Consider the following 267,956-nt stretch of genomic DNA (forward strand, 5'->3'; position numbering starts at 1 on the left):
TTACAAAAAAAAAAGAGAAGTAGATTGTCTGATTCTACATCAGACGCATTATGCTTCTTAAGAAGTTATTTCAAAACAAAAGCGTAATGTTTCACTTTATAAAAGTTTGGAAAAAGTTTCCCAATATTTTTTAATTTTATTAAAAATTCTCGAGAATTCTCGAGAAATATAGCCTTATTTCTCATTTCCCGAGAAATAAAAAATGTTGAGAAATCGGGAACACTATATTAGGGGTAGCCATAAGTAATCAATTATTTGCAAAGAACTTGCTTTGCCTTTAGTTCTGTACAGATCGTTGAAACACATATACTTTTACAGTTTCCGGTAAAGCAGCCTGTGTTCAAAATATTCTAACAATTTTGTTTTACAACCCTGTAATAAAATGGCGGCGTCCGTACCTTCCGAGGATCATATTCGTCATTGCATACTTTTTCATTTTCATGCGGGATGTAATGCAACGGTGACAACAAAGAAAATTTGCGATGTTTATGGAGATGTATTGAAGGTCAACAAGTGTCAACGTTGGTACAGGAGGTTTGATGCTGGTGATTATGATCCCTCTGACAAGCCTCGAAACATGCTATTTTAGATGCTCGAGTTAGGTGAAACACCCTGTATACTATTACTTAACACTTTGACTGCCAAACTAGAACACTCAAAAATCCCATAAAATCAAATTGTTATTTAATGAAATAAAAATTGGAAAAAAATAAATGTATGATATTGAGTAGTCCTCCATCTTTCTTGCATTTCACAAATGCTAATTAAATTTGGTACAATGACTATATTAACGTAAAAATTCATTTTAAAACCAGGACAAATAATTCCGTCACCCACATGTGGGTGACATGGCGGTCAACGTGTTAACGTAATTTTTAGGTTATATTTTTGCCTCTAAGAATTTCTTAAATTTTCAAGGAATCCAAAGAAATTGAAAAGAAATAAGACATTTAGAATGGAAGTCTTCCAAGAGGTGTCTTCGTGTGGATTTAAAACAGCTTCACCAGCAAATGTTTAATAAAATTGTATGCAGTGATGGACTAATAAAACTGTTCGATATGTTCGCAATCGTTGTCACATATAAATCATTTATAAAAATCGTTGCAGCTCTCCTGTACAATCCCAAAAAGGTCATCAGGATACAATGAAGGGTCAGTAAAAAAGTTTCGGGAACACAGAGAAAGATCTTGATTTTACGATCATCGCGTTACTTTTCTAAATTTCCCAATCTTCCTGGAATCCTGGTGAAAGGACACGGTATACAACCGCTTGCAAAAATGGAGGACACAGAACGCGTTTCAGATTTTTAGCGTCGAGAACGATTCCGACCGACAGTAAATCAACACCGACGACTTTTTGGGTTTATTTCTTTACGGCGGCCCGTGAAAAAATCGTTCCAGATTCGAGGTTGCCCCGGCCAAAAAACTGCCCTGTTTTGGTTTCGAATTAGTTCGGAGGCCCAGGGTTTCCTCGACCGGCATAAAAGCGTAAAACACGGTTTGTCGAGAGAGAGAGAGAGAGAGAGAGAGAGAGAGAGAGAGACCGTGTAAAAATGGTGGTCCCGCCTATTAAAATATACGACACCGTTATTAAAAACAAACCACCGTTAGGCCCCGTAGCCTGATCCAGAAATACACGAAACGGGATCCCACTTTTTGGGATCCCGTTTCCAGGTTCGCCATTCACCGATCTGTCTCTCGGACACTGACGGTCCTGTAAAATCATAAAAATCGGCCATAATGGCCGGGCACTGTTAACCGAAACTGGGTCATTGACGACCCAGAAAACACCAACGAGTCGACCTTTTTTTCTCCGCTCTGTACCTGGAAAAACGAGACTCTCCCTTAAAGAAATCTTTTCCGTTACGTTTCCCGGAACACTCCGGAGGATTCTTTTGTCTCCGTGTTCTGGTTCCCGTTTCCCGTAACGTGATTATTAAAAAGTTTATGGCGACGCTACGGGCCAGCGTGGACTTTATTGGTGGGGCTGCTGATTCGGAAAAAAATGGACGAAATGGTAAAAAGAACACTGGGAGGTGAAAATTAGAACAGTTCTTAGATGATTTAAACTTTTGTAAAGTAACCTTACGATTGTGGACGATTCCTCGGGATTAGGATGGGAAAACCTAGACCAGGATAAAACAGAAATAAAGTAAAATATGATCCACACCCTTAACATTTGAAACGAGTATTTATTGTGTTCTGCGGCCACGTATTATTGTTTTAGAAAAAGAGATGCAATGGTAATGATATGAAGAATAATGATCATTATCAAATATAAAATATTTAACATTTGAAGGGGCCATTTATTGTGCACTTTGGCCACGTATTATTGTTTTAGAAAAAGAGATCCAATGGTAATGATATGAAGAATAATGATCATGATCAAATATAAAATATTTAACATTTGAAGGGACCATTTATTGTGTACCTTGGCCATCTATTAGTGTTCTAGAAAAAGAGATGCAATGGTAATGATACGAAGAATAACGATCCTGATAAAATATAAAATACTTAACATTTCAAGGGACCATTTATTGTGTACCTTGGCCACGTATTATTGTTTTTGAGAAAGAGATGCAATGGTAATGATATGAAGAATAATGATCCTGATAAAATATAAAATATTTAACATTTCAAGGGACCATTTATTGTGTACCTTGGCCATCTATTAGTGTTCTAGAAAAAGAGATGCAATGGTAATGATACGAAGAATAACGATCCTGATAAAATATAAAATACTTAACATTTCAAGGGACCATTTATTGTGTACCTTGGCCACGTATTATTGTTTTAGACAATGAGATGCAATGGTAATGATATGAAGAATAATGATCCTGATAAAATACAAAATATTCAACATTTCAAGGGACCATTTATTGTGTAATTTGGCCATCTATTATTGTTCTAGAGAAAGAAATGCAATGGTAATGATACGAAGAATAATGATCCTGATAAAATATAAAATATTTAACATTTGAAGGGACCATTTATTGTGTACCTTGGCCATCTATTAGTGTTCTAGAAAAAGAGATGCAATGGTAATGATACGAAGAAGAGAATGATCTTGACAAAATATAAAATATTTAACATTTCAAGGGACCATTTATTGTGTACCATGGTCATCTATTAGTGTTCTAGAAAAAGAGATGCAATGGTAATGATACGAAGAAGAGAATGATCTTGACAAAATATAAAATATTTAACATTTCAAGGGACCATTTATTGTGTACCTTGGCCATCCATTAGTGTTCTAGAAAAAGAGATGCAATGGTAATGATACGAAGAATAACGATCCTGATAAAATATAAAATACTTAACATTTCAAGGGACCATTTATTGTGTACCTTGGCCACGTATTATTGTTTTTGAGAAAGAGATGCAATGGTAATGATATGAAGAATAATGATCCTGATAAAATATAAAATATTTAACATTTCAAGGGACCATTTATTGTGTACCTTGGCCATCTGTTAGTGTTCTAGAAAAAGAGATGCAATGGTAATGATATGAAGAAGAATGATCCTGATAAAATACAAAATATTTAACATTTGAAGGGACCATTTATTGTGTACCTTGGCCACGTATTATTGTTTTAGACAATGAGATGCAATGGTAATGATATGAAGAATAATGATCCTGATAAAATACAAAATATTCAACATTTCAAAGGACCATTTATTGTGTAATTTGGCCATCTATTATTGTTCTAGAGAAAGAAATGCAATGGTAATGATACGAAGAATAATGATCCTGATAAAATATAAAATATTTAACATTTCAAGGGACCATTTATTGTGTACCTTGGCCATCCATTAGTGTTCTAGAAAAAGAGATGCAATGGTAATGATACGAAGAAGAGAATGATCTTGACAAAATATAAAATATTTAACATTTCAAGGGACCATTTATTGTGTACCTTGGCCATCTATTAGTGTTCTAGAAAAAGAGATGCAACGGTAACGATACGAAGAAGAGAATGATCCTGGTGAAACATAAAATACGGTCCACATGCTTATCATTTTCAGTGACCACTGATGATTTTTTTTTTGGGGACAAAAGCGCGACGGTAACGAAAAGAATGGGAAATTAAAAAATAGATATTCGAAGCTTGCAAAATCTAGAATACCTGCGTTCTCCGCAGAGAGACAGATGCGACGGTTCTTGAACCAATTTCGCCGGAAAAGCGGGCCATTTTTTGCCACGGTCTGTAACGATTTTTTTCCGGGCGAGTCGGCCGTAAAGAAATAAACCGTAAAGAGAATCTTCGGTTTTGATTTACTGTCGACCGGAATCATTTCTACCGCTTTGAAATAGGACATCGCAAGCGGAATAGAGGGCGAGAGTAGTCTCCCGGTGCGGCGGTCCCGTCCGCCAGGATATATTGCTTTTATCTATGGAGATCGACGGGGGGCGGCGGCGGCGACGGGTACGTACCGGTCACAGTGATGCTAATCAAGGAGTAATCTCTTCTAATACGCGCTTTAGAATGCGCGACGCCGCGCCGAGCCGCGCCGCGCGCGCACCCGCTACGGCAGCTGCAACAGAGATCGCGTGCCTTTTTCATCCGGCGGGTACACGTCGAACGCGATATTGGAAAATTGGCGACACAGTTCCACAGTGCAAAGACTCCTCAGATAATAACTTCGACTCGTCCCAGTCTGTAATTAATAAACCGCAGTGATTGATTAAAACCGGTACCGGTTTGTTCGCCGCTTTTGTTCCCCCCGATCGGCTTTTTCGATGTTACAACCATCGCGAAAAAGTACCTTCCTAACTTTCGCGTAGCTCACCATGGTTCTACCTACTCGGAATATTCAGAGTTTTAGCGTCAGTATGGTCAATATAATAGTCTATTTATTAGAGCGTTATTCGTCATTGGCGGATATTTATGCAAAATCATTAATTGCAATACATAGAAACAGAAAGGAATCTATTTCTCTCTTTAGTGATTTTGTTAAATCGCACGAAACGATATACAGCGATTTCTCTGTATATGTCGCAGAGACCTCGATGATAAACGTCGCGGAGTTATCCCCACTACCACGGGGTACAACAAGCGAGGAGCCACGAAGCTCGAGAGGCCGCCGAGGAATATAAACGTAACAGGTTATGTCTCCTGGACGATTAACGACGCTGGCGAGACTCGTGTTGGTGACATACATCGAGAATTCGTTGTATGTCTCCTGGACGATTAACGACGCTGGCGAGACCCGTGTTGTTGACATATATCGAGAATGCACCGTACTTTTAGTAGGTTGAAAATAATACAACAGAACTCTTAAATTCTTCTAACGTTTCTAAATGACGCTTTGCTTTTCTTATAAATGCATTATAAAATCAACCCCGCCTCAACCAAGGTGAACAAAGCAGCAGATTGCAAACGCCAGTTTGATATACAGTGATTTCTTTATATTTGTCGCCAAGACCTAAATGATAAATGTCGCGGGGTCACCCTACTGCGGGGTATCACACGGCTCGGGTAGGACTCCTAGACGATATATGACACTGGCAAGACCCGTGTTGCTGACATACATCGAGAATTCTGTTGTTTGAAATCACACCCGCCCGTTTCTGCCATAAATGCATAAAATTCGCAGTCCAGTTTTTGGAGCAACTTCTTCTGCGCAAATTTTCTGTGCTTACAATATTGTTCAGCATTGTGTTTTATCATGTTCTGAGAAGCCAAGGACCCTCCTCTATCATGGGTTGCTAGAAGCTATTAAAAAGAGAAAGTTCATATATTCCACGGCTACCCCCACCAGTACAATAATTGTACACATATAATTTACAAGCATACAATTTGACCATCTACAACACATAAAAATATTAAAACGTGACTATCTGTACCTGACCCAGCCGGCAAAGACACAGTCTAAAGGCTGCACACTTTCGAGGAACGAGCGCGTGATTCTCCCCCCAAAAAATGCATCGAGATGGATGGAAATGCAACGACGCTCCTCCGCGCTCGATGCAATCTCCTCGCACCGGTGATAGTGAATTCACAGATGATCAGGAAGAAGTCCGTATCGCGGGAAGCGCGCCCGGTTAATTTGCCGTCGTCGAAAAAATTCCTCGGCACCGATTTCCTCGTGAGTGCATTCCTTCGTCGTCGATCGGTGTCCGTGCGACAAAAGAGCGTCGGGCGTGTGGACGATACATAGGGGGGTGGCGTGGGATGGATGGGGGTGGTGGTGGTGTTCGGTGGATCGTCGGAGGATTTTAGTCCGCGGATAGGAGAAGCCGGAGGGGCGTGCTCTCGCGCTCGAGAAGTGAGAAAACGAGAAAGAGAGGCACTTGTAGGGGTCGGAGGTCGCTCGAATTTCACACGTGGATTAACTCTCCGTCGAGTAGAGTGTACTATACCTCCTCCTCGTCCAACTTGCTCTCGTTTCCTTGCTCGTTTCCACCCCTTCCCTCCTCCTCCTCCTCCTCCTCCACCCTCCCTCCCCCGTTCCTCGGTGGGCCAGCAAGCGCGAGAGGCCTTGCTACACGAATTCCGAGATCCACCCTGTGCAGCCGCTAATGAACGTCCGCGCGGCCTGCGACATAACCACCCCCGGCCACCCTGCTATCCACCCCACGCGCCCAGCCACCCCCTCGATACCGTACACGAGCGTGCATGACAACGAGCACCTGGACGATGAAGTCCAGGACGCTGTAACGGGGATGAAGGGGCGCGATATTCGCGCCGGTGATCGTATTAAATCTCCTTCGACCTGAGTTGCTCGGCCAACACCCCGCCACCCTCTCCCCCGCTCCCCCTCTTTCTCTCTGTACCGTTCTCCCATCAACCCTCTTCCGGTAACTGCGTCCATCGATCTCGTAACTCGAGCTGACTTCGAATAAAACCGTCGGTCAAGCATTACTGCCGCCACCCTGTGCTCACCCCCGCTGTGTTGCGCCCTTCCGCGTGAAGATCCGCGCGGAATTGTCTACTTTGCTGGCAAACGATGGTCCACCGTGTTAAACGCATGCTGGGACGCTTCGAGAGATAGGGGTGCACGGATCTTGTTCGGTTTCGCTGGTCCGCGGGGGTTGATTTCGCGCGGGTTGGGAATTCGGGGTGCTTTGTGTCGGCAAATACAGGAAATTGATAAAGTGTGTTGCACTTGCTTGGGACTTCAGGATTCGCTGTGTGTGCTGGTGGAATTTTTGTTTCTTTTCGAACCCATTTTCGAAAGAATTGCCTGACTGTCTCAACTTTGCTTAGCTTAACTGAACTGTCTCAACTGAACTTAGCTTAACTTGACTGTCTCAACTGAACTTGGCTTAACTGAACTGTCTCAACTGAACTTAGCTGAACTTAGCTGAACTTAACTATCTCAACTTAACTTAGCTTAACTGAACTGTCTCAACTGAACTTAGCTTAACTTGACTGTCTCAACTTAACTTAGCTTAACTGAACTGTCTCAACTGAACTTGACTTAACTTATCTGGCTCAACTGAACTTAGCTGAACTGAACTGTCTCAACTGAACTTGACTTAACTTGTCTGGCTCAACTGAACTTAGCTTAACTGAACTGTCTCAACTGAACTTAGCTTAACTTGACTGTCTCAACTTAACTTAGCTTAACTGAACTGTCTCAACTGAACTTGACTTAACTTATCTGGCTCAACTGAACTTAGCTTAACTTATCTGGCTCAAATGAACTTAGCTGAACTGAACTGTCTCAACTGAACTTAGCTTAACTTATCTGGCTCAAATGAACTTAGCTGAACTGAACTGTCTCAACTGAACTTAGCTTAACTTATCTGGCTCAACTGAACTTAGCTGAACTGAACTGTCTCAACTGAACTTAGCTTAACTTATCTGGCTCAAATGAACTTAGCTGAACTGAACTGTCTCAACTGAACTTGACTTAACTTGTCTGGCTCAACTGAACTTAGCTTAACTTAACTCTCTCAACTTAACTTAGCTTAACTAAACTGTCTCAACTGAACTTAGCTTAACTTATCTGGCTCAAATGAACTTAGCTGAACTGAACTGTCTCAACTGAACTTAGCTTAACTTATCTGGCTCAAATGAACTTAGCTGAACTGAACTGTCTCAACTGAACTTAGCTTAACTTATCTGGCTCAACTGAACTTAGCTGAACTGAACTGTCTCAACTGAACTTAGCTTAACTTATCTGGCTCAAATGAACTTAGCTGAACTGAACTGTCTCAACTGAACTTGACTTAACTTGTCTGGCTCAACTGAACTTAGCTTAACTTAACTCTCTCAACTTAACTTAGCTTAACTAAACTGTCTCAACTGAACTTAGCTTAACTTATCTGGCTCAAATGAACTTAGCTGAACTGAACTGTCTCAACTGAACTTGACTTAACTTGTCTGGCTCAACTGAACTTAGCTTAACTTAACTCTCTCAACTTAACTTAGCTTAACTAAACTGTCTCAACTGAACTTAGCTTAACTTATCTGGCTCAAATGAACTTAGCTGAACTGAACTGTCTCAACTGAACTTGACTTAACTTGTCTGGCTCAACTGAACTTAGCTTAACTTAACTCTCTCAACTTAACTTAGCTTAACTAAACTGTCTCAACTGAACTTAGCTTAACTTATCTGGCTCAAATGAACTTAGCTGAACTGAACTGTCTCAACTGAACTTGACTTAACTTGTCTGGCTCAACTGAACTTAGCTTAACTTAACTCTCTCAACTTAACTTAGCTTAACTAAACTGTCTCAACTGAACTTAGCTTAACTTATCTGGCTCAAATGAACTTAGCTGAACTGAACTGTCTCAACTGAACTTAGCTTAACTTATCTGGCTCAAATGAACTTAGCTGAACTGAACTGTCTCAACTGAACTTAGCTTAACTTATCTGGCTCAACTGAACTTAGCTGAACTGAACTGTCTCAACTGAACTTAGCTTAACTTGACTGTCTCAACTTAACTTAGCTTAACTGAACTGTCTCAACTGAACTTGACTTAACTTATCTGGCTCAACTGAACTTAGCTGAACTGAACTGTCTCAACTGAACTTAGCTTAACTTATCTGGCTCAAATGAACTTAGCTGAACTGAACTGTCTCAACTGAACTTAGCTTAACTTATCTGGCTCAACTGAACTTAGCTGAACTGAACTGTCTCAACTGAACTTAGCTTAACTTATCTGGCTCAAATGAACTTAGCTGAACTGAACTGTCTCAACTGAACTTGACTTAACTTGTCTGGCTCAACTGAACTTAGCTTAACTTAACTCTCTCAACTTAACTTAGCTTAACTAAACTGTCTCAACTGAACTTAGCTTAACTTATCTGGCTCAAATGAACTTAGCTGAACTGAACTGTCTCAACTGAACTTAGCTTAACTTATCTGGCTCAAATGAACTTAGCTGAACTGAACTGTCTCAACTGAACTTAGCTTAACTTATCTGGCTCAACTGAACTTAGCTGAACTGAACTGTCTCAACTGAACTTAGCTTAACTTATCTGGCTCAAATGAACTTAGCTGAACTGAACTGTCTCAACTGAACTTGACTTAACTTGTCTGGCTCAACTGAACTTAGCTTAACTTAACTCTCTCAACTTAACTTAGCTTAACTAAACTGTCTCAACTGAACTTAGCTTAACTTATCTGGCTCAAATGAACTTAGCTGAACTGAACTGTCTCAACTGAACTTAGCTTAACTTATCTGGCTCAAATGAACTTAGCTGAACTGAACTGTCTCAACTGAACTTGACTTAACTTGTCTGGCTCAACTGAACTTAGCTTAACTTAACTCTCTCAACTTAACTTAGCTTAACTAAACTGTCTCAACTGAACTTAGCTTAACTTATCTGGCTCAAATGAACTTAGCTGAACTGAACTGTCTCAACTGAACTTGACTTAACTTGTCTGGCTCAACTGAACTTAGCTTAACTTAACTCTCTCAACTTAACTTAGCTTAACTAAACTGTCTCAACTGAACTTAGCTTAACTGAACTGTCTCAACTGAACTTAGCTTAACTTGACTGTCTCAACTTAACTTAGCTTAACTGAACTGTCTCAACTGAACTTGACTTAACTTATCTGGCTCAACTGAACTTAGCTTAACTTATCTGGCTCAAATGAACTTAGCTGAACTGAACTGTCTCAACTGAACTTAGCTTAACTTATCTGGCTCAAATGAACTTAGCTGAACTGAACTGTCTCAACTGAACTTGACTTAACTTGTCTGGCTCAACTGAACTTAGCTTAACTTAACTCTCTCAACTTAACTTAGCTTAACTAAACTGTCTCAACTGAACTTAGCTTAACTTATCTGGCTCAAATGAACTTAGCTGAACTGAACTGTCTCAACTGAACTTGACTTAACTTGTCTGGCTCAACTGAACTTAGCTTAACTTAACTCTCTCAACTTAACTTAGCTTAACTAAACTGTCTCAACTGAACTTAGCTTAACTTATCTGGCTCAAATGAACTTAGCTGAACTGAACTGTCTCAACTGAACTTAGCTTAACTTATCTGGCTCAAATGAACTTAGCTGAACTGAACTGTCTCAACTGAACTTGACTTAACTTGTCTGGCTCAACTGAACTTAGCTTAACTTAACTCTCTCAACTTAACTTAGCTTAACTAAACTGTCTCAACTGAACTTAGCTTAACTTATCTGGCTCAAATGAACTTAGCTGAACTGAACTGTCTCAACTGAACTTAGCTTAACTTGTCTGGCTCAACTGAACTTTGCTGAACTTAACTGTCTCACCTGAACTTAGCTTAACTTGTCTGGCTCAACTGAACTTAGCTTAACTGAACTGCCTCAACTGAACTTACCTTAACTTATCTGGCTCAACTGAACTTAGCTGAACTTAACTCTCTCAACTTAACTTAGCTTAACTGAACTGTCTCAACTGAACTTAGCTTAACTTATCTGGCTCAACTGAACTTAGCTGAACTTAACTCTCTCAACTTAACTTAGCTTAACTGAACTGTCTCAACTGAACTTAGCTTAACATAACTGTCTCAACTAAACTTATCTTAACTTAACTGTCTGAAATGACACCACTGCAATGGTTCATCACGTTTAAAAACTATACCTACGTAGAAATCGTCGCTATCATCAACTAGGTTAATTCTCGGAAATGCTGCAAGAGCAACGCGCGACACCCCGAGCAGAGTTTAAAGTTAAGTCCTCAGCAGCGCTCCCCTCCCTCCGGAGTCGTCACCCTCGCCCTTTGAGCGTTCAGCCGCGCACACCGCGCAATTTGTCAAACGGCAAGGAATCCCGACGACACTTTAAAGGATTCCCGCGGGCAGGATCCTTCATTGGTGTCGTCGCGACCGATTATGCTCCGCGCGTACTCGAGATCGCACGACGGCGGCGTCCATTCACGCGGTTCCTCTCGTACCCGTCTTCTCGTTTCATGACGCGTTTTAGGGGTACCGCGCCGGAAGACCCCCGGAGACAGAGGTGGCCGGATCTCTCGGTGTGAAACCGTGTCCATTGTCAGCCGTAAGTAGCTGCGACCTCCCCGGCGACGTTTTACAGCTTCCGAGGAAACCGAGATATTCCCTTTCGACAAAAATGTCCGACAAATGGCCACGCTATCCCGTTACAGTAAATCCACTAAGGGTGTATTATCACCGTGCGACTACTTTTACGAGGTGATATCAAGTTTCCTTGGTGATTGTGGCTAGATACAATTCTTCAGCATATTTGAGAAATTTTTTCTATCAGGATGTTCTTTCTTTACATTTATTATTTATAAAATCCTTACCAGGTGCATTTCAATTTTAAGGCAATTCGTTGCTGTTGGAAATATTTACCAAATTTTCTTGTGGCAAGATCAAATGCTTGCTGGATTTGAAATTTTCGGAGATCTACTGATGCGAATCAGTGTTAGTGCTGTAGAAGTGATTTGGAAGAGAAAATCCCGTGGGACCTGGATAAAAAGAAAAAGAGTTTGGACCTAATAGGATGCAGCTCCCTCGCAAAAACCATAAACAATTGCGAAATAATTTTACTAAATAGTCAAAAATGTCTGACAAATGGCCACGCTATCCCGTTGCAGTAATAAATCCACTAAGGGTGTATAGCATGTTTTTAATGACAGAAGAAAATTTCAGAGGAAAACATTAGTTGAGAGGGGCAAATATTAATATAGGCAAAACAATTTGTTCAAGGTTATATTTTTTCAGATTTCCAGGTAATCTAAGTTTTTTTAGATGAAACGATATACTTTTATTATCGCTGCATGATAGCCGAGGTCAAGACGAATCCAACGACCTGTAATATTATGACCTTCACGTGACCCTGAGTTTGTCATCATAAAAATATATCATTCCATTTGAAAAAACTTCGATGACCTTGAAATCTCAAAAAATATAACCTGGAACAAATTCTTTTGCCTATCATAATATTTGCCCCTCTGAACCAACTAATGTTTTCCTCTGAAATTTTCTTCTGTCACAAAAACAAGTGAGATATTATAGATGCTCGAGTTAGGTGAAACACCCTGTACATAGCCGGTGCCGGTTAAATTGACCGGTCCTAGATTATTTATTATAAAATTGATTAAATTCATAAATTCATTAAATAACTTACTTTGATTTCATGGAATTTTTGAGGTTTCTAATTCAGGTTTCTAGAAGTTAGTTTAAAATCAATTGCAAAATTTGTACCGAACAGACAGACAAGAAAGCGAAATTCTCTTCTATCATAAAAAACAAGTGAGATATTATTGATGCTCGAGTTAGGTGAAACACCCTGTACATAGCCAGTGCCGATTAAATTGACCGGTCCCAGATTATTTATTATAGAATTGTTAAATTCAGAAAGACTCTTCCGTAGAAAATGATTGAATCAATTTCTTAAATCAAACATATGCTATAATAAAAATAGCAAAACGTCTAGATAAACTCAATCTTGTTATTTTTTTACTGCGACATATGCTGGTTACCTTTTGTGTTCGGTGGGTTCAAATGTACTCTTCATCCCCCACGAGGTCGAAGCAATTATCATCCCCTAAAACAATCAATTCTTAACACACAGGAGTGAAACAATCAGAAGAATCATTTGTACACTTTCGAAAACCTTTTCAGTTTCTCCAACCCCTTGGAATAACAAAGCAATTACAGCCCCGTAAACGAGTCAATCTGTCCCATATAGGGGTAGAAAAATAGCCATTCGCAGCAGAAGATTATTTACAACGCAGCAATAATGTAATTCAGCCCCAAGTCGACGGAGGGCCGACTTTTTCCAGATTTTCGGAGAGCAGGGTTCGAAAAGGGGTTAGGGTTGGAACAGCTCGCGTCGAAACCTAGTCCCGGTAGTCCCGAGTGATTTGCAAGGGGGTAGATCGATCGTCCATAACCCTAAAACGATAGGGTAAAACAGCCGGTACCTGGAGGTCCGGCACCGGGGGTGAACGGGGGTGGGAGCGGGGGGGCTAAAAAACGGTAAAAATCTTCGGGAGTCGGTGTAACGGGCCGCGCGTAGTGACCCACATGCGGCACTATAGTTACGGGGGTGAGAAAAAACGGTACCGGACAGAGCTCGACCCTTTCGCCTCCGGTGAAAGGAAAAATCATAAAACATCGGTGTGCCGATCGAGGGTCCGGCGAGGGGCGCGGATAGAAAAGAGTTTTCCCCATAGAAAAATCTTTTCAGTTGACTTTTCCACCGCTAATCCTTTCGTCGCAGTAAAGTTAATTTGGCCAAAGAGGCGGTGTCCGGGCAGTAAAAACGCCGATAACTCCGCAGAGGCCCTACAACCCTTAAAAGTCAAGAGTCCGTCGTGGAAAAGGATTTTTTCCTCGGTACAGTAAAGGAGCGCATAAATTCATAAAGCGCCGCTACGTTACCCTAAAAATACACGGGACCACCCCTTTCTGTTTCTTTTTTCCCCCTCGTCTTCGACAAAAAGGAAACGGTAAAAATAGTCGGGGCGAAGACTCGCCGGGAAAAATCGTGGACCGTGCAACGGTACGACGACGCGACGTCCGGTTACGTAGAAAAACCGTTGTTTTTTACCCGGTTTCGAAAACATTCCCCGAACCCCGTGGACCGTAAATCTCGAACCCGAAATTTTTGACGAATCCCGGACTGGCATTTTTTTCCACGCGCGCGCGCGCGCGCGGAGTAAGACGAGAAAGGAAAACAGATTTTTTCGGTTTTACAACGGCGGGTTGTTTTGCAGCTACCGGGAAATATTTTTACGCCGAAAAACAGTTCGGTTTCGAGACAGCCCGGCGGTTTTTCCGCGTTTCCACCGGGAACTCTCCACGGAACGGTTTCCCGTGGCCGGGAGATCAGGGATGGAGGGGGACCGAGCAACCTGAACGAGTTGCACACGCCGCAGGTTCCGAAAGAGTCAACGGAATCGTAAATTTTCGCTGGCCCGTTATGCGCGCTCCTTTTGCAAGACGAGACCCCCACGAGCGAGTCTAACTGGTTCGGGACGCGAAATCTGGATAATTTACGGGGACCAATGACTGCTCCGTGTACCGTTTCGACAGAGAGTAGGCAAGAGTTGTTACCGGCACACCGTCCTCCAATTAACGAAACAACTCTTTATTGGTCTATTATTTCCTCCTCCGGCGTACCTTCCCGATTTCTGCAACCCCTCGTTCCCGACTCTACCGGCCTTCGGACCCTTCACACTCGCCCCTATCAGCTGCTAACCATACTTGCTTGTTTACACGAGTTTCTGGGAAATTTCTACGGGAATTACCATTTCTTCGGCAAATTTGATACACTTGATTTCAGAAGGTGCAGTGGGGCAAAGCCGTGCTAGGCCCTTATTTATTCGAATATACAGTAGGGAGCAAAACTGAACACACGTACGACATTTTAACGAAAATAATTTTTTATTAAATATTTAGAATACAAAAGAAACAAAATACTTGCTATTATCTACAATCTTTTGGCTTTTCAAAACAAACTTGAGTAAGTAAGAATTAAAATGTAACATTGGGTAAATTCGTACTATTTATTCTAGTACTATGTATTCGTACCCGTGCTCAAATATTTCCTGAGTGAGGTTAGACCATTACTTTATCAAAAAATATAAAAGAACTGATATATTTTATTACTATAAAGGAAACTTACCTTACTATACGTTGTGCCTATCGAAGATAAACACATAGATTTGAAGAAGCTGTTTCACAGCCTCCTATAATCCTTGAGTTATCTCCCGTTGAAGACCAGTTTATAATTGCCGAAAAAATTCCATTACATTGCCAGGAACATCTGCTGATGTACAATCACTACCACAATTTTCAACAAGCTCTGCCCAGTTAGGAGAGAACTGCAATGTAAATTTTGAAAATCTCCTGCTTGAAACTATAACATCGAATTTCATGGAAATTGTTAAAAAGAAGAAAAGAGTTGCAAAAGGCGCGGAAGTTATAACTTCAGAAGAAACAAAGTTACGATTGTTTCCTGACAAGAACATCGAGGAGAAAACTCCTAATTCTTCTTCTAAAGAAGATGATAATTTATGTAGCATATGTGAATGCGATTTTCGCTGTTACACTGACAAAAAAGCGTGGATCCAGTGCATTAATTGCATGAACTGGGTTTGTGGAAACTGCAACAAAGGATAAAAAAAAAAAACAACATAAATGTGAAAGATGTCTTGACGATGATTGAATAAAAATTTGAATTTTCATTCTTATGTTATTTTATTACTAATAATAATTCCGCTTTTGCACCAGTTCCGGGGAAGTCCGCCCTGGTAGCACTGTTTCTAATTTATTAAGAAGATCACAAGTTTCAGAAGATATTTCTAATCCAAATTAATGCAACTTAAAGAATAAACCATGCCCTAAACAAAAACACTAAGATTATTAGGTTTTGGTGGAACAGATAGACAATACATCAGTTTAAAGTAAACTTTACAGTTTCTCAGTCGGTTTTACCCCACTCCGCCTTACTTGTTGTGTCTCTGCAAAAATTCTGTACACAATTCCTTAGATTCCTCAATTCTCCAAGGACTAGATCCATTCTATTAAACGGATCAGCGCATTACAGAATGTACATACTGTGCAGTGAACTTTTTTCGTCCGCGAGCTCGGCAGAGGAAGGATCAGAAATTTGCAAAATTTCCCCGGAAGCCGATGGGAATAAATTCCGGTAAAAATCGGGAGAGCTTACGGCGGAATATTCGTCGGGTTCTTCGATTTTGCAGAAGGGTGCGTAGCACTAGAGTGCCGCAGACTTTTCTATTCGGAGTTTTACGAGGGCGACCGATATTCGGAGCCAACCAGGGCTGGTCAGAAACTGGACTACCGTGCGGTAATACCCCGTTCCGATTGCCTCTAAAGGTAACAGCCCTTATAGTGTTCGAAAACCCTTCCCCGAATCGGGAAACGCTTCTTCTTTAAGCGGTACTTCTGACCGGTGTCGAACGTCTCCCCGGTCCGACCGAGTGTGCCGACTACTTCGCATTCTATCTGCAATTCTGCCGTTGCTCTCGAGCCGATAATGTCATTGTCGAAACGTTAGAGCAACAACGACGACTGTCAACGCCGTTAGACCCTCCGAGGGGAGCCTACAATGGCGCGCACATTGCCGCGATGGCAACCATTAAAATAAACCGGACCAGAGCAAGAGAGCAACCTGAATTTAGGCCACCATAAAGCTTCCGGAAAATATCGGGAAAATGAGGGCCGTTACGGAGAGAGGCGCATTGTTTCGGATCATGATTTATGCCGAACCCCTTTTTCCGGTTACTCGAACGGGATAGTTCGTCTACAGTTTCTTCCCGTTTCGCCTGGTTATTTTTATTGGAGCAATATCTCCCATTGAATTTTCCTCGCAGTAGGACTATGATTTAATGTACCTAAATGTACCCGAGGAATTGGGAAAAGTCGAAATCGTCTTCACTCGGCCTGTATATACGTCACGCACGTTAACGCCCAACGATGTTTCCACTGTGCATCATTTTATAGCGTTGCATTTTAATAGCAAGTTTCTTGAATGCGAACTTTGGTAAGAATTGTTCCGAATAATAGCAAAGCAATTTTCAGCGCACTGGAGTCGCCACTCGAGTACAAAAAGATTAATATTGTGATGGGAGAAGAAACCTTTTTCTATTTGCTATTGTACGGTGTGTCCCACGAGCTCCGTCCACTTGAATACCTTGGTTGTTTCAAACTATACGAGAAAATGTTATTTACGGAAGTTGTAGGGTTTAAGAAACTACAGAATATGGTATAAACGATATTCTTGCAAGTGGAGGCGGAGAGAAGATATCAACTTTGTTTTTTTTTTTAATCGAATATAACAGAATATAACAGAATATAACAGAATATACTGGAATATAACTGAAGATACCGAAAAATACCAGAATATACCACACTATACTAGAATATACTAGAATATAACAGAATATCACGGAATATCACGGAATATACCAGGATGTAACAGGATATACCAGAATATACCAGAATATACTAGAATATACTAAAATATACTAGAATATAACAGAATATACGAGGATGTACCACAGTATACCAAAATATACCAGAATATAGCAGAATATACAAGAATATACCAGAATATACAAGAATGTACCAGAATGTACTAGAATATACTAGAATATACCAGAATACACCAGAATATAGTATAATAGACCAGAATATACTATAATATACCAGAATATACCAGAATATACCAGAATATACTAGAATATACTAGAATGTACTAGAATATACTAGAATATACCAGAATACACCGGAATATACTATAATGGACCAGAATATACTAGAATGTACTAGAATATACTAGAATATACCAGAATACACCAGAATATACTATAATGGACCATAATATACTAGAATATACCAGAATATACCATAATAAAGTAGAATATACCAGAATGTACTAGAATATACTAGAATATACCAGAATACACCAGAATATACTACAATAGACCAGAATAACCTAGAATATACCAGAATATACCAGAATATACTAGAATATACTAGAATGTACTAGAATATACTAGAATATACCAGAATACACCAGAATATACTATAATAGACCAGAATATACTAGAATATACCAGAATATACCAGAATATACCAAAATATACTAGAATATACTAGAATGTACTAGAATATACTAGAATATACCAGAATACACCAGAATATACTATAATAGACCAGAATATACCAGAATATACTAGAATATAATATTCTTGGCGTATTCGAGCATGAAACATTGGACATTCCATTTAATATAAAACAAAAGTGATATCTTCTCTACGCCTCTTTTATTATGTATATTATACGTGTATATCATGTATATATAATTTATATTATGTAGTTTCTTAAACCGTACAACTTCTGCAACATTTTCTCCCATTGTTCGAAATAACCAAGATACTCAAGTGGACAGAGCTCGTGGGACACACTGTACACAAATCATTGCGCGAGTTAAAAGACAAACTCGCAGCTTCCCAAGGACCTTCAAAAAATGATAAAACAGAGACCCAAAAACAGTTATTAATTTTTGAATAATCACAATAATGAACGTTTCAGATGAACTCCACATTACCCAATGTGCTCCTAGATGAAAATAAAGATCGTAGAACTATCTGCAGCCGAACAAAGAAGAATCATTCCCTCGGTCCCTGCACGAACGATCCGCAGTCACTAGAAGTTTAAACAAAACCCAAAAATGGGGGAGGGGCGGGGTGTTCGACGGTAAATATCAGGTGAAAGTTTGACGGCGATGAAGTGGAAAGTTGATCGACGTTTCTGGCGAGGACGGAGGCCGCGAATGCCCGTAGTAAAAATCATCGAAACTCGGGCGCACCCCTTGCCTCGGCTCTCTACATCATCGGGCAGAAAGGAAATATACCACAATGGACGGTTTAAAGTAAACCGTGCGACGCACACGCAGCCCTCTCTCCGTTCCGCCGGCCACGGCCAAAGCTAGACCACCACCATCCAAATTCAAACATGCCAAACCCCCTTCGGCCCTCGATCCGCGCCTCTCCGGCGTTCTTATACACACGTATACAGGATGCTCGGTCGCACACATCGGACGCAGGCTGGTCAGCGTTCCGGCTGACACTGCGTGCGTGAAAGGGCTCGTGGATGCACAAAGAGTGTGGCCAGCCGGCTCGCCCCTGTATTGGTGACTTAATTCGGTGTGAATATATGCAAGCCTCCCGGATCCCGATCCCTGCCACCATCGACGAGCACGTTCGCCGGCGCACACCACCGGGATCGGTAGCGATGGGATCGACACGCCTCGATCCCTGCGAATTCCTTCAGAGCCACCTGGTTTTCTTTTTTTTTTTCTTTTTTTTTTATTTGTTTCGTTTGCCTGTATCGCGCCCTCGAAAAAAGTGACGCGAAACACGCGATTTTAGAGTTGCACACTGCGGATCCTTGTGCGAAGTTTTCTCGGTCGATTGTGAGCAACACCAGACGACAATGCACGTGTATTTCGTCTTTTGTTAGAATTGCATACAATCCGCAGTGTATTACATTATACTGCGCGTGAGGGAGGAAACACGTTTTTGTAAATTATAACGTCCCTGGAGACATTGGAAATTTTTTTCCAGATTACCATGGGCTCGAATTAGTTATTGCGTAAATATTCTGTGTTCTGTTCTGTCAATTTGGTATTTGACTAAACTGTGGAAAAATATTCTCACCCAGGTTATACTTTCATAAAATAAAGATACATTTGTAATCATTCAAGAAAACTACCTTACGTCTAAAACAGTTTATAAGCTCAGTTCCAGGAAATAGAAAATCCATAAAAATCAGGAAGCTGGAAGATGTAAAACAACGGGAAACCAAAGATAATAGATATCGGGAATACTGGAAGGATTTCGTGATTTTCTATGTCTTTTATTACAGTCTTAAAAATCTTAATTGCTTGAGGGGCAGTTCCTGCTAACTCAAAATAAACACCAAAGGGCTGTTCCTGTTAACCAAAAATAAATATCATTATATTAAACATTCAAACGGAAGTTGGACAACGACGAAGGCATCTCGCAACCTCCCCAACAAACTTCCAACAACCCTTCCACCCGTATCTCCCCCGCGCATCGACGCAATCCCGAAAACTTCGCCACCCACCGCCCACCGTCTTCGAAAATTTATCCCCGTCGACGTTCCCGAACAGCTCCACCCCCTTGCATCATCAACAACCTACCCTAACCCCACAACCACCCCAACTCACACCCCTCCCCCTGATCCCGCGATCAAAGCCGCAAACAAAATTCTTTAATAAACATCGCCGATCGGCCGTCCATCGATATCGCAATCATCCCTGCGAAACCGAATTTCCAGCTGCTCGAACTAGGAAAAAACTCGAGGCCGATCTCCTCCGCAAAATACAACGGAAAGTGTGTTCGAAACCCCGGTGCCCAATTACCAAAACGGGGGCCGAAAAAAACACACGTGTACACCCACGCGTCCACACGTGCAAACAGCTCGAAATAAAATGAAAAAAAAAAAAAGAAAAACGAAGAACGAGTCTTCATCGAGAATCACCGAGCAGAATCAGCCCGGCCGACCGACAGACCGACCGACCGACCGGTCGCCCGATATTCCCCGAAAAAAATTTGCCAACGAGCCGGGGCGTCCACCCCCGCCCCTTTTCCCGTCCACCCCCGATCTGCCCCGAGCACCCTGCCGCCCCCACCGCCCCCTCTGTACCACGGTCGAATTACTTGAACGCCGGAGACCTCGGGCAAATTACTTGAACTCGCGACACAGAGAATTGAACGGCCATCACTAGCCGGGAAACCGGCGACCGGCTAATTTCAATACCTCCGGTTCCCTCTCGCCACCCCCTACCCCCCTACGCCCCCACCCCCCGTGTACCCACCACCGCCGAAGGGTGTCGTTGGTCCAACCGGGGGCGGGGGGGCGGCGCGGGGGCGGACGAGTCGGCGTTGCGTGTTGCGGGGGTGGATTGTTTCGGTGAACGCGCGTGTGCGCGCCTACAACAGCGCGGATGTATTCGATGCTGGAATATTCCCGTCACCCGTTAAGAGAGGGGGTTGCACAAGGGAAGGGCGAAGGGGGTTGCGAGGGGGGGTTGGGGGTGTTGGCGACGCAGGAAAAAAAGGAGCGAGCCTGTGCACAACAGGAAGCACGGTGTTGCGCAGATAAACGGGGTTTTCAAGTGACGACGAGCGGATCCCATCCTCCAATTAATGCGTCTCGACTTAACGCTCCGACACTTCCGCCCTTGGAGCTCTGCTCGCTCCTCGCACCCTTACTACAGGGAGTTATGGTATTTTTTGTCTTGCTAATTAGTCGATCGAGCCGAGGATCGAGTCGGTCCGGTGTCTGATTAAGCTTCAGTTTATTTTTCCTGGATGCGAGCATTTTTCTGAGCTGCGAGGGTTGCAGCGTGTGCGGGGGATGATGGAGCGTGGATGCTTGCGAGGAGTCGAGCTGATCGTTTGATAATGACTTTTGCTGAAATTGTGTGCGTTCGTTTTTAACACTAGGTTCACGGGACCGGTGAAAATGACGGGTTCTAATATTTTTAATTTGCGATTATTGAGATTGTCAAGATCCATCGAGGTGGAATTACTCAACACATTTATTTCCTTATATATTATTTAAAAAATTGCTGGAAACTTGGATAGACACATTCTTCGTATTTTTATAAAGCAATGTAAAATACTCACTTTTAATGCTCTATTTGATTAAATTAACTCTATTAACTAAATTGTAACTCTATAAATTAAATGTTGTCTATTAACTATTTTATTAAATTTTTTTAGGTTTTGAGTGTGGCTACCTAAATGTCTAGCCATTTTAAGTGTACCAAACAGAAGCTCAGTTTCATTCAAATTGTAATTTCAGACGAACCTGTTATGTTATATTAATTTTACAAAGCTGTAGAGGTATAAATGAAACTGCAGTAGCTCTGGGACAATTTATTGAGGAATTCTGAGCAATTTATTGAAAATTGCCGGTAAGTAATGTGTTAAAAAATTTTATTTTGAAATTTTGACGCCGAAGCAAATTGCAAGAAAATTGGAGGCGTCGTTGATGCGTGCAATTTTGCTCCGCGAACGACTCGCGTGTTTGATGACGGTGTTATTTTGTGGAATTTCGGAGTTGCACAGGGAAATCTTTCGATTGGCCCGGCACGGGAGAAATCAGCGACGGCCCAGCCGGAGCAGAAGGGAAGATAAAGCAATAAATACAGGAATTTAATAAACTGCTGTACGCAACAAACGCGAGATCGACCGCTGCGCGTCAATTACGTGATACATATTGAACGTAAATACTGATCGCAACGAAAACGAGGGGAGTTGACCGGCGGGGTGGGTTTGTCCGAATCAGGTGCGATTGCTTTGTTTTTCATCGGCGATTTCGATGAAAAAATTCGTTTTCGTTTCAAGGAGCACTTTAACAATTCGACGACGGATTTTTCACATTTATGACAAAAATGAGTAGATGAGAAACAGTAGAAACGTTTAAAGAAATTAAAAATATTTTCCACTCTCTGACATTATTTAAATAAGAAATAATTGCCCATGTTGCTCCTGTATCTCGCAAATAATGCAGACGACTTCTATTTTGTTAAAAAAAAAGTCCTACTAATAAACTTTATTAGTAACCTTAAAAACAGTATCTAAAATCACAAGTTTCTATTCTCAATCTATCTATTAACTGGATAAAAATTAAAATACATGAAAAATGTCACAATCCTATAACAATCCTTATAAGAATATATTTTTCGTTCTCATAAGAATAACATAGTCAAATTCCAAATACTACAATGTTCAGGAAGCTCATAAGCATTTCTAGACACTTCCCAAAGGAAAGACTTCCCATCAAAATATTTTAAACAATAAACGCGTCTGTGTCGGAGCAACCCTGTCGGTTCTCGTTGCGAAGCATAATCAATTTTTCCGTCGTCGCGAAGGGAAAATAAGGGTTGCATTGGTATGGAAGGCGGCGACAGCAAGCTGACCGAAGCGGAGGGTGCACCAGGGGGGTGCAATCGCGAATCAAAATTAGCCGCTCTTGTGGAGAGACAGGGTTCCACTGTCTCGCGTAGGGTGCCACACACCGATTCCAACCCCCGGCGTCCACCGTGACCACCCACCCACCCCCGTTTGACCCTGTTTCGACATGTCGTCGCATTCCCCGTCTTTCGAACGACGGCACCGAAATTACAGGCTGCAAGGCGGCTGTAAATCCCGGCTGCATCGGGGAGGAAATGGATCCCCGTCTGGGAAACGGTGCATCGGGGCTTGATTGCAGTCGATCCTTCGTTTTTACGGGACCCACCTCACCCTGGGAGCGTCGAGCAAATTATCGGAGCCTGTTTGTCAGCCGTCGGGAAATGTCTATACTTTGGGAACGCGCGATTGCTATTCGCGACGTCAGTGCTTCGTAATTAGCCATTCGGCCGAGAACCCCTCGTCCGAAAATTCGGTCGACGTATTAATTCGATCCCGAAGGTGTTCATTTTATAGCGAAAACGCGGTGGACATTTTCCAGCGATTTTTCGGGTCCGCGGTCGGACGTACGTTTGGAGAAATTAATATTTCCAACGTGGTGTTCGAGCTAAAACACCGGAGCAATTTGCAATTTTAAAACAATCCTGTTACACTGCTATATTACGGGGGCCCATGAGTAATTATTTTGAAATCTGAAACAAAGTTTGTAGTCAAGTTTTCATTTCGTAATTTACTATACAGGGTGCGGCGCAAATTAGTCCCCGCGATTTTTCAGCCCCTTCGGGTGGTCGGACGGAAAAGTGTTTCGTACCAAAGTTAATCGGTATTTGACCGACAAGAAATTGCAATTTTTTAAATTAAGAAAAAATCGATTTTCAAGAAGAAAATCAAAGTCGCTGTCATGTCTTTTAATGGAACTGGGTATTTTTAATTTCACAATATTGTCGGCGACGTCGAAACGAATTCAACGACTTGCTGTACGATGACTTTTAGATGACCTTGGAAGAAAATATCGCCATGAATCAATTGCCAGAATATTTGACATATTTCGACGGTATAGCAACGCCTCGCATTTTAAAGGTATACAAATGAACGTAAACATTGCTTCAGAACTTAACTCGCACAAAAAACCAAATTCACTATTAGCGTACCGGTTCATTGTTATAACGTATCTCACAATTTCATGTAATGAACTATCAGATCTTGTCCAAACGGACAACAGTTGAGGAAATGAGCATTCACAACGTTTACGTTCATTTGTTTACCTCTAAATGCGAGGCGCTGCTATTACGTACCGTCGAAATATTTCAAATATTCTGGCAATTCTTTCAAGGTCATCTGAAAGTCATTGAATTCCTTTCGACGTCGCCTAGAATATTACGAAGTTAAAAATATACACAGTTCCATTAAAAGATATGACAGCGACCTTGATTTTTTGTTGAAAATCAATATTTTTAAAATTTCACGCCGCCATTTTATTACAGGGTTGTGAAAAAAAAATTATACTCTTTAGAATATTTTCGGCACAGGCTGCTTTACCGAAAACTGTAAAAGAATATGTGTTTCAACGATCGGTACAGAGCTAAGGGCAAAACAAATTCTTTGCAAATAATTGTTAACTTATGGGTACCCCTAACACTAATCCTCCAGTAACAGTCCAGTACCCTCTCCTCAATCAACCAGCTGCGAATATGTTGATGTAAACAAATGTTTTTACAGTTACAACCCCAAGTAGAACAACTTTGAAAGTGTGACAAATTCTTACTTTGGATTTCAATAGGAATATTTCTATCGAGTTGAATTACAGGTTTCTGAAAAAGAACGTCTTGAACATTGATTCGTACCTAAAATGTCCCTCAGAAAATATTGTTTTAAGAGTCGGTATAAAACAATTCCTACTAACCACAGTTCAGCTTAAGAAAAATCTTTTAAGCACATTTTGCAACATACACAGTGAAAATTCAACGTTCTCCGGTTTCGCAGAGCTGCAACAGTTTTCGGACCCAACGAAGCGCAGGATGCAAACAAAGTGGGCCGTATTGCGGAAATATTTTCGCGTCGGGAACAACAAGGAAAATCGCAGGACCCCATTAGGTAGCTGCGGGATTAAAGGAGGCCCTGAAAGGCGAATAAAGTCCTTTGGCGCGCAGGAGCCGGCGTTCGAACAATCACGCACAATCACGGGCAGCATTATAAAACTACCCCCGGGAGAATTCTCGGTGGTGGAGCCAGAGGGGGTTGCGCGGGGGTGTCCGAGTGTGGAGGGGGTTGGAATCGAGAGGGTTGGCCGGGAATGGAGAGAGCTGGATATGGAGAGACTCTGTTGGAGATTTTGCCATCTCGAAGGGGTCCAAAATGTCCCTACGTGAGTTCAACGTTACGGTAGCCTTGTATGGCTATCGCGCGCGCGAAAGAGAGAGAGACCCGTTGGGCTGCAATGGGTTTCTGGGGTGCGGGGTGAGGGGTGCGAGGTCCGAGGGGTAGCAAACTGGACGGCACGTATCTTTACGGGTCATAAAGGTTGGCCCTCGTTACCGAGGAAGCTGTACCGCACCCGTGGCCACCAAGGCACCGCACCACGGACCCTCCTTGTCGCCTTTAACCCTTTTCCAACCCCCTCGACCCCCGGCTACCCTCTAGCCTATCTCCGGCCTTCACGATCGGCGTGTTCCAGGTGCCGCTGATACGGCTGCCGGTAAACTTGCTACCGGTTTCAAACCGATCCCGACACTCTAGAACAATATAGGAAAAATAGGGGTTGCAAATTCCTTCGCAAGAAAGATCAACCCCTTGCTTCGGCGACTTCACATTTTTATTAGGTTGGCAAAAAAGTAATTTCGGTTTTCACTAATAGACGGCTTCATGTTTTGTTCGATTGATTTCTGTTAACGTTGCGTTTGTTTTCCTTCTGACATTTCATAACTGCATCTTTTAGGTTACTTTTTAAGCAAATTGCACGTAATTTTGATTAAAATTGTTAGTTCTGTGTCAATTTGAACATGGAGTGCAAAAACGAACATTATAGGCACATATTGCTTTTTTATTTCCGTAGAGGTGAAAAGGCTGCCGAGGCTTACAAAGATATATGTGAAGTTTATGGTGTGGATTGCTTAACAGAACGCACGTGCCAGAATTGGTTTAAAAAATTCCGTTCTGGAAATTTCTCACTTGAAGACGACCAACGTTCTGGTCGACCATCTGAAGTTGACGATGACCAAATGAAAGCCATTATTGAATCGGATCGTCATATAACTGTCCGAGAGATTGCAGACGGGTTAAATGTCTCGCATACAACTATAGAATATCGTTTAAAAAGTCTCGGAATCGTTACGAAGCTCGATATTTGGGTTCCACAAGAATTGAAAGAAATTCACTTCACGCAACGCATCAACGTATGCGATATGCATCTCAAACGAAATGAAATCGACCCTTTTCCGAAGCGAATCATCACTGGTGATGAGAAATGGGTTGTTTGCAATAACACAACTCGAAAACGATCATGGTCCAAGCGTGACGAATCAGCCCAAACCACACCGAAAGCTGAATTGCACCAAAAGAAGATCATGTTGTCAATTTGGTGGGATTACAAAGGTATTGTGTATTTTGAGCTGCTCCCAAGGAACCAAACCATCAATTCAGATGTTTATTATCGACAACTATCAAAACTGGACATAGCAATCAAAGAAAAACGGCCAGAATTGGCAAATCGCAAAGGAATCGTGTTCAACCATGATAACGCTAGGCCACACGCATCTTTGGTAACATGTGAAAATTTATTGGAGCTTGGTTGAGAAGTGATGTCACATCCACCATATAGCCCTGACATTTCACCATCAGATTATCATTTATTCCGAAGTTTACAAAACTCTTTGAATCGTAAAACTTTCACTAATGATGATGGTCTGAAATCGCACTTGGATCAGTTTTTCACCGAAAAGGATCAGAAGTTTTATGAGCGCGGAATTATGAAGCTACCAGAAAGATGGCAAAAGATCATAGAACAAAATGAAAAATATTTTATTGATTAAAGTTCATTGCTTTCATAAAAAAATTGGATTTTATTTCACCTAAAAATACCGAAATTACTTTCTTACCAACGTAATAGTTAGGAGCCTTGGGGGTTAGGTGGAGACTGTGTATTTTGGGATAAGATTCAGGCTATTCATTTTTTAAATTCTTGATATGTTTCTGAGACATTCTAGACTACGTAATTAATTGTTAATCACTTTGCTTTAGAAGCAACAGAAAGATTGAGGTGTTCACAAGAAGTACCTTCGAAAATGTGTTTAACAAAAATTGATAAATAAAGTAGCGAATGGTCCCAAAAATTATAAATTATGTAGTTATAACCAGACTGTCTATCTTTATGCACAATAACAATTTTCAGCATCATTTACAAGCAACGAGCCAAGGAGACAATTTTTTCTTCCTTTAATGATTGTAATAAGACAGAAGCAGTATATCGATATTCTTAAATTCATTCAGTACGTTCCATTAAATATTGTCTTAAACATATTAAATATTGTTGAAACATTTCTTTTACGTTTTACATAAATTACTTCTCACGGTTTAAACATTTCTGTTTCGTCAAAAGTGCATAAAATTCGTAGTTGTAAGATTGGACAATTGTCCGAGGGATAAGATTGCAATAAATAAAGAGGCTAATAAGCCCGTCAATTAAATTACAGACAACAAAGGGTATCAGTACAAGGGAGGAAATTGACAATGTCGTGACCGAGAGTAATTGAATTAGTTGCACCGTAATGTTACGTGCACCAAAGGAAGAAGAGTTTCTATTATTCGCGAACCCCCTCGATCTGCGGGGCCCCATGGCCGCAGAGTAATGAAGATGTCTCGTCACGGGTGTCCTCGGTCGCTGCTGCATGGGGCCCATTGGTCCCGTGGCAGACCACGGGGGGCGAGCGTAAACGATGTCACGGACGTCATTGTACCGAGGCGGCAGAACTGATCCCCCGTGGAATCGCTATAGTGAAACTTCGATCTTTCACCGCGTTTCAGTTTAAAATAGGCCGGATACATAATTGGGCCTCGGCCATTCAAGTGATTCCCGCGGTACCCCCCATAATGCCCGTCGAGTGCCCGATCAAAGGGGCCCCATACACAAAGACGCGACTGCTGCAATATCTACGCCTATGGCTTTGAGCAATGCTCCATTTTTCTTTCGGCGACTCGCTATTTTTTTCATTCGACTAAATAAATCGAGAGCAATATTTTTGAATTACTGCACACTTTTCTCTGCTTTCTTCCAGGCATTTGCCATTTTTTTAAATTTACGTGGGAAGAGGTATTAACACTAAACCTACCACCACCGGTCAAAATGACCGTTCCAGATTTTTTATTTTAGAATTACTGAAATTGTAAAAGTGCTTTCGTGGGAAGTGATTCAATAAATATATTTAGGAGAGAATGTATTATAATACGAACCGCACAAAATAAAAATAAATTCAATTTCTTCATTTTTATAAGACAACATGTATTAGTTGCTTTTAGGGCTCGGTAGGTTTAGTGTTAAAAAGAAGCTGTATGAGGGGTGATACTGAAAAGAATATTTTCAGCTGCACAAGTAGCCCTCACATCCCTTACAGAAGGGATGGTATCCGATAGAACAAGTATAGTGAGTATCCCCACCTCAAACAAAATTATAATTTTTACAATATATTTCTGTAGAACGTCTCATTTAGAACGTGAAAGATAGTGACATTTTGCCAAAAAAGCAACTGTCTCGTATTGACTTATGTTGAATGCTTATTGCTTTCTAAATATCCATCAACCTTGAAAATTAAAAAATTAATAAAATTTAACGAATACCATTACTGTAATAAACGGTCAAAATTGGAAGTTTTGAAAACACCCTTTCTCATGGAAAAAATTGCTTTTCTTCTTTGAGATGCCCTGACGATCCTTTTTAATATTATCCTTCCAATTTTTTTTTTAATGAAAGGTTTATCTTCAATCTGTAAATTACCATTGTCGATTAAAAATTACAATTCATAATGTATTAAACACGTTATGCCAAATGCAATGTAGAAAATTTTCAAAATCCTTAAGACTTCGCAAGGAATATCTTCTGTATCATACGAGATCATAAAATTTTACAAAATGAAGTATTTTCAGCATACTCTCTTCTACACAATCATGCAAGAATTATTTCCCATCTCGTCCAATATCACAAGTTATTATTGTTTAAACTCTCCCGCGTCCGTGCGGCTATGCGCATAAGTCCTCGGACACCTCAGTATACTTTGTCCATTAGTTCAGTATATCTTGTAAGACGGAAGAGATCATGGAATGTTAAAAAATGGAGTATGTTCAGCACACTTTCTTCTGTATAATCGCGCAAGAATTTGTTTCCGATCTCGTCCAATATCACGCGTTATTAATGACTACTTTGACGACTAAAAAACACTTTAAGCACTGAACCAAATTTTATCTAAAGAGCAATTTTTCAAAAATTGAGGGGAATAATATATTTACTAAGCTGAATGTGTTTGTAAAAGTTGTTAAATTTGGAAATATACTTAAAGAAGAGTAAAAAGAGCTATGAAGTAAACAAAAAGTGTGGTACATTATGCGCCATTAGAAAAGAAACCCCAAATATCACTTCGATATCTTTAACACTTTGACTGCCAAACTAAAAACCTCAAAAATTCCATAAAATCAAAGTAAGTTATTCAATGAAATAAAAATTGAAAATGATTAAATGTGTGATATTCAGTAGTCCTCCCACTTTCTTGCATTTTACAGATCCCAAACAAATTTGTTACAACGAATACATTAACGTAAAAATTAATTTTAAAACCTGGACAAATAATTCCGTCACCCACATATGTATGACATGGCAGCCAACGTGTTAACCCTTTGCACTCGAAGCTATTTTAACTCCAAAACGGAACATTTCTTCCGACCTAGAATATTGCCCTTCTATATATATTTTTTCATGTTATACATACGAAAATGGTGCAACTTACTCGCACAATACCGAAATGTTTAGTAATTTATGAAACGCAAACAAATTTAATAATGTAACAAATATTTTGAATAATGATACAGCAATTTCTAGTGGTGCTTTACAGGCACCATTCGAGTGCTAAGGGTTAATAGTTCAGAAGTTACACCAAAATGTCGATAAAATTTCGCGTTTCGGACCGCCGTGCGTCCTGTATCTGTACACAATCGAAGAAATCGAGGAATGCGACAATAACGGTGAAGAATCGGAACGCGAGAGCCCGACCCATGGAGTGCCAAAATATTGAGAGGCTCTCACCTCGACCCACGGACACGCACCGAAGAAGACGCAGAAAGGGGGTCGCCCTCTATAAATGGCTGGCTAACCTCATTTTTCATGTGCCCCATAAAAATCGTCGTCCATGTATCTCCCGATTGAATGGTGGCCCCGAAGCCCCTTTCAGCGGTCCCCGAATCCACAGAAAAGAGAACGACAGGGTAGGGGGAGCCCCTAGGTACGTCATTGGCGGGCGCAGGAGCGTGACATTATATTTATGTTGTCACCCTGCGTGTCAACGGCGCGGCTACCGGACCTCGTGAGAGTGAGACGTGAAAGGAGAGAAGAAGGGAACGCCGGGAAAAAAAAATAGAAGAGTAGGGGCCCGGAAGAGAGAGAGAGGAGGGGGGGCACGTAACGGGGGGGCCCGACCAGGGGCCTTGTCTGCAAACACTGCCGTTTGCTGTTCCCCCTCCGATCACGCTACTCACGGCCAGGACAATGGCCGATCCTTTCGTTACCTGTTTACCGAAAGCCAGTCATCGTAAAACCATCGAATCGAATCGCGAAGAAAGCTTGCCGACGCGCGGTTTCCGAGACTCTTCCTTTCACCTATATTTTTTCCCTTCTTCTTCTCCTTCTTCCTCCCTCTCCTCCCCTTCTGCCCATTCTTTTTTCTCTCGGTCGTGTCGTTGGTTTTTTTTTAGATGGGACCGAGGGTGGAACGCCTTGTAATCTAGCGATGATTGGGGACACGCCTTCTTGGATGACTCTTTTCGATGTGTATGAATTGCTGGGACCTTGGGGATCATGTGAGAGCTCGGAGTTCTCGGATTTTGATGCGCAGAGATGATGTGGTTCATCTCGGTTGACGTATGGTTTTAGGAGCTAGTCGAGGAGTCGAGATTTTACGGATGACTATTTTGAAATGTTACAACATTTAATTTTTTAAACTTACGTGTTTTCATCGACGAAGTTTCTAACTTTCTTTCGTTCACTAACTTACCTGACTTCCTCTGTAAGTGAAAATATATTTGTGGACGATAGATATCTAATTTATACTACATTACAGGAACACACAGTCTGCAGAAAGTGTCAAGTGGTGACGAGATGCGAAGTGCTTCACGTTTCGTAAGTAACTCAAAACGTTCAAATACTTCATTATTGTTATTTTTATTGTGATTTATATATGAGAGTACGATGTACCTTCGAACTAGTGTGTTATCAAATCATTTCAACGAAAAAATGATTTCATTAGTTGCTCTCACAAAAATCTATTTTTTGCAAAATCCTGAGGTCGTAGACAAATTTAGAGACCGTATTTGAAATCAGCGTGAAAAAGTCTATGGGAAATGATGTATAGCATGTTAAAATAAAATTTTTTCCGCGCGTGCTATTGGAAAACCCACAATTTTCTTGAAATTATGCAAGTTTAACGAATTTTCTCAAGGTTAAAACACGTTCGTACCATAATCTCCTTATTTTTCCCATATTCTACAAAGTTTTAGTTTGAATTTAAAAAAAATTTCATCGCTCTACCTCATTTCTATCGAAAGTTCTCTGATTTTGAATCCGATTTCGTCCAAATTGCTACCTGCGCCACCTTCTATAGCTACTAATAAAACAATAAACGACACATAACCCAGTGGTATTGTTTAAAATACTATACACGTTTATACTAAATGCTTATATTTCGATAAAACAAGCCAGAATTCCTTCCTACGCATGCCAGGTGCAAGACCACCTTCGATTATGCATAATTATTGTTAAATGGCAAAAAAAAAGAAAATCCTGAAACATGTATCCCCTATTTTGGATCAAAGATCACACACCCAAATTTACATTAAAATGAACTAACAATAAATAAGAGAAACTGCAAAAAAAACAAACTTTTAATATATTGTTTAAACAAAAAACTTTTGTTAAAATTTTCTTGCGCGACTACATTTCCCATTGAAAAGCACACAATTTAAAAAAAAATTCAAATTTTTGTCGACCTCTGGTTTCCGAGATATCTCAAAAAATATGGTTTTGACCCCCAACTTTGAGGGCTGTTTTCACCCCTTCAAAGTGGATGACTGCCGATAAAAAAAACACGTGTCAAATATTTTTCAAAGAACTATAAGCTCCCATAAGTTTCATCAAAATCGGATTTTCGCAACTGAATATGTTCCCTTGTTAGTGAATCTTAGTAATCTTCACATCTACAGTGAATTCTCGATATATGTCAGCAACACGGGTCTTGGTGTCGTTTATCGTCTAGGAGTCCGCGCCGAACGTAGAGAAGACGATGACACTTGGTACTATTTTGATTAGAAAAATGCCACTAATATGTCGGTGAAAGTCCTATAAACAAATAATGAAAAATAAAGTAGTGTTGTTATTGGATTAGTAGTGGTCTCGACTAGTATTATGTTACACTCCTCGGTGACCGAGGTCTCTCGAACTTTTCGACCCCTCTCGAAGTCTACCCCATAGTAATAATAATAATTCCGCGACATTTATCGGCCATGCCTCGGCGACATATACAGAGAATTCACCGTATACTAAAATTTTTCGCGGAATGTACAACACTTTGGAGGATCTTCAAATTAGAGGACAATTCTCTGACATACTCATTTTAACCCTTAAATGCAGTGTTGGATTTTGTGTTAACATTTTTAGCCGCGCCATTTTTGAACTGATAGTTCAGCTATTTGCTTCTGTCAATATTTAGGTTATGTTTAATGTGTTTACAGAAATAAATTGTTGCTGTAATCAAAGTTAGCAAGGAATTAGGTAAGTGGGGTCCTCAATGGACCCCATGTATGCATTCATGTTCCTAATATTTAGTTTACCTATGCGCTTAAGGGTTAAAACGTCTGCAATCCTGTTCTAGGCTTTCGAAAAATCTAGAAAAATTCTGGAATACGTATGGAGGCCCTACGAAAGTAATAATGGGAAAAAAGAAATTAAAGAGTGCTTGTCCACGGAGGGTTAAACGTCGGATGAAAAATCACATGTTATTTGTATAATACAAATCCAGTACTTGAAATAATTATTTGTTACATTATTCCAGATGAAGTGTGCTCACCCCTGATACAAGCTCTCGTTAAAATTGTTGTGGATCCCTGCAAACCGACTTCACCCCCCTAGCGATCGATCCACAATGGGAGGAGAAGCTTTTAACGAGTATGTTACCGTCTCAAGGAAGACGATAGTATGTGGAGGACCACTTGGACCCTAGATTTATCACTACTATCCGACCCTATGGTTGAAAGAATCGCAGGGGGCCCCTTCCGGGTATCGGAGAGCGCGTGCCCCATGTTGTCGCAACTGTCGTGAACAGTTGGTCCCTCTGTTCTCGAGAGCGTGTCTGCGAATCGTCAGCGCGTAGGGTCTCGTCGCGTCGACAACATCCGGTTCGTCGATTCGTCGCCGACGGTTCAGTGAAAACCGCCGTATCTAACAAGTTCTGGTCTCTTTCAAGGCTTCGGCGAGCCTTTACGACACCGACGGCTCGTGTCGCCCGAACGGAAGTCTTAATTAATCGTCCGCCCGCAGAAAGAATCACCAGAGAACCCGGGAACGGGCTGTCGGAACCTCTTTGAACCTAATCGGTCGACCGGGGATCCTCGTTCGAGACTACTGACGCCTGGCGTTGGCCCAGTCGACGATACTCATCTAGAGATCAAACTCTGCAGATGACCTGTGGTATCTTGGCTTGGGCACATTTTATTTGAAATCAGAACAACAGTTTAAAAAAATATTAATTAATCCAAATACAGCGATTTCTCGATATATGTCGCCAAGCACTCGACGATAAACGTCGCGGAATTGTCCCCACTATTTTATTATATATATTTTACACGCAGTTGAATCTATTTTATTATCAAATGCAAACTTTGGTGAGAATTGTATAACGCCCAACGATATTCCCACTGTGCATCATTTTATAGCAATGCATTTTAATAGCAGTTTCTTAAATGCAAACTTTGGGAGGAATTGTTCCGAATAATAGCGAAGCAATTTTCAGCGCACTGGAGTCGCCATTCGAGTACAAAAAGATTAATGTTGATGGGAAGAGAACTAAATTTTATTTAGAATTAGAGAAAATGAATCTGTTAAGTAGACTTTCTTTTTGAAATCTTTGGTGAAAAAAAAAGTATTGAAAACTATTTATTATTAGACAGTGTGTCCCACGAGCTCCGTCCACTTGAATATCTTGGTCATTTCAAACTATGCGAGAAAATGTTACATACATATGTTACATATAAATGTTACATACAATGTTACATACAATGTTATATACAACGTTACATATAAATGTTACATACAATGTTATATACAATGTTACATATAAATGTTACATACAATGTTATATACAATGTTACATATAAATGTTACATACAATGTTATATACAATGTTACATATAAATGTTACATACAATGTTATATACAATGTTACATATAAATGTTACATACAATGTTATATACAATGTTACATATAAATGTTACATACAATGTTATATACAATGTTACATATAGATGTTACATACAATGTTATATACAATGTTACATATAGATGTTACATACAATGTTATATACAATGTTACATATAGATGTTACATACAATGTTATATACAATGTTACATATAAATGTTACATACAATGTTATATACAATGTTACATATAGATGTTACATACAATGTTATATACAATGTTACATATAAATGTTACATACAATGTTATATACAATGTTACATATAAATGATATTCTTGCAAGTGGGGGCGTAGAGAAGATATAGAGGTGACCTTTGTTTTTTTTTTAAATGGAACGTCCAATTTTTTATGCTCGATTTCGATAGATTATTCTGAGTATAAAAGTACTAAAGTGTGTTTGTCCCAAAACTTACCGTTATTGTATTGTTTGAAATAACCACGATATTCAAGTGGACAGAGTTCGTGGGACACATTGTATATCCACTGTAATGCCCAAGACTGGTATCGGCAGATGAATATTTTACATAGTGGTTGAAAAGAATAAAACAATTTCTTGTTATTACGTTTTAGGAGGTTTTGTAGAGGACTTATGGAGCCTGGAACGTGGGGAGGCTCAGGTAGCATTTATGTTTGCCGACTTTCTCTTTTTATGAGCTCAAGGTGCAGGGATGAGGTGAATACTGGAATCAAAATCACCTGGAACGACTCTAAAAGCTGCGTGCTCAATCTGCGCGTGGAACAAAGAACAATGCAATGATGGCAGATATTCAGTAACGAACCTACTGTGTGGAATTCTAAAAATCAACCCCTTATATTATAATTAGGATTTTATGTATTTTTAACAAAGATGAGTAGATGAAATTTGGGGCCGTATAAAAATTGAGAGAATTTAAGAGTAACTACGTATTAATTTTAGCTTCTTCAAGATATTAACCCTTAGCAAATGGCGACTGTAAGGCGCCACTAAAAATTGCTGTATCGTTATTCAAAATATTTTTCACAGTATTAAATTCATTCGTATGTAATAAATTACTAAACACTTCAGTATTGTACTGCATTGTACAATATTGTGTGGAATTCTAAAAATCAACTCCTTATATTATAATTAGGATTTTATCTATTTACAGCAAAAATGGGTAGATGAAAGGGGCGTATAAAAATTGAAAGAAATCAAAAGTAACTATGTATTATTTTTAGCTTCTCCAAGCTATTAACCCTTAACAAATGGCGACTGTAAGGCGCCACTAAAAATTGCTGTATCGTTATTCAAAATAATTTCACAGTATCAAATTCATTCGTATGTAATAAATTACTAAACACTTCAGTATTGTACTGTATTGTACAATATTGTGTGGAATTCTAAAAATCAACTCCTTATAATTAGAATTTTATCTATTTATAGCAAAAATGGATACATGAAATTTGGGGCCGTATAAAAATTGAAAGAATTCAAGAGCAACTATGTCTTAATATTAGCTTCTCCAAGCTATTAACCCTTAGCAAATGGCGACCATAAGGCGCCACTAAAAATTGCTGTATCGTTATTCAAAATATTTTTCACAATATTACATTCATTCGTATGTAATAAATTACTAAACACTCCAGCATCGTACGAGTAAATTGCACCATTCTCATCAAACTGTACAACATAAAAAAAATACATACAAGGAAAATATTCTAGGTCAGAAGAAATATTTCATTTTGGGGGTTAAACTAGCTTCTAGTACAAAGGGTTAATGAAGAAAAAGAAATTTCCAGATGGTTCCAACTCGTTGCAACCGACGTACACAATTTTCACTCAAGACGTCCTCAAAGGAGGATTTAGGAGAGAATGTATTATAATACGAACCGCACAAAATCCAAATAAATTGAATCTCGTAATTTTTATATGACAACATGTATTAGTTGCTTTTGAGGCTCGGTAGGTTTAGTGTTAAAAAGAAGCTGTATGAGGGGTGATACTCAAAAGAATATTTTAAGCTGCACAAGTAGCCCTCACATCCCTTACAAAAGGGATGGTATCCGATAGAACAAGTATAGCGAGTATCCCCATCTCAAACAAAATTATCATGTTTACAATATATTTCTCAAGAAAATCTCATTTAGAACGCGAAAGTTAGCGACATTTTGCCAAAAAAAAAAAAACAACTGTCTCGTATTGACTTATATTGAATGCTTATTACTTTCTAAACATCCATCAATTTTCACTCAAGACGTCCTCAAAGGGCCAAGGGTCTCGATGCTCAAAAATTGAGAGCACACATCTCACAAAAGTTGTCAGAAGTGCACAGAAACGATCGTTTCGCGAACTGTTGCAAGACCCGGCCACAGGGTTGCTCTCTTGCCAGGGTGTCAAGGAGTAATCAACGATTTTCCGAGGACTATGCAAATGCGTCTAGAACGAGGTAAGCTCGGAACGAATCCAATTCCCTTGGTCCGAAGAGATACGGTTTTTATGGGTGTCACGTATGCGCCGGAAAAGTTCTAATCGATCGACAGCTCTATTTCAGCTCGGGCCGGCCAGTGTGTATATAGATAGCGGAACGTCGGCAGCGTTGCGAAGCGGTGCGAAGCGGAACAGAAGCGGAATAGAAGCGGAGCGGAGCGTATCCGCGGAGGCCGGCCGGGTGTTTAGAAACGTGCGAGGAGGAATCGAGTGATCTACTGCTTTTAGGTTGTGTTTACGCGACGATCAGCGCCGCCGTTCGAGCTTCCAGCGGAGAGAAAGCTTTTCGAAATGGACGTGCAACAGCTGTTACCGTCACTCCGCCGATGGAAACTGGCACGCGTTCTCTCGCCGTGTAGAACGTTCGCGAGCACGTACCGACTTACGCCTCGCTCTCCGACACCGACGACAGTTATTGATTGTTGCGCGACCTTTCCTGGCCCGGGCACGAAGTCGCAGGACCCACGGCCCTTTTTCCCCGAGTGCAAGACTGCATCGTCTCGGTGATAGAGCACCGACGAGTGCTCGGATCGCAGCCTCCGGTTGATTCGAAACGCTAGCCGCGCACCCGAAGGGACTCGTTCGAATGAGAAATCGTGTTTAGATTGGCCCGAGTTACGTGGGAACCGGTGCAGACAGATATAGAGGTCTTGAGGGCCGTAAAATTGTAGGATGCCACAGCACTTTTCTTCGTTTCCCTGGGAATTCTGTGTTCGCGGTGATTGGAAAGCTGCGGAGACCTCGCGGAATTGATGGCGAGCTAGAGGATTGGAAAATATTGAATTGGCTTTCAGTTTTTCATGACGAATATTGTCTTTGGGACGGCTTGACCCTTAAATGCACGAGTGCGGTCCGCAAAGGACCCCAGTGTTGGATTTTTTCTGTTGACATTCTTAGCCGCGACATTTGTGAACCGAGAGTACAGCTATTTGCTTCTGTCAATATTTAGGTTGTGCTTAATGTGTTTACAGAAATAAATTGTTGCTGCAATCAAAGTTAGCAAGGAATTAGGTAAGTGGGCGTTTTATATTTCAGTTTTATACGTTTTTTCTGTCCTTGACCTTGAGTGACCTTGGACTAATTATAGTCACTGAATTCCTAATGAAAGGGACCATCGTTGTAGGTGTTTAAAAAAGGGTGGTTCCATTTAAAAAAGTCAAGGTGACCTTGATGTCTCCAAAAAAATGACATAAAAACAAAATTTTTGTTTTTGCATCGCGTCAGCCCCATTGTAACTTTGTCCTTACCATATTTTACGTATCTTTAGAAACAACAAAGATATTTGAGGTGCTAACGTTTGGTGACTCACCCTGTATACCAAAGATAGGCAAGATAGTTCATTTACTGTCCACTCAGCACGATGATGATATTGCAAGCGAAGCGGATGAAAATAAGCCTATTATGATATTGGATTACAATAAAATCAAGCGAGCAGTTGATAATGCCGATAAACTAGTAGGGTGAATATTCTTGCGCCAGAAGAACTAAGCGGTGGCCCTATAGATTATTCATGAATATTGTAGATATTGCTGCGCATAATGCGTTTATTTTGTATAATTTGAAGCATTCAAAGTAACCAAGGCAGACGTCGAATGTTTCTTATGCAACTAGGACAGCGGGAAAGCCGTGCTAAAATTCAGAATATGCCAAAATATGCGAAAGATGCACTTAGGGATTGTGGAGTTGAACCGGAGCAATCTACACCATCTAATCACCAACAAGAAACAAGCCTAAAAAAGCGAGGAAGATGCTACTTGTGTTCTCGAAAAGAAGACAAAAAATCGCGCATTATCTGCAAGTTTTGTGATAATTTTGTTTGCGAAGGGCACAGAAAGGTTGAAGGTTTTGTGTGCAATGTGTGCCATAATAAAGAATGAAAATGTTGATTTCTGTTACGACTTTCCGATTATATGTTTGGATTAAAATACTTGTTTTTACTTCTACAATAAAGATCCTTAGATGTCATTTCTCTGTTTCCTCAATTAAGCACATTATTTTAATCTGGGGTCCATTAGGGACCCCACTTATGCATTTACGGAATGTTTTGTTACCTATGCACTTCAGGGTTAAACAGGCTAAAGACTCGTATCGAACTGTTGTGATGAGTGGAACGTCGAAGAGCTCTTGTCGTTTTAATTGGGAATTGTGTTTGGAATAGCCCGAATAGATCAGGGAACAAAAAGAAAAGTGTAGAAGTCCTCAGGATTCCAAAATATACAAAATGTTATAGTTTTCTGTTTCTTGTCACGAGGACCAGATAGAAATAGATAGAGAAATCTCGAGAAAATATGAAGCGTGGAATATTGTTCTGCAGTGTCTTTGCTTGAAAAATGAGAGCGAGAAAATATTTTTGTCAATAGAATTGCGTGCCCATGTCTCGCTGCAAATAGTTAACCCCGTGGAAATTGCAATTATTTTGTCAACAAAACAGCCTGGAGTCAACTCAGAATATTGAACTGTCAGTGTGCCTGGAAAATTAATGAACCATCGATCAGGTCACTCCGCAAAAAATCAGCAGGGTTATTATAATTCTGTAACGTCTACAGTGCGCACCACTTCCTCGAGCAAAACTGAATCAGAATCGCTATCTAGATCCGAAGGAGGCAAAAACGAGGGCACCCTAACGCAACTTGCACCTTTTTTTTTCTCTGCTTGCTGCAAAGATGGCTCTCGCGAAAAGAGCTATTGTGACTAGAACGTGCGACTAGTTCGTGTGACTGATTCCTCCCTTTCCTCTGTTTTCCTTGCCCTTCCTTACAATGCCAACCCTGGAACATGTCGCGAAAATGTTTCTGCTTGACCGGAGGCACTAAATAAATTTTCGTCGGTGCAAAAAAATTAGATGCTCGAGATACGTGTGCTGGAAGGTTCCGGGTGCCCTTAAATCTTGAAAAAATTCGAAATCCCTTTGTAAAATGTTCTGGAGCCCTCCTTTGGCGCTTCCTTCACACCTTCCTCGCGTGCTCGACGATCTCGACGCTGCTTTATTACCATACTTGCTTCCTGAGATGGTTCCTGATGAATAGATTTTATGCAGTTGTAACAAAAGCGAGTGCATGAAATTTGAAATAGTCGGAAGGTTGTAAGAATTTGAAAATGTCAATGTGTCGTTGTCGATTCTACACAATTGTTAATAGAGGAAAGACATTTCTTTCAGAACATTTTTTTAATCCGCAGACTATTGGTACAACTAAAAATTCTGCAATACCTGTACTCTTCAAGTTCAATAAAATTCGTTCGTAATCTATAGAAGTTATAACTTCAATAAATATAATTATACTGCGAGGTTTTATGGAAGATAAAATGTTTGTGTACACATTTATTTCTCCCATTAATAATTATAATATGTTGAAAATAATATATCGGCACTCTTGAATCACTGTTCATTAGTGTCATGCTTGGTATTAATTTGATTAACACGTTAAGTGCCAGAAATCAATCCCAGAGATTCTCACAAAATCAGTGTAATCTAATTAATGAAACCGAAACTGGAGATTTTAAATGTATTGTAGGGGATGCTGTCTAAACCCTTCCGAATTCTAAAGATCCTAATCAAATTCGGATTATCCGGATAGGTCACAATAAAAACCAGCCTGTGCTCAAAATATTCTAAAAAGTATATAAGATGGTTATCTATTACACAGGATTTTTACAAATAAACTAGAAATTATATCCCTGCAAACAACGATTTTCTCCTTTATTTATTATAGTATATTACAACAATTATCTACACTATGTACAATCTTACCTGCAAACAACGAAACGACATTTAAAGTTTATTCTATATCTTAATTTATTTTTCTCTTAATTTATGAGCACGCTATCTATCTCTCCCTTTCTATCCGTTTACAACCTATGCTTTACAACGCGCGAAGCGCGGTAAAATTTGAATTGGAGAAATACCATTTCTTTACAAGTATAATTTTTTTTACAACCCTGCAATAAAATGGCGGCGTCCGTACCTTCCGAGGATCATATTCGGATGCCAAACTGATAATGATGGAGATTATACAGGGTGTCCCACATAAATGGGAACACCTAAATATCTTTCGTATTTACAGTCCTATCAGAAAATTTCGGAGGACAAAGTGATACTATTGCAGGGGGCAATATAGTGGCGAAGAAAAAAATTTTTTATATCGTGTCTTTCAATGAAATTTCAAGGTCACCGATGTTTTTTTAAATGAAATAGTATATTATTTTTACGATAGCATGGTAGGCAATAAAAAACTGAATTTAGTGGATACCACCTTTTTGACCTTGAAATGACCTTGAGCAAGAATAATCAAAGTTGAAGCGGATGAAATGTGGAAGTTCAAAACTTACGTGTTCCGGCAAAGATTGCACGTTGTTTATGTCGGGTTGACCTTTACATATCATAATAAATGTTCGAAATAGTTTTCATAGTAAACAGCGTACGTTTATGTTAGAGTATGTATCGTTCAGATCGTTAACAGAAGGTTAATCGGTTAGGATAAGTACGTTGTTCCATCTACTACAACTACTACGAAGTTCGTTTTAGATTTCAAAATAATTGATTACTTATAGGTCCCCCTAATATATGTAGAACGAAAAATGCTAAGTTGCCTAGATCCTTACCCATTCTGTTAAGTTCTAAGGAGTATATCGCCGGTCTTGCCAAGTATATCAAGGATACTTTGTATAATATATTGTAAGAAAATGTACCGTGTTGCTAATGACCTTTGATGTTGAACCAACATTAAATAATTAAATTATATCTATACAGGGTGGCCCACATAACTCTGAACAGCTCAATATCTCGAAAACTATGCCATCGATTTTAAAGTTCTTAGTCTCAAATTGCATGGAACTGAAGGGCCTTTCTGACTACATAAACGTGAAGTGGCCTCCCTTCCCCTTTAACGGGGGAGGGGAGGTACCTTTGTAATTTTAAATGGAACCCCCTATAAAATGTTACATATTTAGATTCTACCGGAAAAAACAAGTCAATTTTGTCTGAAACATTTTTTTGTCAGATACTTCCATGATGAGATATAACAGTTTGAAGTTTCGAGTTGTGGGTACTTGAAGCGCTCGGAAATAGCGTTATGGAATTATACGCGCTCGAGTCCTTTGCTTATTCGCGAAGAAATAAAATGTACTTTAAATTAAATGTTCAAAATGTCCACCACGGGCTTGTAAACATTTATTTACTCGAAACATCAAAGTTGGTCTAACATTTTTTAACATTTCGGGAGTCACTGAAGCGTCACGTATTCTTTGTTTCATATCCTCTTTTGTCGTCGGTGGTTCAAACATAATTTTGTCCTTTGCATATCCCCATAAGAAAAAATCTAATGGTGTTAGATCGGGGGATCGAGGAGGCCATTGACGAGGTCCCCCGCGACCTATCCATTTGTTCCCAAATTTTTCGTTCAAAATTTGCCTGGTGATGATTGCAAAATGTGGAGGAGCGCCGTCTTGTTGGAACCACATTTCTCTTCTAACGTGCAGTGGCACATCTTCCAAAAGCGCAGGCAAATGATTTTTTAAGAAATCACAATAACTTGCAGATGTTACAGTTTCTTGAAAAAAATAAGGTCCAATCACAAAATCTCCTATTAGGCCACACCAAACATTTAAAGACCATCGATGTTGAAAGGGAACACATCGCATCCAATTTGGGTTTTCCACGGCCCAATAATGCAGATTATGTCTATTTACATGCCATGAATTCATAAAAGTGGCCTCATCGGAAAAAAGTATTTTGCACAAAAAGTCGTTTTCCACAACACCCTGCAGCCACTCACAAAATCTTACGCGGTGATCGTAATCTGCTATCGAAAGCTCTTGTGATAAAACCATGTGATATGGATGATACTTTTGCCGTTTCAAAATTCGTTGAATTGATGAACGACTAATATGTGATGTTTGTGCAAGTGTACGTTGACTAATATGAGGATTTAATGTAATTGCAGCAAGAATACTGGCACTATTATTTTCATTAGTGACAGCTTTACTAAGCCGCTGTTCTAAATTATGAAATGTTGCATGACATTTTTTGATCCCATAACGTTCAAAAAACATCACTGCTGCACGCCGATAATTTTTTTGGCATTCACCTAACGTTAATAACATATTCACTTCTGTGTCAAAAGTAGCCATAATCACAATGTTACTGCTTGAATAACAGCTCTAAACTGAAAACGTTTTCATAGATAAGTGAGTCAAACTCAAGAATTGTAAATATTATTGTTTGTGTTTCTTCATGAATAAGCAAAGGATTCAAGCGCGTATAATTCCATAACGCTATTTCCGAGCGTTTCAAGTACCTACAACTCGAAACTTCAAACTGTTATATCTCATCATGGAAGTATTTGACAAAAAAATGTTTCAGACAAAATTGACTTGTTTTTTCCGGTAGAATCTAAATATGTAACATTTTATAGGGGGTTCCATTTAAAATTACAAAGGTACCTCCCCTCCCCCGTTAAAGGGGAAGGGAGGCCACTTCACGTTTATGTAGTCAGAAAGGCCCTTCAGTTCCTTGCAATTTAAGACTAAGAACTTTAAAATCGATGGCATAGTTTTCGAGATATTGAGCTGTTCAGAGTTATGTGGGCCACCCTGTATATATAAGAAAGGCTAGATACAAAAGTCTGATACCCTATAAAATATCGGACTTCAACCCTCACATACCTCGCGAAATCGTTCACCGAACACTTTAAAATTCCCCCCACCCCCCCCCCCCAAAAAAAAAGAACTGACCTGTCCAACTCGCGAAGGATGCCACAAATGACACACGATCGCGCGCCACCCCAGCACCGAACCCACCCCTGCACCATCCCCCGGCAAACATTCCAACCGGTTTCGGAGCAATCGCCGGCGGAAAGTTAATATTACAAGAACCCCGAAAAATGCATCGAACATTTCGCGATACCGCAAATATCCATAAAGAATTCAGTGTCGGATCGGGACCGGGCCGCAGAACATCGGTGCTCGCGGACCGAATTTTCGTGTGCACCGGTTGCAGGTACGGGGGGGAGGGGGGGGGTTTCCAGGGGGTTGGAGACGCGGGGAGAGGAGCAACAGTTTCGCGCGATTCATTCATGAAAAATTCGTCGAGTTACTCGCGTTACATTCCGCCCCGGTAACCGATTCCACGGGGGGTGGGGGTGAAGGGGTGCGTTCGCGACTTTTTCTCGCGCAACACAGAGCCGCCCCTTCTCGCAACACACCGGGAGAATTTGATTTAAGTATTCCCTGGACCGAGGATCGCGCGCGTCGTTTCATATTCGTCGAAGAGCGGCCTGGACACACAGGGGTGTGTGTGCGTGTGTGCGGCTCTCCGAGATTGCAACGATGGCGGAAAGGGGCAGTCGTACGTGTGTGTGTGTGTGTGTGTGTGTGCGGGGGTGGGTGGCCCCGGTAAATTTTCATTAAAATACAAGGGAAACATTTCTACTCCGTTAGACGGTGAATTTGCATGAATTAGAATTTCAAGTGTCGCGAGGGCGCGCCCGCGCACGTCGACACCAAGAGGGCGAGAGACACGAACGGTGGCAAGCGACGCGACGCGACGCGTCGCGGCGACCCCCCCTTTGGAAGAAAAAGGAAATCGACGGCGGCGCGCAGAGAGATCCGGCTCGAAAACAAGAAAGGCGAGCATCGACGGGAAAACAGAGGGAAAAAAAAGGAAAACAAGTAGCATCGAAGGGGTTGCACGTTCGACGGAGGGGGGGGCGGGAGCAGGAGAGGACCGGCCGGGGGTGTGGGAACGGTTCGAAGCGCGGATATTATTTTTCAAACCGGGTGATATACGGCCGAGCGACGATTTACGGAGTTACAGCGACGATTGCTTCGTTTTTACGGTCCCGCCAGCAAAAAGACGACTCCCTCCCTCTTTTCAGTGTGTTGGTGTTTTTTCTTTTTTTTTTTTTTTTTTTTTGCCACGTCGATGCCGATTTTTTTCGCGGTTTTTTTCGCACGCGTTCGAGAAACGCGACGGCTCGGCACCTTTTCGCGTCGGCTCGGGGAAACTCTTCTGCGTTTTTCTTTTTTCTTTTTTTTTTGCGGAGTTCCTCGAGAAAAAAATCAAGGAAAGGAAGAACGGAGGAAACACCGGGAGCCGGACGGGAAACGAAGCGGCCGCAGGACAATGGGACCTCGGTGCACCGACGATGCTTTTAATTTTTATGGGATTCTCCGGGTTAAAAAGGCGCTGCACACTCTGTCGCTCCTCTTCCTCGGCGTTCCTCTTCTTCGGCTTCGCAAAGCTCCTTCTGGCCCGTCTCTCTGCGGCTGTTTTATTAGGATCGTAAAGTCCCTGCGGCCTGCGAAGGGAAGGGAAGCGTTTTTTTCGTTTTTCTTCTGGTGTTCCGGGGACCCAGGGAAGAGACCGCCGCTCGGAAACCATGCTCCCTCGCCGTCGACACGCGCGACTCGACGGAAAAACTCGCGGAAAAACTGGCGGAAAAACTCGCGGATGAAAGGAGCCGACGCAAAAACCGCATAATGAACCGTGATCTCGCGATCCACTGCTCATTGCCACCGGACGTTACCCTGGGACGAGCGATCATCGATCGTTTGCGGTCGGGATCCATGGTGATCTGTGTCTTCCGGACGTTTCTCGAACCATTGTAGTCGAAGGTGTTAAAAAGGTGTTTCGCGGTGGAAAAAGTGAGTCGTCTTTTTAGGGGGGGTTTTTTTTTGGGATCGTAGAAGATTTTTTGGCGTTTAAGAAACGACGGAGGATAATGGTAGATCATGAGAGGAAGTGTGAATTTTTTTAGGGATTTTTATGGTCGCTTTTTAAGTTGTAATGTGGAGTACGGTTGAATAGAAGTGGCTGGTAATTAAAAAAGTCGAGAACGCAGGGGTGTAAGAAGATTTTTTGAGGCAAAACTCTTTTTTGAGACCACCGAAGATTTTTTGGAGGGAAATGATTCGGGAGGATGATGGTAGATCATGAGAGGAAGTGTGAATTTTTTCAGCGATTTTTATGGTCGCTGTTTTCGCTGTAATGTGGGTCACGGTTGAATAGAAGTGGCTGGCAATTAAAAAAGTCGGAGAACGCAGGGGTGTAAGAAGATTTTTTGCGACAGAAGTCTGTTTTGAGACCACCGAAGATTTTTTGCAGGAAAATGATTCGGGAGGATAATGGTAGATTATGAGAGGAAGTGTGAATTTTTTTATGGATTTTTATGGTCACTTTTTAAGTTGTAATGTATGTATGGGTTAGCTATGAAATTACTTACAAATAATTAGCATAAAACGAATACCACTAAGGTAAGAGACTCCATTACTATGGGGGTACCAATTACTTTGCCTAATAATGCATAATGAATATTAAAAACGAGCTATATAACATGTATATTAATTAATTTTAATGAAAAAAGTTGAATATCTCTGTTTTAATATTCTTTACGCCTTGAAGAGAATTATAATAAATATAGGCACAGTAATTGGTACCCCCACAGTAGTTGGGTCCCTTACCCTAACTACCGATTTCCGAATGCAGAAAGTAACCGTTGTATACTGTAGGCTGAGAGCTCCATTATGAACCAACGAACAATTGTCAAAATTGAACAATTGTGGATCGCTTCTGTGGTCGAATTAGGCGAACCTTAAGCGATTCTCATCAAATTTGCGTGCCTGTGAACGGGTTAAATAGAAGTTATTGAGGAAACAGATTCGCGTGGACAATGGATAGATTATGAGGGAAAGGGTGAATATTCCGAAGGATCGTTCCTTCGAATTTCAAGTTGCAATATATATATATATATATATATATATATATATATATATATATATATATATTGGTTCCATAGAAATGGCTGGTTAATTGAGTTTATTAAAAGGGGCAAGGGTGTTGACCAATGAAAGGCACGATACCTGCTACCGGGATTAGTTTGAATACCTACATTGCATCGTTAAGAGGCATCGTGTTAACTTTTATGGGGTCCGTTGACCGGTTCACGCCTACGCATATTACCTGTTGGAATCGGAGGTAGTGTAATTAACGAGGGTGCCAGTATTTGTCCTGGAAAATGTGGGGAACCGTTGGCTATCAAGTCTTTGACAATTCGTGACAAAGCATAAGAAAGCGCTATTAGAAGGACACTGAGAAATGCGCGAAAGTCAGTCAAAGTATGTCTTTGACTCATTCACGATTTTATTGCTGTATACAGTGAATTCCCGTTAGGAGTCCGTCGCGCGGTTCTGGCGAGGGACAATTAGACGAAATCCGAGATTCTCGGCGAACGTTGCATTTGAAATACACAGTGCACGCTGGGAACGCAAATGTCAATAGTGTCAATAGTGTCAATAGTGTCAATAGTGTACGTCTCTATGTCACAAACATAAAAATCTAATCTCACTAATATTCTGTATTTTATATGAGAAAGAAGAGATAATTCCAACAAGAGAAATATTTTTTACAATACCTGATTTATTCACCTGACATTATTCTAAATATAAGATGCAAGCCTACGAGGAAAATTTCATACGATTCCCTAAGCCTACATGATTCATAACTATTATAGTTGCCTGCATCTAACTCTTTGCACCCTGAAGCACCCCTAAAAATTGCTACACCATTATTGAAAGCAATTGTTACAATGCTAAATTCGTTTGTATCTAACAATTCTGTTCTAAAGACATGCTTAAGGGCTGCAAAGTAAGTGGACTAAATTTCACATGCACGCAATCAATTAAATCTTGTAAAATGAAAATATTCTCTGGGTAGGAAGAAATTTCTTGATTTCGGAATTAAACCAGAAACTTGCAAAGGGTCTATAGATTTCTCAACAATAAACAACCGAGGAACTAAAAAATCGACCGTTCATCGCTCAATTTTCGAAGCCTATGAAATAATTGATAAGTGAACAATATCAACACGTTCCTGTCGATCCATGTTCCAGTGCTCGACGCACAATTGGAGGAATAGTTCCGTAATCTGTGAGAAGGTCCGATCAGATCGCTCGGAGTTCAGGGAAGACGTGCGCATAGTCGTCGGTATTGTTAAATTATGGTGAAGCAGGGGGCTTAAACACGGGGCCGGGGCCTCCGTATTTGCCGCTGCGGAAACGACATTATTGGCGATACGATCGCGTGCGCTTTTAGCAGCTTTCAGATTTTATCGGCGTTACGCATGAATAGTCGATTTTTTTTTCGGCTGGTGAAACCAGAGAGCAACTGATTCGCAACCGGAGCGAAATACCGGGCGGGCTGGCCGCGATCGGCCGGCCAGCCAGCTCGTCAGTGTTTCCTCTGTTTCCCATCGTTCCAATATATCGACACACGGGCTATCGTTCGATCGTTCTGATCTTCCGAAGGACGCGAAAAACCGGGCCTGCGTCAAAAGAGGGATTTTCCGCGGCCGGAGAGGGGTGGAAACCCCACCGCGTACACACGTTTCCCATCGGATTCTCGCGGCTCATCGATCCCTTCATCGCCGACGATCGATCATTCCACCATTACCGAATTTTTCAAACCTGTCCGGTTTGCCCGCGGTCCCGACTCATATTCGCCTACTTTCAGCCCGGTTTCGCGTTTGCGAAAATCGTAGAATCCCGGCACGGTCGCCGTCGTTTTTCAGTTCGTTTGTGGTCGCTCAAAATGTAAATTATACAGCGTTCGAACGGTTCTGTTAATGCAAATTCGGACAAAATTGTTCCATCATTTGTAGAAATGGAAATTAAAAGTTAAAATAGAAAGATACTCCTTGTTCTGTATTCTATTCCTTGTATTCTAGTCTTCTATTCATTGTACATATTTGCGAAATATACTCTGTTCATTATTATACAATATTGGAGTCGAATGAACAAGAATCGAATAAAATGGAACCAGAAACTTTGTGCAAGTTGAGAAAGAAAATAGATTATAGCTTAGGGGATGATTTTGATCCCGGAATATACTCTACAGAAAAATAAATAAATCAATCTACAATTTCAAAATAAAAAGCAGAATCAATGAGAATGCATTTAAGAGACATCATTTTGAACAAACACAAAAGAGTGCTACGAAAATATGGGACCAGCCAAAAAGCTCATTTGCTTCTCCTAGAGCTATTTTACTGAAAACAAAACCGAACAAACGTTTTGGCCAACTCACTATCATTTGCGCAATAATGAAACAGCCTACACTAAAGAGTCGAATAAAATTGATTTCAAACCCTATCTTCTCGTGCAAGTAAAGAAATAAAATGAAATATACTTTAACACTAAACCTACCAAGCGGTAACAGTATCTGGTAAACATTGCCCTATAAAAATGGCAACCCCAAATTTATTAAGATTGTTCGTAATATTATGAATACTTGGAGGAGGAAGATTATTCCACAATTGTAAAATACAGAATCGGTCATTTTGACCGTGGTTTACTGTTAAGGGATGATACAGGCCGCGAGAGTAAAAAATTGCAGAACCACGAAGTAACAGATTTTGTTAATTTGCAGCACGAAGCAGGAGGAGATGCAGATCGAGACAAACGCAGCTGGAAAGAGGCTGTTGTTGGGGATGAAAGGCGCCCCCCCTGGAAAAAAGGGCACCGCGAGGGTAAATCCGCGTAATTACCCTCGATTTCGGGGCCGTTGCGAAATTCGGTGGTTCCGGGCCGGGTTCCGCGTTCACCGAGAGGGAAAAAGATATCCCGAAGATAGGATCTGAAAGCTGCTGAAAGCGCGCGATCGTATCGGCCGGTAATGCGATCCCCCAGCGACATAATGGCGCAAAACCTGGCCCCCATTGTTGGCCCGGGGGCTCAGCGGCGCATTCCTTGGGCAGGATGTGCTCTCGATTTTCTCGGATATCGTATAATGTGGCTTATGCCCCCGTGCAGGCGAAGGGGACTGCCAGACAGGACGTTGTAGATCCGGCGATTTAGTGTACTGCCACCCGGAGGACGAAAAAGTCCGCACGGTTTCGAGTAGGTGTGTCCCCCTCCGTGGAGACGCATGTTATTGTTGCGTTTTTTAGCCGAGGGATCCACCGAACCGGACGTCGTTCCAGTCTTTCGTTCTGCATCCTGCTCTGTGGCTCATGGTGGTTTCAAATCGCAACGATCAGAGGATTTATGGAAAATTGATGTCCTTCATGGATGATCTGATTTTCGGATCTCAGAGCTGAAAACATAATGCGTGGGATTAAGCACGTGAAAGTCGATATTCTTTGATGTTTCTTCACATTTTGCGATAGAAAATTATTGTCTTATTTGCGTGACTTGATTTTGCGAAGAGCTAAGAAAACTGATTTTTCGGATGAAGTGCCTAAAACCGAGCCCCCTTTCATTTCTCCTATTGTTTTTAACCCTGTTTTGGAATATCTGAAGATTGCAAACAGCAATCTATATTTTTGTTTAAATAGCGATGGAAATTAATGTTTTATACCAGTGACACAATTTTGAAGGCTGACTGGAGAGCCAAGATTATTTTTGGGGGTGAAGCAAATTTAGTATAATTCCTGTTTCGATGGAAGAGAATTTCGATACATTTATGAAGGAGAAGAGAATTTTAAACGCAGCATTCTATGGATCACTAGATTATTCGTAATTATGGAGATTTTTAATCTGAGGGCTGAAGTTTTTAGCCTCGTGATATCCGAATGATATAATTTCGAAGATGCAGCTGAATTAGATTTAATTTGCAGGTTAATTGAATTCTCGGAGAAGTACATAATTTGCAAAAATTCGTCTTTTCCAGTGGAAAATACGATTGGAATCGTAAGAGAAATAAATTTCGATCCTCTGGTCGTAAATGATCCTCTATGCCAGAGGACTGCGACCATTCACTGGCTGGCTAATTTATTTTAAATTATGCAAAATTATGCGCGAAGACCGTGTGCATTCGAAGTGCATCCAGGATGTGAGCAGTACGGACACCGGTGGATGCATCGCCAACTGCATCGATGGAACGACTTACTGGTCGACGGTACATTGTTTGAACTGACTGCAGATGCCTGTTGTATCGACCTGTGTACAATGTTTCTGATGGAACAAGTGGATTCCAACGTTACCGACAGTTCAAGGATTTAGGCGTATTAGCAAGAACCGAGTATTCTGTATACTTCATTTTTACTAATGGCGCTTAATATGATTTGGAGGCTAGTGTATATGGCGCGGGTATTTCAACGGTGAAAGTAATATTTACGAAATACGTATCACAAAAATACGAAATTCAGTATCTCGCAGCCTTCTATAGTTCACTAGCTGACCGTGCCATTTCGGTAGAGTCCGCTATCACAGACGAGGTGTAGGAGTAGACCAATCACCATATGGGGTTTCGTGTCTCACGACCTGTAATACCGACATCGTTAACAACAACTAGATTTCTTACGCCCTCTACGCTGACGACGCTGACGAATGTTGCAACTAGATCCACGAGATGCTTAGACCATATACCTATAGTAAATAGAAGGACCTCCGATCGAAGGAATACCAATTTTAGGCAAAAAATATCAATTTTAAGAAAAGGAACTTTTGAAAAGTTCAGAAGCAAATTTCAATTAGAAATCCAGGAAAAGAGGTGACGATGTTCATTGAAGGACAATGTAATCCGAAACAAAAACTGTGTGTTTAGGTGGATAATTGAAAGGAGCTTACCAAAAAGGTGAAGGTGGATCAGAGGAAAACAAGGAAAGCATTGAAGGCCCACCTTGGCCCATCCCGAGCTAGCCTAAAGTAAATTCAGACACAATTCAATTAAGTACACAAGTTTTTATAATTACTAAGTCTTAAATTCTATTTCACAATATTATCGCAAATTATAAATGAGCAGCTATTAGCTCGATATTATTCTCTATTTGTAAGATACTAAAAGTTCTTACAAATAGAGAATAATACCGATTGCCCAGGTCTCACCACGAGGAGGTTGCTGCACAAGAGACCCGAAAGGAAGCCAGAAGGAATTCAGTACGCTTCCTTCTGACTCCCTTTCTTACAATGACGATTTACAATATTACAAACTAAATTTCGCAGATGGCTAAATGGAAAAGATTACTTTTCCACAGACGGAAAAGATCACTTTACCATTTAGCGTATATCGAGTAATTATTGCGGAGCAAAAGGTGTGAATCGGAGAAGAAGTCTCCGATTCACGGGAGATGAAAAACGAATCAGGCAGAAGGCTCTGATTCTTTCGAAGAGAGAAACAAAACCGAACCAGAGCAGAAGGCTCTGGTTCGAGGGTGACGCGACGCGTACAATGCTTGCAGAACAAACTCCAGCCAGCACCGATACCCGACGTGTCCTCACGAAGAGCGATGGCCGAGAGAAGCGTTCAAACGATACCCTAAGTTTCCCCCACCCACCTGTCGCCAGGCAACCACTAGCGTTGAGGCGACTCGGGTGGACTTACGGCAGGGAGGATTTTACACGAGTGAACAGGTCTCTCGAACATCCCTCTCAATGAATCTACGCCGAGCACCGGTGCCAACCGGTCTGGTACATACAAGCAAGGTCCGACACAGCAGAAGTCTGTGTCGGAGTCAAAAATCAAGCCGAGCAAAATGAAGTTAGGGCAAAAATTACTCGACATATATACAATACTAATAAACAAGCTTAATAACTAACGCACGAGCTTAAGTCGAGCAATTATTGTGAGCAAAAAAGAACTAAATCTGACAAGTCTCTGAATAGAGACAGAGAAAATAAAAATGGAGCAGAAGGCTCAGATTTACGAAAAAGAAAAATGAAAGAAGCGAACCAGAGCAGAAGGCTCTGGTTCGAGGGTGACGCTACCAACTGGTCACAGCAGAAGGCTGTGACCCAAATCAGCAAGCAAAACTAACAAAGTGAATCTACACAGTAATTGCTTCTTACTGTTCGTTGTCTTCGTTCGACGATGATCATGCTGAACTGTTGTGATTTAACTGAAACAGACTAATAATAATTAGACACAAAATGTAGGAACACCGAAGTAATCGATGAAGAAACGATGACCCCGTACACGAGTACGGCCTACCTAACATGCACAAGAGTGCGAATCTAACCGGCTCACGAGAGCCAAACCTAAGACCAGCTCACGAGAGCCAAGCTAACCCCGTACACGAGCACGGCCTACCTAATATGCACAAGAGTGCAAATCTAACCGGCTCACGAGAGCCAAGAGTAGATGAAGTCAGAACTTCAATCTACTGAGGTGGCGCTTCGGGTCGCCCCGGGTTCGCCAATACCCGTACTCACCCCCAGCAGTGAGCCCCTGAGGGACCTACGTTCGGAGGAATACCAATTTTAAACCAGATATATACATTTTAGAATAAGAACTTTTGAATGTTCAGAAATAAATTTCAATTGGAAAGATGAACAATTCCAATCGAAAATAAATCAAACGAAATTGGAACGCAACGACATAAAGGCTAGGGTAGCCCCGGGTTCGCTAAAACCCGTACTCACCCACGGCCCCATCCGTGAGTGAGTCCCTGAGGGACCTCCGTTCGGAGGAATACCAATTTTAAACCAGATAAATAAATTTTAGAAGAAGAACTTTTGAATGCTCAGAAATGTTTTTTAATTTGAAAGTTGATCAATTTTAATCAAGAGTAAATGTAACGAAATTGGGACGCAACGACCTACAAGCTAGGGTCGCCCCGGGTTCGTTAATACCCGTACTCACCCACGGCCCGGCCCGTGAGTGAGTCCCTGAGGGACCTCCGTTAGGAGGAATACCAATTTTATGTTAAAAATAGAATATAATATAATTTCAGAGTACTAATTTTATGTCAAAAATATAATATAATGTAATTTCAAGAAAAGAAACTTGTGAAAAATTCCGAAGCAAATTCGAATTAAAAATACAGAAATAATAATTGACGGCGTTCCTTGAATGAACACGTATTCCAAAACAGAAAATGTATATTTGTGTTGTTACTTACCAGCTGCTGAAAGTTGACCAAGGTGAGCGGAGACGGCTTCCAGGAACCGCTGGCCGACCGCGAGCTGGACCAAGGTGGACCAAGATGGACCTAGGTGGACCAGGGTTGACCAGTGAAGTCCACTGCAGCTCTGGAGAATCCCTGGTCCACTCGAAGGTAGGCGAGGGTAGGCCAGGGTGGTCAGGGTGGGCCAGGGCAGCTCTGGAGAACCTCTGGTCAACTTCAAGGTCCCTCGGCCTTCTGGTCCCGGACCACTTCTGCTCCCTCCTGAGTGCGCACCACGACTGACGGATTGAGCGCGGCCGCCGAGATCAGGTGCGCGGGGTGCGCGGTGCGCAACTCCCCCACCCCAAACTAAATTCGCTAGATTTCAATCGCCGCGATAGTAATTATTGATAAATTTGTTATTTCTGGCTGCTTAATGTTTATAACAATTTCTTTTGGTAATGGTATCAACAAGCAATCCCTTGACCATCTTGCCATCTAATTTTTTAGTAAAAATACCTAATAGAACTCGAACTACAGAGTAACTTTTGAACCATGAATATTCGCACGTATTAATTTATCGAACTCGTTTCACTGATAAATTTATTATTTCTGGCTGTCTAATGTTTGTAAGAATTTCTTTTGGTAATGGTAGCAACAAGCAATCCCTTGACCATCCTGCCATCTAATTTTTTAGTAAAAATACCTAATAGAACTCGAGATACAGAGTAACTTTTGAACCATGAATATTCGCACGCATTAATTTATCGAACACATTTCACTGTTAAATTTATTATTTCTGGCTGATTAATGTTTATAACAATTCCTTTCGCCAATGATGTCGATAAGCACTCCCTTGACCACCTTGCCATTTAATTATTTAGTAAAAATAAATTATAGAACTCGAAATACAGAGTAACTTTTAAGCCATGAATATTCGCACGCATTAATTTATCGTACGCAATTCACTGTAAAATTTATTATTTCTGGCTGTTTAATGTTTACAACAATTCCTCTCACCAATGACGTCGACAAGCACTCCCTTGACCATCTTGCCAACTAATTATTTAGTAAAAGTAAATTATAGAATAACTTTTAAGCCATGAATATTCGCACGCATTAATTTATCGTACGCAATTCACTGTAAAATTTATTATTTCTGGCTGTTTAATGGTTATAACAATTCCTTTCGCCAATGATGGCAACGAGCACTGCCTTGACCATCTTGTCACCTAATTTTTTAGTAAAGATAGATGATAGAACTCAAGGTACAAAATAACTTTTGAACTATGGACAAATGTACACTGATAAATTTATTGTCTCTGCTTGTTTAACGATTGTAAGAATTCCTCTTACCAATGATGCTGTCGAATACCCTCTTGGCTGTCTTACCACCTAATCTTTTTAGTAAAAATGGCTAATAGTACTCGAGATACAGAGTAACTTTTAAAGCAGGTTTTGAGCATGTCTTAAAGCATGTTAAAGTAACTTTTATGTATGATCATTCGAAGTATACAAGATACTCGATTCTCATTAAGATTTCTAATTAAGATTACTCGGTTTTTCATGTCGTGCGACACGAAACAGTATAATGTGACTGGCGTACTCCTACATCTCGTCTGTGATATTGGTTCCACAATATTAGTTCCGACCGATACGGTAGGATGTGACACAAAAATGGTAAGGGGGCCTTAGAGCCCCACAGACGTGAGACAAAAAAATACATTGGGTGATTGGTCTACTCCTGTACCTCGTTTCTGCCACTATCATACTAGATCATTTTCTGCAGAGTCGGTAATTCAGAATAGTAGACAGCAAATTGCATTGCATCACAGACGAGGTCTGTGGTTGCATACAGATTCGGGTCTGCGGTGCAGCATTGTGTTTATTGTGACGGCTAATAGGCTAGAGTTGGCCTAAACTTGTTAAAAAAAAAATTGTCGTAGTGAGCACTTTCGTTCCCCTTCTGCCCGCAAGATGTAGACCTATTGTTAATTCTCATGTTTCTAAGTCGGTAAATTACTCGAATTAATCTATTCAAATCTGCAATGAGTTCATTTTATACCTCACGATATTAATGTTAATATTTTTAAGCGGACCATTGGGAATAAAATTTTGAAGTAGCTGTAAATTCTTTGGAATAATTTGTTTATAATGTCGCGTGTATTTCTGCTATTTTGCGGGAAGTTAAATTGATAAATAAGGTAAAGGAAAATCTATAACAAGCAGAATATTGTAAGCTTGTACTGACGGTCAATTGAATTATCTGCAATATGCATTTTATCTGCAGTTGGTGAACAGTAGATGCATCGATAAAACAAGTTTCTTCAATATCTCACAACTTTCAAAAAGATACATGATTTATCGATGCACTGTGCTATCGAATTCCTCAATGTACCCTACAATTCGAATTGTTGGTTTATATTTCCTTCCACGTCAAATCTAAAAAGTTATATAAAAGAGAATCAATAGAAAAGTGAAATAAAAATTATAGTTAAATTAATAGAAAATAATTTAATATTGTAGGACAATTGTTTTGGCCCACATTTGATTCGACAGGAAATTATATTTCCTTCAAAGAAAAATTGTTATGCCACTGAGAGCCATATCGATCAGTCCAGTCACTCGTATAATTTACTGTCAACCCTCTTAATACTCTCCCCGTATGTTCTTAATTTACGCTTCGCAATCCGGCCCGAAACGAGCGACAAAGCTCGTGCTTTAAACCTCGTTCTCTCCCAAATAGCATGGAGAATAAGAGAGAACGAGAGAGAGAGAAAGCACGCGTCTCACATCGGTATTGTTATCCTTTTGATGTCCTTCTCAAAGCCGGACCACGACGGGCTTACATTCCCCGTTCCGTTAAGCGCAGGGAAGCAGAAGCGATAAATTTCGACGGTCCAGTTGCACCATTTAACATCCGACATTACCATACCGTTTTACTTTGACCGAGCACGTCTGAATTCCAACCAAAAATTACGTCTTCAACCCCTAACTCCGCCCCCAAAAAATTATCCACCGTCCCGGCAATCCTCAACCGCTAATTAATTTATTACAATATCTATTTCGCCAGGAATCTGTCCGTGTCCGAAGAGTCCCAAATCATTTCAATCTAATAATAACATTCTTCCATTTATTAGAAATAAAACGTTAGCAGAATGACCTGTTTCAAAACATTAATCGGAGAACTGAATCCACAAACTGCAAAACTACGAAGATATCAAGAGAAGCACTCCTGCGCCATGTTTGGTTCATTAAAGTTATTAAAAGGAAAGTTTCTGTTTCTCACAATCGATTCAGAAAATTTTTAATTCGTATAAAAATCCGCAGTCCGGTAATTATCAAGTAGTGACAAGCGAGGTAACGTCCCAGATTTGTTTCAATAAAATGTCCAACACGCTTTTGTGTTTGTCAACGAACCCTAAAGGCGATATTTCTGAGCAATTAAAACCGAAAATGTGAAGTCCGTTAACAGATTTGTTTCGGTGAATTTCCCAGCGTGATTTCGGTCAGTTAACGAACGTTCATGCGGAAGAAAATTTTTGCAAGGATCAGATTTTGGCATCGCGTATCGGTCAGGGCGATGGAATGCCGAATGTAATGTGCCAAAGACCGAGAATCAAAAGCCATCCCTGTACCCTCGGAATCTAGAATACAGTGGACACTAGAGAGAGGGCCAGTCGCGCAGGGGGTTTATTAAGCTTATTAACGGACTATACAAGGGTGGACGTATCTACGCCGGTGGTCGTGGAAAGTATGGCTAGCCAGAAGGGGCGCGAGGGTGGAAGATAATGGTGCGTGTGCCCTGCACCGGGCTCTCTCTCCGTTCGTTTAATATAGTAGATTTCGAGATTTCAGCTCGTCCTTCCTATAATTATCACTTCCCTTTGCGTTATTTCCTTCCTGTCTACCTGCTCCTACCTCGATTGCCAGATTCCCAACGACATATAGAACTCTAATTAAATTGATTCAACCGACGCTCCCGCGCCTTTTCTCGGATATTTTCAACTATTCGGAAACGAAATTTCGAACGGAATATTAATTAGAATAATTCGTTTAGAATCGTCGTTTTCGCGAGCCGCTCCTCTCGAGACAATTAATTTAAGCGAGACGGGTCGCTGAATATTTTTACACGTTTGTAAAAATTCCTCGTCGGCTAACGAGGAAAATTATAGTTATTTCGCCGGCGGAGTTTCTGCAAGGTTTTTTCGGCTCGTGTTCTTCCTTGACCGAAACCACCCCTTCATCGCGTGGCAACCCCGGCGAGTATTATTAGCTGCACGCTTTGGAATTGGATTAGCGGAAGCGGAATTGCATCGACGGAAACGGAAACGCCGTGGATTGTTCCGCATGGTCACGAAGGACCATGCTCGTCCCATCTAATGGAAATACTTGCCGGTGCCATGACACAAATACGGCGCAGAATTACTCGAATTACTTCGCTGTCAACGCGACATGCGCGAATTTGACAGGCCTCACGCGAATAAACTTTTGCCAACCTCGACCTCGGCGACGAAATATTTTCCTCTTGGTCAAACAATTCTGTGCAATTACCAGACAAATGAGCAGGTGAATTGCCATACCATTGTTTTCAATATATGAAAATGATTGAAGATAGAAACAGTTTGTTTAACTTCTGCTGCTTGGAATCGATGCTGGACATTTCTATCTTGCATAAGGACCGGGCTATTGATCGTTTAACGAAAAATTGTTCAATTTTATCACTTGTATCTGCCGCCCTTCGAGTGCTCGATAATTTCAGTCGTCAGAAATAATTTAAACAGTCTATTATTGCGTCCGGTTTCGTGATTTCCTGTGTGATCTGAAAAATTAAACGAAGGAAGAGGTTAACGAAGCCAGAAAGGGGGTACAAACGATCGTGGACGTAAGAACGAAGGGTTGGAGGACGTAAGGGTCGCGGATTTAGGCGAATACAGGAGGCGAGCTCGTCTAATCGTGTCCCTAGTCCTGATTTAGGACGGGATTTTAATTACGAAGGGTCAGTAAGTGCGCCTGTCCACTAGCCGTAAGTATTCCTCCCTTATTTATAGTTCATTAGCTCGGCTTTCGCGCAAAAGGCAGATTAACTTACGCCCGGTTACACGGTCGTTCTCTCGGCCAGTGACGGAGAGAATTTTACGCGAAAACCCCCGCTGGAAAAGCATGACGAAATAATTAAATTATTCTTGTCCCGTTGTCCGCCGGAATTTATGAAAATTCTCCGCTAATAATGCGCGCCGTCACTCAAAAAGTATGAAATCGTTTAATCACGGTCCGCCGAGCGAAGGGTCAGGTGAATTATTTAAAAGCATAAAAGTCGATTTCTATATTTGCCTGTTGGACAATGTTTCCCCGTCCGCGTCAAATAAATTATTCCGTGTTTCCGGTTAGACACGGTCCCGATAAAATCGAGAAGATCTCCACCCCTAAGAGGCAGAACGGTTCGACGATAATTCTCCGAGTTAAGGGACTCGCTCGGGGGAACGATTGTGTACGAATGTAATCTCCCGAAGATCAGCGGCGTTCGGACACGAGGGATGATTAATGGGATCGCATTAAGCATTCATCGATTATCAATGGCCGAGCACTCGACCATCGGCAGGCCGGGGCTAGAGGTCTCTGCCACAAACAGCGCGCATTTTCTGAGAAACTTGTCGTCGATAAGCGTGTCTTACGAAGCCCTTCCGGTGGCGCTGGAAGTGGTTCGTTTCCAGGCGATATCGTCGTGCTACGATAAAACGCGTCAAAAAAAATGTTTCTGTTTTTTCCCACCGACCGTTAATCTGTTATCTCGCTCACTCTGCGGCGACCGCTGAGCCAATCTCTCTCTCCGTCCGCTGGGAATATCAACCCCCGTTCCGAGGGAAAATGCCATGCCGGACACACATATTCATGCGGACAACACACGATCTGCCAGCAGGCAATCACATGCCGCTGCTTATCAAGAAATAAAACGCGGATCAACTAGCCGATCGGATGCGTTAAACAAATCCGTTTAGGCGATGAAAAAAAAACGATGCTCCTCGTCCTCCATCCTTTTTCGAAAATGCGCTCTAACGCAGAGTGTCGTTCAGCTCAATTTTTCTCGCTCACCACGTTCACTACCATAGTCACAATCTCGCAATTTACCCAGAGATTGTCAAATTGATATGTAACTATTTAAAGCTGCATTTACAGAGCAGAATATTTCGTGGCTGCGTTGCAGTTTAATAAAATATTTCAATCAGCACGGTCATCCTACGGCCACTAGAATGAGACCTGAAACTCGAAAGAAAGAGTGTTAACGTTCGTTTTACAGGTTTAAGATGAGCAAGTAAAAATTGGATGATAGGACCTGTCTCCTGTGCATCATTTTCAGCGAGCAACGCAGCGCGTCGTCAACGAGCCACGGCAACAGGGCTCGCGCAGGAACAATGAAATTAAAGCGGCAAAAGGCGGTCAGCATTCCGGCTCGATTTCCGTAAACACACGTGACGATCCGCGATAGATCTTCCAGCCGTCTTTCGCGTAAGTAATTGCGGTTTCACGACACGCCACGGCCCCCCGATTTTTGCGGTAGATCGGCGTGAATCGGCAAAACCGATCCCGGCGGCGACCGCCGGTTCTCCCGGTTAACGCCGACACAGCGACTTGCAGAGCGGAGATAAGAAAAGAGCCGGACGAAATCGGCCACGGGTCGGGGCGCAGTGCACTTCCGAGGGGTTAATTACATTCTTGCGAGTCCGCACGAACGAGTGAAACCGCATCTGCTTCCTCGATCGCACTTTACCAGACCGCAGTGCAATAAACGGTAGCGTTGCGGCGAACAAGCCGCGCCGGGGCACCTTTCAAACCGTCTCGCGATACTTTTCCGCGTACGTTCTCGGAAAGAAATCATGCCCTTCCGAGAACGAGGACGTTGTTCCCTGGAAACTGTCGCCGGACCGTGCTGTTCACCGACTTTTCAGCTTCTTCGGTGACAAGGGAAGGTGGCTTCTTGTCCTTAGCAATTTTTGTCAGAGACTTTCGGTAGCGAACGGGGTGGTTTCTGAAAAAATTGGCACCTGGGGTGAGAATCTCCGATTTCAATAAATTGAGTATTACAGGGTGCGATGCTAACATCAACTAATTCAAATTTGTCTGTATCCGTAAAAATATGTAAGGGGGCTCAAGCTACCTGCAATTTTTCGTGGCTCAGCCTGATTTTGACTCCTTCGTAAAATATTGAAACAGTTCAGCAGGAGATAGTCATACCTGGATATTATTTTTATAAAATTAATTTGAGTGTCTTCGAGTAAACTGCGGAATCGTGGACGTCAGATATCTGTGACGCTGGTAGCGAACGCGTTGAGATCGTCAGGAATAGAAAACTAGACCTTGATCGTTTAAAAATTGTTGGAGAAATTTAATCAACTAGGCCGAGATTTCATGTCTCTGTTAATTAGCTGAAATTCTTGTGGTCTTAAAATTGCTCCTAACAAGCAGACATTAACTAATCCACTCCTAGTTTAAATTACACAGTCGAGTGCAATGATACGCTGTATGTACTAGAAGCACACAAATTAGATTTGCAATATTATGTGTAGCAGGAGCCATCGTCTTAGCCTAAGCCTGCTGCCAATTTTGCAATTTGCAGACCAAAAAGGGGAATCCACAGCAGTAGATTCCCGTGCATAGTTTTCTTCTTATTTATTATTTTCAATGCCTAATGCCTAATCGTTTGGTTTTTCCAGCCAGTTTTCCGCCAGAGCGTTAAGAAAAAGATGCAGATGAAGTTGCACCGAGATTGCATCTTGCAATGGCTATCCTAGCCAGGTAGTCTCCCTACCTCGTGGAGTCTCGGTTGGTGGGGGGTCGCCGAACAAAGTTCAAAAGAGAGGAAAAGAGGCCGCGAGGTAGAGAAGGAGGAGGTCGAAGGTGGCGGTGGCACGAAGGAACAAAATCGCGGGGGTGGGGCGAACGATTCACGATGCGGGAGAGCCCCACCCCCCCACCTGCTCCCCCAATCACAGGCTCCGCCTCCAGAAACCCGCGTGACGTCACACGGACACTTGTTACGCCTTGCTGCAACATTGGATCGCCTATGCCACTTGGATCTCTCCGACGTGGACAAGTCATCCCTTTTCAGGCCTAGGAAGGCTTGTAATCGCGTCCTTTGATCCCCTAATTTCTGCTATTACGCTGGGGTCACCCTTCACCCATGCTCTTTCGACGGTTCTGCTTGCAAGCTCTAAATTCTCCTAGAAATTGTTAACTCTTTTATTTAATTTTCCGTTTTTGAGAGTGTAGTTCTGAAGTATTGTTGTTGTTGCATTTTGAAGGCTTAGAAAAATTCAAAGCCCTAATTTCAACGCTTTTTAACAATTTTATATAGTCGAGAACCTCGTCCTGAAGTCTTGTGAGCGAGTTAGAAAACTTGGTGCCCCAATTTCAGCAATTTGTCCAAGACACGCCCCTATTTTCTCTTCTTCCGGTGATTCTATCCCGTAAATGTCTCCACCCTGTATTTTGAGGGCTCAAAAAAATTGAATTCCCTCTGCTATACTGTTTAGCAATTTTTTCTTCTTGCAAATGCAGTCCTGAAGTACCGTAGACAATTTCGAAAAATTGACGACGACACGGGACTTAAAATTGTTCTAGTTGACGGACATTTTTGATAGATCCAATTTCCTCATCGTCTGTTCTAACATCAAGCTTATATTTGCAAAGTTCATACTGCTATATTAGCATCCATAAATTTTAAAAATAGGTACTCTTTTGAAAAATCGCAATTTTGTATTACATCTGGTTATTTCCCTATTTTTTTTTTCTACTTATTTCAACTTAGACGATAGCCAGAAACACAAAGATCACAGATATTTTTCATTTTCTACTTGAGTGGTAGAGCTTATGAATCCTAATTAATTGCTAACATCCTAATTAATTGCCTAACAAAATCATTATTTTCGTCTAAAAAAGTTCCTATACATTCTTTAAAGATCAGTATCTGGACCTACAAAGGTTGACCTTGATATGTCCTCTAATTTTGTTCAAAAATTGTCTAAACAACATCTAATTCTGAAGCAACTAAACTAAACAAACCCTGAGTACATATTCCCAAAAAAAGGTAACTAATCTAAACAAGCTAAAATAGAATTGACTGCTGAAAGAAAATTAATGAATTGTACATGACAAAATTTACCGAATTGGGCGCCATAATTGTGTTACAAGAACAAGTATGCCATCTGTGGGAACAACCTGTAAAAGAGCAGAAGAATAAATTCACAAATACGAAACTATGTCTCAGCAATTTCGTTAAATTTGCAACCGTGTCTGTTTCGAGCTACTTTTTCGAAACTAGGCCGATTGCGATATCGCGGGTGCCGAAAGATTAGCCCGCCTTGGGAAATAACGCGATAACACAGGGAATTTCGACAAGACTACTTCCTCCTTATCGGTATAACAACTAGTCGAAAGATTATGCAGTGAAACGGCTAATTACCTTAAATTAATTCCTGCTACTTTTCTCGCGACTACGAGTATTCCTTATAGGTTAGGAATACGAGCAGAAGCCTTGGGAAATCTGGAATATCTGAATTTCTTCCCGGGTCTTCTGGTCTTCTCCGTCCGTCGCGGAAGATGGCTCGCTTATGCGAACGAATCTGTAGATAGGAAACGGTTCGTTATATTCCACGATGACACACAGGAATTTCCGCAACGGTCGATTATTATAACGAGCCGTATTATGTTCTAGCAGTTAGCGTACCTTTCACGGCTCCGTGACTCGGCCTTCGGGAGATTTTTTCTCTTCTTGCAACCTGCGAGATCATCCTGATACTCATGACAACACGTTCCGAGCGACTGTGCAATCGAACGCGTGCTCGATGCGCTTTCGATAATCGAAGACGCTCCGCGGACGAAAGCGCGGGAAAACGCCGATGGCGCCAACTTACGAATTTCGAGAAAATTCTTTCTCCTCAATACACTATTAAATGAAAATACAACGCTTCTATTTGTCTGCGTAACAAGATCAATTATCGCTTTAGTTAACGAAGGCTTATTAATAACTTCTTGAATAACTACACTGTATTTGAAAGAAGTTGAACAAGTCTTTTTTTTTTAATTATAATCTCAACGAGGAATATTAGTTTTTGATGTTCAAGATGCTGAACAATTTCTAACGGTTAATTTTAGAGCTTTGAAAGAGCATGAGACGCCAGTAAGTGAAATGTTAATACTCATTTTTATTATATAGAAAATAATGAAAAGATTAATGGGATACAGTTGGCCTCCAAAATTAAAATCATTTAGGGATTTCCCAGTAATGGAATTCAATGTAGATTTAAGTACACAATCGAACAGCCCGATAGCCAATTAAATAAACAATTATATTCCCATTTCTTGTTTCCAAAGCTCGGAGTTTTAAGGTTCTGTTATTGTTCTGCGTTTTCTTGCGGATACTCGATGCGAGCTAATGGAACAAGAACTCATCCTTATTATTACAGGAAGATTCATTTAGATGATCATTAAGCGCGCTCGTTATGACCGTTTACGGTCCTTATTATTGTATTTACCTTTTACTGCTGTTTTAATTCATTCTTCTTTCAATGTTGGCCAAACTCTATTTACCCCAGGACATCTCTTGGCAAGAAATATCTGTTTCAATTGCTTTTTAAATTACCAATTCGTACTTTGCCAATTGTCAAAATCGCTAATACAAAAATTTCGGACATTTTCAAACCTGGACTGTCCAGACAATCAACACGGACTGGCAACTCCCCAAATACGTTCTAGAGTTAGTATCTGGTTATTTAAATTAATTGCAATTAACCAGTTAATTGTGTTTGACGAGTATACTCGTCATGAAGAAATGACAATATTTTGTGTCATGACGAGTATACTCGTCAAAACAGCTATAATTCAAACAGCGGTTAATTTTTGCGACGCAACTTAGGTACACATTTTTCAAAGAGGTCGCAACAGCTAACTGGTTAAGATGGATGACGGATTCAAAAATGTCCAAGACAATGGACTCGTCAAATCGTCAATGATCTGATCAAGTCAAATGATATGGAAGACCAAAGGGTCCGGAGGCCTAAGTAAAGACTAGGATCGCGATCCTGATAGATTTATAGTCCCCATAGAATTAGATCTCTCAATGACGTAAAGGAGTCAAGCCCTCTATTAGGACGACCCATAAGTAATCAATTATTTTGAAATCTAAAACAAACTTTGTAGTAAATTCAAGTTTTTATTTCTTAATTTATTATATAATCTCCATCATTATCAGTTTGCCATCTCTCCAGCAAATTTTCAATCCCCCTCATATAGAAATCTAGGGTTCGTCAAGCAAAATATGACGGAATCCGCCATTTTATTACAGTAACAGAAAATTATACTTTATGGGATATTTTGAGCACAGGCTGCTTTACCCAAAACTGTAAAAAAATATGCGTTTCAATGATCGGTACAGAATTGAAGGCAAAACAAATTCTTTGCAAATAATTGATTACTCATGGGCACCCCTAATATTAGGTTGGGGAAAAAGAAATCCATTACTTTTACGTGAACTTCAAGACTTTATTTAACATGTTTCGGATTGTCCGATTTGGGTCAAATAATTTGTTGCCATTTTAAAGGTAGCTTCATAAAGCCTCTCTCATAGAAGTCTTGGTCCCTATTGGCGAAAAACTCTAGTAATCGATTTTCACAATCTTCTCTCGATGCCAATTTCTTATCACTAAGGAAGTTTTGTAATGCAAGAAAAACAATGGTAATCGCTTGCAACCAGGTCTGGAATAGTCCATAGTCTGGATGGTGGATGCGTCAAAACTTCCCAAAGATCAAAGCGCGGTGAAGCAGCTCAAACGGTGGCCAAACCAGGACTAACGGCCAGGAAGGTTCTGCTGTGTATTTGGTGGGACTGGAAAGCAATCATTTATTATGAGTTGCTTCCACATGGCCAAACAATAAATTCGGATCTCTACTGTCAATAACTGGACCGTTTGAAGCTAGCGATTGACCAGAATTGGCCAACAGGAGAGGTGTTGTGTTCCATCAGGACAACGCCAAGCCACACGTGTCTATAGTGACTCGCCAGAAACTCCGGGAGCTTGGTTGGGAAGTTTTGATGCATCTACCATATACAGGGTGGCCCACATAACTCTGAACAGCTCAATATCTCGAAAACCATGCCATCGATTTTAAAGTCCTTAGTCTTAAATTGCATGGAACTGAAGGGCCTTTCTGACTACATAAATGTGAAGTGGCCTCCCTTCCCCTTTAACGGGGGAGGGGAGGTACCTTTGTAATTTTAAATGGAACCCCCTATAAAATGTTACATATTTAGATTCTACCGGAAAAAACAAGTCAATTTTGTCTGAAACATTTTTTTGTCAGATACTTCCATGATGAGATATAACAGTTTGAAGTTTCGAGTTGTAGGTACTTGAAGCGCTCGGAAATAGCGTTATGGAATTATACGCGCTTGAATCCTTTGCTTATTCATGAAGAAACACAAACAATAATATTTACAATTCTTGAGTTTGACTCACTTATCTATGAAAACGTTTTCAGTTTAGAGCTGTTATTCAAGCAGTAACATTGTGATTATGGCTACTTTTGACACAGAAGTGAATATGTTATTAACGTTAGGTGAATGCCAAAAAAATTATCGGCGTGCAGCAGTGATGTTTTTTGAACGTTATGGGATCAAAAAATGTCATGCAACATTTCATAATTTAGAACAGCGGCTTAGTAAAGCTGTCACTAATGAAAATAATAGTGCCAGTATTCTTGCTGCAATTACATTAAATCCTCATATTAGTCAACGTACACTTGCAGAAACATCACATATTAGTCGTTCATCAATTCAACGAATTTTGAAACGGCAAAAGTATCATCCATATCACATGGTTTTATCACAAGAGCTTTCGATAGCAGATTACGATCACCGCGTAAGATTTTGTGAGTGGCTGCAGGGTGTTGTGGAAAACGACTTTTTGTGCAAAATACTTTTTTCCGATGAGGCCACTTTTATGGATTCAGGGCATGTAAATAGACATAATCTGCATTATTGGGCCGTGGAAAACCCAAATTGGATGCGATGTGTTCCCTTTCAACATCGATGGTCTTTAAATGTTTGGTGTGGCCTAATAGGAGATTTTGTGATTGGACCTTATTTTTTTCAAGAAACTGTAACATCTGCAAGTTATTGTGATTTCTTAAAAAATCATTTGCCTGCGCTTTTGGAAGATGTGCCACCGCACGTTAGAAGAGAAATGTGGTTCCAACAAGACGGCGCTCCTCCACATTTTGCAATCATCACCAGGCAATTTTTGAACGAAAAATTTGGGAACAAATGGAAAGGTCGCGGGGGATCTCGTCAATGGCCTCCTCGATCCCCCGATCTAACACCATTAGATTTTTTCTTATGGGGATATGCAAAGGACAAAGTTATGTTTGAACCACCGACGACAAAAGAGGATATGAAACAAAGAATACGTGACGCTTGCGCTTCAGTGACTCCCGAAATGTTAAAAAATGTTAGAACAACTTTGATGTTTCGAGTAGATAAATGTTTACAAGCCCGTGGTGGACATTTTGAACATTTAATTTAAAGTACATTTTATTTCTTCACGAATAAGCAAAGGACTCGAGCGCGTATAATTCCATAACGCTATTTCCGAGCGCTTCAAGTACCCACAACTCGAAACTTCAAACTGTTATATCTCATCACGGAAGTATCTGACAAAAAAATGTTTCAGACAAAATTGACTTGTTTTTTCCGGTAGAATCTAAATATGTAACATTTTATAGGGGGTTCCATTTAAAATTACAAAGGTACCTCCCCTCCCCCGTTAAAGGGGAAGGGAGGCCACTTCACGTTTATGTAGTCAGAAAGGCCCTTCAGTTCCATGCAATTTAAGGCTAAGAACTTTAAAATCGATGGCATAGTTTTCGAGATATTTTGCTGTTCAGAGTTATGTGGGCCACCCTGTATAGTCCGGACCTGGCACCAAGCGATTACCATGTTTTTCTCGGATTGCAAAACTTCCTTAGTGATAAGAAATTCTCTTCGAACATCAAGAGAAGATTGTGAAAATCGACTACTAGAGTTTTTCGCCAATAGGGAAAAACCAAGACTTCTATGAGAGAGGCTTTATGAAGCTACCTTTAAAATGGCAACAGATTACAGAACAAAACGGTGCATGTTTGACCGAAATCGGACAATCCGGAACATGTTAAATGAAGTCTTGAAGTTCACGTAAGAGTAATGGTAATATATGAAAGAGCAAAGGTCCTAATTAACGAGGTGTACAGAAAGAAATGCGACGGAATCCCGCAGGACGAAGGACGCGGTTCTCTCGGAGGATCCGGAGGGCGGGCGATTGGTCGTCGGTGGGGATGCGGACGCTATGGGACGCGAGCGGGAGGACTCGGCGCGACGGTGGGGGGGGTTCGGGATTGCTTTGCTTAGCCCGTCCCGGGCCGCTAACGCGGAACACGCGGCCGAAGCCGCGCCGCCGGCATTACGTCGCGCACCGTCGACCGCGGCTGACGTTCGCGTCGGACGTTCCTCTCTCTCTCTCCCTCTCTCTCTCTATTTCTCTCTCCCTCTCTCTCTCTCTCTAACGCTCACGGATCGACTTCCGCTCGACATCACCGTGCAACCGCCACCGGATCCACGAAAGTGTTCCCCGCGGGAACAGGTTGTCGGACGCGGACAACACCGATCCATCGATCCGCATAGGAGAAGCTAAAGTGAGCCGTGGCCGAATCAGCGACGGGATAAAAACCCCGGGAGAGGCAACAACCTGTAGGATCATCGCGCGCGTCGCCTGGCGTGTTGCACCGATCTTGCGGTGGGTGGACTTCTCGAGACGTTGATCACGTGGCCGGCCAAAGTGACACTTCCGAGATCGGGTTCAGAGGACACAAGGTTCAGGCCGTGGGCAGCATCCCGTTCGGTTGTACTCGTGTAAATGTTACACGGACAGAGTGATGGACAGAGTAATGGAGGGATCGTGAGTTTCGGGGTTTGTACACGGGACAATGGGTCGTTGTTGTTGGTCGGTAAGTAAACGGAACGGGGGAAGGATCGAAGAGGATCGGTTGTAGCCGTTGAGAACCGGAAGCTGGGAGATCGTTTGTCGGGAAGGTGTGCGGAGGACTCCTGTAGAGGAGGCGAGTGAAGCCAAGACGTCCTGTACAGAGGGTGTGTGTTTCGGCGACGAGGGGCGGCTACTGGCCGATGGGATGCATCTACCGGTGGGTTCGGTGGGTTGCGGGGAGAATTACGCCACCGTTGGATCCCACGAAGGCGCCGGCCCCTGCGGCCCCTCACTGGCGCCGCTACAGGGGGTGAACACCAGGTACCAGCAGGCCGAAGACGCCGACGCTGGGGGCGGTGGTGGCGAGATGAGCGAGGGTGCCGCCGTCGGCGAGCTCTGGTGGACCGAGAGGCTCGTCGGCGAGGCACAGGCTGAACACCCTGGCGAACTCGTTCGGACAGGTTCGTACACGTCCAGTAAACGTTCCGTCTAATTAGTCAGATCTTTATGCGAAAGAAAAATTGTCGGGAGAAAAATAGTCTGGTAAAAATTGTGAGAGCTCGGATTCAGGCAGAAATGGTTTTCTTTCTTTAGCGAGTCGAATGGACTGAAAATAGGATATTCACATCCTTGATAGGTGCAATAGTATTGCACCCGTTTGCGTCATTAGCATATATTTACGTTCAATTTTCCTGGTCACTATCACCGGAGCGTATATGTGTACACGCTCAATTTAGTTTTCCTTGTAGTGCTGAAATATGAAGTTCTTTTACTTGTAGTCACTTTTGTACTTGAATATAATAAAAAGAAAAAGTTTGGTGATGAAGAGCTTTTTTTCATATTTCTTTGTGATGCAGATGGGTTAGTCCTACTATTTGAAATTTCGTAGACTCATTGTTTTTCATAAATGCAGAACATCCGTAGTCTAGTTGTAATTTATACGACCTAGGGTGAAGTTTGAATACGGAGCAACCGGGTACCCAGTTACTGTACTCTAATTAGCAATCTTTTGTGGGCTAATAGTATTACATTCCTTATACTTATCTTGTGAATCTTCATGTAAAATAAAAATTGTTTCTATCGGTTACGATGAACAAGAGGCAAACAGAAATTTTTATCTTACTTTAATTGTTTCAATAAGATGAAATTGATACACTGAAGCGCTTGCATTCTTTTAATCTGACCACTGTTTGAAATTGCACTTTACCATTTTTGTAATAAATTTATAAAATCCGCAGTCTGCTCATTATTCATGTAATCCTCTTTTACTATATTTTGTTTAACCCATTTTTGTGGGCCGGAAGGATTACAACAGTAGTCCAAAGTTGTGGAACAATGAAGGTTCTGGTTCTGTTGTGATTTATGATTATTGATATTTGATTTATTTGCATAAGGGTGGATTTTGATCAGGGTAAAATTGTAGATAACAGTGGATATAGTGAATATGATGTGGGTGAAATTTGTAGGTGAACAAGAACTAGGCAAATTTACTCCTATGGAGATGGCAATTATAATTATGTCTCGCCAGATTAAAGTTCATAAATTGAAAAGTGCTTCCTATACTTTAAGATATTTTAAGAAGCTGTAAGTCTCTTATGGAGAGAATAATTCTTTGCTTAAAATTGTGTCATTGTGTAATTTTGTATATTGCAAATGCCCAATCGAGGATGATCATTAGAATGAAATAAATTACACCTTCATAGAAGCAATAGATACATAAAATTTTACTGCCTGGATAAGTTTAGTAGATGATAAAGAAAATTAGGTCTTTCTTATCTTTCATTAAAATTTTGAAAAGTTGTCACGATTAAACTATGAATCCTCTAATTCTGATTAATACACTATAAGCAACAGTAAACTTTCTGTGGTCCTATAGAAAACGATTATACTAATTCTATAGTACCTGAAGCGATTAATAAAAATGACTTCGAGTCGCTAATCCTTGTCAACTTTCTATTTAAAAAAAATTGAAGTCTTCCACATAGCTCGATCTATTAATTAAGTAAAATCCACCCTCTAGCCTCTAGATTAATGAATAGCCAGTAGCCTATTTTAGTGTTTCCAACTTCTGAAGACGTTTAGCTGCCAATAAAAATTGCAACAATTGCTCCCGGCTTAGAAATCTGATTCTACGAGTTACTTGTTGGTGTTACGAATGAGTTGAATAAGTTGTGGAGATGTTGGACGGTTGAAGTAGTAATTGTTTCTGCTCCTTCCTCAGGATCGCCGTATTTTCTCTGCAGCCAGCTGCCGACTCATTGGCGGTCGAACAAGACGCTTCCGGTGGCATTCAAAGTTGTCGCCCTGGGCGAGGTCGGCGATGGAACCCTGGTGACAGTGCGAGCAGGCAATGACGAGAACTGTTGCGCCGAGCTCCGGAATTCCACCGCTTTGATGAAGAACCAAGTCGCCAAGTTCAACGACCTCAGGTTCGTCGGCAGGAGCGGCAGGGGTGAGTTCGCCAAACAATAGTTTAACACCTCCACTCCGCGTCCGCAAATTCAGCAAATTATTCTAACAACGACACTGCACGAACGTCAATTCTAAATTACGCACATCGCACGGCACAAAATACCCTTCTGGACAATAATAAAAAGATCGGAAAAATTGTGAAAGTAGATCAGAACATAAGCGGTAAATTCTCGCGGGCGAATTTTTCAATCAGTTCGTTCGAAAAGTGAAACGCGGTCGGTCTCTCCCCCGCTGTTTCTATTTTGCGAAAAACTCAGCCGGTTAACGAGTTCGCCGAAGCTTCGAGACGAGCAATTAGCAATCCTCCAATTAGGGTGTTGCAGTTACGTTCTTCAAAGCTAGTTTGCTTTGTAAGTCGGCCAAAAAGCAGTCGGTAAATTGCGCGGCGCAGGGGCATGTGCCGTGATTTCGAACCCTCTAAAAGCACGGTTATTGTAATCATCATCGTCATCAACTGGCCTGAACACCCCTCGAACCGCCTCGCTTTTCAACCCTCCGCATCCGCGAGTTTCGCCCGCTCCCGCCGCCCCCAGAGTCATTACTCGATGTCCGCCGGTAGCCCCGACCTAGCATCCGAAACAACTGGCCGTTAATCAGAAATCATCGTCCGTCGGTTAGGGAGAGAAAGAGAGACAGAGAGGCTAAGTCCCCAAAATCATGCGGGGGAGAGAGAGAGAGAGGGGGGGGGGGGGGAGTGAGAGAGCCTGGTCGATGGCCGGTAAACGTTCCCGCAAAACGGCCCCATCTTCCATTTTTTCGCAAAAACGAAAAATACGTTGTCCACTTTTGTCATCACAAACGCAAGGGATAAATAAATATTATGCGTTCGTGACAAAAATGTCTATCGTCTGTCGCATTATAACTTGTTGAGATTATTTAGCAACATCGCTATTTATCTTTACGACTTTTCTTCAAATATTAGGCCGTCCCATAAGTTCGTGACGTTTACTCTTGTGCCATTTAAATTCTAAAAATAAAATATGTAGTCACCCTTTCACTCCACGACCTCCTCTGACCTTTTTGGCAAAGACATCACTGTAAAATTTCTGCGGTTTTTCATTAAAATACTTGTCAATGGTGAATAATGTAAACATATCCACGGTACGAACTTATGGTACAGTGTACGATACAGTGTATTTTTCAGTATTTGTTTCTCGTTTTATTTATTTTTTTTTTTTCTACAAGAAATATACATAGCAACCTACCGCGGTCAATGTGACCGCATTAGATAATATAGTGTTCACTCTTCTGAGCCTAAACAATCAGTATAAAAGAGAGGCTACTCTCGCATGGTTATCTTAAAATTAATGAGCCGCCTTGTTGAATGAGACGCCATCAAGTTTTTTGCACGGGCCTTGTTGATAATACTGTTTCGTAACAAATGGCCGACACAGTACAATTTTCTAAATCGAGGAGAGAGCGTCGCAGCTTTTTTTATATAATTGAGGTTATATAAAAATAAATTTCTATCGTCACTTTATGGAGGTTCTTCATCTACTGATTCATTCAGCAACGAATTCACTATTATCTATGTTTAATTATATTAACAATAACTTTTTTCAAGAACCTACCGCGCATGATAGGAATTGGTATAGAAGAAGTGCCGTTAGGTTTATTGTTAATTCCTACTGCTTGTCGGTAACGTAGAGAATTTTGATTTTAGAAGCATAAATTACAAAATCTTATGACGGGGAAATTAATTTTTCTATTGTAAAATTTCGCACTTTTGTACCCCGGAATTTTTAACAGTTACTGCGCACTTTTAGAACACTTTTATTTTTCCTGAAACAAGGTTAGAAATAAATTCCACACACGGGAGCACACAAAAATATTGTCAACTTATAATTAATTAAAATTGATACGGCTCCTTCTGTGGACCTTTCTCGCATTTCTCTTAGACTGCAGATTTTATGCATTTATAAAAAACTGAATGCATCAAATGCAGAATAAAAAAAAAACATTTGATGAATTTGAATGTACCGTTGCATTATTTCTAGCTTATTACAATTATTCCTAACACAATTATTATTAAGTGGCTATTATTACTATATGGCTCCTGTAGCTAGAAATTAATGCAATTGTTATTTTGCGTATGTTATTTCGCAGTCTAGTGACCTAAGTGCCACAGGCCTCAAAAATTGCGTATACAGGGTGTTTGCGAAATCGTGGTACAAGGGGATGATTCCTCAAGTAAAATGTAATCGAAAATAATTTTCATTTTCGACAGAATCGAATTTGAAAATTCGTTGGGTACGCGTGCGCTTAGAGTCTACTTTATTCACCCGATTTAGCCCGCAATTCCCGTTGCCGCTTGTGTTTATAAACAATGTAGACTCCTTGTTATTAACTCAAATCACAGCATATTCTAAACGACACTGTTTACAAATGCAAGCGGAGACCGAGCGAGCAAAGCAGACTCTAAGTACACGCGCGCCTAACGTATTTTCAAACTCGATTTTTTCGAAAATGGAGCCCCGCATGAAAAAACTATATTCCCTATTTCGACTAGATTTTACGCGAGGAATGCTCCTACGATTTAGCAAACAGCCAGTATAAAGAACGAATCGAACTGGTACGAGGGTCTCCGAGGACCCAGGCTAGTCCCCGATTGTATTTCAAGGTCTGTGAAACGAGAATGTAAAATGCGACACGGTGATTAATTCCCCGTGAGTTTTATTAAATCGGTGGCGAGCCGGCGCACTTTGAAGAGTAAATCAGATCGGGCTACTGTAAAATCGAATCATCGACCACAATGGGAATGAAAAACGAGTCTGCAGCTCGCGGGGGCCGCGTTTAATAAATGATGTCCCGGCGTCGGCTCGCGGCGGTTTTTTAAATAATCCGTTCTCGGCCCGGGGATTAAGTCCAACCCGTTCGATCGGCGACAATTGCGCGCCGCCAGGTAGCCGAAACCCGGTTCTCGATCCTACAAATGCATTTTCCACCAGCCCGTCCACCCCTCTACGCCAGAGGTTCTATGCACCGGAGGATGCATTTATGAATTAACGAGGTAGACTGATCGAGGCGAGGCTCGCTCGCTCGCTCGGCTCGGCCCGGCTCGGCCCGCTTGCTCACGGCTCTCTCGATGGCATCATCTATGTTTCATTTGATTTCATCATGAAGTGCAGGGTCAGCGAGGTCGCCATCCTCCTGACACCGGACACGCTAACCCCGGGGAATCAATTAGCGAAAGAGACACGTCCCTCGCCAAAATCCTTCGATCCCTTTGTCCAGTTTTTCGGCATTTTTTCCGCTCTATCTCTCCTCGATAATCCGTAATACTCAATTTCGACGATTGACCAAACCGCCTCCCTCTCTCTCTCTCTCTCTCTCTCTCTCTCTCTCCCCATTCTATACCACCATGGCTCTCGTATACCCGGCCGCGGCCGAACCATGCGCTACCCTCCTATCATCGAGGTTTTGTTTCCGCGACTTATTAATTTGATTGGATACTGCTACCGTGCCACGCCGAGCCCCGTTGTCATCCGATGTCCCAAGAAATTCGGCTAGAAAAATCGGCCGAGACTCGATTTTTTTCACCGGAAGCTTGGTTAGTCAGTATTATGGCGAATGCGTCCTTTCGCACCATTTTGAACGGCAATGCAAAAATATCAGAAGGTAGACTTTTAGATGATACCAGCTTTTTTTCACTAAAATCTTCAATTTTTGTCCCTCCTGTTTCCGTAAAACACAGCAAGACAATTTGAATCGTTTAAGATTAAACACGTTGAGTGTCGAATATCAACCCCAGAGATTCTTACAAAGTCGGAGTAATTTAATTAATGGAACTAAAACCAGACATTTTAAATGTATTACAGGGGATGCTGTCTTGACCCGTTCGAATTCGAAAGACTCCAATAAAATTCGGTTTATCTGGATATCTTGTAATGAAAATGAATTTCTAAAACCAGTCGAAAATCACTGTCAGTCATGTGTGACTGACGTGGCAGTTAACGCGTTAACGGACCAATGACGCCATATATGGCAGTAATACTTCTGGACCGTTAAGGGTTAAAATAGGTTTGCAATTTTTCTTCGAATTTTTAAACACCCTTGGGCCACAACATTGTATATTTAACTAAAGATTTTAGTAACGTCAAGGGGGTAGCCGCCTTGAATTTCCTAATAAATTAAAACAGGCGTTTCTTTGAATAGAAACAGCCAAGGGGGTGGTTTTATCACTAGCCCTCCCCCTATAATTTTTTAGGTATTTCGTTCAATACACTACTCTTCATCCCCTTGGAAACTGATCGGATCAATTCTAAAACAAATCCGCAAGTTACCACCCCCAGATTTTCAAAAAATGCGACAAGAACCGGATTAAAATCGGCTGATACGATAGGGGAGGTCACTGTCACAATGATCCCCGAGAATATCGCTGGTTGAGGTCATTCTAAAATTTTCTAAAATTTTCAAAAGATCCGGTGGTTTTATCACTAGCCCTCCCCCTATTATTTCTCAGGTATTTCATCCTATAAACCCCCATAAATAGAAACAGCCAAGGGGGTGGTTTACTACTCTACATCCCCTTGGAAACTGATCTGATCAGTTCTAACACAAATCCGCAAGTTACCACCCCCAGATTTTCAAAAAATGCGACAAGAACCGGATTAAAATCGGCTAATATGATAGAAGAGTCACTATCACAACGATCCCCAAGAATTTCGCTAGCCGAGGTCATTCTAAAATTTTCTAAAATGTTCAAAAAATCCGCTCAAAATCGGTTCACAGGGAGGTCACCTTGAAGACAGTCCTCAGAAACGTCACTACAGTGAATCCTCGATATATGTCAACGACACGGGTCTTGCCAGTGACATATATCGTCCAGGAGACATACCGGGGACAGTCTTCGTTCCGATTTGCTGTTGAAGACATCAATAATGCTGGGTTAAATCCTTGATCCTAAGTTCAATGACTTTTTAAATCTTCTAAAATTATGTATTGTTTTCGACTGCATACAGTCGCCGAGAAAAGAAATAAATGCACCCGTACCTTGGACGTGTATAAGAAAATACAATTTTTATTTTTCGTAAAAATCCACAGTCTACTAATAATCTTCAGGAACGCAAGTACACTAGTGACGATTTTTCAATTTTAACGAACCAGATCAGAAATATTCACGTACGGGCGAAATGATCTCTGACAAAATGGATCATGTTCCAATTTGTGGAAGTTGAACTAAATGAACACAGTGAATTCTCGATATATGTCAACAACTACCCAAGAGCCGTACCCTAGCCGCGTTATGTTTACACTCCTCAGCGTCCAAGGACTCTCAAGGACATTTACCCAAGGACATTTACCATCCAGATCTTCGCGACAAATACAGAGAAATCCCTTTATTCCCCCCAAAAGAATGAATAAAAGCCACCACCAAGTTTAAAAGCTACCACCTCCAAGATTCCAAAAGCCGCCGAAATCGGGTCACGGGGGGGTCACCGCCGAAACGATCCCGAGGAATGTCGCGAGCGGGGCTAGGGTTCTTAGCAATTATCACCTTCCCTGGAAGGCTTGGGAGGTTCCGGTGCAGAGAGTGGCGAGGAAGGAAGGGTCCGTTAAAAAGAAGACGGAGAAGGACAGAGAAGCTGGTAGCGCCGTCCGAAAGAAGGGGGGTCCCTCGGGTTCGTCCGGCAGGAACGGGCGTTCCATCATGGTCGGTTCCGAGGCATCCCCGTGCCTATAATTAGTAATATACCGCAGTCTATATCGACACGGCTGAAATTACCACCGATAGTAATTATTTGACAATTGCAGAGACATCCTGTTGCGAGACTCGGGACCTTCGCCCCGTTCCTCCACCGTTTCTGGCCTCTACCACCGCTTTGGCCACCCCCTCCTCCTCCTCCTCCTCCTTCTCTGCCTCTCCCTCTCGTTTTCCATTCCCGGAGCTTCTGGCTTCGAGTTGCTTGCGAGAGTTCGTGCGTCCCTACGATGATGCCTAGGATACCCTGGGTTCCCCTCTTGCCCCCACCCCCTCCCCCTCGCCCTCCCCTCCGCCTCCTAGTGCCACGAGTATTAACGGACGGTTTCGAGTGGTTTCGGGGACGGTTGTGTGGGCGGTTTCGGGATGGCGCTCAATCTCATCCTCGCGAAACGCACACGCCGACACACAACAACGGTCGAAAACGAGGCCCGGAGAGTTCGATCTCTCTCTCTCTCTCTCTCTCTCTCTCTCTCTCTCTCTCTCTCGCTCGCCGGCAGGACAACCCGGTGGTGCTGCACGTTATATAGGTGCCACATACGCGTGGCCCGGTTTTGTCTGTCGGTCGGTCTGTCCGTTCTAACCCGTCCCGTACGTCCGTCCGTCCGTCCGTCCGTCGGTTCGTCCGTCGTTCGCGAATGCACAGCCTGGGTGTCCTGTCTCTGCAGATGACCGTTCCCATCATCGAGTATTAACCGCAGGACCGGGGAATCGGCGGGAGGGGGAGGGGAATCGGCCGTGCGGCATTATTAGCCCCAAATGCGATGGACTCGGACGCGGAGGAGGGAATCGAGGGACACCGGGGTGTCGCGCGCGATGCGAAACCCCCGCTCCCACCCTTCGCAACCCCCCGCGATCGGAACTTGAACGGGATTTCGACCCTTGCTCGCGCTCTTCAGGACGGACGCTGGCATCTTCCTGCCGGGTTGCTGCCGGTAGCCGCAGATCACATTTGTGGGCATCTTTTGGGGGAGGGGGGAGGGGATGGAGAGTAGGATGGTTGGATTCTCGAGTCCTCTCCTGGTGACTTCCTAGGGAGTAGTGTACTTTTGGAGCTGGAATGGGGATGATTACTGTGGACACTCTTTAGCGTTGAACATTACGGAGACAATGGAAGCCTCTTTTAGGGTGTCCGGGAGTCTCTGTAAGGGTTGAACACTCTTTAGCTTGTTGGACGTTTAGAAGACAATACGACTAGTTTACCTCTTCAAGTCTAGAAGTCTCCTGGGAGGGTAGAGTCCTTTCGGATCAGCAAGATTATTGTTTCCAGCCTATCAGAAATTGACAGGTTTTGCCGGAAACCAAACGATTGAAGCCCCCGAGAAGAATTTTAGAGAACAGTTTTATGCCCTATCTAGAAACCTGTCTCTTTAAGGGTTGAACACTCTTTAGCTCGTTGGACGTTTAGAAGACAATACGACTAGTTTACCTCTTCAAGTGTATAAGTCTCCTGGGAGGGTAGAGTCCTTTCGGATCAGCAAGATTATTGTTTCCAGCCTATCAGAAATTGACAGGTTTTGCCGCGAAACCAAACGATTGAAGCCCCCGAGAAGAATTTTAGAGAACAATTTCATGCCCTATCTAGAAACCTGTCTCTAAGGGTTGAACACTCTTTAGCTCGTTGGACGTTTAGAAGACAATACGACTAGTTTACCTCTTCAAGTGTATAAGTCTCCTGGGAGGGTAGAGTCCTTTCGGATCAGCAAGATTATTGTTTCCAGCCTATCAGAAATTGACAGGTTTTGCCGCGAAACCAAACGATTGAAGCCCCCGAGAAGAATTTTAGAGAACAATTTTATGCCCTACCTAGAAACCCGACAGCAATCGAAAAGATCGAAGCCTAAGTGACGGGTATCAGAAAAGAATGAGGTCCTAGCGACAGGAACAGCTTAGGCAGCTAGCAGCTACTGGGTCCAGTCGATCCTTCAGAGCAGGCCGAGAGTACCACTCAATAGTTCCCGACCACCGGGAGCTCTGTAACTTTCGGAAGGCGAGTTCCGTCGGTTTCCGAGTACCGAGAACCATTTGAAACCGGTTCCAATCGCGTCCCATCAGTCGCAAACGTTTCCCGGCGTGTGTCATCCGGTGCGGGCCGCGCGCGATCCGATCACCCCGGAAAAGACAGACGCGCGGCGTCCTCCTCCGGGCTTTCTCTCCCCGTGATCGATGCCGCTAATCGATTTTAAAACGAAAGCCAGAAAGAGCAACCGCGACACCCGCGATTTTTGGGGATGCGTTCTGAAACGAGCCACTTTGCGCTCGGCCCGGAACGATGACGATAACAAGGATACAATGACGGGCGCGAGAGCGACAGCACCGCGGGCTCCACGGGGGTGAAACGGGAGTAGGGGGGGGGTGGGAGAGGGTGGATGGTCGCGGGCTCCACGGGGGTGGTTTTGGTAGGTGGGTGGGTCGGATGGTCAGGGAAAGAGGGTCGGAGAGCGGTTGCCGCGCAAGAGGGAGAGAGCGAGCTATAACTAGGATATAACACGGCCGTGCCTCTCTGCAGTCAGTTGCAGCTCCCGGGGGTGGCGGGGTTGGGGGTGTTTGATGCCGGTTATCATGTTGACAGACACAGCGAGGTGGACCTGGGCGCGCCAAGGGGAGACAATTACAAATCGTTGACGTTTACGCCAACACAAACGACTATATGTCCGCGACACGTTAGATATCCTCTCTTTAACGCAAACCGACGATCTCCTTCATACCTCGATGATCGAAACCGACGACCTTGCGATCCTCAGACGGCTTCCCTGAGGAATTTCCTCGATCATCCTGATCCCAATCCGGGACCCTTGGTGTTTTTTTCCTCTTTTTAGAAACAAGCTCCTAGAATTTTTAGAACAGTGACTAGGCTGTGAACTCTTATATTAGGGGTACCCTAATTAGGGAAATTATATTAGGGGAACACGTATTCTTTTATAGTTTTCGGTAAAGCAGCCTGTGTTCAAAATATTATAATAATTATTTTTACAACCCTGTAATGAAATGGCGGCGTCCGTACCTTCCGAGGATCATATTCGTCATTGCATACTTTTTCATTTTCATGCGGGATTTAATGCAACGGTGACAATGATTGGTCGAAATTGCACAGAAAATACTAAAAGTTGTATTTTGCCATTTTTTTACGTGGACTTACATTGAAAATTTAGAAAGTACTATTTTTTAGATCTGTGTGAATTATACATATTCTGAGAATTTCATCAAAATCCGTCAACGTTGCAATGAGCTACAGATGTTTTAAAATGATCACGTAAGGGCGAAAATTCCTGACAAGGTCAAAATTCTGCGACTTTCACCCTTAAGATTTCATCGTTAAACGTTTGTAGCTCGGTGCAACGTTGACTGATTTAGACGAAACATTCAGAATACGTATAATTGATACGGATGTACAAAACGTACTTTTTAAATTTTTAATATAAGCCCGCATAAAAAAGTTGCAAAATACAACTGTTAGAACTTATGTAAGTCTTAGTTATGTAAGCGAACCAATTGTTCCAACTTCTCAAAAAAATTCAAGTAGTATACTCCAATATTGACAATGTTATGCGATCTTTAAGAGCGTGCGAATATTAGTTGGAGTCACTGTATATGTATCTCTGAAGTGTCCTGGATTCAGGAGCGGGTGGTTTAAATAATTGTTAATAGCTTCTGTTAAAGGGAAAGAATTTTTATTAATTTCTAGGGGTTGGATTGTCAAAATAATTTCACTAGAATATAGGTCTTGTTCATCACCCTTTCTTTGCAAGCTTCTTTCAGACTTTCTCATCATTTACTAAGAACATAGTACACTCTACTAGTTCCGTTCGTCCCTAATCACCAGGCTACAGATTCGATGCATTTATGAAAAAAAAAATGATAATTAACACTAGAACGACCGAGCAATAATTGCGACTGACGTACATTGCTTTGTAACAGTGAGAAAAGACTGTGCCCATTCAGACTTCATACAACTTTTATTGGAATATGTGCTTCAGTGAAGAGGTTCATTAAAAAATTTCTGATTGAAACATTTTTACAATTTCTATCGCCGGTCTTGCCAAGTATATCAAGGATACAAAGGGCCTAGCCGATTAAGATGGTCAAAACTGCCCTTAGAGGTTTTTCAATGATTAATGAACCATTCGAAAGCTGACCCAGAAAAACCCCTCTGAGCAAAATTTCAACCCCCTATCTTGCCCGTGAGGGTAGTTACAGGGTAAATTAGATTTCGCGCTTTTCCGCGCATTTCCCACACTCTGATGCTTCCTACAATTCTGAAAAAAATGTGGCATATTTTGGATCCTAAGACAGATTCTTGAGAATTTTTTCAGATTTTTTTCTTGCAAACTGTGGTCGTAAAAAATGAAAAACCTCAAAAAAATCGGAAAAATGTACATTTCTCAAAAATATGAAAACATGCTATTTTGCTGTTTAGTGCCCCGATAAAGTACCATAACAGGCAGTGTCCTCAATTTTTTTTAGATTTTTTCTTGTGGGCACTTTTTGTCCGGACAAGAAAAACCGAATTTTTTCGCCGTTTCTGCTATTAGGAGGAAAGTTACACTTGTTGGTTTTACCGCAGGTATATATTAAGTCATTTTAAACATTATTACATTGGAACAAGTAAGTGTTTGACCTAAAAAATGTTTTAAGAGAAAAAATGGATTGTATTTTGTGCGGTATATACCAGAATGTTCGTAACGTTTACAACGTCGCCGGTTCGCACAGCGGTTAGGGCGTCGGACTACGGAGCGGATACGATGGTGTTCGAATCCCGTCGGTGGGAAAGTTTTTTTTCCATACGTCATCTTTATTTTTTCAATTTCTTATATGGTTTATTCGTGTGATTTTAACAATATTTTTTTAATGTTTTAATAATATATTGTCAGAAAATGTACCGTGTTGCTAATGACCTTCGATGTTGCAGCAACATTAAATAATTAAATTATATATATATATATAATTTCAGTAATTGTAAAAGAAAAAATTAGGAAGCAATCATTTCGACTGCTCCGCTCGTTCTAGCGTTGAAAAGAAAAATGGGATTTAAGTGTTCAAATCGCCATCAGACTCCACCCCCAACTGTTGCTCGGAATCCTCTCCGGCCCCGATCAAGATCAATTAATTTCCACTTGCGAGGAGCATCGATACGGTTCGAAGAAGCCTCCAGGAGCGTAGCTAGCAGCCGATGTCCCCCGGGCATTCGACAAAACGATCAACACCTCCTTCCCGCGGAGCCAATCTATTTTTAAGTGGCCGGACCGTGCCGACACAAAGTAACATTCCGCAAAGTAACAATATAACACGGTTGACTCTGCCCGGGTCCCGAAAGAGACAAAAGGGCGCGGGGGGTGGGGGGTGGGGGTGGAGGCAGCGGCGGCGGCGACTGCTTCTTCGTTGAACCGCTCGGACAGCCGGCGAATTACCGAATGCATATTAGCGCGCGATGGGCCGTTTAAAGGAGCGTAGTCAATCTCGGCGACGGACGTTTATGGAGAGGGAATTAATATACCGGACCTTCAACCTCGAGACCTTCGCCAGTGATATATGTACCCCGAGAGATGCTCCACCCCCGAGGTTCCCTTCGCTTTGCTTGCTTGCCCCCTCCTCGCCGGAGGAGCCCGCGCATAGTGTCTTCCGAGACATCTAATGGTCGCCGATGCAATCGCCGGAGGAAATCGTAAACTATTCCGATCGGGACTCGGCTTGACCGCAGCCTTCAATCTGTCGCTGGTTCTTTTAGCAACTGGTGTTAACAAATTAGTCGCCTTTTTGCTTTTTACCTGCGGCCTGACCGCCCCTCCCCCCCCCCCCCCCCCCGCCCATGAACGCCTTTTATACACGATCACCTAACGGGGAAAAAGAGTCGATTGTTCGTGCTTTTTTAGAAATTGTGGGACTATGGCGAAAATGCGACGGGGGACAGTCTTCATCCTCCATTACGATTTGCTGTTAAAGATATAAATAATTCTCGTATTAACACTAGGTTTACGGAGAACTGAAAATGACTGTTTTACATTTCCTTATAAAAATAACGTGAATATATCTATCAAAATCTGTAGCCATTTTTTTAATAATATATACCTAGAGAAATCAATTTGTTAAGTAATTCCTCATGGATCCGTGTTTGCAGTCTCAATATTCGTGAATTAAAAATATTAGAATCCGTCATTTTGACGAGTCCCGTGAATCTAGTGTTAAACGCGATCCTTCTTAATCCTAACTGTAATGACTTATATATACCTAGAGAAATCAATTTGTTAAATAATTCCTCATGGATCCACGTTTGCAATCTGAATATTCGTGAATTAAAAATATTAGGATCCGTCATTTTGACGGGTCCCGTGAATCTAGTGTTAAACGCGATCCTTCTTAATCCTAACTGTAATGACTTATATATACCTAGAGAAATCAATTTGTTAAGTAATTCCTCATGGATCCGTGTTTGCAATCTGAATATTCGTGAATTAAAAATATTAGGATCCGTCATTTTGACGGGTCCCGTGAATCTAGTGTTAAACGCGATCCTTCTTAATCCTAACTTTCATGACTTATATATACCTAGAGAGATCAATTTGTTAAATAATTCCTCATGGATCCGTGTTTGCAATCTGAATATTCGTGAATTAAAAATATTAGGATCCGTCATTTTGACGGGTCCCGTGAATCTAGTGTTAAACGCGATCCTTCTTAATCCTAACTTTCATGACTTATATATACCTAGAGAGATCAATTTGTTAAATAATTCCTCATGGATCCGTGTTTGCAATCTGAATATTCGTGAATTAAAAATATTAGAATCCGTCATTTTGACGGGTCCCGTGAATCTAGTGTTAAACGCGATCCTTCTTAATCCTAACTTTCATGACTTTAATGAAATCTTTTAAAATTATATATTGTTTCCGACTGTATAAAGTCGCCGAGAAAAGAAATGCCACCGGCACCTTGCAAGTTTATACAATTTTTATTTTTCGTAAAAATCCGCAGTGTATTAGCAATATTCAGAACGCAAATCCGCTAGTGACGATTTTTTAACTTTGATGAGATTGTTGCGCATTGTATAGCAAGGTTGCTTCGCTTGTTCCAGGAAAGAGCTTCAGCATCACGATAACGGTGTCAACGACGCCCCCGCAGGTGGCAACGTACACAAGGGCGATCAAGGTGACGGTGGACGGTCCCAGGGAGCCCCGCTCCAAAACGAGTGAGTAGAAAAGATCCAGAGTTTTCTCGTCGACAATGGCCGCGTGTGCAGCCGCGAGATCTATCCGCGGCCACCGGCTGCTACTATCATGCGTGGATTCCCTGAAAATGTACCGATAATTCAACGAAAGTCCCTATACGCGGTAATGGGGAGTCATTACCGAGCAGATGGTGCGCGATGATGCAGTGGTCGACGTGCGTACCGCGCGTATGCGTGTTTCGGGTTAGCTATTCACCCGGGCCCGCGCTACATAGACAATGCTTTTACCAGCACACTCGCGAATAGTAATCCACTTACCGTAATATACTATGAAAACCTCCAAAAATATCCGTTAATTACTGCTGCTTGGCCATGCTTAATAACCGGGCATCGCGTATTTGCGATCGCTTGATATACAAATAACTATGGCTACCGTCATCAGCTGGACACCCTATCAAGCTACTCTTACTTCCGGTTCGGAGAAGCCTAACACCTCGCAGATTTTTCTTCCGTGGATAATCGCCATTTTGCGATTGTTGTCCGGGGGAAATTGACTTATTCTGATAAGGGTTTTAAAAGGGAAGTCTCAGCAAAATTAATACAATCCCGAGAACACCACCCTCTTTCTTCGGGTTTAGGGAAGCTAATGATCATGTTAAACAATTTTTAGAAGCTTTGGAATTTGTTGAAAAATTTTTCTTGCCGAGATAATATTTATTTGGGAATTATTGTCCGGGAGAATTTGTACTTCTTCTGATAAGGGCTGTAACAGCCAAGTCTGATCGAAATTAATACAACCCCAAGAATCCTACCCTCTTTCTTCAGGTTTAGGGAAGCTTTATATCTTGTTAAACAAATTTTCTCGCTGAGATAATATTTATTTGCGAATTATTGTCTAGGAGAAATTTGCGACTTCTTCTGATAAGGGCTGTAACAACAAAGTCATCCCGTCTGATCAATATTAATACAACCCTAAGGACTCCTCCCTCTTTTTTCGAGGTTAGGAAAGGTTTAGATCTTGTTAAAAAATTTTTCTTGCCGAGATAATATTTATTTGTGAATTATTGTCTAGGAGAAATTTGCGACTTGTTCTGATAAGGGCTGTAACAACAAACTCATCCCGTCTGATCAATATTAATACAACCCTAAGAACTCCTCCTTCTTTTTTCGAGGTTAGGAAAGGTTTAGATCTTGTTAAAAAATTTTTCTTGCCGAGATAATATTTATTTGTGAATTATTGTCTAGGAGAAATTTGCGACTTCTTCTGATAAGGGCTGTAACAACAAAGTCATCCCGTCTGATCAATATTAATACAACCTTGAGGACTCCTCCCTCTTTTTTCGAGGTTAGGGAAGGTTTAAATCTTGTTAAAAAATTTTTCTTGCCGAGATAATATTTATTTGTGAATTATTGTCTAGGAGAAATTTGTCCACTTATTCTGATAAGGGCTGTAACAGCCAAGTCTCGTAAAAATTAATACAACCCCGAGAACTCCTCCCTCTTTCTTCAGGTTTAGGGAAGCTTTAGATTTTATTTAAAAATTTTCTTCTCGAGATAATACTTATTTGTGAATAATTGTCAAGGAGAGATTTGCGACTTCTTCTGATAAGGGCTGTAACAGCCAAGTCTGATCAAAATTAATACAACCCCAAGAACCCCACCCTCTTTCTTCAAGTTTAGGGAAGCTTTATATCTTATTAAACAAATTTTTCTTGCTGAGATAATACTTATTTGTGAACTATTATCCCCTCTGATAAAAACCCTTATGAAATCCTCCCCTCTTTTTAAATTTTTACGAAAACCTAGAAATCTGAACAATGTCTCACCCCCTAAATATAATCAATATAAAATACGTCATCGGTGATATCAAACATAAATTTTTCTGAAAAGTAGAATCGCACAAAATCCTGTTCACTATATTGCAACTTTTATCACGTTCCGAAGAAGATGAGGAAAAATCGATCTATCAGTGTCCCGCGATCACAGGTTAACTGTAACGAGAACAACGCACAGTTCAAAGGGCGATGTGTAAATCAGTAACAGGTGACACCGGTTTCAACGTGGCCATGAATATTCATCGCGGAAGGTGATTCGAAAACCGTGAAAATAACTAAACGTACAGGTTACCAATAACGAAAATAATTCCATCGGAGCTCGACCATTTAAACCGGTGTGATTTTTCGATTACTCGCGGTCGCTCCCACATAATGGGTCCCGCGAAATGTAAATTAATCCCCGCGAATATCTGTCGACGCGATTCGCCTCCTCCCGAAGGGCGGACTCGCAAAATCGCGGTCCCGCTTAACCCTTCATCCCCGACCTTATTTTCACTACTATACTCTTCCGAACCCATGCAATCTTTTCCAAGGTTTTCTCTTTCAAAACACTCCAAAAAATACTTTCCAGGACATCCACCAATTTTAATTTTATATATATATTTTTTATTGTTATATTATATATTGTTGTACGTCCTCTCAAGTTGTCCGAGCAAATAAAAACTCAGACAAATTTTTAAAAAATGAAAAATTGCTTATTTATATACAGTCAGTCCCATAAGTACGCTTTCAAATATCGCATAACTTTGTCAATATTGGACTATGCTACTTGAATATTTTAGAGAAGTTAGAACAATTGGATCACCGCATAAAGTGAACAAAATTTTTTACAAAAATTGCAATTGGTCGAAAGTGCAGAGAAAATACTACATGTCATTTTTATATTCCATATCTTGCAGATCTCTGTATAACGCGGCGCAAAAATTATTTAAAAGGATTGTAAATTTACTACTATGTACAATATATAAATAGTCTGTTTAAACAATTTTCTAATCGCGATTTACGGGGATCTGCATGAAGAGTTTTCAAGAAGTCTCTTTTCGGTGTGGTGTAGCAGCAGCTACCGAAACTGTTCTGGGTCGAAAGTGACCCGCGGCGCGGGCGGAGGGTTAAGCCCGTTTTCGGGCTCGGTTCTACGGTCGGGAAAAAAATGCCGGTTATTTCGATATCAGATTAATAGCCGCTGCGGAGTCGACCGCGAATACGGCAGCGTTTTTGCGGACGTTTCGCATTTGTTGTATAAAGTATTGATAGGCGTAGGGCGATCCGTACCCGGCGGCCTGGCAGATTTTTTTTCCCCCAAAATGGTCCATCGTGATTGATTCTACTAACGTTTTTTTTTTATCGCTCTGCCCATCGAACCGTTCGTCTCTCCCCGTCGCCATTTTCTCTCTTCCCGAACAACGGAACGGAGAAACGCGCTTGTGTATAATATTCGGTCAATTTTCCCAGCGGTCGCCGAGGTCGCCGCTTAACCGTCGAATTAAAGTTTCACGGGGCCAACGAGGTTAATTGTGAACTATTTACGCGTTAACACCGCCGGCTCGGATTTTTTTTTTTTTTTTTTGCGCAACGGAAAATTCTGCTCTGAACTGGCACTCTCGCGTGCTGTGTGCCCGCTTCGAAATATCAAAACAAGAAAAGCGATATTTTTCGACGGGCCGACCCGGAAAAAATAGAAATATTGCGCGAAATCCTCTTTTTTTTCGAAAGCCCTCAATCTTCTTTATTTATAGTATTATTATTGACAGTCCATGTGGAGTCGTTGGGGAAGTTTTGCTGTTCGCGAAACAATTATCTTTCAGCTATGGGAAACGTCACTTGTTTTGTAAACTTGAATGAAATTCTCTTCAATTAGGTATTTGCTAAATCTATTAGGTCGTCCCATAAGTTCGTGCCGTTTACTTTTCTACATTTAAATTCTGAAAATAAAATTGTGATCATCCTTTTCATTCCACAACCTCCTCTGACCTTTTTGGCAAAGACATCGTATCGTCACTATAAAATTTCTGCGGTTTTTCGTTAAAATAGTTTTCAATGGTGAATAATATAAACATATCCACGGCACGAACTTATGGGACGACCTAATGTAACACGTAACACTTAGAATCTTATGGTCCTAGGTCTTTAGGGACAATTATACTCGATGAAGTTTCTGAGCTTCCGGAAGACCACTGTCTGCGACAAAATAAATTTTACAATTACTAGAGTACGGATCTTTATGCGTTTATGGCTAATGAAAATTTTCAGAAAATGCTAGAATATAAAATTCGGTACAATTTAATACGATCTTTATTTATTTTGGATGTACAAAGGCTGTCCCCGTTGAAAATGTGACTTTACTTGATTCCGCTTTCTTAAAATTTGTCTATAAAAATTGAAAACTGCATAAACAGTCTAATAATTACTGGTGCGTGTGATCAGTAGACTGCGGATCTTCATGCAAAATAAAATTTTTATACATCAATTGCAATCTACAGGAGCTAAGTAAAAATTTATTTTGCTCATTAATAATTTTTATATGTTAAAAATGGTATGTCGACATTGTTAAACTCCTTTAATCTTCTCACAGTTTTCAATTACACCTACTCATTTTTGTCATGAATGCATAAAATCTGCAGTCTAATAATAAGTGTAACAAAGTATACTGCATACTTTACGAATCAATATAAAATTTACAATTTTTAACCCTAACCCTGTGTTTTCTATCAAAATTACTTGAATTTCGGGACACCCTCAACCTGCTCTTTGTCATAAACGCATACAATCCGCAGTCTAATAATCAGTATAACAAAGTATACTGCATACTTTACGAATCAATATAAAATTTACAATTTTTAACCCTAACCCTGTGTTTTCTATCAAAATTACTTGAATTTCGGGACACCCTTAACCTGTTCTTTGTCATAACTGCATAAAATCCACAGTCTAATAATCAGTATAACAAAGTATACTGCATACTTTACGAATCAATATAAAATTTACAATTTTTAACCCTAACCCTGTGTTTTCTATCAAAATTACTTGAATTTCGGGACACCCTCAACCTGCTCTTTGTCCTAAACGCATACAATCCTCAACCCCCTCGCATCCCCAATTGCTACAATCCTGATCTCGCAAGCTCTCGCACCCCATGCTCACCCCTATCATCGCCACGAGCCCATTCGTGCCATAATATCCCCGTAACTCCTCCGAGAACTCAAGACTCCTTACTCAAAACCGATCCCGGTCGGATTCTTCGTCGGTCACGTGAAAATGGTCAACAATTACGTGTCGGGCCACCAGATGCGAAAGTTCTCGAGACCGAAACAGAAACGAAGTCGAAGAAGAAGTGGAAGCCTCTTCGGGGCCCTGTCTCGTGTCCATCGAAGAGGTGCGCTACTCTTGTTTCGTGGCCGGCGCGGCGCGGCGATTGTCCGTCGGTGTGAATGATCGTCGCCGCGTCGTTGTCTGTCTGCGTGTCCTTTGACGGCGGTGAAAGAAGTCGGCAGCGTGGTCCGTTGTCTGTTGTGCGTCTCTTCTGACGATGGTCGGGAAAAAAACGTGTTCGACGAGGCTGCCCGCTAACAATGGCCACGGAAACGGCTCGGTGGCAGCCGAGGCGCGAGGACTCGCTGGTCCCAGACTGGAAACGTCGGTCGATTTAATTCCGACGCGACGGAGCCCGAAATGAAAGGGCCCCTGGGACCAAGCGGAACAGAGGGAGAGAGAGAGAGAGAGAAAGAGGGTGAGAGGGAGAGGGTGTCGCGTGGAGAGAAGCCGCATGGGCCCCTTGGAAACGGGACACGCATCACGACATATTGCATATATGTATATACGTTACACGCATACACGCCCGGGGTTTTTCGGGCATGAGAGAGAGCTGGCGTGTCTCCTCGGCTTGGCACGCACCAGGGACAATTTATGTAACGACCGGCGAGCGTACGAGCGCCGTCGGGCAAAACAACCGGCGCTTACATTGTGCTCACGGCCGCGCACCGCTACGCAGACACCTGCCGGCTATCATTATTGCATGGATAATCGTGAGCTTTTTGTTATCGAAAATTACCACCACCATCGGCCCGGACACCGACCAACCCCCTCGTCCCTCTCTGGATCGGGATAGGGTGCAACCCCCTTTTCTGTCTCCCTCTCTCTTTCTCTCTCTCTCTCTCTCTCTCTGTCTGTCTATCTTTCTGTTTCTCTTCCCCGCTTTCTGTCTTTCGCCGCTGTCTTTTTCGTGGCTCGAGAGAACGGCTGTTTCGGGCCGGAGGCCTCTCGGTAATCGTGCAATTTCTGTAATTCGACTGTAGCCGACGCGTGTAAATACTGCGAGCGCGGCTACCGTGGCCTGGAACGACACGTAACAGGATTAACGGACCGCGCCGGCATGCCATTCGAACACCGGAAACGACTGTGCCCGATTTTCGAGAGTCCCGAAGGATTTCGGGCTACCAGGATTTTGACAGAGGCGGACTTCCTTGGGAATCTTCGGGAAATTTTATTTTGTACGATTTTTGGACTTGCTTCGTGGATTTGGTTACGATTGTCCTGGATTTTCGGGAGTCCCGAAGGATTTCGGGCTACCAGGATTTTTACAGAGGCACACTTTCTTGGGGATTCTTCGGGAAATTTTATTTTGTACGATTTTGGGGCTTGTTTCGTGGATTTGGTTACGACTGTACATGATTTTCGAGAGTCCCGAAGGATTTTGGGGGTACCTGGAATTTGACAGAGGCAGATTTTCTTGAGATCCACAGGGAAATTTTATTTTTACGATTTTTAGGGCTTATTTCGTGGATTTGGTTACGACTGTGCTTGATTTTCGAGAGTCCCGAAGGATTTTGGGGTACCTGGATTTTGATAGACGCAGATTTTCTTGAGATCGATGGGGAAATTTTATTTTTACGATTTTTGGGGCTTATTTCGTTGTTTTTGATGGAACTGTGCCCGATTTTCGAGAGTCCCGAAGGATTTCGGGCTACCAGGATTGCGACAGAGGCACACTTTCTTGGGATTCTTCAGGAAATTTTATTTAGTACGATTTTTGGGCTGGTTGCCTGGATTTTGACAAAGGCAGATTTTCTTGGTATCCTTGAGGAAATTTTATTTTCACGATTTTTGGGCTTATTTCGTTGTTTTTTATTAGGCTATGCCCGATTTTTGACACTCCCGAAGGATTTCGGGGTACCAAGATTTTGACAGAGGAACACTTTCTTGGGATTCTTCGTTTAATTTTATTTTGTACCGTTTATGGGCTTGTTGCGTGGATTTGGTTGCGACTATGCACAATTTTCGAGAGTCCCGAATAATTTTAGGAACGGTTTTGGCTCAGGCTGACTTTCTTGGAATTTTTAAGGAAATATTGTTTTAGACTGTTTCTGGAGATTGTTTTGTCGGATTGGTTGTGGTTGTGAGGTTGGTGGTTGTCTTTTTCTTTGGAGGAATTTATTAGGCAACTTTCTACCGCGTGTGTGGACAATATGGCGATTGCTTCGGTATTTCCTTTCCTTTCGGTATTGCTTTTGACGTTGTTTTACGTTGATCTGTGGTTCAAGATTTAGGGAATTTGGAATGTTGTGACTGCAGATTTGTGCAACTTTGTACGTTGATTGCTAAACTAAGGATCTTGTTGCAGCCATTTTGTATTTTGGAAAGACCTGTTGGTACACCTTAAAAGTGTAGAAGCATTAAGAAAATTAAATTGCTTCTTGCAATTGATGCAGACACTTTATAAAACGTGCGAAACAAAATTGTTCGCATCAATTTAATTCTCTTAATGTCTCTACTGTTTCCAGCTGCACGTTCGTCTTGTAGTTGCATTGTGATCAATAGACGGTGAAATGTGTGCAATATTGAGCGATTAACGTTAATAGCAACATTGATCGTGATTAGAACGTAATAATCCTTTCCTCGAAGGACTTGTAACCTGATCGGGCAATGTCTCAAGCGATCAACAATTAATTGTTGATATCCACCAGGAGAATTATCATCTCTCTGATTGGATCTGAGAGCTGCGAATTGAGAATAGTATGGAGAGTAGGAAGTGACAGGATTAACGGATTTCCAAGGTTATAATTGACCGATCGGAACCGTTCGAACCGTGAACGAAGTTTCTGGCATCTATGTAAAACTAGAAACTAGAGTCACGAACAGAAAAACCATTTACATGCTCATTTGCAGAAAAACATTAACTAGCTCTTCTTACGAACTTCCTATTAACCCTGGCTAACTAACTCCTCGTAAAAATGTCTGAATCTCATGATACCAGATGCTGTGGATTACACTTGCTCCAAATATGTCAATTAATAAATCCAATACCAAACATAACCTCATTTTATATTCACATCTTCACGTACAATCGTCATTGTCATAAATGCTCAGTAATATTTAGACCACAAATATTACGCGTTTATGACAAAAACAGCAAACCTACAACAGCAAAAAAAAAATCGAATTAATTTTAAAATGGCTGAAGCGCAATTAAAATTGGTGAAATAATCGATTTGGGAAGAGTAAAATGATTTCAGAAATTACTAAAATTGCCAGAGAAGTAGAAAATCAATACAGTTTTCTGTCGTATTTCGCTCCCAGTTTCGTGCAATTGAAAATTTGTATTTTGCACAAAGGTTCTACTAATAAGGTTACGCGCAGGATGGCTTAGTTGGGGTCGGGAGAAACCTCTGGTTTTAGCATGAATGCTCGAGGTTACCGGAATGAAGCGGACAAGCTTGTTAGCCGAAAGAAGCACAGCGTTTCGTCGCGAGAGATCGCTGCAGGGATTCGAGCGGCCGATCGAAAAAGCAGACAGAAACAGAAACGGTAAAGGGCGACGGAAAAGGGACCGAGTGAAAGGGATCGCGGAACAAAGTGGCTAGCAGCCGGTTACGGTAGCCAAAAATCATCGAAACGCTGTCGGCCGGACAATATCGACGGACAGTCGCTGTCAGTCAAACGTCGAAATTGAATTTGCTTGGCCGGTAATTGGTCCGCGTTTGGAATGTCGATTAGAGGGAATGCAGGGAGTCCGCGAAATGATTTCTGGCTTTCATAGAAAAGCGGGCCGAGGCCCGTTCGGTGGCATCTGGATTTAAGGGTCGCATGGGAGTCGAAATTGCGCTGCCAAAAAATCAGCTTAATTCCGTGTCCGATGGCAAACGATCGAACAACGCCGGACGATATTGCTCGATGAAAACGTTAAAATTGAACGGACCCCGTTGCCCGTGTCCGATCGAAAAACAACTGTTTGCAACGAGACATGAATTTTTCCTACGGCCGGGACGACAGCGTGAACGGTCGTCGCTTTGATGCCAAATGGAAACAAATCGCTGCGACTAGGATCGATCGATCTGCCGGGAATTTTAATTTCCAGTTCCTTCGGTGCGGAATAATCGACGAATTTTATTCGAATTTTTCTGTTCGTCGTTTCGGACATCAGAAACAATTGGGTGACTCATTTGTGAGCTCCATGGTCCACTGAATAAACCACTCTGTGCAATCTAATACATGGACTGTAGATCATTGTGCAAAATTCCTCTTAACACGTTGACTGCCATGTCAACACATGTGGGTGACGGAATTATTTGTCCAGGTTTTAAAATGAATTTTGATGTCAATATATTCATTATGCCGATTAGGATCAGTAAAATGTAAGAAAGTTGGAGGACTACTCAATAATATCATATATTTAATTCTTTTTAATTTTTATTTCATTAAGTAACTTACTTTGATTATGGAAGTTTTGAGGTTTCTAGTTTGGCAGTCAAAGTGTTAAACAGATTTAGTAGGTCGAAAGTCACAGATCAATTCTATACAATTTTAGCTACTCGTTTTTGTCTAAATCATTTATCGGGAATTCCAGTTTCTAATTTCCGCGGAAGAGTTGATGAATTTCGTTGGGACCCTTAATTCGTCTTTTAGGATATTAGAAGGCGACTCGGTTCGATTCAAGTTGTTAGAAAAATCCTGATTAAAGGACGCTTCGCGACACCTCGTGACGGATCTACAAATGGCAGGCCTCGGCCCGTTCATTCGCGAATTGCTGTTATTTCGAGTCACGCTCGCAGAAAATATCAAAGAGAAACTGTTCAGAAAATGATTAGGGGTACCCATAAGTAATCAATTATTTTAGAATCTAAAACAAACTTTGTCGTAAATGCAAGTTTTTATTTCTTGATTTACTATATAATATTCGTTGTTATCAAGAACAGTTTGCCATCTTTCAATGGCAATACATTGCATCTTTGGTTCATTTTCTCTGTTCAAGAATTAGGAAAAATTCTGAAAAAAATCTGAAGCATTGTAACTAACTAGATATAGGTTCAGAAATTTTTTTCTGTCTTTAAAGAATATATGTTCTTGTTTTATTAAAATGCAAATATCAAGAAAAATTATTTTTGAGCAATATTTCACAGTCCTACCTTGCACTCTATTATAATCTCCATCATTATCAAGAACAGTTTGCCATCTTTCAATGGCAATACGTTGCATATTTTGTTCATTTTCTCTGTTCAACAATTAGGAAAAATTCTGAAAAAATCTGAAGCATTGTAACTAATTAGATGTACAGGTTCAGAAATTTTTTTCTGTCTTTAAAGAATATAAGTTCTTGTTTTATTAAAATGCAAATATCAAGAAAAATTATTCTTGAGCAATATTTCACAGTCCTACCTTACACTCTATTATAATCTCCATCATTATCAAGAAAAGTTTGCCATCTTTCAATGGCAATATGTTGCATATTTGGTTCATTTTCTCTGTTCAACAACTAGGAATGTCGATGTACCATTTTGAACATATAAAAATTATTAACGAGCAAAATAAATATTTATTTAGCTCCTACGGGTTGCAATTCATGTATAAAAATTTTACTTTGCATACAGATCCGCTGTCTACTTGTCAAGTATGAAGGGTAGTTGTAGAGAAAAATTTAATTGTTGTATATTTGGTTAATTTTCTCTGTTCAACTAGGAAAAATTCTGAAAAAAATCTGAAGCATTGCAACTAATTAGATACAAGTTCAGAAATTTTTTCCGATTTTTTACTCTAGAAATTGCAGCTAGAAAATTAGGAATGTGCTGAAATTCGACAGAATATCCTGCAGAAGTTCCATCAGCACACAGTTTACATTTTTACAAAAGTGTGCGGTCATAAATAGACCATTGTGCACAATGCGATCTAGCACTGTGCGTAAATCGGATGGCATTACTTTATGAGATACATAAACTGACATCTCAAAATAACAAATGCCCCAATAATAATAACGGAAACTGCGTAGAAAAATAGTTTACGGTACCGCAGAAATCGATAGAAGTAATATGGGATTAATATTATTTTGAAATCTGAAACGAACTTTATAGTAAATTCAAGTTTTTATTTCTTAATTTACTATTATAATCTCCATCATTATCAGTTTGTCATCTTTCCAGCAAATTTTCAATCCCCCTCTTATAGAAATCCAGGGTTAAGTAAAATATGACTCAAGGTGCCTCCTTACGTCTTCTACAGAATGTTTTATTTCTTAAACAATGCTCCAGAGATCTGAAAAGATCAGAGGGAGCAATATCCGGTGAGTACGGGGGTGCGGTAAAACTTCCCATTGCAATTCTTTGATTTTTTCCTGAGTGAGTTTCGCTGTATGGGATCGGGCATAGTTAATTTGCAGTATTACACCTTTTCCGTGGACTAAAGATGCCCCCTTTTTCAATAGTTCCGAATACAGCCGTTGTAATTGCTGACAATACAACTCAGCAGTAACTGTTTCTCCAGGTTTCAACAACTCAAAGTGAATGATGCCACGACAGTCCCACCAAATGCACAGTAACAGATTTCTAAGTGATAAGCTAGGTTTAGGGGTTGATATTGCGGTTTGATTCGCAGAAAGCCATTGCTCGGAACGCTATATGTTATCATAAAGAATCCATTTTTCATCTCCGGTAACGATTCTGCTAAGAAATGGATCTCTACGAAATCTGGATAGCAACGAAGTGCAAATTGATCGACGAATATTCTTGTTGGTCTCAGATAATTGACGCGGTGCCCATATTCCTTGCCTATGTGCCTTTCCCATTTCGTGTAGGTGCCTTTGTATACTTGACCGTGTGGACCCAAGGCTTCTCGATAATTCTTGTATACTTAATTTTGGATCAGCTTCCACCAGAGATTTTAGGGTGTCATTATCAAATTCAACTGGTCGTCCGAGGCCTGTCAGAGAGATCATAATCACCGGCAGCAAACCTTCTGTACCAACGTTGACACTTGTTGACCTTCAATACATCTCCATAAACATCGCAAATTTTCTTTGTTGTCACCGTTGCATTAAATCCCGCATGAAAATGAAAAAGTATGCAATATGATCCTCGGATGGTACGGACGCCGCCATTTTATTACAGGGTTGTAAAAAAAAGTTATTAGAATATTTCGAGCACAGGCTGCTTCACCGAAAACTGTAAAAGAGTACGTGTTTCTGAAAATTCTGAAAATCATTTTTCAAGGAGGAGCAGAGAATTTCTGCGTTCCGGACGAGAGTATTGTAACGTTTGCGGCAATAGCGTTCGAAGCAACGGTTTCTAGGTACCAGGAGGAAAGGAGGAGAGATATGAGTGAAATTCTCGAAAATACTGGCAGACCCCGTCGTCAAGGAGGACGTAAGACGAGCGGAGGGAGGGGCCCGTTATTAGAGAGGAGGAAAAAGCCGCGCTATTTCCGTCCTCCGGGGCCGCCACACTTTGATTAGATAAGCCCACCATTCGTGCTGCGGAGATTGGAATTATTGCTCTCTCTCTGCGTCACCATGCTCCACGAACACCAAAAGAGGCAATCGGCGAAGGTGTTATATCACGATCGTTCTTGTTTATTGTAATTAACCGCCTTTCCGCGTCGCGATTCGGCTACCTGCCGCCGTTCCCCGATACGCGGCCCAATTAATTACCTGAACCACCAAACTATTCTCCAATTGTACATTCTCTCGTCGTGCGTTCCCATCGTCGTGGTCTTATCCTCCACACAGCTGGAGGAAATATTTTATTTGACAACGAAAATTACTGCGGTGAAATAATTATTTTTCTTGAATTTTGCTGGACAAGTTTCTGCTAAATGCTGCATTTTTTACTTAATTCGGCTGCTTCGTTTAGCTCTGCAATCATTGTGGTTTGTATGAGAAACAAGTTGGTCGCTATAGGTTTTCCTGAATTTTTCTGTTTTATTTCGATCCTCGGTTGCTAATTTTGTTTTATACACAGAATAGAGGAAGATCGCGTCTACAAACGGTGGAAGTACCAATTTAATATTTAAGATTGCATCTTCTGAGTTTCAGAAGAAATTGTTAGAAACGGATGGAAGCAAATGGAATTAAAATTCTGTTAATTAGAAACTAGGAGCTGAAGGTCTAAATTCACCTCAGTTCAAGAACTAAAACTGAAACTGAATTGGTAAACTAGATTTACTAATACAGACACTTTTTGAAAGACATACTTTGATATTTTATGGGGACAGGGTTGTTGAAACTGTTTGAAACAAAGCTTGGACTGGTTCGAAATTGTTCCCGCCATTGCGTCACACTATTCACAAGCCAAAATGGCTGCGTCCGCAGAGAAGAAGACTCTATCTGATGCTTCTGGATTGATCGAACCAGAATCTTGAGGATCTACTCTCATTTGCCAGGATCATGCCATAATTACCGTAAGGAACCAGACAATTACCAGGACATACCAAGGAAGGAAAAATAATGGTCCTAGTAGTTAGATTAGATTGTCCAAAATGGTCTGCTCTGGACACACGAGATTCCTCAGAGCTACAACAACTGTTCAAGCTACATCAAATTATAATTTTTGAGTCATCAATATTTTAAACAACACCGCAAAAATCGACGAAACCAACGAATTAACTCTAACCCTATGAGGAATGGTACTTCAGTTATTCACTCCGTGGATCTCCCAAACCTAATTCCAAATAAGCTAATTCCAATGGCCACATTTTCGTCTTTGCATAAAATTCCTCTCCAATTTTTCACAAACTCTACTTCTCAAAAGAGAAAATTCTACACGCAACGATCACACTAACCCATCTATTCCACTCTAAAGGCACCGTGTCCATTTCAACGTAGACCTAATCCTAATCAGCGACATGTTCCTCCCTCGATTTTCCAAAGGAGAGGATTTCAGGTGCACCAGCGATCACGCCAGCCATTCGATTCTAAAGGCGCTGGCGAAGCGCGGATCGACGGGAGCAGAGTGAACAGTTACGGCGGGCTACCATCGCGCTTCCGAGCCGTTGTTTCTTAAAACAAACCCTAATAGGACGATCGGTAGGAGCGGAGGTTGCAAAAGCGTTCGCGATCGGTCGTGGCGAATGGCGATGGGGAATCGAAGGGGATCGCGAATCGGCTCCGGATCGGCCGCGGAATTATCCGACGGCAACGCTCTCCCGGCGCAGAAGACTCCCATTCTGCTTTGCTCTTCTCCTGAATGGAAACACGGTGGTATCCAAAAAGAGTGTCGGATGGGGTACGTTTGGGGGGGCGCATTACGAGCGTCCGGTACGTGAGAAGTCGTGGGATCCGGTCGCGGAGCTGCACACGGAGAAGCTCCCTTGTTTCTGTTGGCGATCGTGGTAGTCGGTAGCGAGGAATAATCTTGTAGGCATCGGTTGCCGTACCGGAGCTGACCATCTGGGCTCGCCGACAATTTCGTGCAGTTTGCGGTCGAACTTTATTTGTCGTTCGCCCTCGTGGCCGAACGTCCCTCTCTCCCTCTCTCTCTCTCTCTCTCTCTCTCTCTGTCTTTCTCCCGCCGGGAAGCCACGGTCGATTTTCTCTCTTCATCGGACAGCCTTCTTGCCTCGTCTCCTTCGTTCCTCCCCGACGATGGAATAACAATTTGCGCCTCGGCTCCCATTCTTGGCTTCCTCTCGCGCCCACCGGCCGAGAGGAAAGCAGAACGACGTGCCACTTCTTTTGATTAGCAGACCTCGGTACGCAAACGTTCGCGGGACCGGCTTCGATGGTTTAGGCACAGCTAAATCATCCAAGGGATCCGTTAAGGGCCAAGTCACGTGACTTTTACAGACGGTAACTGGATAACTTCCGTTCACAGCCCTCAGCCACTGACTTAAGAGGACCGGCAGGCATTTGACCTTGACTGTCACGCTATGTTACGCTTACGTCTTAAATAAGTAAGTAATCAATTAAAAATGCGTACCACCGTGTTTGTACATGTCTTTGCTACGTCTGTCCGGAGCCTTTTTTTCGACACGGACACTAAATCTCGCGAAATCAACCCTTAAATGCATGAGTGGGGTCCGCAAAGGACCCCAGTGTTGGATTTTCTGTTAACATTTTTAGCCGCGCCATTTGTGAACTGTGAGTTCAGCTATTTGCTTCTGTCAATATTTAGGTTATGTTTAATGTGTTTACAGAAATAAATTGTTGCTGTAATCAAAGTTAGCAAGGAATTAGGTAAGTGGTGTCCTCAATGGACCCCATGTATGCATTCGTGTTCTTAATATTTAGTTTACCTATGCAGTTAAGGGTTAAGAGAATCTCTCTGCGGCCGCCATCTTGTGATGTCATACTTGCCTCAGAAAGCGAGTTCTCTGCCGAATATTACAAATTACTCCACGATGAGGTAGAAATTCGCCATTTGGGCTCCGGAGAGACGTAGATTGGACTTTTAGGGAACACAAGTGACCACTTTTAAACTGCTCATTGCAATATTGAAGCGTCAATTTGTCAAGGTTTTGATCCTTGCAAGTTCGTATACGTATATTGCAGAGATTCTCTTAATTTCGAGAGATTTAGTGTTCGTATCGAAAAAAGGCTCTGGACAGACGTAGCAAGGACATGTACAAACACGGTGGTATGCATTTTTAATTTATGTACTTGGGGCACGTGAAACCATTTTTCGCCCATTTTTGTCGGTAACGTGGTCACTCTACCTTATCGCGAATCTGCTTAATCTAACCTTAATCTAATCTAATCGATTCTTAATCTAATCTAGGCGTCCTGGCTCTTAAGTCTTGAGCGAAGGGTTGGTGATCTTTGAAGTAGCCTAACTCTGTCAAACAAAATTGGATTGTTGTCTATCTGTGCTTAATTGAAAAAGCGAAGTTTCTCGTTTTATATAGATTTATTCTTCCCTTCTGGTTAAGTCACTTTTCCACCGAGAAACGGGCGGAGAACGCGAAGGTGAATTTCTTTTGGTGTCTCTGAAAATTTTAAAAATTGCGTGGGGGTTGAACAATTTTTTTCGTGACTCAAACCACATTAAATTCCAATTTAGGCACAGGGTTCCCTTTCGTCAGCAGTCGGATACATCTAAGGCCTAAGGGATCCGTTTGAAAATTTCTGTGGAGGTTAAAAAATTTTTTCCGCGACTCGAACCACACTGGATTCCAAGATTGACGTCTCCTCTTTGCGATGAGCCCTCAAAAATTGATGCACCATTTTTTTCCACTGTTCTGTCGCTCTCCGAAGTGGGGAAAGTAGCTGCCGCCTAGATAAGCTGTTGGAGAAAGTATGCTGAAGGGGAATTCTGTAATCTATAATAATTCTATAGTTATTGCTGTGAAATCGAATGATGGTTCCGCACCATATGGCTAGATTCCGATAGCATGATGTACCCTGGAGACCCGAATTCTGGTTCTCAGGGCTAGGAAAGAACCCTCGAAACCATCCCGGAAACAGGCGATGTTACGCAGCCGTAACGTAGCCGTTACGAAGTCATCTTCCCGCTAAATATCCTGCTCGATGATTATGCAACGGTTCGGGACTATGCACGTGGCGCATAATGTGCACCGCCGTATAACGATACGCGTTACACGCATATTGCGATCCGACGCAATAGCGAATCGGCCGTGTCCTGGGCTCGCTATGTGTGCAGGCGCAGCGATACTTGGCCGTCACATAGCGTTCTATCAATTCGACCCGGGGTCCGTGATATGCGAGGAATGCTATTGAAGTCGATCGAGATACGGGGATTGCCCGAGTTTCTTAATTATCCCACTCTGCCCGGCTAATTGCACAAACATCTTCCCTTGGCCGCCGTTGACCGGCCTCGTGCTTTCGTTACAATCGCGATTACCGGCCCGAAGAAGATCAATTTCGGAGGGATGCTCTAAGGGCGCTTCATTCGGCTAATCATTCGATGATTCCGCTGCGCAACGCCCCCTAAGTGACCTCCTATTCGCTAGTTAATTAACCCTGCAGGGTTAGGTCTGCGTAAATATGTTGGACCACTCTGTCGAAATTTTTGGCATCGTGCATTGATTCTTTGGTATTATATTCTTTATTGCAATATTTATGGAATAAAATATAATCTAGGTTATTTTTAGGAGCTATAGGAGTTTTAAGGATTTTAGTTTGTACAGCGCGGCCTTTTTTAATATTTTTGAGGTTGTTATTTTAAAGGAAGCAATAATTTGTGATCCACAAACTTATTTTTGGGGACTATAGGAGTTTCAAGGATTTTAGTTTGTATAGCACGGCCTTTTTTAATATTTTTGAGGTTGTTATTTTAACGGAAGCAATAATTTGTGATCTACAAACTTATTTTTGGGGAGTATACGAGTTTCAAGGATTTTAGTTTGTATAGCACGGCCTTTTTAAATATTTTTGAGGTTCTTAATTAAACGGAGGCAACAATTTGTGATCTACAAACTTATTTTTGGGGACTATAGGAGTTTTAAGGATTTTAGTTTGTATAGCACGGTCTTTTTTAATATTTTTGAGGTTCTTAATTTAACGGAGGCAACAATTTGTGATCTCCAAACTTATATTTGGGGACTATAGGAATTTTAAGGATTTTAGTTTGTATAGCACGGTCTTTTTTAATATTTTTGAGGTTCTTAATTTAACGGAGGCAACAATTTGTGATCTCCAAACTTATTTTTGGGGACTATAGGAATTTTAAGGATTTTAGTTTGTATAGCACGGCCTTTTTTAATATTTTTGAGGTCGTTATTTTAACGGAAGCAGTAATTTGTGATCTACAAACTTATTTTTGGGGATTATACGAGTATCAAGGATTTTAGTTTGTATAACACGGCCTTTTTTAATATTTTTGAGGTTCTTAATTAAACGGAGGCAACAATTTGTGATCTACAAACTTATTTTTGGGGACTACAGGAGTTTTAAGGATTTTAGTTTGTATAGCACGGTCTTTTTTAATATTTTTGAGGTTCTTAATTTAACGGAGGCAACAATTTGTGATCTCCAAACTTATATTTGGGGACTATAGGAATTTTAAGGATTTTAGTTTGTACAGCACGGCCTTTTTTAATATTTTTAAGGTTGTTATTTTAACGGAAGCAATAATTTGTGATCTACAAACTTATTTTTGGCGACTATAGGAGTTTCAAGGATTTTAGTTTGTATAACACGGTCTTTTTAAATATTTTCGAGATTCTTAATTAAACGGGAGCAACAAGATCTGCAAATTTATATTTTAGGCAGCGTAGGAGTTTCAAGAATCCCAGTTTGTACGATAAAAGCCACAAAATAACTTAAGCAAATATTTCACAAGTTTATTGTCCAAGTTTACAAGTAGGCTACAGGAAACAGATGATCAAATGATTAAATCCACAGTCTAAAAAACGTACATATTTCTCGTCCATATAATATACAGTAGCCTATAATATCCAGTATATTTACAACTTGCAAGCATAAATTTTCCACAAAAATAACCATCTATGTAACTAATTCAAAGATTGTCTCATTGCAAAGTCGTCGGTTTAGGCAAATGACTTTAACCCTTAGCGCTCGAATGGTGACTGTGAGGCACCACTAAAAATTGCTGTATCATTATTCAAAATATGCTTTGCATTATTAAATTTGTTCGTATTTAATAAATTACTAAACATTTCAGTATTGTACGAGTAAATTGCATCATTTCCGTATGTATAACACGAAAACAAATATACAGGGTCATCCGTTTTTAAACGGCCAAACGTCAACCAGCTATAGAGGACCCCAAACGAAACAACTTTCACCCCTAACACTTTGTTTGATTCGGTCTTGATTTTTAGATAATTGCAAAAACCCGTCATTTTTTGCGTTCACTTAAGATCAAATATATTAGGACTGCAATTATGTATCTTGACGATTTTTCCTTTGTTTGGTTTCAAATAAATAGGGGCATCTTTTTTATTCAGTCAACTTTTTTGTATGACCTTTGGATCTTGGTTTTTTTTTTGACATGGGGCACGCCGTGGAGACTGAATGAAATAACTTCGAATCAAGAAAAGTGTTAGGGGTAAAGGTTGTTCCATTTCGGGTCCTCTATAGCTGGTTGACGTTTGGCCGTTTAAAAACGGATCACCCTGTGTAGAAGGGAAATATTCTAGGTCGGAAGAAGTGTTTCCTTTTCGAGATAAAATAGCTTCGAGTGCAAAGGGTTAACAATTCGATCATTAACTGCGGATAGAGTTCTGAAATTGTAAGAACCGAGGATCTGATCATACCCAGGTTGTTTTTCGGGGGTGAAGAAGCAGAACTACATGGGTAAAATTGTTTCTCGTTCCAGGACAGACGCACATTCCGGGTCTGGCGCGTGTTCCCGCGCTGCCACGGGTTCCAGGACTGCCACGGGGTAACTTTCCGGACGCGCCGAGCCCTTTCACCCCCTACATGCGGGACCCGGAACCGTACCGTAGGAATAAGCATCACATCGGCAACAACGTCACCGCGAATTCGGTTAGTGGTGCCTGCGCAAACCCCAACAACACCGACCCGACCGCATCGCCCGCTTCCAGTGCACACCTCGGGGCTACCGGCGGCTCCTCGGCTCATCAGGATTGCTACAAGCACAGCCCTCAACACGGTGGTGAGTCTTGTTCCTTCTGCGCTCGCTTACGACCAATGGCGAACGTTAGATCGCCTGGTCGGTCGAGTTTCTGACAAATTAATTACCTTGGGAATCCGGTGGGACGTGCGACTTGACATTGATATCGTCCTCGTCGCTCGACCTGGTCCTCCGCACCTTGTTAACGATTCTCCGGATTGGGTACGGGTGGGCACAGATCACTATCAAAACTCTCGTTACTATCAGAGAGAAACGAAAGCTCGCGGGGGGGGGGGGGGGGGGGGGGAGGGAGGGGGTCTTCATTAGGCCCCCTAATTGATTGCATCACCGAATCCGAGAGTTTCGCCAGGAGGGTAACGGCGTCCAGGTGGAAGCTGCGTCTTCCGGTCTGTTTGCCTCGTACTGTTTGATCGCGGATCTTCTTCGGGTATCATCATCATCATCATCATCATCTCTCGCTCACGACCGGTATCCTCGTGGCTCGTGGAGCGACTCGAAACTACGCACCCGTACCCCACCGAAAGGGGAGTGGTGGAGGGGGATGGGGAAGGGGGACGTAGAGGGGGTGGGAGAGGGAACGGAGGGGGAGAGGGAGAGGTCCGCCGTTTCGCGAGGTAATAGTTTCATACCTCGTTCCGGCTCTGCACCCTCTAATTCAACGTAATAACGACATTCAACCTGCCGTTTCCATCTCTTCTCTTCGCTGATCCCCGCCACGATGCACCGTTGCGTCCACCACCGTTGCAGCACGAGGCAAAAGTGTCCTCCGACCGTCCTGCTGCCGAAGCCATTTCCCTAACTCCGTTGCCATAAACGACGATTTTACTACGGTTGCTGGCAAAGAAACTCTGCAATTTTACACTGCAATTTAATCGAGAATATTTAGGGGTAGAATTTGCTTTGCCTTCAATTCTGTACCGATCGTTGAAACACATATCCTTTTACAGTTTTCGGTAAGGCAGCCTGTGTTCAAAATATTCTAATAATTTTTTTTACAAACCTGTAATAAAATGGCGGCGTCCGTACCTTCCGAGGATCGTATTGCATACTTTTTCATTTTCATGCGGGATTTAATGCAACGGTGACAACAAAGAAAACAACCGGATATTGCTCCCTCTGACCTTTTCAGATCTCTGGAGCATTATTTAATAAAACACTCACTTCTATAGAAGACGTAAGGAGGCACCTTGAGTCATATTTTACCTAACCCTGGATTTCTATAAGAGGGGGATTGAAAATTTGCTGGAAAGATGACAAACTGATAATGATGGAGATTATAATAGTAAATTAAGAAATAAAAACTTGAATTTACTACAAAGCTCGTTTTAGATTTCAAAAGAACGCCATATTACTTCCATCGAGTTCTGCGGTACCTTGAACTATTTTTCTACACAGTTTCCATTATTATTATTAGGACACTTATTTGAAGACATCAGTCTATGTATCTCATAGAATAATGCCATATTAATTATACAAAGTAGTCGATCGCATTTTGCACAATGGTCTATAGTCTATTTATGACCGCACACTTTTGTAGAAATACGAACGGTGTGCTGATGGAACTTCTGTAGGATACTTTGTCGAATTTCAGCAGATTCCTAATTTTCTAGATGCGGGAATTTCAAGAGTAAAAAATCGGAAAAAATTTCTGAACCTCTTATCTAACTAGTTGCAATGCTTCAGATTTTTTCAGAATTTTTCCTAGTCGTCGAACAGAGAAAATGAACCAAATATGCAACACAATTCAATTTTTCTCTACAACTACCCTTCATACTTGACAAGTAGACAGCGGATCTGTATGCAAAATAAAATTTTTATACATCAATTGCAACCTATAGGAGTTAAGTATTATTTTGCTTATTGATAATTTTGATATGTTAAAAATGGTACATCGACATTGTTAAACTCCATTAATCTTTTTACTGTTTTGAATCACACCTACTCATTCTTGTCACAAATGCATAAATTCCGCTGTCTATTGATACGATATTGATACTAATGTTTCTAAATATGCGTATGAAAGTATTTTCCGTATCTACCATAACGTGGTAGCGTTTTTAAACTGCTTTTAGGGCATTGTTTGGGGGATGAAAATGATTTTGGGGGGTTCGGAGTTCCGGGATAGGTAGGTGGGTGTCCGTGCCGGTCCCTGGGGATTTTCGCGGGGGTCAGGGGACGCTGGGGATATTTCGAGCCGATATTCCAAGATGCAAAAAGGCGGGAAGGTCGGCAGCCACTTTATTTCTGCGTGGCTCGTCTCGCATCAGCGGTCTCGACCTGATCAAAGTTAAGTAGACGCGCCCCTGGCTGGCAAGACCTCTTTGAAGCTACGCTGCGGTTTCTCTTTGCCCTAATCTCCTCCTCCTCCTCCTCCTCCTTCTCCTCCTCCGAACTACGCCACCTTCTCCGTCGATCAGCCCCGTGTACCACCTTCGGCTGAACTTTGCCTGCGCCCGTGTCACCTTTCCGGATCGGCCACCATTGTAATTACCTCATCCATCCGGGGGAGGGGGGTGGGGGACGTTCTTTGGCAGCTTCGCGTAAGACAGAAGTCTGCGTCTTTTAGCCTAGAAATTTCTCAATCGTTCGGAAGAGAGATAGATTCAGAAATTTTTAAGGCGGACTAAAAAGTATGAAATAATTTTTCCTGGCCCCATACAGACTCCTTACCTCGTACAGATAGTCCTGGAAATTTGTGAATTTTTACTAGCTATGGAAATACTTGTAATATTATAGTAAGGAGCGTGGAGAGTAGCTGCTGTTGAGAAAACTGACACAATAGTTCATATCATTTGCAGTGCAATAAAATTGTTAGCGACTTAGGTGAACTATTCGTGCATCAATTATCTATTGCATGCGCATGTTTTCCGTTTTAAATCTGACAAGTATTTTCGTAGCTATACAAAATTCACAATCATAAATTTTCAGGACTGTCTGTATGGGGTTAGGAAAAATTATTTTATACTTTTTAGTCGGTGTTAAAACGTGGTATGTTAAAATTTTTTTTTATTTACGTAATTATTTTCTGGTTTTTATTCTTACGTGTGTCGTCGTCCAGTTCTGAGCTATTTAAAGTTTCAAGTCTCTAGCTCGTCGGGAAGTTAGTTTAAAATCAGAGATGGGCAATATTTGGCGAAATAGATATTTCAAGTATTATTTGATATTTCACAGTAAAATATTTTTGTTTCGACAATCGAAACCATCACATAAATATTTGTATTTCAAAAATCTGAATCATAAAGTAGAATATTTCCAGTTCAACATCTGAAACAGAAAATATAATGTTGTATTTCAATAATCTGGCATAAAATAAAACACTAATGTTGAATACGAACCATTCTTTCAGCAAGAATATTTAAAATGAAAGGAATAAAATGGTTCGAGGTGAAATCAAAATATTTTTAATGTTATTCAAACTGTATTATTTTGAAATACTATTTTAAAAACTTGTTGCATCGAATAAAATATTTTATTTTCAAAGTTGTACGCACACTTAAAAATCAATCGGATTATTCACTGTTAACTATTTAAAATACTATTTTACCCAGCTGTGTTTTAAAATCAATCGCAAAATTTGTACCGAACCGACAAACAGACACACAAGAAAGCGAGTTAATAAAAACGTGGTGAAATAGAAAATAGATCATGATCTTAGCGAGGATTCAGTCTCCGATCTAGAACGTGTTGCTAAAACAATCCCAAATTTACTCGATTGTTTATATCATTCGGGATACGTCTAACGAATTCTTCAGGGTGAACTCGAAGATTCCAATCTCTCGAAGCCAACAAGAATTTGAGAATTTGTGTCATAACGTCAGTTAACGAATAAAAATGCTACTCCACTATTCAAGCCATCCTAGCCACCGTGAGGACACCTCGATCGCGTCGACAAATGATCAGAATGCACCCGGACGATCCTAGAATCCATCAATCTCTCTTGTACACCTATCATCATCCCAGGTGCATATATTGCAACCGAGGTGCAGCAGGATGCAAGATCGACGGTAGATCCCCGCAGCTGTTTCGTGTAGGCGAGATTTCGAGTGCAATCAGAGAGACCGGGAGTCGATGTAGAGGAGCGACGAGACGTGGACGAAGACTCCGGGGAAAAGAAGATTGCGAGGAGGACGCGGAATGCAGGATCGAGAAGGACGCGGATAGATCGGTGCTGGATCCAAGACACAGAGCGTCTGGCATCGCAAGCGAACCGAGCCCGAGACAAAAGGAGGAGCTCGGGCAGCTCTGGCCGGGCAGAGCGAAGGGCAAAAACAACATGGATCCACGGCTCTCTTTCCATCTCCCTCTCTCTCTCTCTCTCTCTCTCTCGGGATCGATCGGGGAACGATCGATCGGCCGATCGATCCCTGGTATTACGCAGACGTGCACGTGAGCCGTACGTGAGGCGGTGAGCACCGATCGTTGTAGGTTGTACCCCGGCTGGATATCTGAATCGGTGGGCAGCTCGAAACAACCATAACTGCGATCGGGTGGCGGGGCAAACGCGAGATCGTCGAGGAGGAGGGGCGAGGAAGGGGGATCCCGCGAAACTGGGAGAGGGAAGAAAATTGCATCCACCGACGCTCACCGCTCGCTCATTTCGCACTCTATGCTCGTTCGTACGTGTGCCCGGCCTCGGATCCGCTCATTAGGCGCGAGAAAGAAGAAAGAGACCGGCGAGGACCGTGGAAGACAGAGAGGGGATCAATGGGCAACCGGAGGACTAGTAAATGAAGCATTTCGCGGCTCGACTATTTCCCCATTCATCCTGATAGGTGTGAAAACGGTCGCATTACGCGCCGCTTCGCTCGAGAAGCCGGAACGACAGCTCGGGGAAAAGGTAGAAACGATTTGCAGGTGGGCAGGACTCGAACCACTGGGAACGGATCCGACGGGATCCGAGTGCTGCCGGGAATCTGGGTCGTTTAGGCTCGCAGATGACAAGTCCCACCGGTTTTGACTTCGGAACTTAGTGTTTCTAATTTCTTAGCAGTTTAGATTCAGAATTGTGAAGGATTACAATCGAATTTCTCCAAAAATATTATAAAGTGACTGAATCACGTTGTAATTCAGCCATATTGTATTAGGGGCACCCATCAGTCATCAATTATTTGCGGAGGAATTTTGTTTTGCCTTTAGTTCTGTACCGATCGTTCCTTGTCCACCGGACCATTCAGACGATCCTCTGGATCACTCCTGCCCTGGTACATATTCTCAGGATCTTCCAGGAACAATTCATTTGCGGACCAAGAAGTGCAGAGACTCACTCGTTCATTGTTAAGAAGTTCAATACATCAAGAATTTTTTAATTGCACCACGAAAAAATTAATTCTTTGGTCCTCAGAGAAGGTATCAGTCGTTCACATTAGAGGTACCCGTAAGTAGTCAATTATTTGCAAAGAATTTGTTTTGCCTTTAGTTCTGTACCGATCGTTCCTTGTCCACCGGACCATTCAGACGATCCTCTGGATCACTCCTGCCCTGGTACATATTCTCAGGATCTTCCAGGAACAATTCATTTGCGGACCAAGAAGTGCAGAGACTCACTCGTTCATTTTTAAGAAGTTCAATACATCAAGAATTTTTTAATTGCACCACGAAAAAATTAATTCTTTGGTCCTCAGAGAAGGTATCAGTCGTTCACATTAGAGGTACCCGTAAGTAGTCAATTATTTGCAAAGAATTTGTTTTGCCTTTAGTTCTGTACCGATCATTGAAACACAACTTGAAACAAAACATTCACTTCAGATTCCTAATTTTCTAGAGATGGAATTTCAAGAGTAAAAAATCGGAAAAAATTTCTGAACTTGTATCTAACTAGTTGCAATGCTTCAGATTTTTTTCAGAATTTTTCCTAGTTGTCGAACAGAGAAAATGAACCACATATGCAACAATTCAATTTTTCTCTACATCTATCCTTCATACTTGACACGCAGACAGCGGATCTGTATGCAAAGTAAAATTTTTATACATGAATTGCAACCCGTAGGAGCTAAATAAATATTTATTTTGCTCATTAATAATTTTTATATGTTAAAAATGGTACGTCGACATTCCTAGTTGTTGAACAGAGAAAATGAACCGAATATGCAACATATTGCCATTGAAAGATGGCAAACTGTTCTTGATAATGATGAAAATTATATAATAAATTAAGAAATAAAAACCTGAATTTACTACAAAGTTTGTTTTAGATTTCAAAATAATTGATTACTTATGAGCCCCCCCTAATATTATAATAGAGTGTAAGGTAGGACTGTGAAATATTGCTCAAAAATAATTTTTCTTGATATTTGCATTTTAATGAAACAAGAACATATATTCTTTAGACAGAAATAAAAAGAAATTTTTGTCCGATGAAATAATTCCTGAGAAGTAAAGAATTTTTATATTGACTAATTATGGGGTCCCTCTAATAATTTATAATTTAGACCTTCATTCGATTAAATTACAACGCAATTCACAATTGCAATTGCAGTACAATTATAAAATACTTTGTAATTAAATCACACAAAACAGCGTTACATATTACGAACGAGGACGAGGAATAGAAAAGCAAGTACACTGAATTCTCGATATATGTCAGCAACACGTGTCTTGCCAGCGTCATGTATCTTCCGGACTATCTTCAACTTATTTGTGGCATTTTTCTGATTAAAATGACACCTAACACGATATAACTTTAACTGTAATTAGTGCATGCTTCTGTTCTGTACGTTCGGCGCGGTCACGAGAAAATAGTAGCCCTACACGATCTATGTCACAGCACGGACCCCTTACATCAAGACATTACTGTAACGTTCTAAGTAATGTTGAATCGATCAGGAAATGTCGAATTTATTAACACTAGATTCACGGGCCCAGTTGAAATGAGCTACGTTCTTTAATTCACAATTACAGTGAATTCTCGATATATGTCAACAATTATTCAATTCCATTAATTTCTTCATGTTCGAGGTCTGTGGACGTTTACAAAACAACACAAATTGATTCAATTTCGAAAAGTCGACTTTCGAATTCCCTCAATTCCTCGATCCGGACCACTGTGTGTCAGTGAGATTCGGGATCGACCAATTAAAAATGCACGATCCATCGGAACCGAGTGCAAACAAGACGAACGCGGAGCGCGCGCGGGTAGACGCCGAGTCAGACAGAAGTAGTCCCAGCCCGGGTCGAGGATATACAATCAGTGTGATTGTTTGACACCCCATAATCAGCGTGCTTACCCCTACCAGGTCTTTGTCTCTCAGCAGCGTTGTTCTCCGTTTCGCTCGAGCCAACGGTCCTCAGGTACTTCGGTCCGCTGCCACTGCCGGACTGCCTCATTACCCCGATCACGACTCGAGATGAGACTCTTCAAGGTAGAAGAAGATGACGAAGAAGAAGACGAAGAAGAAGAAGAAGAAGTAGAAGAAGACGAGAAACGGACACGGTTATATTATAAGAGACAGGGAATAATGCTCGCTTCCCCTTTTTTCTTCACCCGGAGACCTTCTGGCCGAGGTCGACGGTGCCCTTCCACTGGCATGACTGCGTTTATGATCCGCGTAAACGCGTGTTCCGCTCACGGCATTACTCGATTCTCTACCACCGGAAACATAAGCCCCTTCGAATGGTAAATAAACGAGGATTGTTAACCGATCCTCATCGGATATTAATCGTCGAGATTCCTGCCGTGTCAGACGTATCCGACGATTTTAGTGGGGGTTAATCTCCTTTTTTCTGGCTGCCTGATCAATTTACGAGCTGTGCAATCTATTTTTTAACGTATGTAGGATACGTACGATTTTTCTTGATGCGTTCAATCTGCTTCGAGTCGACGGGTTTTAATTGTTTGGACTTCGGGGAACACAAGAGGATATTAAACGAAATTGTTGTAATCGTTTTCAGAAAACGAGTGAATCGAGTGCGGTTTTTACTGCTCTCTGTTCGATCGAGTCATTTCATGCATTTACGGCAGAAACGGGTAATCCGAAATTTTTAAAAGTACCAGGGAATGAATTATTATATGTTATTCTCAATATATTAAAATTGTTAAGGAGAGAAACAAATTTCTGTTTAGATCCTGTGCGCTGCAATTGATGCACACAATTTTTATTGTGCACAACGGTCGGCAGTCTGGTTATAATTTATAATGCAAATACTGGATCAGAGTAATCAAGTACAGGGTTGAATCAGGGATTGTTACTGCATTAAAATTTATTTGGTAGTATATATTGCCTTTATATGAATCTTGCTGACCTAGAAATGTTTATTAAATATAGCATAATATTGTAAAATGTAAATTCTGAATCAGGGTGGGCGAGGGACAAGGGTGAGGGAAGGGTTGTTACAGTATTAAAATTTATTTGTCACTGTATAATCTTTTGTTATGAGTCCTCGTGTCTTAAAAGTAATCAATACGGTATAACAAAATATAAACTCTGGACGAGAGAGAGGGGAATGAATGGAGGGGTATAAAATTTATTTGTTAGGATATGTTCTCTTCTGATGCATCTCACTGACTGGAAAATGCTTAAATACAGTAAATATAGTTTAATAATAAAAATAGTAAATGTAGTTTAATAATAATAGTAAATGTAGTTTAATAAGAATAATAGTAAATGTAGTTTAATAATAATAATAGTAAATCTAGTAAATATTTTAATAATAGTAGATGTAGTTAATATTTTAATAATAGTAAATGTAGAAAATATTTTAATAATAGTAAATGTAGTAAATATTTTAATAATATAGTAATAATAGTAAAGTATATATTATTATAGTAATATAGTAAATATAGTAATAAAAGTAAATATAATTTAATAGTGTAGCTGTTTGCAATCTTCCGGATTCAGATGTTTGGATTCGAGGGGCACAGGGGGAAGGATATTTAAAGGATATTTTTATAATAATTTTCAGAAAAAGACTGATTCGAGTGTTCTGGGATCGAGTTATTTAAAGTCGCAAGAGGCTGGGATTGCTAGCAAGGGACAAAAGCATCGAGTGCGTCTCTTTACCTATTTACGGGAGGGTAATTGACGGACCGAGGAGTACGAAAAAGAGACAGGGTAAGGCAGAAGTTGTCGAAGAAGATGGCAGAAGAGGGGCGATTCCCGCGATTCCCACGTGCCTCCGCGGAATAGCGGAGAATGCGGCTACCTTTCTGGCTGTTTCTCGGCCTTTTTCCCCACCTTACTGATTGTCCCGCAGTACTTTCTTGCCTCGCAGTGGATTTTGTCCGTCGCTGGCTTAATGGAAGGCTAGTGCGTGCGCTTGTACGGAATCATTACTCCTCCTTCGAGGGGATTTTAGCTAAACGCAGCCGCCCGACGGATAAATCTTTGTCGCTTAATACCAGCCACCGGAGAATTCCGTTCGAAACTCAAACATTCGTTCTCTCGGTCCTCGACGTCCTGAAACAATTTTATTAAAAACTTGCCACCAGTTCTGTTAACACGTTGACTGCCATGTCATCCATATATGGGTGACGGAATTATTTTTCTAGATTTTAAAATGAATTTTTACGTTAATATATTCATTGTACCGATTAGGGTCTGTAAAATGCAAGAAAGTTGGAGGACTACTCAATATCATACATTTAATTTTTTGCAATTTTTATTTTATTAAATAGCTTTCTTTGATTTTATGGAATTTTTTAGTGTTAAAATTAAAAGCCCGAAGAATCATTTTTTCGGCGCTCTGAGGTCAAGTGCCATTTTGTGTCTGTCGTAGATTGAAATGCGAGTGTGGTTACACAAGCACCGTCAAGCAATTATTCAATTAATACTCCGCAAATTAAATTGGAGCACAGTGGACACTGAATTAAAGTAGCCGGAGTCGGGTCCATGTAAATATGTTGGCATGATTAATGCTATTTAATTAATTCAGCCAAGCGGGTGGCAAGAAATGTGGCAAATTGTTTGTTCTTAGATAATATTGACGACATTTTAGATAGAGACTCTATATAGAATTTTTGAAATGTTCGTTTGTAAAAAATATGTTACTACAGTTTATAATATAAATTCCAGATCAGAATGATTAAGTAGAGGGTTAGGGTTAGGGTTAGCTAATGTAATAAAATTTATTTGGTAGTACATACCATATTCATGCGAGTCCTGTTGACCTAAAAATACTTACTAAATATAGTTTAACAATTTTAAAACATAAATTCTGGATCGGAGGGTGAAACAGCCCATGAATGTTTATTATTCTATTAAAATATATTTGTTCAAAAAGTTTCCCTATGAGTGCATCTGGCTTAGAACTGCTTACTAAATATAATTTAATATCGCAAAAATAAATTCCGAACCTGAGAGGGTGAGGGAGGGGGATGAATGAGGGGTTGTAACTGTATAAAATTTTCTCGGGAATATATTGTTTTCGAGTCTTACCAACTTGGAGATGCTTACTGAGTGCAGTGTAATATTTTAAACCATATTACAATACTATAGTTTACAATATAAATTCCAGACCAGAATGATTAAGTAGAGGGTTGAACGAGAGAGGGGTAGCTAATGTAATAAAATTTATTTGGTAGTAGATACCATATTCATTCGAGTCCTGCTGACCTAAAAATGCTTACTACATATAGTTTAACCATTTTAAAACATAAATTCCAAATCGGAGCGTGAAACAGCTCATGAATGAGGGTTTATTATTCTATTAAAATATATTTGTTAGAAAAGTTTCCCTACGAGTGCTTCTAGCTTAGAACTGCTTACTAAATATAATTTAATATCGCAAAATATAAATTCCGAACCTGAGAGGGTGAGGGAGGGGGATGAATGAGGGCTTGTAACTGTTTAAAATTTTCTAGGGGATATATTGTTTTCGAGTCTTACCAACTTGGAAATGCTTACTGAGTGCAGTGTAATATTTTGAATCATAAATCCCGGATCAGAGTGTGTGGGGAAGGGGGATGAATCACGAAGAAGAGAAATCGCGGACTCGTTCGGAGAGAGTGTGTAGCGTCACCGAATGATACACAGACGGTGTAGAGTTTCTTCGCGTCTCCGAACAAGTAGACTCGGAAACGTCTGAGGTCTGGTAACAACGGGAGTAGAATAAGGGTTACCTTTCTTAAAGGGTGAGGGGGAAGTTGCCAGGCAATTAGGAAAGTGTCACATACACTCCTTTCGCGAGACTCCCTCGCAGCAACGGCGACCCCTATCATGTTCTCTATCAGCAGGTTATTAACGTACGCGGCTTATGCTCGCCATGGGAATTCTAAAGGATCCGTGACACATTAGGAAAACGTGTAATTAACACCTCGGCTTCCGTCGCCAGTCTAATCTTCGCGCGAAACAATCCTTCGACGAGCCGAAAACCGCGAATCAATTTTTCCAGATCGGATTCATTGTGCTTCCTGGAAAATACTTTCTAGAACGTCACCATAACATTCCGGGGACGGTGAATCCGATTTTTGTGAACCTTAACCTCTCTTTATCGCGATTCTCGGTTAGGGTAGGGAGCATAGGAGAGCCAAACGAGCCTACGATGAACGCTAAAATGACAAACGCGACCGCAGAACTTAATTAAACTCGTAAATCCGTCGGCACCATCGTTCTCGACGGGCCGCGACTGTTGCAACGTCTTACGGCACTTATTCCCCCCAATCGCGGCCCCCATAAAACTCGAAACTTCCATGATCGCCGAAGAACTCAATTAATTCGCCGAGAGAATCATTTTTGGAGGCCGAACGCTGGAAAAAGTTCATCGGAATCGGTTCTCCACTCTTAACTGCATCAAATTAGGCTATTAATAACCTCAATAGACTCCTTAATCGCTATGTTGCATTTAAACGAAGCTCGATCACTTTTCTGCCAAACTATTAATTCGAAAAGATTTCTTAGGAAAATCGTAGGGAAAATATCGACACAAGCTCGACTTCTGTCGTCCATTTTATATTTTCCTAAAACAATGCCACAGTGTACAATGCTACAGCAAGCACCATTAAGCACTGTATCGACGCAGAAAAACAAATTCTAAAAGCATAAAGAAAATTGATAGCCAACAAAAATCACTGAAGTAATAACTTGTGCAATTTCTGCATTAATTAATGGCACGTGGAGCAGGAGCTACAGCAGTTACCATTAATATCGACGACTGTGTGAACACTAAAAAATTCGATGTGAAAACATCAAAAGAATTAATGGGGCATCAAAAATCGCCGGAAAAATAGTCTGCGCGATTTCTACAGTTTCGAATCGTGAAATTTGAAATCCACGAAAGAAAAGATTGAACGGATCTATTAGGTTGGCAAGAAAGTAATTTCGGTATTTTTAGGTGAAATAAAATCCAATTTTTTTATCAAAGCAATGAACTTTAATCAATAAAATATTTTCCATCTTGTTCTATGATCTTTTGCTATCTTTCTGGTAGCTTCCGCGCTCATAAAACTTCTGATCCTTTTCGGTGAAAAACTGATCAAAGTGCGATTTCAGACCATCATCGTTAGTGAAAGTTTTACCATTCAAAGAGTTTTGTAAACTTCGGAATAAATGATAATCTGATGGTGCAATGTCAGGGCTATATGGTGGATGTGACATCACTTCCCAACCAAGCTCCAATAACTTCTCACGTGTTACCAAAGATGCGTGTGGCCTAGCGTTATCATGGTGGAACACGATTCCGTTGCGATTTGCCGATTCTGGCCGTTTTTCTTTGATTGCTATGTCCAGTTTTGTTAGTTGTCGACGATAAACATCTGAATTAATGGTTTGGTTCCTTGGGAGAAGCTCAAAATACACAATACCTTTGTAATCCCACCCAACTGACAACATGATCTTCTTTTGGTGGAATTCAGCTTTCGGCGTGGTTTGGGCTGATTCATCACGCTTGGACCATGATCGTTTTCGAGTTGTGTTATTGCAAACACCCCATTTCTCATCACCAGTGATGATTCGCTTCAGAAAAAGGTCGATTTCATTTCGTTCGAGATGCATATCGCATACGTTGATGCGTTGCGTTAAGTGAATTTCTTTCAATTCGTGTGGAACCCAAATATCGAGCTTCTTAACGATTCCGAGACTTTTTAAACGATATTCTATAGTTGTATGCGAGACATTTAACCCGTTTGCAATCTCTCGGACAGTTATATGACGATCCGATTCAATAATGGCTTTCGTTTGGTCATCATCAACTTCAGTGGTCGACCAGAACGTTGGTCGTCTTCAAGTGAGAAATTTCCAGAACGGAATTTTTTGAACCAATTCTGGCACGTGCGTTCCGTTAAGCAATCCACACCATAAACTTCACATATATCTTTGCGAGCCTCGGCAGCTTTTTCATCTCTACGGAAATAAAAAAGCAATATGTGCCTATAATGTTCGTTTTTGCACTCCATGTTCAAATTGACACAGAACTAACAATTTTAATCAAAATCACGTGTAATTTGCTTCAAAAAGTAACCTAAAAGATGCAGTTATGAAATGTCAGAAAGAAAACAAACGCAACGTTAACAGAAGTCAATCGAACAAAACATAAAGCCGTCTATTAGTGACAACCGAAATTACTTTCTTGCCAACCAAATACATACTGTTGCAGCGAAGGGAAATCCCCCGAGATCGCGAAAGCGACAAAGACGTCGGTCCCACCGCAGTTCCGGTCGCCGGTTAACCGGAAGTCGCCGAGCCGGCCGAGATTTACCGGGACGCGGAAAAAAGAAGGGAGCTTCCGGTTATCTGCGGAAAGCTCCCGGAGGAGTACCGCGTTTCAGAAAAGTAGGGATACGTGGAAACGGAACGGTCCAACTCCGCGGCCGGTTATTATCGCGGTCTGGGCTAAGCGGTCACCACGGGTTTCCTTAAGCCGTCCGGCAAGTGCGCGCCTGATTGGACGGACACGAAGGATGTTGTACCACCAGGATACGCGATAAACCGACAGGCGGCGATAAACTTCACCGAGCACCGCGTAGCCGAGGGATTTCTGAAATTCCACTTTGCGGAAGCTCCAAGATTTCGACGAGCTTTCCGCGACGGAACGCGAGGGCCGAGGATCCTCGTTGCCTACGGCACTGAAACTACTTCTTCTTTAACCTAACCCCACTGCAGGACCTACGATCCTCTCGATTTGACCCCTGACATCCTGAATTATAGTCATCTTAATTTTTCTTTGCAGCTTTCTTCAGAATATTTCGGTGCTGAGAGGGATCAGCGGAAAAGAGACTTTCTACTCTTTTAATAATTATAATGTTCACTGTTTTACAAAAGAGTTAACACAAAAACAAAACAAATACAAACACATACGTACAAACATGTACAAATACATTTCGTCGACCCATTTTTGCCATAAATCCATAAAATCCGCAATTTAATTATAATCCAATTAGGAGAATATTCTAATAGGATCTGTTAAATTTAAAACAGTCGAGCCTCTGCTCTGCAACATTAGTAAAATGCGGATTTTATGCATTCATGACAAAAATGAGTAGGTACAATTCAAAACAGTTGACGAGTTTAACAATGTCCATATACTATTTTTAACATCTCAAAATTTTTAACGAGTAAAATAAAAAGTTTTGGTTAGCTCCTATAGATTGCAATTGACGTATAAAAATTTCATTTTCCATGAAGATCCGCAGTCTAAACATTAGGTGTCATTCATACCGTCGCTACCAGTGTCATGCATGTGACACGTAAAGAAAATCAAATTAATTTTATGCATCTAGTTATCGAAAATTGTAATGCATAGTATTCGGGGATTTTGCAAGAGACTAAATTGCATTTTACAGAACAATGTTGGCCTGTTGCTGAAATAAATTCTTCGAGAGATTTTCTGAGGTGATTTTTTTTTTATTCTGATCGTGTCAGTGATACCCCCAGCTGGTTAACATTGATCATCGAGGGCTAATGCAGGGTAAAGTGGAGATTGCGGAGGAATGAAGGGCAAGTGGAAGTTGACATGCGAATAGAGGGTGATGCGAAATTTATTTTTCTTGTTTCGCGAATGGAGACTGTCCGAGGGATCGAGATCGAGCATCTAGGACGAGATAGACGAGTTTTGGCACGGGAGTCGCTCCTGGGAGGAGGGTGAATTGAATCGAACCCTTCATTCGAAACGCATTCATGCTTTTCCCACGACAATCGCTGTTGAATTCCTGGGTGTTGGTCGTGGATCGTCCCAATGGACGCTTTCCATGTAAAACATTTTGTTGTAAGGACTGCTAAGAGGATTTGTCATTATTAAACATGGGATACAGGCCCTGTAAACCAGTTCCGATACGATTTAATCATAAACTGCATCGAACACGATTTTTAATGAAAATTGTCCACTCAATTTCCAAATATTAGGGGTACCCATAAGTAAACAATTATTTGCAAAGAATTTGTTTTGCCTTCAGTTCTGTACCGATCGGTGAAACACATATTCTTTTACAGTTTTCGGTAAAGCAGCCTGTACTCAAAATATTCTCAAAAGTATAAATTTATTTTACTGTAATAAAATGGCGGCTTCCGTACCTTCCGAGGATGCACTTTTCCGAAAGATGGCAAACTGTCCTTGATAATGATGGAGATTATATAGTAAATTCAGAACTAAAAACTTGAACTTACTACAAAGTTTATTTTAGATTTCAAAATAATTGATTACTTATGGGTCCCCCTAATATTACTGCCATATTACTTAAATCGGGTTCTGCGGTGTAAACTATTTTTCTACACAGTTTCCGTTATTATTATTGGGGCATTTGTTATTTTGAGATATCAGTTTATGTATCTCATAAATGAATGCCATCTGATTTACGCACAGTGCTACATCGCATTGTGCGCAATGGTCTGTAGTCTGTTTATGACCGCACACTTTTGTAAAAATGTAAACTGCGTGCTGATGGAACTTCTGCAGGAAATTTATATTTTGTCGAATTCAGCACATTCCTAATTATCTAGCTGAAATTTCAAGAGTCAAAAATCGGAAAAAAATTCTGAACCTGTATCTAACTAGTTACAATACTTCAGATTTTTTTCAAAATTTTTCCTAGTCGAACAGAGAAAATGAACCAAATATGCAACATATTGCCATTGAAAGATGACAAACTGTTCTCGATAATGATGGAGATTACATAATGAATTAAGAAATAAAAACCTGAATTTACTACAAAGTTAGTTTCCGATTTCAAAATAATTGTAGTAGCACCGTGCAAAATTGCTCGAAAATAATTTTTCTCTATATTTGCATTTTAATAAAACAAGAACATATATTCTTCGAAGACAGAAACAAAAAGAAATTTTTGCATCGATCCGAACCAAATAATTCTTGAGAAGCAAAGAATTTTATAAATTTTCTGGCGCACGATTTACAAATCAGAGACGGTTGCTTTTCGCTTGGGTTGTGATAAATGAATGATAGGTTGCCCGAGATTTTTCTGGGATAATGAGGCGGCAGATTGTTTAACGGCGCCCCATAAACAAATTTCCGGAGGTTCGTGACCCGCGGAGAGGTTCGACGGGAATGCCGGGACCGGCTGGCACGTCGGCCATCGCCGAAAATCGAGGCGTCCAGCAATCAGGGATACTCGTTCAAATCGATTTGAGATGATCGAGGGACAATCTCGAGAGAGCAAATCGATCGAGGTCGATCCGCCGGCTTGAAACGTCGAAAGAATTGAGAGCCGGACGAGCGAACCGAGAAAGCGGTTCACGATCCAGAGGATCCCGCTCCGAGGGATATCGTCATCCTACCGAAACATCGAAGCAAAAACGCTCGAAAATCTCCCGGGGAAAAAAGCCTCCTGCTCTTTTTGCAATAACAATTTGCTGGCTAGCCGCTCGAAGAAACTGAAAATCGCTGGTGCCATTCCTGCCGTTCCTTTTGTCATTAACTTATTTGCCACCTGGTCTTGTTTTTGTTGACGAAGAAAATTGAGGTTACTCGTTCATTAAATCTAATTAGGTATTATCTCGAACTAGGTATGATAATCAGCCTCGGTAATTTTAATTTTTAATTCCATTCGATTTTTCTCACCGTGTTGGATTTTGGATTTTGTCTATATGTTGATAATCAAGAGTACACACGGTCTGTGGTATTTAGTGTCCCACAATGTAATTTACAATTTCACTATATTTTTCTGTGAAATTTTAAATCGCAGGAAGACTCGTTTGTTTTTTGGCGCTGCGATTTCTGCGACATGGTTGAGCATAATCGGTCAAACCGGCTGATACATGGTTCCCTGGAATTTCCGGATTCCTTGCGAAATCATGGCAGCGTCGGGAGATCAGGTGCTTCCCTCGGGATCGTCGTGGCTGGTGAAAACAGTGAAAACTATAATCTTTACCTAAAAAAACAAAATCAAGATAGAAACCTCTTTTTCTCGCTGAAACTGAAAGTCTACAAAATAAAATTAAAAATCCACTGGACCACCACTACAATGTTTAATACACATTTTTTAATACTCACAGTATTTTTATCGTGGTTCGAAAATGATCCGGGATTTGTGGAGAGAAGTTCAGGCATGGATGCGTAATCATTTTAATTCCTGTTAAGGTTCGTTGACCGAATTAGCAAACCTAAACTGGCTAAACGTGACAATTGAGCATTAAAAAAAGGAACGTTCACGGTAGCAGATCTGCCGAACAGGAAAAGAGACATCGGAATTTCTTTTTTCGCGATCGATGCAAAAAAGTGGAGCAACGCAGATCGAATTCGCGTAGCAATTTTCCCTCTTATCCATCCGAAACGGTGGTCGCAACGCGCGGTCGACGATTCAAAGTCTCGAGGAAGAGGTTGCTGGTTTCGCAGAGTTGCAACTGGTTAGTATGGTAATTCGTTGACCGTTTCTGTGAATGCGGACGACTACAAGAAACGCGGTCCCTCACATTCTTCTGGCAACGATCTGCGCGAGCTCAGAATTTAAGAGCCAAGACTCCATAAATTCGCGATAAGGTAGAGTGACCACGTTACCGACAAAAATAGGCGAAAATGATTTTACGTGCCTCAACTTTTCGTCCTTATATGAGAATATTTTTCTCGGAGAAAGGACTCGTTCGAAAGGCTGACGAGATTATGCTGATATTTGGTAACATAAGCGTTAGAAGTAGGCCAAAAATTTTGACGATGTGCATGCCGTAGAATCCGAGCATTTTATGCCACTGGATGAGTTTTCTGGATGAAATCTACTATTCACTATTCTAAATGACACCTACTAATTTTTGTTGCATAAAATCCGCAGTCTACCTATTACCATTGTTCCCAATTCGATCGTGACAATTGACTCGCAGACAAAAGAATTTATTTTCAATCGGAAACTCGTTTGTGGCACAAATCGGCAGTATTTTTACTTAATTTTCCGCTCCCGAATCCCTTACTTTTCGTGCCAAAAAATCTTGAATCTGCAAATTGTTATTGATCGTTAACGCGAGCTCTTAACGAACAGCGGTCGGGGAAGAATGCGTCTTCGTATGATGTATTACTTCTGAAATAACGACGCCAATTAAAAACCCACAAATCGAGCTCTTCTTACTTAACAAGAAAAATATTAAGCTCTTAAAGAGACAGGATACACGAAATGCTGAAGTTGTTTAATAGTTACCCACCGTTAACGGAGAAATAAACGAGTTAATTGCGCTAATTGTTCGCGATCTCCGCGGTGGATCCGAGTTGCCTTCTTTACGTGTTGCGATCGTCCAGGAGATCCTCTTGTAGATCGTTCGTTACGAGCCTGGATATCGCCGGCTGGATCGTTACAGTTTACGCCCAGCGGCAAAGTAATTCAATTTGGCCCCGGTATTGTTCGACATCTAATAAAGGAGACGAAAAACGAGAGCGAGAGAGAGAGAGAGAGAGGGAGAGAGAGAGAGAGGAAGAGTAGATAGACGACGAGCCGAAATCATCCGCAGACAAAATGAGAGAGGATCTCGGAGAGATCGACGCGAGGATCCGTGCCCTCTCGAGCGTGGATCACGTAACTGCCTCTCCACCTCCTCGATCCTCTACTTCTCTCTTGTTCCTCGCTTGCTTAGCCTCCTCCTCTTCTTCCCTATTTTTTTCTCCATTCTCTCTCTCTCTCTCTCTCTCTCTCTCTCTCTCTCTCTCTCTCATTCTCTCCCTCTCGCTTTATAGACACGACCCAGCCAATGTACCGGCTCGGATGTTACGAGTACAGGGATTTCGTGTACCAAGAAAGAAAAACGAAAAAACCAGAAGACGAACAGCATCGGCTGGCTTCCTTTCGATCCTAATTCGTCTACCTCGACGGTGTACTTCCGTTCACCATTCCCGAAGCCCCCCTCGCCGCCTCTTTGTCCACCTGACCATTCAGACGATCCTATAGATCACTCCTGCCCTGATACATATTCTCAGGATCCTCCCTGAACAATTCATTCTCTGGAAAAAATTTGCGGACCGATAAATGCAATCAAAAGAGACTGACTCGTTCATTTTTAGGTTAAGTTCAATTCAGAAATTTTGTAATTGCACCCTAAAAAATTATTAGGAGCACCAATATTATTATTATATATTATTATTAGGAGTAATCAATTATTTTGAAATCTGAAACGAATTTTGTAGTAAATTCAGGTTTTATTTCTTCATTTACTATATAATCTCCAGCATTATCAAGGACAGTTTGCCATCTTTCCTGCAAACTTTCAATCCCCCAGACGCCGCCATTTTATTACAAGGTTGTAAAAAAAATTATTAGAATATTTTGAATACAGGCCGCTTTACCGAAAACTGTAAAAGAATATGTGTTTCAACGATCGGTACAGAACTGATACTTATGTGACACTTATGTGACACAGATACTTATGTGTATCCCTAATATATTAAACATGCTGATTCCAGTCTCAGATAAGTTACAATTTTATTTATTAAGAATTATTGACGAAAGCTTTATCGGCTAAAATTGATTTCCATTGTCGGGACGTCTTCTCGCGCGAGTATAGCGAACAAATCATTTTGCAAGAGAGGAAAGGAGCGTGGAAACGGGTTCGCCGAGCTGTCCAGCCGAATTCACGTCTGTCGGCCGATTCGAAACGAACCTGGAAAACGGTTCCGTACGTGCACAATTGTTCAACGAAAAAGCATGTTCCGGGCGACGATTCCGACCGAAAAACCAAGCCGACGATTCGTTTGAGCTCGCCGATAAACGGTAACAGGGCCCCGGAGAATCCAGCACTATGGAAGCCCGTGCGAGGAGCCACCGGACCGACAAGAAACACCGGTTTCTTTGGCCCGCTCACGTTTTTTCCCGTCGAAACTTAATTGATCGCCAATCAACGGTCCGACCTGAGCGTGAACAATGGATTACCGGATCGATGTCGCTTTTGGTGATCCTGGGATCCTCCGATTCCGCCGAAAATCATCATAATCGGCCGTTCCTTGACCTCGAGCAAACAGTTTTTCGTAGAAATCCTAGAAATTAATCTTTCTCGACGTTTTAGGCTCGTTGTGTTTGGTGATCCGACTTTCCGTGGAAAGCGTCGGTTTTTAATGGTACGCCACTATAGTGGCTTCCGTGGAAAGCATCGGTTTGAATGGTAACGCCACTATAGTGGCTTTTGTGCCCTCTGCGGCCAGGCGCGCCGTCCCTGGAGAGAGAGTTGCGGACGGAGCGCGCCGTACCTGGGAGATAGAGTTGCGGACAAGCGCGTCGAGATTAACTTGAAAACTTCCTCTTGCCAATTTTTCTTCTTTTTTAACTGTAACACAGTTTACAATTTGTCCGTTTGTCACTTCAGTGGAACCATATCTCACATAAAAATGAGTAGACTGCGGATTTTATGAATTTATGAGAACAATAAGTACATGCAATGCAAAACAGTGAAAATATCAAGAGAATTCAAATGATCAAAGTTATTAAGAACAGAAATAAATTTGAAATAAAATGTCACCATCCCCACTGTCTTACATTTGATGGTGAAATGTTTGATTTTGCATAAGTAGTCGCAGTCGAGAAATTAGTATAAAGGCATCAATAATTTTATTTAAATAAGGTTTCAGTTTTATTGGTCATCATTTTTAATTTTTAATTCTAATTTCCACGAACGACAGTTGTCTAGCATCAAATCATTCTTGCATCGTTCTTTTCACCGTGGATTTTGCTGAACGCTATTGACAATCGACAGCCTTTTTGGACAGTGAGAACCGAGGTTGACGATTGTTGTAGAACGACGAGAGTTGTTGCGACGCGTTGCGGCTAGCCGCAGTCCTTCTTTTCACGGAGGACACAAAGGATCAATTTTCGGATGCTTCGAAAGGCCTTTCAAAATTTTAATTCGCTGCTTCCGGCCTGCATTTACACCTTCAGATCTCGAGGATTTTGGTTTGATACTGGGAAGACGATTTATGCTGATTCGGACGCTTTTTAGGCTGTCCTCTGATTCTCAACGTTGCCAGAAAAATTAAAATTGCATCTAAAACTACCAATCGTAAGAAAATATTCCATATTTAATTTGTTATCATTTTTAAAAGATTTTTATATATTTTAGAGATACACACTTTTGCTGATTTAATCGCCTGGCGACATAGCAACAGAAGTTAGCATAAATTATAAAGCCTTGAATGAAGGACAAGTTTGTCCATAACATTAAAAATTCCATAAAGTTTGAAACAAAGTGAGAATTTAATTTTTGGTATCCCAATTTTCCGATTTTCAAACCATTCAAACTCAACAGAGAATTCAAATTAAAAAATCTGAAAAAGAAATTAAATCGATCAATGACAAAGCAATGAAGCATACTCATCTCGCGCGGTGCTAAAAAACGAATCGGCGAAATTTCACAGCAGTTGGGCCGCCAAAGAGGACAATTAGATTCCGGCAGACGGTCTGAGACGCACGCATCCAAAAACTCGCAAAGTCCGGGGCCACGTGTATAATCGCCGGCGCAATTCTCGTGTGAAATCGATGATCCCAAGCAGTATGGTTGGCCGGGAGAGAGGGGGGGGGGGGACGCCCGGGGCCCGAGGAGTTTCCGGGCGCTCCGTTCAGGGCCCGGCTCCATTCATGCTCTTCATTCAGCCTCGAAATTACGCGCGAACGTGGAGCGGAGAGAAGAAAGAGGGCCCCGCGAAACGCGTCGCGGAAGGCTCCTCGCCGAAGGGAAAACGGGCGGGAGGGGCCCGGGTGAGGCCCCAAGAAAGTGAGAGGAAAAAAGGGGGACAGTGACGAGACGGAGGAAGAAAGAAGCGTGTCGATCTTTCGTCCAGAAGCTACGACATTGTTCTGCCGCGGAGCAAATTGCGGCGTGCGTGCGAAACGCGGGGCCCCTCGGGCCCTTGCTAAACAGATTTCCTTCTTTGTGGATCGCCGACCGATGAATGACGGGGCCCCGCGGCTCTCAATGGGGGAATAACGGCGAGTGCGCGAAAACGCGAGCAGGACGAACGTAATTGCCCTGTCCCGATCGGCGATCGGTCCCCGAGCGCAACCGTCGTCGGAGAATCGGGCCCAGCAGATTTACGAACCGTGGATTGCCCCGGCAAATTACCGAAGACTCGCGAACCTTCGTGTCGTAATGGCGGACGATTGCGGCTCGAATGGTAGGCCCTGTCTTCTCTCTTCGGGATTCAGAATTGTTCGGTACCGTGCCAAGTACCCGGCAAATTGCGAGTATTACTCGTCGAGTTTTTGTGGGGCCTTACGGAAGTCTTCGTGATCTGCATTCATTGTAATGATTTGCGACCCTCTTGTCCGTAATTCACCTTTATGAGCCTTTCAGAGAGAGGCATCCGGGAATTTCGGAGTCCCTGGGGCCCTTTGGGAATGTGGATTGATTTTGGGACCTTTTTTTAAATTTTATTGGCGCACGTGATGTTTTTCTGGCGAAACGTTCGGTTGGGACCTCTTCTTAATTCCCATCTGATGGTTAGACTTTTCTAATTTATTTGGGACTTCTTTTTAATAGCTAGCTGGTATGTAGACGTTTCTAAATTATTTCTAGGTTAGGTACTCAGTGGCAATTCTTCCTTTGGAGGTTTTGAAAGTATTCCTTTTGGGACTTCTTTTTAAGAGCTAGTTAGTGTATGTAGACTTTTCTAATTTATTTCTAGGTTAGGTACTCAGTGGCAATTCTTCCTTTGGAGGTTTTGAAAGTGTTCCTTTTGGGACTTCTTTTTAAGAGCTAGCTGGTGTGTGTAGACTTTTCTAATTTATTTCTAGGTTAGGTACTCAGTAGCAATTCTTCCTTTGAAGGTTTTGGAAGTGTTCCTTTTGGGACTTCTCTTTAATAGCTAGCTGGTGTATGTAGACTTTTCTAATTTATTTCTAGGTTAGGTACTCAGTGGCAATTCTTCCTTTGGAGGTTTTGAAAGTGTTCCTTTTGGGACTTCTTTTTAAGAGCTAGTTAGTGTATGTAGACTTTTCTAATTTATTTCTAGGTTAGGTAGTCAGTAGCAATTCTTCCTTTGAAGGTTTTGGAAGTGTTCCTTTTGAGACTTCTCTTTAAGAGCTAGCTGGTATGTGTAGACTTTTCTAATTTATTTCTAGGTTAGGTACTCAGTAGCAATTCTTGCTTTGAAGGTTTTGGAAGTGTTCCTTTTGGGACTTCTTTTTAAGAGCTAGCTGGTGTGTTTAGACTTTTCTAATTTATTTCTAGGTTAGGTACTCAGTAGCAATTCTTCCTTTGAAGGTTTTGGAAGTGTTCCTTTTGGGACTTCTCTTTAATAGCTAGCTGGTGTATGTAGACTTTTCTAATTTATTTGTAGGTTAGGTACTCAGTGGCAATTCTTCCTTTGGAGGTTTTGGAAGTGTTTCTTTTGGGACTTCTTTTTAAGAGCTAGCTGATGTATGTAGACTTTTCTAATTTATTTCTAGGTTAGGTACTCAGTGGCAATTCTTCCTTTGGAGGTTTTGGAAGCGTTCATTCTTGACTTTATACTAATAGTTAGTTTTTGGATTTTTCCAATTTCATTCAAGAGGATGGAGCACGAGTAGCCAACCTTGAGGACTTTTAAAGGCTTCAGGGGCCACCTAGCGCGATGGTCGCAAAATTATAGCAAAATACTTGCACCCAGACCTTCCATTTTCCCCAAGTGCAAACTAAAAAATATGGAGCACAAAAATAAAATATGGATTCGTGAATCTTTCACCGTGCCAGTAACAAATTACATAAAAATAATTATACCCACTCTTTCTATCGTCTTCAGTTTGCGTAGATTTCCAGGAAATGGTTTGCAAACTAAATAGAATCAAGCACTAGTGCCCAATCTTGAGAATTTCGAAGGCTTGGTCCCTTTTGCAAAGAATTTCCAGAAGATCGATCGATCAATGGCGACAGTAGCGAGATCCTCTAAAAAGTATTGTATCCTCGAATCGATTTGCTCGATTTGTCGAAGAATTTCCAGGAGATCGGTTGCAAACTAGATAGGACAGAGCACGGCTCGTCTCGAGTGCTTTCTCGAAAGGAGGGTTCAAAGTCGGAAAGAGATCGGACGCGAGGAACAACGTCGAACAGACGAAGCCGTGCGGGGCTTCGTTTCCCACCGAGATAGATGCTCGTTTGGTCGTGTAACGTAAGTCGATATTGCGTCGTCTCGATATTCCTGTCCGACACGAATGACGACACACGCACGTGTGCCCTCTCTTTGCCGTCCTCGCGTGTATATCACATACGCACACACACACACACATGTATTTATGCATCAGGGCCGGTATAAACACTGGCAAAAGCCTGCCTAACGTCCCGAACGGTCAGAGAGAGAGAAGTCTTACGCATACGAGCCGCCAGGAAACTCTTGTTGCCCCGCATATGTATCGCTTACCGTCACCGATTTCTTCTTGCGCCAGGTATCCTGTCCCGGGGATTGTGTTTCCCTGCGAGACGTCTTCGGGATCCGCGGAGAACTCGCCTGCTACGATCTGATCCGCGGACCCATGGGAAATCTCGGCGACGTCCTCTACCTCCACATCTCCCGTTCTCGAGCCAGTCAGAATTTTCTGAAGACAGTAATCGCACACAAATTATCAAGCTCTTTACCATTTTTAAGTACTTCTGATACCCGAAGTATCTAGTAGTGGGTTTCCTGGGTCTGAAAGCTCTGGACCTAAAGTTGATCCCTCAGTACTTCTGATACCCTAAATATCTGATACTATTGGGTGTCTTGGGCTTAAAAGCTCTGAACCCAAAGCTGATAGATCCCTCAGAATTTCTGATACCCTACATATCTAGTACAATTGGGTGTCTTGGGTCTAAAAGCTCTGAACCTAAAACTGATCGATCCCTCAATATTTCTGATACCCTAAATATCTAGTACAATTGGGTGTCTTGGGTCTAAAAGCTCTGAACCTAAAGCTGATCGATTCCTTAATACCTCTGATACCCTAAATATCTAGTACAATTGGGTGTCTTGGGACTAAAAGCTCTGAACCTAAAGCTGATCGATTCCTTAATACCTCTGATACCCTAAATATCTAGTACAATTGGGTGTCTTGGGACTAAAAGCTCTGAACCTAAAACTGATCCCTCAGTACTCCTGATAGCCTAAGTATCTAATACCATTGGGTGATTTAGATCTAAACACTCTGAACCTAAACTTCTGATACCCTAAATATCTAGTACAATTGGGTGTCTTGGGTCTAAAAGCTCTGAACCTAAAGCTGATCCCTCAGTACTATTGAGGTTCTAAGTATTTAGTACTAAAACTGATCCCTCAGTACTTCTGATACCCTAAATATCTGATACTATTGGGAGTCTTGGGCTTAAAAGCTCTGAACCTAAAGCTGATCGATCCCTCAGTATTTTTGATACCCTAAATATCTGATACTATTGGGAGTCTTGGGCTTAAAAGCTCTGGACCTAATGCTGATCGATCCCTCAATACATCTAATGCCCTAAATATCTAGTACCATTGGGTGACTCGGGTCTAAAAGCTCTGAACCTAAAGCTGATCCCTCAGCACTCCTGGTACCCTAAGTATTTAGTACGATTGGGTGTCTTGAGACCAAAAGCTCTAATCCTGAAGCTGGATCCTCCAGAATCCAAAGGTACCAGGGTACCCTCGTATTAAACGTCTCCATCCAGAAGTGACTGCATTCAGCAATGAAACACTCCTCAACAACTACAATAGTCCAGCATTGGCCACCACAATTGCCCCAGAGCCTTTTGGTTAGGTTCCTTCTCCTGCTCTAATCTCCATCAGTAGCCTAGATACGACTTCACAAAATTCTAGATGCAGAATCCAAATGGACTCAGCCCTCATCAAGGGAAAGTTTGCTGTCAAATCTTAATCCTCGATCAAACCAAAATCATAGTGAACAGTTTCATCTTGGCAGCCCTCATCAAGCAAAGTTTGCTGTCAAATCTTAATCCTCGATCAAACCAAAATCATAGTGAACAGTTTCATCTTAACATCCTTGGACTCCTGAAGCTCCCAGATTAGTCTCAGCTTCTTCAACAGCCACGATACTCTACTTTCCGCTATGAACCTCCCAGATCCTGTCAGAAATGAACTCGGGGACATCCCCGCTAGGTGCGATATATCGCGGGACATCATCCGCCAGGTAGATCACCGGCTGGGATCGGTTAGGCGAGCCATTAACCGACGCAACGAGACGTCTCGAGGCATCCGAGCGATTTCCGCGCGGATTAGTAGACCGATCTCTGTTCGGGGGAGGAAGATGAGGAGATCCCGAGGATCGAACCACCGGCTGGCGGTAGCACAGGGGATCGGGTGTGGGGCAGAGTTAGGTGGGAGAGAAACCGAGAAACGACGAAATGACGGCGGTCGATGGACGGTTCGTTAAGTAGATGGCTGGTCGGAGGACTAAGCACCAAAACCACCTCACTGTGGTTTCACACCCGCAGAGCAACAGAGCGAGCGAGACAGAGACAGATAGAACAAGAGACAGAGAGAGAGAGAGAGAGAGAGAGAGAGAGAGAGAGGGAGAGAAGGAAGTAGTAAACAACTCGGAGTTCCTTTGGTCAGGACTCGTGCGTTCCTTCGGTCAGGATCGACTACAACTACGCGACACCGAGAACAGTCTCCTGAGAACGGCACCGTGACCGTGCCGAGACGATCAATGAGTGCTGAGTCAACGCTGAGAAAGCCCGACGAATAGATCGTTGATCCCCCGTCCACTCCTTCCCGATCGTCGATGATCCATCGCGATCCTCAATGGATCGCTGTTTTGTCCTCCGAGTGAACTGGTGATCAGGCTTCTGGTGTGTTGGACGATCAGCGCATTGCTCTTCCGCGCATTCATGCTATTTTTAATGTAGTCGCATCGTTAGTGTGCGCACAGGACGAACAAGACACTCGATCACCTTGAGTGTCTCATTTATTTTTTACCGGGTGGAAAGAATGTGAAAGGAGGACATTCAGTTGGCTCGAAAAGAGACACGCGTCGTACGCGAGAATTTTATGGCGGTCTCATTACAAAATGGTGCATTTCTATGTCGTTGATTGCATGGGAAACTGCTGCAGTGGGCTGCAGATTTGATGCGCTCGTGACGACAATGGGTAGATCAATTGTAAAACACTGGACATGATCGAAGAATTTAAAAATACTGTTTATTTTGGAGTCGCTAGAATTATTTTAAAAAGGAACTATGTCTCTTGAAATTAGTACAGACAATTTTTATTTTGTTTAAAAATTCGCGATCCACTTATGAGACGCATGGTATGTTTTAAACTGATGATTTGTCTTGTGGAAAATGTACGTTTGCAGAAGGAATGGTATTTTTTATTTTTTGTTATTTTTTTATTTTGTGTCACATTGGAGTCGTTAGAATTATTTTAACACTAGGTTTACGGAGCACTAAAAGTGACTATTCTGCATTAGTTTATAAAAATGACAAGAACCTGCTACCCACATTTTTAGCAACATTTTTAAAGTAATATATACCCAAAGAAATAAATTTCCTAAATAATTTCTCATCTATGTATCCTTGCAATCTTAATATTTTTAAAATAAAAAAATAAAAACCCGTCATTTTGATGGGTCCCGTAAACCTAGTGTTAAAAAAGAACCTATCTTGGAATTCGTAGAGAGAATTTTTATTCTGTTTAAAAATTCGCCGTCCACTTGTGAGACGTATATTTCTAAAATGGTGATTCGTCTTGTGGGAAATTTGGTACGTTTGTAGTAGGAATGGTGTTTTCACGTGATTGAATGGGATCGCGAGATTTCCTCTTCGTCTTCCGCTCGGGCAGCTTCTAGTTCATAGAACCAGCCTCCTCCTCTTCCCTGAAGAGGCTCGAAACGGACTATTATCCAACAGATGGTCGCCCGAACGCCGACCCATCGGTGATGTGCCTTTGTTTTGTTACCGTTGTTCCGGTAATTGCGGCAAATACACGGCCATTTTCGGTAATCACCCGCACGCCCCCATCCCCGAGGCGGTCCCCTTTGAGAATTCCGAAACGACCTCGACCTTCCACGGCCGGTAGGCGTAACGACAGTTTTGCCAGGGGACCCTCGACCTCGACCTTATCTTTCACGCCGCACCGGCTGGCTTCCCCTGGACCGAGGATACCTGACAGAGTGTCACCTTCTCGAACTTTGACCGGAAACTTTCCCTGGACGCAAAAGAAAAAGTATAATTTTATGGGAAAATTATTTCACATTTTATCCAGCAATCTCACGTAGCCAAAAAATACAGGGTGTCTTAGTTATTACTAAGTTAAGAATTTTTATAAATTTGTATAATTGTAACTTGTATAATTTTTTCAGAATTTTCCAATCGTGAGACATTTGGTCCTCCAGTATTTTTAATTTAGTAGAGACAGTATTCAGTATAGTACTCAGAAATAGTCAATCGTGAGACATTTGGTCCTCCAGTATTTTTAATTTAGTAGAAACAGTATTCAGTATAGTACTCAGAAATAGTCAATCGTGAGACTTTTGGTCCTCCAGTAGTCTTAATTTAATAGAAATAGTATTAAATATAGTACTCAGAAATAGTCAATCGTGAGACTTTTGGTCCTCCAGTATTTTTAATTTAGTAGAGACAGTAGTCAGTATAGTACTCAGAAATAGTCAATCGTGAGACATTTGGTCCTCCAGTATTTTTAATTTAGTAGAGACAGTATTCAGTATAGTACTCAGAAATAGTCAATCGTGAGACTTTTGGTCATCCAGTATTTTTAATTTAATAGAAATAGTATTAAGTATAGTACTCAGAAATAGTCAATCGTGAGACATTTGGTCCTCCAGTATTTTTAATTTAGTAGAAACAGTATTCAGTATAGTACTCAGAAATAGTCAATCGTGAGAGTTCTGTTCCTCCAGTATTTTTAATTTAATAGAAATAGTATTCAATATAGTGCTCAGAAATAGTCAATCGTGAGACTTCTGGTCCTCCAGTATTTTTAATTTAGTAGAGACAGTATTTAGTATAGTACTCAGAAATAGTCAATCGTGAGACTTTTGGTCCTCCAGTATTTTTAATTTAGTAGAGACAGTATTCAGTATAGTACTCAGAAATAGTCAATCGTGAGACTTTTGGTCATCCAGTATTTTTAATTTAATAGAAATAGTATTAAGTATAGTACTCAGAAATAGTCAATCGTGAGACTTCTGGTCCTCCAGTATTTTTAATTTAGTAGAAACAGTATTCAGTATAGTACTCAGAAATAGTCAATCGTGAGAGTTCTGTTCCTCCAGTATTTTTAATTTAGTAGAAACATTATTCAGTTTAGTACTTAGAAATAGTATTTTTATTTTAGTTTTCCAATTTTTTTCAATTCATACATTAATTACCGAAATTCCATATTGAAGAATTTACATAAATACTTAGACTGAATTGAGAAACCTCTCTGACACGTTCTACACGATCGCAGGCATCGCAGACCATTTTTCAGTTACCCAATACACCTAAACGGCCAGCAGAGAAATATTATAAAATTACATAAAGCAAAGTGGCTACAAAATTCTGTCGTTCGAGAACGGAATTTGCGATTTCTTTGGATCGTTCTTCAGTCTTCCGGACCGAACTTTCTACCAGGTTTATGCAACGCTATTGAACGCCATTTTACGCTGGTCCGCTGATTTTTCTCGGTTCGGAGAAAAATGCACCGATTGTTCGACGATATGGATCAATCCCATGTGTCGGGAACGTGTGCCGATTTGTTTTTTTTTCTTTTTTTTTTGGTGGACCGCACAAGAAAATCGCGTTGTAGAACGCGCTAATGGACACCAGGTACACAATGGGTACACGGCGGGTCAAGGCGGGGTAGTCGCAGAGAGAATTGATTAGAAAACCGTCGATTTTAATAGCCGATAAATCTCCGGTTTCGCCATTGACTCGGGCTGCACGCTTCGTAATCCCCTCGAAGAAAACGGCCGCCGCGGCGGTTTTGTAATTAACGGTTGCTAATTCCCTCGTAAACGGTCTCCGGATCTGCATTCGTGTCCCCACGGGATCTTTCGAATTTCCTTGCGGCAGACCTTTTCAGGCTGTCCGGGAATTCTGGCGTGTACACATTTTCACTGACAGTCCGGTCAAATGGAAAAGGAGTCGTGTGATTCGCTCGTTTTGTGGTCGAGTAGAAACTTTGTCGACTTTAGTGGAGACTAAAAGGACATACCAGAAGTTCGCTTTGTGGCCTGGATTTTTTAAGAGAGTTCTAGTCAGTAACGCAAAAATATTTTGTATCGTGCGAAACGATGCAGGATTTGTTACAGAGGTCTGTAAGTAGATTCAGTCAATGATCAGACGGATTTTCCGTTCCCAATGCAGCTTCTTCTCAAAATTGATAACATTTTAGGTGGAATAAGTAGCGGAACAATTTTGTACACTGTCTAAGCCAGTGTGGAAATTATCATGATAAGTTGTAAGTAGATTCAGCCAGTGATCAGACAAATTACTGCTTTCAAAATTAAATTCTTTGCAATAATATTTTAGGTAAATTTAGTACCAGAGAAGTTTTGAGCATTGTCAGGAACTGCATGTAATTTATCGTGACAATTAGTAAGTAGATTCAGCCAGTCATCAGACAAATTACTGCTTTCAAAATTAAATTCTTTGCAATAATATTATAGATAAATTTAGTACCAGAAAACTTTCGTGCATTGTCTGGAACAGTGTGGAAATTATCATGATAAGTAGTAAGTAGATTGAGCCAGTGATCAGACAAATTACTGTTTCCAAAGTAAAATTCTTTGCAATAATATTTTAGGAAAATTAAGAACCAGAATAATTTTGTACACTGCCTAGGACAGCGTGGAAAGTATCATGATAATTTGTAAGTAGAATCAGCCAGTGATCAGACAAATTACTGGTTCCAAAATTAAATTCTTTGCAATAATATTTTAGGTAAATTTAGTACCAGAAAAATTTTGTACACTATCCAGAACAGTGTGGAAATTATCATGATAATTTGTGAGTATATTCACCCAGTGATCAGACAAATTACTGTCCCAAAATTAAATTCTTTGCAATATTTATAGGAAGTAATTAAAACAAATTCTTGCTTCCAAAACCGGATTCTTTGCAATGATATTCACAGTAAAATTAAATACTATAAAAATTGTTTGCACTGTCTAGAACAGTGTAGAAATTATCATGATAATTTGTAAGTAGATTCAGCCAGTGATCAGACAAATTACTGTCCCAAAATTAAATTCTTTGCAATATTTAAAGGAAGTAATTAAAACAAATTCCTGCTTCCAAAACCGGATTCTTTGCAATGATATTTACAGTAAAATTAAATACTATAAAGATTGTGTGCACTATCTGGAACAGTGTAGAAATTCTCATGATGATTTGTAAGTAGAATCAGTCAGTGATCAGACAAAATTCCCGGTCTGAAGCATGCTGTCAGGTCAGAAAAGGCAGTTGCCCGGCTGCTCTGTTATTTTCTCGTGCAAGTTTGTGGAAGGATGGCCCGTAGCGAGAGATTTTGAATTTTTGGCAGAGAGGAGTCGTAAAATCTCGGCACCGGGGGCTTCTCAGTAGCACGGGTCTTCCTAGAACCGGCGGAACGGCGCCCTTGAAGGAGCGGGTTTTGTCATCGAGCGTTCCGTCGAGAATCACCAATGTACGGACTTTCCACCGGCTGTTCTCGCTGTCAAACGAGTCTAGCATCGCGTATGCGAGTACGCGACGATGATACACGCGCAGTTCTTTGAACTCTGCCGTCGGATTTTTACGGGGAACGTGTTCTACATTCCCCCCGTGAGTTCGTGGGAAATTCATGCTTGGGGCTTCTGCGAACGAAAATGTCGCCTCTCGAGACGTTGACGAGGTCAGAAACAATTTGGACAATTTACGCAAACCGTAAACAATTTAAACTTTTAGCAGGGAAGCTGTGGGAAGAAAAAACTGAGTTGCTGGAATTTTTATTTTAGCACTTTCTGATGTTCGGTGCGAAATCTGGTCTCTTTACTGGATAATACATATTTGGGTTTGTTTATGCTATTTGAATAAATAATCAGGGAGGTAAATTATGACTTTATGCAATAGGTAGGAATATAAAAGATTATTTTTTTATTCTTGTAATGACAGATTTTTGCATTTTTAGTCTCCCATTGCAACTTTTTGTATTGTTGGTAGCGAGCAGCTGCTGCTGAATAAAATTCCATTATTGGAAACGTGAAATATGCAATCGAAATTTTGGAGTTTGTAAAAGTAGAGTTCTCTTTGCGTAATATAAACATAATAACAGTGTTTGGAATCCCACAACTGTGAAAAAAAAAGATTAAAGATTTACCAACACCTTCATTTTTACACAGAATATTTCTCCACAATCTCGAATTCTCCCTAGAAAAAATTACTGATCAGTTAAAGCATAAGTAAACGAGTAAATAAATACAACAGATATGTGTCACGTATCGCATTTATTCGTTTAACTGCGCAGTAAGAATTGCAAGCAGGTTCAAGACTTGCAATAAACATTTCTACTGAACAAACGGGGTCCACCGGAGCAGCAAACAACGGGAAACGATAAAAACTAGCACCGAGGGGTCGTGTTAAATAAATCCTCGAAGGCCGTCGGGTACGGGAAGCAAACTCTAGTGTTACAGATGCCGAATGAAAGGTGAAACGGCTCATCGAGGGGAATAATGGAGAGAAGGAGTATTGTGTGTCGCCGGCGACTTTTTCGTGAAACATTATTCCCCGGATCTGTCGCGATCGTGCTCGAATACATACGTATTTCATAATCATTCCGATTCGTCGTAGTTCTCGTCGCGCGGCGAGGTACGAGATGACCGGAGCCTCGCCGAATCATCGATGATGAGTCAGCGGATCGAGCGCGGCCGACGTTTTCCTCTTGGTTTTCTCACTTTTACTCGGCGAGCCACTTGGAAATTCATTGGACGTCCGACGGAAGTCGCCAAGGACCGCGATAAATATTTCAGCAGATGTTACTCGACATTATTGTTAATTATTTCGTGACCCGTTACGGTGTAACGCTCGCTCGAGCCTAAACTTAATATAAATTATTACGAATTTTGAGAAATAAACATTTTGGAGAAGTAAATTCTGGAGGATTACTCGAAACAAATTTTGAAGACTGCTGGGTAGCTAATTTAGACACTGATCACGACAATAGAGACTTTAATTGACGAGGTAGAATTAAAATGTGGTAGCATTTTCGTTGATGACGCAACTGATTCGAATAAACTAGACGAAAATTAGAAATTTTGAAGAAAATTATATAGTTATAGATTCTGAGATGAAAGAAACTCTAAGAGAAGGAGATATTTAATTAGGCTGTGATTAGGTGCTCGTTTGCAACTTCATTGGAACCAGTGACTCACCTGTGACCAGCTGTGATTTACTCACTGGAAATCTCGCTCTTGATTTTTAATTCCTTAAATCGATACAAGGAAATCTCTTTTGCAATCTAGAGGATTAAAAAAAATTGTACACCTTCTCAGAGACGTGTAGTAAATTGCCAATGATTAATTGAAATTTCTACGTGATTAATTTAAATTGATTGGACTGACACGAGGAATTATGGTTTTCTTTCAGACACGAGTACAGGGACGACAGAGTGGGCCTACTCATCATCAGCAACATCTTATCCAGCACCTCCGGTGAGCAGCGGTGGATCATTCTCACCAATTCCTGGTGGAGCGTTCTCGTATCCTGGTGAACCACTCTCTCACCATCCAACCACGGAACCAATGCCACTGCCCACTGGTAAGTGTCCTACATTCACGAAAGTCTGAAAAATAACATTAAAATATAAAATATTGTGAAACATCACGTCCTGATACAACTTCTGACTTCCGTGATGCAAGAGACGTTCGGAGAACGAGTTCTTCCTCCTCTGACGTAACAATTTCCAGTCGGTTTATTAAAGTTTTCTTGCATTTGTTGCCAGTTTGTTGGGATTTTCTCGTTTCTTCCTTATTGGTAGCTGACAGAGTGGTATCTCGTTATCGGAGTCATCAAGCGTTCAGAATCGCTTGGGAATCTCAGGGCAATTAAATTACAGTGCAGATCAATCTCAGCCAATTTATTCCTGCTACATCAGCATACAATCCTAGATAAATGATCAGATTTTTAGTACTGGTTATTCTTAGCAACAATCATTATTTCAATTAACGTTGACAGGAGATCCTTCAAGAATCATGCGTACCAGTATCTTCACTAGATAGAACCACTGTCTACTTAACCTGTCTACTTAAATCGTCAGAGCTTCAAGTGACATAATATTTACTTACACTTCAAAGTATTAACCTCTTAAGCTCGGCGCGATCGTCCGCAACTCCATCTACCATGTACGGTGCGCTTGTCCGTAACTCCGTCTCCCAGGGACGGCACGCTTGGCCGCGGACGGTAAAAAAGCCAGTATAGTGGTTCGTACTGTTCAAACTGACTATTTCCACGGAAGCCACTATAGTGGTTCGTAGCGTTCACACTGATTATTTCCACGGAAGCCACTATAGTGGTTCGTACTGTTCAAACTGACTATTTCCACGGAAGCCACTATAGTGGTTCGTACCGTTCGAACAGACTATTTCCACGGAAGCTACTATAGTGGTTCGTACCGTTCGAACTGATTATTTTCACGGAAGCCATTATAGTGGTTTGTACTGTTCCAACTGACTATTTTCACGGAAGCCACTATAGTGGTTCGTACTGTTCAAACTGACTATTTCCACGGAAGCCACTATAGTGGTTCGTAGCGTTCACACTGATTATTTCCACGGAAGCCTCTATAGTGGTTCGTACCGTTCACACTGATTATTTCCACGGAAGCCACTATAGTGGTTCGTAGCGTTCACACTGATTATTTCCGCGGAAGCCACTATAGTGGTTCGTACTGTTCAAACTGACTATTTCCACGGAAGCCACTATAGTGGTTCGTAGCGTTCGAACTATTTCCACGGAAGCCACTATAGTGGTTCGTACCGTTCGAACTGATTATTTTCACGGAAGCCATTATAGTGGTTTGTACTGTTCCAACTGACTATTTTCACGGAAGCCACTATAGTGGTTCGTACTGTTCCAACTGACTATTTTCACGGAAGCCACTATAGTGGTTCGTACTGTTCAAACTGACTATTTCCACGGAAGCCACTATAGTGGTTCGTAGCGTTCACACTGATTATTTCCACGGAAGCCACTATAGTGGTTCGTACTGTTCAAACTGACTATTTCCACGGAAGCCACTATAGTGGTTCGCACCGTTCGAACTCATTATTTCCACGGAAGCTACTATAGTGGTTCGTACCGTTCAAACCGATGCTTTCCACAGAAGCCACTATAGTGGCGTACCGTTCGAACTGAAGCTTTCCACGGAAGCCACTATAGTGGTTCGCACCGTTCGAACTCATTATTTCCACGGAAGCTACTATAGTGGTTCGTACCGTTCAAACCGATGCTTTCCACAGAAGCCACTATAGTGGTTCGTACCGTTTGGACTGATTCTTTCGTACAGTGCTTAAGAGGTTAATAATCCAGAAACAAATCAGGGTTTCGAGGCTTTCATTTGCAAGACAGGCAATCCTCTAATCTTCTCAGTTCCCCGAATAAGGATGCTAACAATTTTAGTTGTAAAAAATTTAAAAGGGACTAGTACCCAAAATCCTGAAGCACGAAGACTCCGACTCACCGACTCCAGTACTCTAAGCTCACAGAACCAGGTGTCTGTCCCGATCCCCAATCCTCTCCCAACTGAACCCTGGAAGAGCTACGATCGAACTCACCTTCTCTTCGAATTACAGTGCTTCCCTCGGAGAACCAGCAGGACACCTACACGCCTAACTGCGTGTCGATGTACCCCGGGCACGGTACATCCTCCTCCTCGCTACCTCTGGTTCCCAGCAAGTCCAGCGACCCGGACATCTTCGCCGGCGGAGGAACCGGAAGCGGAAGTCCAGGCTACCACTACAGCTCCTGGACCCCGGGACCTGTCACGCCAGTCCCGGTCGCCTCGCACAACTACAACCCGAACTACCAGGGCTACTACAACAATCCCAGTCAGAACTACATCAGTCCAGCGCCGATGGTGCTGTGCCCGCAGTTGTACAGCACCGTCAACCAGAATCAGATCCATCTACACCTCCATGGGGATCTGAGCGACGAACAGGTCACCATAGCTGGTAGCAATCTGACCATCAGCAGCAACAGACTGGAGATCGGAGTCCTGGGCGAGGAGAACGAGCAGAGGAACGACGTCTGGAGACCCTACTGAACGGATCCTGAAGACGGAGCGTACGATATCCTTGGAGAAGGCTCGGAGGAAGTGGAGGATACTATACCCGGTGTTTAATTGTGATATTGACATGGTGTTCTAGCTCGCAAACAGAGTAGAGACAAATTCTGAGAACTCTGAGGTCTCTGAGAACTCTCTTCATGTTGGTCTTGATAGTGAAGCTCAGTGTTTCGGTAATACCGTAGTGACTCGAAGAGCCCAGTGGACTGAGAAAGATTTGGCAGGCTCCGAGTCCCCTAGTGAACTGATTCGGGAGTGACCACTGTCTCAAGGACCAAGCCAGAGGGGAGAGTCCTTCCGGCAGGACCTGTAGATTGTGATTCGGCGGGGCGCGTGTTCGACGAGGTTGATAGTCATGTAACGTTGTAAATACACAGATATTTTCCATGAAATAAAGTCTTGCCTGAACAGGTTCCTGAAAATCCCCTTCTCGTTTCGGCGTGTTCATTCTCTCTTTCTCGTTCCTGCTGGCCGGCTTCCGGTTCGCGGAGGATTACGTGCGCCGGGTGTCGGGAACCGTTTACGTTCCCTCGGGAATCGAGATCGTCCGCGAAGGAGGGGGGAACGTAGGATGAAAGGATCGCCTTCATTAGCGAGCGAATATCCTTTTCGGCACGGGCAAGTAGAAAAATCTTTATCTGGCCGTTTCGCATGGGGGCAAACCACAGAGAAACGGCTCACCCCCCTCCCGGCCATCAGGCCACGGATAATCCTTTTCACGAGCGCAGCGAGCTCTATTTAATATTTAAAGCACGCTGGAAATGACGAACGGATGGATAGTTGCGGTCTACGCCGGCCAGCCTCGCAGTGTCCTACGTCCCTTTATTAGCAATCCGGACTCGCTCCGGCTGTCCCTGTCCCTCCGACGGGATCCCTGCCGTACCCGGACGCCATTTTTGTTGCCATCAACTGGCCGGCTGCATTAAACTTCCACGGAATTAACGGACACGTCGAAAATCTGCCACGGAAATCCAAACACGTTTGTTAAAGCCTGCATCGGTTCGCAAAATTCTTAAATTCACCATTTTTACAATACTATGAGCTATTAAATTAATTTATTTCTATAGGCGTGTAACAAAAACGGAATAATGAAAATACTGAAAAGTCTAAATTATTAGGGGTACCCATCAGTAATCAATTATTTGCAAAGTTTTGCCTTTTACAGTTTTCGGTAAAGCAGCCTGTGCTCAAAATATTCTAATAATTTTTTTTACAACCCTGTAATAAAATGGCGGCGTCCGTACCTTCCGAGGATCGTATTCGTCATTGCATGCTTTCTCATTTTCATGCGGGATTTAATGCAACGGTGACAACAAAGAAAATTTGCGATGTTTATGGAGATGTATTGAAGGTCAACAAGTGTCAACGTTGGTTCGGAAGGTTTGCTGCCGGTGATTATGATCTCTCTGACAGGCCTCGGACGACCAGTTGAATTTGATAATGACACCCTAAAATCTCTAGTGGAAGCTGATCCAAAATTAAGTATACAAGAATTATCGAGAAGCCTTGTGTCCATATGGTCAACTATACAAAGGCACCTACGCGAAATGGGAAAGGCATATAGGCAAGGAATATGGGCACCGCGTCAATTATCTGAGACCAACAAGAATATTCGTCGATCAATTTGCACTTCGTTGCTATCCAGATTTCGTAGAGATCCATTTCTTAGCAGAATCGTTACCGGAGATGAAAAATGGATTCTTTATGATAACGTAAAGCGTTCCAAGCAATGGCTTTCTGCAGATCAAACCGCAATATCAACCCCTAAACCTAGCTTATCACTTAGAAATCTGTTACTGTGCATTTGGTGGGACTGTCGTGGCATAATTCACTTTGAGTCGTTGAAACCTGGAGAAACAGTTACTGCTCAGTTGTATTGTCAGCAATTACAACGGCTGTATTCAGAACTATTGAAAAAGGGGGCATCTTTGGTCCACGGAAAAGGTGTAATACTGCAAATTAACTATGCCCGGTCCCATACAGCGAAACTCACTCAGGAAAAAATCAAAGAATTGCAATGGGAAGTTTTACCGCACCCCCGTACTCACCCGATATTGCTCCCTCTGATCTTTTCAGATCTCTGGAGCATTGTTTAAGAAATAAAACATTCTGTAGAAGATGCAAGGAGGCACCTTGAGTCACATTTTACTTAACCCTGGATTTCTATAAGAGGGGGATTGAAAATTTGCAGGAAAGATGGCAAACTGATAATGATGGAGATTATATAGTAAATTAAGAAATAAAAACTTGAATTTACGACAAAGTTTGTTTTAGATTTCAAAATAATTGATTACTTATGGGACCTCCTAATAATACCAAATCTATATTAATTTTCCTTGGTACTGGGCTAGCTCTGGGTTAATTAATTTTAATAATACTATGGTAGTATGACGACTCTTTTCCTTCTACTGTCTCAGGTTTCACATACTCGTTTTTATTATAAACGTATAAAATTCGCAGTCTTGTGAGAACTTCACTTGCAAAGCTTCGTAGATTTATTATTAAGCAGCCTAAATTTGACAAGCTTGACTTTATCAATTAAAATGACCTACCACTGAAAGTATCCTCGAAATAATTCAGATTTTGTCACATTTGAAGAAGTTTTATAGTAGTATAATTGAATTTCTTCAGAAATTTTCCACGAATTCATCCGAACAACTTAAACAATTTCAACAAACAATTTTGAAAAGGCAGAAACTAGTGGTAGGTTTAGCGCTGAATATTTTGCGACTCTTCTTCCACCGAAGGAAACGATATTGGAGTTAAACGGTCGATTCGAATGTTTCTCAATGAATTTTGAATAGTTCTGAAGATTGCGTTGTGCAATCGCTGTAGAAAGTCAGCTAAATGTCGAGTCCCGACGAAAATTGCTCGCCGAAAGAGGAATTAATAGATGAGCCGATGCATAGGACGAAGAAAAGGCAATCATCGTGATTGGGAGGTTGCAGCTACTGCTGCACGTCCATTTCCCGTTTACAAACGATCTCTTCTTTTCGACTATAATCGCCACAAAAAGGGAAGAGGATTATTCTACGAGGAGAGACGAGCGGAATTCCTTCGCTGCAATTTGCCTTTTCGGTTAAATGCACTTTCCTGCTGCGCAACGCGGGGAATTACGCGCAAAAAAACATTTGAAAAACACAGGCTAATCAAGGTATTAAACATTAGCATTGAGCCCATCGACTCGTTTATATTGCTTCTAGGAAAAATTGAGTAGGATACTCAGGAAATAATTAACAGAACAGCGTGAAAAATTGCCAATTAGCACTTAACAAATAACGTGGGATGCCACAGATTTACATTCATTTTACACAATTTTTTGAACAGGGAAAACAACTCTATGTTTTCCTTGGTACATTGTAGAATGCTTTATAAAAATAGGAGTTTGTCTAAAAATTAATTATGAATGGCACAATAATATACAAAATAATCTTTAATAATAGGACCTTGCATTTGCAATATAATTATAAGAAATATAAAAAGAAGGTGGCACATAGTTCTGCCTGTATAAAAATGCTTCCAGAAAATTGAGCAAAATTATCAATGAAAAATAAATGTTTCCTAGGTTCTAATAGTTTGTAAAATAATTTCTAAAAATGGGAAGCTCCCGAAGGACTCACAGTTCGATCGCGAATGGTGTAGGGACGAAGTGATTCGTCGTGGAAATTGTTTCAGGAGGTGGGAGAACGATGTGAAAATTCATGGTGTCTAGATTTTCTTGGAGGAAGATGGTTCTATGTGCTCTTCGCGGACGATGAGACGCTTCCCGGTGACTTCTTTCGCTTCCTCTTCGGTCATGTTTACTGCCCCAGCGAATGGGACTCCAGGACAGGAATAAAAGCGTGGAATAAGCCGAGAGGCGGCCGTCGCTCGTAAGCTTTCCTCTTTACGAGGACGACTCGACCGCAGACAAGAGTCTCCCGCCCTTTCCTGTGCCCGTTAAAACGAAGTAAAATGCTGTCCGCCTCGCAGGAAATGGTCGACACCTTCGATACATCTTGGAATTTGTCGTTGACCCTACGCGAGACTCCCTTTTGCACCCTTTCAATCCTAATTTCACACCCCTTCGACCAGGATTCCTGCTCTAAACCCATAAAACTCAAATCCTATTCCATCCATAACACAATAAGTTGGAGCTATTAGGAAACGATCAATGAAAATTTTACGAAGCGTTACTAAATTACAATTCCAGAGAAATGATTAATGGAGACTTTGCAAAGCGTTTCACTCGGTTAAAGAGGCAAGGAAAATTCTGATACTCGATCCAAGTCTCTGAATTAATTTTTGGGGCATTATTGTTGCGTTGCATAACTCAAAAAATATCCAATGAACCCTTTGGAAAGCACTGAATCTTTACTTAAAGCTAATTTGAGTGCACTGAATTAATTTCTGCGGCACTGATGGACCACTGGAATAGGTTCTGCTATTTTCTGTTGAAATATTACCATTTTAATATTCAGTAGGAGAGCTTAAATTTTACAAAAGTGAATTTCTGTATTCAGGAGAGAGAATTTATTTAATTTTGAGTTAAAATGGTGAAGATTGGAGGCCAGAAAATTGTTTAACTCTGCAGAAATTGGTTGCTGATTCTGTGGATCTGAGTGGATGTGAATTAGGAGATTCTTTTAGCGTTTTTCTGTGGAAATGACGGGCGAGGGTTCATAATAAATGCACCTTTTATTCGTTCATACTGTTTCACGTACACATAGGCAAACTGTTCAGCCTTAGAGTCACAGTTCGTACTTCGTTACAATGGAAAGGAAACAGGGTTGTACGTAGGCACGTTTTATTATCGATTATTAATCCGTCCGCGATGATTTTCCCTCTTTCTTTTTTGTTTTTGTGTTTTCTTTGCGAAAATTAAACGTCTCGACGTTCAACAACATTATTTTTCCAACACTGGCAGAGTCCAGGACCAGAATATCGCGTGGAGAAAGAACACCGAAACGGCGATCAAATGTGTACAACGTTCGGACAAATTCCCGTTATTCGTTTTTTCCTTGTCTCTAATTTACAAACGGCATACAAAATATATTGTATAATATATTATATCGAAGCGATCAAAGGAAACAAAAGTCGACTAGCCGTCCGCTAAACAACACGGAAAATTAACGAGAGAAATATCTAGCTGCTCCCGTTGGATCCCCGAGATCTGTCGGGAGTACTATTTACAATAAAATTCTAACAATATTCTTCTTCCTCGTCTGCTACGATTCTTCACTCCTCTTCTTCTTCTTCTTCTTCTTTAATTCTTTGGCAAACACTGGGAGGATCTGTTAATATGCATCCTCCCTGAAACTCTTTTCTGTAACATTTCTAAACGTTTCTAACCTTCGGATTCAACGACAATTCTTAACTTTTCTAGCTCACTAATTACATTTAGATTCTCGTCTCTTACTAGTACAAATAATAAATTACACCGTGGGGGTGGGGAGGTGCTGCTTCGACTAGGATGGCCTGCAAGATGGCACTCCGTTGTTAAACATTTAAAAAATCAATCCTCGGGAACACCATAAAAGAATTTAAAGTGCAATGTTGGTGTTACAAAATTGTCAGGAATTGAAAAATCATTCCCAATGAAATTCTGGCAGGCACAAAACTGACAAAGTCTCTCGATAAATACAGTCACTGTGCTTACAATTAAAAATTGCAGGAAATAAAATGCTATTTAAAAATTTTAAAAAGTCACAAATTTGCCGGAGCACTTCCAGTTTCGTTATTCTCGAGAAACGAATCAATTATACGGGATAAATGATTTTCTTTTTGATTTTGCGATCGAGCGCCACCTCGCGGCGAAACGGAAACGGAGGCGAGGACGTGGTTCGGATCGAGGATAACAGAGTCAGGTACCATTTTTCGGGACCGTGGAAGGGAAAATGGTATAAGTCGAGCAGCTCGCGGAATCCATCTTGCTGGTCGCTGGCAGCGAGTCTCCGGCGCGACTGGACCGCAAACTACAGTTAAGCGCAAAGAGCATAAAATGAGGATCGGGAGATGTGCGTGCAGAGAGTGGATCGTAAATAAAATCCTCGTCCCTCCGTGTCGACGCGTCGCGTCGCGTCGGGACGTCGCTAGAGATCGCCGAGAAAACGGGACACCGTTTCTTTCGTCCGTGGAGAATCGGGGATTGGCTATTGTCTGTGCATGCCACTTCCGGTCCTTTTCCGCGCGTCCCACGCCGTTGCGTTTTCCCTGAAGACTCTTCTCTCTTCTCTCTTCTCTCAAAAATGGTCCTCGATCTTCGATTACATCTCCATTTTCCAGGTGAAGCGCAAGGATAAATATATTGACCGGTACGCGAAGTGAATTTTAAGTTTGCAGTGAGCAGCGTCGATGGTGAAATGGAAATGGCCCTGGAAATGGTCCTGGAAATGGCCCGTGGTCTTGCTACCATGTCCTGTCTTCTCTAGATCGTGGAAAATTGAACGTTTTCAGAGTTCTTCTGGAGTTGTGAAAATTAATTGAAAATGGTCCTGTGCACGTTGACGGCCATTTTTCAGCGCAGACAAAGATGACGTAAGATCTTGAGATAATTGAGATCTTTTGCTTTAACAGTCGTGAGAAGACGGTCTGAGCCCTAGCGGCTATTTTTATGTCATTCTCGTTTTTTTTTCTTTTTTGTTAACGAGAGGACTGGAACGATGGAATTAACTGTAAGAATTAATCACTCCTCTTAAGCGGGAGAATCGTCTTCACGTTTCCAGCTCGTATTCCGTCGGGAATAGTGGGCAACCGTTCTTGGAGGACCTGGCCCATGGGGTGCTCGTCAGGATCTGCACGCCGTTCACGAAGACCGGAAGTAGAGGTGTCAGTTTGTCAGTCTGGAACAATATATAGTAATCTTTTTATCAATCTTCGCTCAATTTTCTTCTTTAATCGTTGGGGAAATTAGGTGGCGATTTTTATGCCCTCCTTCTACGATATGGTCCCCGAAAGAATATTCAACATGTATTTTTCTGTGTCCTCAATTCTGAACTTCAGGAGTGAAGATGGTCCTTGAAGTTAGGGGATGAACGAAAATAGTTCTGATCTCCAAAAAGTTCTGATCAGATCTTTCCAATGGTTTTGGAGACCTTTGGTGAAATATTTCTTCCATCCCCTAACTTCAAGGGTTACTTTCACCCCTTCAAAATATTTAGACCGCAGATTTTATGCACTTATGGCGAAAATGAGTTTTGTTTAACCCTTAAATGCATGAGTGGGGTCCGCAGAGGACCCGAGTGTTGGATTTTGCGAACTGAGAGTTCAGCTATTTGCTTCTGTCAATATTTAGGTTATGTTCAATGTGTTTACAGAAATAAATTGTTGCTGTAATCAAAGTTACCAAGGAATTAGGTAAGTGGGTTCCTCAATGGACCCCATGTATGCATTCGTGTTCCTAACATTTAGTTTACCTATGCACTTAAGGGTTAAATTTGTATGAGAAGAAATACGTGTTTAATAAAAATTAAAAACTCCCTCATCATTTCACAAAGAATAATTATAGAAGAATAATTTATCCTTGACCAACCCACCGATAAAGCTAAAGTCCAATCCAAAACGGTGCACAGAGTCTCAGCCCAGGCCCTCCTATGTGCCTCGCTGTCTTTGTGAACGTTGGCCTTCCTCTGGAAAGAATTGTCCCTGATAGAGACCCCTTGCCCAGCGTCCTCGCCCTCGTCCTTCAAGAAAGGATTCATCCTGAAGCCCCTCTTGCTTCGTCTATAATCCCTCAGCAGTTCGTCAACGTCGTCCAGGCAAGCTGGCGAGATCATCTTCTCCTCGATCTTCGAGGACGTCCTCGGAGACATCTCTAGGTCATTGGACGAGGCAGACACCGATCTCTTCCTCAGCTCCATGACCGATCTGCACCTGAAGGCTGCAGCATTGAAGGACTCGAACTTCTGATAATCCTCTATCTCACTGGGAATGATGAACTTCAGAGAGTTCCTCCTGGACAAGAGGCAGGCGTCGCTCTTCCTCTTCTGCATCCTCGACCGCCTGTAGCTGGCCATCTCGTCGACGGTTAGGCTTGTGCTGGTTGCCAGCACCTCTGAGACCGAGGTCCCGAAGGATCCGGCGGACTCTGCTCTTCTTAGAGGACTCATCTTATAGTAGAGATCGTCGGAGCGATTTATCATTCGAGGGGGCGCAGGGGTGATCGAGCAGTACTTCCCGTCGATATAACCTTCGCTGGAGGTGCCCCCCGACCTGTCGAGGTATACTATCTTCTCGGTGACAGAGCCTAATCGGGACACCGGCCTGGAGTTGTCGGTTTCCGGCTCGCTGGGCGGGCCAGAGTCAGTGGAATACTCCACCGCTAGGTCAGACAGCCTAAAATGCCTGGCGTCTTCGTCCGACTCTGGTCCCAGCTCCTCCAAGCCGCTCTCATCGTCGAGGTTAGGGTTGTAGGCCTCTATATCGTCCTGGTCGTCAACCTGATCCTCCAGATCCTCGAACTCCTGCCGGAAATCCTGACGGTAGTCCTGCCGATACTCCTGATGGAAGTCTTTGCGGAAATCCTGATGGAACTCCACCGGGGCTGGAGTGTTCACGGCCCTGTCGACGATCGGCTCCTTCCTGGTGATCTCTGGGTAGTCGTCCGGCTGCGCCACCAACAGGAAGATCTTCCTTTCCGAGAAACTGTCGATCCTGGTGTGCTTCCCGTCCTTGTCCAGGACCACGTCCACGTAGCTCTCGCAAAGCTCCTCGAAAGTGGTCTGCGCCTGTCTCAGGTACTTGGAGAGTTTCCGCAGGTTCTGGTCTTTCGGGTAGTCCTTGTCTTCCGGGCTGTAGGTTAGCAGGGACTTGACCGTCTCAAGGTCGGACCCGGTGGCCTCTATCTCGCGAAGACAGAGCTCGAACAGCGTCACGATCTTGATGATCCAAGCTGCTCCGGCTTGGCGATAGAGGTTCGCCGGTTGCTGAAGATTTGCCACCTTTTGGACCAGGAACTTGAGTCCGGGACGACAGTCGAACTTCAAGGCTGCCGCGTAGGACAGGTCCAGGGCTGAGAGGAAGGTGTCCACGTGCTGACTGGACAAGTACGACAGGCAACCGGAAGTCGAGTCCTTAGGGGACGCTGAGCCCATCGAGTGCGGGATCACGTGCGACAGACTGGAATTTTAATGATGCGGGTTATCAACTATCATTTAAAAGAGGTCCTATTTTATTTTTATGTATTTTTCATTGGCCAGGCACATCTTTGTTTCCGGTCCTCATCGCGTGCGATTATATAGAGAAATATTTCAGAAATTAATTAATAAAAAAAGAAGAAGTGTGTATATCAAAAACTATTTTGATTTTTACTTCAACCTTGAAGTCGCAAGATCTTCGCAGAAAGTTGATTTGCGTAGACAGCGGTAGCGCAAGGCTAATCGGTTGGAGATTATAGTAATTTTCTGGAAATCGCAACCTACCTGGGGAAGGACGAGTCATTGTTCTGCAAAAGAACGCTGGCAATGCAATGCAGCAGCATCTGGTGCACCAGAAGGCCTACCACCAGCGCCCTCAGCTGCACCCGCACGATATATAGATCAGGATTGAGCGTAGATCCCACCGAAGGTGGATATAGCAGAAATACGTAGGACCTGTCGTCCGACATGCTCGGGGAGTCTTCAGGGTGTTGTTCCTCCAGGAGGAACACCTGGAGATCACAAGAACCTGTATTTGCCGATGATCGAGGTCGATCGTTCGACGCACGATCCTTCCTGAATCCTCGAACCCCTTCGAAATCGTCGGTCTAATCCTCCACGATGTTCTTAATTAATGAATTTCCGTTTGTTCGATGGGCCGATCTTTCGTTCGATCTTCGTCAGCTCGAGAAGTTGCAGAAGCGATCGTGCGTGGTGTCGTTCGAGGTTGCCGTTTAATGATATCGTGATTCGTGACGCCTGTGACTAACGATGACAGTCCGTCGGTGAATGATCGATCGTCAAAACCAACGTTTTCTACAGCTCGAACCTAACAGTGATCCCGTTAATTCGCTCGGTCATTGAAAATACGTGTGCATTCTACGAAAGCTGCAGCTTCTAGGTTTTGGTGTCGTATATCTCATCACGTACATATTATGTGACAGTGAAATTCTAGCCATGGACTCAAGCCATGGATTTTAATGGTGATACGCAAGACCGTGCCAAGTTAACTTTGAATGATGTCTCGGCAATCGACGGGGTCCTTCGATCCTCGGTCAATTCGAATCAATTGGAAAAGTTAGTTCACTGGAGGAAGAACGATTTTGAGGTGCAAAATTATTAGTCTACAGTGACTCACAAAGCTGTTCGAAAAATACTGCCAGAGTTCTTACAATTTTGGTTCTGGAATGGCAGACTATTTTTGGGGATTTTCAAATCTAACGTTGCGAGGCTTCAGAATTTGACAAAATTTTCTCGCAGGATTTGGATAAGCAAAAAATTCTGCAAAAATTCTGTGAAATACTCTGAAGTGTGAGGGACAAGTCTACAGAACTCAAATACTGCCACAGAACTTGCAATTTTGATTTTGGAATGGTAGACTATTTTGGGGGATTTTCATATCTCACACTGGTGGGCTTCAGAATTTGACAAAATTTTTTCGCAGGAGTGGGATACTCAAAAAATTCTGTGAAATGCTCTGAAGTATGGGGGACAAGTCTACAGAACTCAAATACTGCCACAATCCTTGAAATTGTACCTTGCAATGGTACAATATTTTTCAGGATCCAAAAATCTCACATTGGGGGTCTTTAGAATTTGGCATAATTTTTTCCCACGTTTAGGATACTCAAAAAATTCTGCAAAAACTCTGTGAAATACCCTGAAGTATGAGGAATAAGTCTACAGAACTCAAATACTGCCACATTCCTTGCAATTATATCTTGCAATGGTATAATATTTTTCAGGATCCTCAAAGCTCTCCATTGGGGGTCTACATGATTTGGCATCATTTTTTCGCAGCTTTAGGATACTTAAAAAATTCTGAAAAAATTCAGTGAAATGCTCTGAAGTATGAGGGACAAATCTACAGAACTCAAATACTGCCACACTCCTTACAATTTTGCTTCTGGAATGGTAAACTATTTTTTGGGATCCCCAAAGCTCACCCTTGAGGGTTATTATGATTTGGCATAATTTTTTCCCAGGTTTAGGATATTCAAAAAATTCTGCAAAAATTCTGTGAAATACTGTGAAGTATGAGGAACAAGTCTACAAAACTCAAATACTGCCACAATCGTTGCAATTGTATCTTGCAATGGTACATTATTTTTCAGGATCCTCGAAACTCATCCTTGGGGGTCTTTATGATTTGGCATAATTTTTTGGAACGTTTAGGACACTCAAAAAATTCTGTGAAATGCTCTAAAGTATGAGGAACAAGTCTACAGATCTCAAATACTACCACAATCCTTGCAATTGTATCTTGCAATGATATAATATTTTTCAGGATTCTCAAAACTCACCCTTGGGGGTCTATATGATTTGGCATAATTTTTTCGCGCGTTTAGGATACTCAAAAAATTCTGCAAAAATTCTGTGAAATGCTCTAAACTATGAGGGACAAGTCTACAGAACTCTAATACTGCCACAATTCTTGCAATTTTGATTTTGGAATAGTAGACTATTTTTTGGAATTTTCAAATCTCACACTGGGGGTCTTTATGATTTGGCATAACTTTTTCACAGAGTTAGGATACTCGAAAAATTCTGCAAAAATTCTGTGAAATGCTCTAAACTATGAGGGACAACTCTACAGAACTCAAATACTGCCACAATCCTTGCAATTATATCTTGCAACGGTACAATATTACTCAGGATCCTCAAAGCTCACCCTTGGTTGTCTTCATAATTTGGCATAATATCTGCACATCTATGGTACTCAAAAAATTCTGCGAAAATTCCCAGAAGTACTTTAAAGCATGAAGAGCAAGCCTACAAAGCTAAAATATTCCCAAAAAGTCTATAATTCTTTACATTTTGAACTATGTTACAATATAACTTTGCTCGGTAAACTTTCCAATAGAAAAATCCAATATGGAATATTAATTAAGAAAATTGTCTCATGGAGAGTTAGTGGAAATCGAAGCTACAGGAACGAGGAAATAGGACCCACTTATCAATTTCTCAAATCAGCCGTAGCCTCGAAAATGTGAGTCACTGCAAGTCCAAGCTTGCTCAGCAAGATTCAACAATTGCAGCAAAAGTTAAAATGTCTTTTGGTCAGAGTTTTTTGGTTTTTTGGAATTGTCCGAGGAAGGGCCTCGCCGGGGAGGTTCTGCAGCCTGACCTGTGCCTTCTACCAGCGAGTGCAAACATCTAAACGAGGTGATCGGTTACCAAAATCGTGTATTCATCTCTCTCTCTCTCTCTCTCTCTCTCTCTCTCTCGCTCTCTTCGCGTCGACAGGCTTACTTCGAACTCCTCTCTCTCTCCCTCTCTCTCTCTCTCTCTCTCTGTTCCCGGTCCGTCATTTTCCATTCGATATCCCGGGCCGACTGAGGGAATTAAGGGGGTGCAATACAACAACGAAAACCAGCTAGATAATAAAAGCATCTGTATTTGATCAACAGTGTGCGTCGGACACATCGAGTGGTACAAAAATACAGATTAAAAGACACGAGTGTGTTTCACAATATCGATGCAATACACACGCATACACACACACACACGTGCGCATGTGGCATGTTCTTTTAGTCTCTTTCTTCAGCGAACACTCGGACAGTCTTCTAATTTCGTTGCTAACGCTGCTGTTGCGACGTAGAAACCGTCGATCGAACTCGTTTCGTATCGATCGGGCGCGAATGATCTGCCCGGTTTGAGCAATAGAACGTTTAGAATCGATCATTATTAAGTATAACTGCGGACCTTGTGCGTTCGACGCGAAAATGTTGCTATTCGACTCCAGCCCGTGTAACCCTTAACAATGCGTTCGTTTATATTATTTATTTCTCTTCGTTGTAGTCAGTCCTCTCTCGGATAGTGTTTTTGCAATTTTCAAAGACTGTCAAATTGTTGTTCACTGATTTTCGAGGACTCTCATTGTCTCTGTCGCTCTGCAAATATTTCTCTGCAATGCAATACACCGACAAAATCAGTACAGGACAGAAGCAGCGGTGGTTCATATGCATGGATCATGTTATTCGCATGTTTCGACAGGCTCGAGGACCCGCGAAAAGGCATAGCTTTCATTCGGAAAATTTTGATAATTCGCGAAACAAAAGAGATCAATTGGACGAAGCGATAAAGCGATAGAATAGAAATGTTTGATCCCGCGTTCAAATCGATCTGAGATCGACGACTGTAAGGTTTGATTGTTAAGGGTTGTTTATAATGAGGAGGTTTAATTCGCACAAGCATCCGCAGTCGACGACAGAGCATTCGCGCGACACTGAACAACGGTTCAGCAATAGTTTTTCGCGATTCTACGCCACGGTGTGCAATCAGCCATACAGATGCAAGCTCGAACACACGAAGAAGCGCACGATCCACGAGGCACGTTTAGCGAAAGAAAAATATATATATATATATCGAATATTTATGTATATATATATATATAATAGAGAGAGTATACCCGAACGTTATCGTCTACGATCACAATTTGCGAGGGAAACGATCTCCAAAGGCAGAAAGCGGTAATTGCGGTGGACCGAAGTCGCGGTTGTACGTATGGATCGATAGCAGGCCTGTCGACGACGATCTCGCGAGTCTCTAAATCCCTCTCGACGGATCCCCGGGGCGGATCCGTCGATCAGCTCCGAGAGTCGTTCGTCTGTTTGCTTTATTTATTTATTTATTTATTCTTTCCTATCGATTTTCTTCTCATCTCGTTTATTCCTTCACTATTTATATTATCTTTGATTTGTTAAAAAATTTATTTTATTTTTTGGTTTCTGTTGTCGTTTAAAATCCATGACGTGAGTTACCGTGGGCGGCTAGAGCCAATGGGGGCCCGTGTTCGACGTAGTGTTAGTGTAATCGAGGGGTGTCGTGTGCTGCCTACAACCGACGGAGTAGGAGGTAGTGTGCTGGTCGATCAGTGTCGTCTCAATGGTCATCGAATCCTGGAAAGGTGTCGTCGGCAGTGACGCCGCATTCTGTCTCTTGATGGCAGACAATACCTCGCGCAGCTGGCTCACCTGGGAGCAAGTCAGGTCAGGAGGGCACCACGTGTCTCTCACTCGCTGGCAATTGCCGATATACAATAATACAGATACTTCTATGTACAACAACACTCTCTCTCTCTCTCTCTCCCTCTCTCTCTCTCTCTCTCACAACCGACCCGGATTATACTGCGAAGCTACTCTCTTTACTACCCTCGCGAAAACAACCCTAATTTTCCCACCGTTTACTCAACAACTCCCAAGGAATCCCCCGTGTTCAACTATGCTGCTTCTCTCGCGCACGAACCCCTAACCCTCGAACTCAAATGGGGGAAATGGTTTTCAAAAATGCTACAATTTTAATTAGTTAACACTGGAACGACCGGAGCAGTCGAAATGACTGCCTCCTAATTTTTTCTCTTACAATTACTGAAATTGTGAAAATGTTTTCATGAACCTCTTCATTGAAGCACATGTTACAATAAAAGTTGTATGAAGTCTGAACGGGCTCAGGCTTATTATTGTAGACGTTTATTTTCAAGTGGTCGCATTAACAGCTAGGTCATTAGCGACCACGTCGATTACGATTGAATATAAAAGAGAAGGTTTCAGTTATTATTTACATTGTCACTGTTACAAAGCTATATACGTCAGTCGCATTTATTGCTCGGTCGTTCTAGTGTTAACCCCTCGCATTACTATTTATTTTCTGATTACAATGATCAGAAAGTCTTCATCGTTCAGAATTTCATAGAACAGAAAAGATAGTTTATATTTATTGTGTGCCTATGTTTTTCTCCAAAGGATTTGTATATCGACTGCTACAAAATAGAATTTTACTTCGGTTTAACACGTTGACTGCCATGTCACCCTTATGTGGGAATTATTTGTCCAGGTTTTAACATGAATTTTCACGCTGATGTATTCATTCTAACAAATTCGATTAGGATCTGTAAAATAGAAGAAAGCTGGAGGACTACTCGATATCATACGTTTAATTTTTTTCCATTTTTATTTCATTCAATTTCTTACTTTGATTTTATGGAATTTTTGTGGTTTCTAGTTTGGCAATCAAAGTGTTAAAGGAAATTAACGACATACTTGTTTATCAGACTCTGTTCAGAGTCTTCACCAGGAGTGTAACTCGATATTGTAGGGCAAGGGGTTGATTCAGCCCTTCGCAGTTCGATTTTATTATTCAGGAATTTCAAATCGATTCAGAAAATTTAGATCAAGACAGAATAATTGACACGTTCGATATTTACTGGCTGGTCCATAGTGACCTTTGATGTTGAAATCCTCTTTCAAAAAATCAACTGGACCCTCTGAAGATTTTAGGACTAATGATCAAGTCAGACGAAATTTAAAAATCCATTTTCCACGTGGTACACATTATCGCTGAACAATTTAAAACATCCTTTCGTATTGACCAAAATACAACTCAAGTATGTACACACAAACGTTCACAATCTAGTCGTAACAAACAATTTCGCTAACGTGTCTCACAGCAAAAGCTACGAATTCAATGAAACTCTAAACAGTGTCTAAGAAGCTGTACTTGAAAGTATTCGCTTTCAGTCGATCAACGAGTGTTGCTGCGAACTTCTAGTACTACAGAAAGAAACACCATAGAAATCGTTCACGTTCATAGACAACAAACTACAATTTCCAGCGCGAGAGAAGCAGCGTATCATTTCGAACTCCAACAACCCCACAACCCTTGGGAGTTCCGGAATAAAATATCAAAACGACAAAGGAACCCCGAAATGGAACGGCGTATCTGCCACCAAAAAAAAAAAACCGGATGGCCTCTTAAAAATGAAATTTGGAAACCGCGCGTTCCGGATCAAGTGCCGGCCCGAGCACGGTGTCGACCGAACAGAAAAGAAGGAAGACGCTTCAGCGGAGAAAAACTCATGGCGTATGTGAGAGGGCACAAAGAAGCACAACGAACGTCAAACAGCCAGAAGTGAATTACTCTCCTTCCAGATAGAGGATCGAGACATAGAAGCAACAATGTGGCAACCTACCTGGGCGGCGAGCTGTCGCAGACGTTCCGACTCCTCGATGGTCGCGTCCCGTCGCGCGGCAACCTTCACCTGAGCTACGTCGCCGTAAAAGGATTCCGATCTCGGCGAGAAAGCCATGGTCAGCTGGTGCAACTCTTGCAGGGAATTCGAACAGGCGCGGTAACAGGCCACGCCGCAGACCTCCCATTGTTCTGGGGTGAGCAGCGGACCGCTGTTCACCAGGACGTGCCTGCACAGAACAGATTTCGGTTGGTTCGGCTTCGATCCCGCGCCTTCAACAACACCCCGAATAGTCCTTCAACCTGCTACAACCTCCCCTCTTCAAGTTAGATTTGTTCGTTTCGTCTCAAACTCCATCCCTCGAGCAATCAACACCTCCATCGTGCAAGGTTTATTGTGGACACTTCAGTTGCTGTATACGAACTTCATCTGGTAGCTAAGTTAGGTACAATGCTCCCGAAATCGCAATTCTTACTCACTCATAGATTCTCATCCTCCAGCTCTGACCTTGCTACACCAATCCTTCGTTAAGGGTGCCGGCATTGTTTGAAATCCATATGCAAGGGTCAGAATCTAGACAAACTGCCGCTTCAATATTGCAATGAGCAGGTTAGAAGTGCTCAATTGCGTTTCCTAAAAGTCCAATCTATGTCTGTATAGAGCCCAAATTGCGAATTTCTACCTCATCGTGGAGTAATTTGTAATATTCCGGAGAAAATTCGAATTCTGAAGCAAGTATGACGTCACAAGATGGCTGCCGCTGAGAGAATATACTCTGCAATATACGTATATGAACTTGCAACGGTCAAAATATTGACAAATTGACGCTTCAATATTGCAATGAGCAGGTTAGAAGTGGTCAATTGCGTTTCCTAAAAGTCCAATCTACGTCTGTATAGAGCCCAAATTGCGAATTTCTACCTCATCGTGGAGTAATTTGTAATATTCCGGAGAAAATTCGAATTCTGAAGCAAGTATGACGTCACAAGATGGCTGCCGCATAGAGAATATACTCTGCAATATACGTATACGAACTTGCAACGGTCAAAATATTGACAAATTGACGCTTCAATATTGCAATGAGCAGGTTAGAAGTGGTCAATTGTGTTTCCTAAAAGTCCAATCTACGTCTGTATAGAGCCCAAATTGCGAATTTCTACCTCATCGTGGGGTAATTTGTAATATTCCGGAGAAAATTCGAATTCTGAAGCAAGTATGACGTCACAAGATGGCTGCCGCTGAGAGAATATACTCTGCAATATACGTATACGAACTTGCAACGGTCAAAATATTGACAAATTGACGCTGCAATATTGCAATGAGCAGTTTAGAAGTGGTCAATTGCGTTTCCTAAAAGTCCAATCTACGTCTGTCCGGAGCCCAAATTGCGAATTTCTACCTCATCGTGGAGTAATTTGTAATATTCGGCAGAAAATTCGAATTCTGAAGCAAGTATGACGTCACAAGATGGCTGCCGCTGAGAGAATATACTCTGCAATATACGTATACGAACTTGCAACGGTCAAAATATTGAAAAATTGACGCTTCAATATTGCAATGAGCAGTTTAGAAGTGGTCAATTGCGTTTCCTAAAAGTCCAATCTACGTCTGCATAGAGCTCAAATTGCGAATTTCTACCTCATCGTGGAGTAATTTGTAATATTCGGCAGAAAATTCGAATTCTGAAGCAAGTATGACGTCACAAGATGGCTGCCGCTGAGAGAATATACTCTGCAATATACGTATATGAACTTGCAACGGTCAAAATATTGACAAATTGACGCTTCAATATTGCAATGAGCAGGTTAGAAGTGGTCAATTGTGTTTCCTAAAAGTCCAATCTACGTCTGTATAGAGCCCAAATTGCGAATTTCTACCTCATCGTGGAGTAATTTGTAATATTCCGGAGAAAATTCGAATTCTGAAGCAAGCATGACGTCACAAGATGGCTGCCGCTGAGAGAATATACTCTGCAATATACGTATACGAACTTGCAACGGTCAAAATATTGACAAATTGACGCTTCAATATTGCAATGAGCAGGTTAGAAGTGCTCAATTGCGTTTCCTAAAAGTCCAATCTACGTCTGTATAGAGCCCAAATTGCGAATTTCTACCTCATCGTGGAGTAATTTGTAATATTCCGGAGAAAATTCGAATTCTGAAGCAAGTATGACGTCACAAGATGGCTGCCGCTGAGAGAATATACTCTGCAATATACGTATACGAACTTGCAACGGTCAAAATATTGAAAAATTGACGCTTCAATATTGCAATGAGCAGTTTAGAAGTGGTCAATTGTGTTTCCTAAAAGTCCAATCTACGTCTGTATAGAGCCCAAATTGCGAATTTCTACCTCATCGTGGAGTAATTTGTAATATTCCGGAGAAAATTCGAATTCTGAAGCAAGTATGACGTCACAAGATGGCTGCCGCTGAGAGAATATACTCTGCAATATACGTATACGAACTTGCAACGGTCAAAATATTGACAAATTGACGCTTCAATATTGCAATGAGCAGTTTAAAAATGGTCAATTGTGTTTCATAAAAGTCCAATCTACGTCTGTCCGGAGCCCAAACTGCGAATTTCTACCTCATCGTGGAGTAATTTGTAATATTCCGGAGAAAATTCGAATTCTGAAGCAAGCATGACGTCACAAGATGGCTGCCGCTGAGAGAATATACTCTGCAATATACGTATACGAACTTGCAACGGTCAAAATATTGACAAATTGACGCTTCAATATTGCAATGAGCAGGTTAGAAGTGGTCAATTGTGTTTCCTAAAAGTCCAATCTACGTCTGTATAGAGCCCAAATTGCGAATTTCTACCTCATCGTGGAGTAATTTGTAATATTCCGGAGAAAATTCGAATTCTGAAGCAAGTATGACGTCACAAGATGGCTGCCGCTGAGAGAATATACTCTGCAATATACGTATACGAACTTGCAACGGTCAAAATATTGACAAATTGACGCTTCAATATTGCAATGAGCAGTTTAGAAGTGGTCAATTGCGTTTCCTAAAAGTCCAATCTAAGTCTGTCCGGAGCCCAAATTGCGAATTTCTACCTCATCGTGGAGTAATTTGTAATATTCCGGAGAAAATTCGAATTCTGAAGCAAGCATGACGTCACAAGATGGCTGCCGCTGAAAGATTCTCTTAATTTCGAGAGATTTAGTGTTCGTATCGAAAAAAAGTCTCTATACAGACGTAGCAAAGACATGTACAAACACGGTGGTATGTATTTTTAATTGATTAATTACTTATTTAAGACGTAAAATGACTAGAAAAAAGGCACAGCGTAACATAGCGTGACAGTCAAGGCCAAATGCCTGCCGGCCACCTTAAAGGTAGATTGACTATGGATATTTTAATTGTATACAGAGTGTTCATTCGAAAGCTTTCCAGTCGAATATCTCGAAAAGTATGAAAGATATTAGAAAAGTGTAAAACACGTGTCCAAGGATTTCTATTTGGGTGGCGTTTTCAAGGTCATTTGAAGGTCAACTTTGTTTTTTCAAGTGGAAACCTATATTTCTTGTCATGAGATCTTACTGAACCTAAAAAGACCAGCAATTTTCGTTGGATACCTTTTTTTATTCGCGTACTAGTTTCAGAGATATTTAACACTTTGAACGCCAAACTAGAAACCCCAAAAATTCCATCAAATCAAAGTAAGTTATTTAATGAAATAAAAATTGCAAAAAATTAAATGTATGATACTGAGTAATCCTCCAACTTTCTTGCCTGTTACAGATCCTAATCAAGTTTAGCAAAATGAATATATCAACGTAAAAATTCATTTTAAAACCTGCACAAATAATTCCGTCACCCACATATGGGTGACACCTTCGAAAATGTTCGTTCAGAATCTGAGAATCGTCTGTATTATTGTTTGGAAAACAACGGAGAACATTTCGAAAATTTGTTATAGTTATAAAGAAATTAAAAACTTTCTCGCAGTATAAGTACGTCTCGCTCTACTTCTTTATAAATATCGAAACTAGTGCGCGAATAAAAAAAAAGTATCCTACGAAAATTGTTGGTCTCTTTACGTACAATAAGATCCCGTAATAAAAAATGTAGCTTTCCATTTGAAAAAGCAAAGTTGACCTTCAAATGACCTTGACAACCCAAATAAAAGACTGATACTGCCCCCTCTTTCACCCTCGAAATCCTTGAACACGTGTTTTACACTTTTTTAATATCTTTCATACTTTTCGAGATATTCGGCTAGGAAGCATTCAAATGAACACCCTGAATAAACGTCACCCTTCGTTCTCACTCATCCTCAAACCCTGACCTTGCTATACCAATTCTTAAGGATTCCATTTTGCACTGCTCAAGTTGCAAGGCTAGAACGATGTACAGTAGCAAAGACCAAAGACACATTTCCATACAGTCTTTTCTCCATATATGTCGCAAACACCTGGTTGATAAAAGTCGCAGAACTATCCCCACTACCGACGACTAAACCCCGTGAGTGGCCTCGAAGCTCGAGTAAACATAATACGGGTCGGGTACGACGTTCAGCGTGGATCAAAGAATAGTGTCTCCTAGACGATGTATGTCGCTGTCTTTATGACAATTATCGAGAAAACGCTGTACTTACACTAGTCAAATATATATTCCATCTCGTTTTCCATAAGATTATCAACGAAGGTTTGAGATTCGAATAAGTATCCCCAGTCTAGTCTTCATCTAGTCAAAGCTAGCTAAGCGAGAACCTGAAACAAGGGTAGCTGAAGGAGTCCTTTACCAATCTAGTCAACCAGCTAGCAAATCAGTTACCAGGAAGAGGAAGGATTCAACGAATCCTCTCAGCTGATGGTTGAAAAGCTCCTAGTTAGGGTATTGAAATGGAGGTCCGGGTACACAGATCGAAGTGGGTTGACGGGAGTGGGTGACGCCTAGGATTTCAGCGCAGGATCCCGTTCGTCATTCACCGGTGGGCTAGCAATCTGGCCGCGAACCTGTCCCGTTTTTAAACTCGGCGCACGCCTGTACATCGATACCTCGCGATCGACCCCGGCGAAGGATTGAATTACACAGCTCGATGTACGGGCTCGTGCATTAATACGGAGAAAACGCGCGCGAGTGGATACAAAACCCGGGCCGAGAGGCACCGATCGAACCTCGGCAACGAGGAGAGAAAGAGAGGAGAGGCATGGTCGCGTGTATAGGCGGCCGCACACGTTTCCCTCTTGTCCGTGTGTTGCCGGCACGACGCTCCGGGGGTGTCGAGTGTCGGTGGCTACCTTATCCCACCGGACAGCCTGTCAAACTTCGTTATCATCTTACACGCACGCTACGCCCGTAACGACGATATATCTAACCTCCGCCGATGGACATTCCATCGAACCTCCGCGTTATGATTCACCCTTTCTCTCGCCGAGGATCGGTCATGCTTCAACCATAGCCCTAACTAGCTCGCAGAAGGATTTCGTTAACTGAATATCTCGAGTCCGTAACCCTAAACGAACGAATCCCTAGAAGAATCCAAGCCCACAGCTCGATGAACGATCGAAGAGCACTAAACTCCTTGGAGATTCAATTTTAGAGGACCTTCGGGAAGAGTGCTTACCTAATGCATGCGCAGCCTAATCGAGCAATGCTCTCGGTAGGCTGCACGACGCATTCCGCCATCACCAGTAAGAGTTGTTTCAACATCAAGGTCGTCGCCGGCAGATAAGCCTCGTTCCTCGCAACTTCAGGACCTAGAACGACCACCTGACTCGTTATCAAAAGTTCTCATCTCCAATTCAAAAACGTTCCGCAGCGTTTCGTAATCACCTTGAAGATGGGTCAAATAGTCGACGACCAGATCGGTGATAAGCCCGCAGCACTGTTTGAAATTCGGCGCGAAGTTGTCCCAGCCTCTGAAGATCTTCGAGGTTTTCCTCAGCCAGTTCTGGACCATCGGAAGAAGCAGATGATTCACGCAATAGAGGCCGAACGCTGGTCCAGGAACGTTCAGAGTGTCACGCAGCAAATGGAAGAGAGTCTCCAAGGTGTGAGGCTGGTAACGTTTCGGGCAGATCATGGTAGCGCTGGCTAGACCCTCGATGAGGATGTACCAGACCCTCAAGATGCCGCTCGGCTTGTCCATGCTCTGCAGGGTCGTGATCGTGTGAACGTTCTCCATGAGGACGTCGTGAGGCCTTTCGGGAATGGACTCTTGTATGGATTCGGCGTGCTTGTCGAACCTGATCACCTCGGAATTCGGGATCAACGGATCGACGTACTGAGGTATAGTGGAGACCTGGATCCTCTGCGCGGAATGGAAGATCGGACAGGCTGGCATGCCGTACATCGAGGCTAAAATGTCGCTGCAGCTCAACAGGTACTTGAGACTCTCCACGCAGAGCTTCATACGCTTCGACTCGGCGATGTCGAGCTGCTCCTGCTCGTCCTGGTGACCCTCCGCGTCGCCGATACCTCTTACGTGTCGCAACAGACAGAGGATGCAATCTAGCGCGGCGTTCGCGAACACTAAGGTGTTGTCCGTCGACAGGAAGACTCTGAAGACCTCGAGGAGCGGGGCCGACTCGACGGAATCTGAATTGCCGACCGATGCTACGCGCAGCGCGCCGAACAGCGGACGCCAGCCTGACCGGATCTCGGTACGGTTGGTCTCGACGAACTCGCAGATGCAGCTGACGATCTGGCAGAGGGGGTTGCGTTTATCAGAAGTTTGCCGGAATTTGCGAGATCATTCTTAATCCTAAAATAATTCTAAGCTGGTTCACGAAGAAGATTGTGGAAAGACAGGCAGATTCAGGGAGAATAGGTTCACAGTGGAGGTTCAAGGAAAAGAGAATTCAGGAGGAAGGGGCTTCAGGAAGAGGAGGATGGTTCAGGAAGGAGGAGAAGAGGAGAGATGAGGGGAGGAGATGAGGACGGTTCAGGAAGCAAGAAAGGATTCAAAGAGAAGGAGGGGTATTGTAAGCAGGAGAGGACTCAGGGAGAAAGTAAGGATTTAGGGTAATGCAAGGGGTTCAGAGAGAATGAAAGAAGGGTTAGCTTAGGCAGGAGGGAGTTCATGGAGAAGGGGAAGGTTCTGGAAAGAGGGGAAGGAGAAGTAGGAGTGGGAGGAGTCTCTCCCAAGCTCCGGACCGAAACTCCCAGGACTCCATCGAGCTGCTGATAGTTCCCGATGGAGCCGAGGACGGGCTGAGAATTGTGGCAGTGTCACCTGTATTTATAGACCTTCATGAACTTGTGAGCATGACCATATATGGATTGTGGTAACGATCTTGACAGTCTAACGCTTTCTCTCTGTATTCTAGATTGTCGAAACAGTTATATATAGGATCTAGGGGTCCAAGAGAATGTTATAGGCGTGTCTCTTTATGTCTGGTGTCTGTGGCCACCCATCCACCCTCGTCTAAAAAAGCGTTCACTTAGTATAGTATATTTTACAGGCCACCTACTTGATCCTGCACATCGCTGTCACAAAGTTCTAGGCACAAGAGGTTCTCGAAAGGCTTGAAGAGCGCTTCGTTGAAGTGGAAGTGCGGCAACTCGACCTGCTCGTTCAACAAGGCTGCCATGGAATCGTGAATACACTGCACCGCCTTCTTGGAGATGCTGCGATCTTTGTGGCAGGCCGCCTCCATGAAGTGCGGTCCGAGGATGCTCCAGACCTAACAATCATTCCCGGAAAATTAACGCAAAATCTCGAGAACCAGGAACAACGTTTGAAAAATTATCGAAGGTATTCCTACCCTCATAACATGAATCAAAGGCCTTCCGCTTTTCACACACTTCAGCATGACCTCCCCCAATCTGGCCAACAGTAAAACGTTCATCTCGTTCTCTCTGGGCTTGCTCCTGCGCCACCAGAATCTCTTATTGTCCTTGCATCCGTCCGTCGTTTTGAACAGCTGAGCCTTGCTGGCCTTGCAAAGTGCGGTCAAAAATAAGCACAACGCTCTCAGATTCAGCTTCAAGGCTGCGTTCTCGAACAGCCTGTCGACCTGTTGCGACAGGACACAGATGATCTTGGCCGCGTAGTCGGCTGGAAGGATGCCATTGAACTGGCTGTCCGCGTTGGACTCTTGAATGATCTCTGGAATCGTGTCCGAGCTAGGATTCTGGGTGTACGGGCTGGACAAGAAGCTGTAGACGTCAACGCTGTAAGAAGAACACATTGTTGATCACTTGAGAACTTTCTTCGAAGCTCAAGTGGAAGCTTCAGGATAATTACCAGCTCTCTTCCTCGTCGGTTATGTTAAAGCTCAACCTCAACCTGTCCTGACTCCCCTTAGCGTCCCCATTCGCGGTGTCCTTCTTCTCCTTTTTCTGCTGAGCCTTCGGCAACGATGGATTCTGGTTTCTTCCGAAGAAATCGTGCTCCAATTTGCTCACGTACAAGCAGCAACTTTACAAGAAAACAAGGATCATCTTACACGCTGGCATTCTCTTTGAGAATATAATGTCCACTGGGAAACAATCGATGATTCTTACGTGAAGACGTGCGGCCAGCAGTCGCTGCCGTGGCTCCCAAGCTCCAGACCCTTGCCCAGAAGAACGTCCATGCTCAGCGCATGAGATGTGTGAATGTTTGTTGCCCTGTTCTGCAATTTCAATCGCAGGACATCTTTTGTCCTCGTGATCTTTGATATAGACTGCTCCGTGCAGGCCGCCTTGGCCAGTAAAGCGAAAATCGAGCCGCAACGATTCTGCAGACCTGAACAACGAAGCATCAAAATGATCAGCGACTCTTCAAGTATCCTAGAAAATTGTCGACGCATTTGACAGTTTCACTTACCAAGAATATTGCTGAGAATCGCAGCTTTATGAAGACCTTCCAAGGATAACACCACGGTGTCCCTGATGCCTCTCCTGCCACCGTCTCTATTCAATATTCCCTTATTGTTCTCTTCCTTGGGGGGATTCAGACCAGTTGTTAGGACAGTCATCATGCTTCCCCAGCAGCAAGTTAGCACTCTTCTGGAAAGTTTGGCGCCCGCCTCAGCCTCTGGTGTTGGCTCGCTTCGAGACAGCTGAGCCTTTTCTAGCCTTATGTAGTCTGAGAGGAGCTGTCCTCCTCTTTGACTGCCTGGGATTCCGTCAACATCTTCAAGAAATTCCGATTAACGTTAAAATTAAAGGTATTCTGCGAGGTCTTCTTAAGTTGAGAGAAGTCTACACACCAGTTAAAACGTTTATCAGAGCACTGTGCTCAGTATAGTGGGGATTGTAGCCACACTTCTCGAGCAGATTGCAGGCCAGTACTTGCTGATAGAGCTCGGACAACCAGGTCGCTGACAAGTAAACCAGGACTCCTGACCCGTGCACTTCTTCCACAAATTGTTCCTGAAGAAACGCAATACGTATACCAACTCTGAAACTATTATAGAAATCATTGTGAATATTATACCTCGCTAATTGGAACTTGGCGACTCTCTTCATGGTAGTAGTTGATCCTGATCAGCTTCAGATTCAGCAGCAAGGCTGCGTACGTGGCTAGGTAGATCCCATCAGCGTTCATGATTGTAATCAACGCGCAGGAATCGGTGCTTATGTCGGTCTGCTCCTGGATCTTCTGCTGGGCTGTGAAGACCCCTGAAGTCGCAGAATATCATTATAAAACCAGTTCAACATTGAATTAACCAAGGATTGCACAATTTTTATTATAAACAAACCTTGACAGTATTCTGAAGCAAAGTTCTGCAAAGCCTCGTCAACCTCTATGTTGCTCCTCAGGCTCAACACCATAGGAATCAGATCGCTCTTCAGAGTCTTCACGAACTTCCTAGCGTTATGTCTCTCCACGTCAACGTTGCATTCGTCAGCAACTTGTCTCCCGACATGAAGACACTTTGGAAGTTTTTCTAATCTCAACCTCTCCCTCTCGTTCTCCATTGCGTAATCGTTGTCCTCCAAACTGTTCTCTTCTTGAACCTCGTCGGAATCGTTCTGAGGTCCTTCGGTGTCGGTGGAATCACCGTCTTCGGATGGTCCGTGCCCTGAAGAGTCGGAGTCGGAGCCTATGCCCTTCTTCATCAACTCCAATTGCTCTCTGAAAATCAATTGCACGGGATAGTCGAGCAGAAAAGCAGCTAACAACCTTGGAACTTTGACCTTTGCAATACTGAAAGCTGCACCGTGCTCTCCCGGTCGCTCTAATCGATCAAACAATTGGATCATCATCTAGACTCCAATCGATACTCTTCGTCGAGCCTGGTATTTGAAATTTAGGACGCTCGGAGCAATTTTCATCAATTTGAGATTCACCTGTAAGTCTTCGGTAGCCTAGCCATGCTCTGGTACGTCAGCGGCCCCCTATAGTCGCAGGACTCCAGGTCCTCGTACAGACTATTGATCGCGCACGTGTAAGTGTGATTAATGGCCTTGCCCTCGCACAGTTCCTGAAGAGCGGACAGCATCGCGACCACGCACGAAACGCTAGCGTGCAGAATACTCAGTCCGCCGGTCGTTGATTCCTCGATCGAGTCCATTGCCCTAAGACCGAGTCGACGGATTATCGCAATCCTCTTACGAAACAGAGGAGACAACTTACAGTCTCATCAACGCCATGTCGCTCTGAATATGACTCGACCGGTCCTCTTCTACCAACAACGGTCCCGCGAAGTCTACCATCCGACTGGGACTACGGAGAAGCTCCTTCAGAGCTTTCAGCGGCTCCAGACGTTGCTGAGGAGGCGGGTAGAGCAGCATTCGATGAAACACGGACTCCAAAACTGGCCTGAGGGGGCCCACGCAGCCTACCAGCCGAACCAGCTCTGTTCCGATACTGGAGAAACGAAAAATTTGTTTATTATACACTTGGGATCCTTGATAGTCGTTCTCTCAAGACCCTGAAGAATTCGCAAAGGCAGTTGCTGTTGACAGTGATTGTTAGACTGCGTGTAAAAATTGTCTGCATCAGTTTCAAGCTTTAGAAAATTTATACATGTTTATTGAAACGCTTAGAAAAGGGCAATAAACCAACTGTACTCCAAATATTTATTAAATAAGCTGGGAAGTTGCTTCGTCTTCTAGTGATGTTTCTTAAAGAAAGAGCACTCTTAATGAAACATTGTACTCTATTAGAAGCTACTGCAGTCTAGGAACAATAAATAATTTTTAAAAGTGGTTGTCCCGACTCGGCCCTTTTACAGACGTTTCACATTACATTTTGAAAGCGCATCGACAACTCCGACGTCGAATTTTCAATTGAAGAATTAATCCACGTGCCTGTAGACAGTCTTAGCCTGATGGCTATCAAAACTCAGTGAAGTAGCAAGGTATCCAGACCCCCTGCCCACTTCGTTCTCCTTGCCCTCCCTGGACGTGAACGTTTTGTCGACCCTAGGCGTACCAAGGAAAGCTATCAACGCGGGGCAGAACTTCTGCCACAGGAAAGTGGTGAAGTGAGCGTTGGTGTGGATCTTCTGCGGCAGGGATGAGATCAAGGTGTGCAGGCACTCCAAAAGGAAGACCACGGTGTTCCCGTTCCTCCCGTTGCTGGAACAGGATTTCCTACGATTGGAAAATGCAGTCTCCTCTCGGCGAGATTAACGACCGTTTCGTCTTACTTTTGAGCCTCGTCCAGCTTGCTGCAGATGTACTGGAGGATCGGCAGAGCCTCGTTGAAACAGGACACCCCCCTCTCCCAGAGGTTCTTGTTCTTCTTCGCGTTCTCGTCCATTTCTTGGCACTCTTCGTCTGCAAGGGATAGCGTTCGTCATTATGCTAACCAGTCGCGATGGAATCGAAATCGTTCCCCGACAGGAAACAAGCCGACAGTCACGGGATCCCTGAATCGAGCACGCGACCACTCTGCTTTCTATCGATCAAACTTCTGTCTGACTGCGATCGCGAGGATTTTGCGCAACCTGGAGGTTTTGCTAGCTTGCGGGGTCATTTAGGATGCTCTATCTCTTTCTGGAATGTACTGTATCTTCTTACAATGCTACTCGAAGAGACACACTGTATCCTAAGTACCCTAAGAAGGAAAAACTCTGCAGATTTTTTAACCGAATGTACTACCAGCTTCGTCGTAATTTTTCTACGTCTGTATGCGGCCTAAATTTATTATTTGCTAGCCACTAGCTATGCTAGATCGCAGTGTCTTATTTCACAGCCTTGGAACCAGCCAACTTTTTCAGAATTACAAAGAACAGAAAGTTTAAACTGTTTGCAGTGTTGAATCTTTGCTTCGTTTCTGTTTGCAAAATAAAATTGTTTGCACTGATTGCAAAAAATATTTATTTGTTTCCTCTTTCAATTATCTTATGAAGCTTTAATGTGTGCATTGCGTCACCTATCGTTGTCATAAGCGCATAAAATCCGCAGTCCGGCCGAAGTGAACGAGGCTTCAGGTAATGAGTCCAGGGTGTTTCGGTGTTAATTACCTAAGAATAGGCAGAAGGACCGCAGGGTCTGACTAGTGGCAGCCTGGGCAGCGGTCCTGACAGCCTGATTCCCATTTTCGAAAGCCTCGCAGCAGGTAGTGAGAATGGCGATGATCAACCGGCCGTTCATCGTCCAGTAAGATGAACAGGCAACCTGTAGGAGAACCTGCAACAAGACCATCACACAATCTGTATCTCTTCTTCGAGACCTGATTAATTCATACTGAAATCGAACTCACCTTTAGCATATCCGTCTGCGTGTCGTCGGACTGTGACAAGATAGAGCCCATCGCGTGTAACATTTGCGCAGGCAGCCATAAGGAGTCATCCTCCGGCTCGTAAGGTGACTGGAACCTGTCGTCTCTCAACATTTTCTACGTTTCCAAAATCAAAAGTAAAATCAACTTCAATGCTTCCATCGATTCAACTTTCGCTAACGAAAAATTGAAAATAGAAAAAAAGGCGTCTGTTTTATTTTTTTAATAGACAAGTAAGCTAAGTGTTCATTTTGTTTTCGAATAAAAAGTTGAAAAGTAGGACCGGTATGTTGATTTGTTTCTATAGATTCAACTTTCGCCAACCGAAAATTGAAAATAGGAAAAAAGGCGTCTGTTTTATTTTTTAAATAGACAAGTAAGCTAAGTGTTTATTTTGTTTTTGAATGAAACGTTGAGAAGTAGGAACGGTACGTTGATTTGCTTCTATAGATTCAACTTTTGCTAAGCGAAAATTGAAAATAGGAAAAAAGGCGTCTGTTTCATTTTTTAAATAGACAAGTAAGCTAAGTGTTTATTTTGTTTTTGAATGAAACGTTGAGAAGTAGGAACGGTACGTTGATTTGCTTCTATAGATTCAACTTTTGCTAAGCGAAAATTGAAAATAGGAAAAAAGGCGTCTGTTTCATTTTTTAAATAGACAAGTAAGCTAAGTGTTCATTTTGTTTTTGAATAAAAAGTTGAAAAGTAGGACCGGTATGTTGATTTGTTTCTATAGATTCAACCTTCACTAACCAAAAATTGAAAATAGGAAAAAAGGCGTCTGTTTTATTTTTTAAATAGACAAGTAAGCTAAGTATTTATTTTGTTTTTGAATAAAAAGTTGAGAAGTAGTGATAGTATGTTGATATGCTTTTATAAATTCAACTTTCGCTAACCGATAATTGAAAATAGGAAAAAAGGTGTCTGGTTTTTTTTTTTAATAGATAAGTAAGCTAAGTATTTATTTTCTTTTTGAATGAAACTTTGAGAAGTAAGGACTGTATGTTGTTCTACAGATTCAACTTTGGCTAACCGAAAATTGAAAATATAAAAAAAGGCATCTAGTATTTTTTAAGTAGATAAGTAAGCTAAGTATTTATGTTGTTTTTGAATAAAACGTTCAGAAGTAGGGACGGTATGTTGCTCTACAGATTCCACTTTCGCTACCCGAAAATTGAAAATAGAAAAAAAGGCATCTAGTATTTTTTAAATAGATAAGTAAGCTAAGTATTTATGTTATTTTTGAATGAAACGTTCAGAAGAAATAGAATGAAAGCGTGTGGTATTTTGAAAATAGATGAGCTAAAGTATTTATTTTGTTTCTGAACGAAGTGTTGAGAAACAGGAACGGCATGTCGGAAACGTTTTAAGCGACACAGCTGTTCGTCGATATCTGGCGCTTTATCGGCAAGTTCCTTCCCGCGAGCGGATGTGCGCGTATGTATGAGGCTGCAGTGGGAAGGTGTGCGTTTTATGCGGGAAAAGAAAAGCGTCAGAAAAATGTCACCACGCACATGTAATCCCGACAGGCCGAAGGCGACGAATTTGCTCCTCTTGGTCTCCAGTGCTAGCTGAAAGGTGTGTAGACATTTTGCTCGCAACTCGTGGGGCGGATCGCGCAGCAACGCTTGCTGCTTCTCCAGGAAATCTGCGGCAAACATCAGAAAATCTGCTATCAACAATTACGAGCAGAACTCCCATCCCAGTCCCTCCCTCGTCCCTCCCCACACAATAATCGGCACAGAAGAGAATTTAAGTATAAATTATCCTTCGTGAGAAAACAAATCTTCAAAAAAAGAAATAGTTTAATCACACGAAAAAATTACAGCGCAAAGAGTGTGAGGGAAGCGGTTTATTTGTTGCAGGATGCAGCGATTAATATTCGCGGCTGAACATATTGCGAAACGGCTAGGGGATGTTATGCGAGGGTAGTTATCTCGAGTGTTGAACCCAGCGGAAAGGTGTGCGAGCTTTTTGGCGGAGACAGGTGGAAGCGAGGATGGTTTTGAGTTATGGGGTTGAATGGGCTCACCGTGCGCTTCCTGCGCCGATTTCCGCAAATTCTGTAGCTTCGCATTGCTGGACTCCCTGATGATCTGCAGCAGGAGATCCTCCATGTCACGGTGGACTAACACGCGACTGATCGATAGCGGGAGTGCCAATGCACGCCTGGCTATACGCGCACGCCCAGGGCCGTACGAAGACCCCCTGCCCAATCAAATTCATGCTCTTCCTCCGAAAGTGAGCGGGCTTCCGAATTCTCTTCGCAACTCGACCCGCAACGCTGCAAACAAGAAAACACGAAAATCAACGATTACAAAACTCTACAACACCTCGAAAACATTGTATACACAATTTTTCCACACGATACATTCACATCTTAACCCAAAAATGGATAAAAAAGATATAATCATAGAGGAAATGAGAGTGCTCACGCTCGGGGCTTTAGTGTCCCCACTTTTCCTGCATCATCTTTTTAGCCTGGAACAGAACCAGCACCATCTTTTTAGCCTGGAACAGAACCTGCATCATCTTTTTAGCCTGGACCAGAACCTGCATCATCTTTTTAGCCTGTATTAGAACCTGCATCATCTTTTAGGATGGATCAGAGCCTACATAGAAGAACCTCTTTTAACATAGAAATAGTATCCACTCTGACATTATTTGGAATCCGCTGCTAATGATGCAGGTAAGATGATGCAGGTTCCGGTCTAGGCTAAAAAGATGATGCAGGGTCTGGTCCAGGCTAAAAATTAGACTAGAGGGCAGGACTATACCGGGGACACCTCCTCTCTGATATAAATTCTGACAGAAACAACAACTCACACTGGAGAAATTGCGCTGAATTTTGACAAACTATCATTAACTACTCACCGCTATAGTTACCAATTCCGTGAATATATTTTATTATTTTCTGTCTGGATTTCGAATTTCCTTAGGGCCAAGTTTTGAGGGGTTACGTACACAAATATTCATTAATTTGTAGATGTGATACATACGATAACGCATACGGTTTTAATACTCTGATGTTTGCTTGATAAACTGATAGAGAGACGGAGAGGATCGGAGCGGTATTTTTGACGGGAAAGTTGATAAAAGATCGAACCTCTTTGGAGCAATCGACGGACATTTTGAACCGACACGAATCGTGGCGCTGAACGGCAGTCACGTGACCGCGACCGATCAGTTGCCAAAGATGGCGACGGAGAGTGACAGGAACAACAGTCGGTACGAGTTCGTTGTAAATATTATAGGTAAAAACTTGTTTTTTTCAAAAAACCAACGGCATAAGCGAGTACATTTATCAAGTGTATCGTATAATTTCATCGTTCTCTGTGATAGCTTTGGCAGTTGGGATTTTCCATCGCTGGCATGTGTCCACAATATTCGAAAGCGACCGGCATTTCTCGCATTTGTCCGAGATCGAGAGGGAAATGTCGTTCCGCACGGAAATGGTACGAAATCTTGACCGAATTCCGAAAGGCCAAGCAAACTTCGCTACTCCGGAAATATCCGGTATATTACTCGTTTGTTTTCCTATTTCGCAGGGAATGTATTACTCCTACTTCAAAACTATCGCGGAATCGAAGACGTTCATGGAGGGCTGGGAAAAAATCAGCCACGATAACATTTCGGAATATGGCAATGTTATAAACGCCGGTAAAAAGTATAGTCTGCTGCCAGAGGTACTGTACTCCAATTGGGGAAATCCCATGTTAGTTCGACTGCGGATGTTCGTGCAAATATTTCAAGATTGTATACAGAAGGGGACACTGGTTTTTGTGACCTTGAAATGCGCTACGTAATTATACACGAAATCACTGTTTATACAGTTTATAAGAATGTATTTTCAATACCCTGTACTGTATTGTTATGTCTGTGTTAGTTAGTCTACAATACTTGTATTGACAATGCATTCCAAGGGCGTCGAAACCAGTTAAGATTTGAACTAGAACAAATCTGGACTGTGCAGAATTTTATAGAATCAAATAAATGCACCAAATTCGCAGTCTACATACGATAACGGTAGGCAATAACAGTTTCTGGATTGCAGTTGCTAGCTGGTTGGCTGTATCATTGTGCCAAGAATTTGGGGATCATTTCTGTAGAGGAGTGCTGGCAAGTAAGATTTGTTTATATCGGATTTGTATCCAGAGTCCGGCTCTTGTACCCACGAGCACTCGATTCCTCAGTCGTAACACTTTATCTACCAGATACTCATTAATAGGCTTTTCAATCATTCTACTGTACCAAATAGAAGCTTAAAAAATTTCTTTTAGACGGTAACTCCAATTATTAGGTTATGTTATTGAGTGTGAGTTGTTGATTTATGATCAAAGTTTCTGTTGCTGTTGGAGTATCTATTAAAAAATCCTCGGCTGTGGGCCATAGACTCCCATGATGTAATCGTTGGTACATAATGTGTTACGATATCTTGCGTTCGACTCTGTATACAATAAAAAGTAAAGCAGCCTCCTCCTATAGAGTGACCAGAAAAACGTGGATTTTAGATAGAAAGAGGAGAAGGAGTGCCTCCCGTGACCAGTTGCAAGGGCCTGGAAGTTCCAGTGTACTTCTACTTGGATGTGGTGTGGACCAGCACGGTATTCACTGCCGCGACGCTGTTCCTCTATTCCACGTACCTGGGCAAGAGCCTGGGCAGTGGGATCATCGCTGTGCTCTTGTTCTTCTACAATCACAATGAATGCACGCGAGTGCAATGGACTCCGCCGCTCCGCGAGAGTTTCGCCTACCCTGTGATACTCTATCAGATGTACTCGGTGACCGTGTTCCTGAGAGAAAGCCCGAGTCACGTGATCGTGCCCACAAATTTATTGGTGGTGCGTTGAGCCCAGACTTATACCGAAATGTAAAATACCGGTATGACGTCATACCGCTATATGTAAATACCAGTATGTTTACTTATATTTACCGGTAATTTTCTTGATTTTCTTATTTTATTGCAACACAATTTTCAGAATATTTTTTGGCAACGCTTTAAATCCTATACAGATAAGGTGTAGGGATTGTGGTGAAACGGGAAAGATTTTTAAAAGAACTTGAAGAACACAGATATAGCATGCATAGATAGAAATACATATAGCACTCTTGCAACGTTCGTTCTCAGCGTGCTGCTTCAAAATTCTCGCTCGCGCTAAAAAACCATTGTAAATCGCTGTATCGTATCAGGCAATTTTTGCCTATCGTAGAACTCTTATCTTCTGGTAAGAGGACTATGGTAAACACCGTAGCGTTTGCCACACAACCTAAAAGCGCCGGTATTTATTTCGGTTTTCGGTATAGCTTTGCTGACGTAATACCGGTTTTGAGTTCCTGGTTGAATCTGCGAACGCCGACGAGCCTGGTACTCCTGCAACATAACCAGCACTTGAATCGTTTCAGGAAATTGGATGGTCGACGCTGATGAGCCTGTGCTTCTGGCAATTCTCGCACTTCGTGTTCACCACGCAGATCATCGCGCTGCTCATACTAAAATGGATGAAGGTGATACCGAACGACGTGTACAGATCCATCTGCTTGTCGCACTTGTGGCCGATATACGTGGCCACGAAGATAACCGACGGAAGCTTGTTGCACTTCTCGCTGTACCAGTGCTTGCTGGTCACCAGCGTCCTCATAACTTTCCAAGATGTCCTGATCCGGTTGATCGGCAGGGAACTGCGGACAGGTTTCGAGATAGTTCTCGTAGTGGTCAGCACATGGCTCTTGAAGTCCCTGTTGTCGCTGCTATCCGAGGACGACGCGCACGTGTTCGGCATATTAAAAGCGAAGCTGACCAACTACAAAGACTTCCACACGATGCTCTACACTTGTTCGGCCGAGTTCGATTTCCTGCCGTTCAGAAGCTACGACGCTATCATAAGGACTATGCTGTTGCCGCTCGCCGTGCTAGCTGGGGTTCTGATAGTCTACTACTGGTACAGGGGTTTCAAGAGCAAAGGCTACCCCAAGTGCATAGAGGCGGACCTCGCGTACAATGGACTGCAGACTGGCGCGTTTATAATCATGGCTGTGTTCATCATGAGACTGAAGCTGTTCATGAATCCGCATCTATGTATAATTGCCGGGACCGTCTGCGCTAGTAGATACCTGGACAAAGTCGGGCTGAAGAACAAGATGGTGAAAATGGCTTTGGCGGTTCTGGTGATATCGGCGATGTCCTATCATGGGCTGGAGAGGTTCCGCGAGGAGAGAAGCGTCATTGGTAATTACGAGAGAGTCTGTAGGCTCTGTACGAGTAGTCTTCATTTATTTTGGTTGTAAATATTCTTTTGATTCGAGTTCTCGGAAGTCTACATTAGGAGATTCGTTAGTATAGGGAATTGGGGGTAGTAGTGGATCTTTTAACCTTGCAGGAGAGTTCAGCAACATCGAGCAGGAACAGCTTTTCGAGTGGATAAAGAAGAACACTCCGGAACATGCGGTGTTCGCCGGCAAGATGTCCTTGATGGCGAACTTGATGCTGTCGACTCGCAGGCCTATCGTCAACAACCCCTATTACGAGAGCAAGGAGATGAGGTGCGGGGATCTAGAGTCTCCGATTGGTCTGTTTGCTATCAGCTCTTTTGTTTCAGGGATAGGACAATGAAGGTGTACGAGATTTTCAGCAGAAAGGACGTGTCCTCTGTGTACATGACACTGAGGAACATGAGAGTGGGATACGTTATCCTGGAGAAGCCTACGTGTCTGGGCTTTGCGAAATTGTAATTAATCTGCCAGGATTTTTAATAGAAAGGAATCATCCTTTTTCTGGTACAGCAGAGGGTGTTTTATCTTTTCAGGCCACAAGGCTGCCAGATGATCGATCTCTGGGACATGGTTGACAACGGAACTGCCAAGGCCATCGGGAAACCACCCCTCTGCCCTACTTTGTACCAAGGGAACTCGTATCCCTTTAAGAGGGCGTTCGTGAACCACAGATACGTTGTCCTACAACTAGACTACTCGCAATACGTCGTGCTGAAGCCAAAGAACCCTTTGAACTACCAAGCTTGAGGACATTTGAATTCGGGAACGACAAATTGAATATACCTCGAGAGAAGATATTTTTCCGGGAGAGAGAGTGAGAAAGGCAGTTATGTATCATACTTATATAAATATATATATTTTTTGTAAACACGGATGCGTGAGTGCGAGCCAAAGGAGAGATGTTAGATGATAGATTTTGAATAAAACGTTAGGCTGATTTTCTAAGAGGCGCGTTTGTGATCTGGTCTATCCTGTGTCCTCTACTCCAGTGTTGAGAACTAGTTTAGGTACATTGTTCATAGTTCGTATGTTCGATAATAAATTCTGAAATTTGAGTGTAATTGATCAAGGTCTTGTCGAATATTTTTAAAAGCGTGTGTCGAGAGTGTTTTGTTATTTTGAGGTGTCGTTCTTGTAATACTGTTGCAAAGTACCAAATTTTCTGACATTTTTGTATTTTTATTTAACCATACGGAGCTCTGGCATTTTTCAATGGTAAAAGGGATGTAGAAAAAGTTGTTCAACTAATTTGGCTGACACTGTTTGATGTTTTCTAAGCCGTTGGCTAAGTTACAGCCGTCGTACAACTAAAAATAACCAAAGAATTTTTAGTATTTAAATTTTGAACTATTTTGCAAATTTTAACTTGTGCAACTAGTTTTGCTACTCAGTACAGCTATTAGCCACTTTTCGAATTTGTTATTTGGTAGATGTTTGAGCCGCCATTATCTTCAGCGGCGAGTCACGCCACTTTTAACCCCTCGGAGTCCGGGTCAGGCTTGACCCAGGGTATGAAAATCGTCATTCAATTGGCCAGTTTCAGTGGAATTAATTAAATGAGATGAAAAGAACTACCTTCGAAAATATGTTCTAGAAAATTAATAATGCAGCGAAACCGTTCGAGGGTTCAAGCGTCATCTTCGAGTATAATTTTTTATCGAGCAGACGGTACAATAATTAACGAAAAAAAAGGATATGAAAATCGTCGTTCAATTGGTCAGTTTCAGTGGAATTAATTAAATGAGATGAAAAGAACTACCTTCGAAAATATGTTCTAGAAAATTACTAATGCAGCGAAACCGTCCGAGGGTTCAAGCGTCATCTTCGAGTATAATTTTTTATCGAGCAGAGGGTACATTAATTAATGAAAAAAAGGGTATGAAAATCGTCATTCAATTGGTCAGTTTCAGTGGAATTAATTAAATGAGATGAAAAGAACTACCTTCGAAAATATGTTCTAGAAAATTAATAATGCAGCGAAACCGTCCGAGGGTTAAAGCGTCATCTTCGAGTATAATTTTTTATCGAGCAGACGGTACAATAATTAACGAAAAAAAAGGATATGAAAATCGTCGTTCAATTGGTCAGTTTCAGTGGAATTAATTAAATGAGATGAAAAGAACTACCTTCGAAAATATGTTCTAGAAAATTAATAATGCAGCGAAACCGTTCGAGGGTTCAAGCGTCATCTTCGAGTATAATTTTTTATCGAGCAGACGGTACAATAATTAACGAAAAAAAAAGGATATGAAAATCGTCATTCAATTGGTCAGTTTCAGTGGAATTAATTAAATGAGATGAAAAGAACTACCTTCGAAAATATGTTCTAGAAAATTAATAATGCAGCGAAACCGTTCGAGGGTTAAAGCGTCATCTTCAAGTATAATTTTTTATCGAGCAGACGGTACAATAATTAACGAAAAAAAAGGATATGAAAATCGTCATTCAATTGGTCAGTTTCAGTGGAATTAATTAAATGAGATGAAAAGAACTACCTTCGAAAATATGTTCTAGAAAATTACTAAACAATGCACCGAAACCGTTCGAGGGTTAAAGCGTCATCTTCGAGTATAATTTTTTCATCGACCAGACCGATAATTAAAAAAAATATATTCGCAAGGTCAAAAGTACGTCTCTACGGAATCCAAAGGTTTCGCAAGAGTGTACTGTGTATCCTCTTGGAAATAAATTCGTAAACAAGCCGACGCATGTTCGCGATCAGAGTAACGACCGGAGATTAGAGCGCGCGCGCTCCTCGTTCGAGGCGCAGTAGAAAAAAATCGAATTTTTCCGCCGATTTCGCTGAAAGTCGGCCGCGTTTTCCGCGGAGGTAGTCGCGCCGTGGAATCGGAATCAGGCGACGAAAAATCGAACCTTGCCGCGAAGATAGCTCCGTTATAGCCACGCGGCGTAGCACCTTCACTTCGCCGTGTAACAGGCAGTATAGTCGGAGCCCTGGCAGCGCTATACTACGTTGTGCCGCTGACCCAAATGAATCCTATGGCTAGTCAGTCCCGGTCCGGGCTTCTTCGCGGCAATATTACTCGCTCGGCCACAGCTGGCACCGTTCGAGCACGCCTCTCCGCGTCGGTCAATTAAAAATCATCGATCCTCGATCGGGCCGCCGCGAGTGTCTCTTTACAACGCGCTATCGCGTGTCCGAAAAATCCGAGGCCACCGAGGCCTGCCCATATTGCAGAAACCGGGGGCACCAGTGAAATTCTACGCGCTCCCTAAACAGTGAAAGTTTCCGATTCGGTAGAAACGTCCTCGATCAGCCCCGAAAAAAATTCCGCTGTGTATCACGGTTGAAAAAATCGGACCGGAGAAGAAATTTCGAAATTCGCATGAAGAGCCGGCGGCCGATTTTCGGTTTCAGTGGGATAAGTGGGTTCAGTGAACAAATGTGAGAATTTGAGCATTTTCGAAGAGAGCTAGTCACGCGCCGGACCGGAAATTGGCAGGCCGAGGATGCCAATGACAAAGGCGAAAACATAGAAATCGCATTCGCCAGGATCCGATCGATCGAGATCCGCGCGCACTCGCAGACTCCAGACAGCGATGCGGCTGCATTCCGCGGCAACCGTCCGTCCGCATAATCATTGACACTCTGCAGTGAGTACAGAATTTCTTTTTCTTTTTTTTTTTTGTTTCCTTTAGGGTAACGTTGTCAGTTTCTTTCCGCGGTCTCGTTAACGAAGGAAATGATTTGTGGAATATCAAGGACGCCTCCGCCTCGCGTCCTTGCGTCGGCTTATGAACGGTGCATTAATTCGCTCAATGAGCATAACAATGTAAATGCAGTCCTCAATCGGATGCGCCGACCCTCCGCTGCACAGTAATTTCGAAATTGTGCTCGTTCCGCGGTGGAATTCTAATTTCGTCTCATTCCGGAGCCTCGATTCGCCGGGTATCGCCGATCTACCGGCTGACCTTTTTCATTCGATCGTGATCCTTCGATCATCCTGCACACGAACACGTCGATCATTGTTGCAGCGGATCTGTTAATGATTTTTAACGGTGATCATTGTCGCACCTGTTTTCAATATATGCAGTTCGCACTTTGGAACGGTGAAGCAGGAAAATGGAATAACAGGTCGAGGGAATTGATTTTTATTGCATAAATCAGAGCCGTTATGTGTCGAGAACGTGATCCAGAAGTTTCAGAATGAAATTCGAATTGTTAGCAATCCCACGTGGAAAAGAAGTCCTAGTACTCCCGGAAAAGCAACTTCAGAACACCGCATTGTTATTAATTTTCGAATGTTTCAAAGGGAATTGTGCCCTTTATACGAGTTATTTCATCTAAAAGATGCGGATGTTTGAATTTTTGCTCCGAAGTAAAATAAATAATTAGTGGACGAGAAACAGACTTTCCATGGAAAAGAAATGTTAGTAATCTCGGAAAAGCAAGTTCAGAGCACCGCATTGTTATTAATTTTCCAATGTTTCAAATGGAATTGTGCCCTTTATACGAGTTATTTTATTTAAAAGATGCGGATGATTGAATTTTTGCTCCGAAGTAAAGTAAATAATTAGTGGACGAGAAACAGACTGTCCATGGAAAATAAGTGCTAGTAATTTCGGAAAAGCAAGTTCAGAGCACCGCATTGTTATTAATTTTCCAATGTTTCAAATGGAATTGTGCCCTTTATACGAGTTATTTTATCTAAAAGATGCGGATGTTTGAATTTTTGCTCCGAAGTAAAATAAATAATTAGTGGACGAGAAACAGACTGTCCATGGAAAAGAAATGTTAGTAATCTCGGAAAAGCAAGTTCAGAGCACCGCATTGTTATTAATTTTCCAATGTTTCAAATGGAATTGTGCCCTTTATACGAGTTATTTTATCGAAAATATATTTGAAATTTTCAAGACCAATTTGGAATAGCATAAATGGACATATTAATGTAAAAAGGAATTGTTTCTGTTTTCTGGTTCAGATTTGTTCTACCTTGGCCGATGACGAGCACACGGAAGGCTAATTGTCCATTGACTGCACTGTCCCTAATTTATGAATGACACTAATATTTTCTACTTAGCAGTCGCGCTCTAATGTGCGTGGGCCTTGGTACCTTCGAGCACTGTCTTCCAGCCGATAGAAATATTAGGAACAATGTGTGGATAGTCGTTTAACACTCAAATAGACTTTAAGGGCTGTCGCAGCACGATTAAAAATTATTCTAATAATTGTACTGTGGGTTTTATACATTCATGACAACAATTAGTAGGTGACATTCAAAATAGAAATGCCGTGTTATTCTCAGCTCACTAAAATCACACGAAGAAGAAGAAAACGCCTATTCAGCTTCTGTATCCTACAAGACAATTTTTATTTTGCACAAGAGTCCGCTTTCTATAAATAATTATTTGATACGCAGTGATAAAACTGTTGGAAAATTGTCGAAGATGGAGCCCCACTTACCAATTTGGTAAAACTGAATGTCAGATCGAGTCGTTGCATTTTTCAAGTCAACTAATTTTTAAGTCTTCGGGCTTCGTTTTATGCAAGGTTTGTTATAAATTGCACGTGCAATTTATCAGGGCATTCAGTGGAATTTTATTTCCTAAATTGAGTTATAACAGTCTTTATGCCTCCTAGAATTTTACTAGATTTGAACCATTTAATTAGGTCCGTGAATATGCTCAGTATATTTTTTATTCTTCTGGGTGTCCATTGTTTAAACGAATTTTACGCTCACCCTGAATTTCGCTGGATTCCGATTGTTCGATCTAACTGTATCCTTGCTCAACTATGTCAGCACGGTAGTCCGCAACTACTTTCCATTGAATTTTCTGCTGACCTGTAACGTTATCAGATAAACCGGCGAATGTTGCATACGCGCGGTGACATAATTTTATTTTCATCTTAATGGAATGCATGTGGGACAGTGACTACTGCGATCGACCTATCTTATCTCTCTGCAGAAAACATTCGCGGCTCTCGAAACAACAAATCATATTAAATCCCAGGTTCGTCCGAGCGATGACTGCATCAATCTGTAGAAAGTTATCGTAAAACGAAACGTAAAAAGAAATAATTAGGAAATAATTAGAGTACACCTCGCGTTCAGCTTCGATCACGGGGCAACTGCTTTATTTCCATAACCGATCCTTGGTATCCCTGAATGGAAGAGTGCGCGAGGAGTGTGTCGATGTATAAATTTGATTCTTCTCTTCTTCTTCTTTTTTTTTTCTTTTTTCTTCGAGCTTAACGTTCCGTGCCGCGTGGGCATTTACCGTAAGCGAGACTCGTTTTATTCCTCTCTCGACAGAGAGAATAGCTGGCAGCACGATTCGCCGGAAAACGTAACAGCTGATCGTCTAGCTCAGCGTTCGAGGATATAAAAAAGAATTCTTGTAACTAGATAGTGGCTTTTAGTGCACAGTAAAACTGCAATTGCCGAGCGTACTGCATTCGTCATTGCGCACGCTGCGTTCCAGAAGCAGCTCCCAGCCTTCGCCGTCGCAATTTTTACTGCCAACACCACCGTTCCACTTCGAACTGTGCTCAATAAAATCCTCTGTTTTTGCCGGCGACCTTTGATCCCCGCAATGAACTCTAATTCGATAGATTAATATTTTTAATATTCACTTTTATCGAGTCGCATTAGCATCGGTGGAAATGATATTGAACGCGTAAATTCGAATAGGATCCCGATAGAGAATTGAGCATACTATCTATTATATTGAGAAAGTATGTAAATCTATTATATTGTGAGAATCGAGAATTATATTGAGAATTATACTGATTATATTGAGAATTGAGATAGCAGGCTCGAGAAACGCGACGACTCAATTAATTCATTTAACATTTATTTTTACCGAATTGGTAGGTCCAAGTCATATTGCCCCGCAGGATTAATTAATTTTTTAATTCGGGACGACGAGTTGGTTAGTCATTTGAGTTCGCTGCTAGCTTTCAGGTACTCTTCATTTCCTTTTAAATTCGGAAAAGCAATTTTTTTAGTTGCGCCACAGTTAGGCCGCCTCGAAGTGGTCTGAAACGCGAAATGACATTTTGCCAAAAAATCAACTGTCAACTGGCTTTCTAAATATCCATTGAAAATGAAAAAATTAATAAAATTTAATCAATATGATTACTGTAATAAACGGTCACAGTTGGAAGTTTTGAAGACAGCCTTTCTCATGGAAAAAATTGCTTTTCTTCTTTGAGATGCCGTGACGATTTTAATATTTTCCTTCCAATTTTTTTTTTAATGAAAGGTTTATCTTGAAGCTATAAATTACCACTGTCGATTAAAAATTACTATTCATAATGTATTAAACATGTCATGCCAAATGCAATGTAGAAAATTTTCAAAATTCTTAAGACTCCGCAAGGAATATCTTCTGTATCGTACGAGATCATAGAATTTTACAAAATGGAGTATTTTCAGCATACTTTCTTCTACACGATCATGTAAGAATTATTTCCCATCTCGTCCCATATCACAAGTTATTATTGCTTAAAGTCGGACACCTCAGTATACCTTGTCCATTAGGTCAGTATATCTTCTAAGACAGAAGAGATCATGGAATCTTTACAAAATGGAATATCTACGGCACGCTTTCTTCTATATAATCGTGCAAGAATTATTACCAATCTCGTTCAATATCACAAGTTATTATTATTTAAAGTCGCACGCGTCGGGACTCTCTGACGACTAAAAAACACTAGGCACTAAACCAAACTCTATTTAAAGACCGATTTTTCAAAAACGTCGAGGTATAATATATTTACTAAGCAGAATGTGTCTCTAAAAGTTGTTAAATTTGTAAATGTATTTAAAAAAAACCAAGAAAAGGTATAAAAGTTACACCAAAATGTTAATAAATTTCGCGTTTTATACCACTGCGCGACAATATGCAAAAATTTTCTGCATCCTTTGCGAGAACCAGGGAATATACAGAAATGTATTTCCCCCTCCTATGGTACATGGAAAATAATAGAACGATGAGTGGAGGAGTGGAGTGAAGAATACACCGTGAGTGTACTGTTTAAACTTTTCGCCTGCTCATTTGTTTGTATAACATCCGCGTTCTAATCGTAGTGTTCACATTGGTGCAAACTGTTCTGTTCGTGTTATAATTGTGGTACAAGTTTTATTATCTCGATTTTACAAACGATCTGTGCATAATTAGAGGAGAAATCCTGTTCGAGGGAGTGGAATTTAGGAAAATTCCAAAACCAAGAAAATTGATGAGGAATTTTGGGGCTAGGACGCGTTCCTCGGCTTCGTTCCTGACCGGCGCACAGTGGGCAATTTGGACAAAATCAAGCAACTTTCGATAGGAATGAGGTAGAGCGATGAAATTTTTTTTAAATGAAAGCTGCAACTTTGTAGAATATGGGAAAAATAGAGAGATTGTGGTACGAACGTTTTCTAACCACGAGAAAATTCGTTAAACGCGCACAAATTCAAGAAAATTTTAGTTTTCCCAATACCGCGCGCGGAAAAAATTTCTTTTTAACATGCTATACATCATTTCCCATAGATTTGTTCGCGCTGATTTCAAATCTGGTCTCAAAATTTGTCTACGGCCTGAGGATTTTGCGAAAAATAGATTTTTGTGACAAAAACTAATGAAGTAATTTTTTCGTTGAAATGATCGGATGGTAATAATCTCTCTATTTTTCCCATATTCTACAATGTTGCAGCTTTCATTTAAAAAAGATTTCATCGCTCTACCTCGTTCCTATCGAAAGTTCCTTGATTTTGAATCCGATTTTGTCCAAATTGCCCACTGTGCGGCGTGAACGGCAGGAAACACGATACGGGGACGTGATCGAGGAGAGAAGACTCCTAGTCCGCGAAATAGCCGTTCTTCCCTGACCTCGAAACCACGCGGAACACAGACAAGCGTTGCTGCCGGTTGCGTCGTCGCCTAAGGAATTTGGCACGCGCGTTCCACGCATCGAGGCGATCGTGTCTCTCTTGTTGAAGAAACACGTCGAAGCTCCGGACCGAGGCGGCTTAAAAGCAGCTTCGAAGCCGTACACAGAGCAAAGCCACAGCCGGCGGCTAGCCCGTCGTCCTGAATCTACGGGACACGATCAACCTGATCGTCGCAAACTGAGACACGAGCTGCCTAAACGTGGCAAACACTCCATCTTACCATTCCTGTCCGACGAAAATCAATTTTGTAATGTTAGCACAATATTTAAGCTGCGACACTATCTTTGAATTCGCGCAATTTTAACACTGCTACAGGCATTTGCAGAAGACACCTGTGTGACCTAAATGTAGAAAAAGGCCCCTTCTGCCAGTGTATTTCCGTGAAACAAAATTTTGTAAAGATGGCATATTTTTACTCTTTCAGATTCATTTAGTTTTAAGGGGGCTACAGGAATTTGAGTGCAGCAGATACCTGTGTGACCTAAACGTAGAAAATGGTCCCTTTTGCCAGTGTATTTTGTTGAAACAAAATTTTGTGAAGGTGACACGATATTTAAGCTGGGACAATATTTTTACTCTTGCAGATTCATTTATTTTTAAGGGGGCTACATGAATCTGAATGCAGCAAATACCTGTGTCACCTAAACGTAGAAAATGGTCCCTTTTGCCAGTGTATTTCGATGAAACAAAATTTTGTAAAAATGGCACAATATTTTAGCTGGGACAATATTTTTACTCTTGCAGATTCATTTATTTTTAAGGGGGCTACATGAATCTGAATGCAGCAAATACCTGTGTCACCTAAACGTAGAAAATGGTCCCTTTTGCCAGTGTATTTCGATGAAACAAAATTTTGTAAAAATGGCACAATATTTTAGCTGGGACACTATTTTTACACTTTCAGATTCATTTATTTTTAAAGGTGCTACATGAATTTGAGTACAGCAGACATCTGTGTGACCTAAACGTAGAAAATGGTCCCTTTTGCCAGTATATTTCGTTGAAACAAAATTTTGTAAAAATGGCACAATATTTTAGCTGGGACAATATTTTTACTCTTTCAGATTCATTTATTTTTAAGGGGGCTACATGTATCTGAATGCAGCAAATACCTGTGTCACCCAAACGTAGAAAATGGTCCCTTTTGCCAGTGTATTTCGATGAAACAAAATTTTGTGAAGATGACACGATATTTAAGCTGGGACAATATTTTTACTCTTGCAGATTCATTTATTTTTAAGGGGGCTACATGAATCTGAATGCAGCAAATACCTGTGTCACCTAAACGTAGAAAATGGTCCCTTTTGCCAGTGTATTTTGTTGAAACAAAATTTTGTGAAGGTGACACGATATTTAAGCTGGGACAATATTTTTACTCTTGCAGATTCATTTATTTTTAAGGGGGCTACATGAATCTGAATGCAGCAAATGCCTGTGTCACCTAAACGTAGAAAATGGTCCCTTTTGCCAGTGTATTTCGATGAAACAAAATTTTGTAAAAATGGCACAATATTTTAGCTGGGACACTATTTTTACACTTTCAGATTCATTTATTTTTAAAGGTGCTACATGAATTTGAGTACAGCAGACATCTGTGTGACCTAAACGTAGAAAATGGCCCCTTTTGCCAGTATATTTCGATGAAACAAAATTTTGTAAAAATGGCACAATATTTTAGCTGGGACAATATTTTTACTCTTTCAGATTCATTTATTTTTAAGGGGGCTACATGTATCTGAATGCAGCAAATACCTGTGTAACCTAATCGCAGAAAATGGTCCCTTTTGCCACTGTATTTCGATGAAATAAAATTTTGTAAAAATGGCACAATATTTAAGCTGGGACAATATTTTTACTCTTTCAGATTCATTTATTTTTAAGGGGGCTACATGTATCTGAATGCAGCAAATACCTGTGTCACCTAAACGTAGAAAATGGTCCCTTTTGCCAGTGTATTTCGATGAAACAAAATTTTGTGAAGATGACACGATATTTAAGCTGGGACAATATTTTTACTCTTGCAGATTCATTTATTTTTAAGGGGGCTACATGAATCTGAATGCAGCAAATGCCTGTGTCACCTAAACGTAGAAAATGGTCCCTTTTGCCAGTGTATTTCGATGAAACAAAATTTTGTAAAAATGGCACAATATTTTAGCTGGGACACTATTTTTACACTTTCAGATTCATTTATTTTTAAAGGTGCTACATGAATTTGAGTACAGCAGACATCTGTGTGACCTAAACGTAGAAAATGGCCCCTTTTGCCAGTATATTTCGATGAAACAAAATTTTGTAAAAATGGCACAATATTTTAGCTGGGACAATATTTTTACTCTTTCAGATTCATTTATTTTTAAGGGGGCTACATGTATCTGAATGCAGCAAATACCTGTGTAACCTAATCGCAGAAAATGGTCCCTTTTGCCACTGTATTTCGATGAAATAAAATTTTGTAAAAATGGCACAATATTTTAGCTGGGACACTATTTTTACACTTTCAGATTCATTTATTTTTAAAGGTGCTACATGAATTTGAGTACAGCAGACATCTGTGTGACCTAAACGTAGAAAATGGTCCCTTTTGCCAGTATATTTCGATGAAACAAAATTTTGTAAAAATGGCACAATATTTTAGCTGGGACAATATTTTTACTCTTTCAGATTCATTTATTTTTAAGGGGGCTACATGTATCTGAATGCAGCAAATACCTGTGTCACCTAAACGTAGAAAATGGTCCCTTTTGCCAGTGTATTTCGATGAAACAAAATTTTGTGAAGATGACACGATATTTAAGCTGGGACAATATTTTTACACTTTCAGATTCATTTATTTTTAAAGGTGCTACATGAATTTGAGTACAGCAGACATCTGTGTGACCTAAACGTAGAAAATGGTCCCTTTTGCCAGTATATTTCGATGAAACAAAATTTTGTAAAAATGGCACAATATTTGAGCTGGGACACTGTTTTTATTTTTCCAGATTCATTTAGTTTTAAGGGGGTTACATGACTTTGAGTAGAATAGACTCCTGTATAGCCTAACCACTATATTACCATTGCATCCCGATGGAACAAGGTTTTGTAGAGATAGTGCAATCTTTGGGCCATAGGACAAAACAGTGAATTCCCGATATAAGTCATTTGCGCGGTTCTGGCGAGTGACATTTAGACGAAGTCTGTGGTTCTCGCCGAACGTTGCATTTGAAATGCACAGTGCATGCTGGAAATGTATAAATCAGTATCCGTGGTGGTGTGGGTAGTCCCAGTGACCTTTAAACGCGAGGCTCGCAGTGACTTATATAGGGAATTCACTGTATTCTCGTTTTCCAAATCCGTTCATTTTGAACGTTGCTACAGGAGCTTGAATTATGTTTCACGTGTAATAAAAATTGTTTAACACCGCCATCTATTTCGCTGCCTATCTTCGTCGTTAAAATATTGTATGAAACGAACGTGCCACCTTCGCGAAACATTAACACTGGAACTACCGAACCACTCGATATGACTGGTCCCTAATTTTTTCTTTCGCAATTACTGAAATTATGAAAATGTTTTTATCAGAAATTTTTGAATGATCATTTATTAGAGTACACATTAAAATAAAAATGATATGAGGTTTGATGTTGTCATTATTACAAAACGATATACATCAGTCAGTATTTATTACTCGGTAGTTCTAGTGTTAAAGGAATTCAGTATAACAACGTTGTGTACTCCCTAAATATTGTGCCATGTTCATTAACCCTTTGTATTATTTATAATATCGAGTCAGACTCGTGACGAAGACTTCAAATAGAATTTTCGAAATTAGAAATTCTATTTTATCGTAGTCAATATTCAGCCGTCAGAGAACAAATTATACAATAAGTTATACAATAATCTTTTATTTCTCCCAGTCGATTATAGGCATCGAAGAAATTCCAATTATCGTAATCATTAGACTGCGGATTTGATGCATTTATGACAAAAATGGGTAGGCGTATTTTAAAACAGTAAAAACATTAGAAAAATGTTACTGTTACCTTATTTTCAACCTATTATACATATTAAGAAAGCAAAAAAAAATTGCTATTTCACTTCAGTCTGTTGCAATTCAAGTAGAAAATTTTTATTTTCCATACAGATCCTAGTAACCATAAAATAAATTGCAGCGGTGGTAATTAAGGCGTTAAATACCAGCGCGCATACAAATTATTTTGATCGAAGGCGAAACGTTAATTTGGCGAACGTTCAAATTGTTCAACCGCTCGGAACGGAAAATTGTTTAATTGGTGTTTCAGGGACGAAAGTGCGATTTCGGGGCCCAAATTTTTCGCGCGTTCGGGCTGCGTCGAGTGCACCGTGCAACGATAATGCGTTCGCCGATGCAAACCGGACGGCCGCGCCTAATCTTCCCCTGCCACCGAGACAGATCGGCTCTCGGTTACTTTCTCGCGGGAACAGTATTCGTAACCCACTTCTCGACAGGACGATGCAGTCACCCCGGTCCCCGGTATAGTCTGCGACGCAGCGTGCTGGCACCGGTGCCAACACTCGATTTAGAAGGATCTAATTCGCTCGAGTTACCTTCGGTCGTTCGCATCGGCCACATCGTCCTCAAGCGGTTACTCAACCTCCCCTCCCCCCCCCCCTCGATAATTCACTACCATGCTCTTCCGGGTGCCTTTGTTTTCGGGATTATGCGCTCGGCCATTCCAACCGGCTCTATTTCCATTCGTCAGCGTTCTTTGATCTTTTGTTTACCGAATTTTCTTCCTCCCACTCTTCGCTTCGGACTCCATTTTGTGCAGTAGTGATTATTTGAAACGTGAGACACAATTGCTCGGTTTACGGAGCACTAAATGTATTTTACACTAGTTTATAAAAATTATTTTAAAGTTCTCCTGAGACGAAGCTTCTTCTAGTAGGTCGAGCTTGGGTATACCATTTTATGGCCTTGAAAATAGTTGTTGTTTTTCATCCTTTCTTCGTGAAACTACAAGTTCTTCCGAGTGTCTACTTAACATTGCGAATCTTTATGGAAAATAAAACTCGTCTTTACGAAGTGTGAGAGAAAGGAAGTAGAAAATTGTTCTTTAACACTAGGTTTACGGAGAACTAAATTTATTTTGCACTACTTTATAAGAATTATTTTAAACTTCTCCTGAGACGAAACTTCTTCTAGTAGGTCGAGCTTGAGTACACCATTTTATTCCCTTGAAAATAGTTGTTGTTTTTCATCCTTTTTTCGTGAAACTACAAGTTCTTCCGAGTGTCTACTTAACATTGCGAATCTTTACGGAAAATAAAACTCATCTTTACGAACTGTGAGAGATAGAAACCAGATAGAAAATTGTTCTTTAACACTAAGTTTACGGGAAACTAAAAGTGACTATTTTGCATTACTTTATAGAAATAACAAGAACGTCCTACCCACATTCTCAGAAATATTCTCAAGATAATATATACCCAAATAAATTTGCTAAATAATTTCTCACGTATGCATCCTTAGAATCTTAATAATTTTAGATTAAAAATATTAGAACCCGTCATTTTGACGGGTCCCGTGAACCTAGTGTTAATCATCTTCATACACTCGAGACAATATACTGACATTCCTGAATTCGTTTAATCATCGTTTCTATCACCTAATACCACTACAGTGAATTCTCGATATATGTCAACAACATGTCGTCCAGGAGACATAACCGAGCCGTGTTATGTTTCCTCGGCGACCGAGGCCTCTCGAGCTTCGCGGCATACTGGGGGTAATTCCGCGACGTTTATCATCCAGACCTTGGCGACATATATAGAAAAGTCACTGTATTCACCTTATTCATTTCAAAAACAATTTCAACCTCTTAATCCATCAAACGCCAAATTATTATTTTTAAATTGTTACTCTAGATATTTACATGTTTAAGACAGTTTATGCCAAAAGTTAAATTATTTATTGTTATGATCGATTGAAAATCCTCATACGAGGAGGGTGGGGCCTGGAATCTGTTTTCAGTTGGTGTTATGCCACTCCTCAGTACAATCCGTGTTCCTGAAAAGGGGATCGTGGTACGTAATGATTTAAAAGGAAGCTTCTTCCAGTCGATCGATCTCGAACGCGTTCGTTTCCTCGAGCCGAGGAATTGCGTTTGATCCCGTGCTCCAGGTAGCAATAAAGTCCTTTCTTCGACCGAAACATCGAGTCGGTCAGGTGTTCAGGCGTCGCCGAGTAATCGTTACAAGCCGGTCGGCGTTATCAGTGCCAAACGCGCTTTCCACTGTCAAATAAATCTCGCGAGCAGTCGGTTCGATCGCGAGGTTCGCTCGGATCGACGGGGTTTCTAATTGGAGGTCTTCCCAGATGAAAGTTCCCGGCTCGTTTACGATCCCCGACTCGTTTATCGGCGCGGTTCTTTTAATCCGTGCGTTGCGGAGAAATTTCTCTCTTTCTAACGGAGCTGGTTTCCACGGTGCACGCCAAATCCAGACGCGGAAATCGCTATGCCGAACGCTATCCTAACCGTTCCGGCATTTCGTTCGAGCCCTCGTCGAACACTGGTCTCGATCGCCTCGGTTCAAATGAAGTTTCCCGTTGGAGGATCGTTGATTAATCGTGAGAAACGGTTTCAAGGTGGAGGCCAGCATCCTTTCCGGGCTCGGAGGAGACAGGAACGTTCCCGAGACAAGCTAGAGAGAGAGAGAGAGAGAGAGAGAGAGGCAGAGCTATAGTGTGGGCGACAGAGTTTCACATGACCGAGTTAGAGCCACAATGTTTTACCGGGGCCACGGTGCTCGTGACACCAGATATCGTTTTCACGTAGGCCGGCTGATTGCTCGCCAGGAGAGACTCTAATTGGCCAAAGGTCACAATCATGAAGCATAATTCCGTCCCACTGCCGCGGCAATTGCGAAGATCGTTCCCCAGATCCGGCCGATTGAGGCCCCCCCTCGATCGAGCCGCGATCGACGCGCTAATAAATCACAGATGGATCTCTTAATCCTACGGCCATCGCTGATGATCGGAAATCGCGCGGCTCTGATCGATCCGACACCCTACGGAGCTAAAATGAGAACCTGCTCGTTAATTGCCCGGAGAAAACCGGCTTGGGAAATTGTGCGCAATTTTCTAAGGGTGTAGAAACACGCTAAACAATTTGTAAGTCGTTTCTACGCCTCGTAATATCCTTTCGAAGAATTCGGAAAAATGTCCAGGATCAAAAATGAAAGAGGCACATTTTCGAAGGTTATAATTGACATAGACAATTTTCTATGGTCTCCTTCGTTCTTAATGACGCAGAAGTCATTTATAAACATTTCTATGGTATCGCGGGGTCTGTGCAAATTCTCTCAGGATCAAGGCCGGGCCTCGTAATATCCTTCCGAAGGATTCGCAAAAATCTCAATACCGAGAATCGAAAATGAAGAACAAAATCACGCTACAATCGACAAAGAAAATTTTCCATGGCCTGTTTCATTCTTCACCGTGTTAGTATAATTTCCAAAAATTTCCAGGATGGTCGAGGGTCCTGAAAAATCCCCTCAGGATCAAGACCAGGCTTCGTAATATCCTCCCGAAGGAATAGCAAAAATCTCAATATCAAGAATCGAAAATGAAGAACAAAACCACGTTATAATTGACAAAGAAAATTTTCCATGGCCTGTTTCATTCTTCACCGTGTTAGTATAATTTCCACAAATTTCCAGGATGGTCGAGGGTCCTGGCGAATCGCCTCAGGATCAAGACCAGGCTTCGTAATATCCTCCCGAAGGATTAGCAAAAATCTCAATATCGAGAATCGCAAATGAAGAACAAAACCACGTTATAATTGACAATGAAAATTTTCCATGGCCTGTTTCATTCCTCACCGTGTTAGTATAATTTCCAAAAAATTCGAGGATGGTCGAGGGTCCTGGCGAATCGCCTCAGGATCAAGACCAGGCTTCATAATATCCTCCCGAAGGATTAGCAAAAATCTCAATATCGAGAATCGCAAATGAAGAACAAAACCACGTTATAATTGACAATGAAAATTTTCCATGGCCTGTTTCATTCTTCACCGTGTTGGTATAATTTCCAAAAATGTACAGGATGGTCGAGGGTCCTAGAAAATCCCCTCAGGATCAAGGCCAGGCTTCGTAATATCCTCCCGAAGGATTCGCAAAAATCTCAATACCGAGAATCGAAAATGAAGAACAAAATCACGCTACAATTGACAAAGAAAATTTTCCATGGCCTGTTTCATTCCTCACCGTGTTAGTATAATTTGCAAAAATTTCCAGGATGGTCGAGGGTCCTGGCGAATCCCCTCAGGATCAAGGCTGGGCCTCGTAATAACCTTCCGAAGGATCGCAAGTATCTCAATATCGAGAATCGAAAATGAAGAACAAAACCACGTTATAATTGACAATGAAAATTTTCCATGGCCTGTTTCATTCCTCACCGTGTTAGTATAATTTCCAAAAAATTCGAGGATGGTCGAGGGTCCTGGCGAATCCCCTCAGGATCAAGGCTGGGCCTCGTAATATCCTCCCGAAGGATTCGCAAAAATCTCAATATCAAGACTCGAAAATAAAGGACAAAACCACGTTACGATTGACAAAGAAAATTTTCCATGGCCTGTTTCATTCCTCACCGTGTTGGTATAATTTCCAAAAATTTCCAGGATGGTCGAGGGTCCTGGCGAATCCCCTCAGGATCATGGCCAGTCCAGCGGGTCTTCCGGCGAGGAATTTCGTGTTCTCCGAACTGGTTCGCGCTTCCTTGCTCCAAAACAAGTCCGGGCTTCTCGGTGGATCGGCATCTATCCTGTGTATCTCGCGTGGCTTCGCCTTCGAGGAGGATTTTTTTCTGACCTTGGCCGATGCTACACCTCTCGGCATTCCAGCCTAATCGAACGACACACCTCTCACCGTGGTCGCGTCCCATAATCCATACTGGTTAGGAGCGCTGTATACCTTTAACCGGCGTTAGCCAGTCGACCACGAGATTAGGAAGCATGCTCGAGAGTATTATCGTGTCTTTGATGGGCCACGATCTTTTCGAACGAGTACCCTCCGAGAAGAATCTCCGATACAGCCTGCTAGGCCACCGGCTTTAGGATGAAATAAGTGGCCATAAATTCGTTGTTTTATAAAGCGGTCCTGCTTGACGGCCGTCCGTATTTTTTATGGGACTCCTGGCGTCTCTGTTCTTTTTTTTTTCTTTTTCTTTTTTGGTACTTTCTGGTTTCTATGGGAATTTGATGCTGGTAATTATTGTTCTCGACCGGTTCGGAGGTGGTTCATGCTAATGAGAAATTATTGACACGTTTTTTAAACGAGTGTAGCGTTGATAGTATTCTCTGAGATTTTTAAGAGCATCTGACGGTGGTTGGTAAATCGTTATTTGCATGCTTCATTTCGATAGGAAATTGTTGCCATCCTGGAGGGTTCACTGAAATCATTTTTTCCAGTGTTCGTGGAGATTTAACACTAGAACGACCGGAGCAGTCAAAGTGACTGCTTCCTAATTATTTATTTTACTATTACTGAAATTGTAAAAATGTTTTCGTCGGAAATTTTTTAACGAACCTCTTCATTCAAGCACATATTACAATAAAAGTTGTATGAAGTCCGAACGGGCACAGTCTTGTCACTGTTACAAAGCAATACACGTCAGTCGCATTTATTGCTCGGTCGTTCTAGTGTCAATATTGCTGGTAAATAATTCTTTGAGTTCGCAATGAGAGTTTAACAGAGGCAGTGAATAATTGTTGCAGGCAGAATGTTTATAACCGACCAGCGAACATTTTCTAGTTCACATTGGCGGTCAATAGTTCTCCGAGTCTTCCATTCTCGCGAACAAACACCAGTAGGTGATTATTTCAGTTCCTCTATTGATAATCAACTCAGATATATCTCGGCTCGGTTACACAGGAAACAATTCTCCGAGTTTTCCCAAGGCGTTTAGTGTCGATGGCAGATAATTCCCCGTGTTCAACATTGATAATTATACTGCGGATTTTGCGCATTTGTCGGAAAACTGAGCAGGCAAAACATAATCAAGAATAAAACGATTAAAAGAATTCTAGAGCAAAGCCATTGCTTTCAACCGTTATCAAAATTACAATCTACGTTTATTCGACTCGTGTTTCGGAAGTTACCGTTGCGCCGTTAAACAATTCCGCAACTTTCCCCGTAAAAAATTGCCAGACAAACGGGGATAGTGATTTCTAAGGCCGGGCGGTCCGGCCAATAAATAATTCCGGTTCGTGAATATTCAGGAGCCGGCGAGATTGATAAAAGCGAAGCAGGAAGACGGAATTCGATAGTGATTCAAGGACACCTGTCGAAACGGGCCCGCGAAAGTGAATTCTTTTTCGAAGAGTCCGCCCGGCGCGGCGCGGCGCGGCGCGGCGCAGCGCGGAGCGCACAGTGCACGGAAACGCGAACTTTCTTCGCGTAACCTACTTCCGGCGCAAACGGCAGGGAAGAAACGGCGTGTTCACATCGGGACGAAAGAGTCGACGAGCATAATAGAGACAAGATCTTCAAGACTGGTTTCCTCCGAACGACATTGTTATCAGTCGAGGGAAAATTAACCTGGTTTCTACGGTCGCCTCTAACTGGTTTGAATCCGCCGTTGTGGCCCGGGAATCATTTCACTCGTGAATTGAAATCCGTCGGGGAGGAAAACCCACTCGGAGGATCCACTCGGAGGATCCACTCGGAGGATCCACAGGCTTACAGCTGGCGTCTGATATTCTTTCGAACAAGCGGAGGATCGTCGGGAATATCTTCGTGAACGTTCCTCCTGCTTAATGGCCCTTTCGAACTACCGCAATTGACTCACCAACGACTACTGCTGGAAGTTACGGGCTCCACGACGTTCCCAAGCCGAGCGGTTGCTTAACAATGTGCCGCGGTTTTTTATGGACTCGTGTGAGGTCGCAGTTGCGTTTCTGCCAATAAATCCGAAGAAGTTGCAGCCGAACAGCATACTGTGTCAAGCTAAAAAATTCTTAACCCTTTGCACTCGAGTGGTGACTCGGAAGCACCACTGGAAATTGTTGTGGCATTGTTTCAAAGAAATTACAACAAATATTACAAAATATTTGTAACATTACGAAAATTGTTATTCAATGGTAAACATTTAAATATTACACTCGCCGAAATTTCTATAAAGTCATCGTCATTTTCATAGATATTTTTAAAATATTACAATTTCTGTTGCTTTATCGTATCTGGCCTTGTGCTTTGTTGACACTCGGATAGAAGGACCGCGCACTCAAGACCGCATTGTTTACTATTTACGTTTTTTTTAATTATTTCTGCGTGGTGCAGAACACAAGTGCGAAGTTTCTATAAAGTCACTTAGTGTTTCTCTGGATTCTGAGCAGAGAACTACGGGAAATTGCAAACATTCTAAAAGTATTAGTATTAGAACTCATAGAAATCCTGTTTTTTATAATTTGATTCGCGTGTAGTACAATGCCGAGAGGAAAAGTACTAACAATTGAAGAAAAAGCATCGATCGATGCTTATAAAAATATGGGCTGCTCTAATCGCGCAATTGCTAAGAAAATTAATCGGTCATATACTGTGATTAATAATTATATCAATTTACGTGAAAATTACGGAAAAAATCATTTTAAAGGTGGTAATAAAAAATTGTCAAAGAGACAACATTCATTATTAATGAGGTCTGCGGCTAAGGAAACGAAAAATGCAGCACAATTGCGAGCTGAATTGGAGCTCCCAGTAACAAGAAGACGTGTGCAACAACTTTTAAATTATTCTGGGCAATTTGTGTGGACAAAAATGCAACGTAAACCAGGCCTTAAAGAAACACATAAACAGGCCCGTCTTGATTTCGCACGGGCACACATGTCCTGGACGAAAGAGTGGGAGTCTGTCATTTTTTCAGATGAGAAAAAATTTAATTTGGATGGGCCTGATGGCTGTAAATATTATTGGCATGATCTGAGAAATGAGAAAAGTGTAACAATGAGTCGTAACTTTGGCGGTGGTTCCCTAATGATATGGGCTGCGTTCAATGCTGACAAAAGGACTCCAGTGTGTTTCATAAAACACAAAATGAATTCTGAAAATTATACGGATTTGTTAGACATGGTTCTAATACCCTTTACAGAAAATATTGAAGATGACAATTTTATTTATCAGCATAATAATGCTGCAGTGCACGCGTCGAAGCACACAAAGCAGTGGCTTCTTGAAAGAAATATCAATGTTTTGCCATGGCCTGCTTGTTCTGCGGACATAAATCCTATTGAAAATGTTTGGGGTATCATTGCGCGACAAGTTTATAAAAACTTCAAACAATACAACTCCATTAGCGAACTAAGGGATGCGGTGATTGAAGCATGGGCGTCTGTTAAAACAGAAACGCTACAAAAGTTAGTTTCGTCAATGCCCAATCGCATTTTTAATGTAATTCAAAAAATGGAGGTTACACTAAATATTAAAATAAATATAATAAAAAAACAATTGTTAATTTCAACTTTATCCGTATAAAACGAAACTGACATTATAGAAATTTCGCAGTCTGTTCTGTGTAAAATTATATTTTTGTTTTCTTTTATCAATAAATGTTATACTTATGTTTTGAAATCGGCGTGTATGCTTTCTTTATGTAATCCCGAAATGCTACCAAATACAAATTTTTCATTGGTAATGGTATAATTATAAGAATTCATTACAAAACACAGTGACTTTATAGAAATTTCGGCGAGTGTATATGTGTAAATCGGATCAGTTTCGTATGAATGAAATGAAAATATTCGAAGACGAAAGAAAAATTTAGTTTTAGAATGAAAATAGCGCCGAGTGCAAAGGGTTAAAACACATTATTCGAGAACGAATACAAGTTTAGGGGGTAGTATGACTATCGAGACTTCTAGGAATTTTTTTAAGTTTTCCAATTTCCGAACGAAGTCCTAGGATTCCCCAGTAGTCCCAATCGCGGGCGCATCTTCGCTCGGGAATTCTAATTACGTATCTGCGCGCTTCCGAGTGCCGGTCAACCGTGTTTCTTTTTCCTAAAGAAGGCTAAAAAATTGTTGAAACACATTATTCGAAAACGAATACAAGTTTAGAGGGTAGTCTGATTTCCGAGGCCGTCCATACACGGACTTTCAGGAATTTCTTTAATTTGTCCGACTTCCTAGCAAAGTTCCCGAATTCCCCAGTGGTCCCAATCGCGGGCGCATCTTCGCTCGGGAATTCTAATTACGTATCTGCCGGTCAACCATGTTTCTTTTTCCTCGTTGCGAAGCGGTGGCGGCGGACTTTCACGAGCGGTTAACGAGCCGGGCGTAATACGAATATTCCTTTTTTCCGAGTCGAGTAGAATCGAGAAAGGCATAGAGAGAGAGAGAGAGAGAGAGAGAGAGAGAGAGAGAGAGAGGGAGTGATATTAGGTGAATTTCAAAAGCGGACTGCGCCCATGGAGAACCGGTGGCTGTAATCGTTCGCGAGCTGCTTGCGTAAGTGATTGAATAAACACGATCACCGGTGGGAATAGGAGAGGAAAACGCGAGATTATTCTGTCTGGAAAAATTCGAGTAATTATCGAGCAGGTAGTGGACTTGAAAATCGCTGGTGCACGCCGCTGCGCTGCGCCGTGCCGCGCTGCGCCGCTTCTCGTGCGCGCTCCGCGGGAGAGGGAGAGATCCAACGATTGCAACTTGTTGATCGACAGCTCATGATTGGAGCCCGAGCGTTCGCACGCGATAGATAATTTCGTGATTGGCGTTCGATTTAAAAGACGCGCTAATGGCGTACACTTTCTTGGATAATTAAATACAGCGCAGGGCCGGCGATTATACTGTAATTTGCTGTCGAAAGTTCGGGCCTCCTTCCAGAGAAATTTTTCTCGCATATCTTCAACTAATTTTTAGGAAACTAAACGTTTTCTAAAGGCGATTAAACACAGGATAGAACGTTACGCCGTTTCGTTTTATTTTCTTTTTCCTTGAGAAAGTCATTTTTAAACCCTGGCACTACGATTTGTTTTACGGTTTCAGTGACTAGAACATTTTTGTAATTCGTGATTTCTTAAAGAGAGGAGAAAATTTATAGCCATTGTATGTGCTCTTCGATAGCTGTGCAGTAACAACGCCAGAATAAAATTTTATTTCGGTTTAAAGGAAATTAATCATATGCGCTTTCCAGTCGTCGATCAAACTTGGAAAATTGTTGACAGTTATTAATTATTTTGGAGGGTAGGAGATTGGGAAATTGCGAGGTCTTTACAAATATATAAATCTTTACAAATATATAAGTCTTTATATACATATATATCTAAATATTTATAATATATATACAAATTAGAAATTCAAAAAAGTGAATTTGATTTGAAAGAGGATGAATTGGTTCTGCAAAATGGTGAATTTGGAGCGCAAAACTTGTATAATTGCGGGGGAGGTTTGCTATGCTAGCGTTAGGAGCCAAAGGTAGAACTTTTTTGTAATTCGTAATTTCCTAAAAAAAGAGGAGAAAATATAATCTAATGTATATCCATTGTATGCCTATATGCTCTTCAATAACTGCGCATTAACAACGCCAGAATATAATTTTATTTCGGTTTAAAGGAAATTAATAACTAGACTGCGGATCTTTATGCAAAATAAAAAATATTTGAATTCGTTGTAATACACAGGGGGCAAATAAAAGATTTGATCTTCCTCTAATCATCTTGTTAAACTGAAACTAATACGCTGACGTCCATAAATGTTTTCAATATGGCCGCTGCTTTAAATTGTGCATACCCATTTTTATCATAAATGCATAAAATCCGCGGTCTATTAATAACATATTTATTAGACTCTGTTGAGAATCTTCGTCACGAGTATGACTGGATATTGTAGGTCAAGAGGTTAAGAGCCGAGGTTAGTCTTTTGCAGAGTTAGCAGATCGGTAACTGATGTATAATTTCCGTTCACAGCCTTCAGCCGCTGACTTAAGATCCGTCTTGATCTTGATCCGACGGGTCCTAAGTCTGTGACTAAACTTGTCACATTTTCTCCTCTGTATTATCGATATCATGAATTCTGACGGCAGAAACGTGCTTCAAGTTTTTGGCTTTATTTCGCAGAGAATCGAGACAAAGTATAGCTCAATTTGTAGCCGGAGATATTTTCTAGCGCGCGCTACTCTCGATTTCATCCAAGAAACTCATCCAACGGCATAAAAATCCTTGGATTCCGCGGCACGCGCATCGTCAAAAAATTTTTGGCCTACTTCTAACGCTTATGTTACCAAATATCCGCATAGTCTCGTCAGCTCGTGACCAGCGTGCGCTAGATTGAACCTTCCTCTTTCGAACGAGCCCTTTCCCAGCGAAAAATATTCTCATACAAGGGCGAAAAGTTGAGGCGCGTGAAACCATTTTTCGCCGATTTTTGTCGGTAACGTGGTGACTCTACCTTATCGCGAATCTACGGGGTCTTGGCTTTTAAGACTGGCTGGCTTTTTTAAAATTATTAGGAAAGCTACTGGACGCTAGATTGAACCTTCCTCTTTCGAACGAGCCCTTCCTCAGCGAAAAATATTCTCATACAAGGGCGAAAAGTTGAGGCGCGTGAAACCATTTTTCGCCGATTTTTGTCGGTAACGTGGTCGCTCTACCTTATCGCGAATCTACGGAGTCAAACCATTCTTTCATCGAGTGGAATAAAACTTGCCAGTTCTGACAAAAATGAATAGTCGAAACTCGAAACAGTGAGAATATTGAAATTTGAGAATATCACAGTAATATTTTCTTCGGTTTTAAAACATTTCGAATATTTCCGATGGTGTTGTGACGTCCTCTTTAGTATTTATTGGGATAGCCTCTTGTTTCGAGGAGTATAGGTGTCGGTAGACGCAGGAAGAGGTTGTTTCTCTGACTGACAGTTCAAGAGGTATTTCCTTCCCTGGTAACAATCGCGCTGCGACATCTGCGTGGCGAAATAATACGGAAATTATCGGGTTTAATGCGTGGCATTAGCGACGTCCCCGTTCCAGGGAAATATCGCGTTCTGTCGGAGAACCCGAATCCTACTTTCCCTTCGGTGATGAAAGATCGGTGGTTCGTAGCTCGGTGATGCTTTGCAGAAGTATGTACTCTGACTAACATATTTCAATGATTTATGATACAGAGAATCGCCGCGAATTACGACGCCTTGAAAATCCAACAAGATTTCCCACTGACGCCGCGATAAAAATTCCTGTCTTCAACCTCTTAATAAATCCTTGGTAAACATTGAATAAATACAAGATTTAAACTTTAGGAAGCGTTGTCCAACCTCATTTCATTTCTACATAAATCAATTTGCCGATACGCAGGATCCATATAGTGGTAGCGGTAGTTTTTCGCGAATGTCTCGAAAACTGTTAATTTGCGCCACAAAATGACAATTACATTTTATGTTCAGCGTGTCAAAACGCGTAGAATGGCGTAGGTCACGTGTCGAAAGGAAAGGGGGCGTTTTCCCAAGTTCAGCCGAATTCGATACAAGCTTAATCATTTAAATCAAGCTTTAATCGAACGCCAAGGCGATCAAATGCGAGAAACATAAACGGCTCATACATTTCACAGTGTTATGGAATCTATCATACCGCAATATCCCAAGCGCGGTATGCTCAAATCTGGCCGCAGCTGTTCGACATTCCCAAAACCTAATTCGCCGTAAACATTCCGGTCGGAATTCGCGAGCCGAACTCGGCGCCGATAATAATTTAGATCGCGGAATAGAAAGTCTCGGAGGATCAGAGAAAACCGGGTCCGAATGCGTAGAACTAGGAAGAAAATGGTGGACAGGCTCCGGTGCCTGCCAGGCATCCTCTTTTCAAACACGGTTGACATATTCCTGCGGCTTCGTCGCGCAAAACCAGCACTTCCTCTTTCCCGTGGTAATCACCTCGCCGTAACCGGCCCGCGTTGATTAACAATAATAATTCCCGGCGCTCTTCCTCGTCGCCGAGGATGTGGTAATTCGACGCGCGCGACGTTAATTGCCCGGGCTTTCATCGAGATTAAGGTATCAACACTCTCGCTCGCGTGGATCAACCAACACGGAGATCATCTTTCTCTGTTATCCGCGGAGAAACGGAGACCCCGATGGTTCTCAATGGATTTATCTCGTTTATGCTACCGGTGATCGTTTAACCACTTCGGCTGGATGGGTCTTAACGAGCTTGCCCCGTTAACGGCGATCGTTCTAAAAGAATTTATTTAATTCCGTCCGTAATGAAACATTATTTCGTCGCTTGTAATACTCTTCGAGTTCACAAGAAGCGATACCAGACAATCTATATTCTGTAATTACTGTTACTTGATTGGGGCGGGTGGCTCAAATGCGCTCGATTAACTCAATTCGAATTTTTTCGTTCGGTTCAATTCATTTTAAGCGTATGGAATTTAGCTTATTACGTTTTTAATTAGTATTAGGGGAACCGTAGGTAATAAATTATTTTGAAATCTAAAACAAACTTTGTGGTAAATTCAAGTATTTATTTCTTAATTTATTATATAATCTTTTCTGCAAATTTTCAATCCCCTTCTTATAGAAATTGATTACTTATAGGAAGCGTAGAAACTATATTGAATAATGCTGTGGCAGTTAGTGTTGTCTTCTTCAATTTGCCATTCGAGTAGAAAGATTTCAAAGTAGAAAAATATGCAATTCTATTTGATTATTATTATAATATTGTCATTGGTGAACAGTCTTGCACTTTCCGATTACTACCACGGTTCTTCAAGTATAAAGTGCATTAGAAACCATGTTTTGGAAACACACGTGCGAGCCACATGCTTGAATAACACGTCCGTCGTTTCTCTCTTTTCAGCGGTATTCTGAGCCGCACAAAATGTCCGACGTTCCCCGGCGTTTCTTTTTAAGGAAAAGTCGAGTTTATTGCTGGAGCGATGAAATATTTTCGAGCATCGGCGCGTTCCGTTCTTGCCTCTCCCTGAATTCCTGGACCCCGAGGAATGGGTTCTTAGACACTTTTCTTTCGCAGTTTCCGTTCCGTTGATCTTCGTCGGGGAAACTGGCACGGATCCAGGCCGTTTCGATGAATAGTCCGCGCAACTTTAGTGCTCGTAAACTTTGTTCCATTTCTGTCGAACCTCGAGAGCAAATTAGCGTGAAGGTACGCTTAATTGGGTAAATTGGCGGCGATTAATTTTGGTTTCTGCCGGCGGTTCTACGAATTCCTCCGAGAACAAAGAAAATCTTGCCTCTCGAGCCGTGGAACCTCCTACGTCAATCATCTTTTATATTCGCCATTACACGATGCTGAAAAATCCTAGACGAAAAACTCACGCATCTCTTGCGGATACTCACTTCGTACATTTTTGTTTTGTTCTCAAGTCGTTTCTCTGGTCTAAGCAAACTTTCTATTAAAGAAGAATGTATGTTTAGTGAGTTATGAGAATGTTTATTGTTTAGGCAGTTTGTAACAAATTCTAAGGTTTCTCAATTTTTTATTCTTCTACTTTCTTCTAATGGGAGAATCAGATATCACGTGCTCGAATTAACCAGGAGTTTAAGATGAAGAAGATATTAAGATGAAGTCTTTTAGAATTTAAAAACTATTAAAAATTCTTTTTTGGAGATCAAATAGGGTTGATGAGGTTTGAGCTGTAAATTCTTTTGAACACCTACCAAGCATTAACAGTATCTAGTAAATATTGCCTTGTAAAAATGGCAACCCTAAAATTAAGATTGTCCCCAATTTTCAATATAATAATTGCTTGGACAAGGAAATTTGTAGTCCATGAATGAATTTTTATAGTTTCAATAATTGTAAAATATAAAACAGGTCATTTTGACCGTGGTAGGTTTAGTGTTAAAAAACGAAACATGTTTAACCTTGAAGAGATTTTATCTTTATGGGGTTTGATCTTGAAGAGGTTTAATCTCGACGAGGTTCGAACAACAAATTCTTTTCATTTCCATGTTTGTTTCCAGAGATGCGAAGCGAGGTAGGAGAATGGCTGCCGACCTGCGTGGGTTCACCGATATGCATCCTCTTGCTGTCATGGTCGCTGCTGATCTATCAGAGCCAGCCATCCTCAGCGAAACGGAAGATCGATGTGTTCACAGTGGCCATTCTCTCGGAGAGTCTTGTGCACCAGCTTGGGCTCCTTCTCTACGCGATCCTCACGTTGATTCGGCCAAGTAACCATTTCGGAGGTAGCTACACCATGAATCATAACGATCCAAACCCTATCCTCATCGTTCAACCTGGTCGAAACCGCCGTCGCGCTCTGCTTATTAATAAACAGCTTCGGGTTGCCTAAGTAACTAAAAATACTTGGCAAGCGTTTAAGCCACCTTCTTCGATCAAGGATCCACACGATCGATATTCGACCCGTGTCCTCCATTATGTCATAACTGCTATTTTCTGCCGTCGTGAATAACCTCTGTTGGGCACGCTTCATGAACTTAATAACTTCTGTTAAATATGCTTAGTATACTTATTCGTTGAATAATTATTTTATTCAAGAGCATACAGTTGCATAGAATTTGATACAATCGAACTAAATGAAATAGAAGAAAAGATTGACAGTAGAAGCCATAGATTATAATTACGACATTAAGATTTATCAGATGTTCTCCCACTTCAATGCACGTCAAATACTAACAAACTAAATAAACATTTTAAATACTAAAAGACCATAAACGTGATGATGACCCTCCATACATTCACAAATTCTAAATCATTCTGGTTGGACCAACAAGACCCTACAAAAGTCCTAATTTTAATTAGAGAATTTGTTCTCCATCCCCAAATGGACACTAATCAGGCTCGAACGTCCAATTTTCAGAGTTCTGCTCGACCCTGGTCTGGCTGCTGAACTCCTCGAGCATCCTTCAGGAGCTGACCCTAACTTCGATCGCGATATTCACTGCGATCAGCACCAGGGACGTTCACCTAACGAAAAACCACCTGAAGTATCACCTGGTGAGCCTGAGCGTGATCAGCGCGTGCGTCGGTGTGACAGGTGTCCTAAACTTCGAGCCAGAGCACTGCGTCTTCCTGGCGCAGGAAATCTCCCTGAAGTACGGCATCTTCGTCAACTCTCTGAGATGTTTGCTGATGGTGACCACGGTGATCAGCCTACTGTTGGCGTTGATCCGAAGCCTGTGTCGAAGCTCGAAGGGAGAATTGCTGAAGTCCGTGTCGGACCTGTCGGAAGCTAGCTCGAAGAACTCTTCAGGAGCTTTCGAGTGTCATCCTCAGCAATGGGACCCTTCGAGCGGATCCTGCACCAGCGGGTCCACCAACAGCAGAGCCTGTTTGAGGAAGAAGAAGATCCAGGTGGACGAGGCCAGCGGGAGGTCCACCATCTATAGCATTCTTTTCGTTTGCTATGCTTTCCAGCATATCCCCATTCTGGTGAGTCGATTCTTCGAGTATTCTTTCAGCCAGAAAAAATTATTAAATTCGAATTTTTCCTGTCAATCTACGTTCTTTTGTGTAAATACAGTCTTTTCTTGATACATGTCGCAAATACCTGGCTGATAAAAGTCGCCGAATTATCCCCACTACCGCTCGAGAGTCCTCGAACGCCGAGGAGTGTAAGCATAATTCGGGTACGATGTTCAGCGTGGATCATAGTATAGTATGGATGATATATGTCGCTGTCAAGACGCGTGCTTGTGACATATATCGAGAAACAGTGTATTTTCGGTTTATCTAAATTGTTTGGTACGTTGTTTTAAATTAGAGATATTATAGATTAAGCTATAGTCGATGATACACATGAAATCTCATAGTTTATTAATTTATTAGACTGCGGATCTTTATGCATTTTTTTACTTCTGAAAATTTTCTGAAAATACTATAATATAAAATTCCACAGAATTTAGTAGAATTTTCATTTATTTCAGATCTACAAAGGCCACTACCACTGAAAATTAAATTTTATTTGTTTCCGGTGTCCTAAAATTTGCCTACAAAAATTGAAAATTGCATAAACATCCGCAGTCTATTTATTACGTATTAATATAACAAGTATAGTACCGCCTCCAAGAGCTAGTAATCCAGCAGAAATAATGATGTTAGATCTCAAAAAAATTTGAGATGGTCTATGACAAAAATTTCATAACTTCGCTATAAACTGAAGAATTTCAGTCAACAGTCAAAATTTTGCAGAATTTATCACTCGAAGCCTCGACAGAAATTTTTAGTGTCCGGAAATTAAAGATCGGAGCATAAATTATTTATGAAAATTGCAAACAGACCCCTCGCAAAGCGTTATTTTTTTTTCGCGGATCGATAATGGCTACCTCTGCGGACAGATTTATCGCGTCAGGATTTATTAAACGTTCCTTTCGATAGAAGTTGGCTCGAGCAGCCGTAGCCTAACTGTCTCGACCATAACAGCCGTATTTCGTAATATCCACGAAATCGCAAGCGCGCAGCGAGCCGTGACAATGTTACACGACCGGAATCGATGAACCTAACTCACTCGTCTGATCTATCATTTGCGAACGATTAAAAGTGCACGATTGCGCGGGCCCGCTTTGTAATACTCTCGCGCGCTATCGCATATAATTCGTTCATTAAATTAGCTTCGATAAATTGCTCTCCAATTACGGCTTGTTCTTTCCTAATGTGAATATTTATCGACGCATTAGGCCAGCTCGATTGTGTACAGCTCATTCATTTTCTTCCTCGAATATCCATTACGATCTTACCGATCGCTCATTTTTCTTTGCTCGATCCGCTGCAAGAAACCAGTTTGCTGTTTCGTAAACAATTAGCCGGAGCGTCGAAAATAATGTTACAATAAATTAATTAATTGGCTGACTGATCGGAAGCACGGGAAGACTTCCTCAGTTTTGTTCTCGTTCATTTTGTTCTTGTCCGCCGCAGTTTTCGAGCTGTTCGTTTTTCTTTTCCGAAACTGTTGCAAGGAACTGTCTGTTTCGCAAACAATTTTATAGGTCTTTGTTCATTCGCTGAAAACAACAGGCCAATAAATAAATTGATTGAGTAACTAATTGGAAACAGAAGAAAAGCTTGTTAGTTTCGCTGCAAGAAATTTTGTTGCCGGTGAAACGTGGTCTGATCACTCGATTTGCTTTTTTCATAAAATTATTCGTACCAATGGAACTCCGCACGGAAATCCACAGTCTAATTATAAGTGCAGATTTCTAGATTGAATCTTCATTATTTTTTAGTGCTCTATATTCAATTTGAAGCTAGAATGCAGTTTAGTGCAATCTTCGGGGACACAAAATTGTTGACATGATTAGCAGCGAATAAAATAATTTATAAAAATGGTACTCTGTATAAAAATCGACAGTTTCATAATAAAAACAGATTTCTAATTTATGTCTCCAGTATTTTCTAGTGCTGTATTTTCATTTTGAAGCTAGACAAAATTCGAGCACACAAAAACGCTGAAATCAGTAGCGAATAAAATAAAATAATTTATAAAAATAGGACTCGGCATAAAAATCTACAAGCTAATAATAGAAACAGACTTCTAATTTATGTCTCCAGTATTTTCTAGTGCCATATTTTCATTTTGAAGCTAGAAAAAAGTCGAGCGCACAAAATCGCTAAATAATGAGCAGCAAATAAAATAAAATAATTTATAAAAATGGGACTCGTCATAAAAATCTGCAATCTAGTAATAGAAATAGACTTCCAATTTATGTCTCCAGTATTTTCTAGTGCCATATTTTCATTTTGAAGCTAGAAAAAAGTAGAGCGCTCAAAATCGCTGAAATGAGCAGCGAATAAAATTAAATAATTCATAAAAATGGGACTCGGCATAAAAATCTACAATCTAATAATAGAAACAGACTTCTAATTTATGTCTCCAGTATTTTCTAGTGCCATATTTTCATTTTGAAGCTAGAAAAAAGTCGAGCGCACAAAATCGCTAAATAATGAGCAGCAAATAAAATAAAATAATTTATAAAAATGGGACTCATCATAAAAATCTGCAATCTAGTAATAGAAATAGACTTCCAATTTATGTCTCCAGTATTTTCTAGTGCCATATTTTCATTTTGAAGCTACAAAAAAGTTGAGCGCACAAAATCGCTGAAATGAGCAGCGAATAAAATAAAATAATTCATAAAAATGGGACTCGGCATAAAAATCTACAATCTAATAATAGAAACAGACTTCTAATTTATGTCTCCAGTATTTTCTAGTGCCATATTTTCATTTTGAAGCTAGAAAAAAGTCGAGCGCTCAAAATCGCTGAAATGAGCAGCGAATAAAATAAAATAATTTATGAAAATAGGACTCAGCAGAAAAATCTGCAATCTAATAATAGAAATAGACTTCCAATTTATATCTCCAGTATTTTCTAGTGCCATATTTTCATTTTGAAGTTGAAAAAAAGTAGAGCGCTCAAAATCGCTGAAATGAGCAGCGAATAAAATAAAATAATTTATGAAAATAGGACTCGGCAGAAAAATCTGCAATCTAATAATAGAAATAGACTTCCAATTTATATCTCCAGTATTTTCTAGTGCCATATTTTCATTTTGAAGTTGAAAAAAAGTAGAGCGCACAAAATCGCTGAAATGAGCAGCGAATAAAATAAAATAATTCATAAAAAGGGAAGTCGGCACAAAAATCTCTAGTCTAACAAAAAATACAGCCTTGTAGTTTCCATCTCCGCTATATTTTAGTGCTGTATTTTCAACGTGAAGCGAAAAAAAAATTTTTTACTGTAACCTCGGTAAAATAAAGTGAAATAGCAAAATAAAGTGCACCGAACGGTCAGGGCCGACCCGCTCTGAAAAGATCGACTGAACCGGATCACAACAGAGGGTTCCCTCGAACCGGAAGTCGCCGTGGGTCTCTGTCATCCGGAAACAGTCTGATACTCTCTGTTTTCCGCACCGGAATTCTGTTCATCGACGAGAAAGCTGCCCGCATGCCAGAGACAAAGAATTGTTCGTCTCCTACCATAATCCAGCCTGATCTTCCTTCGTGGCTGAACAGCACGGAAGATAATTCGATCGATATCGATATTCACAGCACGTCCGGTTGTCTCGCGTGCCCGATGGGAAACCAGGAGAGCGGGGAGGAGGAGGTTCTGGAAACACGCGTCAAAAATATTCGAAAGTGCGAACGCCTTAATACGGCCGACGACCTCGATGCCGAACCCGATTGGGATTCGTTAAATGATCCTCGGAGAAACTACCCAGACCTTGCTCGTTAATATTTATAATCGGCCGCGAGTGACGCACTATGTTTGTAATCGCCGCCGCTGGCCGCCATTTAATTGGGTTGGCTACTGTGCGCGCGTTCAAGTCTCCGAGCTCTGCTCGCTTAGGCTCGCTTCTCTCATTCGTCTATGCGCTTTCCAGGCGACGATCAAACTTGGAAAATTGTTGACAGACCCTCCGTGGCATTTTCTGAAGACTTATATTTAGATTATTAATTGTTTTGGAGGGTAGGAGATTGGGAAATTGCGAGATCTTTACAAATATATAAATCTTTACATATATATAAATTATTTATATATATCTAAATATTTATAATATATATATAAATTAGAAATTCAAAAGGGTGAATTTGATTTGCAAGAGGATGAATTGGTTCTGCAAAATGGTGACTTTCGAGCGCAAAACTTGTATAATTGCGGGGAAGGTTTGCTATGCTAGCGTTAGGAGCCAAAGGTAGAACTTTTTTGTAATTCGTAATTTCCTAAAAAAAGAGGAAAAAATATAATCTAATGTATATCCATTGTATGCCTATATGCTCTTCAATAACTGCGCATTAACCAGGCCAGAATAGAATTTTATTTCGGTTTAAAGGAAATTAATAACTAGACTGCGGATCTTTATGCAAAATAAAAAATATTTGAATTCATTGTAATACACAGGGGGCAAATAAAAGATTTGATCTTCCTTTAATCATCTTATTAAACTGAAACTAATACGCTGACGTCCTTAAATGTTTTCAATATGGCTGCTGCTTTAAATTGTGCTTACCCATTTTTATCATAAATGCATAATATCCGCGGTCTATTAATAACATATTTATTAGACTCTGTTCAGAATCTTCGTCACGAGTATGACTGGATATTGTAGGTCAAGAGGTTAAGAGCCGAGGTTAGTATTTTGCAGAGTTAGCAGGTCGGTAACTGCTGCATAATTTCCGTTCACAGCCTTCAGCCACTGACTTAAGATCCGTCTTGATCTTGATCCAACGGATCCTAAGTCTGTGACTAAACTTGTCACCTTTTTTCCTCTGTATTATCGATATCATGAATTCTGACGCCAGAAACGTGCTTCAAGTTTTTGGCTTTATTTCGCTGAGAATCGAGACAAAGTATAGCTCAATTTGTAACCGGAGATATTTTCTAGCGCGCGCTACTCTCGATTTCATCCAGAAAACTCATCCAACGGCGTAAAAATGCTTGGATTCCGCGGCACGCGCATCGTCAATTTTTGGCCTACTTCTAACGCTTATGTTACCAAATATCCGCATAATCTCGTCAGCTCGTGACCAGCGCGCGCTAGATTGAACCTTCCTCCTTCGAACGAGCCCTTTCCCAGCGAAAAATATTCTCATACAAGGGCGAAAAGTTGAGGCGCGTGAAACCATTTTTCGCCGATTTTTGTCGGTAACGTGGTCACTCTACCTTATCGCGAATCTACGGAGTCTTGGCTTTTAATACTGGCCGGCTTTTTAAAAATTGTTAGGGAAGCTACTGGACGCTAAATTGAACCTTCCTCTTTCGAACGAGCCCTTTCCCAGCGAAAAATATTCTCATAAAAGGGCGAAAAGTTGAGGCGCGTGAAACCATTTTTCGCCGATTTTTGTCGGTAACGTGGTCACTCTACCTTATCACGAATCTACGGAGTCTTGGCTCTTATGACTGGCCGGCTTTTTTAAAATTGTTAGGGAAGCTACTGGACGCTAAATTGAACCTTCCTCTTTCGAACGAGCCCTTTCCCAGCGAAAAATATTCTCATAAAAGGGCGAAAAGTTGAGGTGCGTGAAACCATTTTTCGCCGATTTTTGTCGGTAACGTGGTCACTCTACCTTATCGCGTATTTACGGAGTCTTGGCTCCATAGGAATTAAAGGAAATGAAAGAAACCTGTGATCAACAGTTACAGCAGTAAACAGGTATGAAATCGCATTGGCTGAGTACTCCATGTCCCGTAATCAAGGATCGATCGGCACGATCGTGCGATTAGACAATTGTACGCGTTTCCCAGCAGTCGTCGAACGGAACGAGGCGATCAAATCGGGGTTCGACCTCGATTTAAGGGAAAACGTGTGTATGCAGGTTGGCCGCTGAAAAGCGATCGAATTCTAGACGATGTTCGGACGCGTGTAGCGTGACGCTCGTGCGCGACTCCTCGCAATTAAAGCGATGCAAAGCGAGCTCGTTTCGGATTCAGCGCGAGTTTGCTTGCTCGGAATTGATCGGAGAAACTCGCGTGCACGTTCGATCGCCGGGATGATGATGAAGCTTGAAGGGCGCGAACAGCGGAGAAAATCCAGAGAGAGAGAGAGAGAGGGAGAGGGAAAAAATATTATGACGGACATAGCGCGCGAAGAACCGGAGCGATATGCTTGTGCAGCACGCGTGCAGAACGGCTGCTCGTTACGTATCGAAGCGGTGTATAATAGAATCGCACGTCGAAAGTATGTTTGGTCGGTTGTACATGGTCGTGTTCCTCCGGAGATTCGGAGCGGAAAATCCTCGTGCGAACTATAATTGCCACCGCGATAATTGACATGCTGGAAATCAGGGGCGGTTCCTCTGATCGGCTCTTTCGCTCATTTCATTTTTTCATGGCCGAACGTTCTTCGCGGAATGTTCAGCGTGGCTTCATTAATTAGTAGAATCGTTTTTGTAGGCCTCGCAATATTTTTTAATGGACGACTAAAGAAAGGTGTAATTGATTGTAAGAGAGAAGAGAAAATAGGACGGTGAATTGATAGATAGGCTTCTACCCGTGTTCTTTGATTTTTTTACGGTGGAATATTCATCGTGGAATGGTCAGCACGGCTTCGTTAATTAGTAGAATCGTTTTTATATGCTTCACAATATTTTTTATATTTTTATTGGACGACTATAGAAAGGCATAATTGATGGTAAGAGAGAAGATCGATATCTGATTGATTGATCAGCTCTTTGTGATGCTCTTTAATTTTTTTACGGTGGAATATTCATTGTAGAATGTTCATCATGGTTTAATTTATTGGTGCAACCATCTTTTTATGCCGTAACATTGTCTTTTTATTTTTTAATGGTACAATGCTCATTGTAAAATGTTCTGTGTGGCTTCCGTAATTGACAGGACCATTTGCGGATGCCGTGCTTTATTTATAACATTTTTATTGTCGACAGGAAAAAGAAAGTAAAGTAGATTCTAAGAGGATAATTGAAAGATTCCATAAAAATAGATAAAAAGGAGTTGGCGGGAACATAAAGTCGTTTTCCGGTAATTATAAATAGAAAACAGCTGGCAGATTTGCAAATAAAGTAAAAGACACTCGGGAAAGTGGATCAACGTATTGTCAGCAAAATGATTACAGTGCGTGCATATTATACTACATTTTCAGACTGAAAGGACGCTAGAAAATGATTTTATTACGTGCCACCACGCTTTTACTTTCATAATTGATGTTTTATCCTAACATCTGACACCGTGCCAGTACTGGTTGCAGGGCAAATGTGAAAAGTACTAGACTTATGCGATAAGCTGGTAGAAAAGGGTTCTCGTTAGAATGGTGAAACAGGTGCTTAGAGTGGTTCACATTTCTACGGACTAATTCACAGACGCTGGAATTAGCATTTCACTTTCCCTTGAAAGTATAAGAAAAATATCCACGATCGAGCCTTTGTAGAAATATAACTTTAACAATTCATTTCATTCATTTCATTTCATTCATTCCATTTGAAGCATTGCATTATTTAATCCTTGTTTTATTTTAATCGCATTGTTCGAACGGGAAAACTTTCTCAAGTAAATATTATTTAACGTCATTAGACTGTACATCCTCTTGCTTACTGTGATCAAAAATTTCTTTATAAAACCTTGCATAAAGGAAAGATTGCTTTAACCTGCCTGTAGTAAAAATAATATCAAAATTCTGTGAACTTTCAAGGCTTAAAATGAAAAAAGAATTGCAGTATTCTTCTTCGACATAGTAAAAATAAGATAAGAATACTGTCAACTTTCAAGGCTCAAAATTAAAAAAGAATTGCAGCAACCTTCGTCGGAATAGTAAATGTAAAATAAAAATTCTGTCAACTTTCAAGGCTTAAAATTAAAAAAGAATTGGAGTAACCTTCTTCGACATAGTAAAATTCAGATAAAAATACTGTCAACTTTCAAGACTCAAAATTAAAAAAGAATTGCAGCAACCTTCTTCGGAATAGTAAATGTAAAATAAAAATTCTGTCAACTTTCAAGGCTTAAAATTGAAAAAGAATTGGAGTAACCTTCTTCGACATAGTAAAATTAAGATAAAAATACTGTCAACTTTCAAGACTTAAAATAATGGAAAAATTGCTTCAACCTTCTACTACACAGCAAAAATAAATTAAAAATACCATCAATCTTCAAGAGTTAAAATTTCTTCAATCTTCTCGAAGTAAAAATAAAATAAAGATCTGAGAGGTTAAAATTTCTTCGATCTTCACGAAGTAAAAATAAAATATAAATCCGAGATGTTAAAATTTCATCGATTTTCTCGAAGTAAAAACAAAACAAAAATCTGAGAGGTTAAAATTTCTTCGATATTCACGAAGTAAAAATAAAATATAAATCTGAGAGGTTAAAATTTCTTCGATCTTCACGAAGTAAAAATAAAATATAAATCTGAGATGTTAAAATTTCATCGATTTTCTCGAAGTAAAAATAAAACAAAAATCTGAGATGTTAAAATTTCTTCGATCTTCTCGAAGTAAAAGTGAAATAAAAATCTGAGACGTTAAATTTTGGTATGCAGCACAAGTGCGAAAAAATTCGCAGACTATCAGCGCGTCAGTGCAGAAAAGCGTTCTAAAAACTCGTTTTCGAGTGGACGGTCGTCCAGCGCGAGAATTGAAAGCTGTCGCTGCTTTGTGAATAAAATACCGCGTTTCGTATTCATCGCAGCGGCCATATAAATGCGTTATTTAATTTTCTCCCGCGGCAAAATGCTCGACTCACGGTAATCGCGTCGCAGGCCGACATTTTTGCCGGCTTTCCACCGGTGTTTTCTTCGAGCCATCTGCTTTCTAAGCGTGGATCTCCGTTGTGGATCTCCGTTGATCTAGACTCCGCGAGTGAAATTCGAAATTTGATTAGATCGGCCGTGAACGGTTTCACTGTGTTAGTGGAACGATATTTCGAGGTTTCCCTTTCCTCGAGAGCGCGACTTTCGGCGCATAGCGATCTCTGCACGCGCGTCACGCTAATTAATAAACAGCGGATGGATCACGTTGGAACGCACGCCAACTAGATCCGCTACATCTCCGCTGAAGATCAACGGATCCTTTTTTTCCTCGATTTTTAGAGCGATCGGATCGTTGATTCCATGTTATGAATTGCTAAACGAACAAAATAAAGAAAATTATGCGAAAGCATCAATTAACTGCTTATCTCCCGCAAAATAAAAACAAAACGATAATCCGCGAATTTCTGCAACTTATGAATAACGAAAGAAATCGAAATTTCATAAAATCTCGCAATTTTATCCGCGGGGGAATTTCGCTAAATGAAAAAGTGAGAGAAGGTGATACTAATTAAAATTCTTGCGATACGGATTCACTGATTGTTGTGCTTGTTAATTATATAAATCCGGACGGGCATTCTTGAAATAAATGAGTTTCTTTTTATTTTGGAGACTCGGGCATCGCGGAGATCGTTTCCGGCAGATAGAAATTGAAAAAAAGAGAAATCCCGCGAACGTTCTGTTTCGCTCGAGCTTCAAAACACGTTCCCGTGGGAGGCCTTTCAATTGTGAGCACACACCGGTCGGATTTTAGATTGCGTAATTTATGTGATTGCCTATCAAAACGCCGCGATTCTGGAATCGCTTCGCGTAAATCGTTTCCAACGTAATTCCGTGGAAATGGATTTCACACGTGGTTCCCGTTGCTACGGTATCCTAAAACCTCTCTACCATCCTGCCATTAACTTTTACGTAAACTGACAAAACAATATACGGACTTTCTTTGTTACACAATCGCCCGCTTTTCGATCTGTTGCTCCCGCACGGGAACGTTTTTACTCGCGCAAAAAGCCAATTAACGATTGATAGGCAGCGCGAACAAACTATTCTTCTATTACACGGTGTCACAAGTTGGCACCGTTTGTGCAATTTGTTACAACTAGTTCACTTTTTACGAGAACGTTCTCTGTGCTTATTTGTATAGTGACATTGTGAACATTTTATACGCTTTTTAATGCAATTTTATATTTATATTTCCATTTTAAGACTTGGGAGAGTAATATAATTAGACTGTGGATGTTCATGTAAATTTATAAACGATTTTATGAAGCCGAAGACTCTTCATATTCCAAATAAAATCAAAATTTGTAATTTGTTAGAATTAGGTCACTTTTTACTAGCTCAATTTTATAAATATATATTTCTATTTTAAAACTTGGGACAGTAATATAAGTAGACTGTGGATGTTCATGTAAATTTATAAACGATTTTATGAAGCAGATGATTCTTCATATTCCAAGTAATATAAAAATTTGCAATTTGTTAGAATTAGGTCACTTTTTACTAGCTCAATTTTATAAATATATATTTCTATTTTAAAACTTGGGACAGTAATATAAGTAGACTGTGGATGTTCATGTAAATTTATAAACGATTTTATGAAGCAGATGATTCTTCATATTCCAAGTAATATAAAAATTTGCAATTTGTTAGAACTGGTTCACTTTTTAAGAGAACGTTCTCTGTACTTATGTGTGTAGTAACATTGTGAAAATTTTGTACATTTTTTAATGCAATTTTATATTTATATTTCCATTTCAAGACTTGGGAGAGTAATAATTCGACTGTGAATGTTCATGTAAATTTATAACCGATTTTATGAAGCAGAAGATTTTTCACAGTCGAAGTAAAATAAAAATTTGGAATTTGTTAGAACTAGTTCACTTTTTAAGAAAATGTTCTCTGTGCTTAATTATATAGTGACATTGTGAACATTTTGTACGTTTTTTAATGGAATTTTATACTTATATTTCTATTTCAAGACAAGGGAGAGTAATAATTCGACCGTGGATGTTTATATAAATTTATAAGCGATTTCATGAAATCGAAGATTCTTCACATTCGAGGTAAAATAAAAATTTGCTAGAACTAGTTCACTTGTTTAAGAGAATGTTCTCTGTGCTTAATTATACAGTGACATTGTGAACATTTTATCCGTTTTTTAATGCAATTTTGTATATACATGTACATTATTTATGTAAATTCAAATTTTTATAAACGATTTTACGAAGTCGAAGATTCTTCAGATTCAAAATAAAATAAAAATGTGTTCCATGGACTGAAAGATTTCTCACAATAAAAATAAAATAACGTATTCCCACAATTAACAGATCCCTGACAGCAAAAATAAAGTAAAAATGTACTGGACTAAAAAATTCCACCGAGTAAAAATCAAGTAAAACGAAGCAATCTTCGTTAATGTAAACATTTTCTCACCGTGTAACGACAGCATCTGAACCGCACGAAAATCCTCAGTCTATTAATCATCGTTCTCATGCTAGATTAATTTTCCTGCTTTCTAACAATGTGTTACAGACTTTTGGAAACTGTTAGAAACTTGATGGAGTCAATTTACATATTCTCGCGACGATCTCCTTCACTTCAGAAACTCTGTTAAACTTCACGAAGATTACCTTATATTCCACATTTCGCAAATGTTGCAAAAATCGTCAAGGTTTCAAAAACAAAGCTACTCGGCACGAAAAAGGAAGCAACGATTCCGTGCGCCAAACAGTTAAAAAGTGAAACTCTCGTTTCCAAACCGCGACTTCCATTCGCAGTCTAATTAATCGGACTTTTTATCGACGTTAGTATGTCGACAACGCTGAATCATGTTGTTCCGAACCATCTTGTCCTCCGGAAAAATTTCGAAAAAGCTCCGCGACGAAAAGCAGGCTCGAAAAAGATGTACACGCATACAAGGACTCACATAATTGATCACTAGACTGCGGATTTTATGCATTTATGGAAAAAATGGGTAGTAAAAACGTTAGAAAAATTTTAGAATACTGTTGCATTATTTTTAACCCATTAAACGTATTAAGAAAGAAAATTAATTTCTATTTCACTCCAGTTTGTTGCAATCCAGATAGAAAATTTTTATTTTGCATACAAATCCTCAGTCTATCGATCACACATACTTTAAACCGCAATTGTTCACAAAGTTTTTTGACATAACCCATGGAACAATTTCCCAGAACAATATTGGAAACGTCCTTTTGTTTTTTAAATCGATTGATATATACAAAATGTTATAAATTTGTTTTTTGCTGTAACCCACCATAATGTAAATATTAACTTAACCTTCTCTTTTATATTCAATTGTAATCGATGTGGTCGCTAATGACCTAGCTGTTAATGGGACCACTTTAAAATAAACGATATATAATAATATAATAATTTCCCGGAAATTTTCTGTTCCTGCACGAGTCTATAAAGTGCATTTTTTAAATTTTCATCGCACCAGTTAAAAATTCCGTGAAAAACAATTTTTACTATTTTTTCCGAAATGTTCGCATCGTCTGCTAAACAAATTCTCCGGGCTTCGCGGAAAAATAGAAGTCGCGCGGTGCATTTGCGAAAAAGTTGTAAAATTGTGTGCGCATTTGGGCGACGAGAAAAATTTCGCGAAAAAATCAAAATTTGCAATTTGTCAGAACTAGTTCATTTTTTAAGTTTCGAAAAAGCTCCGCGACGAAAAGCAGACTCTGCACGAAAAAGATGTACACACGTAATTGATCACTAGACCGCGGATTTTATGCATTTATGGGAAAAATGGGTAAGCGTGTTTTAAAACAGTAAAAACAATAAAAAAATTTCAAAATACTGTTACATCATTTCTATTTCTAATTCACACTGAAATTTCTATTTCGCTCCAGTCTGTTGGAATACGGGTAAAAAATGTTTATTTTGCATAAAGATCCGCAGTCTACTGATCACACATATACTTTAAACCGCAAATGTTCACAAAATATTTTGCCATAACCCATGGAACAATCTCGCGAAAATTTTCTGTTCCTGCACGAGTCTATAAAGTGCATTTTTTAAATTTTCATCGCACCAGTTAAAAATTCCGTGAAAAACAATTTTTACTATTTTTTCCGAAATGTTCGCATCGTCTGCTAAACAAATTCCCCCGGCTTCACGGAAAAATAGAAGTCGCGCGGTGCATTTGCGAAAAAGTTGTAAAATTGTGTGCGCATTTGGGCGACGAGAAAAATTTCGCGAAAAAATCCGCAACACCGTGGTTAGAATCTGCTTTCGCGTGTGAGAGATGCAAGATTCGCGAACGTGCAGAAAAATGTGCGTACGTGGTGCGCAACGTTCGCGAGCGCGCGCTTTTGAAAGCGCGACCGAGACGAGTTTTCACTGTGGAAATTTCCCGCTCGTTAAAATCGAAAGTAAAGCGGCCACGTAAGACCCGGCCGCGGTGTGTTTCGACGTTTCCCTCGTTCCGCGCCTTTTTTATTCCATTCGCTCGGGATTTTTTCGCCGCTCCTTTTTAGCACCGATCCATCGCATCATGGCGCTCCCGCGAAATTGCAGCGGCGCACGCGTCCCTTGTCTATCGGCGCGTCCGCTCTCGGAACCACGCGAACAATTAACTGCATGCGATATGCACGCGAGTCGACTGCATTCCGCCGATTTTCGCCCCCGGGGGAAAGCGTCGACACGATTTCTTTGAATTATTGACAGATGCGCCGGATGCCTACCGCGAGGAGCTCTCTTTATGGCACTTTTATGGCTCTCCGACTGCGAGAGTCGTGGAAAAATTACGCCACTTTTTGCATACCGCTCTCGGCTTCCGCAAGGCACGAGTCGAAAATGAGCCTTTGGTCTCGTTTTGTTTCTCGTTCGAAACTGCAGAGTGATTTAATAGCGTGTAGACACTGCTACGCATAATTAGGAGAGCCATTTGCGTGCCGATCCTAGGGTGTTCACCAGTTCCTTTTTGCAATTAAATTTTTTGGTGATCTTGTTGTTGGAAATTGCGAGAATATTGTCTTTGGTTGTTAAACCACGTGGAAATTTGTCAGGCAGATAGGAATTCTGAAAATTAATTCAACGTAGGATATTTGGAAGAATTGTTTTACCAGATTCGGAATAGAGTAGAACTGTGAAAAAATTTATTAAGGAACCAAGAAAGAAAGCACCATTCGAGAAAGTGTACCACAGAATTATTTTAGCAGGTTCAGAATAAAATAAAGTTCTACAAAAATTTATTGTAGATGTACACCCAAGAAAATTTATCCAACAATTATTTTAGTAGGCTCAGAGCAAGATGAAGCTATAGTAAAATTGATTTGAAAACTTCATTTAAGAAAGTGCATCAAAGAATTATTTTAGCAGGTTTAGAATAAAATGGAGCTCTAAAAAAATTTATTAATTATGTACACCCAAGAAAATTTATCCAACAATTATTTTAGTAGGCTCAGAGCAAGATGAAGCTATAGTAAAATTGATTTAAAAAGTTCATTTAAGAAAGTGCATCAAAGAATTATTTTAGCAGGTTTAGAATAAAAATCAAGCTCTACAAAAATTTATTATAGATGTACACCCAAGAAAATCTACACAACAATTATTTTAGTAGGCTCAGAGTAAGATGAAGCTATAGTAAAATTGATTTAAAAACTTCATTTAAGAAAGTGCATCAAAGAATTATTTTAGCAAGTTTAGAATAAAAATAAAGCTCTACAAAAATTTATTATAGATGTACACCCAAGAAAATTTATCCAACAATTATTTTAGTAGGCTCAGAGCAAGATGAAGCTATAGTAAAATTGATTTAAAAAGTTCATTTAAGAAAGTGCATCAAAGAATTACTTTAGCAGGTTTAGAATAAAAATAAAGCTCTACAAAAATTTCTTATAGATGTACACCCAAGAAAATCTACACAACAATTATTTTAGTAGGCTCAGAGTAAGATGAAGCTATAGCAAAATTGATTTAAAAAATTCATTTAAGAAAATGCATCAAATAATTATTTTGGCAGGATCAGAATAAAAATAAAGCTCTAAAAAAATTTATTATTGATGTCCACTTAGGGTAATGTACCCAAAAATTATTTTAGTAGATTCAGAACAAAATGGAGCGCCCTATCAGTCTTGTACAAATGTTACCACAGTGGTAAACAGTAAAGAGCCATGTGTACCATACATTTAGGTAATGGTAAAAATGTTGTTATATTTTTTTGCAGGTGATATCAGTCAAGCCTAACCTCCTCACAGACTTCTGCACCCCTCAGAATCTCGCGACATGGTTACCCCTAGTGAAGGACACCTTGCTGCCAGTTTTCCTGGCACTGTTTGACAAGATGTTCTGCCGATACGTGGCCAAAGTGTACTCAAAACAGGATCATGCTAGAAGGCTGTCTCACGGTAAGCCTACACAAATTATATTATTTATATTAATGCTAGGTTACCAAGTTTATATTTTAAATTTGAAATCATTAAGATTCTATGGATGCACACACAAGAAATTATTTAGCAAATTTATTTCTTTGGGTACATATTATTTTTAAAAAATCGCTAAAAATCTGGGTAGCACGTTCTTGTAATTTTTATAAGGCAATGCAAAATACAGTGATTTCTCGATATATGTCACGGGTCTTGCCAGCGACGTTTATCGCACAGGAGCCGTGTTATGTTCACACGCCTCGACGTCCGACGCCTCTCGGGGATAATTCCGCGACGTTTATCATCGAGGCCTTGGCGACATATATAGAGAAATCACTCTAATAATTTTTAGTGTTCCGTGAACCGTTAAACCCTCACAATCTCTACAATATTCAACCCCTTTACTCGGCAATATTACACACTTTGACTAGCCCACTAAAAAATTGATCTGAATTTGTTGTACAAGCGATTGTCCTTATTCCGTACTGGATGTCACGTTTCTTGTTTCTGGAACGTTTGTTTAATAATTCACGTGTGCGTGCGGCCGTCTCGAAAGTTGAATCACCGCGAAAAACCGCTTTTCGTGTCCCTCACGTGAGTCCGGTAACACGATCGAAGAAACAAGATTCCGTGGTATTTCCACGTCGATGGATGGCATCGATTCGCGGATGAAAAATGCACAAGCTGACCCGGTGGCACGCGCGTGGGAACAGGTTATCGAGATGCATCAACGCGTAATCGCCAAGGAGAAATATCAGTTATGCGACAAGCCGCAGTCTCGCAATCCCTGTAACCACATACCGCATCATTTCCCTTTTACTCGTACGATTTCGTTTTTTCCCGCTATCCTAATCGCACCTCCCAACCCCCTGTCAACCCCAACATTCTACCCTTGAACTACCATTGAAGTCATAAAAATATACATTAATAATATAAAGCACAAATTTAATAATCGTCGCGAGCGTCCTAGAAAATTTTTAATATTAATAAAAGGGTCGGTTTTGATCAGAGTTGATTTTACGAAGATGATCTACTGTTCCTTTCAACTTTTATTAAATTATTTCTACTCCTCTTGTTGTTAAATCGACAGACTGTGGATCGTTTGCGAATTTGTAAAGAACATTATTAAATAAAATTCGGAGGAAACACATTTTTAACAAAGCTGTACCAATTTACTAATTTAATATTTTTCTTTTTACTAATTTAACATTTTTGTTATGCCAGCATTCAGTAATTGAAATCGAGAATTCGTACGATTTGTAGGAACGCCGTGCAAATTAGTGCAGTCTTTATTAAAAGTTCGACGAACTGTAGCCGACGCTGATAATTTATTTGAGGTGTAGCAGAGCTTCCAATGAAATTACATGTTTCATTTGACAATCGGTCACTCGCAGAATCGATTTCCCTTTCGTTACAACGATCCTATTCTTCCCGGCACGAGTCGTACGCTCATCTAGAGTGCCACGGTCCGTTCACAGCGAATTTTAATTGCAACAAGTTGTGATTTTCCGGTGGCAATGCACCTCGAGTCTAATTTCCCCGCTGACCCGAATTACCCAGCTAATTTCCCCTTCACTCTTACGATTTATTTTTTCCTCTCCCTTAATGAGTCTACCGTCTGTCTAACAAGTCATTAATCAAGATTTGCATAACGTTCGACTCCGTAAGGATGATTTATCGCAGCCCGGCGATTCTGCGCGGTAATTAGAATTCGCGAGACGAATTTTCATGTGTTATTATACTTTTTTCCGTGACCACCAGTTACTTTTCATTACGGGAATTTAATTCGCCGCGCGTTGTGACCGCCCCTGAACAAAATCGGAAAAACCATTGTTCAACGTAAATCCCAAATATTTAAGTTGCACACTGTCTAAATAATTATATTAACACTAGATTTACCGGACGTGTCGTTATGATGGGTTCTACGTTCTTTAATTTACAATTATTGTGATTGTAAAATTGCATTTTTAGGAAATTTATTTAACACATTTATTCCTTGGAATATATATTGTAATAAAAGCTGCTAAAAATCTGGTTCAATATATTCTTGATATTTCTACAAAATAATCCAAACTGGCCACTTTTAGTAAACCATAAACGTAGTGTTAAGAATTCAGGAATGAACCAAGTGAGTAACTAACTCCGATTGCAATCTATAGGAGCTAAGTAAAAATTGATTTCGCTCATTAATCATTTTTATTCGTTAAAAATATAGTATACCGACATTTTTGAACTCATTTAATCTGTTTACTGTTTCGAATTACACCTACTCATTTCTGTCAAAAATGCATAAAATCCGCAGTCTACAAATGAGTAACCAAATGAATCACAGTGAATTCTCGATATATGTCAACAACACGCGTCTTGTATTAGCGGTAGCCATAAGTAATCAATTATTTGCAAAGAATTTGTTTTAGATTCCAAAATAATTGATTACTTATGGGCCCCCCTAATATCGTCCAGGAGACATACCCGAGCCGTGTATACCCCGCGGTAGTGGGGATAATTCCGCGACGTTTATCATGCAGGCCTTGGCGACATATATAGAGAAATCACTGTAGTTGCTGTTGTTACATTCCTATAAAGATCCTGAGCGACGTATTAATTCGATATAGCACCAACAAAAAGCCTCTTGATAAACAATTTACTTGCGGAGATTAGTAGTCAATAATTTGAATGTACCTTTAAAAATTTCTTGGTACTTCTAGGTAAGATATAATGTCACGAATAATTTCACAATAATGTTCAATAACGACTGTCGGGAATAACGAAAATGCTAGTGAAATTTTTTGTATTGCATCAGAGAATCCTGCGTCACATTGCGTGCGCAAAAATTCCGTTTGCCGTCCAGAAAACAAGAGTTGCGAATTTTTGCAGAAACCGGGCCCAGCTTTCGCTGGTGCGACTCGTTTCTTTTCGCGAAACAACGTAGCATAGTGAAACGGCGATCTGGTCCGGTTTGATGGAATTTTTAATTTCACTGTCGAGATTTCATCGCGGATTCCGGTTCGTCTCCGGGTTCGCAAGCTGCGCCAATCGGAATAGCGTTAACGGAGCCGAGCGAATTTTCGCAACCAGCTCTCTCGGCGCGAGCGGAGAGAAATTGTCGATTTCACGAAAATTTATTGTTACGCTTCCTTTTACAGGCGGCATAGACGGCAAGTTTCGACACTTCGAGCAGGACGCCGAGTACAAGCTGCAGCTGAACCTGAATCAAGGCCTGAAATTCCCCTTGACTAACGGAAGCCTCTACGGACGGTTGCACAACCATCAGAACAGAGGCGAGTAGACCAGTCCCCGCCTCTCCATTCATTCGTCTAATCGTTTTTGTCTCGTCGGAATGCGCTGAAACGCATCCTAATTGAGGAAATCATTTTAGTGCTCGATCATCTGCCGTTAGATCCGCGAGCCGCTTTATTATCGGACGAATCTGAAACGTCGTGCCTCGATCAACAGTATTTATTCTTAACTATTTTTCTCACCCGTTTCGCATTCTTTAAACGGCTGTTTTATCGGATCGAGATCTTTTTTACTGTCCGCTTGAAAATCGTTTAATTTCTCTCGCGATTTTCCGCTTCCCGTATTTATTTTATCATCTATCGAATTTACGGGCAATCTGCGGAATTTCTTTTCAACGATTTCCTGTGGTTTATACTTTCGTAACCGGTACTTTATGAGGAAGATACTTTTTCTTATTGTCCACTTAGAAATCAATTCTTTTTTCTTACCACTTTCTTATCAATAGAATTTCGTTTCTTGTCGATTTTTCTTCGAACAGCTAATTCATGGGAATAAATATTCTTTATTTTTACCTGTTTAAAAATCGTTCTCATTTTATCTGAAAGTTTGCTTTTCTACGTTCACACTACCAGCAGAATTTATGGATTCCTCGAAACAATAGCTTGGAACAATGAAATAAGGGGTTTTATTGGAAAAAATAATAGACGGAAATTTTTTGTTCTAATCATTTGAACAACTTCCTCTTCTATACTTGTTTTACCACTAGAATTTAATTCTTTGTAGCTTTTACATTTTTTTGGGACAATTAACTTGAAGAAGAGCGATGTCTTTTTTATTTTTCTTTGAAAATTATTTCCAACTTTGTAGCAGTTTTCTAGCGTCCAATCACCGTAATTATTTTCATTACACGTCTCCAAGATACCTTTACGATCCGTCGAACAAATTACGGTTTTCCCGATCCCCATAATTTCCCAACTAAATTGCCAGGAATCTCGAGTTTTGGATTCGGAACGAGTGATTTGTCCATCGAAAAAGAAATCCTCGATATAAAATGTATTGCTTCACGCATACTTACCTCTTGTGCAACAAAGCCGGAGCGCGATCGCTGGAACTGTTTATTAGCATAATGCCAGTGCATCCACCGCAAACATATTCCCCCGGCAAATTCTACACAATTCCCCTCTAATTTTTCCCGAATGAGGGATATTTCATTCTGACTCTCCGTCCCGGTACTTTCCATTTTATACAGGCTCGCCATTTAGAAACACTTACACCATTAATCCTGGGCCGATTCGCCAATCGATATTTGCAGAGGCGTGAATGCACATCTCCATCGAACAATGTTGTTGCAACATCGTTCGTCCCGGGGACTCGTAAAGTTTAACGCCGACGCCATTCGTTTCGATAACTGTCGGCAACGCTTTACAATATTTTATTCAAACGGTGCCACCGTGGAAAACTGTTTTTCCCATATTACCGAATGCATTTTTGCAAATCGATCTCCACTTCTGTCACGGAAAATTCCTCTTTAGAGATTAGGCAGATTAAATGTTCGATTCATTCGAGAAAATCAATTTTTAATTTTGTTTTGTTCAGAAGATACAGATTATTGTGAATGACGAGCATAAAAATTCTACGAAATTGAAATCATTTATTTAGTGAAGCAGAAATTGAGGAACACTGTTTTACGCTTCCTTTAATTATTTTTTGAAAATCATATGAATAATCCAGTAGAAGAAATTAATGAAATAAACTGTTGTGCTCAGAAAATACAGATTAACGCTCCGATTATTGTAATTGACAAGCATACAAATTCTACAGAATTAAAATAATTTATTTAGTGAAGCAAAGATTGAGGAATACTGTTTTACGCTTCCATTAATTACTTTTTGCAGATTATATAAATAATCCGGTAGACGAAATTAATTCAGTACATTATTGTGTTCAGAAAATACAGATTAACGCTCCGATTATTGTAATTGACAAGCATAAAAATTCTACAGAATTGAAATAATTTATTTAGTGAAGCAGAAATTGAGGAACACTGTTTTACGCTTCCATTAATTATTTCTTGAAAATCATATGAATAATCCGGTAGAAGGAATTAATTAAGTACACTGTTGTCTCCAGAAGATACAAATTAACGCTGTGGTTATTGTAATTGACAAGCAGAAAAATTTTAAAAAATTGAAATAATTTATTTAGTGAAGCAGAAATTGAGGAACACTGTTTTACGCCTCCATTAATAATTTTTGCAATTTATACAAATAATCCGTTAGAAAAAATTAATTCAGTACACTGTTGTGTTCAGAAGATACAGATTAACCCTCTGGTTATTATAATTGAGAAACATAAAAATTCTACACAGTATAAATAATTTATTTAAATGAGCCAGAGATTGAAAGTCGATGTCAGTGCAGTCTGTGCATCCCAAAAATAAATTGCTACGTCTTTTAACAATTTTAAAAAGGTATTGAACATTTTTCTTAGGAAGCAGGAAAGACTGTAAACAATAGTCAGGACAGTGAGAAGGATTGTTCGTCATTGGATTAGGGAATGTGTACAGATTGCGAGGAATGCAGTTCGCGATGTTTATGGAAGGACGTTGAGAAGCGTTATCGGACGCGGAACCTTGCAGGATGTTATTTTCAAGGACACGATGTAATGGTCCCGATCGAGGATACGGCGATACACACTGCGGGACGTGACCGGGGATATCGATTTTCCGGTTGAACGGTGGCCCATTATTTAAGACGTGTTCGAGTTCTCGAAGAAACTCCGTCGAGGATTATCGTCCTAAGAAATTCCTCGAGCGTGTTAAAGCGGGTCGCGTGAGCCTCGCGATCAAAAATTCAGAGCGTGTTCGCCAATCGGGTGTAGCTCCGTCAGGGAACTATGCGATTTCTTGTAAACAACATCGTGGATCACCCACGAAACACTGTTATCACCGTGTCATTCCTAGACGGTAATATTATCTGCGAAACGACTCCACGTTTCACGTAACAAAGTCGGATCAATTTTATTCTATCATTATTTAATCCTCTCGATAATCTCAGGAGCATTTAATATCGAATTAGGGATTAAAAGTTGTTCCACTGTAAATAAAATATTGTGTTCGGTGGCAAATATAAATATGTTCCAATTTTAACGATTTAGTGTAGTTCATTGTAAATGCAGATAACTGATTAAACAGAATCAGACTTGTCATTAGTAATTTTATAATCGACTGATCGCAGTCTACTTTTTTAAGAAATTGGAACATGATATTGAAAGCATCGACATAATAGAACGGATTTGACTACAGAGTAGAATAATAGAAGATAGAGTTGAACAATGCGGCAACAGTAAATTAAAATAAATAGACCAGCACATAAAAATAGTAATCTTGAATCGAATGGAACAGTGAAACTGAAACGAATCAAAAACAATAGAACCAAAACAGAATAAAATGGGCAGAACAGAAAATAAAATAATAGAAGAGGTTTAAGTACAGAATAAAATAACAAAAATGAAATAGAGTTGAACAACACACCAACAATAAATTAAAATTAATAAACTAGCACATACGATGCTAAATCGAATGAAACAGTAAAATAGAATCGAGTCTGAAAAATTAATAGACACACAACAGAATAAAATGGGCAATAAACGAACAGGAGAGTTGAACAACGTACCAACAATAAATTAAAATTAATCGACTAGCACATACGATGATAAATTGAATGAAACAGTAAAGCAGATTCGAGTCAGAAAAATTAATAGAGTCACAACAGAATAAAATGGGCAATAAATGAACGCAAAATAAAATAATAGAACAGGTTTCAGTACAGAATGAAATAACAAAAAGAAATAGGGTTAAACAACACACCAACAATAAATTAAAATTAATAGACCAGAACATAGAATCTTAAATTCAATGAAACAGTAAAACAGAATCGAGTCAGAAGAATTAATAGACTCACAACGGAATAAAATGGGTCATAAACGAACAGGAGAGTTGAAAAACATACCAGCAATAAATTAAAATTAATAGACTAGCACATACGGTGATAAATTGAATGAAACAGTAAAACAGAATCGAGTCAGCAAAATTAATAGAGTCACAACAGAATAAAATGGGCAATAAATGAACGCAAAATGAAATAAAAGAACGCATTTAAATACAGTATAAAATAACAAAAAAGAAATAGAGCTGAAAAACACTCCAACAATAAATTAAAATGAATAAACTAACACATACGATGTTAAATTCAATGAAACAGTAAAACAGAATCGAGTCAGAAAAATTAATAGACACACAACAGAATAAAATGGGCAATAAACGAACAGGAGAGTTGAACAAGATACCAACAATAAATTACAATTAATAGACTAGCACATACTGAATAAAAATAGAATAGAGTCAGAAAAATTAATAGAATCGCAACAGAATAAAATAGAATCACAACGCGATAAACGAACAGAGTATAAAATAGACTAGGAGGCGTACAAAACAAATGCAAGATATGACCTAAGGTGTACGCCTACATAAATGATCGGGGCTCGTCAACGATCGTCCGAAGTCATGAAACGTGGCCGGTGATCGCCGGAGAAAGTACCGGGCAGCCCCGTTAAAGGTTACCGTCGTAGGAATCAATTAAATCGATCTCCCTGGTCCATTAAGTCAATTAACTCGCCGCTCGATGCATCGTTCTAACCGAGACTCAATTTACAGGAAAGACTGGAACGATCACAATGGGCATCCAGCACTATCCACGGGCGCAGTCGATGAACGAGGACAGTAATTACGCCTCCCTGCCGGCGGAGCTTTCTTCGTTCACCAGTTCAACGTTCGAGCCTCGCCAGGACTTGAACACTATCGAACAACAATCGAAGAAGACGATCGCGAACGAACAATTGAACAAACGGCCGAGAACGACAGAGAGCTTCCAGGAGTTGACCGGTAATCGGTGGAAGATCGGCAGCACGGACGTTTTCGGACAGAAAATGGAGAACTTGGTCCAGCTGGACGAACCCTCCTGCCCGAAGAGGAAGTTCACCAAGAGTTTGGACGAGATTCGCGAGGAACCGCCTAGGAGGCACGCGAGGAGCGTGTTAGGATTGGAGAATTTGATTATGGGAGTGGACAATAATCTGCTGGAGCTGCCTCGGTACCCCAGAGTCGCTTTGAGGAGGAATCAGAGCTTCGACCATGCTAGATGCCAATCGTGAGCAGGAATTATGGAATTATTATTAACCCATTCATGTTCATACTCCTTGGAGGCACTTGGTAGTCTGGCTAAATTCACTGGGAGTGGTTTTCAATATTCTACACTTGTTTAAAGTCTTGAGATTGTTTTGGGTTTAATTATTGTAACAGAGATTTTATCACAGGGGATTGAATGGTGGAAATATGTCAAGCAGAAATGGGTTTAAAAATTAATTTAAAGCCCTGGAATTGTGTAACATAAAATGTCTCTTGATAATTTCCTAGAAAGACAAATTTTTGTTCACTGTGTGTCTGTATTTATTTAGAGATTGATGACAATAGCATTCATATTTAGCAGATTCTTTTTGAAACCTCCATTGTGAAAGCTTTATTAGTTTTATAGATTGTAAAAGCTTTTAGAGGAATCAATATTCTATACTTGTTTAAAGTCTTGAGATTGTTTTGTGTTTAATTATTGTATCAGAGATTTTATCTCAGGGGACTGAATGGTGGAAATTTGCTATGTCAAGTAGAAACGGGTTTAAAAATTAATTTAAAGCTCTGGAATTCTGTAACATAAAATATCTCTTGATAATTTCCTAAAGAGGAAAATTTTTGTTCACTGTGTGTCTGTATTTATTTAGAGATTGATGAAAATAGTATTTATATTCAGCAGATTCTTTTTGAAACCTCCATTGTGAAAGCTTTATTAGTTTTATAGATTGTAAGGCTTTTGGAGGATCAATATTCTATACTTGTTTAAAATCTTGAGATTGTTTTGGGTTTAATTATTGTATCAGAGATTTTATCTCAGGGGATTGAATGGTGGAAATATCTCAAGCAGAAATGGGTTTAAAAATTAATTTAAAGCCCTGGAATTCTGTAACATAAAATGTCTTTTGATAATTTCCTAGAAAGGAAAATTTTTGTTCACTGTGTGTCTATATTTATTTAGAGATTGATGACAATAGCATTCATATTTAGCAGATTCTTGTTGAAACCTCCATTGTGAAAGCTTTATTAGATTTATAGATTGTAAAAGCTTTTAGAGGATGACTGAAAACCAAAAACAATTTTATATGCTTCATTTTTATCAACTCCTCTTCAGATGTCTCCTTTATTTTCTTCTTTGATTTCCCATTAGTATTTCTAATTTCTTTGAACGATTAGTATAACTATACTCAGGTGAGTCCATTCTACAACTAACATGACACAGTATAAGCTAGTCCTAGTTGCCTAATCTTTTGAAAATAATTCAGAAATATGTCCACTGTCTGTATATTGGATATTTCATCAGACTGCATAAAAATGAAGTAACCCAGCTTACGTAAAAATAATTTTTAAAAATAATTACAAAGATCAGAATAGAAAATAATTTTCTCGAAAAATAGTCCGAAGCTTGACCCGAGGTTCTAGAATATTGTTCGCGTCAATTGTAGCCTAATCGTCTAACTGGTCACGTTTTTAGGTACCATCGACCATTTCTCGACTCGAGGACGTACGACTTGAAGAAGCAGGATCCGAAGAAGGAGCAGCAGAACGTCCAAAGGCAGGAGGCTCAGAACGAAGGCGACGGATACGAGACTTCCGATGACGAGAGCTGCGACCTTGAGAACGGCGATTTCGATACTATGAGCTCCTGCAGAAGCAGAAGCAGGAGCTGCTGTTCCGTCACCACAGTGGCGAACGATGATTTCGAATATTTTCAACGTAAGGGAACGAAGGTATCATTACGTACACATTTATATGTTGTTAATCATTACCGGACTGTGGATCTTCACGCTGATTCCCTTCTTCGGGAATTATTTTAGAAAAGTAGTGAAGACAAACTAGCATAAAATAAAATTGATACTAATTTTGATTAATGCGCGAAGCTCTACAGTCCATTGATTATGCACTTTAGCGAGGTTAGAAAATCGACAAACTCTTCATCGTGTAAATAATGCTTCGAAGTAACTAACAAGGGAGACTCAAACACTTTACCTTCTGCAAATGAACCCTTTGCACTCGGCGCTATTTTCAATCTATGAAACTAAATTTTCCTTCCGTCTTACAATATTTTCATTTTATTCATACGAAACCGATCCGACTTCTACATATATAATATTTAAATGTTTAGTAATCTATAAATTCAAATTTTGTAATATCTTTTGTAATTTCTTTGAAATAATGCCACAACAATTTCTAGTGGTGCTATCTAGCGCAAAGGGTTAATTTACACCTGCCAATCAGACTGAACCAACAAAATCAATTTTTCCTCACACCATCTCCCAACAAAACGATCCCAGAAAGAAACAAAAATCAACCTAAGTGCCCACGCTCTCCCAAGAAGGTCAAGAAAATTCCTCGGTATGATAGACAAGTGTCGAAGGTGTTAAACGCCTGCAATCCCCGAAGAGCGATCCCGATCCTCAAATCGCCTCGGCCAAGGTTCAAGTTTACCAGCTATCCCGCTGCTGAAGTTTCACTTCAGGTATCCCCGCCTCGCTCCTCTCCCCGAAGACCGCACCCGCACGCTTTTCGCACGTTCATCTCCGAGCAGCAACGGTGTGCCTAACAGCAGCGTATCTCCGCGGAAAGCATGAAGAGCGTAGAAATCGCTCGGCACTTTATCGGCCTTTCTTGGCGCTGTTTCGCAATAGCAGATCGTGAGAAAGCGGCGTTTTGCAGGTGGAGCTGCTGCCCTCGAAGAGAACCGGCGGCGAGGTAAAGGTCAACATGCGATCTTTCACGCCGAGGATCATCGAGCACGGCCCGGAGGAGGAGAGGAGGAGCAAACCGCCGGACACCAAGCCTAGCATACAGTCCTACCACCTCAAGAAGAAGAGGATCGGGCCCGGTTACTCCATGAACGACCTGGACAAGCTGTCGATCGACAGGCAGCTGCCCGACCTGTCCATCGACAGCCTGAAGAGCATCCTAACCAACTCCGGTGTCAGCTACCTGGACAATGGTGACCTCTGCAGACACGACATCGGAGGGTCGGCGCCTGACTTCAAGAAGATCTTCGTCACCGAGTTTATTTGAAGCCTGGGTCGCAATTTTTAGGGTTCATGACGATTGTAGAGGATTGGACAGGTTCTTGGAGAACCTGGGGAGGATGATCAAGGATACTGTAGCTTGAGAGAGTAGAGAATGCGTCCTGGATGATGATCAGAGCTAGATCAGAGTTGATGGAAAAATTATTCTGAACAGGATGCGCCCTAGATGATGATCAGAGATTGCTTAGAGCTGAAAGAAAAATTGTTCTGAAGAGGATGCGTCCTGAATTATGATCAAAACTAGGTCAGAGCTAGATCAGAGTTGATAAAACAATTATTCTGAAGAGGATGTGTCCTGAATGATGATCAGAGCTAGATCAGAGCTGATAGAAAAATTATTCTGAATTGAATGCGTCCTGGATGATGATCAGAGCTAGATCAGAGCTAAATCAGAGCTAGATCAGAGCTGATAGAAAAATTATTCTGAATTGAATGCGTCCTGGATGATGATCAGAGCTAGATCAGAGCCAGATCAGAGCTGATAGAAAAATTATTCTGAATTGAATTCGTCCTAGATGATGATCAGAGCTAGATCAGAATTGATAGAAAAATTATTCTGAATTGGATGCGTTCAAGATGATGATCAAAGATTGCTTAGAGCTGAAAGAAAAATTGTTCTGAAGAGGATGCGTCCTCAATGATGATCAGAGTTAGGTCAGAGCTAGATCAGAGCTGATATAAAAATTACTCTGAATTGGATGTGTCCTGAATAATGATCAGAGCTAGATCAGAGCTTATAGAAAAATTATTCTGAATTGAATGTGTCCTGAATGATGATTAGAGCTAGATCTCAGAGCTAGATCAGTGCTAGATCAGAACTGATATAAAAATTACTCTGAATTGGATATGTCCTAAATGATGATCAGAGCTGGATCAGATCTAGATCAGAGCTGATAGAAAAATTATTCTGAATTACATGTGTCCTGAATGATGATCAGAGCTAGATCAGAGCTGATAGAAAAATTATTCTGAATTGGATACGTCCTGGAAAATGATCAGAGATTGCTTAGAGCTGATAGAAAAATTGTTCTGTAGAGGATGCTGAAGAATGCTGAGGAATGCTGAAGGATGCTAGCTCGTTGATGAACAAGTAGTACTCTTCAGCATTGGAAGATAATGGAATGGAGCCTTGAATGATGATTTTAAGGAACGATAACAGAGACTGTACAAAGTGTTCATATACAATATTATAAGAAAGCTTCTGCTGTTCGGGTCTGTACAGAGTGCGACACTTAACTCTGCTACGTTGAACCAATCTTAAACTATTTGTTGTATGAAAAAGATGTTCAGACAGAAATTGTCGACAATCAAAAAAAGTTTAAGAGTACTATTTAATTTTTTACTATCTTCTCCTGTTATGAAGATATTGGGGCACCTTCGACTGCTCTGAATTCAATAGCAATTAAACGAGACTTATAAAAATTTTTAGTAAATTTTATGAACACAACAAGAACGTATCCAAAGCACATACCCAAGGAAATAAATTTTTTTAATAATTCCTCGTGCGTCTTTGCAATCTCGATAATCGTGAATTAAAAATATTCGACCCAGTGTTAAACGAGTTTGATCCTAGAATTTGGAATATTGTTGTATTCAAGGCGTTATATCACTCTGTACAGAAGAACCGAACGGGACGCTAGTTATATAATTAAGAGTTCTGTTTTTATACGACACGGTGAGCCTGTACAAAGTGTTCTTGTAAATGGAGGAAGCTTCGTTTTAGGAAAGTTAGGAAGAAATCGCAGTTCCTCGGATCTAGGGAATTATGTAACAGCCGCGCGGAAGTAGTAGTCGGATTCGAAAGTATGCGAACGCACCGGATCGGAGAAGTGACTAATTAAATCAATTGTCTGTTTCTGCGGTTTTTAATCGCCATGATCGTTATCGCCTCGTGTCAATGCGATGAAAGCTGAGATCCAGCTGCTGCGCTCTGCCCGAACAATGGCGTCCCCACGTTTTTTCATTGTTCGAACGCGGATGGTCATTTTCACGCGGAACTTCTGACTTCGCGCGAGAAATTAGTGTTGGAAAAGTGAATCGAGTTTAGGCGAGATGGACCGGGCTTTAATGGAACGAGGCGTTAGAAGAATGCGTCTGACCGTAAATCAGCGGTGCAATGAGTTACGAGGCGCATGATCGAAATGCTACCGGGCTGAATTACTATCAGCGCGGATCAGACCGACGGCTAAACAAGAATGCGAGCGGACGCGTGTAAAATATTTGTAAAATATACTCCCATTGTTTCCGCCGTACCGTTCCGCCAGTTCTGTTACATAAGAAAATCTTTTGTAAGCGTTTGCGCTCCCCACCCCCCACCCCCCTCTTCGGTATTGTATGGAGATCGTTTTGTATATACCTTGTATATTTGTATGGTAATATTTAATTCGGCAAATACATGTGTACGTGGCAACGCGTGTTCTGATATATCTCCTATTTTTCTCCAATCTCCCCGTCAGGATTTATCAATTTTTCGAGGTAATTCTGAATTTTCTTTCAAACAGAAATTAGCCTAAAGCTTTGATTTTCAGCTTTCATTCGAGTCCCCAAAAGTTAAAAAATTCTGACGCGTTCCAAAATTGATTCAAAGTGTTCCTGTTCAGAATCGTTTCAACCTTGAATCCCGAAGTTGCAAAGGTCTCACTAAAAATGTCATTCGTTAAGTTTACTCAAAAAATTCTTTATTTCTTACTATTTATCCTCCTAGACTAAAATATCTTCATAAATAATCCTCGAACCGCAGACGTCGTGCCAATATAGCTTCGAACGAACCACCCAACAGAAACTGGACCACCGAAACGAGAATACTGCGTCATCAGCTTCCGGGAAAAGGAACTCAAAACCGAACGAGGTAAATATCTTAAATGTCACGGTCAGGTGTAGTATCGTACGAACACTATGAACGCACGGAGCATAAATGGCCGAGCAATTGCAAAATGGTACGGGAGCTTCGGTGTCCCTGCTCTAGATAGAATCTCTTTCGAACGCCCTCCATGGGGTATTCTAGTCTAGAACATTTAAAAAATCGATTCTTTACATTCTTTTTGTCTTTAAAAACATGTCTGCAAAAGAATTCAGACCATGAGACGCATTAAGAACTCTTACAATTTTAAGTCTTTCGGCTTCCAAAAACTCTACGGTATAGTTTAAACAATAGAAAATATATGTGCAAAAGCTCGATACAAATCAGTCTCCTGATTTCTTTTAAAAAGTTTGCAAATGTCCACAAAGTGACGCTCTAGAACAATTACATGCCCCTCTTTAAGGAGCCATAACTTCTACAATTTTAAGTATTTCGACTTCAAAAAATTCGACATTATAGCTTAAATAATAGAATTTATATATGAAAAAGCTCGATACAAAGCAGTCGTCTGATTTCTTTTGAAAAATTTGCAAATATCTACAAAGTGACGCTCTAGACCAATGCCCTTCTCCAGGGAACCATAACTTCTACAATTTTTCGTATTTTGACATCCAAAAATTCTATTGTACAGTCTAAATGACAGAAATTATGTATGCAAAAGCTCGATACAAAACAGTAACTTTTTTCTTAAAAAAAAATTTGCAGATATCTACAAAATGACGCTCTAGACCTACACCAATTACATGCGCTTCTCCAAGGACCTATAATTTCTACAATTTTAAGTATTTCGACTTCAAAAAATTCGACAATATAGTTTAAGTAATAGAAGTTATGTATGCAAAAGCTCGATACAAAACAGTCGTCTGATTTCTTTCAAAAAATTTGAAAATATCTACGTAGTGACGCTCTAGAACAGTTACATGCCCCTCTTCAAGGAGCCATAACTTCTACAATTTTTCGTATTTTGACGTCAAAAAATTCTATTGTACAGTCTAAATGACAGAAACTGTGTATGCAAAAGCTCGGTACAAAACAGTCGTCTTTTTTCTTAAAAAAAATTTGCAGATATCTACAAAATGACGCTCTAGACCTACACCAATTACATGCCCCTCTCCAAGGAGCCATAATTTCTACAATTTTAAGTGTTTCGACTTCAAAAAATTCGACAGTATCGTTTAAATAATAGAAATGATGTATGCTAAAGCTCGATACAAAACAGTCGTCTGATATCTTTTAAAAAATTTGCAAATATCTACAAAATGACGCTCTAGACCAATTACACGCCCCTCTCCAGGGAGCCATAACTTCTACAATTTTAAGTATTTCAACGACAAAAAATTCGTCAATATAGTTTAAGTAATAGAAGTTATGTATGCAAAAGCTCGATACAAAACGGTCGTCTGATTTCTTTTAAAAAATTTGCAAATATCTACAAAATGACGCTCTAGACCATTTACACGCCCCTCTCCAGGGAGCCATAACTTCTACAATTGTTCGTATTTCGACGTCAAAAAATTTCATTGTACAGTCCAAATGGCAGAAAATATGTATGCAAAATCTCGATGCAAATCGATCGTCAGATCTCTTCGGAAAAATGTGCGAATGTCTACAAAATGACGTTCTAGACCAGAAGATCCCCTTAATTAGTTTCAGTAATCCGGAGCCACGTTCGTAGGCGGTCGTAAAGCCTGCTTATTGGCTGACAGCCCGCAATTATTACGTATTACGTGTACAGAGTATCGGTATTCGTTGTTTTTCCCCCCAGGGCGGACACAGACAGCAGGCTTCGTTCCCGAGTCGAGATTACGTGCACGCCCTCCGATAGGGCGCCCCCCTTTCCCTAATCGTCGCTTAATTATCTAATTAAATTGTACACCGCGTTTTATTACGCTCGCGTTGACTAGCAATACACGGTTTGGCATCGTTAATCGTATCTCTAATTACACGCCAGTGGCGTAGAAACGTTCTCGACGTTGCCCCCCACTCCACCCCTGTGTGACAAAAACCGGGGGCCCCGTTTTGTGCGCACGCACACGCGCACGGAACGCATCGTTGCGCAACGAGGAATGCGCTCGACAAAAACGGGAATCGTTGCAGTTAATGAACGCCGATAATTCCCTCGAACGGGGTTTTTCTGCGAACGGGATAAACGACGACGATTTTGCAATCGGCGAGCTCGTTGACGACATGATCCTTGTCAAATTACTGGCCATGAAGCCAGCTGATTATGCGCTTCGCGCGCGGCATCGCCACCGTGAATGCGCTTTCTCGAGGCTAATCGGTAGACTGCGGGTCTTTATGCAAATTAAAAATTTTCTGCATTGATTGCAAGAGACAGGAGCCGGATAGACATTTCATTAACGAGTTAGAAATAGTATACGTACTTGTATGATTTTAACATTAAACCTGCCACGGTCAAAGTGACCGGTTTTATATTTTACAATTATTATTGAAACTATAAAAATTCATTTATGGATTTTCTTATGGCATTCTTTATGGAATTATGAAATTTCCTGGTCCAAGCATTTATTATATTGAAAATTCTGGACAATCTCAATCAATTTAGGGTTACCGTTTTTACAAGGCAATATTTATCAGATACTGTTGATGATTGGTAGGTTTAGCGTTAATGCTCCTACAGTTTTGACACTAGGTGCACGTGACGCAATCGAAATTAGGCGTTCTGATACTTTTAATCCACGATTATTGAGATTGTAAAGCTGTGTTCACGAGGAATTCAAAAAATTTATTTCCTTCGGTAAAGTAAAATTTTGATAAGCACTTTCTCGTTATTTTTATGAAGTAATGGAGAATAGTAACTTTTCGTGCTCCGTGAACCTAGTGTTAAATTACACCTACTCATTTTTGTCATGCATAAAATCCACAGTCTGCGTTTCATCGAGTCGAACTTTGTGTTTTGCATGGACTGGCCTTACAAGCGTCAGTATATGTCGTTTAGTTAAATTTTATTTACTCCGAGGAGTTAAACGAGAATCGTAAAATTGGAGCCATCGACGAGTCAATAAAGTTTATTATTCCGGAGTTTTATGCACTCTAAAAAATTAAGTGAGAGCCGTAAAGAAGTCGAGAATGTCTCTTTCTCTTATTAAAAACGAAATCAATCGCGCTAGCAAAAGCTGTAAGTAATTTTGGATTTTTTTCAGTCCAGAAATTAAATTAGGAGCACAAAAAACTCGTGGAAATCTGTTTGTCTAGAACGCATAAAGTCCACCGATCTACTTATTCAAATAGAATTTGACAAGGATCATTTCCGCCATCGATCCCTCGATTGTTTACAAAACATTTCCCGTTGACAAAGGATGACTAAATATTCCGGAACAGTTCCCTAACATTATCGTTGCTTATCTGTCTACATGAAAATAGTTGCAGCGCTCAAAAGGCATCGTGGCTGTCCAAGATCTCGTCCCATTGCGATAATGAACGTATCCGCCATGTTTGTTCGAGCTTAAATCACGATGTTTCCACGCCACTGTACGATATAGAACTCTGTGCTTTGGTAGAAGATTGCAGGATCGAGATTCGGCGCTCCCGATCGATGAGATCAGTGACTCGCGTAGACGATATCGTTCCCGCGAAAGATTGCCTCGATCATCGACTTCCGGTTGAACTTTCCGCCCCTGGACTCGACGATCGCCACCAGTTGCTGATATCGTTTCCACGCGGTCACCGAGGCCGCTTCCCCTTCCGGTGTGTTCTTAATCTTCGGATACACGTCCGTACTCCTGACCGCAGCTTCCGAAGTCTGACATACGCTTTCCGTGTCTGGTATCATCTGAAATATGACACCGAGTCAATCAAAATCACTTTCCGTCATCGTCCACCACTCCCCAACACACTTTTTCCAACACCAACTCATGATAATCGCACGCAAAAAATGTCCTCTTGAAATCTTTCATTCGTCTTGCATATTTAATTCGCTAAAACATATTTTTATTCCTCATTCAATTTGTTCAAGGTTATATTTTTTGAGATTTCGAGGTCATCGAAGTTTTTTCTAAATGGAACGATATATTTTTGTTATCGCTGTATGATAGGTCAAGACGAATCCAACGACCTGTAATATTATGACCTTCACGTGACCTTGAGTACGAGAAATTCATAAAAGTAAAAGGTCAAACTCAAACAAACTCAAGGTCACGCGAAGGTCATAACATTACAGGTCGTTGGATTCGCCTTGACCTTGGCTATCATACAGCGATAATAAAAATATATCACTTCATTTAAAAAAACTTCTATGACCTCGAAATCTCAAAAAATATAACCTTGAACGAATCTTTTTGCCTATCATAACATTTGCTCCTCTGAACCAACTAATGTTTTCCTCTGCAATTTTTTTCTATAATAAAAAACAAGTCAGATATTTTAGATGCTCGAGTTAGGTGAAACACCCTGTATATGTCGCCAAGGCCTGGATGATGAACGTCGCACTGTACGGTATATGTCGCTGGAAAGTTGTTGACATATATCGAGAATTCACTGTAAGTCCACTGTGTGTTTTATATAGTGATTGTAAAGAAATCTTTTTAGGAATCAACGAAGTGATCGTTAAAGATCGCAAGATCGGCAAAGAGATTCCCGACAGGAGATCGAATATTCCATTTAGAAAAGTGCTCGGCCCGGTCGAGCAAACCGCTTCCGAAAACTCGATACGTCCATTTGCTAAACTCTTTATTCCCCGTTCGACAAAAAGCTCTTGAGCCCTGCAGTCACGCATCGTTCGAGTCAAACAGAGGATTCTGAATCGTCAAACCGTATTTTACAACCGAGCTTCCACTAAAATTCACTCGGGAGAGATATTACTTACTGTCAACCATCGTCTATCTCGCGAGCCCCTATTGTTCTAGACGAGGCAGGCTATTGTTCGCGAAAAATTCGCAACAGAAAAATGTATAACCACGACTGGAAGGGTCACAGCGTGTTCCGTCGTCTTGAAAATTAAAGCGTGTGGTTTAAAAATATCTTTTCAAACAAACAAAACATCAACAAAATTTAAAACGTAGTCTAATATCATTACCTACATTCTAAATAATTTTTTCCGTCTCCGTAAATCGATAATTGGAGATATAAATCATATTCCAACACCTTCTGACTATTTTCAAATTTATTTAACATATTTAGTGTCAATGAAAATACAATGGAACCTAAATACTAAAATTAAAATCAGCTCCACAATATTTACAAAAATGTGGACCGTTCATTTTGAAAGTGGTGTAAGTCCATTTAAAAAAAAAATGAGATATCAAATAATTTGTATATTTGTCAAAATCAACGGTCCAATATTCAATTACTGTTAAACATACATCAACTTCTATATAATTTTATCCTCCCTCTGTTAATGGACAGTTACAGATCTCCATAAAATGTTAAAATAATTTCTAAACATTTTCAATTTTAATAGCCCCAAAATTCAATATAAAAGATATCATAGTCTATCGTGCAAAAACTCGCAACAGGGGCGTAGCAAAAATTCCAAAAAATTCCCAAAGTATCTCAGACCACTTCGTAATTACTGCTATTAAAAATTCGCCACCGTGTATATGATTGTTTGGCGACAAAAGAGCGAAAGTCTTCCGGCGAAAGGAGTGGTTCCAAGGGCGCAATTAATGGCGGAACAAATCCGAATCAGCGTTCCTTATTTTTCCGCTTATCGTGAGCTAATTAGCAGCGATTCCGGTCCCGGGTCTCGGGCTGTCGTCGGGCCGACACACGGTGGAAAAGCCCGGGCTTTAATCACGGCCCTCGATCTCGAAACGTTTGCTCCGGTCGACCGATGTTTGTAGGACGCCGTGTATACACATGTAACACAAGCCTAAAGCCAGCCCCCTACCGAAATCAATACTCGGCATTACACTGTTACTAAGGATTCCCATCCCCCATCGCCAGATTCACCCCCGTGCCAACCGCGGCCAACTCGGCGAGGTTCAATGGCCAAAATACAGGACTCCGGTGCGTTGCCGGTACACTTACTCGAAAACTTCGCCTCCCGTTGTCTCTGTTGTTCCCGTTCGTCGCTCAATCGTTTGGAAAACATTCCCCCCCCCCCAGTCCCCCTTGCTTTGTTTTTTAAAATCATCCCCTAAAACTCTGGCGGCCCGCGAAATTCAAACGCTTAAGTCGACGTATTCTCTTTCATATTAATTCGACGATTCTGTACCTTTTTACTAAATTGGGATTCTATTCGCTTTAATGAGAAGAGTTGTAACTATTATTTTTATTTATTTATACCGGCAGTTTTATAGTTTGTTTTGTTCTATTCGAGTTTCTTCTATATTTATTCGGTCACTGTGTCGACGATTATGTACCTTTGACTAAATTGGGATTCTATTCGTTTTAATGGGAAGAGTTGTAACTATTATTTTTATTTATTTATACCGGCAGTTTTATAGTTTGTTTTATTCGATTTTCTTCTATATTTATTCGTTCACTGTGTCGACGATTATGTACCTTAGACTGAATTGGGATTGTATTTGTTTTAATGAGAAGAGTTGTAACTATTATTTTTATTTATTTATACCGGCAGTTTTATAGTTTGTTTTGTTCTATTCGATTTTCTTCTATATTTATTCGTTCACTGTGTCGACGATTATGTACCTTAGACTGAATTGGGATTCTATTTGTTTTAATGGGAAGAGTTGTAACTATTATTTTTATTTATTTATACCGGCAGTTTTATAGTTTGTTTTATTCGATTTTCTTCTATATTTATTCGTTCACTGTGTCGACGATTCTGTACTTTTGACTAAATTGGGATTCTATTTGTTTTAATGAGAAGAGTTGTAACTATTATCTTTATTTATTTATACCGGCAGTTTTATAGTTTGTTTTATTCGATTTTCTTCTATATTTATTCGGTCACTGTGTCAACGATTATGTACCTTTGACTAAATTGGGATTCTATTTGTTTTAATGAGAAGAGTTGTAACTATTATTTTTATTTATTTATACTGGCAGTTTTATAGTTTGTTTCATTTTATTCGATTTTCTTCTATATTTATTTGTGCACTGTGTCTGAATTAAATGAGACAGAATTTGGTTCTTAAAAAATGAGTACAAAAATATTATATCTCGTCGTTTTTATATTTTCATTTATTCGGCCATGTCTGAACTAAATTGGGCGGAATTTATCGTTTAAAGCCGTTAAAGGAAAAAATACTATACAGTTGGTGATGCCTATTGCGATTATTTGATTTGATCTTGCAATTACGATTTGCAAAATGTATTACAGAAGACCATCAATACAAAATCTATCAAGAAAATTGAACAGATGTATGTCAATAATTTATTAGAAGAATGTGTGGGCACATAAGTGTCTCATTGTAGCCCTAAAAAGATTTGCAGCTCCATTTACATTGATGTGGCAATTCTGTTACGTTCTGACAATGTTTGTTAGATCAGAATATGTTCTTTTTGCAAATCCAATTATTACTGAATCTGTTTGCTGATGTGACGGGAAATTGGGAATTTCACGGGGGTTACAGCAAATGATTTTTTGTAGTTTCCTCTGGAATTCATGCGGCATAAATTCGGCGCACTAAATTGTGACATGAAAGAGTAGAAAAAGGTACACTTTACGATATTTGCAGTAAAGTTTTTAGTATTTCTTTTATAGGTAAGAACGTTCTACCCCGGGAATGGATATCGCGATACTAAATTTAAATCATACTATTCGTATGCCTCGATAATAAAAAAAAATGTTACATTTATCTTTCACTTACGCCACGTAGAAACGTACATAGTCGCGCAGTGCCATAAAGCTTTAATAAAGATTAATAAAGTTTCTCCTGTATGGCGAACCTCGTAAAACCCTTAACAACGGCCATGAATCTCCATTTAAATCCCCTTTATGTAAATTACGTTGAAAAATATCAATTTGTATAAATGTACGCCGACCGACGAACAGAGTGCAATAAACAAGCCGAACAGAAGTATAATGCAATCTAGAAAAGTGAAGGTTAAATTAAAATTAATCGTCATTGCCCCCGAGTTTCATTGAATTAACAATCTTAATATCTGGGCTGACTTACCAACTATAATTTGCTAGGAATAACCTAACCAAAAGGTACAATTTATTCCATGAAAATTAAGTAAGGAATAATGTTCTTTAGTCTTATCGAGTCGAAAATGTTAAATTTATACCACCCTTCGCTAAGTGAGCGAATGCACGAACCACAAATGAACAACTAAGAGTAGATAATAAATACCCTAAGCACACGTATCTACAGTTAAAAAAAAAAGAAATTAGAATAAAAACTAACTTGCAGTACTGCATTTTGATCAGGTGAAAAATGTCTTACAAAAATTGTTACTCTCTCTGGAAATTGAACAATCGAACCAAACATACAATTTATTAAATCAGAATTCGAAAAATGAAATTAAAAACTGTATTTCATAAATGCCTTAAAGAATGTATTTCTTAAAAAAGTATGTCTTAAAAACTGTATTTCGTAAATGTCTTAAAAAATGTACTTCTTGACAAAGTATGTTTTAAAAAATGTATTTCTCACATTGCAAATTAAGAAAATGCACAGAACTGTTCAACTCTTGCAACTAAGTTTGCAATTTACGAGACCAAAGTTGGAATAAAAATTAAATTATGTTACTGTCGTGTTAATAGAGATGAAAGTGTCTTATAAAATGGATTCCTCTGTTTAAAATAGGGAGGATGCAAGGAGAAGTTGGATAAGCGCGATTTTTCGCGCAAGATGGCGCCACCAGCAGCAAACCGAAGACATCAACCCCGTAAGGGGGAAGTTTTCCAACAAGTAAGTAATTATTTGAAGGGAACGGGCGAACGGGGGTGCTCGGAAGGGAATTGCATTTTACGAGGGTAGTTTCTAGATGGTTTCCACGTCCTTCGGAATCTCCTGTTTTACGCTGGAAATATTGGCCGAGTTTCTCTTCCCCCTACAGAGCCGGGGGCCGGTGGAGGGGGAACAATAATTCTGACGAGCTCGTAATACAGGAATTGCTACTTTTATGGCTGGAAAAAAGTCCCGGTTACCGTCTTCTATTTCTGTTCGGGGAAGTTTAAGCACGCCCCTCCCCTCCTCCTCCCCTCCCCACCCCACCCCTACCCCTCCGACGGTAAGTTTCCACAGACTCTCCCCGGCCACTTTAACTTTTTCCACTTCCGCTCCCGCGCCACGATAAACATTTATCTTCTTCGGAAATTCGCGGACGTGCAGCCTTCAGATTGCCCCTCTCGCAGTGGAACTTCTATTCGAGAAGTTTCGGGGACCCGGATGCAAATTTTTTATTGCGTCTCGATCGACGTGCGTCGAACCGGCAATAAAATATCCACCCCCGCGCACCCCTCCGCAAATTTATCTCCTTTTAAACGCCGCGAGGAATTTCAATTTGTCGCTTTAACAACGGCACGGATCTAAAGGAACCCCCGGAAGCGGTACCAATTTTCGAAAATGCATTTTTCACTGCAACGCAATTAACATGTGCAAAAATTTCTGGGCAAATTCCTTAAAGTCTGCTTAATCATTTTTCTTTCCTTTTAAAAACTTGCTATTTAATCTTTTCGTTTAAAATTTACTGCATTATTTTTTTTATATCTCTTTGAAAGTGGTAACTCTTTGAAAATATTCTATCCTTTTACTTTATTATGTTTTTATGAGTTGTGTGCTCTTTAAAATTTGCTGCATTATTTCTCTTTTAATATCTCTTTGAAAATGGTAACTGTTTGAAAATATGCTACCTTTTCACTCTATTATGTTTTTATGGATTGTGTTCTCTTTAAAATTTGCTGCATTACTTTTTTTTAAATATCTCTTTGAAAATGATAGCTGTTTGAAAAAATGTGCTGCCTTTTTACTCTATTATGTTTTTATGAATTGTGTTCTCTTTAAAATTTGCTGCATTATTTCTTTTTTAATATCTCTTTGAAAATGGTAGCTGTTTGAAAATGTGCTACCTTTTTACTCTATTATGTTTTTATGAATTGTGTTCTCTTTAAAATTTGCTGCATTATTTTTTTTAATACCTCTTTGAAAATGGTAGCTGTTTGAAAATGTGCTACCTTTTTATTCTATTATGTTTTTATGAATTGTGTACTCCATAAAATTTGCTGCCTTATTTTTTTTTAATATCTCTTTGAAAATGGTACCTCTTTGAAAATATGCTACCTTTTCACTCTATTATGTTTTTATGAATTGTGTTCTCTTTAAAATTTGCTGCCTTATTTTTTTTTTAATATCTCTTTGAAAATGGTACCTCTTTGAAAATATGCTACCTTTTCACTCTATTATGTTTTTATGAATTGTGTTCTCTTTAAAATGTGCTTCTTAATTTTAAAATATGCGTGGATAATTTTTCCAAAATCATAATAGTAATACGATGGATTTAAACAGACTGTATATTCGTTATGGTAGAGGTGAAGGAGGAACGTTTGTCCGCGTAAATTATTTCTGACGTTTTAAAAATGGACACGTATCAGAAATGAAACAGGATCCTCAATTAGCTTACTACTGTTTCAATTACACCTCGGGCTCTCGTTTAAACGCTTCGAACACGTTGCCGCAGTATCTAGATCCAAGATTCTAGCTTCCGAGTTCAATTATTCTCCCGATAATCCGTTTTCATTAGAACTTGTTAGACGGCTTCTATGCTTAAGCCGGCTAACCCGCGTCAAGCTAGATGCTTAATCTTCTTATCACATGCTCGTCTACTTCGGGTTTATTAAAAATTTAACGATCCGTGTTACGACTTCCGAATTCGGTTACACTATTACGAGCCTGCTCCTTCATTTACGAGACTTGTTGTACATATTTTATACTTTGTTCTACATTTTCGTATATATTCTATATTAATTTTACAAGTTGATCATTGCACACGAGTCAAACTTTGATTTTCTATTATGAATATTCGATTCGAATTTACCATATAATTGATGTGGATTTTATGCACTTATGATAAAAATGAGTACGTGCAATTTAAGACAAAAGAGGCAGGTCAAAAGAACTTAAAAGCTCCAATAATCCTAGCTTAATAAAATGATTAAAATGAAATTTCTATTTTTCTCCTGTGCATTACAATCGATCCAAATAATTTTCATTTTGCATAAAAATGCGTAGCGTAATAATTAATCCTGTATTCCCTATATTTATACTACCCCTGAAATATTTTAATTTTCTCTTCCCCTAAAATTCAATTTCCATTGCCACAAGCTTCCTCCAATTACCAGTAAACGAAATTTGCTACTTGGAAATGTAATTAAGCAATTTATGAACAGGTTTATCAAGCGGAAAATGTCTCCTGAAAATTAAACATGGGGTCAGTTCCGACTGTTGAATTCGATTAGCTCGTTTCGAGGTAACGTTCTGATTAACAAAACTTCATCAGAGGTTTTAATATATACGGGGGGGGGGGGCGAAACTTTGATTTTCAATTGTGGATCTTTGATTCGTGTTTCTTGGGAAGCGCCATTCCTCGTTCTTATATGTATATACGTACACCACCGCGACGTTTTGATTGGCTCGGAGCCGAGTCCCCGGCCGCGTTTAATTCCTATTCGTCAAGTTATTCCGCCCGAAGCTTTTGATTAACGCTCTCCGAATTAAACTTTGAAACTCAATTACTGGCTCTGTCATGTTAAGCCTCGGGGCCTCGGCCCCGGTGGTGCGCGATCGGAAGTCACGTTTGTTTTTCGCGTCCCGGCGAGGCTTTTGATTAACCATCTGTGAATTCCACTTTAAAATCTAATTGCCATTCGTTAGCAGAACGCGCGCTGATTTTTTTTTTTTTCGGCCTCGCCCTCTTCCCCGCCCCCTACCCGCTCGGCGTTGTTCCGTTTCAATTGATCAATCGCCGCTCCGCTGATTGAACTTGTTAATTGCGATTCGGGGCGCAGAGACTTGCGTGCACACAACGCCGGCAACATTTTTCACACAATTTCGGAATCCGGTTTCGAACCGACCCAAAGTGGTCGAAAACGCGAAATGACATTTTGCCAAAAAATCAACTGTCTCGTATTGACTTATGTTGAATGCTTATTGCTTTCGAAATATCCATTGAAAATGAAAAAATTAATAAAATCTAATAAATACCATTACTGTAATAAACGGTCAAAGTTGGAAGTTTTGAACAGTTTTCCTTTCTCATGGAAAACATTGCTTTTCTTCTTTGAGATGCCCTGGCGATCCTTTTTAATATTTTCCTTCCAATTTTTTTTTTTTTAATGAAAGGTTTATCTTTGAGCTGTAAATTACCGTTGTCGATTAAAAATTACTATTCGTAATGTATTGAACATGTTATGCCAAATGCAATGCAGAAAATTTTCTAAATTCTTAAGACTTCGCAAGGAATATCTTCTGTATCATACGAGATCGTAGAATTTTACAAAATGGAGTATTTTTAGCATACTTTCTTCTACACAATCGTGCAAGAATTATTTCCAATCTCGTCCAATGTCACGCGTTATTATTGTTTAAAGTCGCCCGCGTCCGTGCGGCTATGCGCTATGAATTCTTTCTCTATTGTCGGAACTATTATTGATATTGAATAATTTTTCAATTGTTCAATTTCACAGAATTCTCTCTGCGACGGAATCTCTCGGACTAGGAATCGAAATGTGTAAGCAGCCATTCTTCCTTTTTTGTCGGAATTATCAGTAATATTGAATAATTTTTCATTTCGAATCGAAATGTGTAAGCAGCCATTCTTCCTTTTTTGTCGGAATTATTAGTAATATTTAGACTACGGGTTTTATGCATTTACGACAAAAATGAGTAGGTATAATTCAAAACATAAAAAGCATTAAAAGAATCTAAAAGTACTGTTATATTATCTTCAACCTATTGAACATATTAAAAAAGAAAATAAACATCCATCTGACTCCAGTTTGTCGTAATTCAAGTAGAAAACGTTTATTTTGCATAAACATCCGCAGTCTAGTAATACTGATTAATTTTTCGTTTGTTCGATTCCACAGAATTCTCTTAATTTATCGCAAGGCAGACCTATTCTTACTTTATTCGACATCAAACAATTTTCTTTTCCTTTCCCAGAGCTACTCACAGAGGCTGAAGACATACAACAATAAACTCCACAACAGTTGACCCAATTCAGCCTACGGGAAAGCCTCGCGCCGCAACATCCCACTATAAAATCGAACCACAACAATACAGAGAATTCCCGAAGCGAAGAATTAAAACAATCAGCAGTCCTCGGCATAGTACTAAAGACTAAAATAGACTATAACAGCGAGGCGAGACCACAGAAGGCTGCATAAATCCCTGCAGAAGCTGAAGACCTGCATCAGCAAACCCGGAGAAATGTTCTGCGCGCATAACTCGCAGAACGCTACCAGAAAAAAAACCGCTCGCCGCAACTTCCCAACAAAATCAAACCACAACAACAACAACAAACGAATGCCGAATCACAGAGCCTTGCGAACTCGAAGGAAGCTGAAAGATCAGCCGCGGCGGGAAAGGTAAATCCCTCGGTAACGTCGTCGGAAGATAGGATCGTTGAACCCACCTCGTCGATCAGCAGCGTCCTCTTCTTCTTCTTCCTCTTCTTCTTCCTCGTTCCTCCCTTCCTCCGATCGTTCCCCGGTCCTGATCCAATTAACCAACGGGTTAAGGTCGTTTCTCACGACGATGTGGAAGAGGAGGAAAGGTGGACGACGACCACGGTGTGTATCGGTGGAAATCGGAGCTGGATCGATGGGACGCCGCGAAAGCGGATTCGGAGCACAGCACGGTCCAAGAGTAACTGAAGAAGGCCAACAAACGGCCGACCATCAGCTGGTTTCCCCGATTAACTCGGCACCCCCCTCTCTCCCTTTCTCTCTCTCTCTCTCTCTCTCTCTCTCTCTCTCTCTCTTGCTCCCTCTCTCGCTCTCTCTTCTGTGCGGGGAACCCACATGTGTCGACCATATGGGGGGGAAAAACGGCGGCGGTGGGCCCCCGGTCGAGGTAGGGGACGCAAAGGGGGTGAGACAACCGGGGAACCCACCTCTTTCAGCTTTGCACCCTCGACAGTCTCCCCCGTGCCGAGGACTCGCTTCCGGCCACTGCGTTCGCGTGCCAACGATTTTTAAAACCCCCTTATTCCGACAACCGGACCCCCACGCGATCATGCACCCCTCCCGAGGTGGTTGTCAAAGGGTTGATATAGTTTAGAAACCCTTTTCGCTGGCCTTGGTACGTTCCATATTTTTCTTGATGCTTATGGTGCAGCGTGGGGATGTTGATACTGGAATTATGGGACATGAATGAAGGTTTTTTTTAGGGGGGGGGGTTCTTTGTTTTACAGTTGGCGAGGTTGGAAGATTTTCTTGTGGATTGTTACTTGATTGGTTTTTTAGTTGAACGTATTATGTAAAAATAGTGGGCAGTGGTATGGGGATGTTTGTGATGATTTTATTGGGGATATTTACTGGATTGGTTTTTTAGTTGAATGTGTTGAAGTATGGGGATGTTTATGTTGTGATGATTTTATTGGGGATATTTAGTGGATTGATTTATTTATTTGAGTGTATTCTGTGAAAATAGTAGGGTAATGGCTCGGTGATGACTAGACTGCAAATGTTTATGCAATTTCCAATTTTTGTAGAGAAGTTTTAAGAAAATCGAGTGAAATAGAATTTTATTTTTCATTGGGAACAACCTCTGTAGGTCCAAAACAAATAAAAATCGTACTAAATTATATTATAGCATTTTTTATATTTTATTTTATATTGTAGCACTTTTTGAAAATTTTCATAAGTCATAATTGCATAAAGATCCGCAGTCTAGTGATGACAGTAACTTGTTTTTAAGAGGAAATATAAGACACTGTATTTTAGTCTGGATAGATTTATTTAATCAGACGTATTTTGTAAAATGAGTAGAATATTGTTTCAATGAATATACTCTTGCTGTTTTTCAAAGGCACTATAAATTAGTCATTCTTAGTTCTAACCGGTTATAGTATTAATTTTGATATTATATTTAAATTTTGCTGTGTTATTGGATAGTTCTAGGGTTAATTTTTATTGGCAGTTTCATAGGGAGCGTTGGTGTTAATTTTTACATGAAATAAAATTGTAGGAAATTTCATCAGAAAAAGTGTTGGGAAATTACAGGATCAATAGTATTTTAGGTTATTTGTTTTATAGTAATTAGGGTCGTGAAGCCTTTTTTGGGGGTAGTCTGGACAGATTTATTTAGTCAGACGTATTTTGTAAAATGAGTAGAATATTGTTTCAATGAATATACTCTTGCTGTTTTTCAAAGGCACTATAAATTAGTCATTCTTAGTTCTAACCGATTATAGTATTAATTTTGATATTATATTTGAATTTTGCTGTGTTATTGGATAGTTCTAGGGTTAATTTTTATTGGCAGTTTCATAGGGAGCGTTGGTGTTAATTTTTACATGAAATAAAATTGTAGGAAATTTCATCAGAAAAAGTGTTGGGAAATTACAGGATCAATAGTATTTTAGGTTATTTGTTTTATAGTAATTAGGGTCGTGAAGCCTTTTTTGGGGGTAGTCTGGACAGATTTATTTAGTCAGACGTATTTTGTAAAATGAGTAGAATACATATTGTTTCAATGAATATACTCTTGCTGTTTTTCAAAGGCACTATAAATTAGTCATTCTTAGTTCTAACCGGTTATAGTATTAATTTTGATATTATATTTGAATTTTGCTGTGTTATTGGATAGTTCTAGGGTTAATTTTTATTGGCAGTTTTATGGGGATCGTTCGAGTTAATTTTCACATGAAATAAAATTGTAGGAAATTTCACTAGAAAAAGTGTTAGGAGACTACAGGGTCGATAGAGTGTAAAGCAGTTTTGTTTTATTTACAGTTTCCCAGAAGCGCCGGACAGTATACTTATTGGTTACGAGAATCTATGTACATATTTTCTTGCAACAAGCCAACCGGAACGAATTATCGGGACGCTCTTTGGTCACGTCCATTTATGGAGTTTTACATGGGAAAGGCATCTGCTATCCCCCAGACAATTTTGTGTGATAGTCTGTCCTGGAATGTTGTGGGAATAACATCAGAGAACTCGGTGAAGTATAGACTCTATTATTAGATTATTTGAGATGGTATCATTATTTCTATTCAATTTTGTTTCAATAGCTTTCTAAAACTGCTGCATTTTCATATGTTTCATCAAAATTTTGTTGAACTAAAATCTATCTAAAATTTAAAATATTAAACTCGAAACTCCGACGATCTCAGTACAATTATTGCATCATTGAACTCTCATATTTCTAAATTAGTCTGCCGTCGTTCCAGAACGAATGATTGTAACAATTGTAAAATAAAATAAAATAAACTGTTATTTCAATACCTTCTGAAACGAATGCTCTATAAATATATAATATGTTTCATCAAAATTTTGTTGAATTAAAATCTATCTAGAACTTAAAATATTAAACTCGAAACTCCGATGATCGCAGTACAATTATTGCATCATTGAACTCTCATATTTCTAAATTAGTCTGCACTCGTTCCAGAACGAATGATTATAACAATTGTAAAATAAAATAAAATAAACTGTTATTTCAATACCTACTGAAACGAATGCTCTATAAATATATAATATGTTTCATCAAAATTTTGTTGAATTAAAATCTATCTAGAACTTAAAATATTAAACTCGAAACTCCGATGATCTCAGTACAATTATTGCATCATTGAACTCTCATATTTCTAAATTAGTCTGCCGTCGTTCCAGAACGAATGATTGTAACAATTGTAAAATAAAATAAAATAAACTGTTATTTCAATACCTTCTAAAACGACTGCTCCATAAATTTCATATGTTTCATCAAAATTTTGTTGAACTAAAATCTATCTAAAATTTAATATATTAAACTCGAAACTCCGATGATCTCAGTACAATTATTGCATCATTGAACTCTCATATTTCTAAATTAGTCTGCACTCGTTTCAGAACGAATGATTATAACAATTGTAGCAAATTAAAGAAATAAATTGTTCAGTCCAGTGCTCACGAATGAACACGTAAAAATACGAATTGAAAATCCTCGACTGGGAGGTTACCAGAATTAACAATTCCACTAATTAAATAATAGAAGCTCCCCAGAACGAGAGAGAGGGAACAGAAGAACAGTTTTCACTTTCGCTGTCATACTCGCGAGCCATGCGAAAGGAGTATTAACAGAGATAAGAGGCTAAATATGTAAAGGGTTTCACGTGGATGTAATGATGCGAATTAACACGCAGGGGGATGGGCTTATGGAAATAGGATTATGTAGATTCGAGGTGAAGCGTTTGTTGGCCGACCGTTTAAAAGACAATATAATTTCCGTGTGCACCATGGCCTCGGCAACATCTCCGCGAGCTGAAATTAATTCTTAGAACACCATAGACACGCCCAGGATATTTGCCTTTCCTATCTTCAATATTTCTCGCTACCTTTCCCGATCGTTGTCCAGGTGTGGTTCAACTCGAGCAAGGACAGTTTAATTAGCACACAGTGCTCTGAACTACTTACATACCTGTTCGTTTACTGAAAAATTAATTTTTTAACATCAATGCTTCTTGCATTTATACTTCTCTCTAAATATTCGAGGAGCGTAAAAATAACAAAACTTTAGAAACGCTACAATTAGAACAAACGTGAGAACGAAAACTCAAAGAGAAGAAACATTTTGTCTTTAATCCTAATTTTTAATCCTATTTATTCCAAATATATTATCACTGCAACTACCGAGCAACAAATGCGACTGATGTATATTGCTTTGTAATAATAAAGAAAAAGTAAATTTAAAAATTCCTGATGAAAATATTTTTAAACTTTCACAGCAATAGTAAAACAAAAAATTGAGGAACTAGTTATTTTTACTGGTCCGGTAGTTCCAGTGTTAATTAATACGCAACAAAAAATCAGTACACGTTGCTCATTGTTGCTCACTTTTTCGCATTATTTAAGACTTTGACACATAACCTATTTTTCCCAGGGGAATCACTCTGAATATTTGAAAAACTGCTGGTGCTCGAAAAATTAGGTCTGGGTTAAAATGTACTGGCCACGTTTTCTTAAATTACAGTTCGCAATTAATGAGAGAAATGATGTTCGACCATCGATCTCCCGCGACTCAAAAACCCATATGCAATTTATCACACTCGCGAACTTTCGAGACGGAGCAGCCCGCCTTTAATTAAATGAATTAATAAATAAATCACCTCTCGGAGCGCAACGATACATTTCCGATGTCCGATTAATTGCGAGATAATAAAACTCATTAGTTGAGAGGAGCCGCGGGTTTCTCGGTTCGGTTAAAGGACCCCGAACATTTCGAGTTTTAGTTCCCGGGCCGTGCGGAATATCGGCGACTTTAATTAAAGTGTCTGCGGAGCTCGTTGTCTCCGCATCTGCATTGTGGCCGCACGTGAATGCAGTTATGCAAGCGAGTTATCGACAAATCGACGTTAATTGCCATCTGGTTTAACCCGGTGTGACGAGAGACCCGAGAAGAAACACTTTGAACGGCAATCGTGTCACACACGTACGCACGTTTTTCGACACGACCCGATTCCTTACTCGATCATTTTCAGATATTTATTATAGCTTGTTGAGGAAACGTTTCAGACAATGGAGCGGAGGATTACGACGGAATTCGATGTCGAAAGATTTCTAGGGATCTAACAAGATTTCGCGACTGTTACGCCGGGATATCGACTCCGCAGACTTCTTCGGCTCGATCCTCCATTTTCCTTTTTCTGAGACCAGCTTCCTGCCAGGAAGTCCTGGATATAATATCCCGAAGGAGAGACCAAAGGATCCTTCGGGCAGTGATCGTCTTCAGTTTACTCGCTCGGTGAATCATGAGCCAGACACGGTGAACATGTTCGTTTTGTTAACAATAGGAATTTTAGTAAATAAAGATTTCCTCTTTGGAAGGTGGAAAGATTTTTTAAATAGAGAAGCTTCGTTATGATCGCTATCTTTTAACAATAGACTATGCGAAACAAAATTTATGTGCCCCGTTTGCTATAAAACGAAGCGAAATGGAGTTCTTCCGTTAATAATTATATTTATTTGGAAAAGAACTTGTCTACACACTTTTCATGTTTCACCTAATCGTTAATTTGGACATGCATGCACAATATCCGCAGTTTAATAATAAACGTACGCGTAGATAGAGGATTTTTCACATAAATATGGTTAGAAATTACACTACAACTCGCGATATGGCAAATAAAAATGAAGTATCTGTTTTAAAAATTATTTCATAGGTCCTTGGTCTCTGCTGTAAAAATATCTTTGCTTTGATTTACATTTAATTTTTCTAAGAAAGTTAAATAACCCACCGACAATAAATTATATAAGGGAGACAATAAAGAATTCTTTGTAATAATACTGTCCATAAAACAAATTCCAAAAATATTCATTAGTGCCCTCAGAAAAGTAAATTTTACCATAGGAAGAATGCAAGAAGATATATAATTTTTCGTGTACATATTTTTATTGATGTAGAGATAATTGAAGAATGCACTTTTTGTGGGAAGAATGCAAGAAGATATATCATTTTTCGTGTACATATTTTTATTGATGTAGAGATAATTGAAGAATGTACTTTTTGTGGGAAGAATGCAAGAAGATATATCATTTTTCGTGTACATATTTTTATCGATGTAGAGATAATTGAAGAATGTACTTTTTGTGGGAAGAATGCAAGAAGATATATCATTTTTCGTGTACATATTTTTATTGATGTAGAAATAATTGAAGAACTTTTTGTGGGAAGAATGAAAAGATCTGTGGCTTTAGGCGAACGAAGTGGAATTGATTCGAGCGATTAGCGAGCAGGGTGGACGATCGAGGAAGATCCGGGCGCATTGTGCGTGGCAACAACGGCCTTATCCCTGTCGAAACTATTCCATGCCGTAATTCGAGCGATTCTATCTCTTGTCTGCATCGACGTGCCACAATTCTCGGACGTGGCAATTCAGCCAATTTACTCGATTCCTTCGACGTTCCACAATGGGTCGCCAGGAGACCCCATCGCGGCCTCGCTGGACGTTGGAATGCAGACAGTTCCAGCTCATGGGGCCTATTTTCGCTCCCGCTCTCTAATCTCGCAAGATAACATTCGGAAACCTCCAAACAATATACTCTTACCAGCGCAACGATACCGTTTTACATCGCCCGGTCGTCGACGGACTGCGGAATTCTTTAGGCACAATTAACACTGGACCTACCACTGCCGGTCAAACGAACCGTTTTATTAATGTTATCTTACAGTTATTTACATTGCAAGCATGGTATCACAGGAAATTATTACATAGATTTTATTATTCAAGAAACTGGGAATTATAGGAATTTAGTCATTCAGAAAATTGGAAATTAAATAAAGGAAATTATTACATAGATTCCATTATTCAAGAAATTAGGAATTTAGTAATTCATTAACCTATTAGATACATTCTATTATTCTAGAAATTGGGAATTATATGAATTTAGTCATTCATAAAATTGGAAATTAAATAAAGGAAATTGGGAAATTATTACATAAATTTTATTATTCAAGTATTTGGTAATTCATAGAAAATTATTACATAAATTCTGTTATACAAGAAATTAGGAATTACAGGAATTTAGTAATTCATAGGAAATTATTCTATAAATTTTATTACTCAAGTAATTGGAAATTGTAGGAATTTGGTAATTCATAGGAAATTATTACATAAATTCTACTATTCAAGAAATTAGGAATTATAGGGATTTAGTAATTCATAGAAAATTATTACAGAAATTCTACTATTCAAGAAATTAGGAACTATAGGAATTTAGTAATGCATAGGGAACTATTACATAAATTCTATTATTGAAGAAATTAGAAATTATAGGAGTTTAGTAATTCATAGCAAATTATTACATAAATTTTATCATTCAAGAAATTAGGTATTATAGGAATTTAGTAACTCATACGAAATTATTACATAAATTCTATTATTCAAGAAATTAGGAACTATAGGAATTTAGTAATTCATAAGAAATTACTACATAAATTCTATTATTCGAGAAATTAGGAACTATAGGAATTCAGTAATTCATACGAAATTATTACATAAATTCTGCTATTCAAGTAACTGAAAATTATAGGAATTTAGTAATTCATAGGAAATGATCACATAAATGTTATCATCCATTTTACACTATATCAAAAATTGTGTCAACTCTATACATTTTAAATGTCCATCCACCTTTTCTAGGTCCTCAGACTGCACCTGAAAAATGTATCCAAAATTTCCTTTCATTCTAATATTAAATAATTAATTCGTTTAGGATGGTCCTCTTACAGTACATTTAATCCAATATATGTCTTGCAAAAATGGATCGCTATATTTGACTGTCACATAATATTTAAATTAATTTTGTAACGCTTTTACTACAAATTTTTAAGGCTGTAACTTTCAGCATCGTGGAGGAGGAAAATTTCCAGATTTTTTCCGTCCGAGTGGCAGGCAGTTTTTAAAGCAGAAAAACATTGTCAGCGACATTATTCGTCCATCGGCAAGGGAAACAGCAAAGTCCATTTTCGCTGTTCATAGCCGGGCGAAAGAAAAATGGGGGAGGAGAGAAGTTGTACGGAATAAAAATGTTGGGACAGAAACACACACCAGCGATGCATACGCCGACAATAAAAGTCTCTCGCGGCTGTAACTACAAAAGTGAAAAGTTTCGTGCAGGCGACAGATGGCTCCAACATGTGCAACGAGTTGCAAGGCATTCGATAAATAAAAAACCATGCGCGCGCAAAAGAGAGAGAGAGAGTAAACTGCCGCGAAGTTTGACGTTCGTTGTGTTCTGCCGTGATAAAAACTGCGTATCGTTGCTCGCGTACACGGAACTCTGTATCGCATGAATTTTTCAACGCTGGTGTGCAAACTTTATCAAACCACTTGGCCACGAACAGAACGGAAACATTATTAAATGTACTCTTGATATTGAAAGCTGTATTTTACAAGTGGAAATCCGATCGGAAAAATTGAAAACGACCTGTCGCTTTAACGGAACGATGAAATTACTTCGTGCGATTTATAAAACTCCGGGGCCCTCGGAGAAATGGTAAAATACATTTTTTGATCGAGTCCTGCACTTCACAATGTCGACTAATTGGAAAAATCGGAAACGGAATATGAGGTTGGGGGAGTTAAAAAATTTTTTAAATTCCAGTGCTCGAGGGATGATATAAATATTATTCCATAAATTCTTTTACACTCGGGGATGTTCGAGAACAAATTGTCAATGCGATTTTTAGAATGTACGTTTATTTAAAAAAGTGGAAATGGAATGTTACTTTAATGGAATAATGAAATGCAAGAAATTCCAGAGCTTAATAATTTTTGAGAAATACTAGATTCCTTGTACTGCCCTTTTACAATCACAATGTTAAAAAACATTGCATTTTGGAACGCAGATCAATCGAAAATATATTGTTAATGAAATATAGAATTGCCACTGGCGAATATTGGGTCGAAGAGAGAATTGTGCAGTAAGGAAAATTAATTTTACGACGTGAATCGATTGGGAAAAAAACTTTTTTATGGAATTCATGCTGACCAATGTTTGTTGAAAAGTCGATAAAAATGATATTTGGTGACGGAATGATGGACGTATGTGGATGGTGGTTTGTGTGTCAGGAGAGAGGGAGTAAAGTAGGGGGTGTTTGTATCGATTTTTCTCGAATGAATCGACTGCGGCAGGGTATTGATCGGCCAGGTCAAAAATTGATTTCACTGGAAATCATCGAATCCCCCAGCTGCGTCTATTCTTTAATGGCCAATCGGCGCGTGCAGCATAAAGGCACACGACACCACTCTCCCAGCTGCCGGAAGTATACATCTGCCGGCTTTTACCAATCGTGGCCAAGGAGCATGGCCCACCTTTCCACTTCAGCGGATGCGTTTCTGAATTACATCGCGATTAAATCCTGCTATCAGTCGCTGTATCAAATCTTCGTCTTGATCCCTTGACAAGAAGGGTGGGACCCTTCCAAACCAAAAAACAAAAATTAATATCCTCGCGAAACAAACAGGAGGCTATCAGAATTTTTTAATTGGAATTCTCGTAATCTTCAAAAAAGACTAATGGGATGATTTTTTAAGAAATTTTTATTTTAGAGTGACGATTTGGGAAGATCAAGACTAAATCTTGCAATTAATGACTGTAACAAAAGTCAATTTTCCCAAACAAGAAAAGTTCCAAAAAGTTCTCAAGAACAGAGATTAGTATTCTACCAAAACGGTGGATTTATGTCATTTTTTGGAAGGGTTGACTTCGAATTTGGAATTTTTTGGGTTTCGTTGACGGGAGGATTTTTCAAGGAATTTTTATAGTGAAAAGAGGAGATAGCAGGAGAAAGCTGATATTGAGACGTCAGAGGTAGGGGGTAGAAAGGGAACCTCCGTTTCGGAAAATCAGAAACATCTGCCAGGAAACACTGATCCTTGATTAGGGACAGGCTCGTGCTGAACACCTTGGCTGCACAGTTGTCGGACCTTCGAACGATAGAAGGGAGCTGAATTCGTGAACAAAGGGACAGCGATGGCTGCGACTTAGAAAGTTTGTTGATAGACTCTGTCCCCATCACATTATTCCCTTGTTGATATACCTGCCATTGTCTTTCACAAATAAATCCACAATTCCATTTACGCTTTGAAAAAATCAAAAATTGTATCACTCCATAAACGATTTTATTCCACAGAAAATAAAATACTTACTGGGGAAAAATTGTAAAATGATATATACACAAATCTTTAGCCCACAGAATGCACTCAAATAAAAATTTTTCACGAGGAAAAACATAGCCAGGTCAGTCGAATAGTTTTTCGCAAATTAGTAGATGATAAATCGAGCTCGACCATCGATAAGATAAAATAAGTACTTACTGGAGAAAAATTATAAAATTATATAGACACAAATTTTTAGCCCATAGAATGCACTCGAATAAAAATTTTTCACGAGGAAAAACATAGCCAGGTCAGTCGAATACTTTTTCGCAAATTAGTAGATGATAAATCGAGCTCGACCACCGATAAGATAAAATAAGTACTTACTGGAGAAAAATTATAAAATTATGTAGACACAAATTTTTAGCCCATAGAATGCACTCAAATAAAAATTTTTCACGAGGAAAAACACAGCCAGGTCAGTCGAATAGTTTTTCGCAAATTAGTAGATGATAAATCGAGCTCGACCACCGATAAAATAAAATAAGTACTTACTGGGGAAAAATTATAAAATTATATATACACACACAAATCTTTAGCCCATAGAATGCACTCAAATAAAAATTTTTCACGAGGAAAAACACAGCCAGGTCAGTCGAATAGTTTTTCGCAAATTAGTAGATGATAAATCGAGCTCGACCACCGATAAGATAAAATAAGTACTTACTGGGGAAAAATTATAAAATTATATAGACACAAATCTTTAGCCTATAGAATGCACTCAAATAAAAATTTTTCAGGAGGAAAAACACAGCCAGGTCAGTCGAATACTTTTTCGCAAATTAGTAGATGATAAATCGAGCTCGACCACCGATAAGATTTAAATTAAAGCAAGCCCCTTGGAGCGCACCCGCAAATTTACTCGAAAATACGCGATCAGGCCGAAAACGTAATCGAAGAGCTCGTCGGATGAAGTTGAAGTTCTTCATTCATCGACTTCAGTCACCGCCATTTCCATTTGCTCCGCGAGGACCCTTCAACTTCAAATTCCACGGAAACCAGTTCCTTTCAACTTTTTCGGAGAGGATACAGATCGCACGCGTATAAATCTCCGGGACGAGCACCGATCGGAACGGATTCGACAGAAAAATGGCCGCTCTTCCGAATCAGACCAGTTTTACGCAATCTTGAAATCCGTCACGTTCGATTCATTCACCGATTCCAGGCCAGCTGCTCGCCAAACAAAAAAACCATCGCGCAGGTTCCGGGCTCGAAATGATTTACAGAAAAGCTATGGGGTTGCGAAAATGCAGGATCGGACCACGGAATCCTTCTTTTGCTCCGTTTCGCGTGTCCTGCTTGAACGTCGCTGAGAGACACTCGCCGGCCGCATACTGATCAACTTTTCCCGCTTCGATCCGTCCGGGAATCGTTCGTTCCGTTGTTGATTCTAACTTTGTTGTAACTTTGTTGCCGGTTCGAATGGATGTTGGCGGTTCAATAGCGAACGCTCGAGATTGATACTTCAGTCTCGGTAGGGGTATAATTTACTCGGCTCCCGGGCTCTCTGGATATATATATATATATATATATATATACTTGTTCGACAGGAAGTTCCCGAAGAAGTTCTCTGTTACCGCGTTTTCCGGAAAATGGAGCGATGCGAAAACTTCGACGGAAAGTTTCTTTTACCCGGGAATAAAACCGCCCGGCAAGCAGACCCGTTATTATGAAGTATGGCGTCTTCGGCTTGGGCTTGTTTCGAACCCAACTTGCGATTCTAGAACGAGAATTTCTGCGCTTCTATTTTACTTTTCCGGGAAAACTTCGGGAATGTGCAAGCCAGATTTTATTGTATTTCTTGCCGAGTGTAGTTACTGTGGATATTTTTGATGGATAAAGTTTATTGTATTAAGATTCGTGTGTAACAATATTGGTTCTCAGAATATTTTTATTTCCTGCACTAGACATTTTATTGCACCATTATTGCGTACCTTTTTACGTACAATAAGATCCCTTAATGCAAAATATAGGTTTCCCTTTGGAAAAACAAAGTTGACCTTGAAATGACCTCGAAAACGCCACCCAAATAAAAAACTGATACTGCCCCCCTCTTTCCCTTTCGAAATCCTTGGACAGGTGTTTTACACTTTTTCAATATCTTTCATACTTTCGGAGATATTCGGCTGGAAAGTTTTCAAATGAACACCCTGTATACACAGTGGTAAACTTCGTCGAAATTATTTTATTTGGCTGTATTCTACAAATTGAAAGATAATATAAATGCATGGGCCTATTCCTGTAACGGATACAATTAAGTTCAACTGTATTCTAATTTTTATAATAACAATATTAAGCCTAAAATAATTCTATTTACAGCTCTATGAATTTAAGCGTGGCATTATTAATACTAAACCTACCGACATTTCATGTATACCTAATACTACCATTAGCGGTCAAATGACCGCTTCAAAAAAAAAAATATGTATCTTAATATAGAAAGACATTCTATGAAATTTTTTCGGAAAGTAAACAATAAAGAAAGGTGTGAATATTGAAAAATGGGTTGTATGTATATTATAGGAAAAGTCAATTAGTTACATGGCGATACAGTAACGTTGTATAAAAGAAATTCTACACGAAATTTCAAAAACGGTCATTTGACCGCGCGTGGTAGGTTTAGTGTTAATATACACACTAAACTTTTAAAAAAAACTTCTATGAACATGCAGATATTTAAAATTCTATGGACTAACGTTAGGAATGAACATTATGAATGAAAATTACGGATGAATGAATGAAATTAAATTCTGCTGTACTCTAATTTAAATACACTACTGAGCCTTAACAATTTTTTAACATTGACATCATTGAACCCGCACTCTCCTAAATCCGGTCAAATTTCTGCAATCATCTAAACAGAAAAATTCGATTAAACTCCCGGAACGCCTCGGCGATTATGGCGTGGAACGTCCACGAGTAGTGTTCCTGATTTCTCAACATTTTTCATTTCTCGAGAAATGAGAAATAAGACTATATTTCTCGAGAATTCTCGATAATTCTCGAGAATGTTTAATAAAATAAAAAAATATTGGGAAACTTTTACCAAACTTTTATAAAGTGAAACATTACGCTTTTGTTCTGAAATGACTTTTTAAGAAGCATAATGCGTCTAATATAGAATCAGACAATCTACTTCCTTTTTTTGTAACAAAATCTGTAGCCGTAGAAAAATTTCTTTCATTTTGTGTGGATGTTGGCTTTACCGTATACAGAACATCCAAAAGTTGCTGAAGATTGGGTCTCCTTCTTCCAGTGGACTCAAAAATTTGGAATTCCTTTGTTAGAGTCCGGAATGTATGTTCTTCTGCCGCTAAACTCTTGACACTAAATTCTTGAAGGCTATCTGCAATTTCTAATTCTAACTGTTTTCCCAGTGATAGTTCCTCATTCTGAGAATCTGAAAGTTTTTCACTATTTTCATAAGAATCATTGTTACATTTTCCAAAAAGTCTGCTTAGAATTTGTTTTGCCATTTTATACATATCTGCCTTGAATCTTAAATAAAAAAATGTATCTTCTGAATCTTTTTGCAGAGATTCTGGATTATGCAGATATTTTATAAGGGATACAACAGTCTTGTCTCTTCTTTTAGATATTTCTTCTTTAATAACAACAAGAAACTCATTACTCGATTCAGTATTCAGTTTTTCTAAAGTTTCAAATAAGAATTTAAGAGAATTTAAGAATTTATGTTATAAAATAAATGAGATTCATCAGAATTTTCCTAGATTTAAATTTCTCGAGAAATGAGAAATAATTAATTATAAAATTTCTCGAGTAGGAACACTATCCACGCGCCACTATGGCAGATTTCTCGCGTCAGCCGCGACGACCCTGTGGAACAACATAGGAATTTCGGTCCCAGGAATATTCGTGTCTCGATTTTTCCGATCGATCGGACCCAGGGAATTCGGTCGCGCGTGGAACGATCCTGCTCAACCCTTTTTTCGTATTCTCACCCCCGCAGCTGACGAGCATCGGGATACCACCTGACGGTTTCAGGAACAGCTGTTCCCTTCCCGTTCCCCGTGGCAGGGGCCCAAACAGTATACAGGGGCCAGCAACGGTGCTGCCCCCCCAAAAAATCGAAACGATTTCGAGGGCCCCGGTAAAAAAGCCACCGTCGAACGTCCCGAAACACCCGGCAGGATGTTCCGGGGATGATCAGAGATCGGATCTCGTTGGATCGGCCAAGATCTTCGGGAGGAACGACCGGATTAACGGAGTCGCTGATGAATTCGATTAACACTAGAACTACCGAGTGATAAATACGATCTATATTGCTTGGTAATAATGACAAGACTACTTCTATTCGAACCTCATACCATTTTTATTCTGACGTGTGCTCCAATAAAGAAGTTCATTCAAAAATTTCTGATGAAAGCATTTACAATTTTAATAATAAAATTATAAATTTATTTTTATAATTTTTATAATTTTATAATTTTTGTAATTGGGAGTGAAAAAATTAGGAACCAGTCGTTTTGACTGGATCGGTAGTTCTAGTGTCAAAACACTGCGATTTACAAAAAGAATTCCAAAGAATCTCGAACGCCTGAAATATCAGGTCCCACCGAGTCCCCACTTACTTAATTAACCCTTTGCACTCGAAGGGATTTTAACTTCAAAACGAAACATTTCTTCTGACCTAGAACATTGCCCTTCTATATATATATATTTTCATGTTATACATACGAAAATGGTGCAGTTTACTCGTACAATACCAAAATGTTTAGTAATTTATTAGATACAAACAAATTTAACAATGTGAAAAATATTTCCAATAACGATACAGCAATTCTTAGTGGCGCCTCAGAGTCGCCACTCGAGTCCTAAGGGTTAACTGTAGATTTTCGTGCTAAATAAAATTTGTCTGCAAACATCTATTTCTTCTTTTCATAATTTTATCGACTTTCAAATATTTTTAAATTCTTCCACTCGGCCCTAAAATATCAGAAACTCGCTCACTGTCGCACGCCATAATGAATTCCACGATCCCCCTAGAATCCTGGGGACGCCACAAGGATCTCCACGGCGTCCTTCATCCCCCGGAAGATCGTACCGAGCGTGGATCCTCGGTGAATTGCGATCGATCGATCTATCAGTCGCGAGAGGCACGCGGACAGGTAGATTAGCATCGAGCGGTGGCCTACCGACAAAGTGATCGCTAATTACGCGTACTCTCGACGATCGGGATAGATCGTCGGCGACGATCGACGTTGCCGGCGCGTTTTAAACGAAAGCGCATAGATTCCCTTGGTAACAGCAGCCTCGACTTATTTTCGCCGGACGAACGTCGAAGACAACAAAAGTACCTCGACGGAGCAGATGCATGGCATGTGCTACGAGCCGACACCAGATGCCCCATTGGCGTAGAGATCCCCGTGCCAGCCGATATGGCTGCCCATGGGATCCCATTCGAACCGGTCGCGTGCCGGATAGACCGTACACGGTCCCACACTGGTCGGTTTTTCGAGATCCTAGCCCCTAGATCCCGATAGATCCCGCGTAGGAGACGCTCGGCCAACCTGAACCTGCAGCTGACGACGACAAATAATCCGGGAACATGATTCCTGCAGCGACCATAGGCTCGTGGAACCTCTTGGGTCGGGGGAATCGAGGATGATGACCGTTTTTGAGAAGGCTCTTTGTGGAAAAGCTGAGGATTTTCGAAAGTCGGACATCATTTTGCGTTGATCGAGACTGAATTGGAGAGTTTTTGGTGTTTGTAAGTGCTGAACGTGTTTGGGACGTTGTATAGTTAAACGTTTAATCGTTGGTGATGGACTGCGAATTTTTATGCACAATAAAAATTTGATGCTTTTCGTAATAATTCCTATTTATTGAAAAGAATGGTGTTTTTGGTTCCTGGAAATTGTCTAGAATTTTTCCATTGAGACCTTTGAAAATAGGACAATTGTTAGAGCTGAATAAATTGAACATCAGAGTGTCATTTAATTTTTAAGATCACAACTCTTACCTGAATTCGAAGAGTAAGAAGAATTCCAATTTATTGAAAAGAATGGTGTTTTTGGTTCCTGGAGATTGTCTAGAATTTAACCTTTCAGGCATTTGAAAGAATAAAAATTCTATTCAACTAACAGATTTTAAATAGAATAATATTTTTAGAGATGAATAAATTGAACATCAAAGTGTCATTTAATTTTTAAGATCACAATTCTCACCTGAATCCGAAGAATAGGAATAATTCCAATTTATTGAAAAGAATGGTGTTTTTGGTTCCTGGAAATTGTCTAGAATTTTTCCATTGAGACCTTTGAAAGAATAAAAATTCTATTCAACTGACAAATTTTAAATAGAATAATATTTTTAGAGGTGAATAAATTGAACATCAAAGTGTCATTTAATTTTTAAGATCACAATTCTCACCTGAATCTGAAGAATAAGAATAATTCCAATTTATTGAAAACAATGGTGTTTTTGGTTCCTGGAAATTGTCTAGAATCTTTCCTTTGAGACCTTTGAAAGAATAAAAATTCTATTCAACTAACAAATTTTAAATAGAATAATATTTTTAGAGGTGAATAAATTGAACATCAAAGTATCATTTAATTTTTAAGATCACAATTCTTACCTGAATCCGAAAAACAACTGTGAAGCTGACTGAAGCAATCTTCGTTCATTGTTCTTGATACTGATTTTTTATCAGCCTAACAGCTTCGCTCATTGACAGCTTCTGCATTGACAGTTGGCAGAGGGCCCAGATCACCTGAAAAATGGACCAACGAGCACAGGCAGAATCCTCCAAACACCAGATCCATCGATCATTAGTCCTCAATTCCAAATACTAAACAGTTTATCTATCTCTAAATAAATAAAATACTAAACAGTTTATCTATATCTGAATGACTCAAATATGAAACAATTTGTCTATCACCAAGTGATCCAAACTCCCGAATATAAAAACAATACAATGAATTCTCGATATATGTCAACAACAGGGGTCATGCCAGCGACATATATCGTCCAAGAAACATTCCCTGAGCCGTGTTATGTTTACACTTACACTTACTCACGGGGTATACCCCGCGGTAGTGGGGATAATTCCGCGACGATTATCATCGAGGCGTTGGCGACATATACAGAGAAACCACTGTAAATAGAAATAATATGTCAAAGGGTGGATTAATAAGTACAGAAGTAAATTAACTTATCGCTCGTTTATTTACTGGTCAATGTTATCTACAATGATTTATTGTAAAAGTAACAATAGTCGTGTATAAGTTAAAACGATATATCATACATATGTACAAGGGGACGATTCGATCCTGAACGATCCCGGTCGACGTCCGTCGATCCTTTAGAAACGATTCCCGAGTAGGATCGAGAATCCCGATTGATGGATCGCGAACGTCGTTAGACGCGGGATCGATTGTCTTTTACCGAAAAAGAAATATTAATGAATTTGTTTTTCACATTGATTTAGGCGGCGAGTGATTCGCGATCGAGGTCGGTCGTCGATCCCAGAGCCACTCGCGGCGATCTAGATCCTCCCGCTACACTTTTTTCCTCGATCGATCCAATGTCGACGTCGAACACTGCTCGTATACCGGGAACGATCTCTCTCTCTCTCTCTCTTATCTAGATCTATCGAATCGATTAGCTTCGTACGCCTAATTAACCGATGAGCTCTCTCTCTCTCTCTCTCTCTCTCTCTCTCTCTCTTTCGTTACGCGCCGTCGATCGCGAAAATAGTCCTTTTCGTCCGGCGACACTGGATCCGGATTTGTTTCGTATACGATTCGCCAGCCGATCCATCGATCCTTGCGTCGCGCTAAGCGATTTATTCGATCGTTCGAACGAACGTAAATTTGCAATTAAATATTCCACCGGGTCAAATGGGAAATAATTTTCGAAGAGCACTGAGCAATCTTGGATCATCCAATAGTCTGATCTATTGGATTATAATCTATTCCGTAGATTAATTTAAAAGCTAGGGGATCACAGAGAAATTTATGAAATACTGATGGCAGATTACCTCGGAGTTAAATAAAAGAAGAATTAGCAATTAGTAATACTTAAGAATTTATTGATAATATTGGAAAGCAATTTATTAACGCGCAATCCCTTTCCTGCAGATTAATTTAGAGAAAGTAATCCACGGAGAAATTTAATCCTTTCGTTAAGGGTTGTAACGAGTTCGGAGCAATATTAATTGTTTCGAGATCCCCTCTGGCTTCTGCAATTGTGTAAATTGTATGCTTTAATAAGAAACAACAATAAATATTAATGACAGGTTGTTTCATTGAAAAATAAATGGGAAATTAGTAACAGATTTGCGACTCAGTCTCGACGAAATTGGGGTTAACGCGAGGGTAGAAAATGTAATTTCCGCGCAAGCATAACGCGGCGCAAGGTTCGAGCAATTAAATGCATAATTTTCAGCTTCCGCCTCTCACGCACTTATGATAAAATAATCTACGAATTTCTCCTAGGGGTGTTTTTAACTCTGATTTCAGCTCCCTGCGTTTCAACCCCCTTCGCCGAACGATGAACACTTTTCAAAGCATTTCAAAGAATCCTACAACCCCAATTTTCCAAAAACTAAGAATTTGATCCAAAGGGTTGAAACGCTGGGAAAATTCCCCCTCGTTCGGGACGATGAAAAATCGCAATTTTACAAAGTTTCAGAGCGCATACTTTCAGGGAACGACGCCGAGAAAAAATACAATTTTCATCCGTTGCAAAAGAATAAAAACGCTTTTTCCGAAATCGTGTCCACTGAATTGTTTGCTCATAGTTTTCTATTATAAATTGCCGAAGATATATTTTACATCCGCGATCTACAACCCTCGTGGAATTAATTTAGCCGGGTGGTGGAACTCACCCCCTCTCCGTTCATATCGATCCAGCGTATGAACCATTCGCATTGACATTTATCTGTTTCGTTCGTTTCATTGACATTCGTTCCCCGAATCCAACGTCCAATGGATCGATGTAGCGAGTCCGCGAGAATCGATCCGCGAGATCCCTTAAGCCTATCGCGAGTAAGTGTAAAAAATAAATAATGAATAATAAAGAACGATAATGCTAATTAGCTCGTAGCGACGACGATTATTGATAGCACTCTAACGACGATACATAAAAACGGACATTAAAAGAAACGGGGCAAAAGGGGGATGAATAGGGGGATGAACAAACGAATCGCGCTACCGAGAGAACAAAGAAGAAGACGGCTCGCTTTGTTTCGGGAAACAAAACGACGGAAAGGGGAGGGGGTTGATTCGGTGGACTATAAAACGGAAATCGTCCGAGTCTGATCCGCCATTGGAAGTTAAGTTCGTCCTCCATTTAATTCTCGTTCCACCGTGGGGAACCTGACGAATCGCGGGATCCAATGGACTCCATTTAATATCCGTGAATTCGGCGAGTCTATCCTTTCGGGGGAACATAATCTAGTACAAAATGCTTTATTCCGATACCGATGGAACCATCCGCCATGAATCTTCGTTCCTTGACTCGTCTACAAATTCTTTTGCTACACAATTTATTTGTCTTTACCGATTCACGATTTTCGTGAAAATTGGGGAAAAATTCGAGAGACAAAAACAGAATTTCAACTCTTAAGCACGGCGCGTCTATCCGCAACTCCATCTCCCAGGTACGGCGCGCTTGTCCGTAACTCCGTTTCCCAGGTACGGCGCGCATGGCCGCGGATGGCACAAAAGCCACTATAGTGGTCCGTACTGTTCAAACTGATGCTTCCCACGGAAGCCAGTATAGTGGCTCGTACTGTTCAAACTGATGCTTTCCACGGAAGCCACTATAGTGGTTTGTAACTGTTCAAACTGATGCTTCCCACGAAAGCCACTATAGTGGTTTGTAACTGTTCAAACTGATGCTTCCCACGAAAGCCACTATAGTGGTTCGTACTGTTCAAACTAATGCTTCCTACGGAAGCCACTATAGTGGTTCGTACTGTTCAAACTAATTCTTTTCACGGAAGCCACTATAGTGGTTCGTACTGTTCAAACTGATTCTTTTCACGGAAGCCACTATAGTGGTTCGTACTGTTCAAACTGATGCTTCCCACGAAAGCCACTATAGTG

The 267,956-nt window shown here is 40.7% G+C and overlaps 5 protein-coding genes across 13 annotated transcripts; 3 read left to right on the plus strand and 2 right to left on the minus strand.

The window, feature by feature from the left end:
* Nucleotides 1–68,342: 68,342 nt before the first annotated feature.
* Nucleotides 68,343–140,328, plus strand: LOC143360856 (uncharacterized). Its single transcript, XM_076800011.1, has 6 exons — nucleotides 68,343–69,344; nucleotides 71,105–71,335; nucleotides 84,126–84,239; nucleotides 103,549–103,848; nucleotides 137,655–137,825; nucleotides 139,859–140,328. Exons 1-6 carry the CDS (start codon nucleotides 69,089–69,091, stop codon nucleotides 140,326–140,328), a joined length of 1,542 nt encoding a protein of 513 aa, XP_076656126.1. The 5' UTR covers nucleotides 68,343–69,088.
* A 6,686-nt stretch (nucleotides 140,329–147,014) lies between these two features.
* Nucleotides 147,015–171,403, minus strand: LOC143360590 (brefeldin A-inhibited guanine nucleotide-exchange protein 3). 2 transcript variants are annotated; one of them, XM_076799602.1, is made up of 22 exons: nucleotides 171,091–171,403; nucleotides 170,573–170,706; nucleotides 169,041–169,175; nucleotides 168,802–168,967; nucleotides 167,983–168,112; nucleotides 167,642–167,911; nucleotides 166,965–167,198; nucleotides 166,679–166,906; nucleotides 166,087–166,463; nucleotides 165,822–166,006; nucleotides 165,595–165,757; nucleotides 165,210–165,518; nucleotides 164,906–165,128; nucleotides 164,646–164,819; nucleotides 164,164–164,572; nucleotides 163,870–164,082; nucleotides 162,230–163,100; nucleotides 162,021–162,153; nucleotides 156,433–156,661; nucleotides 149,748–149,974; nucleotides 147,864–149,445; nucleotides 147,015–147,170 (listed from the first exon to the last, which is right to left on the minus strand). In XM_076799602.1, the coding sequence occupies exons 1-22, from the start codon at nucleotides 171,173–171,175 to the stop codon at nucleotides 147,042–147,044; spliced, it is 6,606 nt and encodes a 2,201-aa protein (XP_076655717.1). In that variant the 5' UTR covers nucleotides 171,176–171,403; the 3' UTR covers nucleotides 147,015–147,041. The 2 variants fall into 2 exon arrangements, with proteins under 2 accessions (XP_076655717.1, XP_076655707.1); XM_076799592.1 differs by having other exon boundaries at nucleotides 167,642–167,926.
* A 709-nt stretch (nucleotides 171,404–172,112) lies between these two features.
* Nucleotides 172,113–176,273, plus strand: LOC143360836 (C-mannosyltransferase dpy-19). The gene is made up of 9 exons (XM_076799991.1): nucleotides 172,113–172,312; nucleotides 172,401–172,513; nucleotides 172,607–172,744; nucleotides 173,113–173,181; nucleotides 173,570–173,899; nucleotides 174,462–175,284; nucleotides 175,436–175,598; nucleotides 175,655–175,783; nucleotides 175,862–176,273. The coding sequence occupies exons 1-9, from the start codon at nucleotides 172,255–172,257 to the stop codon at nucleotides 176,073–176,075; spliced, it is 2,037 nt and encodes a 678-aa protein (XP_076656106.1). The 5' UTR covers nucleotides 172,113–172,254; the 3' UTR covers nucleotides 176,076–176,273.
* A 2,048-nt stretch (nucleotides 176,274–178,321) lies between these two features.
* LOC143360705 (uncharacterized) lies at nucleotides 178,322–233,695 on the plus strand. Of its 8 annotated transcripts, none has more exons than XR_013083327.1 (9): nucleotides 178,323–178,943; nucleotides 203,164–203,388; nucleotides 204,024–204,595; nucleotides 219,617–219,797; nucleotides 222,962–223,096; nucleotides 227,770–228,262; nucleotides 229,712–229,967; nucleotides 230,914–231,938; nucleotides 232,085–233,695. XR_013083327.1 is itself a non-coding variant. In XM_076799835.1 (8 exons), the coding sequence occupies exons 2-8, from the start codon at nucleotides 203,166–203,168 to the stop codon at nucleotides 231,039–231,041; spliced, it is 1,974 nt and encodes a 657-aa protein (XP_076655950.1). In that variant the 5' UTR covers nucleotides 178,322–178,943; nucleotides 203,164–203,165; the 3' UTR covers nucleotides 231,042–231,191. The 8 variants fall into 8 exon arrangements, 2 of the variants coding, with proteins under 2 accessions (XP_076655950.1, XP_076655923.1); XR_013083329.1 differs by having other exon boundaries at nucleotides 232,096–233,695; XR_013083333.1 differs by having other exon boundaries at nucleotides 232,229–233,695.
* Nucleotides 233,696–237,556: 3,861 nt separating this feature from the next.
* LOC143360345 (uncharacterized) lies at nucleotides 237,557–247,264 on the minus strand. Its single transcript, XM_076799082.1, has 2 exons — nucleotides 247,189–247,264; nucleotides 237,557–237,937 (listed from the first exon to the last, which is right to left on the minus strand). The coding sequence occupies exons 1-2, from the start codon at nucleotides 247,201–247,203 to the stop codon at nucleotides 237,707–237,709; spliced, it is 246 nt and encodes an 81-aa protein (XP_076655197.1). The 5' UTR covers nucleotides 247,204–247,264; the 3' UTR covers nucleotides 237,557–237,706.
* Nucleotides 247,265–267,956: the final 20,692 nt, after the last annotated feature.

Source organism: Halictus rubicundus, chromosome 1 (genome assembly GCF_050948215.1).
Source record: "Halictus rubicundus isolate RS-2024b chromosome 1, iyHalRubi1_principal, whole genome shotgun sequence".
In the NCBI taxonomy this organism is placed as follows: Eukaryota; Metazoa; Arthropoda; class Insecta; order Hymenoptera; family Halictidae; genus Halictus; species Halictus rubicundus.

Coding starts and splice junctions, on each gene's coding strand:
- LOC143360856 (XM_076800011.1), top strand. CDS start 69,089: ATGCATCTACCGGTGGGTTCGGTGGGTTGCGGGGAGAATTACGCCACC. Junction 71,336..84,125: donor CGTCGGCAGGAGCGGCAGGG/GTGAGTTCGCCA, acceptor CGCTTGTTCCAG/GAAAGAGCTTCAGCATCACG. Junction 103,849..137,654: donor GCACAGCCCTCAACACGGTG/GTGAGTCTTGTT, acceptor GTTTTCTTTCAG/ACACGAGTACAGGGACGACA.
- LOC143360590 (XM_076799592.1), bottom strand. CDS start 171,175: ATGGAGGATCTCCTGCTGCAGATCATCAGGGAGTCCAGCAATGCGAAG. Junction 168,113..168,801: donor GTCCTTCTGCCTATTCTTAG/GTAATTAACACC, acceptor TATCCCTTGCAG/ACGAAGAGTGCCAAGAAATG. Junction 164,820..164,905: donor TGCTGGCCGCACGTCTTCAC/GTAAGAATCATC, acceptor TTTCTTGTAAAG/TTGCTGCTTGTACGTGAGCA.
- LOC143360836 (XM_076799991.1), top strand. CDS start 172,255: ATGGCGACGGAGAGTGACAGGAACAACAGTCGGTACGAGTTCGTTGTA. Junction 172,514..172,606: donor TGTCGTTCCGCACGGAAATG/GTACGAAATCTT, acceptor CCTATTTCGCAG/GGAATGTATTACTCCTACTT. Junction 175,784..175,861: donor TGTCTGGGCTTTGCGAAATT/GTAATTAATCTG, acceptor TTATCTTTTCAG/GCCACAAGGCTGCCAGATGA.
- LOC143360705 (XM_076799808.1), top strand. CDS start 203,166: ATGCGAAGCGAGGTAGGAGAATGGCTGCCGACCTGCGTGGGTTCACCG. Junction 203,389..204,023: donor GCCAAGTAACCATTTCGGAG/GTAGCTACACCA, acceptor TCCAATTTTCAG/AGTTCTGCTCGACCCTGGTC. Junction 204,596..219,616: donor TCCAGCATATCCCCATTCTG/GTGAGTCGATTC, acceptor ATTTTTTTGCAG/GTGATATCAGTCAAGCCTAA.